Here is a 251,435-nt window from a genome sequence, read left to right on the forward strand (position 1 = left end):
AATTCTGTACGTTAAAAAAAAAAAAAAAAAATCATATTTCATGAATCTTTTTTTATGTCTATTTCAAACATTTTGTTGAAAAACTTCAACCACTAAATTGTCTAATTTGCCCAAGTAAGCGACTTTATAGTGTATATGTGTATACCGTATAATTGTAGTATGCGTGCATGAAGTAAAGCTGTTAATTTCAAATATGGAATTAGAGGCACATTACAGGGTAAAAAAAAAACAATAATGATTATATTTTGTTTCTGACAAGGGTTGCATGAGACTTATTTGTTGTTTTTTACCTGTCACGTAATTATCTTAAAAATGATGACATATTTAATTGCATTTAATTTTCATTCATTTTTAATTAATATTCAGTCCGAATAAGGTAAACAGAGAATCCCTGTGTGCAATGAAACATCTAAGTGGGATTACTGCTATTGTCATTATGTTTCTGATTTTTGTGTTTCGTGGCTCAGATTTTTCTGTCACTATTTTATAAAAATGGTCAACGACAGAAAATATTTGATAATGTGTACAACAGGATCATTTTTCACTGTTATTAAGCACATCTTTTGTCATGCTTGCATCAATAGAGCTTCTTTCTTGTGATGCCAAAACTCTCTTTGCCACCTTTTTCCACACCAGGCTTTATCTTTGGGAGTCTTGCTGAAAGTGTGATGGGGTTGCCATTGCCATATTTGCTTTTGACATTATTGGCAGGTCTGTGCATGTGCCTGCACGTCATGGGTTTAATACCACTCAGCTTTGACAAAGCTTAGTAGTGCAACAATATCTGCCAAAAGACAGTAAATGCAACTCCAGCAACAGCTGAATTACAAGCTAGTTTAGTGCAAGTCGCAAATTAATGATAATTATAAAAAACACTAACGGTATATTGGAGGATCAAGTCTGGCTGTGCAATAGGGACAACATAGTTTGTCCAAAAAGAGACAAATGTATGAAATGAGGTATGGTTTGGTGACACATTCATCCACTTTCAACATGTTGACATTCCACACTCAATCACACCAAGTCCCAACACCAGGAGAAAGCAGCTTTATGAATTCAGTTAGCTGCAGGAAATACAGTATGTTCTTTGTGCTTTCTGTGTGAGCAGCTCTGCTTCATGTCACATGGCCCCCGTTGGATGATTTTCAGAGCAAGGAGAGAAGTTGGTGTCTTGCCTGGTCTTTGGCGCTCAGCAGGGCTTCCAGCTCCTCCACCGATCGACTCAGCTCCTCTTTGCTGTCCTGACCAGCAGCGGGAGGTCCCAGCTGGGCTTCCAGCTCTGCCACCTGAAACACACACAGAAACAAAGGTTCAGCTCAGAATCAGAGCTTTTACAAATCTTAATAAGGTCATATGTTTTTGGAATCAACTTGCTTTAACTTAACTGGTGCTGTGTTTGAAAGGGCATACCCTGTACCATGCACTACAAACTCAATGAGTATATCCTGTCTACTATGTACTATGAATAGGATGATGACCGTTCCCACTGAAGTATACTTCCAACTTTCCCAAGATGCATTTTGAACCTACGACGATGAAATCCTAAAGCACACGGAGGCTAAATATCGCCGTTGATTCGCCACCTTTGAAAGTTCTGAAAACATTTCAAGCGAAAAAGTGACAAAGTAGAATTTCAAAATGTGGTCATGTGATCCATAAAACTAATGGAAATCACATTTTATTCAGACATTTTGGAGACCTGCCATTGTACTACTGACAAAATTTCTGGTTAACTTCAAAACAAGAGCCCTATTTACAAAAGAATAATAAAAAAAAAAAAACAAGAAGTGAAGCTTTTAATTTGAAAAGGGGATGTTTGACTTTTAGCTTGAAGCCAGTCCAAGAATGATTTTACATTCCGCTCGCTATGCATCATGGGGCGGTTGAGTATGAGCAGTGCGCTCACCGTGCATACTTAAAAAATGTCCCGATATAGTATACATCCAGGTATTTCTTGCATACTTAATCTTTCCATACTATCTAATGTGAACACACGACTTACTCATTTTGACATCAGACCTAGTATGAGTGGTACGTTAGTATGCGATCTCAGACACAGCCCGGGTGAAAGACGTTAAAAGGTTCAACATTTTAAGGGTCAAAGGTTATGTGGACCTTGGACAATGAAGTCAAACAAAACTAAATCAGCTGTAGGAGGTGTTCTGTACTTTTCTAATGTGATGGAACACATTAGAAAATGACTCTTCACCTGCATTAAAAATTAGAGGTCTCCCGATCCGATATTGATATCGGTCCGATATCAGCCAGAAAACAAATATCGAATTTTATTGGACTGCTTCTAAAATATCCGATATAAGCGCTCCGATAAGTTTTTGTCTGAAGTTTTAACTGAAGTGAATTTGAATTGTTGACTGTTTTTCTCTGTTTGAATAACATCACTTGATCAAGTCTTTTCTAACATTACACACAACAAAATACTGTAAGTAATAAAAGTATGCATGATTCGTGCCAACATCGTTTCGGATTGATATCGGCCAATATTCAAAACTGCAATATCGGTATCGTATCGGAAGTGAAAAAGTTGTATCGGGACATCCCTATTAAAAATGTTTTAATATGTTTACAAAAGTAATAATGAGGGTAAAAGTAGATTGGTGGTTACAAGTTACGCAAATAAAGAGAGGGTTCACTGCATACAGTATTATCTCTCTGCATTAGATAAATGGATTCATTCCTTAGTTGTGTAATTTACACATAAATCATTTTAAAATCTCTCTTCTTTCCACTTGCATTTAATTTTTTTTCTTTTTAAAAAAAAAGAAAAGAAAAAAAAAAAAGCAATGATGTGATTTTGCTCTGAATGTCAAAATGAATTTCTGTGATTGTAACCATGTCGGAAATGAACTGAATAAATAAATAAAAATAAATGTCTCTCGACTCTTCCAAAAACGCACACGCACACACACTTTAATGCCTCTGTGGAAAAGAAGTGAAATCCATCTTTTCTCATCATTTATTTCTTGATTGGTGAAGAGGCTTGACCTTGAAAAATACCGAGACTAAAAAATAACTCCCACCCACAGCTTCCCTTATGTTTAGCATATTAATGGGAATCTGTCAGTAGCGGTTCTACCAAACGGGGAGAAACCCTACAGCATTGAACTGGGACATGATGGGATTTTTAAATCAGCTGCTCATTCAGCAGCATCGCTGGACTCTGCAGTTCCACATTAACTGAGAAATGTGCCAACAATGACTCTAAATCTAATTGCAGCAGCAACGTTCAGTTTTAATAAAGGCGGGTCAAGCTCAAGACCCACGGGCCAAATCCGGCCCAACAGAGCATCTGAGTCAGTCCAATAGAGGATTTAGGTCAATGCAAACATAACAGAGAAAATTTGTTACATAAATGGTGGCAAGGATAGGAAAGAAGGTCTCTGCAGAGCTCACAGTTAGCACGGGAACCCCCGCAGGGCTGCTGCCTCAGCCCAAAACTCTTCTCAATATACACATAAGACTGTGTCTCCCCACATGACAATAACACCCTCATTATTAAGTATGCAGATGACACAACCCCATCCTTGGCTTCATCAGAAATGGGGATGAGTTTGCATACAGGGACCTGGTCCACGGGACAACTGTTTACGGAGAGGACAATGACCTCGTTCTTAGCGTGGAAAAAACTAAATAACTCATTGTGGAGTACAGGAGGAGAGCTGATTTGTTGTTGTTTGTAATTTTTATTTATTTATTATTGTTTTTTCTGTCAATCTGACTCTGGGACATGCACAAGAATTCTGTTGTACCTGTTCTTTTAAAACATGTACATATGGCAATAAACTTTATTCTATTCTATTCTAAATCACCAGATAATTCCTTTCAAATTCCTCAATATATGAATAGGCTTATACAGTAATTACTCTGTGCTTTTCTTTACATAATTCATAAATGCAAGAACTCCTAATTTTTCCAAAAATTCTGCAAATTCTCGCGTATTATCACTAGGGGTGTCCCGATCCGATATTGGTCCTATATCAGCCTGAAAATGAATATCGGATTCAAATTTCTGATTTATTTTTATATATATAAATATCTTTTTCAATTCATTTTTCATTTATTTTATTCAATTGTAGAATACTATGAATATTATGTTGAAGGTTAAAATTCATGTAACCAATTGGTTAATAATAAATGGGTCAGTTTTTCTCATACCTACTGTTGCTGCTGAGTAACATCACTTGATCAAGCCTTTTCTAACATTACACACTACAAAGTTTTTTTTATTAAAGAAAAAAAAAGTGACAAAATTATGTATGATTCATGCTGATATTGGATCAATATCGGTATCGGCCGATACACAAAGCTGTAATATCGGTATCATATTGGAAATGAAAAAGTTGTATCGGGATATCCCTAATTATCACACAAAAGTCCGCAAATTGCATTGCAATAATTGAGAAAATTAGTCATAAATTAGATTCATGGGCAGTTTGACACAAATAATTCTCCTAAATGAGAACATTTTGAAAGCATATACATATTCAAATTCTGATGTAGCTGGTTATGATTTACAGTCCACATAAACAGGACTGAATCATAACATACCCTAACCACTAGAGCAGACATGGGCTCGTCTGTGAAAGGTCGCGTTTACAGACCTTGGAGTCGCTGTCAGTTTACCAATAAACGGGAAGAGATTCATCACCTTTACAATAAGTATTGACTAGGCCACTGGGAGTGAGGCCCAAGGCTAAGACAGGCTGACTTGATAATAATGTATCATGTTTTTCTGCAGTCAGTGCCTTCTCCTCACCTCTCTGTCTGCTCTGTTTCAGGTGTCGTGAAGCTGATGATGGCAGTTCCTGATCTGTGGTTCATGGCTCAACTAGTCTGGGACACTCTGATGTTCTATCTGTCTCTCCTGTTATGTTGGCCCTTCTATCCACTAACCCCAACCAGTCAAAGCAGATGTCTGCCACCTCTGAACCTGGTTCTAACGGAGATTTCCTCCTGTTAAAAGGGAGTTGTTTCTTCCCACTGTCACTGAATGCTTGTTCATGTGGATCTTGTTGGGTTTTTCTTCCTTATTATGAATTTTATATTTTCATAAGCGCATTGAGATGACTTTGTTGTAAATTGCGCTATACAAATAAAGTTGAATTTAAATGAATTGAATATGATGTGGGGAAAAAAAATGCATGTTTATTAAATACTTGGTTCATGTGCTTGACTAGATACGATGGATCATGTGAGAGTAAAACATGGATGAATGATAAAAGCATTTACATTAGTTTACAATGAGGCAAAACTAATTATTACAAGTATGATCCTGAAGCTGTTATTTTGCCACTTTATTACTTGGTTGTTTTAGTGACCTATACAAATGTTTCATATTAGCTGGTCTTCTATTGGTGATTTTAGTTTAGCTTTTTCAAACTAAACACTGATATGGTGCTGCAACCTTGTGACCTTGAACTCAGCTGATGTTGACCAAGATCAAGAAATAAAATGATAGTCTGTCATTTTCTGTTTAGTATAAATCTTATGGTCTTTTTTTATATTTCCAGTTCATGTTTCAGACTGTAATATGAAGAAGTGAAAATGTGCGTTCAAGGACAGAAAAGGATTTTCTTTTTCCATGACCTGGATTTCTTTTCATCTCACTTTCACAGGTGATTTCAAAGATGCAGTTCACAGATTCCACACCGGACAAAGAAATGTCACACTGCTGCAGGTTGAGGGAAGAAGGGACGGGCTTCAGACACCCCCAGAGGACTCAGACCTTTCCTATTTTTCAGCATGTGCGACAGCAGCCGTCTCCACAGGCTCAGCCTCTATATTGCTTTAAACTTCACCAAAACATGCATGAATAAAAGAAAGCCTGGTGCGATAGGCATCCAAATAAATGCCCCTTGGTCCGTTTCAGTCTCCTTACTCAACGAATTTATACAACAGGAAAAAAAAACAAAGATTATAGTCTATATTTTCTGCCTCTGTTATTCAGGGCTGTGAAGTGACGGAGCCAATCACAGTTGATCTACATAAGCAGGCAGGACAGGTCACCAGTTCAGCTTTTATCACATTTAGGTGACCTTATTAACCTCGCTTCACCGCAGAAGAGGGGATATTTTCACCACTGTTTATTTATTTGTCTGTTAGCAGGATTACGTCAAAAGTACTCAACGGATTTAACTAAATTCAAAACAGAATTTTGCAGGGATTTGAAAACAATATGATATAATAATATCTTGGTTTGTAAATGACTGATCTTTATAAAATTAAATTTGGTTCCTTAGTTACCCCAATGGGTTGCACATTTTATCGCAACTTTAATTTTTTTTTTTCTAACTTAAAAAAAAAACAGGGGTGCCCTACTGCATAATTTTTATTGGTGATAGAAAAACACTTTGGTTGAAGTTTTATACATAAGGCTGACATTACGCTGTCATTATCTGTTGTTCTGGATCTAGTGGTGTTAGGTAGGGTTATGGGTTCTGTGCATTGGTTACTTTTTCTCGCTGAAACCCCCTGAACGGTTCTGGATTGTTCAGTTTGATACGGGGGAGTCAAAGCTAGGGCCTTGTCCATGCAACCTTCCTTCTCAATGCTTAGACATTTCCCCCTAAGAAAAAAAAATAATCTACAAACATTGACAGTTGCAGATATTTCATTTCCGATATGATACCGATATTGCAGCCTTGCATATCGGCCAATACCGATATTGATCCAACATCACCATGAATCATACATGCTTTATTTTTTTTCTTTAATAAAAAATAATAATTACTTACTTTTACCCTCATCTTTACTTTTGTAAACATATAAAAACATTTTTAATAGGGATGTCCCGATACAACTTTTTCACTTACGATACGATACCCATATTGCAGTCTTGATTATTGGCCGATATCGATCCAATACGATATCAGCACGAATCATACATACTTTTATTACTTATTTTGTGGTGTGGAATGTTAGAAAATGCTTGATCAAGTGATGTTACTCAAACAAAGAACAATAGTCAGCACCAGTAAAGATGAGAAAAACTGACCCATTTATTATTTACAGATTGGTTACATATATATTTTAACCTTCAACATAATATCTACAGTATTGTACAATTGAATTGAAAAAAAAAAACTAAAATTGAAAAATGCGGAAATTTGAATCTGATATTCATTTTCAGGGGCTAATATCGGACCGATATCGATATCGGATCGGGACACCACTAGCAGCTGTGTTTTATTCAGTCGTACAGCTCATCTTCGCTAACTTAAAGTGCAAAGGCAGGTCAAACCATGGACAGTTTGCTAGATCCTCACTGGGATAACACAGAGATCAGTGACTACAATGACCTAAATATACATGAGGACTGTGGGAGGAAACTGGATTACCTAAAAGAACACGCACGCGCACACGCATGCACACACACGCACGCACGCACCCTGGGAGAACATGCAAATCCGCTTCAAAATGACTCAAGTGAAATGAAATCCAGATTCATGAGCCCAGAGACTGTTTTTAGCTCCACCTTGTGCCTCAGGAGATTTACTATATTTCCATCCACTGTGTTTAATGAAGCAGAATCCCCTCAACAGTGATACAGATGTTCCCTGTGTTACAAATGAGCTCTTACACTTTATTTAATTTAATAGGTAAACATTATGGAAGAATTTTAGAATTTAATTCAAATTAACTTTTGATTATTTTTCAACGATGGATGAAAACAATCACTGAGATCACAGATGAAATCAAAAAGTGTGAGCCTATCTCCTCCTGCAGTGATTCATCTCCTTCCTCTAACTGGGCCAATGTGGGGTGTCCTGTTCCCCCTCAACCAACCCTGGAGGCCTGCTCCACATACGGCCACCTGGTTGACTTTGCTGCAGCGCGCGTGTCTGTGTGTTATTAGGTAGGTAGGTGTGTGTGTGAGTGTACAGGCTAATCCTTCGCCTGGTTTCACAACATTTAGGTAGAGGCAAACAAATCGAACTATGCAATTTAAGCTGAAAATAAGTTTTCTGCAGACCAGCAGCATTTCATACATTTTGCTAAGCTCAACAGAGGGCAGAAAAATTTCTGAATCTGAATAAATAAGAAAGTTCAACTATCAGGCCGTGTAATTATCTTGGAAGCCTGACAACAGAAATATCCCGAAGAGCGGGAACTGGATGAAAAATGCATCTGCTGTTTGGGGTTTGGTCCGTGGTGGAAATTTAGTGTCACGGTTATTTATGCATGAAAAGAAAAAAAAAAGCCCCACACCAGCACTCACACACTTTGAAAGCTGAAATATACTGAAAATGGCTGAAATGTTTTGATTAAATAGAATAGCATACAGTAGATGTTTATACCAAGGGATCTGATCATTTTTAGTAACAACATTTCTACCAGGCAAGCAAAACCAGTGCCAAGCAATATGGTTGAAAAGCAGAATAATGAAATACAGCTCACCAATTTTGATATTTATGAACTTTCTTGAAATATTTCTTAAATAATTACCTAAAAATATTTTGGCATTAATTCAGAATTGAAATTTATATATTTTTAAAACCTCATGTACCCCTGTAGAATGCTTTCCTGTGTCTCCATGATAGGTTCACATACCCAGACACTGAGACCCATTGCTCTGAAGAACTAGAAAACAAAAATCTTAATTAAAGCCTATATTTTAGTGCAATGCTACTACTTGGTTTGTAATTTTTGTCATCAGGACTGAACACCCAGACTGGCACGCACAGAGCAGATGGCATTGACACTCAAAGAGTGAGATGTAACAATTTGTTTGTAGAGTGACAGAAGGAAAAATTCCTCTCAGAAGCAGCAGAAACTAGAACATCAGAAAAAACAGAGAAAAACACAAAGTGCATTTGGTTTTATGTGGTGACGCAAGTGGCCATATTCTGTACTTTTGTGAAGCTGAGGATAAAACACGACTGTATGTGCTACAATATAAAACAGATTTGATTCATTCACAGGAAACTTAACTTTTGTTATTCTCTATTAAGAATCAAAAGCAAACTATCTTCCAACTGATATCTTTTTAATACTTATTATTTACCTCTTTTATTCTATTTTAGAGCATCCAATTCAGGCAACAGAAGACAGAAAAATTATAAAGAAAACATGAATTATTGTGTATTATTGTGTGTGTATTTCAGGGGCTCTAAGTTTTCCCACACTTAACATTACATGAATGCAGTTATTTTTATCACAAATTATAAAAATAATAATTTTTTTTTTTTTTTAAACCTTGCAAATTCTCACAAATAATTCCACTAAATTACACAAAAATTGGTTATATAATCAATAGTTTTTGATGGGAAGATCCTGCAGGGACTGATATTGAAAGCTCTCTTTTCCACACCAAAAATCTGCGGCCCACATGAAATCAAACCGGTCCTTATTTGGCCCCTGAACAAAAATTGGTTTGACACCCCAGTGATAAACCCTCACCTCAGCTAAAATGTAGTAAATAATGTTTTTTGTGTTTTTAACAATAGGTTGGGAGTGTGTGCCCACCTGGTCTCGGAGGCGATCGGTCTCTTCCTGGTACTCAGCCAGCTGTTTCTTCCACTCCTCCACGCTGCTGTTGGCTTCCTGTAAAGCAGCCACTAGTTTGGCGTTGCTGTCCTGCAGAGTGAAGAGTTCAACCTCCAAATTGATCTCACACATGGACCTGAGGAGAATTCATAAAAAAAACCTACTTCAGGGTACAGATCACAATAGTCCAAAAACAGTTTTGCCTTCGTACTGTGTGAAATAATATTGTTGCAATAAGAGTTAACCATGTAAAACTAATGACTGTACAGTTCAGATGCACAATTATGGGAAAACTTAAGCTCTGCTGGGGAAAACTTAGTCGTAATGTTGTTGCTTTTTTAATTTGACCTTTTGTTTTGTATGTAATTTAAAACCATTAGCCATAAGCAGGGGTACAAATAACTTTTGTGGTCTGGTCCTCAGGGGAGCACCTCGGGTTGTTGCTTGGTGTTTACCTTTTTAAACACATTTTTATTTCTTTTTTTCTTTCTTCAAATATTTTTAAGGGACCATTAATATCAATTAACATAAAGTACATAAATACACGGGATTTAGCATATCAACTATTTTCCATCCGTAGTCCATTTAGAGCACGTGTGTCAAACTCAAGGCCCAGGGGCCAAATCTGGCCCTTTAGACCAGTGTTTCCCAACCTTTTCTGCCTCATGTACCCCGAGGCCTCTCTTCAGATTAGCAGAACCCCTTCGTCACTCCAATTTAGTAACCTTTCTTGTATTATATACATGTTAACATGTTGGCCTCTGAAATCTCCTACAGCTTGAAAATGTCACCCTGTACGTTAAACACATACTAAATATCAATTTTGTGCATTACAAATATTGTATATCAGAGAATATATTTACCTCAATTTTTAGTAATGTGCATAACAACTTAGTAGGATATTAAGGCCACAATATTGTATATTTCATTAATGTAGTTTATTGTCACCGGGTGGAAAAGATGTTGGATGAGCTTGTACAGTGTCTGAAATAGGCTTAAAAATGAATCAGCATGTTGAAAATAGATTAATCAAGGTTTCCAAGTACCCCCTCCAATGTATTCAAGTACCCCTGGTTTGGGAACCACTGCTTTAGACCATCCAATTCAGCCGCAAGGAGAAAGTTAAAAACACAGAAAAATTCAATTCAATTCAACTTTATTTATTTAGCGCTAATAACAACAAAAGTAATCTCAAAGTGCTATCGAAATATGAAATTTGTGATAAGAGGAAAAAACAACAGTGTGGGGAGAAGGCACAGACTGCAGAAAAACATGATACAGTATTAGCATGCCTGCCTGCATGGAAACACCTGGTGCTAAATGATGTGTGAGTGGAATGAGAATAGTATGGGTTGGACATTAGTGTAAATGGTGCGTGAGCAGTGTGATGGGTATACAACGCAGTGCAGAAGATGGGCTCATACAACTGTGTCTTTGTGGACATCGCACATTGCAACCCATTAGAGCTACGTGTAGATGGTGGATTGTGTTTGAATATAATGTTGGTGTTCTACTATATAATCTTCATTTTTAGTTCCTATTTTTAGGTTTAGGGCTTCGTTCCTCGTGGTTAGGTTAACGCCATTATACGGTATACACTTTAGCAATTGAGTATGTTTTGAGTTTCGCGTTAAAGGTGGATAGAGTAGCAGCCTCCCGTACTAAGACTGGGAGCTGGTTCCAAAGGTGAGGAGCCTGGTAGCAGAACGCCATGCGTCCTGTTTTACTTCTAGACACTTTAGGAACTTCCAGTAGACCAGCAAACAGAGTGTGTTCTACCCAGACATTTTCACTCTCTCCAGCGGGCCAAATCAGATGCTCTGAAGGGCTGGATTTGGCCCCCGGGCCTTGAGTTTGACACAGGTGCTATAATTGCACCGCTCCCATGGAATTCAGTGTCAATGAAAGTTTGTTCATCTTTACAATGTTAAAATCTAACAAAGTAGAAACAGTTTTGGGGAACATACTGCAGGTTCAGTGAGGATCCAGTCAGAGCTTTGAGCTGAGGATGAAGATGCACAGCCTTTACCATCACAGCTAAACTGCTCAGCAACTATAAAACTACTCACCATGGCAACCGGAGAGAAAAAGACTGCACAGGCAGTAAACAGCAGTGAAATAAAGATGGTGAAATATGGGACAATAAACGCAGCTTGGGAGAGTTTTCAGCTTACTGGTCTCCTTTTTAAACAGTGTGTGATCAACAATAAGGACGATAATTATGAGCTACTAAACTGTGAGCCAGGCTTTACTGACCATCACAAAAGCCTGCAAGGATGTGTACCTGAGACAAAACAAACTTCTGAATGACTCATCACAGATTGATTGCTTCTAAAACTGAAAAGTGGAGCTTTTTACAAAGGCAGCACCTGGTCTCTGAAATGGAAGAAAAAGGAAAGCTTCAAATTAGAAAAAGTGAGTGTTCTCAAGGTGAAGCCCTTTTTTCGACCACTGCCAGAGCACCTGAGACACCCTCATGATTCGGATTTTCTCCTCATAATTTAGGTTCAAGTGAAAATGGCCATGACACTTAGCAGTGGAGTGTTGAATAGCTTAGCTGTCTCAGAAATTCACACAAAATGCCCTTAGAAATAAAATGACATGAAAAAACCAAAACAATATCGTCACATTCATAACAAAAGTTACTCAGTCAATTTTGGCCATTTTGAGATTTAAAGCCTTACTCGTGTATTTTTATTATTTAAAAATATGTATTAAAAATGTAATAAAAATAGGGAAAATAGAATTGAAAGAATAAAATCAAACAAAATCTTGTAAAAAAAATAAATGAGGTAGGCATAAAAATCTCAAAATGTCAAAAATATATGGGAAGAAGGAAATTGATAAATTCAGATTCAATGAGATGAGATTTAATGACCATTTAAATACTTTAGATGAAGTGTTGAACAGAACAGCTGAGTGCTGCTGGTTCTACATATTTAAAGATCTTATACATGTAATACCAACAAGAGAACCCGTGTTCAGTAAATCTCTGACCGTTTCCAAATGATTTGATACAATGACAAACTGAAGGAATGCCATTACATCACACTTCAAATCAACAAATATAATCAAATTTAGTTGATTTTAAGAGATTTCAAGAACTCTCAGAGAGCGCAAACCTCTGCCAAGAGCCAAAAATCATCTTTGCCAGATATTGGCAGTAGGGCTGGAATAAACTAATATTTTTTAAACAATTAATCAGGACGGACTACTAGGGTATCACAGTGGTATGTAAATGTGTTCTCTCATTGCGTGTGTGCACTTGCGGCTGCTGTCACTACTGCTGCCACTGATGTCACGGCGGGTGTTTCCTCCTTGTCCCGTCAACGTGCTGCCGTCCAGTCACACCAGGGATAAAGGACGAGGGTTACTGGGAACAGATACCTTCGACGAATGAGTGCCTGCCTTCACTGCCTTGCACTTTTGAGACTCAGAGGAGCCACTCGCGTTATTCTGCGGCGCCGCCATCTTTGTTTTGGTCGGACGACGCATCGGCGCACACATTTTGCATCGATGCATTTCTTGTCCCGGCCCGAATTGGCAGTTATCTGGATCAGTGATCCTGATCATGACACCATGTTCATTCACACTTTAAAGGGTAGGAAGAAAATTCTATCTCCATTAATAATGATAAACTGTATGTGCACAACCCTTTTATTTGAAAAATCATGATGAAGTGTGCAATCTGGGTCCGATCTGGATGTAACTCTGTGAGATAATTGAGGAAACAACCTGACATAACTGACTCAAATTTCATAAAGATTGATATTAATATTTGAAGTTCCATTAATGAGATATATGGATTTTTTTCATATTTGAAATTGATTAAAAATAGTATATTGATCGGGATCTCCCCCAAAATGTAATGTACTAGTTTTGATCTAAAAACAAATGAACAAATAAATAAACCCCAGTGAAAATATGACCTCCTTGGCAGAGATAATGAACCAGTGGTGAGAACACTCGGTGAATTAGAGAATGAAATTTTCGTTTGGCTTGAATCTCCAAACACATTAAAAAAGAAAAAAAAACAGGGCAGTAGTTCAAAGTTATTTCACCAGAAAAACAAAGTAAACACGCTGCTTGGCTCAGGGTGCAGCAAACAAACATTGCACTTCTTTGACATCAAAAACTATTTTTCATTTTATCTACAGTTTTGCATTCAGAGTTTCATCCAAATTTTCTCAACAGGAATGGATTTTTTTGTTTGTTTGTTTCATCTGTTCTAAAACATGTTGCTGAATGGTTGCTGCTAATGCAAAAGATCTTATTGATTACCCTTCGGAGAGCATTTTCTTCACCCTTTCCTTCTCCACTGTCAGCTCGACTTCAGCGCTCTTACTGCGAAACAGCTTTTCCTCATTGGGCCCGTTGACTGTCAGCAGTGGTGGAGAATGACGCTCCTCCGACAGCTCCTACACCAAAAAACACAAACAATATGTGATCTCCAATACAGGAAAAGATCAAATCAGTAGCTGCATCAGTCTGGTCCACATGAAGCCAATCACTAAAAAGTAAAAGGCAACACTAGAGCTATGTGAGCTCTTCACAGCTGGCTTGACAACGGACTTGAAGGGGTTGCTATGAGTGCACGAGACTGAATAAATGCTTTTATTCGCATTTTATATAACTGTTCTACTTTACAAAATTATTTAAAAATGAAGACAATTTCCTTAACAAGAGGTTACACATGATTATTTCGGGAATGTGACAAATCAATATACTTTGTACAGGTTGCACTATGACAAAATAAATGTACATTCATTTTTAAAGTGACCCTGTTTGTAATGCTGCATGCAAATCTTGATCAATTTACACCATTCAAAGATCAAAATGTTCTGCTGCAGTGACAATAATATCTAATTTGTAAAATGCTAACACTCTCACTTTTAATGTAATTTAATGTTTTACGCAAATTAGGCTGCTTTTGCAAGCCTTAGAGTGCTTGATTAGGTCTAGAGTGTGACAGACAGTTGTTGCTCATGAACTTTGAGGAAAACTGCTGTTGAAGCTTTAATCCTGCAGCTACAGCCACAATTTGTATCTTAAAATGTTGCTACAATCTTCCTCTTTATTAAAATTACACTTTCAGTGACTTAACGTAGTGCTGTTCTTTCCCTGTGAGTACAGCCTACAAATACTCAAGCCTTTGGTTATATGTACAAACTTGTGTTCATTGACAATAAACACACAGCTGAAGAAGTTGGCAATTACTTTTTGCATTCCCAGCTGCATTGGCGTGGAAATGGACATTTTCTAGTTACAGTTGATTCCTGTGATTCTGACTTCAGGGCTTTGCCAGCTGATGACCATCATTAAAGCTAAACATACGTCAAAAAGACAGGACCAACTGCTTGACATTGCCAATCGTGTTATAAAAATCTCTCCTGTGCAGCTGAATCGATTTCATACCAAATCTGACGCAACTTTGATTCAACAGGACATGATCAAAGCACTGACATTGATCCAATAGTGCATCTGGTGTGTGTGTGCAGTTAAATTATGAACACGCTGCTATGATGATGCAATACACCCATCTGTTACAAATGACGTCTGATGCACATCTGGGTAACGGTTAAGAAAAGCAGGTAGTAGGAAACCTGGAGGAAGACAAAGGTACATTTCAGAATCGGTTTAGTAGCTGATTGTTTGAGTACCGTAAATAATTAACATTTCTACATTCAACTTTAAAACATTTAGTATAACTGAAGTAAAACAAAAACTGCACAGATGGGCGTATTCACACCCAATCATAAGCGATTGAAGCTCACTCAGTTTGAAGGGCTGGACAGATGTTCAAACTCCATTTGAAATGCCTCAAAAACTCACTTATTTATAGAAAATAACTTATTAATGCAGCCATGATTACAGTTGATAAAGAAACACAAAGATTGAAGGAGAGGTTTTAGAAATATAAAGTTGTTTGTTTTAGTAAATCAACAACACTACTTCATACCAAAATAATAATTTGTTTTCCGGGTTTTGGGGAGTTTAGTTTAGTTACTCTTTAAGGTTGCAGATATTTCTTGGTTGAAATACTAAACCAAGTGATCAGTTAATTTTGTTCCATTCAGGAAGTATCAGGAAGTGCCATGTTAGAGCCCGATATGTAACAATGACTGAATTGTTTTGTTTTTTTAATTAATAAAACCCAAAATGCAATAACTGGTCAATAATGTAACAAGATACTGAGTCCAAAATATTTTTCATCTAATAGTGTAATAATTTTACAACCAGAGTGAGTCAATGATTTATGGATTAAAGGGCTTATTGCTTCAATGTAGAGAGTACAAATGCGTATATGTAAATATGCATGTGTGCGTGCATTTATCACAACTTTTTTCTTACCTTTATATACAGTATATTCATATATATAAAAAGGTTACATACATATATATAAAAAAAAAGCAAAACATTTTTAGGTTTTGGGCTCAGCACTTTTGTTACATTATTAACCAGTTATAGCATATTGGGATTTATCAAAAATGTATTTTAGAACAATTCAGGTCTTGTTACATCCCTCATCGGGGGGCATGCAATTATACGTTTAAATTCAATGCTACACATTGCCTGTTACTTTTTCCAGAAGAAAAAAAAATAAAAAAATCATAGATAAACCGAGCATTTTTTTACTTTGTTGAATCAGATGAGATAACTCTTCATGTTCCCCTGTAGCCAATTAAATTAAAGCTTTGTTATTTTCTTTCCAGCCAAATAAAATGTTGCGGCGTCTGTTCTCAGAGCTTTTTCTACCCTTTCCTCATTTTCTAAAGCATATCATGTAATTAGCTCATTCACATCCCTGCACCAGCCTCTCCCTCCTTTCAGCTGCTTCCTTTACACACAAACCTGAACTTGAATGACCGTGTCCCTCACTGAAGCCGTGCAGGGTCTGCACTTACTGTGAAAGGCACTTGTATTATTAATTTGAGCCCGACAGTAAGCTCCTGAAGACAGTAGTTTATCATCTATAGCTTGCCCTCCCCCAAGTCCATTCTTATGACCTGGATGTAATAAAAAAAACACAGCATGGGGGTCAACATTCAGAGGATGGCAACGAAGAGCATGGAAAATCAACGCTGCTCCAACTCTAGTGTATCCTCAAAGTTGTTGATCGGCTGTGCGTATCTTTGAATAATTCATCCAGCATATCATGTTTAAGTCATAAATGGAACTACAAATTTACTCCAGTTTTTCTGCATGCTGTTTCCCTACCAGGCTGAACAGCAATGGAGCCAACACACTCAAGCAAGACCCTGCAATCGACCAATGACTAATTAGCCCAAGATCAAGAAATTTCCCCTTTAAAGGACATACATTGAACAGTATCTGATTACATTCCAATGGGACATGTGCAAAATCAACTAGATACTCCCATGGGATGATCATTTTGGGAAAAAGGTAATGAACTTTGCAATATCGCAATTTTAGAAGAGGTATTCAAATAGCTGGGGTAATACATGTAAAACACATGTAGATCCATTAATCAAATGACAAAAGAGAGAATTAAGAATAATAGATAAAGTGGATTTCCGGGCACCTACTAATGAACTGTTGAAAAAATCTATAACAATAAAACTTATGAACATAGTAAGGTTAAAAGTGTTTTTTATTCCGAGTAAAAAAAATAAAAGCCTTCCTTCGGGTGTTATATCACTTTTTAAACTAAAAGAAGAAAAATACAATTTAAGAGGGGTTTATATTATTGAAAAAAGGGAATTTAGAACAAATGTTAAAAGAAGATATATTTTTGTTTTTATCTAATGCTGTTTGAGGATGGGCTCTGATAAGCAGTTACTGCCTCAGCCCATTCCATTAGTGGTTGTTAAAACAAATGTTTATTCTTTGTATTGTATTGTATAAATTTGAAGACAGCCAAGAACAAATATCCATCTTTCTATCGATCTATATAAATCTCTGTTGTTAATGTTTATTCTGACAAAGCCTTTATTTTCTGCAGCGGATGACGAAGGCCTTCTGAAGCTAAAAACAGTTTGTTCTAAACTATCTTTGATCAGACATGGGTTAAATTATTTAGTGCAACATAAAAACACTTGCAATGGCTTGCTAAAATATTCATACATACTTACAGCGACAAACATAAATGTATTTTATTGGGATTTTATTTTTTATTTTATGATTGACCAAAACGTAATTGTAAAATAGGAGGAAAACAATGCATGGTTTCCTGACTCAACATATTGTGGTGTCTCAAGTGATTTTTTTTTTAGATTGCCCTGTATTTGGCGCCATCCATCTTCCCATCAACTCTGACCAGCCTCCCCTCCCTGTCCCTGATGAAGAAGTCCCACCTGAGCTGTGGATCTCTGCAGCTCCTCCCGCCATGTATTGGTAGGCTTGCAGTAACTTGTCAATGTGCATGCTAACATGTTTAAAGTTTCACTGTTTTTTTTTTTTACATAACCCTGGATTTTGGTCTTCAGGATGCCGTTTGTTGACAAAATGTTCTCTAATGAATGTCTGAGGCCTTTACGGACCAACTGTGTTTAAACTGAGTAGATTGCACTAAAATTTGTTTCCACGCTACATTTTTCAGTTTGTTCTTCTTCATCTTATTATTATTTTTATTATTATTACATTTTACAAAAATGCAGCACTTTGTGTTGGTCCTTCACATATAATCTCAAGAAAATGCATTTACATTTTGGTTGTAATGTTACAAAATGGTAAATGGTCCTGTAAACAGCGCTTTTATTACCACTGAAGTAGCCCCAAGGTGTTTTTTAATAACCGCTCATTTACAGCAGAGGGATAGAGCTGCCATGCAACGCACTATTTGAGCATTAGGAGCTCAGACATAGACAGGTATAGCCCGGGTTCAAAACCCCAACCTCTCAATATGAAGACAACCCTTCTACCTCTACCACAGAGTACTTTCTAAAGCTACTGTATCAGTCTCTAAACGTTACTTTCTGGCTGTTTTCACTCACCTGTGAAAGCTGTGGTAGACGTCGACATCCAACGGTGCATCAGAAAATTGGAAGAGAAATACAGAGAAATTAGATCATCATCAAACATATTACACAGATTTACGGTTTAAAACATTTCTTGTTCACTTCTTTTGATGTGGCTTAAACAGAAACAAAAAATTGAGACGTAGCATTTGTGGTTGTTGTCAAGAGTGAAAAATGATCTTTCAAGGTGACAGACACATTAACGTAAAGCGCCTTACTCTCGTAAAATTCTTCCTCTCGTAAAATTCTTCCTCTCTGTGTTCGACTAGTTTAAAATTTAATGAAAAAACTAAATTTGAATGTCGAGACACTGAAAAGGGAGAACGAATTATGGAGCTGAATTTTTCTATTAAATGAAATACAGTTTCGATTTTTGTGTGATACACATTCAAACCAATAGATTCAGTTTGAAATTAGACCAATTCAGTGTCAGATCTTAAAAGCTACTATTTACAAACCATCAATTCATATTCACTTCCTACTGGCACAAGTTTTATTCCATATTAAACACTAGATCAACATAAGGATCTCTTAACAACGGATATCATCCAACTTATAAGGGCACGAGTAAGATTCTACATTTAGTTTGTAAAGCACTGTAGAGGCCTGATCTCATATATGATGTATGAAGGATCAAACCACAGAGAAACTTGAGTGCGAATGTGTGTGTGTGTGTGTGTGTGTGTGTGTGTGTGTGTGTGTGCGTGTGTGTGATGAAGCCTAGCCTTGATCCAAGGCTTTCAAACATCTTTCAACTTAACTTAAGTAGTAAATATTGGAAAAAAATCAGTTATTCCTCACAGATAACCTAGAGCTTAAAAGGCTTCAACCTGTGTTATTCGCGATGTGATGCTATGACCTATACATCATGCCAATGATGAAAATAAGCACCTTAGAAAACTTGAAAAAATAAAAACCTGAATGAATTTGTAGTTAGTTAGTAATTGGGAGCAGCATTGACGGTATCACCTTGTGTTTCGTGTGTGTGTGTGGATGAGGTGAAAAAGTCCTGGGTGTATGGCTGTAAAAGCACTGGTAGGTACAAAAACTGATTTACTTTGCATTACTATAAAATTCATTTTCTATAAAAGGTCACACAGAAGTCTGAACATAGAACAAAACACAAGTCTGGCACTCCTAAATCCATTTTTCAAACTTTTCCATTAACAAAAACTAATGTGTTTCTGGCCACTGTGATGTAATACAATATACTTGTGCTGTATTTTGACTTGGTGATATGGTTCCAGCTTAGTGTACAAAGAGCTTTGCTTTGTCAATTTGGCTTCATCAAAGTACACCTGGTTCATTAATCCAACACAAAAACCACTTTATTAATCTTAACCTTTACTGATTAGTCCTAGCAGTTTAAGTGGAGGGAAGAAAACCTTTCAATGCCAAACAACACCGCGTGGGCGACTTTGCTCCCTAAACAGATGGGAAAAGAAGGTGAACAGTAGCTTTATAACAGATTTTTGCCTTGTTTTTCTCAACTGGCAGCCAATGTAATGCCTCTGAATTAGTGTGTGAACAGTCCAAACTGCCCAGAAACTGAATTTTGTTGAAAAGCTTAAGTGTTTGCAATCCAAGCCTTGACTGTATAGTTAGAATACATAATAGCCTCTTACCTTTAACTGTAACTGTTCAGCCCTGCTGTTTGTTTTAAGTACATCTACACCGTTTACTTATTTATCTCACATCAGCCTGCCTGCTCTCTGCTTTTCTTTAGCTTTGGTTCCTACAGTGTTCCATTGAGACCAGAAAGACGTTTCATTTATTTATCAGGCAATGCATCTGAGGTAGACGCTCAGGTAACGTCTACACATTCTACATTCACTCCCTTTCAGCCAGTTTTAAAAGCCAGTTTGAATATTGATGTACAGTATTTTTTGTTTAATACCATCGGTGAAAAATCCGAGGAAAAGGACTCCCATCAGCAGGAACTAATACATGACAGCTGTTATGGATTCAGTGTCCTGCTGTTCTTTCATAGCTGTGAAGCACATTTATCAAGCTTTTCTTTGGTATTAAGCAGCTGAGTCACGGCATTTTAAATAAGCTAATCTTTAAGCCAGACTTCAATTGATAAAGAATTCAAAAATAAGAGTGAGATACATTCAAAATGATTTAGAATACTTCGTTATGCACAATTCTGCCATAAAAAACACAACCATTTGCACAAACACATAAAATATCCTTTTATTCATGGGGATCGCCATTTTGGAGATTTCAGCCAATCAGGTGTTTGCATATCATGTTCTCTTCATAAATCTATTCTGCTTAAATAAAACGTATATGGAGAAATTGCGTTCAACATTTTAGAGTTTAGTTATGTGTCATCCAGTAATTTTGACCTTACACTAACCATTAAATCATAAATGGGATTTTGAAAATGGCAAAGGGTGCAGCATTTGGATGAAACGATCAGCCATCTTACTATAGATCCAAACAATGTAAATTATTTATTATTGAATGCTTTATTAGAATAATTCAAATATAGTAAGGATGTGTTGACTTTGACATGATGATAGACGAGTATGGACTTGTTCCTGGGTCAGGAATAGGTTAGCATTTTGTTTCTTTACGTAGCATGTGTATACGGACACATTTATTTATGCAAATATGTGTATGTATATGTATAATAGATATGCATGTATGCATACATTTGTATAGGATATGCATACATATGTGGGTATGTGGAAATGCTCTTTGCTTTGATTGATACAGTAATTAGTGATTTTTTTTCCTTTCCTAGCCATGCTAAGTCTGACGTTAAGGTAAGTACGTAATGTGTTCACATTAGATAGTAGGGAAAGATTGAGTATGCAAGAAATACCCAGATGTATACTATATGCACAAGTATGCACGGTGGGCACACTAGTCATACTCACCCGCCCCATGATGCATTGCGAGCAGAACGTAAAATCATCCTGGGCTTCAAGCTATAAATACCAAAACAAAAGCTTCTCTTCTTGTCTTCCATTAGTTTTTTAACTCTTTTGTAAATAGAGCTCTTGTTTTGAAGTTAACCATAAGTTTTATCGGTAGCACAATGACAAGTCTCTGAAAATCTCCCATATGTCAGCATGAATTGTGGTTCCGCAAGTTTTATGGCTCAAATGACCACATGTTAATATTCTACTTGGTCACTTTCTCGCTTAAAATGTTTTCAGAACTTTCAAAGGTGGCGAATCAACAGAGATATTTAGCCTCAGTGTGCTTCAGGTTTTTGTCATTGTAGGTTCAAAATGCTGCTTAGGAAACTTGGAAGTATACTTCAGTGGGAACAGTCATCATCCTAATACTATATAGTAGACAGTATATACTCATTGAGTGTGTACTGTGTAGTACATTAGCATCTGATTTCGAACACAGCCTAGGAGGGACAAATATTTTTTTTTCATCCATCCATTCATTCCCTGAGTAATCACTACATTACAGTTTGTCAAACCTGACGACCTTCAAAAGCTTGCATTTAAAGTGCTTTTTATTGCATATGCAGATTCTAAATGGCCTCTAAATCCTACTGATACAGTTACATACAATAGTCTTTCAGTTGAGCCCTAGTCTCTGTAATTTAGGTTAAGTATCCATTTAACTTCTCCAGCAATACTCGGCTTCCTTCATTTTATTGCTACTTCATCACATCCTTGAAGCACTTTACTTATGAGAGATGCTCAACCATACAATATCTAATATTGTTTCAGTCCCTATTCTGACCAAGACCCTTTAAATAGATCTTCACAGCTTTTACGCCGTTACATTTGTTTACCCTCTCCTTATTCTGTGTTTTTTGTTTATCATCGCTTCCTCTTATCTCTGACTTCACCATCTTATCTTGGAGCTGTGCAAATAAGGCTATGAGCTGAGGCTTTAGTGCATGCAGATCTCCTGCTGCCATCCACATATCCCAGGCAATGCATGTGCTCTGTGAAGCCTAAGGCTGTACAGATAGAGCTCTGCAGTGCTGAGGACATGCACCGTCCCAGAGTGACGCTGGACAACAGGAGGCAGCCATGTGGAACCCTGCAGCTTCACTTCCAAACAGTTTATATTCATCAACAGGTTTGCCATTGTTTACGGTCTGTCTTCTGTCCATCAATGTGTAACATTTATTTTTCTGTATATTATGGCAGAACTAGTGACAGGGTTGGGGTCAATTATAATTGTGATTGCATAATTGATCATTAATTACAATTATGGCGTAATTATAACTGTAATTTAAAAAAATCTGTTGTTGTCGTAATCGTAATTAAATTGTAATTGAGATTAGATAATAGACTTTGTAATTGCAATTGCCATAAAAGTTCTATAATTTAACGCAAAACTGGGGAACCATGTGACAGTTCTATGTACAGTTCTACACATATGTAGTTAATTATTAAAATATGTTTTCCCACATTTTATCATTTAAAAATAATTGAAATCGAGGGGTATAGTGACATTTTCTTATTGATTAGGAAGCCTAACGAAGTAACCAATAAATAGGGAAGAAATAAGATGATACATATTTGTTTTAGTGTATTTTACAGCTGATTTAGGACACGTTATCATTAGAGATTCTAACACAAGAGGAAGGTTAACTTTTAATAGGTTCAGAACCTGTGATTAATTGTAATTGAAATATATTACTTGAGAACGTAACTGCAATTGTCTTGCAGAAGATAAAAAAAATGATTGTAATTAAATTAGAATTGGAAAAAATGCTGGTCGCTGTAATCGTAATTGAATATGGATAATTAAAAACATAATTGTAACTGAAAAATGTAACTGACCCCAACCCTGACTAGTGATGAAGTACGTATTTACACTTTAAACAACATAGTGATCTGTACACAAGAAGAACAAAGTGTGAGTATAAAAGTAATCATTAGTTTGAGCTTATAACAGCTTAACAGGCTAAACTATGTTGTTAGGTGTCTTTACAGCAGAGCTGGAACACCCATCAATACTGGGCAGTAGCTCCAAGCACCTCGTCCTCATGAGTGAACCCAGTGAAAGAGCTTTTATTTGAACATCATTTCTAATTCAACCCCTGGACGATCAGCAGGGTGCTTTACAAGCGTGAGCCGCCAAATGGAAAAGATGTGATATTAAGCACATCAGCACCTCCTGATTTACAGCCTGGTATGAAATCAATATTTGCTGTTATCAAAACATCAGCACAATTCGCCTGCACACCTGCATCTGACCTTGAAGCTCCAACCCATCAAGGTTACACGCACGCACACACCAGCCTGTGTGTAAAAACTTTTACTTTGCAGTATTGAAAAGAAAACTGTTGCCGTGGTAACAGCGTGCCTGCTCCTAAGGCTTTGGCTGGTCTTCACCGAGGACAACTTTTGACCTGTGTGCAGCGTTGGCCCTGGAGCATAAGATTATAGATAATTTACTGTATATATTGTTTCCTTTCCACAAAGTTCAGGGAAATGAATTTCTCTTTTTCTGACAGCATGTGTAAACAGATCCATATCAGCTTACTTTTTTTTTTTTTTTTTTTTTTTTTTTTTACCTTGTCTGCACATGCTTTCGAAGGTTAACACTACAAGAAGTGCAATCTTTTGACAGCAATGCATATTTTATTATTGCAATTAAATAAATTTATTTATTTCATTGCATAATTGTGACCGTCACCAGCCCTCCCTAGGGAAGGGTAAGAAATACTTTATTAAAGGGAGGATGTAAAAAAGAGAGGGCAGTGTTACACCAAGGTGAGGGGTTGGAGGGGGGTGGGGAAGTTAGCAGGGAAGAGGGATACAAGATAGGATATGGAATGGGTGAGGAATAGTTTTAAGTGATGCGATGTGAAATTGTGGTTGTGTATATTGTGTTTATTGTTGTGTTGTCAAGCCAGTTTGGTGACCAGTGTGTGGTTTAGGAATAATGGTGGTGGCTGTGAACAGAGGAAGAGGTGAGTGGAAATTCCATAAAACAGGTATTTGGGAACAACGTGTCTAAGGTTGAGCCCAGTATGAGTGTTATCCCACAGCCCAAGGCCAGTGCATCCATGACAAATGTATTTCCAAGTACCGCCACTGCAAAAACCCAAGAGCCGCCCCCGGGCCCGAAGAAGCAGTCAGGCCAGCAGCAAGAGCAGGCAGCCTAAGGGCCCCCGGCGACCACCCCACGGCCAAGCAGTCCCCCGAACGCCCCCAAGATCCCAAGCCGAGAGGCAGCCATCGCCCCCCCATACACACCGAGAAAGCCCCAAGGAGCCAAGGACCCAGCGCACCACGCCACCGATCCCACCCCAACCCCCAGACCCCCCACCCCATCGACCCCCCCCACCCCCCCACCCCACCCCCGCGCCTAACCCCCCGAGGGGAGGGCCCAGAGAACTCCCTGCCCGAGGCCCCAGCGGAGGAGCCGAAGCCCACACCCAGCAGACGACCAGAACCGCGCCGAACAGGCAGCCAGTGGGCACCCGCCGGCGAGCCCAGAGCCAGCAGGGGCCCGACCCCAGGCCAGAAGGACCCGGAACGGATGCAGCACCAGGAGCAGCCCGCCCAGGGAGGACGACCACACCCCAAGCCGCATAAGGCACCAGGGGGCCGCTGGGAGTCTCCCCGCCGGCCCCCAGGCACCCCAACCTAGCCCCCCACGGCGCCCCAGATCACCCTTCACTGATGCCGCCCGCGCCACGAGCTTCAGTTCTTTTTTTTTTTTTTAAAGCCAGGGCCCCCTCCAAGGGCCAAGCCAGACCGCCCCGCCGGGATGTGGCCCCCTATTCCGGCCCCCGACACCCTACCTCACGGGGCACTGCCCAAGCAGGGGCCGTACCAGTAGGTACGCAAGGGCGCGGCACGCGCCACCCGCCCCGAAAGACCCCCCCCCGGACCGGCCCGGCCAGCAGGCCCAGCACCCCGGGCCCCAGGAGCACCCCCCGGGACCAGGACCCCCCAAGGGCAAGCCCCCGGGCCAAGCCCCCCGGGACGCATCCCCCACCCCCGCCCGGGACCCGGCCACGGCCCAGCAGGACCGCACAGCCCCGGACAGCCCACGGCCAGCAGCCCAGGGCCCGCCGCCCCCCGGACAGCGCCAGCCACGGAGCAGCGCCCCCCGCCGGCCCGCGAGCAACCGGCGATCCCCACCGCGGGGACGGAGGCACCCCAACGGCACACATCAAGTGCGGGACAGCAGCCCCCAGCCAAAGATGCCCCGGACCCACCCACCAGTCCGCAAACGGCAGGATAGACCCACCAGGCGGCCGACAGCAACCTCCACCACCGGAACAGCTAGCGCCGCCCCCCAGTAAACAGCATCACCCCGAGGCGCCAAGCAACCCCGCCCCAACCCCGGCGAGGACACCAGCACCCCCCCAGCACACCCACCCCCCAAACCGGCGAGGCAGGCCGCCCCGGGCCCGCACACCGCGGGGCCCGCCCCCAAGGCCACCAGGAGACAAAGCAAGCACCAAGCCACACCCAAGGGGGAGAGGCACCCCCGCGCCCCACCCGGCCGACACAGCCCGGAAAGACCCCGCAAGGAGAGACCCCGGCAAAGCCCCCCCGAGACCCACCGCCACGCCCGACCGCCCCATCTTGATGTGCTTTTTGCTCTATGCAGTGGCCCAGCCACCAACAGAGGGGCCAGGCCCCCACCGGAGAGGCCCAAATATGTGTACCAACCCACCACCCTGTTATGGTGCCTCTCCATTCCCCAATGGAGAGGCACTTCCCGATCCCCTGTGTGAATGTGTGTGTTTGGTGAATGTATGGGGTGTAATTAAAAGAAGGGGGATGGAGGGGAGCGGTGCTCCCCCTCCAGCCTCTGTGGATTTATGTGTATGTGGTGTAATAGGCCGGAGGGTGTAAAAGATGATACACCCTCCGGGGGGTGACATGTTGAGATGCGATTAAAATTGGAGGGATTAGTAGGGCAACTAGAGGTGGGAGGGCCGCCCCCACGCCACTACATAGTAACACAGGTGGCGGCCCCCTCCACCCCCAGCCCCACCATCCAGCCCCCCAAGGGTTGGGTATTGGTGTGTGGTGCATTTTGTGAGTGAGCCAGACCAGCCGGGGAGGGGGGTGAAGTGAACATGTAGGAGGCCTGTCCAGTGTGAGCCGGGCCCGTCCGCGTGGCGGGCCACGCGAGAGGGTAGATGGCGCAGACGGGCAAGTGGCACTGCGGGCCCCGGAACAGCACAGCCGGAGACCCCCCCCCACGGCACCCCCCAGACCGCGCCGGCCCTGCGGAGCACGGCGACACCCCCACCCCCGGGCACAGCCAGGCACCAACAACATCCCCCGGCGCCCCAGGGGGCGACCCCCGCCGCCCGCCGGCCCGGAGCAACGCCACCCCGCCACCAAGGGGAGCGGCCGAGCGGGGGGGAGGCCCATGCCCGCACCAGGGCCAGCACAGGCCCACCCGGCGCCACGATACAACACTCTCCACCGGGAGGCGGCCCCGGCCCCCCCGACGAGAGAGGACGCCATCCACCGCCAAGCAGGGCCATCCCGCCAGCCACGGACCGGCAAGCCAGAGTACCGAAGCACCCCCAGCCCGGAACCGCCCCCCCCACACCAACGGCGCCAATAGAGCCCCCCCCCCCCACACGGAGGCAATCCCCGACGACCCACGCACCGGCACGAGACACCCCCCCGACGCCAGCACACCCCAAACAACAGCGGGCCCAAGGCCACCAGCCCCGCCCCGCCCAAGGCTGCGCAGCGCCGCCACGAGCCGCGGCCGGTCCCCGGGCAGATGGCCGGAGAGCACCTCCCCGGACACGTAGCCCAAGGATCCGCCCCCGGGGCACCCCCGCCCCGGAATCGCGCCCACGGCGCCCGGTGCACCCAGCCAGCAGACCAGCCAATCCCAACGCGGATCCACCGGGCCAGGAACCACGCGCCGCGCCCCCGCACCCCCGCCCAATACGCCCCCCGGGGGGCCCCATAGCACCCCTCACCCCACCCCCTAGCCATAACGTCCACACCCCGGCCATTGCGGTCGTACAAAAAGCCCCCGAGGGGGCCCCGCCTAGCTCGTCGCGCAAGCGACATCCCTAGCAAAGGTGCGCCCCAGGGAGCCAAGCCAAGGACCCGCAAGGGCCGACGGAGCAACCCACAGCCACACCCCGCCACCCAGCAACCCAGGAGGCAATCGCCGACCCCGGGCAGCAGCCACCCCCAAAGCTACCCCCACCCCGGATCCCCCCGGACCGGAGCCAAGGACCCCACCACCCCAGGCCCCCAACGAGACCACCCCCCAGCCAACCCACCCGGCACGGCACCGCCCGCCCCCCAGGCGGGAGCCACAGCCCCCCCACCAGCGCCCCAGGCCAACGGGAGCCCCCCAAACCCAACCCCACAGGATGGCGGGCGCAAGAGCAAAGGAGGAGGAGGGGGGGAGGACGAGACAGGGGGACAGGGAGCAAGGGGAAGGAGCGGCAGGGGAGCACGCAGGGCCCCAGCCCCAGAGACCAACCAGATGCGCATGCAAGGGGCAACGGCGCCAAATCAAACAGCCCCGGGACCCCGTGAACATATCAGCTTACTAAATGTTTACTATCAACACAGTGCATTTCTGTGAAAGGATGCAGATTTAACTTAAATACAGTGATGATGACTCACATTTAAGACATTTTGGGTTAGAGCTTAAAAATACCTGCTCCTTCTTTGCAGAGTTTACGCACACATACACACACAAATACAGTGTGTGTGTGTGTATACACATATACAGTATGTGTGTGTACATCACCCCATTCTTTCTACTCTGCACTGGCTTCCAGTCAAGTTTCGAACAGACGATAAAATTTTAGTTCTTACTATCCAAGCGTTACATGGCCAGGGCCCTCAAAATATCTTGGACTTGTTGTGCCCCTACACTTCGGGGCGCAGTCTTTGGTCTTCAGACCAGGGTCTCCTAAAAATCCCAAAAACTAAATTAAAAACCGGGGGAGACCTGGCGTTCCAGTCTGTGGCCTCAGACTCTGGAATAACCTGCACCAGTCTCTCAGGGAGCTCAACTGTGTGGCTACTTTCAAGAAACTGTTTTTTTATTATTTTCATTTATTATCATTTTTATTATGATTTTATGATGCTACTCCCATGATGTATATGCACCCATGTTTCATTATTCCTTTATGATGTTGCACTCGTATTAATTTCTCCACTGCTCTGTAAAGCACTGTGATTTTATCTGCAAAAAACGCTTTATAAATAAATTACTTACTATGTATGTACAGTATATATTACAACTTCAACTACTATATCAGTCCACAGTCTTAAATATTGATATGTAAAAAATAATGTTCCTCCACTGCCTTACTATGTGCAATAGTAGCCATTACTCATTGTAAAACCCCACTTATCGTTTATTTATATATTTTCTGTACCGTTATCTTGGCCAATATCTATTATTTATTTGTTTCCCCATAATTTCCCCGTCTGTATTTGTATTTAGCTTTCTTTCTTGTTTGCTCTTTGTGTCTTTGGCTGCTGGAAAATGTTAATTTCCTCACTGTGGGATAAACTATAGTATAACCTAATCTAACAATAGATGAAATTGAAAATATCCACTTTATTGTCCGTCCTGAAGCAGTGACAAATATGTTTTTTTGACAGCCACAAAAACAATAACAATTGCAACAAAACAAATAGATATTTTAAAAAAATATACTGTACATGCAGTTTGTTGGCTATTTGATTTAGTTTTGTGAAGATTCATTATCTGCAGGGAGAATCTAAGCTAAGAATACTTCACTATTAAATATGCACAACTACATTAGTCAAGTGTTCTGTGCTGGTTTTAGTCATCCTGATGTAAAAAGAGAGACTGTCTACTGTCTCCTTAGGTAAGGACATTTAAATAAAGCAACTTTCATGTTGTAAATCACAAAAACTAGCTTTAAAAAAACAATTTTTAACAATTTCACGAGTAGGCACAGTTTGATGCCAGTGCTGAATGAGCCTGTTACTGATTATAATTGGCTAAGCACCTTTTAGGTGCCTCAGGGAGTGATCCCCAATCTCAGTGCCTTGTTCTTTAAACACAATAACACATCCACACTAATGTGACATGAAGCAGATTATTGATCCTTTTGTTTACAAGGGCCAGATTGCGTAAACAAGGCAGAATTGTGTGTATCTCACAATTTAACACTTTCACAGACCTTTATCTACATCTCTGACTCACTATAGCTGACAAAGAATGCTGGCAGTATGAAAGCATGAAAAAGCCAAACGTCTTTTTTAGCTGCAGCCAGATTTCTATCATTTATAGATGATTCCGCTCCCAGCTCTCCATTATTCTTTTAACTTAACCCTGCCATTACCCATCACCTGTTCTCCCTTCTTTCATTCTAAGCCATCGCTCCCCTTTAAAAACACCTTCATTCCAATTTCTCCTCTCCATATTTCATGCATATAATCTTTTAATGGAGTTAACCAATGGAGAATTACTGTGCAGCCACAAGGGGATTCAACTCATCCATTATAGTTCTGAATTTTATGCTAAAAATAGAGACCAGGGGATCACACATATACATACATATATATATATATATATATACACATATATATATATACTGTATATATATATATAGTTTGCTGATGTCCTGTTCACAAAGTAAAAGCTAATATTAAAAAAACAATTATTTCCTCAACATATAATATCAATTTTACACTTTTTTTTCCTCTTTTTTTACTTTTAATACATAAATTCAACAGCGTGCACAAAATGAATGCATTGCCACATAATTAGGTACACCCGTTCAACTGCTTATTAACACATATCTGCCAATGACACGAATCTTAATGTACTTAATGTTAAAATGCATTTTTCTGTGTGGAGTTTGTATGTTCTCCCTATATTTGGATACGTTTATTGCACATACTGTGTTACAGATACATGCATGTTAGGTTTATTGCAGTGTTTAAGTTGCCTTTAGGAGCGAATAAAAGTGTATCTTAACTTTTTCAAAAATTAGTATTTGATCATGTTTATTAAAGTGTGTTAAAATGCAGAGTCCCCAGGATTACTGAGAAGATGTTTTCATACTGCATTTTATTTTAATTAATTTATATTTGAGGAAGTTTAAGTATAGAGTACAGATGTGCTAATTCATATATATATATATATATATATATATATATATATAATTAAAAAATCTACATGCTACATTTTTTTTTACCAACTCAGACATTTCAGCATTTTAATTCCAGGCAACCCCAAGGTTGAAAAACACTGGTGTAACCCTCCTAATGGCTGATATAAGCTGGGTTAGACACCATGTACGAGATCAAGCAGAGGCAGATGATGAATGGATTCATTAATGTGCTTCACCTGTGGAGCTGCGATGTTAAGTGCAGGGTTAGCCAGCTCAAACCTCTCCTGTGATTTCTCTCTGGCCAGCCGAGCCGCTTCCTTCACCTCTTTGAACTGCTCTGCAAACTGAGGGCGGGGGACCAGAGGAGACACACGTCATCCTGCTGACAGTGACAGCTTCATAAAACAAGACAACAGACTGCACTGCAATGTCTTCCTTTGTTTGTGCTCCAATCAGACACTTAGCTAAAAATGAAGGTTTAGAACAGATTATAGTGAGATGTGAGATGACAAAGCACTTTTTTCCACTGAAAGTCAATTACAATTACATTCTGAATTACTTCAGTTAATTTTTTTGCCGTATAGGGTGATGATTGTATCTGCTTTTTTTTTATGGGTGTCCGATGTCATTTTAGCATCTTTACATTTACATTTTAAAGCATTGATTATAATATCTATGTAAAAGACCAGATAAGGACAAGAGTTGGAATTTAGTAATACATATAAACTAATTCACAGTATTGTTGCTCTGTAAAATTGTATTGTCTCTATTCAAAAAAAAAAAAAAGTAATTCTATTACAGTATATCCTAACTCTAACCCACTAACTCTTACCACCTGTATAGTGAAGATTCACTGACAGGTAGTGGGAAAAGCTGATATGAAACATATTTTAATAAATGTTAACTATGTGTTGTATGTGTAACAGTAAGCCATAGAAGTGGTTTGTGTTTAATTAAATTATAATTGACAATTTTTATAGCATTTCCAATGTAATTACAAATACAAAGTCAATTATCTGAACACAATTACAATTCAATTATGATTACAACAGCAACCGATTTAAAAAATTACAATTAGAACTAGAATATTTGCATTTCCTGAAGAAAATGCAAGTAAGGATGCTGGTGCTGTCCCGCGTCGCACTGCGTTAGCTTAGCATTAGCTCAGCAGTAACCGAACAATACCATTAACCTCGCGTTAGCATTAACATTAGCCAAGCATTAACATTAGCCTAGCATTAACATTAGCCTAGCATTAACATTAGCCTAGCATTAACATTAGCCTAGCATTAACAATAGCCTAGCATTAACAATAGCCTAGCATTAACAATAGCCTAGCGTTAATATTAACCTAACATTAACCAAGCATTAACATTATCCAAGCGTTAACATTAGCCTAGCGTTAGCAATGGCCTACTGGTAGCATTAACATTAGCCTAGCGTTAGCAATGGCCTACTGGTAGCATTAACATTAGCCTAGCGTTAACATTAGCATTAACCCAGTGTTAGCATTAGCAATAATCTAGGAATAGCATTAAACTAGCACTAACACTAACCTAGCATAAACGTCAACCGAGCATTAGCAGAACATTAGCAATAAGGTTGAAAAAGGTTGAAATGGGTTGAAAAAGTAAAAACGTTGAATTGGGTTTAAGGGTCGTAGCTGAACGTGTTAAAGGTTAAATGGTCAAAATCAGTTGAAGACGACTTGAAAGTTGAAAATGCTGAAATTTCCAATAGAAATGAATGGGGAAAAAAATGTAATAAGTCAAAAAGTTTAAAAGTTACAAATTATAAAAGCGATAGCATAAATCTTGGGAACATTCTGAATTTTTCATGGCTTATTTGTCAAAATCAAACAAACAGACGGAAGAAAAAACGGATAACAATAGTGAGGATGCAGGAGGCATGCTCACTTATTATAACTATGTCATAATTGTAATTAATTATCAATTATGCAATTACAATTATAATTGACCCCAACCCTGGTGTCCACGTGTGTGTGTGTGTGTGTTACCTGCTGCAGCTGCTGCTCTGTGGAGAAGCCCAGGCCGTACACGGTGTTGGCGCGGCTGTCCGCCCACTGTCCAAACTTCTGGGAGGTTTTGGTGAAAGTCATGTTTGGGGTAACGGTGCTGTTGATGATGGCCTGACAACCCACAGAGTACCATGAAACGTGAGTACATAATGAAAAAAAAAAGAATTCTGTATTAATTATAATGAGTTATGTAATGTCATGACACCAGTTTAGATTTGACAGCAAATTCTGATTCAGTTTTAGTCTTTTGATTAAAAGGCCACTTAGTTTTAGTCCAAATTCAGTCATCAGGACTATTTCGGTTGTGGTCTAGTTTTAGTCAACTATGACATTTTACGATTTTAGACGACTAAATCTGTTACAGATATAGTCGACTACAACATGAAGCTTTTTTTTTTTTTTAAAGATTTAATGTTTTATCAATCTGATACAGCAGTGGTTCTCAAATGAAACAGTATTTAGTGCCTCATGAATAGATGTATTTCTATACGTTTTATCATTTCCAGTCTTCTTCCGCCTGGTGTGGGACAAAGTCTGACCCTTATACTTTCAGTTGATGTTCTAATTATAAAACCCAATGTTTTCATTTGTTAATTTTCCTCTCTCTCTCTCTCGCCCTCTCACTCAAGTACCCCTGTAGTGTCATCGCGTACCCCTAGGGGTACACATACTCCCATTTGAGAAACACTGTGATAAAGATACTATTAATGTTTGTAAATACACACAGACAGACTTGATGTGATCAAAGCACAACACCACATGATCACGAGTTCTAAAATTACAGTTTAGTTTTCATTAGTTGACAAAGACATGAATGTATTTTCATTTAGTTTCCGTTCACATGTATGTTTTAAAAAAATGTCGTCGACGAAAACTATGACGAAAAGCTTTAGTTAACAGAATTAACACTGACACCAATACTAAAAGCTCCCTAAATAGAGACAATGAAAGCATGTTTTCCCTCATGGTATCTATAGGTGTGAATGAATGATGAACTGCCTTATTTAAAGACCATAATAACATGCAGGGCAACAGCAGAAATGATTCCCAACACAGATGGCATTTAAACAGTCTCGGTCAGATTTTCCACTGTGTGCACTTCAGCTACATATGAGGAATGTTCAAGCACATTTCTTGGCTGGGTGTCAGTGTAACGTTGAGGGTTAGACCAGCCATTGGACCGCTTAGAATGCACAAACTATAGCACGATTTTCTGCTTTTAATCATAAAAAAATACGACCAAAAATCAGAACAACATGAAACCAGAGAGGAAAATATCATCTTGAAGACAGTCACGGATTCATGAAGGAGATGTCAATAAAAACAGGAGTGACACACTACTTGGATAAAACAGTTATATAAATGGGGGACTTCTTGAATTAGACACCTTCCCTTTAATAGACTAAGGACAGAAGACTGAATAATAGGGGTGTCCCGATGCAATATTAATATCCGATATCAGCCAGAAAACAAATATCGGATTTTAGATTTTATATTATATTTATTCAATTGTAGAATACTGTAGATATTATGTTGAAGGTCAGTTTTTCTCATTCCTACTGTTGCTGACTATTATTCTCTGTTTGAGTAACATCACTTGATCAAGCCTTTTCTAACTTTCCACACTACAAAATAAATAATAAAAGTATGTATGACTCATACTGATATTGTATTGGATCGATACCGGTATCGACCAATACCCAAGGCTGTAATATAGGTATCGTATCAGAAGTGGAAAAAAAGTAGTACTGGGACATCCCTACTGAATAATAGCTCTTTTACACATAATCAAAAACAGAAACAGTGCCACGTAGCAGGGCTGCTAATTAATCAAAATTTGATTACGATTTCAATTATTACACCCAACGATGACAAAAATACCATAATCGAGAAACAAACTATTATTAAAAAAATAATAATAATAATTCTTTTTTTTTTGGATATGTTTTATTTGCTAAATAAAACAAACCCACTCTTTCGAACATCTATAAATAATAAAGCTTGGCACACACGTTATTAATACTAACTTTGAGTTGTTTAATCCACGCACATGCAAGCTCCTCCCCATTGCCCCGCCCCTCTCAAAGCCAAAGCTACCCTGCAGGCCAACACGAGGAAGGTTGTTGCTAGAGGTCTTGAAACATGGCAGGAAAAACGCAGCAAAAAACACTTGGTAAACATGTGGCAAGTCAAATTCTTTGGGTTTGATGATGAAGACCTAGAGCAAAAACATCGCGTGCAACAAGTGTTTTGTTTTGTGCACATACTTTATTTTAGTGTTTGAAGGATTTTATTTATGTTTGAAAAATATATTTTAAGTTTTTTTGTACAAAAATGTAAAATTAAAAAAAAACTTTTTGGTTGACAAAAAATAATTTGAATAATCGTGATTTTAATTATGACTAAAATAATCATGATTAATGTTTGAAAATGAAAAAAGCGGGGAAAAGAAAACAATGTAATATTGTAGATATTCAACCAAGTGTGAATTTTTTCTAGTTTTTTTTTTTTTTTTTTTTTTTAAATCGAAAATATGTTGATTTTATTCTTAACAGAGAAAGATCAACTGATCAGCTGCTCATCAAAATAAAAGCTGGGGTTGAATTATTACATTTTTATTCAAGAAACCAATAGCAAATATAAATAATATAACATCTATGTAGCAATCAGCGCTGTATTTTCATCATGTAGGTAGGTAGACGTAGGTTAACTGTTCAACAACATTCATTTAACATTTTCTTCATACATCTTTTTTTATATATATATATATTTGTTTTAATTCATCCATCTATCTAGAATATTACACAAACCACTCACTGGGACTTTGGATCAAGAATATGTTCATTATAATCAGCTTAAACTTTGATAGTTTGACAGGAGCTAAAGAGCAACTCTGGGTTAAATGTGTCACTTCTTTAAAAAGCTGTATTAATATATTAGATATTATATAATAGAAAACATACCACAAACACTAGCACAAAGGAGTGTGAAAACATAAAGACATAATACAGAACAAGATGGTTGGAGACAGACAACTAAGTGAAAAATGATGTTGTGGTTTGTGATGAAACGTTCAGTCCAATTCTCTGGTGAACAACTCAGAAAAAAAAACATTTCTATTAGTTTCCTTTCCAAATGGTTTGAGTCCCAGTGTGGTGAGTTGGCACAACTGGCTGACAACAACAGAGTGAAGCTTTTTCACTTCGTTTTGTTCACTAAAACAAAAAAAACCACCCTGATACTGTCGGGGTTCCCAGGTGCTTTAACGCCTTAGAGCGATGTATGTTGTATGATGTCTGCTGACAGTGACACAGTCAGATTTACTCATTCCCACTCATTACATTGAAAACCAACCTATTTCCATAAAATATCTGAATACTGAAGCAGGACGGGGTAGGAAGTCACAAATCACACTGCTTGTTTTCTCAAATGAGTTTGTGAGGAAAATGTAACCCAAGGTGAGCAAAATAACCTCCGAGCAAAGTGACACAAAGGGAATTCAAGACAGGAAAGGGAAGGAAATACCTACATTAAATAAACAAATTAAAAATCTAAATGTTTTACTTTGAAAATTGGATTTTAAATTTAGATATTTTTTTTTAAAAAGACACTGGATTTAATGATTATTAAGTATTGATTTTTTTTTTTAATTGAAAAAGTGAAAAATATTTTTTGTATTGGGAATAAAGTGCAACTGCAAAGCTTTAACAAACAAAATTATTAAATCCCCCTGTGGGATTGATAAAATATCAACCTGCTCAACCAACCCTCAGAAAAAAAACTCACATTAAAGAACCTCACATAAGTCACATTTAAAAAAGAAAAGATTAATCTTGCAGCCTTAAAACAAATAAACATTTAATTTATATTTTCATTATATTTTGTGATGAGATTAATTATTGTTGTAATTAGCGCAATATAAACAAAGTTGGAGTTAATTTAATTTAGAATGCCTTAAAAAGGTTTAAAGGTCAAAAGGCCAAATATTGTGTGGCCGTGTTTAAGCAGGAACACACACACAAACACGCTAATCTTACATTTCACCACATATCTAAGAGTGAAACGTGTCACTGCCTGTTTATCTTGTGAATAAACACACTGGTCGTGTTCCCACCTTGGTCCCTCCCACGCTGATAATGCGATAGACGCTGCGGCTGGCGTCGTAGAAGAAGGACACGGTGACGGCGTGTTTGCTGGCTGGAAGCCAGTTACGTTTGGTGGACGGGTCGATCTGGAAGACATGAGCTCTGGAGCTGAAGATGGGCTGCTCCCTTTGAGGAAAAAAAAAACACAGAGAGGACAACAGTTATAGTGGTGATCAGAGATCAAACTGTTTATATTTAGAGAGGAGGATTCCCCATTTGCTTTGTTTAAAAGAGAACCACATAGTGACGTTTTCCATTACATCAACAGCCTCTGTCGCCACATCTAAGGAGTAACATCAAAGCTGATGATGTCTTTTTGTACAGCGCGAGGTTTTCATTCATCCATCTGAGCTGCTCTGATATCTTAGTGAACCTTATCCCTAACTCTAATCCTACGCCGAACCCGAATAAATGTATTTTCACATGTTGTGTGTTATGCTCCAAGTTACATCTACAAGCTTAAAACAGCTTTATCAGACAATTTCTCAGGCGTTGTCAGGCAACACACTGCAGAGAGGCGGCCATTTCTAACACCATGCCATTAATAAACAGAGTTCATACAAACATGGTGCAAGCGACCGAGTTCATAAGCAAAACATTAGTTTAAAGTTCCAGTAAAGCGTAAGTTATGCTTTGTCACACCACAGAAACATGCGTCATTGACCACTGAGCCAAATTTGAAAGAAAAAATAAAATGCTCAGTATATAAAATTAGCTCTCAAAATCATGGAAAAACGAGCACTTCTCTCTGCTCTGAGATGCTGGGGGTGTGTCAGTTCGAGGCCCTGGAACCACGCCCACAAGCGGAAAGGGTGCCGCCGCCTCTGTGTATTAACCCTATGGAAGCCTCGGATACAGGCGGCCGAAATGAGTTTCCTTCGCAGGGTGGCTGGGCGCACCCTTCGAGATAGGGTGAGAAGCTGAGTCACCCGGGAGGAGCTCGGAGTAGAGTCGCTGCTCCTTCAGGTCGAAAGGAGCCAGCTGAGGTGGCTCGGGCATCTGTTTCGGATGCCTCCTAGTTGCCTCCCTCGGGAGGTGTTTCAGGCATGTCCTATTGGGAAGAGGCCTCGTGGAAGGCCCAGGACACGCTGGAGGGACTATGTCTCTGAGCTGGCCTGGTGTCGCCTCGGGGTTCCCCCAGAACGGCTGGAGGTGTGCGTGGATCGGGAGGTCTGGGCATCTCTGCTGAGACTACTGCCTCCGCGACCCGGCCCCGGATAAAGCGGAAGAAGATGGATGGATGGATGGATGGATGGATGGATGGATGGATTATGTAGTTATCTGATTTCTTAATCAGAAAATTGAAGCTACTGTGAAGTCGCTGTTGCACTTTTGCTTAAACCTGGGTTAAAGCTTGAAATTGTTGAATGACAGAGCCTCATTTACTTTTTATTTTGGGAGTGTTCTATGCATTTTAACTCCTGAGGTCAATCACAACAATAAAGTTGCACTTTAGACAATATACAGTATCTGATGTCTGCAGTCAATAGTAAGTCCATTGGAAAAAAAAAAAAAAAAATATATATATATATATATATTATACATTCATGGATGGAAGTTGGAATTTGGCCAGAAATTACCAGTACACAATTTCTCGCAGAAATAGTTACAATCGTTTTTGGTATACACGTGTTTATTTCCTTTGTGTGGTTTGAAAAAAGCCGAAAAAACAAAAATCAGAAGAAAGAAAGACAGCCAAAATGTACTTAATTTTACACAAAATTTAAAAAAAATATGGACCGGACAAAACTGTCGGCACCCAGTATGGAGAAGAGAAAACAGATCTGATGACTGTCTGAGGACTTAAGAAGCAAAAATATGGAAACATATGAACAATTTGAAGTCCTCAGACAGTTCTAAGCTCTTCTTTCTTTTTTGCCCATGCTGGGTGTGACCATGTGACACATACAACACAAAAGTTAAGTCAACTTTTATACATTACATTGTAACATATATTGCCAGCACGTGTTACTCGCCATGGGTGAGTTTGTCTGGTCAATTTTTTCATTTTGTGTAAAATTATTGTAAAGTTTGGCTTTTTCTTCTGCTTTTTTGTGTTTTTTTTTCAATGCACATTAAGGAAATAAACGTGTATATCAAAAACATTTGTAATTGCAACAATTTCTGGGAGAAATGTATTTTCTGGAAAAATTCAAGGGGTGCCAATACTTTCGTCCATGACTATATAGAGCATGAGCTGTTTGGTAAAAGGTGTCAAATGAACCTTGGGAAATACAGGATTACATAATAGGTTCAAAAAAAGAACTTAACGACACAAGCCAGATTTCAGCATTAAAGCAGCAGTGCATTGTGTTAGTTTAACCCCAATCAGTCATAATAACAGCTATTAAAAAGACAAGTCAATACTGTCTGAAGGTAACTGCATTCTGAGCTCTTCATTTGTCAATCATCTCTTTCACATATTTTGGGGGTGAGCCTGGGGTCGGAACATAAATCTGTCTGTGAGTGAATCTTCGGGCTGAGCCAGTTTCTCACAGGTGAAAAACTTCAGAAGAGAAACAACGTCAGCCTGTCTTTCAACGTCTAACACAAGCATTCCTTAATTATACAAACACTTTGGAACGACCGTGACAAGCATTTTTCACACTGACGTCCGCGGCCCCCGTGGGGGTGTGCAGCTTATAGATTGGGGGTTCACTAATTAGAGTGATTTAGGTAATGGGTAAGTATTCTCTATAAAGCATAACTAAATAACGACTGAGTCAGTTTGAAAAAGGCAAAAACTCTCATTAAAATATGCTTTTGCCTGAACACTTCAACACTGTAGAAGACTATATAAGGATTATAGTTTGTGCTTACCACTTGTTTCTTCTCGTTTTATTCTTCCTTTGGCTTTGAAATTCAAATGAAGTGCCCACGATCTATAGATGACCTACTGTAGGTTCTGTTTTTGTTTTTTTAATTAGACACAAACAGCATGACACATATGTTTTGTAACAACTGTATCTTCTTGAGTACAGAGATGATTAATAAAGCACCACCACGCTTCATGTTAACTTGCTTTCATGTTATTGTGAAACTGTAATAAGGGCAACTACCACGACACAAATAAAACCCTATAGAAAAATAAAATGGAAAAATAATAATTAGTAAACCAATTAAAGCCAAGGCCTTCCAACATTTTTACACATCATTAACAAAAACTGAATAATTGTGTTTTTTTTTTCTCCACCCTTCAGCTGTGAGTGAGTGAACTACAGACAAATAATGTTAACTTGAGGCTCTATTTCTGGCTTAAAAAAGCACTGATGCAAGAAAGCGGAAGGCATCAGAAACTATTGGTCCCACGAACTCAGGAGACACAACTACAGCCGACCGATGACCGATGATGAAGACCAACACATTACCTAATTCAAGCAATATTACACAGCTAATAGAGCTTTCACAATGGCACTCCAATTGCACATGTATTAAATACAAACACGGGGAGAATGTGTGCAGTGAGGTGGCAATATGCAAAAGAAACATCCGTTTTTATAGGTCAGTGCTCATTATATGAAGAATTGTTTCTTGCAGGATTTGGCTGGAATTACTAAACATTTGCATTAGAACAATGGTTACTATTGTTCTAGCACAGATTCCCAAAGACAATAGACAACAGCAGCAGAGCCAGGAGAGTGTTTTTAATAAATAATAGGAGGAGGATGGCTCAGACTGAGAGCACATGATAGACGCTAACTCATATTCTGCACCTGAATTTAGCGAAATGGTAAATGGTAAATGGACAAATAGAGAGGACTTGTAGGAAGGATAATATATATATATATATATATATATATTAAAGTCTTCTTTTCTATTTTTCATAAAGGTTAATGTAGAAACAATGTGTTATTTTGCTTGCACAAAAGAGGTGGTTCCCTACTGGACTAGAGAGACCAATGGTGGGAATCTTGATTCATATGCAAAGCTGCATTTCCAGTAAAAAGGAAGCTCCTCTAATAGAAATATGTTGACTCTGTGTTTCACAGCTGCTTAGAGCAGGAGAATGTGTTGGGTTTGTTGTTTTATAAAATGTAGGAAAAACTTGCGGCACGCGCCAAATCTCCTCTTTACCAGATATTGGCAGTTATGGTACCATGATCATTCACACTTAGTTTAAAGGCTTGGAAGAAAAGTATGTCCCCATTAATAATGATACAGTAGGTCCAAATGTACGGGCACTCCCATTTTTTGGAAAACTCATGATGAAATGCAGAATCCAGATCTGATCAGCATGAAACTTGGTGGAGTAATTGAAGAACGAACTCGACATAACTGAATCAAATTCAATAATGTTTTGGATATGCATTATTGAAACTTTTAAGTTGAGCGATAGAATCAGTATATTCATCTGATCCCCTACGAATTTAATGGAATCTTCCATAGCGTAAGGTCTATCTTTGGTTAGAATTTTGCCAAAAAACGTTTAATACTTTTAACTGAATGCTGCTAACAGACAAACAAACAAACAAATAAATACTGGTGAAAACAATACCTTCTTGGAATATTATCTAATGAAAAAATGAACATACCTACTAACACACAATATATACAGTACCTACCAAAAAAGTAGGTTAAAAGGAATATAATAAACAAAAAGCCTGTTTAAATTATATTCCACATTAAAGTAAATTATGAAGTGCAACAAAAAGGCCGTTTGTCGTCACTCAAAGCCTTTACTTTACTCTGCATTTTCACAAAACCCACTGAAGCTACACAGTCATACTGTACATGTGCACCATATGTAACTGTAGCTCACTTTAGACAGACCTATGATACATTTCTCGAAAAGCTGTGAAATAACGCCTCTTCCAGCCGCTGTAACTAGGTAAGTGCTTCCTCTTCCACGAAGAGTAGGAGTGTGTATGTGTGTGTGTTAGCCGTGCATATGAAACACCTGTTGTAAGGTTTGCCACATCATTGCAACATACGTAATCAGCTCAGACCTGACCTACTTTTATTAGAATTTTAATCAATCTGTTTTACTGATATCGGGCATTCACGATCGGTTCCAGATTGATCAGAGAATCCCTTTAATAAACCAATGAGCATAAATAAATAGGAAATTAGATCTAGGCAGAGCAGTCCTGTCGGGGTTTTCCTTCCATCATTTGTTAGTCTCAATGAAACATCATTAGTGACTGCCTGTCAGCTGCTTTTAAAGCGGATGGCAAAGAAGTTAATGTCCTGTCACTCATTTGTTCCATCCCCACATTTCCCTCTGTGAAGAGCTGTCCTACCAATCAGCTCAGAAACGCTGCGTCACGTCAGGATTGGATCACAGAAGCAGATGAATAGTATATTTAATTCATGAAGAATAGGAAGAAAACGTGCGGCAGACGTCTCGTTTGATGTAGAACGACACAAAAAAATAGCGTCTGCACTGCCGCTCACTCTACAAACAAACCTCATCTAATTAACATCAGTCTTTGTGTCTTCTAATAAAATCAGCTGCAGTGTGAGGGACATCTTCTAGGAGTAGTTGAAGACAGGTGATTGTATCTGGAGAGCTAACAGGGTTTAGAAAAAGTATGACAATGAGCAAAGAATTCTGCAGAAAAACAATCTCTGACTGGACACAAAACCACATGAACACCCAATGAAGAGCGTGATTTATCAGCCTGGATAAAAAACACTGATTTGACTGTAAGGACAAGATGTTTGGGAATCAAATGACACCTTTTGATTAAAACTGAACAGTTTGGGTTTAGAGCAGTTTGGAGATGCTTGGATTCAGCCGTCAAGTCATTACAGACAATGTCCAACACTGTATACCAACCCATTAAGGAGTTGGTTGGTATTTAAAAAAATGTAAAAAAAAAAAGCATGACAACAATGGAAAGAACTAGAACATAAATCGACCAGCAGCCAGGAGCCTCCATGCATTGCCACAAGTTACACATTGGCCAATATAAGACTACCCTCTAGTGGTGACGGAAAAACAATGAAAATCTCAAAAGTATCTCAAAAATATAGCAAGAGCTACATTGCTTTGCATTAGCCAAACATGCTGGATGCCCTTTGCCGCCGCCACCACATACTTGATCGCTTATTAGGTGCATTGACTCATTGACTCCTAAATACAGAGCCACCAGTACCTGTTTAACTTTACTGTGCCTGTAAAGCTCCGTCCATTTTTCGTGTAGCGCAGCAGTGCTCCGATAATTATCTTCACTTGCTCAGTGTTTGAACTGTTGTGCCCGGCTAACTAAGAAGAACTTAGTCTGTGTTGTCCTTTAGTTCTTTTTGTTCCAGCCTTTTGTCCGTGTCTCGTAGGTACACATTCACAGTGAGCAAGCTACCTCAAGTACAACCGTTTCAGTGGGAACGTCCAGTTTACAAAATAAAAGTCCACTGGAGCAACGTTATTAGAATGTTACATTCAAACAACATCTCATCAGAGCTACAGAAGTTTTATGGGACAAGTTGCTCTGTTGTTGTGGACGAGACCATCGATACCAGGGATTGTAGAGTCTTAAACATCGTAGGTTAGTGAGAACTTCTGATACTGTCAAATATTCTGGCCCCTAGTGGTGAAATAACTGATGCTTCTTTGTGTCCATTTAGTTTTGTGTAATCATTACGGTCTGGAAGATGTCATCAGGATAATTTCAATTAGGTTAAATTAAACTAAGTTGATCAAAACTTAATCAATAAACCTGGGAGGATTGATTCCTGGGAGGAAATTGGGTGACGTCAATGCTGTTCTCATACATTTTTATATGACATATACATAATTAAAAAGGAGTAGTCAGAATAATCCACGTCACTACAACTTATATCTACTTTTTAATTGCATCTGACTTTATTTTTGACATACATTTTTGTTTAATTATTATTATTTTCAAATGTATTAGTATTTATTTTGTTTCCTCACAGGAGTTAGAAAACTAATATTTTCTTTAAAAAAAAAAAAGCTAAATATTTCTAAAAAACAAAACGGAATTTAAAAAATTCAAGTGGAAAACACGGAATTATGGAAAAAATAAAACTGAATTTGGAAAAATATAGAACTGATTTTATAGGACCATACTACAGACCCCCATCTCCTGCTGGGAGGCCTAAATACCACTGAGAGTCATTGATATCAGTGCTTGTTTCTAGCTCATTCATACATGCATACATCCGACCGATGCTCTCCCAAGTCCCAACAACACGCACACATACTGCTGCATGCTACTTATTTACTGTATGCATGAGTGGAATGAGTTCAGTTGTGTTCAGAATGATTACACCTCAGTAATCAAAGAGGTCACATCGAGCGATGAGGGGAACCATAAATTGCATTTTACACACATCACAAGTGACCTATTAAAATAAAAAATATTGGCTGTTTATCCAAAAAATACCACTTCACATCGGCATTGGCAACAGAGTGGAGTAGATTTTGTAATTCTGTGGTTTCAGCAACACAATCAATTCTATCAGAATTGCTATGAAGCATTGCTTTTTTTCAATGCACAGAGTAGACAATTGTATCAGCATTACACTTGTATAGAGTTAATGGTGGCTTGAAATTAAGAATTACTGACATAGATGCACAACCAATAACACAAAAGCTTTTACATTCTGAAATATTTTGTTTCAATATTAACTGTAAGACAGCACAATAATCCATGTACCCTTTGTTCTTTGGTTATTCTGTTTTAAAACCAAATCAAAATAACAAATAAACTGTTTGGTTTTTTTTAGTTTTACTGACTTAAAACCAAAACAGAAATACAGAAATATCAAAAACCAGATAAGCAACGTTTTTCTGTTTAAAAAAAAAAATTCTGTTTGGGAGATATTTGGATATTTACGGGGAAATTAGAGCAAGAATAGAAGTCCGCTGCACTGGTTCTCCACAGGTCCTGGACCAGGTCTCCGCACACAATAGGACTGTTTAGTATTTATTATTTATTTCAGCAGTTTTCTGGCTCTGCTAATGTTTTCATGAAGTCTAAGGATGTTTTAGCTTGTAAAAAGCTGCTCACATTGATGTTTTGTTTTTCGCAGTGTTACGGTCCAAACAGTATCCAAATAAACTGGTGACCGAATATCGACTGTGAGGCTGGTATTTACACAGCTTTTTTGAGGGCAGTAAAAATGTTTATTTTGCACGTTATAATACCGCTAACCACTAAAAGCAGCCATTCACACACGGAAGTTGATCACAAGAAACGAGGAGCACCAGTAGATTAATTACACCAGATCTGGTTCCTTTATTACATAACGTGTGTGCTTTTCTTAATGTCCATTTTTTGTTTTTATTTATTTATGCATTAATAATGTTTCAAACTTCAATTCATCAGTAATATGACCTATGCCCTGCTCTTTTTTTTGTCCGGGGGTAAAAGTCTGCCCCGTCTGTGGGTCTCCTCTGTGTGGAGAGCTTAAAACATGAAGCTCTCATCCATAGTTCCCTTAAATATCCAAATATTGCAAATATAAATAATATATATAAAAAGTTTTTCAAAAATAAATCTGAATAACTCAAATTTGTTAAAGTTTTTACAGTATGTGGCAAATTCCAATGTCTCTTGTGTTACCCTATTGTGAATATTTTGTTTGGTTTTTTTTTGCACTCTTATCTGTGTTTCTTAATTATTCTATTTAAAATTCTTGTTGTTTGCACTGACTGAAGGGCTTTGGCAATTTCACTGTCTTTATTGAAATTACAAATAAAGTTCTATTCTATTCTAAATTCAATTAGAACTAATGAAACTAAATATTTTTTTCTGCGTCAGAGAGCAAAGAGATAGAAAAGCTCAGGTAATCAAAGCCCTGGGAAATACAACAGACAATTCTGTTGCTGGGATCTGAAGCTAAATGAAAAATGAAGCTGATGTCTCATGTGTGGCTTAAAGGGGCAGTATTGTGAAAAAACACATTATAATAGTTTTGCTACCGTGATATACTGTACATCCCTTTAGCCTCATTCAAAGGGACAAAGCTGAAAAAGTTTGGTTTCCTCCCTCCCATGTTATTCCACATTTTCTACATCCCTCTCAAACTACCTCACAGCTAAAACAAACACTGCAATTTAATATAGAATATCTTATACTTTATTGTCATCTATGTAAAGCTACACACACAAAATGTGTTCTCTGCATTTAACCCCTCCCTGAGGAGCAGTGGCCAGCAAAGGTGTAGCACCCGGAGCAGTTCCATTTTTAGTATCTGTTATATCACCTCGTATCTCCTTTGACATGATCTGACGTGTTTGTGACCCAATGTGACGCAGTGGTTGGACAAAACAAATGATTATTAGCTTGAACGCACTATTACTGTAGTTAATAGAAATGAGGAGAAGAAGAAAGTGAGTGTTTGAAACAGCTGACTGATTCCACTGCTGCTGATGTGATAAACACACACCCTGAAGCGGCGCTGAGACGGACTCACAATCACAATAGTCGCCTAAACAGCCATGTGTTTTACTGTAATGTGCAGTTTATTGGCTGAAAACAATAACAACAGTGAGTGGATAGCAAAAGAAAATCACTTTGGTGATCACTGATCACCCTTGCAAGAGCGAGGCACGAAATCTGTGTCTTTAGACACGCCCACTCATGATAATGAATGGGCTCATTTATAGAAGCATCATGAAATTGATTTTTCAGAGGGCTAAAACTCCAGAAAACAGGCAAGTTTGGGAAAATAAACCTCAAATACTAAATTGTTGGGGTTCTTAGAACAAATGGAGATGGGTGAAAAATAGCATAATACTGGACATATACAAAACTCATACCGGTACTCTGTTTCGCACAATCTATTATATTTTTGAAAAACTCTCCAGCCGTGAGTCTGACAAGCTCACCGATTAAAAGAAGAGTTTTATGGAGCCTTGAAATGGCATCTTCGATCAATATATGCTTTGAAAGAAGTGGCTCAATAGATGTTTAATTTACAGGGAAGGGAGAGAAACGCACCCAAGTCTGAGGTTTGAATGCAAAGTGTTCTTTAATGCACAAATTCTGGCCCACATCCCCCCTGTGAAGCAGACTGAGAGCAGAGTAAAAAGCACGCAGGCCTGGGGCCATCAGTGACACTCCACTCTCATGACAAATGGACACGGATCAACACACAACATGGGATCGCGTGAAATTTTGACCCGAGTCCAACAGAAAGCCTCAATGAAAGCCTCAGCTGAGCTATTTAGCTTAAGCTTTACATTAACAGATTAATTCGTTCTTGTTCTGGGAAAACAAAATTATTCAGATTATTTGAACGCTGCCTGAAGCAAAGACTTTTTAAACAGAGAGACTCGTGTGAAAGCTCCATCTGGAAGAGCTGTAAAGCAGACAGTAAATGGGCTGAGACTCCCACTGGGAGTTATCCCAATACAACAAGGTTTCATTGCATTTCCTCTAACCTACGTGGCTGTGTCTGCTCTGCAGGCGCTTCAACTCAGCGACACATTACAGCTCAGACTTCCCGTTTAACGCTTCATTACCTCCACAAAGATTAAAAAAAATCCCATCTGATAGTTGACTACTCATCCTGTGGGAAATAAAACTGCAAGTATGTTCAGGACCAGGCAGCAAACAAATCAATATGAATATAATTTTAACTTTTCCAACATATTACCAATATGTAACACTTATCCATGTATCCATGGAGAAGAACTCATTTATTGAGCTCATCATTGGTTTTACGTCCCATTGCTGCTGGAATTCCAATAACCATTTTGTAAAGAAAGAGAAAAAGCAATCTGACCCGTTTCTATTTTACCTAATGTAGGGACAGTGTATATTAATATACATTTCTGTAAATATGCCAGAATTAGCCTATGGGCTATTTTCATCTGTAGTCCCTGGAGCAGTGTTGGGGTTCGGTGCCTCTCCAGCTACCAGAACAACTTCTGTATTTCAGTCTGCACTGGGACTTGAACCGGCGACTCTCCGGTTCCCAACCCATGTCCTACATGTCTTACATCTAACCTGGTAGGTCGGCTATGATGTGATGCCGACCTACCTGAAATGACCTGATTGTTGTCAGGTCATTTCATTATTTTGGAGTTTCACAATGTCCATTGATCATTTTGAAACAAAAAATATATAATTTCCTCACTTTACTAACTAAATACTTCACTTCTTTTAAAACGTACTTAAGTACAAGTAAAATGACTGATTTAGAAATGTACTCAAAAAAGTACAAGTACCCATAAAAGCAACTCAATTAGAGTAACGTGAGTACTTGTAATCCATTACTTTCACCTCTGGTTAGTATGCCATTTTGAACACAGCCTATGTCTACTAACTAACAGGGTGTTGGTTCATCTGTAAAAGCATTTACACACAAAGAATGTGCAATATTTTAGATTTGTGTGTATACAGTTGTAGGACAGTTTTTAACATATATATATATATATTGCATAAAAGGCAATCATATCTTGTCTGACAATTTGATTTTATTTGATACTGCAAAGCATCCCTAAGCTCTCCTCAGGCACTCTATCCGGTGTGTGTTTTGTCCTTCTGTGTTAAACCAATGGATGGACCATTTCTTTGCACTTGCAGTGAGTTTACCTTAAAATGAACACATTTTAATTTAATGTAGGTTTGCTTCCGGATCCGTAAATGTCAGTTTTACTGTTTTATGAACAATCGTTGAGAAATGAGTTTAGAAATGAGTCCAAGGCTGAGGCGATTTAAAAAGGCTTTTTCTCTGTCATAGTCCATAATCATTTTCCACAGCCCTGTATTTAAAGACCTTAAATTAAATCTAATGTACTTTGAAAGTAACTGTTCATATTGCACAGAAGTGTTCAGGTTTCTACAGGTAATGAGTCGTTGATTGCACATGAGTGAGAAAAAATGAGAGGTGTTCAGACTTAAGTGGCTGTCTCTGAGCAGAATTTAGTCAGGTTATGGGAACCAGAGTATTGGAAACCCATGTACACTAGGAGAACATGCAAAACTCCCAATGGAGACGTTTGCCAGCGCTGATCCTTACATGCTGCAATTAGAACCGAGAGACATATCGAGATTTAAGACACTGTATATAGAGATTTCCTTCTTACACAATATTGTAAAAGACAATGTTGGTTTTAAACATTTAGGTTAATTTTTACAGCTCGTTTTGTGTTAAAGTAATGCTGAGTTTTCACACGTGTTGTCCTTCATGAGAGGAAAAGCCAAAAGTGGTGGAACATGTTGATATTGTGCAGCTAGTGACATTTTGTAACAGTGACTTTGACCCAGAAGGTAAGAGTTTATATTCTATATTATTTATATTCTATTAACAAGAGATGATTTTTGGTTCTTATCGCCAAACCCCCAGCTAAAAACATCGACTGATTTGCAGTTTTTTTTCTTCATCATATAATTTCCACAACACTGACCTTGTTCAGCAGTTTGCAAGAAAAGTCACTTTGTCAACGACAAAGTATGAAGTGAACTAAAGTCTGAGGAAAATAAAGTTCTGTTGGACGGCATTACCACCTGACTTTGAGAAAACTCTGGTAGGTTGTTGTTGTTTTCAGTCGGATGATTCGGATCGTTTTGGATATGGTACAATGAAGAAACATCTAATCTGAGGGTGAGCCTGCCGTCTAACAAAGCCCAAAGGAATTTTACCAAAGCTGTACTATCCGACTTCATGGCGCAATATTATCCATGGATTTATATTGTCTAATAAAATAATACTGTTACTGTAATTTATTACAGATGTCACTGAGAGTCGTTAACCAGCTCTTTCGTCCCTTTCTCAGTCCATCCTTTCCTAATTAGATCTCCTGCTTCTGGCCGGTTAAACAGTGAACTTTCATTTTGAGGTAAAACAAATGTATTTTGAAGAAAATCTGCCATTTTCAGTTAAAAGATTTGACGGCGAGGCCCGAGGGGCCCGTGCAGCTTCTGTTTTCCAGATCATGGCTTCAGTGTGGAGAACGTGTACAGAGGTTAAGAAATGAGAAATGAAGTGAGCAGCGAGAGAGGATTAGACGGCGATGACTCGGGGCAAAGCACGTGCTGCATAACCTCCCAGTGTGTGTGTGTGTGTGTGTGTGTGTGTGTGTGTGTGTGTGTGTGTGTGTGTGTGTGTGTGTGTGCATTGCCAGTCAACAGAGTTTAAATGTAAACACTGAAGTTCACCAAATCTGTTAAGCGCACTTAAATCGGTTTGTACAAATGTTTGCTTTTGTGTGTATTTACCGTCTGAATACAGTATTATGTAAGTGGAAATATTATGTGATTTAATACTTTTAACAGGAACAAGATGCTCAAGCATTCATTGGTTGTGTGGCTAATATTTTGAACTCAACTCATATCAGGTTGTGTTTGGAATCGCATACTAACTCATACTAAGTCTGACGTCAAAATGAGTATGTAGTGCGCTAACATTAGATAGTATGGAAAGATTCAGTACGCAAGAAATACCCGGATGTTTACTATATTGGGACATTTTTGAAGTATGCAAGGTGGGCACACTAGTCATACTCAACCACCCGATTAGGCATTGCGAACGAAACGTAAAATCGTCCTGGGATCGGCCTCAAGTTAAAAGTCAAACATTCCCTTTTCAAAATAAAAGCATCTCTTTTTGTCTTCCATTAGTTTGTTTTAAAGTGGTTTTTTACAGTTGCATCATGGCGAGTCTCCGAAAATCTCTGAAATGTCAGCGTGAAATGACTACGTTGATATTCTACTTGGTCACTTTCTCGCGTAAAATGTTTTCAGAACTTTCAAAGGTGGCGAACCAACAAGTTTTGTCGTAGGTTCGAAAGGCATCTTGGGAAACTTTGATACATATTTCAGTGGGAACATCCTAATACTCCTAAACATACTTATAGCATATAGTAAACAGTATATACTCATTGAGTTTGTAGTGTGTAGTACGGTGTATTCCATTTCAAACACAGGAATACACTCCAAAAACCTTAAACTGACAGCTTTAGTGTTTCAGCCTGTCGACTGTCACTGGTGTCGTCTTTAGTTTTCACTGACCTCATAAAAGACTTACAATGCACATCGAGCCACTCAAATATTTATAAACTGTCCAACTGAGTTACTCGTCTAAAGGATCTAAAGCAGCTGCGCTTAGTTTTGTTCGTTCATTACAATTAGTCTCTGAACAGTTTCGTTTATTTCATGATCAAATGTCAAAATCAATACATTGAGTCTTTGTATATTTGTTTGTTTTGGTCAGGTGAAAAAGTCAAAAGTCAAACTGTTGCCTGGTCCTTGTAAAAGGGAATTTCTAATCTGAATGTGACTTCTTTCTGTAAAATATTAAAAACATCATGACTTTATATGAGATTATTTTGGATTTGGCAGCCATGTGAAGCATTAAAGAGAAATAGATCTACATTAAGCCTAGTCTGCATGTACAGTATCTGGCCATTTTTGACCCACTAATATTATTTTGTAGATAAAGTTATGGAGTTGTGGTGTTCATGGCTGAAGTATTTTGTGTTTCCCCTCTACTCTTGTTTCTCCTTTGTTCCTGAGACAGCACTTCTCCTTTACGGGTCTGCTTCCTCTGACCTCTGGGAGCCTGCAGCCTCGTGTCCACCTTCATAAGTCAGTGAAAGTGTCGTGCACGAGGCGGCGCCTAAAATAGCACAAGAGGCGAGATACCTCCGCATTCAACTGCTTTCGTATTCAAAGCCTGAGCTACAACCTTAAAGTTGGAGAAGTTTTCTTTCCTTCTCCCTTTAGTTTGATCAAAACACGCTCATACCAACTCACTCATTAAGCCGCTCCTGCTTTAGAAAACATTGCACTTGAAGAAACGCGGGCATTGCGAGCTCTGCTTGTGGTAAACAGCAGCGCTTGCATTTATTTATCTGAAGGTCAGCAGGAGAATGACTGATAATAACTCACTGCTGTAAGAAAACTGTGAAGGCGAATCAGACAAAGAGTTTTTCTAAGATTCAGACAAAGGTCAGCAATACAGTCATAACAAGTAGCAGAATCTTTCAAATCACCGTCTCACCAGCACAAATGCACACGTGCATGTCAAAGGTGCGCACATCTACCAGCACTTATTTTTTATTCAAACGTAATGTCTGATTCTTGTCTGGTGCGGATCTTTTCCCCGTGTCTGTGTTGAGCTGTGTATAAAAAATGAGTTTACAACTGAAAACATAGTAAGAATTATAAAACACAGCAAATAATATGTAATAATACAGTATATTTGAAAAGACAAGGGTAATGGTATCGCAATAGCAATGTATAGAAATTTGGTTCCATGTTCAATATAGGTGAAGTCTCCACTTTTACTAATATCATTATTATTGTGTTCAAATATATATAGGTAGCTTCTATTATAATTATAACTTGTATATGCTTAGTATACAGTATAATATGACTATATGTACATTATGTATATTGATTAGGGCTGGGCAATATGAACCAAATCTCAAAATGGTGATATACGATATTAATATCAATAATTTTAATTCAAATTAAGCCTGACTAGAAAGACAAATCTGGGTTAGATTTGCTGTTGTTTAATACCACACACACACATTTACTAACAAACAGCTGCACAATAATGTGCCACTTTTGGCGTTTTCTCCTCTAAGAGACAGCATGTGTGAGTGAGTTCTGCAGTGTTGATGTTTAGAGGAAGGGGGGGGAACAAAATAAGCTATAAAAAAATACATATATGTATATATCGATATTGTAGTTTTCTATATCACCAAAATAGAAATCTCGATATATCTTGAATCTCGATATATCGCCCAGCTCTAATATAGATATATATATATGGCTGCATATACATGTTTGTCTATATAAGTAGCTCACAGATAAGTTGGTTATACTGGTTATAAGAGCAGTAAGATTAAATAAATCAGACTTCTCTCTACTCCTTTTTTGAATGTATAAATGTTTTATTGAAATCTTCTTACTTTGTGTTTATGAGTTGCTTTGGAAATGAATTTGGTTTGTGACATTGTTTTTGTTTTTAGATGTTAAGTAATAACTAAAATAAAATCAAAACAAGCCCACATTACATTTTCCATCTCACACCAGTAAGAATTCAGTGACATTGTTTGGTCAGACTGTGTGTGACATCATCCAGTGTAGTGTAGAAATCTGCATACAGCATGAGCGTGCACCATCTAAAACTACTCTCTCCAATAGCCTAAAATAGTTAAGTGCATCTCGCCATCCATCTCCTGCATCTGCTGAACCAGAAAAACCTAATCCCTCCACTCATCCTCATAGTGAGCAGCTGTGCATGTGTGTTCTGGATCAACTGGTGATCCCATCTAGAGGCGACTGGTTTCAACCCGTGATGCTAATAAAAACAGAAAACTGAAAGGGGGAAATCACTGTGATGCAAGGTTGGGGTCAAATACGTTTTTGAATTACAATTTTTTTTATCCCCTGAAAGTGAATTATGTGCTCAATTACTAAAGTTTAATTACAATTAATCATAAATACTGAGTCCCGTAATAACCCCGTAAAACGTATCCTTCCTCTTGTGTTAACTTTCTGTTAGCATCTCTAATGATAACTGGTTGGTTTTGACTAGGTGTGTGTATTGCCTGGCATCTGGCGATACAATTTGTATTCCGATACATAGGGCGCCATACGATACGATATATTCCGATATTAAAGTTTAAGGCAATTATTGCAATTGTTTTTAAATAAATATACATATATATGACTTAAGAAACAACTAATCTGTAAATGTGTACACCCTCATGAGAACATTATGTATGAAATATATTTTATTGGCATATTTTACACTCAAAACATTGGCTTTAACATGCCATGTGCCAACAACTTAAAATAAAAAAATAACATACAATCTGCCTGTGACTTTTAAACCAACTTTGACTTTAATGCAACTTAACTGAGGTATATGCCTAGAACAACTAATAAATGCAGAAAGTTAGTACTTTCTTTTTAGATTTTATTGAAAAAACACAAGCTGGTCAACATGCCCAGGTTTCAGCGCACTTCTTTCTGCAGTTACAAAGTCTCCTGCAGTGGAAAAGACTTTCCTGGTTAAATAAAGGTTAAAAAAAGAAAGAAAGAAAATAAATATATATATATATATATATACGGATACATTTAGAATCAATCCGAGAATCGTGCGACGTAATATCGCGATATATCGCCGAATCAATTTTTTTCAATACCCCTTGTTTTGACCAATGTCTTAAATCAGCTTTAAAATACACTAAAAACAATTATCTATTATCTTGTTTGTTTTTCATTTAATAATTGTTAGCTAGAACTGTAACATGTTTCCCAATTTTGTATTTAATGAAATTATAATTGACAGTTTTTATAAAACTTTCATGCCAAATACAATTACAAAGTAAATTTTCTGAACTCTATTAATATTACAACAGCAACCATATTTTCAATAACAATTATGCACTAATTGTAATTAATTATTGATTCAATCACGTGATAAAAATTATAATTGACCCCAACCCTGCTGTGATGATGATTAGTGAACTTTGGCCAGACGAGCATTTCAGAGTAATGTGACATGCATGTGATTTGATACCATTACCACCTTTACCTAACTGCACATAACTGAAGATTACAAAATATATATATAAATTACAAAAAGCAGAATAGTGAAAAGCTTATTTTTACAGCAGCATATACTTCTGACGTACTTTGAAACATTTAGGTCTGACATGCAACACACGCAAGCAGCTTGTACAACACGAAGCACTGTCAGTGACAAACACTGGAAACGAAGCACCAGGGCTGCAGGGGGGAGGGGGAGGGGGGGTGCAGAGTTGGATGGGGCGTGCGAGGGAGGCGGTGGGGGGACGAAAGTGACGCCAGCCAGGGGATGACAATGAGAGCGGGATGATGTGTTGATGACAACATCTGCACATCATGACATTTCACAGGCTGCAGCAGCTTGCAGAGACACTTATGGAAGGATTAGCACCGTGCTGGTAAGACGGGGGTAGATTTCTTTTTTTGTTCAAAAGCAGAGAAACCTTTAAAGTCCGTGTAAAGCAAATTAAGCCATTTTCTTCTAAACACATTAAATGGGTCATAAATGTGTTCCTCAAAACATGTACAAAGCCATTCAACCATTTATAATGTAATTGTGGAGCTAGGCTTCACAAACTATGTTTCTTTGTTCAGAATTAAATGGGCGTGTCAGATATCATAACCGCGTTATTTAACAGAGCCCCCATTAGCATAAACCCGACCCTGACGCTGAAGATATGAACATATTCAGACTCAGGGGAATAAAACGCGTTTGCTGGTGCCACGTTTTAAATGAAATGCGCATTTTTTGCACCGCAAATATTTTGCCTCCAGCGGACGCAGTTCTTACTAGAGCTGAACGATTATGGAAAATAATCAAATTGCAATTTTTTTTCCTCAATATTGCGATTTAATATGCGATTATTTTATCAAGGGCCTCTTGTCATGTATTTTCAACGAACACAAGAAAGAAATCAATCTGTTTCATAACAAACTATTTCAGATTTATTTAAACTTTAAATAAATCTAAAATATAAATTTTAAACACTCTCTGAACTTAACTGGACAGCACAAGGACAAGAAAAAAAATTTGAAGATTAGAAAATCGCGTTTCACGATATCGCGATAATATCGCAAATGCAATTTATTGTTCAGCTCTAGTTCTGACTGTACGCGGGAGGAGAAGACCTTTCTGCTGACACCTGATTTTTCCTAAGTTTTTTGGTCTTTCACACTGCTCTCTCCCATAAAGTTGGGGTTAATACACGGAAGCGGCGCCCTTCCCACGCGTGGGTGTGGTACCAGCGTCTCTAACTGACACGCCCCCAGCCTTTAAGAGCAGAGAGAAGTGCTTGTTTTTCCATAATTTTGAGACCTAATTTATTATACTTAGCCATTTTTTTCATCTTTCAAATTTGGCTCAGTGGTAAATGACATGTTTCTGTGGTGTGACAAACTTATTTCTGCTTTACGCAGACTTCAATGAAAAAGGGATTGAACAGATTGACACCATGTGTATAAGCAGCTGGAGTAGTTTTACCAAATATTAAATCAACAATCAATAAACACATAATTGTGTTCATGACACAATATGCCATATTTTATTATCATGTTCATTAAATTAGAATTTATTGACTTTGAATCCTTTGAATATTAACAATGCAATAAATAAGATTTTAATCAAAGTGGTCCGTATTTGGCCATTAAACTAAAATGACTGAGTGACACCCTTGTCTTAGATTAATCTTTATTTTGTACTTGTTATTTTGAGTTTCTGGACAATAATAAATATGGAGTGGTTCCTCCAACATCCCACCAAACTTTCTGAAACTGTGAGCTAGTTTGAAAGGTACTGAAAAAACGTTTTATTGTGCACTTCTGAGTCCGAAATGCTTCAATTTCATGGTTTAACTTTAGTTAGGGGAAAAGATAATGAAGGATGACTAGAATAGAAGTAATTTAAAAACGTAGCCGAAACAACTCCAACGAGATACTAATCTTTAATTATTGCAAGCTTCCCTCCCACCCCATGTCCCAATACATATAGTAATAAATAGTTCATATTTCAATAGTTGCCCTAAACATATCTCCCTGTGCAAAAAATATTTCAATAATTCATGCTTGCTTTGTCTTAAAGCCACATCTATAACTTATATCGTGATTGTCATCATGATGTACAATATGAAATTGTGTAGTAAGGGAAACATTATTTGTGTTTATATTAGCCTGTATAATAATAACTCAATCTCTCAAAGTCGTTTCAGTGTATTCCTTTTTCTAATTACTTTACGTCTTTCTTTAATTCTTAATTGGACGTCGCAGCAGCAGACAAAGGAAGGATTTCATTGTACACAACATGTTTTTTTTCTATTCATGTTAATAAATGTTTGAATTCCTAAACGTTAATATTCATGTGTAAATGATTGTCAAAGCCATGTGATGTCCCCATTTGATCCCCTACATGCAGACCCACAACACAAACCACACACAACACAACAATGGGTTCGTACCTCTCTCGGTGTAGCGGGTACATTTTACAGCTCGCAGAAAACTCCTCTGCAGCATGACGAGATAGAAAGAGGATCAAAGTTACAAAAATGGGACAGTTTTACTCATGGAGCTCCAACAGTTTGGTCCTCCTGATGCACCTTCAATGCAGCATGTGCATATATTTATGGAGAAATGGTAAATGTAATTAAATTGTTAGAAAATACACAACAAAATATTAACTTTTAAAAATCACATTTTTAAAAAAAGTATGAACACATTATTTTCACCTCATTGTTAAAGGGGACACATTATGAAAAATCCACTTTTGCAGTGTTTTTGATCACGCCAGCACAATAAATGTGAAATAAACCCATCCATCCTTTTGTTTGTGGTCTGTGTAAGTCTAACAACACAGAAAAGTGCTCCGTTTCAAATGTTCTCAGTTTGTGATGTCACAAGTTGAATACCCTCCCCTCCACTGGTAACTCCACCCATGGACTCCACCCCTAACCTGATGAAAACTTTTGCGAAAGTCCGCCATTGTTTTTCTCACTGGCGAAGGAGTGGTGTGTGCCACCCCAGCAGAAGAGAGGGGTGGGAAGGAGTGGGAGGTCTTTGCAACTCCAGGGACACACCCCCCAAAATAGAGTGCTTTGAAAGAGCTGGATAATACAGGGTCATAAACCTCCCCTGTTGCTTAATTCATGTTATGTTTTGTCCATACCCCAGCACAGATATGTCATTTAGACCACAGGAAACTGTTTTAAATAGTGAAAAATGTATAATATGTCCCCTTAAGACTTAAACCCAAATTCTGTAGTGTGTCTTATTTACTGTGTTGATTCTCTTTGTATGGTAATGTGGAAACGTGTGCACAATACCCCCACAAAATGTATACTGTACATATTACAGCATATACATGCAGTAAACACTGATATTTAAAATGATGTACAGAAAAAAGAGAGACCCCTTCTCGCTTATAAATACAGTATGTTCATATCAAAAGTGTAATAAGATGTCTGTCATATTTGACACTTTTAGATTAAAGTAAATTGACGTATGACAGATAACTCACGGTCTTTCTTCATTGGCTTAGGGCTGCACGATTATGACCAAAATGATAGTCACGATTATTATTGATTATTATTGTAATCACAAATATTTATCATATTAGGAAAAAATCTGTTTTATTGCACTACTTTTAAACAAACAAATATGTGTACAGTTTATAGTACAAAATTAAGCTATAAATGGAATCATAATAAAAAAAATAATAATTGAAAAAACAATTACCCCAAGAATTTAAAATGTACCAAAGGCTAACTGAATAAATGAATGAGTGCAGAGCCCGTAATTTAAATATTGCAGACGTGATCACGATTAGAATTCGATAAATTGTGCAGCCCTACATTGGCTCTCAGTGGAATAAGTTGTAACCTGCTCACAGTTGCACTTCAGGATCCACTTTAATAAGGCTCATAGTAGTATATATTTTATAGCTTAAGAATCACTAGTTTTTAATAGTTATTCTGATGTAAGTAGGGCTGGACGATATGAACCCTTACTCATATCTCAATATTATATTTTATATTATATTTTTAACCAAATTAAGTTTTACTAGTAGAAAAACAATTCTAGCTTAAATTTGCCGATGAAAAATGCTACACATGTACATTTATTAACAAACGGCTGCACAATATGTGCCACTTTTGCCTTTTTCTCCATTATGAGACAGCATGTGTGAGTGAGTTCTGCAGTGTGGCTTGTTTAGGGTTAGGTCTGGGTTATTAGAATGCACTTATCAATCCATCTAACTGTGCTTTTCATAATGTTGGGAAAAGCAGTGACTCCTAAAATTAGTATTTTAATACAAAATAAGCTGTAAAAGAAAAAAAACATATCAATATGCGTATATATAGGCAATATTTTCATGTTCTTCATCGCCAAAACAGAAATCACGATATATTTTGACTCGATATATTGCCCAGGTCTAGATGTAGGTTTAGGCAACTTTTTGGTTGATCGAGCTTCTCTTCTTCTGTCCCCAGGATTATATTTTTCGCGACCTCCAAATGCCATTGGCTTTGTTTGTCTATATTGTATCACTTATTATCATCACCACTTTTTTTTTTTTTTTTTTTTTTAAATCTGGTTACTGTCAGTTTTTCCAGTCGTGTTTGCCTACAGGCTCTAATTAGCACAAAGGTTCAACTCATATGTATATAATAAATGAATAACGTTTTTTCTCACCGTTATACTTCAAGTGTGTATTTGACAGAGATGGCTGTTATATATTTGTCACAAAATAAAGATTATTCAACGTGAATTGAAAGAAATGACACGCATGTGTTATCTGTGAGCTAGGAGTGTATTTCTCTTCCTCACTGCATTGAGCTGCGTATCTTTCATTCTTCCCCTGCCGTCTCCGGCAAACCTCAAGGTCGACCTCAACAGCTCCTGTATCCAAGGCTTCTTCTGATATATTAAATGTTTTAAAAAAAAAAAAATGAAGAGATACAAGTGTACGAGTGTGTGTGTAAAAGGGAGTCTTCAGTTTTCTGACACGTACACTGACATATAATACATTCTACTTCAATAAAGCAGTCCATTAACATACCACAGTTAGGATCCCTGTTATCACGTCATTTATTTATGTTCTACCTCTGGGATTTGAATGGCTCAGTAAGTATTTAAGGACTGGCTGTATATGCAGCACGAAAACAACATTAACGACACACTTTGTTTATGGACCTAAAGTGGCTCTCCATCAACTTTCCCATACTGTCTGTACAGTGTGTGGAGAACCAGTGAGCAGCTTCTGTTTATCAGCAGCAGTGCAGGTTTGTGTGCGAGTGCGCAGGGACTCAATCCCATAGTTCTGCTTGTGTTTGATTTGGATGAGGTGACCAAACTCTGTTGCCATGATTCCTCCACAGAGAAACAGAGCAACGCTGCTGTCTGCTCTGTCCTCTAACAGATACATCAAACACGAGGCATGTGACCGGATATTTGGATGGTGCTGCCAAGAAAACAAGTGTGTCACTGTGGTGTTGGCCACGAGAAAAAAACTGTATGAGAGGAACTCCACCTTCACTCTTTGGTGTCAATATTGATGCCGACATGATGCCTCGTCTGCTAAAATATTAATGTACAAACAACTTATCCTTGTTTTTTGACATATTTATGTGCAATTCCTCCAAACTGAGTGTAAAAATGTCCATTGTAGGTTATGTATTATGAAGACAAGTAAGATATGCAGAAGCAAGTAACAGTGAATCAATTTCTATGATTGATTTGTTTATGGAGGGTCGTTTTCGGTTACACTAAATCAAGTGTTTGATTGGAAAAGGGTCAAAACAAAAACCAAAGAAGACAATTTCTGCATATTTGCTAGAGGTGTCCCGATCCGATATTGGTATCGGTCCGATATCATCCAGAAAACAAATATCAGATTTTATCGGACTGAATCTAAAATCTCCGATATACATATAGAAATACTGCGATATATCGGCGTATCGAGATATCGTCACAATCCTAATAGTGTGCCATTTTGAACACAGCCAATGACCACTGTGACTGTATTGTCAGAAATGATCAACCCTAAGCTCAAAAGATGTACAGTAAAGTCCTTCATACAATTATTTTTAGATGATATTTTATGGCATGCTTATGATTTTATTCATACCTTTGAAACGTCATGCATCCAATCATATGTAAAAAGCTTCATGTAGTGTGCGTCAGCATCAAAATGGTCAAATTATAGTCATTTAACCGCTTATAGCTGTATCTACTTTCAAAGTAAGGTGCATGAGAAATAAGTGACAAATACAGTCCGACTGTAAACCTTTAAGACAATCCTATTAAACTTTAAAAGGTAAACGCCAGCAGCAGGGGTCTGTTGAGAGCTCTTAGTGAGATGCTCCAAAAACAAAGACCTGAAGCTGTGTTCAAGTGGGATTGTCAGCAAAAACCATTCAACTAGAAAGGGAACATGTGGTGCACTGGTGGCCTATCCAGGAAGTAGAAAGAGAAATGGGCATTGGCTTCATTGGCCACTATGCACGATTGCACTTATTTTCATAAAACATACTGGGCACTTTTATAGATGTATGTGATTACTTTTTTTTTCAGAATCTGTTGTAGAAGCAAAAGTTAAACTTTTTGGAAAAATTTAATTTGACAGTTTGATAAACATACTAGGGATGTCCCGATACAACTTCTTCACTTCCAATGCGATACCGATATTGCAGCCTTGGGTATTGGCCGATACCAATACGATATCAACGCGAATTGTACATACTTTTATTACTTATTTTGTAGTGTGAAATGTTAGAAAATGCTTGATCCAGTGATGTTACTCAAACAGAGAACAATAGTCAGCAACGGCAGGGATAAGAAAAGCTGACCCATTCATATCGGTACAATTAGGAGGAATTTCAGACGTTTTGATATTGAAATGTATCGCAAAAGCGCTATAGAAACACTTTTTCCCCGATCACGTACCTGGTCACATGACCACTTCCCTTTGAGAAAACATGGTGCGGTACGTGTGGACAGAGGAGGATACTGGGACATTTCTTAGCATTATACTTAAAATTTATTACTGCAACATTAGACGTCAAACAATAAAGGAATGCTGAGTGTTATAAGGAGGTTTGGAGCGTCCATCTTCATGCAGCGGATGAGATTTCAAAAACAAACATCAAGGGAAACAAGTTCAAAGCGCAATTACACTTTGTCAAAACTTAAAAGACATCACTTTAATTCTTTGGAAAATCTGTTACGGAAACACAGCTATTGATATCACGATATATCGCAATGTATATTGTAATGTTTAATATTAAAATATATGGTATTGTGACTTCCAAATCTCTCGAAGTTTGTTCCTTGTCATTTCTGTACAATAAAACTATTGATATATCTATTATGCTGTAAATATCAATCATGCTTTTGTCCCTTATTTGTATGACACACTGACAGCAGGTCATTGCACTGACCCAAGTGGCTAATCAATTATTGAATTTTACAGTCACTGATTTTCCTCACATTTTCGGACTGTTTGAAAAAAAGAAAAAATAAAGTAAGCAAAGCAAAGCAAACCCTTCAATGCTTGTGGGAACTGTTTAAAGCTTGGATCCCTCCCAGTTAACCTAGTGGGAAACAACTAGGCTGCATCACACACACACACACACTTCATTGATGAGCATCCCGCTCAGCCTCAGCTTGTGTGTGTGTGTGTGTGTGTGTGTGTGTGTGTGTGTGTGTGTGTGTGTGTGTGTGTGTGTGTGTGTGTGTGTGTGTGTAATCCGGGTATGGATCTCTCACTGTTTGACTTGCTCTGTGCAGTGTCATTAGGGGTCATGAGACTGTAGTAAAATTAGGTCAAGCACATCACACACACACACACACACACACACACACACACACACACAGATATATACGTGTGTGTGCAGTGTCACATGACCCTTGGTCTAATTTTATGTGGCCCCCAAAGTAAATGTACAAAATGACATTAATAAAATACACAAAACAAGACTAATATATATATATATATATATATATATATATATATATATATATATATATATATCATTGCAGGAAAGTACGTTAAAAGACAAGAGAAAAATACAGAAAATACTCCAAAAACACACAAAACTACTACAAAAATAAACAAAAAACAGTAACACACGAAATGACAACAGAAGTACATAAAAAGACAAGAAAAACACAAAAAATGACTCTGCAAACCCACAATACGAACATACAAGCAAAACAACGACGGGAATACACAAAAATTACTCCAAAAAAATGCAAAATGGCAGCACAAATACACAATATCGCTCAAAAAAGCATATATTTGACAAGAAAAATACACAAAAAGACTACAGAATTGCACAAAATGCCTCACAACGAGTGAGACAACAACAAACACACAGAATGACAGAAAAACACACAAAATTCCTATAAAAACTGTGTTCTTTCCTGTATTAATGCTCAGATCATGTGGCCCTGTGATCAAACACGCTGTGTTAAAAGTTGCCTTCCTCTGCTCTATGAGCTGCTTAAGGTTCCATTAAAAGTCCAAATCAATCCAAATGAACGAGAGAAAAACACACACAACAAAGTTCAATTGAAGCCATTTGGTGTCAGCTGAGAGCCCATCACTTTCACAAATCAAAGAGACATTATTCAGAGACACGTCAACTTACCCCATGCTCTGAGGACACGGATGCTGTTTGTGGGAATGAACTCTCTCCGTTCTGCTCCTTCTTTGCCTCCAACGCGGCTTTTCTTCCTAAAATCCTGAATCCTGGCTGCTTACATTTCCCAAACAGAGAGCGATCACTTCCGACTCCAGGTTCCCCGTTTCCCCTCTGCGCCCCAGACACTGGTTGTACTACTCCAGCCTTTTCTTTGTCCACGGGGTTTCCACGGCGATCCACACGGTGAATCTTGCCGTCTCCGTGCGTAATTACGCACCGTAAACGTCTGGCTCGGCTCTGAGTGCAACACAGTCGGAGGAATGTCGATGAAAAGTGAAACAGCAGAGAGCTTTGGACTCATACCTCCTCCAGGACCCGAGTGTGCCGTGTGCTTCCCTCCCGCCCGAGTGCCAGATCACATTGGGATCCCATTCAACTCTCAGTGGGACCACTGGGACTCTTTAGCGCCCCCCCATGGACTCAGTGCGCACTGCAAACCCATCTCCACTGAACCCTTGCCATGCAGAGGTGAAAGTAATGGATTACAAGTACTCACGTTACTCTAATTGAATTGATTTTAAGGCTACTTGAGTACATTTCTAAATCAGTATTTTTACTTGTACTTAAGTACGTTTTATAAGATGTAATTTGTTACATTTCTACACCCAACTGTTGCGGTGTAAATTATTCTTTTTTTGTTTTTAAAAAGATCAACGGACATTGTGAAACTACAAAAAATTAAATTTTAAGACAACAATTGAATGCATCACATCATAGCCGACCAATCAGATTAAACATAATGCACCGCATCAAAACAGCATTGAATGCCAGTTATTTTTATTTATTTTTTTGTTTTAGAGTTCATAAATTTAGTAATACTTTGAGCCTGAGAATTTTTTTTTCTTTAAATTATTATTATTTTGAATTGAATTCATTGGTGTTATTTTTTATTTGTTTTTTTAAAGTTCAATTTGTACATTTTGACAAACCTTTATACAGATGCCTTTGCGTAAAATAAATAAAGTTCCAATTGTGCAAGATTTGGTCTCTTCCTTTTTAAGTTTATACATGAGATGTTTACTGTATGCAAGGGCAAGACTTATGACCATAAATAAATGTGGCGAAAATAACAAGTAACTTTTTTACTTTATTTGAGTAATATTTAATTGAGCGACTTTTTACTTGTACTTCAGCATTTTACGTATGACTGACTTGTACTTTAATCAAATAACAGCTACTTCTACTTGAATAGGATATATTAGTATTCTTTACACCTATGCATATGTCTGACTAAGGAGCGGACCTTCTCATCCAACTGAGCTCATAAAGCTGTGGATGTCTCCATAATAAATCTTTGAGGAGCAGAATCAACGCAATAACATCCATGACAATGTAAATAACTATACTGCTTGTTAATGCTGCCCTAAAAAGTAGCTGCTTCATGTTTTCCATATCTAATGGGACAGGAAAAAGTCACTGAAAATCAAATGATATTTCTTCATCTTTTCTATCAGTTTGACTGTGAAGAATCCTGAAAACCTGCAGAAAACCAAAGATTCACAAAGACTACCACAAACATCAGCCAGAAAGACTGGAAGTCAAACCTGTGACTTCCTGTTAATATTCTCTGACATTGATAAAGGAAAATCCACAACACTATCCCTTGCTACACCATGTCATCCATTCCAATTAATATATGAGATGATGCAGTATGCACTGAGTCCCAATAGGCTATTGTGCATATAATGCTATTCCCTGAGGCATTCAGCATAGTACTGTAATCAAATGATGCTTTTCATTCCTGAAAATAAATTCATTGCAAACAAAGAATAAATCCATCTCATTTTACACAAACTGATCAAATGCTACAAATTTGAATTAGTATCACGCTACCAAAGAACATAGATGCCTCTTTCAAAGCTGCTTTGTTCACTTATTAATTAAAACGTGTTTGTGACTCATCCTTGCTCATAAGTGACAAACATTTTAGAAACAAGTTCCTTTTTTTAAAGACCATACTACCCGGAACCATTGTGAAATAATCAGAAGTGAAAGTACCCTAATGTTTAAATAGAGGGACTTAATATTCCTTTGAAAGTGAGGTTTAACTAAAACTCATTGGATTAAGTCATATCTTCAACATTTTTCCATATAATGGCATAAAGTAAAAAAAAAATGAACAAATGACGAGGACAAATATTCAAAGAATGATGGAAGTGATGTGCTGAGACCTTAAGGTGACTCACTGTTTACATAACAACACATGCACAATGATGTTCTATTTACTTGTTCATTGCCACGTTTGCTTGGAGAAAAGAGTGCTTGGAAAGGGAAAAGCACAAGTTCACTCCGTTCAGCCTGATTCTGGCACACTTTCTTTTGGAGTATCTAACATTTTAAGGTGATTTATTTGCATGAGCCTGGGATGATGAAGTCAAGCAGGAGAAGCCTTAAATGTAGTGGAAGAGTAGTCGAAGCACTAACGGTGGTGCTCAGTGGCCTGTTACAGCTCCTCGTGCAAACAAGCCCACATGTCCATTCAGAGAAGTGCTCCTCTGCCAGTTTGCAGCACAACTGGAGGCCTTCAGCTCACAGGACATGAATCAGCTCAGGCAGGCCAGTGTGTCCACACAGACGCTTCCTTTAAGAACTAACTCACACTCGTTGACAGAAGAACAACTGAAAAGCAAAGAAAATCCCATCATGAAGGTTTAACCGTCTTGTTAGGTTGAATGTTGTCACAACTGTCCTTTGGGGAGAGGAAAAAAGCCTGAACTAGTTTGAACTAGAATATTTGCATTTCCTGAAGAAAATGCAAGTGAGGATGTAGGTGCTGGCTGTCGTCAAACATTGCATTATCTTAGCATTAGCCTAGCACACTCCTGTCAAGTATCCCGTTTTGGCCGGGAAATTCCCGTATTTTACCCCTCTTTCCCGCCATCGTCTCGTATTATTATTTTCCCGTAAATATCGCGTATTTTAATGTAATAATAAATAATAAAAAAATGCCTTACTAAACTGAACGCCGCCACTAGCCTCGCGAGAACTGCCACTCAGGCCATTTCAGAGATTAGTGGCGACAGCGGCAACAAACCCGGAAATAACTCAGAAAAGAGATGATGATTAATGAAGACGTTCTGGCGGGAAAAAAAAACAAAGAACTGGTGTAAATACCTTGTAAAATGTGACAGAGAGTTTATCTTCCTAAAGAGCAGCAGGATGGGACACAGTTACACGTTCTGTTAGATTAATAACTGATATTTTAGCATCTACCACATCGGAAGGAACACGTAAGTCACCATGAAAAATCAGCCAATCACAAGCACCATAAATATACACTGCTTTAAAAAGTGTTAAAGAATGTAAAGTCTGCAACAAATGTGTCTAATAAGTCATTAGTGAATACCAGAGAACCACATGAGTGAGCATGAGAAATTAAAATAATATATAATGAAAATAAAATGTTAATGTCTAACTTAAAGACAAGCAACGTGAAAGTAACAGTAAATATGCAACGTGTTGAGTTGTGTATAAACTGTAAGTGTATTAAATAAACACATGTGCTTCATATACACATTTATGTTTTTATTTAGGCTGTATTATAATGTAGGAATTAGTGCTGGGTGATATATCAAGATTCAAGATGTATTAAGTTTTCTATTTTGGTGACATAGAAAACTAATATTTCATATATATATATATATATATATATATATATATATATATATATATATATATATATATATATATATATATATTATAGCTTATTGTGTATCAAAAAAGTAGTTTTAGGAGTCGCTGCTTTTACTTCTCAGAACAGCATGTACAGCTGGATTAATGAGTGTACATATTGTGCAGCTGTTTGTTAATAAATGAGCCTGTGTAGCATTTTGCATCAGCAAATTTAACCCAGAATTGTCTTTCTGGTCAGACTTTATTTCATAAAATTATCGAGATTTATATCGTATATCATCATTTTGAGAAAATATATTGAGATCCATGTCGCCCAGCCCTAGTCGGAATGTTCACAGCATTTCAATGTTAATAAAGGTCGGCCTACCAGATTCTGATCACCTAATTGTATTTAGTAAGTGGTTGACAAGTGGCTATTTTAGATTTCTTGCACACCTATATTAAAATATAAGGAAAACTGGAGCTTGGTTGGGCGGGTGGGATGGCTCGTAGTGGGCGCCAGAAAATTTTCCTTATTTTCAATTCCAAAACTTGACATGTATGGCCTGGCATTAGCATTGAAAAGGTTTTATATTATTTTTTAAAGATTACCAATAACAATAGCCCGGCAGATATGTTAAAATATATCTGCCGGTGGTTTTTGAATATGATTAATCTATTTTTAACGGGATCCACACATGCCAATGGTTCCCACTCAAAATCAAGAAATTAAGGATGATCGCCATCCGTATTGCCAATTTGGTTATTTTGTCATAAATCTTATGAGATGAGAGCAGGTCGCTGATGAAGAAAAAACAGGTTGTGATCATTGGGAGGGGCCTATAATGTCACCCGAAAATGATTTGCCATGACATTTTAAAAGCTGTATCTTGGCTATTTTTCAATGGATTCGCATCAAATTCACTGAGAGTGATTTTTAACTAGTTTTCCATTTCATACTGGGTTTTTTCGACAGGCGGCATTTTGCACACCATAATAGAAAAACCGCTGTAACTCCCATATACAACGCTCAAACAGTCTCATATTTGATACACATGGGTTACCGACCCCGGCCACTCCATCAGACCCTACGCTGCCGCTCCCGGCTTTAATTTTATTTTGATGTTTTTATTTTATATCCTGACATCACATCTTTCTGACAGTGGAGGGGATCTCAGAGTGGAGGTGGCTGACAGTGGAGGTCTGCAGCTGGACTGTCTTTCTTGACACAAGATCACCTGATACAGGCCTGAGAAACTGATTATCTCTGATTTAGAACATTGTAATGGCAAAAACGAACCACTTGGTGGTAGTAGTAAGACTTACACGGGAAACTGATTATCTGAGGGCCACATTATAAACATTCAGGTCTGCATTTAGAAAAATTACCAATCAATTAAAACAGGACAGGACAAAGGTATTGTGTGCTGACATTTTGTATATTTGTTGTCTGTTCTGAGTAATTTGTGGAATCTATTGTGTGTTAATGTTATTTTTTGTTTGTTGTCGCTTAAGTGTTTTGAGTAATTTTGTGTATTTATGTTGTTGTTTCATCTGCTTTTGTTGTTTTGTATATTTCTCTGATATTAATATTTTAGATGTTTTTTGGAGTCAATTTGTGTACTCTTTCATCGTCTGGGGTTTTGCTTTATAATAAAGACATTCAGATTTTTGTGTTATCAAAAAGATAATACGTCTTTTTCCAGAAGGTTTTCAAAGCTGCTTTCAAAAATGTCCTAGATCTCTTCTAGGTAATTAGTTCATGAACTGTTATTTAGAATAAAAAATGAAATGCTGATTCAAGAAATATCTGTTTTGTGCAATCTGTGAAAAAACAATCAAGTGTAAATTATTTAATAAAGAGCAACCTTTTTTAAGTAACACAGATGAGGTTTTATTATTTAAAGGTAAAACTATATACACACATGTTTACAATTACAGTAATGAATCACGCAAAGAACTGTAAATACAAAATCTTAAACATCTGCCAAAATACATTTTACCTTATTAAAATAATTAACTACACTTCAAACATTAACTATAACTAAACCTATGTTGCTTAAAAACAATAAACAACCACATCACCAAACACATCACATTTGAATGTTTTTTCTTACGTGTGGACTCGGTTTTCCTTCTGTGTGGATTCTCATGTGTCGCCTAAGATTGAACTGAGTGTTGAAATATTTCCCACAAACATCACATTCAAAGGGTTTCTCTCCTGTGTGGATTATCATGTGTTGCTTAAGTTTGGACTCACAGTTAAAATATTTCCTACAAACATCACATTCAAAGGGTTTCTCTCCAGTGTGGATTCTCATGTGTGACCTAAGGTTACCCTGTTGAGAAAAAGATTTCCTACAAACATCACATTCAAAGGGTTTCTCTCCTGTGTGGATTCTCATGTGTGACCTAAGGTTACCCTGTTGAGAAAAAGATTTCCTACAAACATCACATTCAAATTGTTTGTCGCCTGTGTGGATTTTCTTGTGTAACCTAAGGCTACCCTGTTGAGAAAAAGATTTCCTACAAACATCACATTCAAAGGGTTTCTCTCCTGTGTGGATTCTCATGTGTTGCTTAAGTTTGGACTCAAAGTTAAAAGATTTCCTACAAACATCACATTTTAAGGGTTTCTCTCCTGTGTGGATTCTCAGTTTTGAAGCAGCACTGAGTGATGCTTTCTTACCACCCTCACATTCAGATGTCATTTTTACCTGAAACATCTTCTTTGAACAAATCTGTTGAAATGAACTCATCTGTGTTTTGGAAGCTTTACGTCCCATTTTGGGATTTTTACTTGAGTCAGACATCTTTCTCTTTTTCTTGGTAGAGTCAAAGTCAGCTTCAGCTTCAGACTCTGAAAGAGGTTTCTGCCAACAGTCTTCATCATCATCTTTATAATCCTTGCTATCTTCAGTCTGAGATGAGTCCATTTCATCAGGACTTTGTAGAACTAAACTGCTTGTATCTGGGTTCTGAGCTGCTTCTGGTCCTTTGCTGTTAATTCCCACGCTTTGTCTTGTCATTAATTTATTTAAACTGCAGGTTGAAGATTCCTCCTTCATGTTGATTTCTGTTAGTTGTCTCCAGTGTAGCTGGGAGGCCTGAGGCTTCTCCTCTTCATCTTCACATTTAACAGGACAAGTAGCACTGTTTGTCTCTTGCTGCACACAAAGCTGGTTTGTCTCCTGACCGTCACTGAGCATCTCTGGTTCCTGCTTTATGTGGAGACGCTCTAGGAGCAGCTGCTCCACGTTGTTCCTCTCACTGAAAATACGATCAGTGACTGACGGCTGCTGGAGCTGTAATCTGTGCAGTTGAACTTTAGGCATGAAGGCAGCCAGCACAAGTTTTTTAGTTTGATCTGTATTTGTAACAGATTGGGAACCTAATTTTCGACTGGTGTTATGGTGGAGACTCTTGTCAGGAAGAATCATTTTTATTTCAGCATCCAATGGAACTTCTTGCATTCCGTGTTCAGTCTCGAAGGCTTGTAACAGAGTCTTTTCTTCCTCTGTTGCTCTGCATATTTCTATTGCTCTCGATAACGTTAGACATCTTTCCTGTAACAGTCTCTTATTTAGGTGAGAGTCTGTGATGCTTAACACAAGCTTATCTCTGAGCATGTCATCCTCAATTATTCCAAACTCACAGTCTTTGCTTTTCTGTCTCAGCTCGGTTATGAATGTGTTTACTGATGTCCCTGCTGTCATCTGATGGGACCAATATTGAACTCGTTCAAGGACGACATTTTTCTGTGGACTGCAGTGATCTTTAAAGGCTTGAAGAACATCCTCGATTGTTGGCTCTACTCCCTCAGCTCTAACCGTCAGTGTGTTGTACATTTCCAGTGCATCCTCGCCAATGGTGTGGAGTAAAATGTCTATCTTTACTTTTTCATCTTTCTCCCCTGAGGCTGCTATATACCTCCGAAAGCTTTGTTCCCAGCTGTCCCAGTTGTCAGCAGGGTTACTGGTGAGAGACAGTGGTGACGGTGCTATGAACTGATCCATTTATCAATAATATATAAATGATGATGAAGGTTTGAATCTGTGATTATAAAGCAGTACAGAATTCCCCCCAGTGATGTCCCCGTAGACCTAAAAAAAAGAACAAAAAAAGTTTTAGATTTCAAATAATTACAGATTTATTATTAGTGTTAACAACGACAGGCAACAAATGATACAAAGAAACAAGAGAGCATTTTAAATCACTGTTTTTTTTCCACTGTGAAGTTGGATTAGAAAAATCAAAATAAGCATATATTGTTTAACTTCACTTTTGAAAATGAAAAAAAAAAAGTTTTTTTCTTAATTGGTAAAATTTTTAGTATCTGTATATTTTGCACAGTTTCATCATATGCTCTATTGCAAGCTGTAATGTGAACTGCTGCTCAATATCTTTGACACAAACAATATTTGATGACGATGCAAACATACAACTGGGCAAAAATAGGCTTATTATGAAACAAAAAAACAAAAACTTTGGATTAAACCCATCAACTTTTTCTGGTGTATTTACCTTTTTATCCTGTAGCGTCTCGGCTGCGCTAGCTCGGTTAGCACACTGCTAGCTCGGTTAGCATTATGCTAGCTCGGTTAGCATTATGCTAGCTCGGTTAGCACTCTGCTCAAGCCTCTCTGTGCCTCTGAAACTTCGTCTTCTGACACCGTGTTGTACTCTCTCACTTTCCAGTGGAGCTTTGAGGCACTATTATAATTTGGTCTGACTCCGTCTGTAGGCTGGATATTAATAACTTTTGCTATTAAACTCACAGACACGTGTTTTCCCTCACGTTTTCTTCTTCTGCTGCTGACTGGGGTTGTTTTTGTCTCGTGTTCATCACAACACGTGTAGGCTACCGTTAGTGTGAAGTATTCCTATTTATTTTTTTCTTTAAGACATAATCAATATCTTTATATTAAATCTTAGATCGTATTAACTCTTAAATAACTCATATAAAAACGTATTTTCTGGGCCTCATTATGGACATTCAGGTCTGCGTTTAGAATAATGCGTATTTTTTTTTAGTAATTTTTTATAATTTTATGTAATTTTGTATGTTTTGGGTCATTTTGTGTATTTTTGTTGTAATTCTTTGTGTTTTTTGAGTCTATTCAATTGTGTGTTTTTGTTGTTATTTTGTATAATAAATGTCATTTTCTGTGTGTTTGTTGATTCTTAGTGTGTTTTGTTTAATTTTGTGTATTTTTGTTGTCATTCCATGTGCTTTTCTTGTTGTTTAGTATATTTTTGTTGTCTTTTGGGGTTTTTTTAGAGTCAATTTGCTTACTTTTTTCACCATCTGCACTGGGCGTTTGGGGTTTTGATTCATTATTAGCATTCCTATTTATTTTTTCTTTTAAGACAAAATCAATATCATTACATTAAATAACTCAATATATAAAAAGTTATTTTCTGGGCCTCATTATGAACATTCAGAATAATGACCAATCAATGAATACAGGACAGAACAAAGGTTTTGTGTGATGGCGTTTTGTGTATTTTTGGAGTCATTTTATATAAACTGGCTCCTGCTAACAGGGTTTTTTCTTCCCACTGTCGCTAAATGCTTGGTCATGTGGATCTTGTTGGGTTTTTTCTTTCTTACTATGATCCCTTTTTTTTTTTTTTTTTTTGTTAAGCGCTTTGAGATGACTTTGTTGTAATTTGTGCTATATAAATAAAGTTGAATTGAATTAGGAGCCACAAACCCTTTTGACATTTAAAATGAAGATAAAACATGCAAACTTTTGTTTTTTTTTTGTTTCAACTTTATGCTGTATATAAAAAAACTATATTGTGTTGCATTTATAAAAACTGCTACAGAGAAAACGAAAATTTTTTGAACTCTGGATTGAAGGTTATCTTTAAATAAAATGCTGTCAATTTGAGTCCTTCTTGTATTTTAAGAGCAAAAAAACAAACTTCAGTTTTATGGTCACTTAAACATTTGTGGGTTTTAACCCTGCAACGGGACTTTTCTTTAAAATTTTATGACACCTACTCTAGCTTGAGTGTAAAAAAGTAGTTAAAGCTCTTTCATCAGGTATGGCCAGGGACAGGGTAATCCCCAAAAAGTTATTTAGTGAGGTTTAGGTTATATGGACAGTGTTCGAGTCCTACCTGATATATAGATTCCTCTTCATGTTAAAGTCTGATTCCCTCTTGATTCCGCATTTACACATTGATTTATATTTTTTCTGTCATTTTCACTTTATCCTGTGCAAACTTTTGTGAACGACAGCTTAGAGCAGTGGTTCCAAACCTTTTTCTTGTCGTGACCCTATTTTGATATAAATTTCTGGTGAACCTCGGAGACTTTCTTTCTCTAAAATCAGTTTTTTTGATCATGTTTGTTAAACTGTGTTACAAATACAAAGTACTCTTTTTTTATTGGAACTAGATTATATTTGAAAAAGTGAAAGTATAGTATGGTTGTTAGAGAATGTATGCAGCATTTTAATTTGAAAAATAATAAAATTGTCTCTGAGCTTTCATCCTCTTCCTGCAATGTACATATCTAGTTCTGCGATATTGTCACTATTGTTTTGTATATCACTGTGTTATGTTTGTAATATTTTGTATATACATTTTATTTTAATTACTGGTGTTTTTCTGTTTTAATTACTTTTTCTTTTTTTTATTAAACTGCTCTATTTAATCTTTAAGGGTTTAACAAGGAACTTGGGGACGTTATTTCATTATATACATGTTCACGCACAGGAGAAATGAAATTCTTGATTTATTAATTTGTTTTTTACTCTGCAAAATAATCCCTATAAATACAAAAAATCAAAAAAATAATATAACATTTGTATTTTAATTGGTAATTTATTTTGTTATTACAAGACATTTCAGGCAACCCCATTTTATTCCCAGGTGACCCCACATGGGGTCACGTCCTCAGGGTTGAAAAACACTGGCTTAGAGAGTTCAGGGTGAAATCAGACATTGTTCCTCATATGCCACTGAATAATATTTTAAATGATTATTGATTATATTCAATACATTGCTGGGTGTTACATTTACTTTTCATTTATTCATTGATGCAGAAAAAGTGAATGAAACCAGAAGTTTTCCACAAAAAGATGTGAAGAACATTAAGATAAGTATTAAATAGCAGACATTTCAGTTAAGATCAAAACTCAGAGTGCTTCAGCATGGCAGACCTCTCCTCCCTCTTAGGTAAAGGAATATTTCCTGCAATAGAAAGACAGGAATTAATAATGGCGCTTTATCAGCATGTTTTTACTAACAACATTCATATCATTAAAAAAAAAAAAAAAAAAAGTATGTTTTTTCTGTACCTGGTGGAGCCACAAAATATTCTTCCACTGTGTTTTGTGAGAGTTGGAGCAGTTGTTCAGCACAGTTTCCATCCATCACAGTGTCATCCCTCAGGTATAAAGCCCTGGATGTCAGCAGGTCAATAAAAACCCAGTGAATGAACATGTCACATCAATAGAGCAGTGATCAGAGGTGTCCAAACAGCACCTGTCCTCCAGAACACAGTCCATTGGTTCAGTGCCACATGTGTCAACAACATGGAGCTGATCTGCAAACTGGATGGCTTTCTCCAAACAAGCCACTCCTTGTTTGGTACGGAAATCCACCAAGGCCAGCCGCTCCAGTTTGTCCACCAGTTCAGGAGGGATTGACGTACACTGGGAAAATTACAATTACGTTCTCAATTACTAAAGTTCAATTTACAATGAATGCCAATTAGTGGGCCTAAAATAAAAAACCTCAAAACTAATCAGCTGTAAAATACACAAAACCCAAATATATATCATCTAATTTATTTCCTATCGATTGGTTATCCAACAATTTATAGTAAAGACCCTATTGTCGGTTTCTTACATATTTTGTATTTTATGTATACGTAGAAGTGCAAACTAGGGCGCAATAATGTAGAAATGACTTGTTTTATAGCATAGAATCTGTGACCCTCTTGAGATCAAACTGTTCCGCATTTGGCCCATGGACTAAAATGAGTTTGACACCCCTGATATACTGTAGGTGTTGGTCATTGAAGACCTGGGTAATGTGACACCAAAAGTCGTTCATTACCGGGGGAAGTTGATCTTCTGGTACCGGTTCCCACGTTGGCACCTGTGGTACCTGCAGATGAGATGTTGAATCAGACCGACATGATGAACACAGGGGTTGTGTTGCTCAGTAATGGAACCAGGATTGGGATCAATTACATTTTTCAGTTAAAATTGTGTTTTCAATTACAATTACGTTCTCAATTACAATTAATCACAATAACTGAGCCTGAAATAAATAACCCCATAAAGGGTTTTCAACGACGTCACGCTCTGAGCAGTAACCCGGATACGCAGCCATGTTGGAGGCACTCGGAGATAAACACTAAATGTTTGAGGCACTTGAAAGTAAACACTGCAATAGGTAAACCACATAAAAAAGCTCCTCAAAATGCATTATAGATGCAAAGACACACAGGGAAGGACTTGGTCCACAGGAAAGGGAATGATATTTGGAAAAGTTACGCTTTATTGGTGGTGCAGATCCATATGAGTCGGCTCCCTCGTCTTGGATCAATGACGACCCGGAGAGTCTATTATGTGTCCTGATATTGTCAACTACCTGGTTTTCTCACCAAGCCCATACACAGCGGAAGACCTTAAATCTTATAAAAGTTTGGAGGCCTATAACCAGATGTTGTGTGGATGGGTGAGGGAGATGCAGTATCAAGTCATCAATGACAGATGTGTTGTGAAGGCCAAAGTAAATAATGCAATAACAGTTAAAGGTCAGACCTTTTACCTGGAATACAATAAGAAATACAGCACATTTTAGCGCTACATTTTAAAAACTGCGTTGCTACTGTAGTGCGCTGTTAAATGTGATTATATTAAGTCAATAATGCCACATGCAGTAGCTTGATATGAATTATATTCTTAACACATTAGAAACTTAGTTAAGAGCCGCTGCGATCAACAATTCACTTACCTGACAAGAAAAGGACCGAACAAATTTGGATGTTGTCCAGATTTCTGTCTGGTAGATCCTGGTTTAGCTTTGCTAGCCACAAGTGAAACCTTTCCTCTGATAACTTTTGACATTGTTCTCCCTGATTTGTTATAACTTTTGGCAGTCTATAAAACTCCAAATGTTTTTCAGTTTGACCGATTGGTACAACCAAAAACACGACAATAATTCATTATTTCCTCTCAAAATTCAGGATTTGCTTGTGTGTGTGCTTTGTTTACCTGCTGAATATCGCCAATATGGCGACTTCCGGATTGATGATGAGCCGTGAAAACCCTCTATAGAATCTATTCTTACTCTAGTGTTAGCATCTCTTATGATAAAGGGTCCTAAATCAGCTGTAAAATACACTAAAAACAAATATCTATCATCTTATTTCTTTCCTAACTATTGGTTACTTTGTTAGGCTTCTTAATCAATGAAAATATAGGTTTTAATATTTTTGGTGTGGGCATTCGAGCCTTTTTTGTGTCAGTAAACCATTAGATTTCAATCTTTTAAATGGTAAAATGTGGGAAAACTTGATATGAAACATATTTTACCAATTGTTAAGTACATATGTGTAAAACTGTACACGGTTCTACAATTTCACATTAAATTATAACTGACATTTTTTTTTTTTTTTAATTTTCATTGCAACTAAATTTACAGTTACTGAATTGAATTACGACAGCAACAATTTTTTGAAATTACAAATGCATTTGTAATTACAATTATAATTGTCCCCAAACCTGGCTAGAACATTAAATGAGAACTGGAACATTACATGAGTACTGCTGTAGCTCCTTCCATTGAATCTCTCCACATGTCGGATCGACCGTCCGTCGTTTGTTCGCAGTTCTGAAGAAGGTCGAATGAATTTCAGCGACATGCAACATGTGCGTGACGCAGTGCGGCTTAAAGCGGACATATTTCATAAATAAATCCCCATCACGAAGTAAAGTCGTTTAAACAGCTGTAACGACAGATATATTCAGCTCCATGGCTGTAAGAAGTTGAACACAGACTGTCAGTGCCTAATCCTTTCACGAGCCTGATGCTCTGTGTAGTGATTGCGAGTGACGGAAGTGACGTAATCTACGCGCATGCGTTGGAAAAGACCCTCCCACGTTGTTACGTAATCACCGTGCGCCCGTAGACCCGACACGAGGACGAGAAGCTACGCTTTAAACGCAGTGTGCTGACTTTATTGGTCATAAATCGTTTGTTTGTCGCACAGTTTATTGTGTGAGGTGGATATAAGTGAGACATGGCGGACTTTTCGTCTCTGGGTTTGTCGGACTGGCTCATCCAACAATGTAAACAAGTCGGAATCAACAAACCCACAGAAGTGCAGGAGAACTGCGTCCCAGCCATTCTGCAGGGTAGGACTCAAAACAGCCTTTTTTTGTTCAAACAACTGCTGTTTTGTGCTTATAGACTATTACCTTGTACACTGTCATGGTTGTAATGGTTAAATGTAGAAATAATTGGGTTAAAGCCAACTGATGGCAAATTAAAAGCGTTTATTTATTTTTAAACATGTATGTGATTTAGGTGTGAGTTGCCAAAAAAAGTGCAGATTTGCAACCTCTTACAGCTTACATTTTATGAGTTTATAGTTATCATAAATTCTTAAAGATTTGACGGTTCAAACCATTCTGATCTCATTATAGGTTTATATAAACACTGCTTCTAAGAAGTAGACCAACCTCAAATAGATGTTAAAATGCCACATTAAAGTGATTATGGCAAAGACACAAGAAATGATCAAATTGCTGAGGTGTGTTTGTCAGACATCCATCGATATGGATTGATATTAATAATAAATATCAATTGGTTAAGCAAGGATCCAATCAAATCTATGGAAACTCTCAAACCATCAAACAACATCTTGAGTGAATTACAGCACAGGTCGTTTTTTCTTTCTGTTAATTTGAATGATTTAAATAATTTTAGCAATTAAAATTGTCAAAACATCAAGGTGGCTGGATATTTTTTCCATGTTAATGTAAAATGTAACAAATTGTGTTAATGGATATATAATGTCTTAAATTGTCCACAGAATCATTATCATATTATATTGGATCCTCATGAAACTGGTGATTTACTCCCATACTAACGTTGTTTTGTTTTTTTTTAACGTAGGTCGTGACTGTATGGGCTGTGCCAAGACAGGAAGTGGGAAGACTGCTGCGTTTGTGTTACCAGTGCTGCAGAAACTGTCCGAGGACCCGTACGGGATCTTCTGCTTGGTGCTCACCCCGACCCGGTCTGTGTTTCCTTTTAAACAGCGTGGATTTGCATTGATGATGATCAATATTAGTCTTATCTCTAACACTTTTAGAAGGAATAAACAACTTTTAGTGACCCGAATTCCTTAATTTCTAACTGACCATGTCGGACGCTGGGTGCTACACAGGGAGCTTGCCTATCAGATCTCTGAGCAGTTCCGGGTCCTGGGGAAGCCTCTGGGTCTGAGAGAGTGCATCATCGTGGGAGGAATGGGTGAGTGCAGTCACGTGCACATTACTGCAGGCAGTACGGATGCAGTTACTGTAGCTCAAACTCTAAACAACATTTCCCCCCAAAATCTGCATCTTCTTCTCACTTATAGACTTGATTAATGTCAGACCCCATAATTGTTAAACGGTCCCACCAGAGTTTTGCTATTTGTTTTCTGATTATGACTAAATTATAAATAACAATGACAAAATGTATTTGTAATCATGTAGTTTGCAGATTTAATGTGATTAGTTACAGTAAGTTGAAAGTTGTCTTGAATGGTGCTAAAGCTTTCAGGTGGAACCGTGAAGACTTACAATGATGTAATTTGAAGTATAACTCCATAATAATACATTTAATTTGTAATGTACTTTTACTTTGGTAGATCTCAAAGGGCTATCAATCAATCAAGATTCGACAATCCATTCTCAAAAAGCAACACAATCATATACAGTGACATATAGATTTCTAGTGATGTATGATGTATAGATTTGTTTGTCTTGATTATGTGATACTATGAAATTATGCTGAAAATCTTGGATTTACCATGTGTGTTGGTGCAGATCAGTCAGAAGTAGCAAAAAGTGTGTGAATTTTTAGAAATATGAAGCCCCTGCAAATGTTTTAGGTTTTAGAAAAAATGTTGACGTTCTAGTTATTTGACGGTGCTTGTTCTGCTGTTTGTTGTGCACAGACATGGTGGCTCAGGCCCTGGAGCTGTCCAATCAACCGCACGTCGTCGTGGCAACGCCTGGCCGACTGGCCGATCACATCCGCAGCTCCAATACCTTCAGCATGAGAAGGATTCAGTTCCTGGTGAGTTTCAAAGAAGCATCAGAGGAGCAGTCAAGGCCAAGTTCTCATAAACGTTTCCCTTTGTCATCATTTAATTCCATTTCCTGCTCTGCTCTCTTCTATCCTTTGCTGGTGCGTCTGGTTGCCAGATTCTGGACGAGGCTGACCGTCTGCTGGAGCAGGGCTGCACCGACTTCACTAAAGACCTGGAGGTGATCTTAGGCTTCCTGCCGGCCAAACGCCAGACGCTGTTGTTCAGCGCCACACTGACCGACACGCTGCAGGAGCTCAAGACCATCGCCATGAACCAGCCTTTCTTCTGGGAGAGCAAATCTGAGTAAGTGACCTGAATCCCATCCAGCCACAGTGTTGCTTTTTTACTGGTTAACCTTTGCATGCATCATGTTGCCATGGTTCCCTTCGGCAGGACGCGGACTGTGGACGAGCTGGACCAGAGATACATTCTCACAGCAGAGAAGGTCAAGGACGCGTATCTTGTTCATCTAATCCAGAAGTTTACAGACGAGCACGATGACTGGTCCATCATCATCTTCACCAACATGTGCAAGTATGAGAAGACTCCTCCCTGTGCTTGTGTTATAGAGGCTACACCATAGCCACATTAGCAACTCACAACCCGGGGGCCACATGTCTGTCATTAAAATGTAATTTACAATATCACAGTAAAAGAAAGAAGAAACACTCAAAACTACTAAAAAAAAAATGAACAAAACTCAAACGTTTTAAAAAAATTTTTTTAAAAATGACACAAAAAGACAAGTACAACACTTAAAATGACTCCGCCAACCCACATTACTAACTAACAGACAAAATGACAACAGAAATTGACTCCAAAAAAGGAAAATGACAACACAAATACACAATATGACTTCAAAAGACATACATTTACAAGAAAAATACACAAAAGGACAACAGAAATGCACAAAATGATTTATAACAAACAAAACAACAACAAACATACACAGAATGACAGAAAAACACAACGTTATGTTGAATGTGTTCAGAAATGAATGAATCCTGATCTGATGGAAATATCATGGAAAAATAAAAAGTGACGAACCTAGTTCTGTCTCATCTACATTGGTTGTTTTGTAGTTCCATCACACTGAGCGTTCTCATTTTTCAGGACGTGTCAGATTCTCTCCATGATGCTGCGAGAGTTTAATTTTCCGACCATCACTCTGCACTCAATGATGAAACAGGTGAGTCTCAACATTCAGGTATCTCACAGCCATTGTTCCACGGTTTTTAGTATAATCAGTTTGCTGCAGAATAATTAGTATAACTTTAACCTCACCTAATGACTGCTTTCATACTCCGCAGAAACAACGATTTGCAAACCTCGCCAAGTTCAAAGCCGGCGTCTATAAAGTGCTCATTGCGACTGATGTGGCAGCAAGGTAACCATCCATCACTGCTTCATACAATATGCACCTGCTTTTAGACTGAAGGCATTATGCTGACTCAGGGTTTATAAACATTTGCTTGGTTTGATGTTGTTCATGTTTCTTCCTCTCAGAGGTTTAGATATCCCGACTGTGCAGGTCGTCATCAACCACAACACTCCCGGACTTCCCAAGATCTACATCCACAGAGTCGGACGAACAGCGAGAGCAGGTACAGCTCAGTGCTCTCCTCCTCATCCACCACCATGTCCTTATCTTTAACATGCTTGACGTAATCTCGAGGTTCCCAAAGTGGGGTATGCGGAAAAAAACATTAAAACAGCGTGACAACATTGGAAACTAGAATATAAATAGACCAGCAGTCAGAAGCTTCCATACATTACACATTGGCCTCTGTAAGACTGCCCTCTAGTGACAAACATGACAACAAAACACAGAAAAAAAAAGACTGCGTGGAGAATGATTTTAAGACTCAGACTCTCAAATTCATCCATACATTCCAGAGTTCTGTGTATCCTCTCAACCTCACCCGTCTCATTATAGTTGTAGCGAGTCGTATTTCACCGTTTCAGGGTGATGAATATATTGTTCAATCAACAAAATGTTTGGTAGATTTCTTTTTTCAAAATAAGTTTTTTTTCTCATTGAAAATCCCAGTAGGCTAATTCATTATATAAATAAATCAAGTGATAATTCTGCATAAGATGTTTTATTTTGTGCTTATATAAACTAAATATTATTTCTCAACAGGATAGGTAAAATTCAGAGACAAATTTCACTGTAGGGATACATTGTATGACATTACATTATGTTATTTTAAGTTTGCAGATGGCTTCAGGTTAAATGTCTGAAGTGGTACGGGACTGTGAAAAGTTTAAAAAACACTGCCCCTTTCCTTAAAAATACACAGGGTGAAAAGTTTCAGTTGGTGATAGTGAATGTAGTTTAATGTGTAGATACACTGACAGCAGGTTACTGTTACTTTATACACTGCTTTATCTCATGGTTTAGAGTCATCAGACTTTACTTTTGTTTCTCTGCAGGCAGACATGGGGTGTCGATCACTCTGGTAACACAGTATGACATCCACCTGGTTCATTCTATTGAAGAACAGACTCGTAAGTCTAACGACGGGCTGCCTCAACCTAAGGAAGTGAACCTTCAGCTTCACAGTCTCTTTCTCTAACTATGTGATTGTGTTTGTACAGAGATTAAACTAAAGGATTATCCAGTGCAGGAGAAGGAGGTCTTAAAGATCTTGACTCACGTCAACGTGACTCGGCGGCAGTGTGAAATCGTATGAATGTTTTTAATTTATCATGTTAAATGGTAGAAAACGTCCTAACTCTGAATACTGCCCTCTTTGTTTCACTCAGAAAATGTCATTTCTAATTAAGTTCTCCCACTTTGTGTAATGCAGAAACTGGAATCAACAGAATTTGATGAGAAAAAAGAGACAAACAAGCGGAAACAGATGATCCTGGAGGGAAAAGTATGTGCATCCGTTTTGTTTTAAACTACAAATTTCTTTTAGTACATAAGCTGTGTAATTTAAAAAAAATAAACCACATTGTAAATACATAGTGAAATATTTCCTCCCAGTCTCATTCAGTTGCGGAGAGGTAGTGCAATATAAATTTCATTAAAGGTGCAGTTCGCAATTTTCAGATCCCTCCCTCCCCGCTGCTTTCTTGCCCTGCCTCCAAACTTTCCAAAGTCCCACCCTCAGAGGAGCTAACGTTAGCCCGACAGCAACATCACAGTAATATAACAAGCACTGTTAAAAGAATATTACTGCAGCACTTCTCTCTCTCAATGTGCACACACCTATCCATCAGCAGCCCATACGGAGGCTGTTGCACGCACATGAACAACACATGACCCAAAGTTCTAGTGTAACAATTACAAATCAAACAATGTAAATATGTAATGCAAATTAAGCAGCAGTAATTACCTTTCAAGCAGAAAAGTCGCTAATTCCATCTTCTACTCCTCCAGACCATACACTAACAGCTTTATCAAATATGACAAAAAGTTACTTTTGTAAGAGTTGCAGACTGCACCTTTAGTAAATGCTATTAATTTACAAAATTTTCTCAGAGAATCCCAATGAGTAGATGTGTTAATCTTATTCCTTATCAGCTAAATGTGTAGCGTTCTCAGTGCACATGAATTTAATGAATCAAAAACACTAATCTAATAAATGATGTATCATTTAGTTGAGATGTACTGCGTTGTCATTTTTCTTTGAGAGTTGGTGAAATGGGAATATCAAAGGTTTTAGCAAAGCCAGGCATCATCCCGTAATCCTGGTTGTTTTAATTCCACTCTGTACTGTGTGGGGGGGGAATAACTCCACTTTTTTGAATGGCTGCTTTTACAGGATCCAGAGCTCGAGGCCAAGAGGAAAGCCGAGCTGGAGAAAATCAGGAGTCAGAAGAAAAAATTCAAACAGAAGATCCAGGAGAACATTGACAGACAGAGAAAAGGACAGATGAAAAACAAACGGATAAAGACAACTGCAAACTGTGACCAAGAAGCTGTGTAACAACTTCTGACTCTGTAAAGTATTTGTAATATTTCCTATTTCTCAAATAAATATCATATCAAACACTTGAAGTGGACAGCATTTATTGATTCAGTTTAACAAGGAAATAAACAATAATTGATGAGACGTCACTGCAAAAAAAAAAAAAAGACCCAACGCTCTAAATATGTACGTTCGTCACACTCAGATCTTAGTCCACTCGTTTGTTTACCTTCCAACAGAATCCGGGGGTCAATGCAAATGCTTCAACAGCAAAATCAAAAACGGAATCACTTCAACGATCACTGTAGCAGCTGAAAAGATGGAAAAGCAACATGTAGAATAACTGCAGCGGTTGAGTTAAAGCTAGGGGTTTTCAGTGGAACAAGTGATTCACACAATTGAGCTACGGTTTCCCAATCAGTTCGTGACGTCTACTGGCTTTGTGATTGTCACATGTGTACAAATGAGAAGCAGGTGAAAAGGTACAGCAGAGTACTAACATTCTTAGAAAACGACAACACTTAAGTGTAATGGAGAATGGAGTAACCACTCACTTACTTATAGACCGAATTCAAGCAAATTTGAATAGCTGACACAAAAGAACCAAAAATCAGAATCAATTTAAGGTTTTAGGTTTACTGTTCTCTAGGAAGTAGTACTTCTAGCAGGAACTCGACATAGAGCATGCAAAACAGCTTTGTTTAAAAAAAAAAAAAAAAAAAAGGGATCAAAACAAAAATCCACAAATTAAAAACTACCAGCGCAACTTTACTTCAGAGAGAGAAGAAAACCTCGGTCAATGTGACAAACACCGGATTTTAGCTGAAGTCTGTTCTGTGGGTTACCTGGAGGCTGTTTAGATGCTGGTAGTCTGACTTTGAACTACATTCATGCTTGTGCTGCAGCAGTTTATCTGAAGGTGAGTGGATTTATAGGCACTAAATTTGGTTTCATTCACTTTTCCTAACTGAGGACGATTCGGCTTTGGCGGGATTTCATGTTCGTTCTGCAGGTTAACATAAAAGGAAAAAAAATAGGGTAATTTGCTTGACGATTTTTTGGGTTATGCAAGGCTAATATGCAAGTTTTCACACATTCTGAAGGTTCAAATCTCAGGTTTAAACCAAAGCCCCAAAGGCAGTTTTCCCCATGTTTTATTTGACCCAAGGAACAAACTAAATACTCTTAAGCCATAGGTTTGGTTGATTGCCACGGCCGCCTTTAGGTCTTCAACGTCCTCCTTACCCTTGCTAAGCTCAGTCACCTCAAGCAGACTTTTGAGGAACTAATACACAATTCCTTTGTGGAATCACTCAGTTGAAAGCATTTGCTGATCTACACGTTTAAATGGAAAAAAAAAAATAGTTTTGAAGCATCGCAGGAACAGAGCTCTGCTTTATTAAAATAAGGAAATTGTTGAAAAATCAAACACATTGACATATTCAACGCTGGTCATGTTTGATAGTCTTCACGACTTTTTTGCAATTTTGTGCTCTGTGATAAGAAAGGTACTTCAGAGAAGAAAACTTGTCCCGTGATGAATAAAACATCGGGGAGATTTGCACCTCATACCTTGGGAAAAAAAATAGACAGTCTGAAATCCCTGCTCCACCACTGCTGCACGGCTAAAACCACCCCCTCAAAGACCTGGTGCGATGAGCCAATGGTTCAAGGCAGATCAACTGTGTTTCGACAAAGCTTAGAAACCAGTGTGTCCCTCTGCTTTGCTACTTCCCTGCTCACAGGCTGCTGACGTGTTCGGGCTCAGGGGAGAGAATTCCTTCCAAAAGTGGGGTTCAAATTGTTCAGGACCCAAGCAGACACCCATACCACCAAGTATTGGTGTATCCTATGGCTTGTTTGGATGCCTTTGGAAATTGTGTTCCTCCAGGTTTGGAGGCTCATTTCTTCAAACTCTTCTTCAGATGTCGTGTGAGGACATCGTCTGAGAGGTCAAAGGGTGCTGGGTGGGTAATTTTGTAGTGAGCAGAGCCTCATTTGAATCTCCTTCAGCTGAGAACTCGCCTTGGTTTCTCTCAACAGCCCGACCACAGGACTCCATCCTCTCGGCTTTGGCTCCTGCATCATCTCCCCTTTCCACGTGGCCTCTGCTGCCACCTCTCGGCCTATCGGTTCGAACCCTCTTCTTCCTTAATTTCTCTTGCTGGTCATAGGATTGGTTTCGCTAACCCGTCGCTTTCACTTGGTGGTGCTTCGGTTGTAGCAGAGGAAAACAGGTATCCATTTTGTGTTTTATTTATTTCCCAGATTAAAAAGCTGGCGAACCAGGCTTAGCTCGAGCCTAGCTCTGTTCTTTAGAACACCTGTTAAAAAAAACAAGTGTTAGCCATTAGTATAATAACATTTGGGACTAGGGGTGTGCATCTGACCATACGATATATCCTGGGCCGATACTAAACAACATAGTATCAATAATTACAAATTTAACCTTTACAAGTTCAAAATGGTATGAAATACAATTTATTTCTTTTAAACTTGCGAGAACAAGTAAATGGAAACTAACTGTAATTTAAGTATTAATATAAAAAACAAGTGGTATGTTTATCAAACAATTTCATTTTTCAAAAAAGTTTAACTTTTGCTTCAACAACAAATTCTGACGCTGTTAAGTTCTTAAAAAACATCTATAAAAGTAGGGATGCACTGAAATAAAAATTTGAGGCCAAAGCCGAATAAATATAAACGTGGTTGTTTTTCACAATTTTTTAAAATAGTGCATAAATAGCCAAGAATACATTTTTAGACATGTTTTTTTTTTAAAGAAAGTGAATGTTTATTGAATATTATGACATTTTTAAAATATTCCAGTAGCCTTTGATTTTCAAAAAAAGCACAACAAAGTTTTTCATTTATATTAGTCCTTCAAATAAAACAAAACATGCATTCCAAAAAGTGCATTGAAGGGGAGGTATGATGAAAAAAAAAAAAATCACTGTATAATGGTTTTGATACAGTGATACACATCCCTTTAACCTCATTCAGAGGGCCAAAGTTGAAAAAATGTTTCCTCCCTTTGTTATTCCACATTTTGTATAAAGTCAGCTTTAAACGGGCGAGTTGGATTTTGCCCACGTTGGCAGGTGACGTCAACTACCACGCCTCCTAGAATGCTCCTCCCTCTCCGACAGCTAAAACAACACTGTTTTATTATAGAATATATATTATATTTTATTGCCATAAATGTAAATGCAAACTGCACTACTGGACGCCCAAACTGCACTACTTTTTCTGCTGCCGATCGTGTAGGGAGTCACTGCTTGGAGCCACAAACCCATTGTTTACACACATCAGCTGTTAGCACCCTGTGCTAATGCTACACCAACTTATGCAGCAAGACCCGGTGAAGTGTAAGGAGGAAACGAAGGGGATGTTTACGCATTCGTGGCTCACAGCACTAACAACGAACTCGACTGTGGAATTGGACGGTTTCCAACTTTTACACTGTGAAGGAGAGCTGTAAGGACAAAGTCTGGCTGTGTTTGTGGGTGGAAAGGATAAGCTGCTGCTGCTGGTTCTGCAGCAACGTGCACACACTTTTCTGATTCTAAATCACTGATCATTGCATCATACGCTACTATTCGGCCTTGCTTTTCACTCACCAAATCACAGGCCAATTATTGCTTTTTTTTGCAATATTTGGCCGAATATATCCGGTGGCACCCGGATGCATCCCGCTGCATGTAAAAAAATTGATTTGGACATTTTTTTAAATCGATACGAAAATTAAGCTGTGACATATTGTGAAATATTGCTGAATCGAGTTTTTCTTACACACTTATTTAGGACATTATTCTTAAGTGATAATTGGTTTTCCAAATAATTGGAGGTTAGATATCAATATTTTATAATTTTTTTTACAGCTACATTGAACTTCTTTAACTCTCTTCCCCTCGTCCTTTGGGGATGCAAAATAGAATGTTATTCTCTCAATCTAATACAATGTGAGCGTGGACACACTTACTTTAGTACTGTGACAGCCCAGTCACCCCACCATGCTGGTATGCACGTTCCCCCTGGTATGTGGAGTCCTGAGACAGAGCCACATCAATCTGGGACTTGAACTCATCACCCAGGTAACTGTCCTGGAGAACAATAGATCAGATAGTGTTAGAATGTTCCACAAACCAATGCTATACAGTCAGAAGAACCTGAACATTTAACTTAATTCACATAGTTACTGACCGACAATTTGTAACTGCAATATATTTATCTTCGTTGTTCTCGCTGATTATTTGTTTATTTATCGTCTTAGTGGCTCCTCTTGTAAATACACTTATATATCTTTCTTTTGATTTTCTCTGTATCTTGCACCACAAGAGTTCTCTTAATTTAGCTGTACCTTGTGTAAAAGGACAATGACGGAAGCATTCTATTCTATTCACAAACAAGACATTTGCGAAGTCTGAGCACAAAAAGGAGGGGCATACCTTCCACACAGACTCAATCAAAACATGTTATTTTACAGTGTTTAATTTATGATAATATCACAACAATAAAAGCCTGTGTTTACCTGGGACAGCTCCGGCTGGGACAGGCCCGGTTGGCTCATCTGAGAGGGCTGGCTCATGGAAATATAGCCCTGAGTGAGCGGCCCCTGTGAGAAGGGCTGGGACGCTCCTTCCTGACTGGCCTGGCTGTGCGGTCCCATGCCCTGTGTGCCGCCCGGCCCAGCTGATCCCCGGACCCTCATTCGCCCACCACGGCTGGGCTTACTCTTCATGGCTCCACGGCCTTTATGTAGAAAAGGAAAAGAAATACCAAGTTAGATCAGACCCCTGAAACTATGGTGACAGAACATTTACAGAAGATACTATGTGTGCTTTGGGCAATGAAAGACTGTCCAATTTCAACTGGTCTTTTCCCAGTTGGTAATTCACCTGCAGCTGGCCCGTTGGCCTGACCTAGATAGCTGGGTGGAGGCATCGGCGGCATCACCAGATTGAAGGGTATAGGGATATTCATGGCTGCCATGTGACTAGGGCCTGCCCCAATCATTCCAATCTGATCATGAGTTTGGAAATACATGTTGGATGGACGGCCAGCTGAAAGACAGACAGACACACACATACTTTTTATAACCACCATCAGGTAAATAAATACCAAAACCTTATTTAAACAAGGTTTTGCTCATTCAAAAGAATTTTTTTTTCAAAATAAATTTTTAAGAACGTTGGATTTGTCGGATAGATTGCCTTCATATGGTCCTCTGTTTAGAAAATACTCAATTTTGTCCATTTTCAATGTGAACATTTACAGAAATTGTTGTGTATAGGTATGTCTACTTGCCCAATGAGTTACCAAATGTATTCTGCCATTTCTTTAAATATTCTTCCGATCGATTTTCACAATTATTCAACAAGGCATTGCAGGGATTTTCATGTTCTGTATCGCAGAACTTTAATTAACTGAAGGACTTTGACATATAGAGACCCATCACTTTGGAACGATTTACCTCAGACTCTGAAATCTATATTCACTTTAAACTCTTAAAGAAAATTGGCAGATGTTAATATTCAGATTTTTTTGTAATCATCTGTTGCTTTGTATATGCAAATTGCTTACTTGCAGTTGGAATTGGTGAGGTGGCTTTATAAGACCCTGTGGTCTTAACCTCTACCAGCACAGTTATGTTATTAATGTTCGATTGATTTTGCAACATTTTTGTATGCGCAAATAAATAGATAAAAACTTTTACCAGCATTGCTGCGGTCGTATGCAGACCCGGGGATGAGAGCTTCACGAGCATCATACATTGCAGTGCTCATAAAACGTCCTCCCTGCAAAGCACAAGTGATACATACACAATATATACATCAAAAATATGTTTTGTAAAACTGAGAAAACAGCGCACAGAGCTGTTCAATATAAGGTTATTATTCCAAAGCTATGAAATTTCAGAAATACATGAGAGAGAAAAGCATCTGAAATGAATGATTAAAGGAGTGTCTTGATGTTCATGCTTCGTGAGAATGAGTTGCTGGTCTGATACTCACAGGGTTGATGGTGTTGACCAGTTTGCGAGGCTTGCTGAACTGCATGAGGCTTTCTCTCAGGTTGTTCAGAGGTCCCTCCACCAGCACCTTCTGCTCCTTGTAATTATTCAGCAGGTTGTTCCACAGCGGCTGCTTGGACAGAGCTTTGGGATTCCCCACGATGATCACACCATACCTACAAACATGTTGGTGTTCCTTTATTTCTGAATGGCTCACCATTCAAACTAAAACTCCACTTGGCTCTGGTGTCTCTTACTTGGCTCTGGTAAGCGCCACGTTGAGACGCCTTGGGTCGTTCAGGAAGCCGATACCCTGGTGCTCATTAGCACGAACACATGACAGAATAATAAAGTCCTTCTCTCGGCCCTGGAAGGCATCCACGCTGGCGATTTCCACTTGCTGGGATGTAAGCAAAGACGAAACCGAATAAGAACAGAAATGCATTTTGAAATCCTAAAATTCAAGCTGTTGAATTTCTATTTGACCATATTACACAAGGATAAAACCACCTTGGCATCATAGCTGTAACCTTACACACTCTACAAAAATGTGTTTTCCTGGGACACTTGTTACAAATTTAACCAGAGCCAGGAGTTTGTGAACTACCTGATAGAGCTTGGTGTGCAGGGAGCCACTGAATTGCATGTACTGGACCAGATAGGACCGCTGGCCCTCATACGGCGTGATGATTCCAATCTGGTCGGGTTTTGCTCCTGCCTTGAGCAAGCGGGTGGTGATCTTCTCCACATTGGCAGCTTCAGTCCTTAAAATATCAAAGGAAAATATTTCCTAACTAAAAACATCAGATCAGGTGTGTGTAACCTTTTTGATGTTATTTGTACCCTTTAGTTCTTTTTAAAACATGCTTTGATAACAGTCTGAAGGATCCCTCAAACACTGTCCATAGCCTAGTGTTGTGTTCAAGACCACACTATTCGAGACCAAGACTTGCCCGAGACCAGAATGCACCGAGACCAAGACAAGACCAAGACTTTCGGAAGCCGAGACCAAGTCGACCAAGACCATAAACATTTTTTTTTTCAATTTATAAAAATATATAAATAAATAAAATTATGATAAGGTTCAACAGTTAAATAACATTCTCTCTTTAATTTTTCTTTATTTTAAATACATTTGACACACAAAAAACAAAAATATTAAGACTACTATTGCTCCTGATAAATTCACAATTATTCTACATATTTGAAAATAAGATTTTTGTGTCAGCTGAATGTACAGCAAGTGTTTAAAAGCATTTCTGCCAAGAAATAATGATTCTTGATTCTGATTCTTTGAGTTGTGCAGGTCAACAGGTCACAGATTTCACAAGATAATTTTTTAGTTTAAAAAAGCCTTTACACAGGCCATTTTTATTAATTCACTTAGTTGATATAGTTTAATTTGGTTGCTGTAATGTAATTAGGATAATCATTTAACAAAGGTTTCCAGCTGTAACTGTAAAAATTAAACTTTCTGAAATAAAACTACAAACAAGTTGTCAGCAGTCGAAAAAACAGAGCTACAGGTAGATGTGAAACTAAAACAAACTCAAACCCTGGAACAGTCATGTAAAAAATCAGTCAATAGTTCTTGTTGAGAATTAGTATTATTATTCTGGATACAGTAGAAACAGAAACTATAAAAAATAATTATATTGTGAACCTGTTTATATTGGGGGGAAGATATTAATTACATAAATGTAATTGGAGTCTAAAGCCACAAAAAAACACCACTTTAAAAAGATAATAGACTAATATAAGACCTCTTTACAGTTATTTGACTCATTCTGCACATGTGCAACTTGTGGTGATGACGCGCTGGTGACAACATAAACCAAGATGGCGGTGGCCCGGCCGACAGCCGATACTATGTAATAAAAGCCTTAAAAGACATGGATATTATAAAAAAGAGTGGATGAACAGAGGCATAAACATGCGGACTTTCACACGGACACACACAGACTTATTAAACACACACGGACTTAAACACACACACAGAACCAGAGTAAGTGCGTCCCCCGTATTGCATTCACAGGCTGTAATATCACCAGTTTATCATTTTACCTGTTATTAGAGCTACTGTCTTTACCAGGGAGATAATATTTATTCATGGTGATTGTTTTCTGGAGTTTTACTGGGATTTTTACCGGTGATTAGTTCATGTCTCCCTTGCGCTCCGTGATCCAAACTGACACCATAGCCAGACACACAGACACACAAAGGAAGGTTGTTGTCATTATACGGGGTGGATTAAATAATGAATAAAGGATTGTTTTATCCCGTTCTTCTCCGTGTTATTATCACATTATAAAAAAGGTTAAAAATAGCAGGAATTAGTGCTGGTCTCGAACGGTCTTGAGAGAAAATCCCGAGTCCGAGACAAGACAGAGTCAAAATGCTTCAGAGTCCGAGACCGAGACCTTTAAAATTTGGTCTCGAGAACAAGACCGGTCTCGACTACCACAACACTACCATAGCCTGCAAAAATGTTTACTGGGTGTTTGGATATTTTGGCTTTATCTTTTCATCATTTGTGCCAGTTTATCGTTGACCAGTTTGGAATAATTGCATGTAGTACACACACCATTTTTCATAAAGGTTAAATGACTAAGAAAATAATCTGCATATAAAATTCTGAATGATTCGATTTATCAATAGTGGTATCATGCATGTACACCTTGGGTGAGAAATTGCTGTTAGTGAATTGATCCAGTTACTGGCTTTTCTACCTCTCAGCCTGGATTCCATGCTCCCTTTTTAAGATAAACAACAAAGTGGAAATACTGCTTGGGGAGGGTGAAGAAGAAGTCTAAATATATATATATATATATTTCTAATTAACATCAATTTGAATAAAACTATGTTTTATATATATATATATGAGGGTTAAATGACAGTATACAGCAGGGATGGGAAACTATCACAGCGGGGGCTACAAAAATGTGATTGTATTTAATCCGAGAGCCACATTAACAACATTCATGTCAGCATTTAGAAAAATTACTAATTAGAGCATTAACATGGGGGTGTACAGTAGGTATGAGCTTAGACAATCATCAATGAAAGAAAATCATTTCTATGTAAAAGCCCAAGAACAGATAAAAATGTTACCTGTTAAGGTACGATGTTCCAGAGCTGGCAATTTCTTCCTGACCCTGAGTCACATAGAAGAACATGGGCTTATCTGGCTGCGGCCACTGGAAATCAAAGCCTTTCTTGATGCGTTCAGCTGAAGATAAGAGAGAATACAGTCATTTCTTTTACCCTCAAACAGTTCCAAGTTTTTAAATGTGCCAATTCTGAGCAAATAATATCACTCTCAAACCGGAAAACGAACACAAGACCTAACCAACCTGCAGTGACACCGTTCTGCAGGGAGCCCTCATAGAAGATGTTGGAGGGGAAGGCACTGAGAGCCGGGTGCATGCGGTACTGGACCTGCAGGCGGATCGGCCGGATCCCCAGAACCACCAAGCGTTCAAACAGCGACTGGGACAGACCTGCCTTTGCAGCCTTCTTACACATCACCACAGGACCAAGCTGGCAGTGGTCACCCACCAGAATGAGCTGGGAGGTGCACAGTTACAACATGCACATTATAATACTGAGAGTTTAGAGGAATATCACTAACATTGTGTCCCAATTATAGTGTTCCAATATCTCAATGATTAATGTTCAGTTATCCACTACATCCAACCAGCAAAATAAAACAAATAAGTGCAAAGATGTACTGAAGTTGACTTTGCGTTGTTCATTAATAGATTTTAGCATGATTCATGAGGTGGAGTTTAGTTTCTTACCTGTTTGGCTCCCAAAACCACAGGCACCATACACTCCGGCTCAGTAGCCTGAGTGCTCTCATCAATCAGGATGGAGCGGAACTGCATTTTGGCTAAACGAGGATCTCCAGCTCCGACACAGGTGCAGCAGATTACATCTGCATTCTGTACAAGTAAAAGCAAAAATCCATCATTAAAAATACTATTGTAGTTACTGGCCATCAATCTGTGCATTAATCTTAAACATATTGCAATGTGCTTCTCTTCTTAATGAAATAATGCAACATTAACAACTACATTTGTTGCTAATGAGGTGGCCCCTGTGCAGTAAAATGTCAAATTAAATCTACCTTAATCAAACCAAGAACTCTGGTTCTTTTAGTCAACAAAATTAACACTGCTTTGCACTTGTTTACAGAAGAACGACAGATAAGAGAGCTAAGAAGTCAACTTATCTTAACACATTCAGCTAAAACTACATCCTCGAGGCTACAATTGCAGTAACTTTGAGGTCATGGTGAGCAAAAATCATCCTCACCATCAGCAGCTCCCTCTCTGCAGCGCGCTTCAAAGCTCTGTAGCGTTTCTCATCAGCGGAGGACAGCTCACCAGTTTCATCCTTTAGCTGCTGCAGTTTCTGCAGCTCTGGCATACTACACACACACCACACACACACATAATTATAACAAAGATATGTTACAACATCACACATTACATTTAGCGACAAGTTATAAACGACACGCACTAGTATGAAAATATCTGTTTAAAATTCTTAAAATACAATCATTTTAATACGGCAATTAGATTTTAGTAATTCAGAACGCTTTCTGTAATTTACAATCATGTCAGTAAGAACTGATGGAAATCTAGTAAGGATATGAAGTGTGTCACAATACAAATTGTGTAATCTAAGATATAAAACAATTCATATCAGAATTTTTTTTGTTCACACACTACAGACCTGTCCATGTTGCTGATCTGGTTGTGCAGAGCCAGGAAAGACACGGGTGACTCGATGGCTTCCCTGCTCTTGGCACACAGACGAACGACCTTCAAGCCGGTCTTGTCGATCTTTTCAGTTAACTGGTCCACAGCAATATTACTGGGGGCACAAACTAGGACTGGTCTACAGGACACACAGAGAAAATTAATTGAAGAAAGAGTTAAAGAGCTAGAAAAACCTTTTTTTCTATTTGTAGTGTCAGAAATAGGGGAAAATAGAAGTTTGTTAATATTGTCATCTTACCCATTGCCTTGACGAGAAAGGTGGTAGACAATGGTGGCAGAGGTGACAGTTTTCCCTGTGCCAGGAGGACCCTGGATCAGACTGAGAGGCCTTTGTAAAACAGTCTTCACCGCATAGACCTGAACAACAAAATGAAAAGTAAAGTTATTTATATGGGTATTATTATTTACAAATGTTACTTCACCAAAAAAACAAAAAACAAATATTAGCTTAAATATACAATTAATATGATGTAGTACAGTTTTGTCTGCTGACGAAACCAAAAAATAAAAATGAGTGAAATCTGTGTATCATTCGTTCATTCGTTTTTCATTATGTAAAAAAAAACATAAACGAAAAAAACAGATTATTAAAATAAAAAAACGAAAAACGCCTTGTTTTTCAAATTCAAGCTCTTTTGCTTCAGTACAGAAAACAAAAAAAGAACAACTTTATCTGTTTTTTTTTCATTTTAGTTTTGGAAACATATCAAATAATAAGTGTTTTTTTCACGTTTTTGTTACATAATGAAAAACAAATGAACAAATGATACATGGATTGAGTGACACTAAACGATGTGTGCTCCGAGTGTGTAACAAAGGAATAGTTCACCTGTGAATGATTAAGGTCAGGCAGGCCCTGGGCAGTGAAGCGTTTTGGCAGCTGGCACTTGATGGTGACATCCTCCACCTCGTGACCCAGCAGTTTGTGATAAATGTAACCAGACACAGAAGTTTCATCCACAGCAAACGTCTTCAAGGCACTCTGCATTCTGCAGTAAGACAAGCATCACACAGAAGTTATCTTAATATATAAATAAAGGTGAAATTTGTATTCACTGAGAGCAAAACTCGTATATTTTATAGAGGACACAGAAAAAGTCCAAGAGAAAACTTGAGTCTTTTTACACCTCTAAGGACCTATGTATGCGCACCTGTCAAAGGAAGTGGATTTCCACACAAAGTCCACCTGGTAGTTGTGGGGAATTTCTACCGGTGCTCCCACACTGCCCCGCAACTCGATGGCGATTTCATCTCCATAATCTTTAAACCCAAAGTTAAGGAAATCCTACAGGTATGTGGTTAACTATCTTTGCAAGCATAATTTAGTCATTTCAAAACTAGTTGGCGGCAGGAATTAACATAAAAACAATTAAGAGAGCATCCAACAAAGCAAGAGTCATTCGAACCTGAACATATGCTGTTATAAACCCCCATTAAAACAATGTAATGCAAACCATGACACCGGTGCAGCTGAAAAGGATACTGTCTGGGACTTTGATGACGTGGCCAATGCCCTTCCATAGCTGGGCCAAGTCTCCTTTGTACCGTAGGGAGATCTCATCGCCTTGCATCAGCCGCATATCTGAGGTCAAATTAAACATACTAGTTAGAAACTTGCAGGCTGTCAATGTGAAAATGAATGAATTGAGTTTATGAAAACCAATCATACAATACCGTTGATCCACAAAAATAATTACAAAAACACAAATTAGAACAAAATAGCACGCATGCTGCTAAATGATGCGGGAATGGGAGGGCAGGGGGGATTGGGTCTGCGTGCACTCGGTAATGGTAAGCATCTATGTCTGCACCATGGAAACACTGGGAGGAAGTAAAGCTGAGAAAATTACCACCTGAATCCGTCTTGGGCAGTGTGAAATAAGCAATCCGCTTTTTGTTTAGTCCCAAGTCCCATCGGACTGTTATATTATCTTGAGTCTGTAAAAAACAAAAAAGCATTTCAAAACAGCTACATTAAGTACTAAAGCCAATTTATAATGCTTTAGTCGTGCTTAGGTACCTGTGACTCTTTCAATTTCTTGTCATAGTCGGCTTCCAGTTTGACCAGAGGGCCAAAAATGTTTTGATACTGATAAGCATCCTCATAACGCAGCAGTACGTGTTGGGGCTCCTCGTCCACGCCGGGTTTCTCCAGGTCTTCCAGGGTGGCTCCAGGGTTGTCCTGTGAAGGCCAACATCATTTATTAATGGTGTGATGTCATCGTTCAATCAATATCACACACTATTTAAGAGAGCTGCTTTGATGATGACTTTAAATGTTGCAACGACAGCCCTCATCTTTTAACAACAGCACAACACTTACAATACTAATTTCTCAAAGAGTTCCATGAAGACAAGTCATTGAGAATACCTTCCAGAGTTCCTCCAGTTTGTTGATCTGTTGGGCTGTGATTTGGCGAGCTCGGAGCTGCTCCTGCTCTGAGGGAATCTTCACCAGCCAGGAGAGGAAACAGCGGTCCTGGATTAGGGGCTGCCACTGCGAGCTGTCCCAGTTGATGTCCTTCAGGCTACTCTGGCTGGCACATGGCTGCCTGCAAGAACAATGAAAGGCAGCAATCCTTTATCTGTAGAACCCAAAGGTGCATAAACAATTCAGACCACCATAGTTGAGGGATGTGAAATCCCCTTATTCGGCTAAAAGTCTAAGTGGAGGTTAATTTTTTCAGCAATAGTCTGTCATCTCCATATCAACAAGTATAGCTTCTGGCAACGTAATAATTTGGAACAACAGAGCCTTTTGTTCCTACTTTTAGGGTAACAAGAAAGAAAGAAAGAAAAAAACCTTCAGGTACTAAAACAGCGGTGTCAAACTCATTTTAGTTCATGGGCCAAATACAAAGTAGTTTAATCTTAAGCGGGTCGCAGCTTTTAGGTGGGAAAACAAGTAATTTTAACATTAATGTCCCCAAGTTTGCACTATGATGTATAAATTACAAAGTACAGTATGTACGGCTCCGACAATATCCAAAAAAAACTTCACATATTATTCTCTGCGGGATTTCCTCTTTTATTAATTTTGTAACTAAATTTAATTTGGAGGTAATTATGGGAAATAATTTATGGAAAATTGAGTTCTTTGAACAATTTGAGATTGAAAATGACTGCAGTCGTGATAAAATCATGTGAAAATTGCAATTCTCCAAATATTGCGGAGTTTTGTTTATTTTCTGTATTTAGAAGGGCTGAGATATCTACAACTGAATTATTTGGTAATTTAATATCCATTAATTTTTTGCTTTCTCCTGCAGGCCAAAGTGATTGGTCTAAAGGGTTGGATTTGACTTGTTTGACACATGTACAAAAAAGAGTGAAAGCCCACTGCAAACATATCACGAGCACATACAGAGAACTGTAGGATAGAGATTTGCTTTGCGTCGTTCCTGGAAGGTTTTGTCGGTCTACTTCCCACCTGTCTAGGCTCTTACCTGCACAGCAGCACCACCACAGAGTCTGCTTTAGCTGGGATGAAACCCAGCAGGAACACATTGCGGCAGCCACAGTTGTAACACTCCAGCACTGTTTCACCCAGCGGCCCATCCTTGTGCAGCGTCACCTCTTTGCACTTTGCCCTCACCAAGTGGTTCACAATATGGCTGAAAAAAAAAGTTCAAACGATGTTCAGACAACCAACAGAGAGGTTTAAATATATAGGTAAAGGGTAAAGCATGACACGAATAGCAAGTTAAGTTAAAATCCACTGGAACAAAAACCATTCATAACTCAAGACTTTTTCTTAAATAGAACTCTATGATGCAACTGGATTGTGAAACTTGGTCAAATTTTAAATTATTTTCTATATTTTAAGTAACGAAATAATTAGTTTTATGAAGAAGTAATTCAGTTACTAACTAACTGGGAAAATAGATAGTAATTATAACAAATTTCATTTTTAAAGTAATTGACCCAACATTGTTGATTACATTGTTGCACAGTGAAAAAACTACAATGTGTTACTGCCACAGTTTTTGTTGCCCAGGTGTGTCCACACAAAGGTTTAACGCTCAGTTTCAGTTTTGTTTGTTAACACTTAGTATAAGTAAAAGAAAGAGAAAGCTGTCCATTAGAAACTAAAAAACAATTGTAAAGCTGGGAAAAGAAAGAAAACCAACTGTGACGGGCCATGAGAAAACAGGGAACATGTCAGCCAGAGTTATGAGTTATTTAAAGATTCTGAGTGTGTGGATTCCATGCTTGTTTCTAATGGTGTGACACACATAGAAATCAAATCATATTTGAAGAAGTTATGGCCATTTGTATGTTGTCACTCTCTAAAGTACACTAGTACACATTTGCATTACTTTGCATTAACCCTATCCCCAGCAGCGGTTATGAATAGGCTTTACACGATCAGGATTTTTGTGCCGATCACCGATCAGTGAGTTTAAAAAAAAAAAAAAAAAAAAAAAAAAAAAAAGAGATCACGAATCAGAGCACATGAATTCAGGTAGTTTTTTTAGATACCGACCAAATTCCTTCAGTACTGCCTGATACAGATACAGACAGGTACAGCCACATACACCTGAAAGTGTGTGTGGGTGCATGGCCCTTTAACAGCGAATGAATGTGCAGGTTGCTCGAGTAGATCGACTATAAGCTGTATGTCATTGGCAAAATAAACGGTGCCGCTGTTTAAATAAACCGGAGTCCCATGTCATACTCAATGACTGCTGTGAAGCAAGGGAGTTAACCCTGAAACTGAGGATAGCTTCAACTACAGAGAGTTGGAGATGAAGCTGTGGAGGCAGACGACACTGGAACTACATTAGCAATACAGGTGCTGGTCATATAATTACAATATCATGAAAAAGTTGATTTATTTCAGTAATTCCATTCAAAAAGTATAATGTATACATTCATTTCACACAGACTGACATATTTCAATTGCTGATTTTTTTTTAATGTTGATGATTATAACTGACAACTAATGAAAACCCCAAATTGAGCATCTCAGAAAATTTGAATATTGTGGAAAGGTTCAATATTGAAGACACCTGGTGCCCCACTCAGAACTCACACCTGCAAAAGCCTTTAAATGGTTTCTCAGTCTAGTTCTGTAGGCTACACAATCATGGGGAAGACCTCTGACCTGACAGTTGTCCAAAAGACAACCATTGACATCTTGCACAACCATTGACATCTTGCACAAAAGGTCATCGCTAAAGAGGCTGGCTGTTCACAGAGCTCTGTGTCCAAGCACATTAATAGAGAGGTGAAGGGAAGTAAAAGATGTGGTAGAAAGAAGTGTACAAGCAATAGGGATAACCGCACCCTGGAGATGATTGTGAAACAAAACCCATTAAAAAATGTGGGGGAGATTCACAAAGAGTGGACTGCAGCTGGAGTCAGTGCTTTTTTCATTAGTTATAATTAGGGATGTAACGATTCACTCATCTCCCGATACAATTCACGATACTGGGTTTACGATACTATTCTCTCACGATTTAGTTCACAAAATGGGACTGTATATAAATGACTGAAAAATATTCCTTTATTTTTTTTGGGAAAATACTATACTATTTTTCATTGTCAAAATAATCCCTTGATAAACTATTCAAAACAATGCAATTTAACTAAAAATAAATCTTGAATGAAATACATAAAGGAATAATACATATGAAAAAGAAGCTTATCATTTAAATTCTGGTTCTATAGTAAACAATACAAAACTGCATAATAGTTCTTTTTAAAAGTGCAACTGAAAATCTATTTTGCGCCTTAACAATAGGACTTTAAAAAAAAAAAAAAAAAAACAGTAATTTTACTGTATTTACATCAGATAATTGTTTGGACCAGCAGTGGGCGCTGGTAACCCAGTGGTCGGTTGGCATGCAGATATCTTGCAGTGAAGAAGAGACGCTATGCTAGCAGGCAGAGCTAATAGAAAAACGTGACTTTTACAGATATTCACGTAATATTACAGATATTCTTTTGGTGCTAAAGGGGTAAGAAATCATTTATGAATATGTTTAAGAGTAGAAGGCGGCCAGAAAGAAAGTATTAGCAGATTTCGCTCGCCGCCAACACTTCTGGATAGGTTAAAAAAAGTACTGCGATTCAATTTTCACAGCATCGATGTGAACCTTGATACCGATGAATCGATTTTTAACTGCCTTACGATTAATCATTACATCCCTAGTTATAATCATCAAAATTAAAATAAATAAACATTTAAAATATATCGGTCTGTGTGTAATGAATGATTATAATATACAAGTTTCACTTTTTGAATGGAGATACTGAAATAAATCAACTTTTTCATGAAATTCTAATTATATGACCAGCTCCTATAGAAGCAAAGACATATTTACTGATTTACTGGCATCGCAAAACCTGCTGCTGCTTTCACAGGAGCACAGCGGAGGTGGGGCACGCACACACACACATACACAAACACTTTCAGAGCTAGTAGACTGGGGAAGAAGTCTGGTGCTCAGCCGCTTCGCTCCAACCGATTGACATTTTTGCCTTTCACTCATAGGTTTTCACCTTTGCGCACAAATGCGAGTGAAATAAAGCCGTGTCACGTAAAGCAAACAACGTTTCGGTGTAATCGAGACAGATAAAACAATGCAATGGGAGCATCTACAAAAAGTATGGTAATCAGCTGTTGGAATTCCACACCCCCAAGCACAGATGCTGCTCTTCTTTCAAACACAAAGTTTACAATTTTAAAACCTTTGATAACATTATTTGAAGAGGTGCTTTCTTTATAACTTCAACTAGCATATTTTGCAAAAAACTACAAAAAAAAAAAAAAAAAACACTAAAATCTATATTTTCTCAGTAAATTAATCCAGAGGGCAGGAGTCTTTTGGAATAAAAGCACAGAAACTTCACCATAAAATGTAAAACCAACATTAGTAAAAGCACAAGGAATGACAAACAGGAATTTGCTAAAAGGTATAGAGACATGGTTTAAATTCTACATTGATACAATTTAGAACATTTTTGAATAAAAAGCCGAGGCTTCAAGAAAGGAAAGAAACACAGTGAGGGTATCATCATGGGTTCACTTTCCTAGGTTGTTCTGGGACATGCTCATCGAAAGTTTTTGATAATTTAACACGTTTACAGTAACAAGCTGAACTCTGTAGTTAACAGAAAAACAGTAGCTAATTTAAGAATAACAGAAAAAAGCAAGATAAAGACCCATCAAGTTAAAGAATTGTGATTTAGGCCAGAAAACCTAACCCCTATTAAGCAGACATCCCATCTGCTAGAACGCATACTAAAGGAATAAACACGTGGAAACACACAACAATTAAAAGAAGCTGCCATCAATGCTCTGAACAGCATCGTAAATGAAAAATTATGATGGTGATTTGTCACAGATTTTGGAAGGTGAATGATGCAAGATCAGGGAATGTGTGGGGAAAACTGAACTGGTATTTTTGGTGCTGTATTTTTAATTTATTTTATCTAAATACATTTAATAACCTCTAAAGCACTTTGGTCAATGTCTGTTGTTTTGAAATGTGTGCTCTATAATCCAAAGAGCTTTGTCCCAACAGAGGCGGAAGGAAACAAGAAAAAGCTCTTGCACTTAAATTGAACAAAACCCTGTGGGGTTTTTTTCACAGCTTTTAAAACTTTTTCTCTTCAAAAAAAATGGGTCTTGAGATACGGGAGGGAAGTTGGGCCCTGTATTTAAAACCGTCTTATATTTAGGTCCATGCGTTATGTTTCACATACAGGCATCAGTTGGAGGACTAGTCAGCTGTTTACCTGCCAGATGTATTTCCACGTCCATTACAAAACCACTTCTTGCTGGTGTTGCAGTACACCACACATGCTGGATCATGAATGCCACAGTAGCTGTGAAAAACAAATTAAATGGGATTACATCCTGATTGTTCCTCCAGCTGCACTTTAATAGCACAAGAGTTTTCTTTAAAGACTATAATTGTAACAGTGCAAATCTGCAATGTAAACGCAATCTCAGAGATTGAGGTGAAGTTATGACAAATGAAAGGTAGATATGAAAGAATAATACATGTAAAATGTACATTAGGAGAACAGCTAAGGAGGAGCTTTAGGCGTTCTGATTGGATATTGACATTAGATATAGCAACAACAACAGAAAAAAGTGTTGGATCATATGAGCTTGCATCTAAAACTCCATTATAAGCACTCAGATACAGACTCCAGCACTTCTAATAAATGGATACCTATTCTTGCTGACTTTTGTTTTCCGTTTGAAGTAGTATCACTTAATCAAGAAGAACTTGATTCAAAAGTTGCTTTGGGGAAACCCCTAGTCGATATGTTTGACTAAGATGTTGCAGATAAGCCGCAAATAAGACGAAGTCCACACAGAGGTTTCTATATTCCAGTTAAGTTGGGTTAAATAATTGCATTTTCCTTAAGGCTTAACGATTAATTGCATTTGCGATATTATCGCGATATCATAAAACTAATCACAAGGGCTGCAATGTTTATTTTTTCTGTCTGCACATGCTGTCAAAGGTTGTTGGGAGTTTCATTTCCCTAAAAAAACGTTCAATTGGGTAAAGCAGATATTAGTTCTCCTTACTTTTTCTGCACTTTAGTAAGTGTGATGTTACTGACTGGATATTGGTAAGCTTTATTTAATTTTTAAATCTGTTTATTTTATTTATTTATAGACTACCCTGTTAAGTTCAGAGTTATTAGTATTTTGTTTTCTCACAGGAGTTTAAAAACTAATATTTTCTGAAAAAATGTATTCATATTTCTAAAAAACCAGAATGTGAAAAATCAAATGTAATTTGATTTTATAAATGTATAAAATATTCTTAAAAATCGTAGATCGATATCGCAATATCTGTCAGAAAAATCACAAGGTGTTTTGTCAAAATTGTGCAGCCCTAAGTATTCTCTTAAAACATTCAGACACCAGAGGTGAAAGTAAAGGAAGTACTTGTGGCAGTTTGTTTTATTTAGCAATTAAATCATATGTATATATTTTCTTTAAATAATATTTTTTTCTCGATTAGGTTATCTTTGTAATCGTTGAGTGTAATATTCAAAATCATAATACAATTTTGAATAATTGCACAACCTTACTTTGCATACTATTTAATTAAGGTTACTTTTTACTTGTACTTGAATATTTTATGTATGATTTACTTGTACTTAGGGGTGTCCCGATCCGATATCAGCCTGAAAACGAATATTGGATGCAAATTTCCTTTTTTTTTTTTGCAATTCACTTTTTATTTATTTTACTCAACTAGTACAGTGCTCGTCGAAGTCTGAATTCATATAGTGGGAGGAGCTTAAGTAGAGTTGTCAATGATGGCAAATGAGTATGTGTTTGAAGGTTGGCTGTACAAAGAGGTGTACATACGTACCATTTCCCTGGTTTAATTCTATGGGACTATGATAAATGTGTTTCTTTTTTTAACTAATTTTTATATTTTTTTTTTCATTTGGTCGATTTTTCTGTAATGTATGTTTTTTGGAGTCATTATGTGTATTTTTTTATCTTTCTGTTGTCTTTTTGTGCATTTTTTGTATAATTATTGTTTTTTATTACCAATGTAGTGTGATTCTGGAGTCATTTTGTGTATTTGAATCTTTTTGGTGTAGTTTTGTAAATTTCTGTTGTCATTTTGTGTATTCTTTGTATAAATATTTAGTTTTGTGTATTTTTTAGTCATTTTCATATTTCTGTTGTCATTTGGCGTATTCTTCTATAATATATGTTTTTGGAGTCATTTTGTGTGTTTTTGGAGCCTTTTGTATATTTTTGTGCATTTCTGTTGTGGTTTTGTGTACTGTCTGTATAAACATTGTTTAGTTTTTTGTTTTATTTTACTCATTTAGTATATTTATATTATAAATACCATATGTGTCGTGAGGGCGCTGTTTCGAGATGTGTGTGACTGTCTACCTAGTTACCGTGTTGGACTCTCTTATCTCCTCTGTGGGTTCTCTCTCACACACGCACGCGCATCAGCTGCGCACATGCGCATACTCCGTCACAGGTTGTTGAAATGCGTGTGTATATAGGGAAAAAAAAAAAAACGGACCTGCAGAAACTATTTTAAACTTACTCTTCCATTGTCACAACTCTCTCTGTAAACAGCTGTGTGCGCGTTCAGCATGTACAGCCAAGGTGCACATTTAGTTATATAGCATGTAGTGAAAATATCAGCGTTTATAATGTTGTATCCGCGTTGTTTGCTTTCAACACAGCAGCGGCCATTGCCCGCCAATAACTTCCGGGTCCCGTTTGTCCTGTCTAAACAGCGAACGGTCAAACAAACATGAAAATAAACACTTTGAAATGACCAAATTAATGGATGCACAAACTCGGGGTATTTGGAAGCCGTTGATCAAGTCGAACAGATACCACGTTGGGGAGAAATTCCGCACACATACATACTTGCTTCATAGATATATTGTAGAACACTGTAGATATTATGTTGAAAGTTAATTAAATGGGTTAGTTTTTCCTCATACCTACTGTATTTGACTATTGTTCTCTGTTTGAGTAACATCACTTGATCAAGACTTTTCTAACATTCCACACTACAAAATAAGTAATTATTATTATTTAATTTATTTAAAAAATTAAAAAAGTAATAAAAGTATGTATGATTCATGCTGATATCGTATCGGAACAATATTGGTGTCGGATGACACGCAAGGCTGCAATATCGGTATCATCGGAAATTAAAAAGTTGTATCGGGATCTATCAATTAACAGTACTTCTACTTGAGTAAGATATGTCAGTACTGTTTACACTTCTGTCAGAAACTAACATTACGGACCAATAGTAAAATTAAAAGCACTTCCTCTGTGATGCACACGCAAGCCAAAAAATCTGCTACGTTTCCTGCTAGTTGTGCACCTGCATGCGTGAACAGGAAGGTCTTTAGTGTAGTACGTGTCCTCCTCGTCCTCTTCAAAGTTGAGCTCAGCCAGCAGTTGAGTGGCTTTGGCCACAGAGTCATTCAAACCGTTGTGCAGCCCCTCATCAGGACCGTTTAGCTGAAAAACAACACAACATGCTTCACTACACACACACTCAATGCTAAAGATTAGCAGCTGCTAACTGTTGTGCGGAAGAGACTATTTATATTCCGCCAACAGCCATGGAGCACATGTTTTTAAAGTGTAATAAAAGCCATGAGAATGTTTGGTTTCACGGTGTCCACCAGAAATGACACGGCTATAGTTTTATGTTTGCTAGTTAAGCTAGCTGAGCTAACATGAGGCTAACTGAAGCTACGTTTCAGCCGGCGGTAGATGGATGGGCTAGCCCGCACAACTCCGCACCTGTCCGTCCAGCTGGCTCTGGGTCTGGCCCTGGGTCTGCGTCTGGCTGGGAAGCGTGAAGTCGGTGAAGTCGTACTCGGAGCCCTGCGTGTCCGCTCCAAGCAGCTCCGCTTCCTCGGTGTCCAGGAAGGTAAGGGTCTGGGAGCTCGGCCCGTAAGCCTCCACACTCATGGTTACTCTTAGCGTTATGCTTCGCTCGGCAGCTTCCAGTTATAGCGGTAAAACTGAGAAAACGTCTAAAAAAAATCGAATGGTGTTGGCAAGTTTTTCGATAGTTACGCGGGTAAACGGCGACAGTACGTTTTAAAGCCAAACAAAAATGGTACCGAGCAGAAGCGCCGCGTAGCATGTGACGTCACTCCGTTGATCCCAACTGACAGGAGATCCCACTCTGACATATTTTCAGCGGACTGAATCTAGGAAAACGACTACGAAAAAGACAGGGAGAGCGATGTACATGGAAGTAGATTTGCGTCTTTATTATTCATCAAAAAATAGAAATAAATCAAAAGAAAAATCACTCCAATCAAAAAGACCTTTCAAATGCAAGTATTTGGGTCAAAAATATTTTTTCTTCCTTGATTGAAAATATTTATTTTTGATTGAAAAGGTTTTTTTTGTTTGTTTTTTTTTTTGTTTTTTAGATTGAAGTGATTTTTCTTTTGTCAAATATATTTTGGGCTCTATATTGCACGAACAATATTGTTCGTATAAGATTGTTTGCACAATGATTATCTTGTTTTTACAATACATATATTTTCGTAATATGTATATACATATATATTGTTCACACGACACAATTTATTATCACGTTTGTACAATAGAGGGATCACAAATTAAATGTTCCCCTGTGGCAGCTTTACGCTTCCATAGGTTCCAGCATCATTCCCATTTCTACCAAATTCTTTCGATCCCACTTGGTGATGTTAAACTAAACTTCTGTTCAGCATCACTGCCACAGTAGAAACAATGATGGTGACTGTTCCATAACTCCCTTTAGAGCCACACAAAGTTCAGAGTTCTGGAGTTATTGATTTGGTATTTTATCACACCGAACACACATATTTTAAACATTTGTGTAAAATATTTTGGGTTAACAGGCTTATTTGTAGTTATTTTTTGTTAATGAATAAGCACCGTACCTAATAAATAAAATTAATTCATGGAGGGTGGTTAGTTTCTTTGTATCACTATAGTGTAGCTAGTTTGTCAGACAACTGTGCTGTCAGAATGATTAGATAAAGGAAACATTTTAGACCAGGGGTTCTCACCTGGTCTCACCCTGGGACCCACATTTTGCCACAGTCATTAAATCGCGATCCACTTGGTTTTTTTTTTTTTTTAGAATTCTACCAACCAAATTTAGTTTTTGAAAAATTGCTGTTGAAAACAAACATAAATAACATTTTTTTGAAAACATAAATGTATATATTTTCCACATGCGTTTCACAACATGCCTGTTAAATTTTAAAAAAATTTCAAAAAAAAAGACAAGTCCAACATGAAAGACATTAAGTATTTATTTATATTTGATCAGCTGTCCGTGACCCACCCAGCACAGGTTTGCAACCCACTTTTGGGTCCCAACCCACCAGTTGAGAAACGTTGTTTTAGACTAACTAAAAAAGTGCCAATGCAAATATTAAGTGTTTTCTATATTCTTTTTTTTTTTAATACTTGAAATATATTCGTTTTTTTCCATAAGAACAAAGCAACATAAAAACATTTCAGCAACAAACAGTAAACAGTGTCAGTGCATCTACGTTGACAATCATTAGTTTCTATTACATTTCTAGGCCATTGACATTCTTACAGTGTTTGGTAAAAGAGGGTTTTGCACAGAATTTTGAGTGTTTTATTACAGTGCACGGGTAGTGTGCAGGGGATCTTATATCTGAAAGTATAACGTTAGTTTTGTCTAATTTGCAGTGTACGACTCCTTTTGTAGGCGTAGTAAGGTCAATCTTTCCATCTCATGAATCTCCCTGATAACTTCAACCCAGTTATCTACCGTAGGTGTATCCTTCTGTAACCATTTATGAGTTATTGCTTTCTTTGCTGAAGCAATCAATATTTTCAGCAGGTATCTATCATGTCCTGTCATTCCTTTAGGTAAATCACCCAGATAAAGTGTTGTGCATCATAATGGCATATTCTGCTCAAAAATGTGTTGTAGGACTTCCCAAATATTTTCCCAGAATATTTGAATTTTTGGGCAATTCCAAAAAATGTGGTGGTGGTCCGCTCGTGTTTTCTATATTCAAATATTTTTTTCATGCATCATCTCCATTAGATGTCCAATCTGAAAAACAGAATTCTAACCAATACCGTCAGGCATTTAAAAAAATTGTATTTCATGCGACACATTTTTTGTTTCACACGAGTTGCAACATTTGATTATTCTTGTTGCATCTATTAAATGGTGCTTCTTTAATTCTTACCTCCAATTGTCCTCCATATAACTACAGTACATCTTGTTTAGTAAGTGAGTTTGATGCCAAATCAGTAGCCAACAGTCAAAATCATTGTTTGGGATGTGAAAGGGAGGGGATACACAACATATGTGAACAAAGACATACAAGCACATCTTTGAATTATTTTTATTTCAAAGCCATTTTTTTTTAGAAAGCTGAGAACAGGGCTGATGCTTTCTCAATCAAGCAGGAGACGAGACCTTTAAGAGGAAACTCTCTCAACACAAGAACCCACAATAAATCACAGAGCTGCTTTTTTTTTAAGTGTACAACAGGACACACACTGCGATTTAAAAAATAAAGAAAAAGCTTTTTGAGGTAGCCACAGATCTGACCAAACAGCATCAATTATACACCTTTGAACTGACACACTGAGAATAGTAGTAAGGCCTTTTTTTTGTAACAAACAAACAACAGCAAGGCACAGGAGAGAGTCGGGGTCAGAGGTCGCCTCTTATGTAAACTTGAGGCTTTCACCTATTTTTGAGCAGATGTTCTGCAGGCAGCTGCTGCCCGGCTCTCCCTCATCTCAGCACTCACAAAGCCACACGGTAAAAAATTCCAACCTCTATAAATCCGAATTGATATTAAAAATACTCCCTCTTTGATCTCGCAATAATGTTGCTGAGAAAATTCATGATAAAATGCAAATCTGACAATGAGATCGAGGTCTGTCCAAGATCTTTACAGAAGACATTGTAACATAAAAATCAAAGAAATTTACCAGTAGATACAAAAGAGAACAGTTTCATTAAACTTGATGGAATGAACTTTGAGCAACAGTTTAAAATGTGTCTTGTTTTTCCAGTTGAAAGAGTGTATGTCCAGTATTTCCAAGAACACCCATAAGCTAACGCTGGGCTCAGTGGCACAAGCTGTTCTTTCTTCTCAACTCTGTAGGACAGATGTTGGTCTGCATGGTTTAAAAAAAAAAAAAAAAAAAAAGCCATAAAACAGGACATAAACATCAGGAAGAGTTACCATCACAAAATACAGCAAAGTAATTTGCTGCTTTTTTGCTAAGCATATTAGAAAAAGAAAGAAAGAAAGAAATTCACAAAGAAATAGTAGTACATATTACCCATACAGTACATGAGGACAATCATTAGGGAAGGTGGCGTACAATGAGTTTGTTTCTGTGGAAAGCTACATTTTTAACCTTAAAGTGACTGAAAACAAAAAGTCAACACAAGCATTCATACAGCTTGAGGGATGTTATCCAAAATATGGATTAACAAAGAAAGAAAAAATATTTAAAAAAGTGCTACAGAAAGAAAATTCAAGGCCCAATTACAACCGAGCTCGGAGTCCAATTTAATCAAACCAAGGTTGAAAAATAAAAAGCTTTTATTCCACGTATGGGTGCACAACTGTTCAAACTACTTATTCATTGAAAAAAAATAAGCATGTTTAAAAATGTCTGAGAACACTCAGTCAGGATATTATTTGATTACTAACTGAATACTAGATAACTGTTTTCTGTTTGTAAAGTAATGAGTCATTTCTCATTATTGCTAAAAACTCAGGTTGACGATTTATTTCTGAAAAGCTAAACCTACTAGTCGACTAACCTTAAAACATGATTATTAGTGTCAAAATTCTTGTTTTTTGACATTATAGATTAAATAGTTTAATGCTATTAAATCAAATGGTCTTTTTTGAGTTAAAGAAGGAACAGAGGAGAAGATACAGGTATATTCTCCACTGCTATCAGTCCATACATCGAACAGTTGTGTAACCATCATTTTTCATCACATCATCAATTTCCTCTTGAGATCTGTTAATAATATCATTGCACATTTGGGGCCAGATCTTAAGGAGGTGAATTTATGTGTTTGCATTGTTATTTTTCCTTTAATTTGTCTGAATTGACTCGAGAAGAACTGGGGACATATGAGCTGGAACCAACCCGTTCCCTGATTTTAAATAACCTTTGTAAAAGAAGGCAAAACTTACAACTTCTTATGAAGAAAAAAAGGACTTGAGAAATAATCCAACAATAAATGTGAAAAGAGCGGAAAACAATTGAAGAGAACAAATGCATCTAACTCATGTTACTGCTCAACATTTGTCTTGAATCATAATGAAATATGTACATTAACCATTCATATTAGCACCTGTTGACGAAAATGTACAGTGACTGAAAACCATTCAAGAGTGGATTTTTTTGTTTTTATTACTGTTGCCTCAACCCCAATTGTGGCACCCATTAAAAATATAATAAACCTAGCCCTATAAGGTGCCTTAATTCATGTCACATTTGAGGTTTTTGTTAAATCTTCCACATTTAAGACCTTCTTCTGTATCTCCGCTCCCAACTGTATCAGAGAACATACAGAGTCTTTAAGGGAAGCCATTTTTAAATATGTCTAAATCCATGGCAAGTTAAATTATTCTTGAAGGGCCAAAATAAGTAATGAGAAGAATTACTGGTTTATGTTTTGCCATTACTAAGAGGCAAAAAAGAGAGAAAAGAATTCTACATATTTGGGTCAAATCAACAAATAGAAACATCAGAAAGACAACAAGGAACTATCCTCTACTCTGAAATTGCAATGTATAAGGTAAAGTTGTTTTTCTTTAGGAAAGAAAGAGTTTGGCTACTTTGTGTTGGAGTGCAAATCTCTCATGTGGTGAGGGCTGCAGAGGCTGCTTTGTGTCTGGAGGTCACTTAGTGGAAATGCTGCTGCTGGCAGTGAATCTTTTCCTCGGCCTGGTCCAGGAGCTCCAGCATCTCCTGGATGATGGCCTGCAGTGCACGGCCCAGATCTTCACCGCTGTAAGGCTTTCCCAGAGGAGGCACGTGGACAAAGGCAGAGCGACCGTGGCTCAGGTACAGAGACGTGTAGTAGGTGAAATCACACAGATACCTGATGGGGAACAGAGGAATAACCACTGTATGAAAAACAGAGCAACTTCAGACAACATAATAATAGCTAAACCTTAGGCATAATGTTATAATATTTATTTTTAGTTAAAAATGATAATCACATTGAATATTACCAGCAACTCACAAAACTACAACAAAAAACACACAAAATAAGAAAAATATATACTGAATAATAAAAAGAATTGACAAACAACAACAAAATACACAAAATGACACACACTAAGAGAAAAAAATACTTACTATTACCGGCAACACACAAAACGACAACAAAGACACACTAAAGAAGAGAAAAATACACAAGATCACTACAAAATCACTACAAAAATAAGAGAAACACACAAAACAACATAAAAAAACAACCAAAAAACACACAGACTGAGATAGTATAATTCAAATAATACCAACAACACACAAAAACAACACAAATCAAGATCAAGAGAAAAACATATTGAATAATAAAAAAAAACAACAACAAACTATAGAAATAAATCTATTTAGGAGTCAGTAAATACTGTTTAATTCCACTTATTTACAAAATGAGATACTTTAACATGTGTGTTATCATCCATCATTATGTCCTAGTTGTTTTTAATCTGAGAATTATAAAATTATGAGCAAAATGTTGAGGGGAGATTGAGAATCACTGCTTTAGGGCATCTAATTCGGCCCACAGGAATAAGTAAAAATGACAGAAAACATTTATCATTGTGTAAATTACCAAACAATTCATCTGTCGGTCTCACAGTTTTACCATACGTATATCACATGAATTTCCTCACAAACAATCCCAAAAACTTCCCCTAAAGATCACACAAAAGATGTTCACAATTACGCAATATTAAGAAAATGCATTATTTTACTTTTTTGCAAGCGTAAACCATGCATTGCTGTCAAAAAAAAAGATTGCACTACATGCAGCGTTAACTTTTGATGACATATGCAGACATGGCAAGATTACTGGATAAATACATACATTTAAAAAGTTACACAAAAATTTTGTCTAAAAATCAAGGAATTTAGAAGTGAAGATACTGCAGGGACTTAAATCTGTCATTTATTGATTGGATGGAAAAATACTTTACAAAAGCAAACAAGAGAACAAAAATGTGGAAATCGTTTTTTTCCCCACGTCGCCTAAAATCTGCAGCCCACTAGACATCAAGCTACTCTGTATTTGGCCCCTGAGTAAAGATTAGTTTAACACCACTGGTTTAGAGCATCTGTGGTCCAACATGTAAGGCAAACAAAGAAAAAAGTGACTTATAACATCTTTTAAATGGTATCTGTCCAAATATGGATGATTGCATATGAGAAAAAGTGGATTTAACAACATCAAAGCTTCACATTGTGGAGGTTTTTTGTTGTCCTGGTCCTGTGTGTAAGAATCAGTTTGACTAAACATGTGTTTGTGCTTACTGTATCTGTGCGTAAGGGAGTCTTTCCTCCTGGGTAAACTAAAAAAAACTGCATGACAGGGAGGGTGTAGTTCATTTACGTTTTTGTGTCTGTGTGAGTGGGGCATCACTTAAGAATTTCATAATAACTTAAAACATGTTAAAATTCAAAGGAAAATGATTGATTGTTTGGTTAAATAAAAAGTAGACAATACAAAATACAGAAAATATAAACCTTTAAGAAGCAAAACACAAACAAGGTACACAATCACTCTATTACAAAAACAACGTACAACAATAACATAATAAGAAATGTTATATTTTCAAAGATTGGGTAGCGTAGCAGTATTAGCAACAAAGACAAAGACACCCTCCCTGATATTGTGGAAACTCATCTAAGAGCTAAATTTTAGGTGATAAACCTCAATGATGACTGGTCTGTGTCACCCTTTTGTACAGGATCAGGCATGCCACGTAACAAAGTAGCACATATGTAGGTAATAGATGATCATAAAAAGGTAGAAATGAAAATTATTTGGTTAAAAGAAAGCTTTTTCCACTAATTCAGCTTTACATTCTATGCAACAGTCCAGCACAGTTCTGGAGCCACTTGTCTTAACTTGCTGCAAATATTAGAAACCCTCCTCCCTCACGTGTGAGCAAGACCCCTAGACATACTTCAAACTTCACCTGGAATGTTCCGGGTTCAAATCCATGTATCGAGGGCAACATATACAATTTCATCCTTTTTTTTCCAGAGTTAAAACAATAAATAAATATTTACCTCCCGGCATCTTTGGAGACAGACACAGTGACTCCCAGCCCTGACGCGGTCACTCTCTTACAGACAGACTCCATATCAACGACTGAGTTGATACAGTCTGGGCCACCCACAATGCAACACTGCGAGTCAGGACAGAAGCTGCTGTTGTCGAGGCCTTTATATCCATGATTTCGGCCACACTTCTCCAGTGTGACGGTGGTGGCCATGCCCGAAACCCCCACGTGAACGACCAGCTAAAATAAAAAATGAAAAAAAGAACATGAACAAAAATTTTTTTTTCATCTACATTTTTTTTAATATTGGACCAAAAATCAAACCCACTATCGTTTTGTTCCTGAACTGGCACCAACGCAACACACCACGTCTCATCAGATGCTAAATTGATTAGAAAACTTCACCAACTAAATGTAAAACCTAAACAATTAAATAAATACCAGTAATTTAAAAGTAAAAATAAACACGTAATTTTCTTATTGCAGTGCAATAGAGCCACAGAACAAAAAGACTTCACCAACTTAATGTTTTTATTTATTAACTGAGGTTTTTAAAATATATTGTTATTGTCAGAATGAGGGATTTCAATTAATCGAAATTATCTTTGGGAAACTTAAATCCTGACATTTTTAATAACTTGAGCTCCTCCTTTGAATAAATATTAATAAAAAAGACAGGAACGTTACCTCACCCCATTCACACTAATCAGCGTCACAAGATGTAGGCACGCCTGTTAAACCATCATACGTGTGATCGACTGTGGTAGAAAACCAGTGTATCCATAGAAAACTGCCACAAAACCCCCATTAGTCTGTTTATATCTACAGCTTATGCTCTGTACTGTATTAATAAATCATGGTAGTCTGTATTTGCATGTATGGTAATTTCCTTTATAGCAAAACTCTTTTTCACATGAAACATTCATTTTCAAGGCCTTTTCATTTATTTCATTTACCTTGAACAGATCATCAACTTTAACATCAAAGGGGATTGATGATCAAGGGACAAAGTACTTTTGTAATGTCATCGTAACATGAAGAAAAAGAAGATTAATGTTGTTCATATTACCAGTGGATGATACTGCTTCCATAATGAGGGAACTAAACTCTGGACTTTTTGGTATTCGACAGGAACCTCGTATACATGTAAGTCCACTCCACCTCCCAGGCCAAGCTTCTTCAATTCCTAAAAGATTTAACAAATAAACAGAAATATTAAGGAAAGAAAAAAAGCATACAGTATTTGGTAACCAACGAGGCGTAAAAAGCTACACAATGCAGTGTTATTTTGGGATATAAACATTGCCCACAAAGTTAACATATATGTCTAATAGATTTATACATCGTTTTTTATGCAGGTTATTGGAGAAATGATGTATATTAGTTTGTTACAGTTTTAAATTAAACTCACATAAACCTTGACAGACAAATTCCCAAAAGTGTTGGATCTTTTGTGAAATCAAACGTCATGAAAAATGTGTCATCAATAGTATAAGCAAGAAAAAATGGTTGTTAGACTTGCAGCCAGCCAGCTGACACCTCCCCCAATTTGCCCTGCAGGACAAACAGCCCTGGACACTGACCCCCACTCATATTGGGGAAAAAGGGGCTTGTTTGACCATGTCTGCGACCCCGCCACAATGTGGCCTTTTGTCGGCCTTTTAATATCATTATCACGTCTGTCTAGACACCCTGACAACCGCAATCAGTACCCCCACATGAAGCCCTCAACTGCTGGAAAGCCTTGGGCTGCATTGTCATTGCAATAAATGTGCTGAACACACAAATGCATGATCATTATAGAATTATAAATATGACAATACGGAGAAATAATAAATGTTTGTATCTGCCTGCATGATGAAAATGTATTACTTGTCCAATTCACAACAAAATGTAATAAAATAATAAAAAGTTGTATAACGTGTTTAACAGATTAACTCGGAACAGTTTTTAGAGTGCAAACAATGAAAGCGTATGTGATAAAATGCTTTTTTTTTTTTTAAAGAAATACCTGTACTGCTACCCAGCTGGCATTCACGGTGTGCTCTCCAAATGGCTCAAAACCTGAAAAATACAGCATTCGTTTAGGCCAAAAAACAATCTGTGTGACAGGGGATCTAATTCACAAAAACGAATAACAGCAAAGACAATTATATAATGCCAAATTTCCTTAACCGTGAAATATTTGAATAATAAAGTTTGTACGAAATGCTTTCTATGTAAAATTTTAAGTAACATTATTAGCCTCTTTCCTGGCTGTGGTAGGAATAAAGTCTCCCAGTTATTAATGCTCTAGGAAAGGGGAGTGGGTTCAAAACTAATTGAGGTATTATACGGTAATACAAGCTATTTGAGTTCAAGCCAAACGTCCACGTTACAATCTACAGAAAATATCAGTTTAGCCCTTGGCTATTTACTCAGGACTGTTTATACAGAGATCTATAACTCAGGCCCCCTCCACCACCACCACCACCACCCGTCCTGGGGTCAGCCGGTCCCTGGGGGCTGGGTGGAAAGTGGATGAGTCTGCCTGACAGGTTGCTGAAAAGAAGCAGAGTGAGGGGCCGGCAGCTGCCAGCCGGCCCGCTATTGTGAGGTTGCTGTTCCCAGGCAATCTACACATCTCTTATCAGCTGGGGCCGAGGGTCCCTGCACCTCTTTGTGTCTGAAAACACCAAATCACAGCCTTCGTTAGCTCTGATTGGCTAAAATGGCCCAGACGACATAATTGCAACCAAGTAGAACTAAAAGTAAACGGATTGCAGTCAGCTGGGGGGAGAAAAATAATTGCAACAATATTTGTTTCCTGTTTTACAGTTCAGTTTCACAGAAAATGCTACTTCAGCTTATTATTACTATGTCATTCAAAAATGATGGACACAATGTTCTCACAAATAAACCCAGAGAGCCTGGACAGATAAAGTCAAGATTATTAGTTTACAAAAGGGCAGAAAGCTCAAATCATTGGTATTGCTTTGGACCAGACTACCCGAAGGAATATGTGGCTACAGACATAGCTTATCGCCATCAGTACGACTGTGCCGGTAAAGAATCATGTTTTATTTTCTAGGTTTGATAAATAATACAATCTAAAAGGTGACATATAAAGCCAAAAAGATAGATTAATACATGTTTAATCAGTTAAAATAGGTTAATAAAGAAGGCAGGTAGCTAAAAAACTGATAAATCAATACAGCATCAGTCATAATAAATGTGTAATGTGACATAATTGGTGTATTAATAATATATTCTTCACCAAAAGTGATTCAATTACTCATAACTTCAATACAGCTATATATGATGATTACATTGTATGAGGAAATAATACATATGCATAAACAATTGTCAAACGTGTTGTTGACCAAACAAACACAATAATAATGCTGAACGTGCATTTTGTTTACGCCGTTTTAGCCTTTAAACAAAAGGCAAAAACAAAACAAAAAAAACAGACAGTTCGCTTCTACGACAGTATTTAGATAGTGTTGTGTTGCTGTTGTTGTAAGTATGAAGCAAACGTGTGTTTGTGTTGGAGCTGAGGCACCAACAGCCGGACGCCATTAACGCCGCAGCAGCAGCAGCTGTCATCCCCCAACTTTTTCCTCCAACAATTCCTTCATAAACCCACAAACACAGCCGATAAACGGAGACACACCTGTGACGACCACCGTTCGTTTATTATTATCCATTTCCCGTCCTGTCACCGGGGAATCGTCGGTCTTTAGGGGGGATTGACACCTAAAAGAGGGCCGTGAGAAGAGTGGTCCGCCGCCCCTCAGTTACTGCCGAGCAGAGCTTCTTCTATGCTGATACCGGCCAGACCGGCGACTCGGAGAGGCTCCTTCAGGACGCAGACTGCGTACGATGTGACGTCATGGCGTTACTGTGACGCTGTGACGAAAGGTTTTTATATATATATATATATATATATACCCCTTTGGAATAAATCAATTACAACTCTGTAATTATGTCATTTTACATCTAGTCAAGTTATTTATAAAATTAAATTGTTCAAAATTATAAAACATATCATAAAATAAAACAAAAAAATAAAATAAAAATGTTTTCTCAACTGGCCTCACCTCGAAATACTAATTATTAGTTGTCGTAGTAGTAAATTTGTATTTTGTGGCGACAAATATTTTATTTTATTAGCATGTCATGTCTGGGGCTTGGTACAATTTCACAGCATGCCTGTCAAAAGAAAAGTTTCTTTCAAAATAAAAGACAAGTTCAACATGAGAGACATTAACTATTTATTTATTTTTGACCAGCTATCCGTGACCCACCCAGTACAGGTCCACGACCCACTTTTGTGTCCCGACCCCACCAGTTGAAAATCGCTGTTTTAAATTTTGATATCAAAAAAGAGAATGCATTTCTCAACTTTCATTTGAAGTAACTAAATCCAAAGTTAATTTAAAGAACTGTAAACAAATTCACCAGTTGTTATTTACCTTTTTTTGTCATTAATAAAACACATCATTTAAAGATAAAAAGGACCCAGTTTCCTCCCACGATGCTAAAGATATTTAAAACCTTTGCTCTAATTATGGTTTAGTTCTGCAATCATACTTTAAAGCTTTCTCTCCAAATTGTTATAGTTTTTATTTTTATATTTTCTGTTCAGTTCTTGGTTTTCAGTTTCACTTATGTATATATCTATGTATCGTTTTTTTCTTAAAGCTTTACATTATTATTGTCATTAATATTTATTTATTTATATTCATTATTATTAGTTGTGTTTATAATTATCTGCTGTGTTCTTGTTTCAGTATGGTCGCTGAACTACAGGTGGCAGTATAATAAAATGCAGTTATTCAGATTGCAGCACTTCCGGATGCTGCACACAGTAAAGAAGAAGAAGAAGAAGAAGAAACCCGAGAGTCGCGCGTGCAGCTCTTTCTGAGAAAAACACGGCTCAGAAATCACACACTGAACTACATATAGTGTCAATATGGTGAGTGTTTATTCAACACATCTTTGTTTACAGGAATCGTCCTGGGTTAATACGGTTTACAAGATCTGTAGCTGAATAATTCAACAGCTAACTGATGTTAGCTATGCGTGAGGATAAACGATTTACGTTTTTATTGCGAAAAAGCAGCTTACTAAAAATTTCATTCACCCTCCTGCTTTTAAAAACATTGAATAATATATATTTATTGTATGTTTGTATTAACACGGTCGTTTGATGTACCGGAGGATTAGCATCATTTGTTAAATCATCCAATTACACAACACATCATGGACAGCAGTATAAATACTGGTATTATTTTTTGTTTGTTCTTCTTCTTCTTCTTCTTCTTCTTTTTTTACAGGTTACATACTTTCAAAAAATTAAATAAATAATATATATATATATATATATATATATATATATATATATATATATATATATATATATATTTTCTCTAATTAAAATGCTTATTTTAATTTATTTTCCCAAGTTACATGTGGAAGCAGTGACACAAAATGTGAACCTTTGTTTAGAATGAGCGTACGTTCCTATTTAGTAGGTCAATATTTATTGTTTCTGAAATCTCAATTTTACTTTTTCTTCACCTTTTGCCTATTTCTCTTAGGCTGCTTTTGTTGTCATAATGGATTTGTTTTAGTTTCAGTTTTATTTTTGCTGTGGAGTATAGCAGTCATCACACAATTTGAACAATAAAGAACATATTATTGATCTCCTGCTAAATGTTTAAGTGCTGCTATACATTTACAGCTGTTACATCTAACGATTTAATGACCAGATAACAATAAATAACAATTGTGGGCCCTTGTGTATAATTTTCTGTTCCTTTTTACAGCTGCCCTTGTCACTTCTGAAGACTGCCCAAAACCATCCCATGGTGAGGACACACACTGGCACCTTCACATTTACATTGTATTTGTAAATCAGCTAATGAAGTTTAGTCTCAAGTGAAAAATATCCAACAATGGTAGAAACGTTTGTTGTTGAAACTGTTTTTAATTATCTAGTCTTTATTGTCATTACATACATAATATTATATAGTATATTTATAAAGAGGTATTCACGCACAGCGCAACAAGAACACTTTGAAAACACATCAGAACTCAATGAGAACCTTAACTGTTGATGTATGGGTAACGAGTTAGGAACAAAATAACATCACTAGATCATCATTTGATGGAAAAACCTACAAAGGACGGAATTCAAAGACAATCTAAAAAATCAACGTGGAAAAAAAAATATATATATATATACATACAATGTGTATATATATATGTGGCAGGCTAGACTAGTTTTCTCAAACTAGTTAAAAATGCATCAGAAAAGAGAACTGGAGGAATGTTCCTGGCCTCTACCTGTTAGCAACCTTCCTGCCCCATAGTTTACAAGATTAATTTTGTGAGCACTTCATTTTTCATTCATTCTATTTATCTTTGGGCTAAATTAACCCTACTGGATTAAATGTTTTCTTTAGTTTCATTACTGTCTTAGTTGTATAATCAGAAGCCTTGTACAATTTAATAACCTGAATCCTCCTTTTTTCAGCTGGTGGAGCTGAAGAATGGAGAGACGTACAACGGGCATCTTGTCAGCTGTGACAACTGGATGAACATCAATCTAAGAGAAGTCATCTGCACCTCCAGGGTAAAGCTGTGATCAGTTTTCAGATCAAATGAACAAAAAACAAGTCTGTAAAGAGAATATCAGACCAGTGGGTGGCAGTAAAACACTGGAATGATATAGGCTGTAGAATATTGATCTGAAGGATGTTTTTTTTACAAGTGTAGGAACTACTCAACTGTAGCTTTGCACTCAGACTGAGACCAACTATTATTACTATATATCTTGACGCTGACTTGTCCTTCAACAGGATGGAGATAAGTTCTGGAGAATGCCAGAGTGCTACATCCGAGGAAGCACCATCAAGTACCTGCGAATCCCAGATGAGATCATTGACATGGTGAAGGAGGAGGTGATGTCGAAGGGACGCGGTCGTGGAGGAGCCCAGCAGAACAAACAGCAAGGCAAAGGAAGGGGAGGAGCCGGCCGAGGTGAGGGGATGCATCGCACATTGGCTGTGTTCAAAATCAGCATACTAACATACTACTCATACTAAGTATGACGTCAAAATGAATATGTAGTGCGTTCACATCAGATAGGATGGAAAGATTGAGTACGCGAGAAATACCCGGATGTATATTTTATCGGGACATTTTTGAAGTATGCACGGTGGGCACACTAAACTGCCCCATGATGCATTGCGAGCGGAAAATGAAAATGTCCTGGGACTGGCTTCAAGCTAAAAATCAAACATTCCCTTTTCATAACAAAAGCACCTCTTCCTGTCGTTCATTAATTTTTAACGCTTTTGTAAATAGGGCTCTTGTTTTGAAGTTAACCAGAAGTTTTGTCAAATGATTTAACCGCAACAGCCCTTACATTACTATATTATATGCAAACACCAATAAGGTGGGCGATATATTGATTACTTTGTATCAAAATTCTTGTTTTCGGAGTCGCTGTTTTCACTACCTCTCAGTACAGCATTAAAAGCACAGTTGGATGGATTTCTGAGTGAGCTCTAACCCACATCTTCCCCTCAACAAGCCACACTACAGAACTCACTCACACATGCTGTCCCTTAGAGGAGAAAATGCCAAAAGTGGCACATATTTGTTAATAAATGTGCCTGTGTGGCATTTTGCATTAGCAAATTTAATCCAGAATCGTCTTTCTGGTAAGACTTTATTTATATTGTATATCTCCATTTTTAGAAAAAATATAGAGATGTGAGTTTCGGTCCATATCGCTTAACCCTAGTGTATAGTACATTAGTATGCAATTTCCAACACAGCCACAGGCTAATGATATGGTTTCATTATACTAACATTAACATTATTATTTTGTCTTTTCTCTAAATGAAAAAATGTCATAAATGTGAAACTCTGAGTGGGTGAGAGGCTCAGTAATGCACACTATGGACAACAGCTTCTCCATATGTTGGACAAAGTATCTCTTAATGACTTGGTGGCATTTACTATCACACACCTTCAAACATTATGTTATAAAGAGTTGAGGTTGTTTTTGAAGGAAAAAGTGAAATCAGGACCAAGTAGATTTATAGGAAACAAAAAATGCCATGAGGAGTAATGAATTAAATTGACCACTTTCAAGATAATACTATTGATTTTATTATATTTATTAACCCCAGTTTACTCTGCAAACACCAAGATTTGATTTCCCTCACTTATGCTAACGATCTGTTTGACTTTGTTTTGGTGCGTGATGGCGTTTCTTTCCCTGTTGTAGGTTTGTTTGGTGGTCGTGGCAGAGGAATGTCCGGCCCTGGTCGGGGTCACCAGCAGCAGCCTGAAAAGAAACCAGGCAAACCCCCAGGCATGAAGAACCAGCACTGATACCCACCTGAGTGACGTCCAATCCACCACCACAACGTCCAATCAACTCTGGATGTTTGTTTCTGCCGTGGAGCAAACACCCAGAGAGAAGCTGTGCTTTAGCGCTGAATTTTGTTTTCTTTTTAGCTTCCATCATTTGGTATTAACATTTTTTAGATTTACTCCATTGGAGCTTAGTGGTTGAGCTTCAGTGTCACTTTTTATGTTATGACAATAACATTTGGGATTGTACACTAGACTTGGAAGTTATTACTTGGCTGAGTTTTCATAGTGTATGTTCAGTCAACCTGTTTCTGTTAACCTTTTAAAAATAACACCGTCATCTCTTGTTTGGCTTTGTTTTGACAGGTTTTGTTTAAGACGAGAGCTCTTTGAAAATGAAGACTTGTGTTGAAGTATTTGTCAAATGTCATTTAATATTAGGCAAAAATAATTAGGCTATCCAAAGTACAAAAAAAAAAAAAATTGGCAGAAAATTAAAGCATTTCTTTTGTTTATTTTATTTTTGTAACGGACGATTATGTAAATTATTGACCAAGAACTTAAAATAAACATCTTTTGTTACACCGGTTGACATTTTAAATGTGGTTATCTCTAAAGAATTTACCGTAAACTACTAGAGTTCTGTGACAATATAATTAACAAAAAATGTAAAGTTTTTTTTAACCCCACAGCAGGGTTCCTACAGCTTTAGTCAAATTACATTCAAGACTTTTAAACAACTTTTATTGTCATTTGAAATTAAACTTAAGACCAACTTCACAGTCAACATAATTGGGGAAGTAAAAACACCATCAATTACATAGGGTTAGGGTCATTTTTGTTCTAGTGCAGACGTGCAACTGGTGGCCCCTAAAGTAAACTCTCAAAAATACATTAAAAAATAATCAAAATCACAAAACTAGCCAGAAATCTATAAAACAAAAAATATAAACCATTAAGAAATAATTTTGGAACAGGCAATTTTCGTGAACTCATTCACTGCCATTGATGTAAATACACATAATTTCAAATCTAAACGCTCGCGGCCAATGATATACATGTACGTCAATTGTGTTTTTCAACGGGGGTTGCTAGGAGACTGTGACGTAGCTCTCACATAAATATCAGCCTTATACTATGATGTAGTGACCAACTGGTGCCGTGTGGGTGGCAGCAGCTCACCTTTGGATGAGAGATCAGCCATGATGATCAGAGGAAGAGGAAAGGAGCTTACGAGACAGAAAATGTTGCTTGTGTGGAGATAGAAAAATAATAATCTTGCCATCAAAAGCCCGGTCTCAGTGTTTTATAGGAAACCAATGTTGAGGTGCCCCTAAAGCAAAAAAATAAAAATGCAAAAACCTTTTTCTCAGCTTTTTGCTCAGAAACTGGCATTATGTGTTAAACTACCTATATTTAACTGCTGATTAAGGAAGAACAAAACAAGCTAGAGACATTTTTTTCCAATGAATGTAGAGAGTCTATTCTTTCAGAATATGATTTTAGATTGTCGTAGTACAAAATATTCTGTAGGTCTTTAAAAATCAGTCAAAATGCTCAATGATGGTGAGTAGCTGCTCTGAACATGGCTGGCAGTGAATTTACATTTTGGCCTGTTTATACATTTTTTTAAAAAAAAACCTAATGTTACCATCTGTTTTGATCTGTGAGACTAATTACAATCACAAAATCACACGTGTTCAAATTTGAGACTTGAAACATTGATTTAAGACATTTTAATGACAATTAAAGCCTGATTTTTAGATTCATGAATTTAATGCCTTTTAAGGATCCGTGGGAACCCTGCACAGGCATTTAGAGTATATAACGCTGAACATTTCCTAATCAGTATGGAGAGAGAAAGGTGTCACCTCCAGTTGCATCATGTGCTCCCACTGTTTTTTTGTTATTGGTAATAAACAAAGTCATAGTTTATATAGTTAGGATTTAGGTCCTAACCAAGCCAAAGATCCATGGGTGACTTTAATGTTAGCACATTCTAAAAATGCATCAACCATTCCTCAAGTTTTCTATAGGTAAATTCCACCATTACCACAAATCACTTATTGATTCCATAACACATCTACAGTATATGTCATTAAACTATCAGCATTTGAAATTCAACATTCCAAACTGATAGTTGCTATTCCACCTCATCAACCACTAGAGGGCAAACATGTACAGCCATTGGTCCAGGACCACACTGAGGTGAGGTAGAGCAGATGAAGATAAAACCAGGTGTAATGTTTTAATATTGTCATATGCTCTGCTTAGTTTGATAAGACACTGTGCTCTGGAACCTTAAGTGTTTACAGATGAAGCTCAGACAATACCAAAACAAATTTATTGGCTTTATTCCAAAATAACATTTGATTTCTTGTAAAACAACTCTTTTTAAAAGATAGAAAACCGATTGCCAAAAGTACCTTATTAATCCTGTTTACTCATTGAAGTTCCTCTTTTTTTCAGATAAACTATTACAGGACATCTACTGGAACTGCTCCATCATTCAGCATAAACTCAAACATTCATGTTCATGGTTCTCTGAGTAAGCTTGTACCTGAGGTACTTGATTGGGTGATAATTACTTTGATTTAATCCCCACCATAATCATAAAAATTAGTTAAAAACGTGTAAAATCAGCCCTTTTTTTCCGTGTTATAACATAGTTACAATTTACAAGCTGAAGCTTTAAAAGTCTTGATATTTCCGTTCTTGCTTCAAGACGACAAACTGCTTTATTCCCTTGACCTGAATTCCTTTCATGACTTCATCTGTTCATCATTATTTCTTGTTGGGCTATGACAGAATATTTCCACGTGTCAACAACATGTGACAGGAGCAGATTCTCTGGGAAGTTTTCTTCTATGTAGGAAGGCACCTCCACGTCTTTACGATCCATGTAGCCAATCACTGCCTCCTTCACACTAAGAAGAGACAAAAGCATGAAATCTCAGGCTGTTTCTACACATATGCACTTATAAACAATAAAAATCTGTGAAATGTATATAAAAAATATATCATTTTTAATTTTGTGTCATCAATGTGAAGATTTTATTTGTAATCCTTTAATTGCTTCGATGATGAGTAGATATAGAAATTCTCATTTGTACAGTATATGTGTTTGTTTTACATTTCATGTGCTTTGACCTTTGTTGTTTTTCTTTTTATTTAACAGTTTACATATTTTTAATTAGTCTGAAAAGTAGTTTAATGGCTGCTGTTCTTTAATTTTATCCTATGGTTTTTAGGTCGTAGGATGCTGTTAAAAGAAGAGGTCTGTGAAGAATTAAAAATATAACTATTTTTTTCGCTAAACTCAAGCTAACTGGAGTTCACTGTCTCCATCAAAAACTGAATAATGAAAACTATTTTTATTTGTCGTCCAGTTTTACCTCCACCGTGGAGGATATTCTTCAGTAGCACGTTGGCGGCCCAGACAAAGCAAGAGGAACTCGTGCATCTCCAGCAGCCACTGGTCCACGTTTCCTCTGCTTAAGAAGCGTTTCAGCTCTGTCTTGTCCTCTTCTGTCAGAGGTTCCTGGTAATCAGCTGGATACTCCAAAAAAGGCTCCTTTTCACATAGAGCGAGGTATTTAATTAGCCAGGTATGAAAGGAAAAGGAAAATACATACAATATCAAGTAAAATAAGTAATTTACTATTCATACTTAATTTTTAATCCACCAGCTGAATATCAGTGAGAATGTGTAGTTGAACAGGAAACACTCACCATCTTCAGCAGCAGCATTTTTTTAGACTTGAGGGCAGAAATGAGCTGCCACAGTGAAACACAGTGTGTGAGGGAACATTTACCCAGAGCCTGAAACAAAAACACGTTTGTTAGACTCAAAAAGCGTAATGCAAATTACAACAACGAAAAATAAACACATTAACAGCAACAGGCATTGTTTCATTTATGAAAAGCTCAATGTATTTTTCTAATTACATGTTTTCTTTTGTTTTAATAAATGGCTTAATAGCCACTTAGTAAGATTATTATTACGTTATGTAATTATGATTTAGACATGTTCCTCTATGTTTAGATGGTTATTTCTGTATCAGATTCATTTGAACAAACCAACCTATTAACCATGCACATGCACTGACCTGCAGTATATGATGATCAATACTCTGGGCCATCTTCAGTTTGTCACAGAGGTAGCTGACCAGTGGAAGAGTGGGATCTCCTCCTGTTACTGATAGGAAACCAAGAAGCAGCTCCACGATCCTCAACGCCTCACACACGTCGCTGAAAGAGTCCAACTCTCCAGACACAGCGCTCCGGGTGTGAGGGGACATATGATGCTGAGAAAGGGATAGATTTTGAGACATCGGGAACATCTTTGTATTGATCAGTGTAATGTGTTATGAAGGTAAAGACTAGTGTTCATTTAGACATTCAATTCAAGCAAACCCCTGAATATATATTTATATATATATATATACACACAGTATAATGGAGCCTACCCTAGATTACAGAACCTACACGGTTTGGTACATTCATTCTTCTTTTTTTTTTGTAACTAATGTCGATTTAAAAGTAATTAACTGTGGGTTGTGAAACTTTACCTGAGGGACGTTTCCTGCTAAAGTCTTGAAAAGGGTTTCATACTCTCTCTCCTGAGTGTTTATCAGTGTGGGAATTCCCTTAAACAAAGCAAGATCAGTTCAGTGAAGTTAGAGCAGCACATTCACAAAGTAAACATTTCTATAAAGAAACATCAGTTTTTTTTTTGTGTTTAATAAAACAATTGTAGATAACATTTGGTCAATACTTTGAACGTTTAAGATGTTGTACCATTAGTTCTACACATTTCTAACTAAATTTGATGCATCTGTGCAGACTCACTGTGCGGGTGATGAGTGGTTTTCCCTGCAGGAAGCGGGTGATGATCTGCTGCTGGATACGTGGCAGGTCGTACTGTGATATCACCTCATGGCCACGTTCCAGGCTGTACTGGCAGTTGGACAACACCAGAGGAAGGAGGTCTTTGTCAATCTCGAAGGAGATCACATGCTGCTCCATCAGCTCACCCATTGTCACCCTGTAGTGGCTGCACACATTACAGAACTTTAATGGGCAGAACTTTCTAAATTAATCTGTAAAAAGTTGCTTTAATTTTGGTGGATGTTTAATGTAACACATCTGAATTTTTCATTGATTCACAACTTGGAACATTTTGAATGTTGAACTTTAAATAAACAATCATAATACGAGAAAGGAAACTGCCACTCATGTTTCAGATTTTTATAAAGGGACATTTCCTTTTTATATGTACGGCATGACTGAATGTATGATTTTTCTTACCTGCTATCCTCTCCAGTATGCGTGTCCACAGCTCCCACTAGCTCATTGTGCAGAGTCACAAGGTAATTGACCAGAGCTGTAGCGCAGAGCCCTGGGCCCTGTCGCCGAGGCAGGATGTACTGCAGAGGGCTGTTCATGTTTAAATCCTCACTGCAAAATTCCTCTGGGATTTTCATCTCAGCTGGAATTTAAAAAAGGCCATATAGAGCAATTCATTTTGATTTTGCTTTGATCATATTTTTTCAGTTATAATGAAAAACCACCTTCAAGTAGGGGGATAAAAACAAATACTAGCCCAAGAAAATCTGTCATCACAGTTATGATTAAGCAATGATGGGTGGGTCACATGTTCAATAAACAATAATGCAAACAGTAAACAATAATAGGAAGAAAATGTTTGTCTGTGAAGAAACATCATGTCCTGCCACCCAGAGGAAGAGGTTAGATTCAGAGTCTTTTCCCTAGTTTACAGCTACACTTGTGCTACAATTTATAATTCAAACATTATTCAAGTAAGATTTTCTTTCCAGGCAAGCAACACCCCACCAATTAAAAGAGTAACCAATAAAAATCTAAAAATAATTGGCAGATCACTTGGCCATTAAAACTCATATTAAACTAACTCGTAGACATCTGGGGCCTGTACTACGAAGCTGGATAAGTATATTCAGGAATTCTCTCAATTAGCTGGCTTCACCAAACATTATTCGGCAGAGAGCAGCTGTACTAAGAAGCAGGTGATTTCAGCCAGGCTATGTACGTGCGCACTCCCATCAAAGGGGCGGAGACTGCAAAGTCCATCCACAAACACGGAGAAACTGTATAGAGCAACTTACGTCACAATTGAGGAATAATTCTTTAAAAATACAAAAAAGTCAAATCCATAATTCAGACCAAAGACGACACTGTTGCTGCAGCAAAAGCAGAAAGGAAAGATTGGAGGCAGGAAGCTGATAAACGGACAGCGCTCTGATCAGTCTCACTTTATTACAACACAGATGTGTTTCTATTCTAGTAGCCCTCCTCAAATTATCACACACACTGGGATGAAAACGCATTGTTTCATTCTGACAACTTTAAAAAGGGACAAACTGCAATTAGTTCATACTGTTCAGTTGCTTTTATCCATAAATGATCTTTCTTTTCTAAGCACAGATCTGGTCACCAACCAGGATCTTCTATGAATGGGCAGGTTATTTTCCAAGAGAACTGATTGGTCAGGAGGCGGGACTTTTGTACCCGCTCATATCTTATCCACATCTTAACCCAGCACCAACCAGGTGAGCCGTTCAGCCTGTTGCCATGGTGAATTTACTACGGTAAGAAGATAACCAGTGTTGTAGTACAGCAAACTTGATAAATCCCAGAAGGTAGTGTGATAAGAGGAAATCCGGCTTCGTAGTACAGGCCCTTGAGCTATACTTACTGCTGGTTACAGACGCTCGGAGCAGGTTCCAAGTTTCCAGGAAAATTTTGATGTGCTTCTCATACCATGCTCTCCTTTCTAAAACAAGACAATTATATTTACTGTGACAGCTGACAGATGTTAAGAGTAGGGTTTTGGCTCTGTTGGGTACAACAAATGGTGGCGATAAAGCATAGGTGAAGTCATTGGTTGGGTCTTTTAATTAAACAATTTTACCCCTTTGTTTCTCAATGAATTCTCTGATGGAGCCCGTTATCTGTTCAGGTACATTCTGGTATTTCTTCACCAAATGTTTCTGCAGGATCAGAATTTCTGGAAGGAGTTTAATCCGACAAAATTCTCTCTCCTGATGAAAAAACAAATCAAAACAATCACATGCTTTAGAAAGTCTAACGGTTCAAAGCCATTCAAATATATTATCTTTAGTTAAGTACAGTAATCATACCTTCTGCAGGAATCTCCACAACACTGGCAGGTCTTTCTTTTGATCATTGTGCTCAATAATGTGCATAAGACCAAGTGTTGAGAACCTCTCTCTGCAGCTCCACACAGCTGAGCTGTGGACCTTAGAAACCTGGTTCAGTGACTCGAGGAAGCTACAGTCATCACCAAAGGTAGCTCTCATAATAAAGTTAGAAGAAACTCGGGAGTCATCTCTGATGAAACTTTTCGCTTCTTGTAAAAGTCGTTCAAGATCCTGGACACAGTATGGGTAACATAGGTCACTTTAGCAATACAAACCTTTTCAAAGCAATCAAACCACTAAAAAGTATTCACATTTTGACAGATAATAACATACAGTGTCTTTGTATACAACAAGGGTTTAAAACATTGAGCACTGAAATAATTAACCTTTAACACAGGCGTCATGACATCTGTTGCCATGGAGACCTCCCAACGATTCCTGGACTCTTTAGTTTCAAGGTTGGGGTCGATGTTAGCTGGATAAAATACAAATACAATATTAGTATTATCATTATATTCATTATCATCATCCGTAACTGCACTGACCTCCTGTCTTTCAAATCACTTCTCAAAACACACCTGTTTCACTCTGCTTTTAACGTATAACCATCCAATCATTCAAGTCTGTTTCTTGCCTTTTTTACTGATGTTTTTTTCTTTTTTCTGATCTATATTTCGGTTTTCATCACTGTATTGCTGCTGGTATTTTAACCTACGTAAAGTGTCTTTGAGTGTCTGGAAAAGTGCTTTAAAATAAAATGTATTATTATTATTATTACGGTATTATAAATAGCACCAGAGGAAAAGTCTTCTTAAGAGAGCCAGGCCTACGGTTTTATCCTGGTTTACTGTCCGTGACCATGCTGGTTTTTCCCATTTCATCAAACTCTTCTCAGCTTGAAGCTCCCCAGCTGAGCCAAGCCAACTGACAGTGACAGCTTAAGTGTAAGACCTACAAGATCGATCACAGATTTAATGATCAGAGACGTGAGGGTGCATGCGCTGCAGCTTTTACTCTGACTAAACAGCCAATAAAAACCAATGCTGGGACCAAAAGGATGTGACATCATCTGTTACTGAGCAGAGGACAGACACGTTTAAGAAGTTTCTGTGGTTTGAACATTTTAAAAGTAGTAAAGGGTTAAAGCTGGTGTTTGGTGAGTTTGATTAGTTTTTTCTAACACCTGTCAAAAAAAAAAACCCATTCAGTAACTCACAATTAAATTATGTGTAATTTTTGAGACTTGTGAGTGTTTGATGAATAGTTTCCCAACCTGCTTGCTCTTTTTCAATGTCTGCTGGTGCCTGTCTGTTTCTAACTATTAGTGTTTAAACTCAGTTGTGACTGATGAGCTTCTTACTGTGACTCCCCAGCTGGAGCTCTTGCAGGGTTTTCAGTACCAAATGGACAAAAGTCACTGTGTCGTCTGTTCCTTTCCCAAGTGCCTTTGAGAGCTGATCCAAATCCTTTGTTATATGTTGGCCTAGGAACAAATTAATATTTTCCACTGGTGGATGGACGATTTGCTCGACATCCTGATAAAAGGAGTGAAAGTAATAACAATTAAGTAACAAATAAACCAAGTTTTAAAAAAAATCTGAAAATGTTTAATTCAAGCCTTCTTGAAATAAAGTAAATCAATTAGGCTACTGTGAAACAGTCTGATAGAAAAATTTTGTCTTGACAATAATAAATAATGCATGCCATGTTCTTGCACAATGTAAAAACCAGGAGGTGAAATGTCTTCAAACCTTGTGTTGATTGATTTTTGTCCATATATCTCCATCTTACACTCCAGTATAAATTAGCTTGATGCACTAAATAAATCCCTTTGTTGCAAACAAACTTAATGAAGTACTTCTTTACTCTGAATGACTGTGTGTGTCCTTCATTTCTAGGTGACAGACCCACATAGAACATGCTTACCTGAGGGTTTGTTGAGGCTCCAAGCAGCATGGCCAAATGTGTAAGCAAGCGGACTAGAGTGAATGGAGTCAGCGACATAGTTTTAGTGTCTGGGGTAGCTGGGTTGTCTCTCTGCTCTGGGTTTCCCAGGATGTGGCCGCGCCTTGTACTATCCCTGAAACAAATCATACAGTTATGATATAATATCACGAATTAATAATATTCTTCTAAAAATGATAAAAATTAAAACATTTTGATACAATTTATCATGCACAACGGTTATTAATGTTAATCACTAATCTAACAGCTAAGTAAAATAATCTGATCTCAATTAACCCCATTTTAAAATATACTTAAACATAATTATGCAATAAAAAAATACATACTGTATATATATACATAACTGAATATAATTTGGCTTACTGTAATAGCACTCTCAATTAACAAACATTTAATAAAAACAAACAAAATAAATGTAAAAATTGTAAATTATTAACCATACTAAATTCAGCTACACCAAAAGATTAATTGAAATAATTTATAACAGGCAGTACAAACACAATCAATAAATAAAAATTTTATTAAAAAAAAAAAAAAATGGGGACATTTAAGGAGGTACAGTGTTGGAAAAAGCGCTTTAGACAACTCGTTTTCTCTAATGTTTATATAAAAAACATTTTGAGTGAGATGTGTTTTTGCTGAGCAGAGATCATTAGTTCAAAATATATGTAAATTCAGTAATTAACCTATAATGTATTTATATGGATTCAATCTGGTTTCAAAACTGCTTTTTAGGATTTCATGACTGTAAAAAAAAAAAAAAAAGAAATGGCCATCCTATTAAAAATATATTGGATGTTCAACACTTGTGCATCATTGTAACTTTACAATGTTTATTACATTGATTATGGGGTAGGCGTATATATAAGCTCTCTAGCTTCAGCCTACTCCTTTTTTTGAGCTTATATAACTGATTAATGTGAATGTTGTAAATCTGCTCAAACGGCTAAACCCCCCCCCCCCAAAAAAACAAAACTAAAACTAAACTAAACAATTATGTGCACTCACTGTTGTCGGTTAACTGATTTGGAACCAGATACGGGTATATGTCTTTCCCCTCCGATCTCCACACCACACTCCAGACATCGGCCTTTCACCCAGGGCCGGCCGCACTGAACAGAATAACATAAATTCCAATTACAGACACTAAGTATACATAATGTATGTGTAAATATTAATAAGTTTCTAACCCAGGGGTGTCTAACTCACTTGCCATTGAAAGCTTATACGACGTGCCTTAATGGGACACTATTGTTTGCATGATATCACCCCATCTTGCAGAATGTATTAAGTCTTTTCTGTTTAGCTGGTGCTTCCTTTATTATTGCTTATTTCTGTTTTAATCCCTGTGATTGTCATAGGTCATGTTCATACTTAGCAGCAGGCTATCAGCAGTGGAAGAGATGTGCATCACAAACTACAATCCTATTGGAAAAAACTACACTGAATATTGAAAAATCTGTGACTTTTAATAGAGAGGACTAAACAGTAGAACTACAAAGAATATTTTGCTTCAATAATTTGCTTTTAAAAATTAAATTCTCAGTCAGTGCAACCAACAAAGGAGTAAGTAAACAGCATGTGGCTCATAAGCAGTGACGTGTCGTCAGGGTAGGCAAGGTAGGCAGTGCCTACCCAAGGGTGAATTGATATTTTGATTATTAATTTTTCCATTTCCAATAGCCTACAGTACCTATAAGTTTGAAAGTGTCTGCATCTTGTGCGTTTCATAGCCCAAATTACTAAACAGCGCTATTTCCTGGAACAGCTGCACAGTCTTTTTTTTTTTTTTTTTCACTCCGCTAAAAGGCAGAGGGAGGCCACGCCCCCTCCCAAATGCACGTCGCTCTTCTGCCTCTTCTGCCCCTTTGTTTTGAGGAAAAACAACAGCTTTTAAAAGATAGAGACCAACAACTGAGTTACCAGAGCTTCAGCAAAGGTAAGGTCAGAACATGTTTCATACTTTTCACAGTGAATGGAACAAAAGGAAGAGTTGACTTTGTGGATGCTCCTCACTGAGGATGTTCGAAGTTGTTGAATGTGCTGTCGTGTCATGAGATATATCTTGTTGGAGAGTATGGAGGCTATAATAAATATTTGTTTATGTTTCTTTAATGGTGTTTATGATGTTTATTTTTCTTAGATGGCTAAACACTTGTTCATGTGGATCTTATTGGGTTTTTTCTTTCTTATTATGAATTTTATATTTTGATAAGCGCATTGAGATAACTTTGTTGGAAATTGCTTTATACAAATAAAATTGATTTGAATTGAATTTGTTTGAAACTTGACAGCAGAAACATATGAAATTGTCATTGGTGGTCTCGATTTGTAACGTGCCTACTCAGCCCTAGTGGTCACGGCACGTCACTGCTCATACGTCATGGGTTTACCAACCTCTAACCAATGTAAAAACCTTGTTGTGGAAATGAATGAAAATAGCTTACCTCACCAATAGCGTATGGATGATTATTTGAACAAACTGAAAAAAAAACCAATAGATTTTTTTCAAAGAAACACTTTTAAATTACTGAGACAGTTAACTCATTCAGTGCCATTGACATAATAACACATCATTTCAAATCCAAACGCTCAGTGCCATTGACATAATATTACGTCAATTACGTTGTATCACAGAGATTACTAAAAGACACCCTGGCGGAGGTCCCTCATCAATATCTAAGCTATAATGTGATGTAGTGACCAACTGTGCCCTGAAGATGGCAGCAGCGCACCTTTGGACGATAGATTAGCCACTGTTGCTACCATTAGATAAGGAAGGAGAAGCAAGGAGAGTGAGATTATGGCGCTATGAAGTGATATTGTGAAGTATCCAGCAGCTAACAGCTCCACATACTGACACAGAACATGTGTGGACCTGAGTGAATTATTGATAATGTTTCAATCGTGAGATAAAACCATCAACTAACCGGGCCAAACGGGTCATCTCTGCATGTTGGAAGGAAGAGGAAGTGATGTCTATGTGATTGACGGAGGGAGGGGATACAAAATACAGTAAGCAAAACATTCAACTGTAAGTCAGCTAGCAAAATAATAATAATTTTGGCCTCAAAAGCCTTGTCTCAGTGTTGTCGTTTTTCTTTTTAGAATAAAACCAATGTTCAGATGTTATAGTTTTAAATAAAGCAAAAAAAAGAAGATTGCTTCAAAGTCACTGACAGATTTTTTTTTTTTTTAGAAAAAGCCTGTTTTTTCAGCTTTTTGCTCTGAAACTGGTGATTTGTGTAAAACTTGCTCAATTCAACTGCTGATTATGAAAGAACAAAACAAGCTATAAACATAAGAAGAAAAAAAAAATGAAAGTAGATCCTGATCTTTCAGAATCTGGTGTCAGATTTCAGATAGTTATAGTATATAACTATCTGAAATATTCTGTGGGTCTTCAAAAATCAGTCAAAATGCTCTAAAATGGCTGGCACTGGGCAGGGTAGAAATTCTAAAAATGACTCACACTGAATGAGTTTTAAAAAGAGAACTACAGAAAAAGTGGTTTTGTAAATATTAATCTGATACACATATCTACTGCCTACAAAAATACTAACAAATAACAGACTGAGCTAAATAAGTTTAAAAAACATGATGATAACCCAAAATCATATAATTAGAGTCAATAGTAGAGTACACATTACTTACCATACCAAGTGAGAAATCCATCATCTTGTTTAATGGCAGCCTGAGCTACAGCCAACATATCATCGGGCATTGTTGGGATAAAAGCTGTCTGTTTTGTAAAATCAAAGAACAAACACACTGACTTATTTGACAAGAGCTCAGATCAAAAGACTAAACACTTCATAAAGATTCACATGTCGCACCTTCATTTTTTCAGGAAACAGACCAAGCTGCCTGAGCGGAACAAGGAGTGGGTGAGTATCTGTGAGAAGCACAGCTTTCAGATGAATGACGAGCTCAATGATGGTGCTTTCTGGAACAGTGGCCAGTGGTCCCAAATTGTTATGAACCAATGCTGTAGCACAGTTTTTTACTTGGTGCAGAATTTTTGAGCTTTGGATGAGATCTTCCAACGCTTGACATAGCTAAAGTGAAGACAGAGGAGGAAATATGACAAACATTTGGTATTTATATTCTTTTATATAGCTTGTATATATATATATATATATATATATATATATATATATATATATATATATATATATATTTACTTTATATAGCGGGTCACATTCACATTTCAACACACACACACACACACACACACACACACACACACACACACACACACACACACACACACACACACACACACACACACACACACACACACACACACACACACACACACACACACACACACCCCAATATCACCATAGCTGCCTTAAGTCAATTAAGACTTTGCCTTTCAAATGAAAGAGGTTTAGTCATAATGATTGTTTTACCTCTGTTGTTGGATGAAGACCCTTGTTTGGAGATCTGTACAGGCTTGTGACCTCTCTGAAAAGAGCCAGAAGAAGGAAAACTGTCTGCTTCCTTGGTGAACCCATGTTTTCTCTCTGAATCAGTCAGAACAAGAACAATTCATCAACTCTAAATAATATCAAGGCAAACCAATAATAATAATAATCTAATAAACAAAATAATAAAACTACTGTCATCCAGATAGCAGCATACATCCATTGATGTAATGATCCATTATTTTGTCTGCACACATTTCAGGCTCAAGATGACTTTAGAATATTACAAAACTGATACCTTGCAGATTTCCTCTATCTGCTCAACACTTCCATTCACTAAAGCTTTGGCAACTGCATCCCTCACTGCCTTGTAGCTCTCTCCAAAAACAAGATACTGATCCATCTGTCCACAGTCTTTGCTCTGCAAGACAAGAATAAGAGAGCAAAATGTCTGTTTTCTGTAGTTATACTGGTTTTAAAAATGCAACAAAAATGTGACTGTGGTCTAGGAATGGTCTTCTAAGACTATTGGTTAGTGCAATTAAATAAAGAAAAGCTGCACACAATAATAAAAGAACAGTGCTGGATGCATCACATTCACTGAACTAAAAAAAAATTGGTACCTGCTGAAGGATCCCATCTGGAAAAATCCAACTTAACTCTGAATGTTTCAGTAACACCTGAACCTGCTCAACGCCACGAAGTTCGCTTAATTTGCGGATCAGGTAAATGCGGTACCAGTCATTCCCACTGTCCTGGCATAGCTTCATCACCATTTTTAGAAAATCTGTAGCTTCATCCCTTTCATTGCCTGCAAGACATATTAGAGAATGATACATTATTGTAATACCAAGGGGAAATGCCTTCATTCTAACTGCAGAAAGATTAGGAGCTCAGAAATTATTAAATGTACCACTTTTATTTTTTTCTGAGACAGAAAAACAGAGAAAATAATGAAAAATATGTTGAAGTAAAAGTAAAATAAAAGACAACAAAAATACCTTCCAAAAAGATTAACGCAAGTCTGTTATACCATTGAAGAGGGAAACAATTCCCAGCTAGAATTGTTTTGAAAGATAAAGTTTTGTCCTACCAGACAACCTATCACTAATGAGCAGAGCAGCCTTGGTGAGTGTCAGACGAAGCCTTGCAATGTGCTGCAGATGTTGAATTGACACTGTTGCAGGAACTGCTGTGAGGTTATCGAGGCAGAAGCTCAGAAACTGTTTTCCATCACTGAAAAACTTCAATTCTTTTGCCCTATTGCCCTCCTGTGGCATTTTCTCCCACAATGAGTCCTGCAAAACAAAACAATTTCAGGTCTTTTAAATGACTTCATTATAGGAGAAGCAGTGGTGGTCTAATGGTTAAGAAAGCTGGCTTGTCATCGGACGGACCGATTTTATTATTATTGCACCGTAGTAATAGAATACCTACCCTTTTTACTAATTCTACATGGTTGTTTATTCACTCCTGCTCCGTACCAGGTCTAATATACAGAGTTGCAGGTGGTGCTGTTGTTTATTCTTGCTGACTGATGCTGCTCCCAGGCATCTCGGAACTTGGGTTTTATCTTACTTGAAAATGTAGTACTTGATTCCTCTGAAAAAATCTTTGTGCTGTTAATTTTTCACTATCTGAAATTCAAAAATCTGCTCTGTTTTTATTCCTTCTTTTCTTTTCTTTTTTAATTGAAAAAAACAAACATCTTTATTCTTCTTGTGCTTTATCCATCCATTTTCTGACCCGCTTGCTCCTTTATTCAGGGTTGCGGGGGTGCCTATCTATATCCAGATCTTATTGGCCATTACTAAGCAGGGGTACACCCAAGACAGGGTGAAAAAAAACAGATATACTGGTGTATTATTACCTCTAAACAGTTGATGTATAAAGCATACAGTTCTGCTTTGTTTCCATCCAAAAATTGGCTGTCTTCGACTGTTTTCAGGTGCTGCTGCAAAAACTTCTGGACTTCATCAAAGCTGAAGCACATTTAGATTATTAATGAAGTTTATAAATCTGTGCAATACAAATCATTAAAGTTACAGAGTTTTTATTTAACAAACCTGAATTTCAGAAGTAATTTTAGGACCACAGATCTCACAACTGGGTTTTTATCTGGCAACTCATCAAAGGGTGATAGATCTTTGGTAAAGACTTTGTCTCCTGTTTCAACCAACAAAAAAGCAAAAATTCTAAACAACAAAATGAAACTAAAACAAAACAATTAAAAAAACTAAATTATTAAAGGAAACATGGTTTTGCATTACACAACCTAAATTGCTTGGAAATTGAGTGTGTTAGTACTTTTTCAAAAGGTAAACATGAAAAATAATAAAATATTAGTCAACAATAAAGCTAATCAAAAAGTTTGGGTCAGAAAAGTTACTACTGTCACATGAGAGTTTTCAAAAATTACTAAAAACAAATTAGATTAAATTAAATTCACCAGCAATGTACCTGTATCAATCATCAGGAATGACAAGAGGTGGGAGATAACACCATCAGTCGGCGGTGCGTTGTCTTTGAAGCAAACACTAGACAACAGATCAATGAAAAATCCAATGCAACGTCGCTTGATATTCACATTTTTATCACAGGAAGCTCTGTAGGAAAAAAAAGAAAGAAAAATGCACAACATTATAACACTTATTTTGTTAACTTTCATAGTGACAATCTATTCCACAATGAAACTGACTGAATGAACAAGAAACCACAGGTGTAATCTAATGTACTCAAGGGCCAAATTTTGGCAAAGACATTACATATAACACCCTTAAAATAGGATGAATGTAGTCAACATTCTTTGATGGTAAACTTTAGCTGCAAGGGAAAATATAGTGAACGCACATTGTAAAAGTTTGGAATTTTTAGCCCAGTGGAAAAAAAGTCAGGCATTATCTAGCACTTGTGTATCCACAACACAACACAACACAACACAACACAACACAACACAACACAACACAACACAACACAATACAATACAACAAAACACAACATCTTACTTCATCGTTTTGGAGACACATGGCTGAAAATTATCTGGTAACAGCTGTTTGCACTTGGGACATAATTTTTGCCCGTAATGGAGGTGGTTCTTTATGCATGTTAAGCAGTAGATGTGATCGCACGGCAGTGCTACAGGTTCCTGGGATTCTCCCATGCACACCCCACACTCAAGTCCAAACCTTCACAAATATGCAAACGTGGTTGATTACATGAAGTTAAGTGCAGGCCAACAACAAATGCTTTTTAATTTTTTTTATTGTTAATAATTATAACAAAATAAGCAAATAGCTATTAAATTAAACTGCAATTACCTGAAAATTTGACAAACAGTTTCTTGCTTACAGGTCTTCAGGAGTTCAGTGACAGCTTTAAAAGCACCAGGAGATTTTACATCCGAGTTCTTTTCCAGAAGCTTTAATTGAAAATCACAATTGACAACAATTTACCACATCTTAAATTTTTTTCATAATACAACATGTTTCCAATTAATCATGGCCCATAAGTAAAACAATTAAGTTAATTTTTTAAGGCCTATAGCAATGTAGAAAAGAGTGTTAAAATTAAACTTAAGGTTATTTACTATAAGAGAAAATGAGCCCACCACCTTTGGCACAAAGGCCGGGGTGAATGCCTTCACTCCTATAGAACTCTATGGACTGAAGGGGCGATTCGTGTCATCAATGACATAATTTCAACATGGCAGCGCACAGACTCGAAAGTGGTAAAGTAGTCCCATTTTAAAAAGTTAATGAAACAAGTATGGTACAAAAATAATGCATTTTGTTAGGCATAGATATTCTAATAAAAAGTGGAGGATGCCTTTAAGGTATGTTAAAGTTTAACATGCACTGCTGTGTTCCAATAAAGGTGTTGTGTGATTGCTTTAAAAGGTAAACTGCTGAGTGCTGAGAACTTGGAGGTGTAAAAACTTCAATTAAACAATGAAAAAATAGAGGTGTTTTATTTTGGTAATAGGAAAAAGAGGACTGCTGTCAGCGAGTACCTTGAGTCTCGATCTCCAAAAGCTAAAGACCAATTCCGAAACCTTGATGTTCTAATTGACGCAGATCTGACATCCAGCAGTGAAAATAAATTACAAAAACAACATTTTACCACCAAAGAACATCTCCAGAAAGGTTTCATGACCCTTAAAGACCAGGAGACGCTGGTCCATGCTTTTATCTCCAGCAGACTGGACTATTGTAATGATCTTCTGACATGAATACCCCTAAAGAGCATCAAACAGCTACAGCTGGTTCAGAACGCTGCAGTTTAGGTCTTAACCAGAACAAAGAGCTCAGAACTTATTACTCCAGTTTTAAAGTCTTTACACTGACTCCCAGTCAGCCTCAGAATAGACTTTAAAGTTCTGCTGCTGGTGTTTAAATCTGTGAATGGGTTTGGTCCAGAATACATCAGTGAGATGTTAGTCAGATATGAACCCAGCAGGTCTATCAAATCCATGGACATAGGTCAGATAGTGGAGCCCAGAGCTCACAGTAAACATGGTGACGCTGCTTTTAGTTGTTATGCTGCAAAGAAGTGGAACAAACTGCCAGCAGAGTTGAAGTCAGCATCCAATGTGAACATTTTTAAATCTAATTTACAAGCTCTACTTTTTTCTACTACCTATTACTTTTATTAGATTTATTAATCATGTTATTGTTACTTTCAAACTTTAATTACCTCCACCAAGGAGGTAATGTTTTCAACGGCGTCCATCTGTCAGTCTGTTAATGTTGATTTTGGTAAAAGAATATCTTAAGAAGTTCGTATTAAAATTTGGTGAGCTGATAGACAATGTCAAAAGGAAGAATGAGTTTATTTTTGGACTGGCAGGTACTATGTATATAGAATCCAGAACAAGTTTTGGAGCATAATGTGGATGTTTGGCTTGTTCTACAGCACCACCTGTTGGTATTTAGTTTTTATTGTTGAGGTTTTTTTAAATGTTGCACCCTTAATGTAAAGCACATAGAATGTGTATGAAATGCGCTATAAAAATAAATTCACTTTCAATTACTGTCTAAAAACAAAAAGACATGAGTAAGCATTTACTTACACTGCTTAAAGTTTTGGTACAGTTCAGCACTACTGCCCTCAGCTGAATGTCATCTTGTTGGAAACCCAGCAGCATGCGTTCCACATACAAGGAGAGGATGTAGATTCGATTCCAGTCATTTCTAGAATTGAAACATTGCAAGAAAATTATAGACTGTAATCAGTTTGTTGTACCTATTATATAGAGGATTGTGTCTTTACAGAATGCAACACACAACAAACATACCAATTGGTCATTGGTGCTTTAAAAATATTTAAATTAATATAGGTCATAGTCTCTAAAACAGAGATGTTCGAATGCTTGATGTACAGGGTTGCTGTACTGTTGGATCCTATTAGATTAGATGTTACCCTAAACCAGCACTACTTGATGCTATCAGGTTTACTGTGAGGCTAATTAGCACTTTTGTAGATTCAGCTGATACGGCTACTGTACCTAAAACATTACAACTACCTTTTAACACCCCTACTCTGAGAGACACACACCACCTTGTGACCCTTACCTAACATCAGAGAGTCTTTCTCTGCAACGCTCTCCATAAAATTCGCTGTTTTGTTGAGAGCAAATCAACTCCAAGGAGGCTTGCAGCTTCTTAACCTGATTCAGCCAGTCCAGGCAGAGTGCATCAGTCTCCAAGTCAGGATGATCGAGGCATTCAACACATGCCTTGGCTGCATGAACATCCAAAACCTAAAGGAAAACATACATTTTTGAGTAAGTTTGTACTTTTAGGGCAAATAGGAGCTTCATTGGCATTTAAAAAGACTGCTGATTCTAAAGGTCTACACAACACAATGGCTATTATAAAAAAAACAGCTCTTATATAAATTGCCACCACTGAAATGACAGCTCATGAATACACAACATTTGTTAGGGAACACCAACTTTGATTTTTGTTTCAAGTAAGCCAATATCATAATGAACTTTGGGGAAACATGATTAGGGATGTTTAAGGTCAATAAAGTCTTACACAACCAGACTCAGCAACAGCATCTTCCAACCAGACATACACACATTAAGCAACCACCATTTTCTCAGCATGTAACTCTGTAATTCTTCCAATGGTGTCAGGAAGTGCATTTCTCCCCAACATTCTTTCTACCCTGCATTTTTGTGTCGATGGAGCAACTGGAATATTGTTGTCCAACTACACAGCTGACCCTGTGAACTTTACCAGGATAAGCAGCAAACAAGTGCAGAGCGGTAAGGTTTGGATGACATTTTCAGGAAAATTGATACATTTTGGTGATATTCTGGCTATCAAAGAAAAAATAAATAAAAATAAATAAATATATATTTGTATATATCCCATTAATTTTCCCATCCACACTATAAAACATCTTGTTGATGATGTCATAGGTTCTCTCAGAACACAAGTGGCCCTCACAAAGCATGATTTGTAACAAGGTTGCAATATTTTAATAACTATTTGACAATTAATAATATAATTGTATTCCAAATGCTAAAGGTATGTTTTGATTATAAATTAATCTAATCGTGTATGTAAAATCAATGTAGGACTACAACATAGGGTGGAAATCACAATATGGGTGGAAATGATCTCCTTGGTGCAGGTCTGTGCTTTCTGAGTGCTTTTCTAGTTATTATTGTAATTCATTTTTAGAAAATGATTTTTCATAATTTAGTTAAAAAAAATACTGAACATTTCTAAACACAGTTATCTGCTTATGCAAAAATAACTCTTCTTTGTTAGCTTAACTTGTTAACAGCATTGCAAATAGTAAACTCAATGTCCTTTCCAACAATCAAACAATCTTTCCAAAAAAACAGTAGAAAAATATCAATGAACTACTGCTATATTATACATATACACACACACACACACATATATACAGTAAATAAATATATATATATATACAGTATATATATATCCTTCACAATTCTATATTTGGCAGGTACATTAAAATGTTTTTAGACTTAAGAAATGTCTTTACCATCTCAGAACACTGTCGGACGTGCTGGTTGTCTAGCAAAGGAGCAACAACTTTGGGCTGAAGAGCAATCATTCGTGACAGGTTTTGAAGCCGGCCTTGGAAATTACGATGGGCAACGTGGATGTGCAACAGGCAAACGTAATCATCATTTTGTTGTTTTGCTACTTCATCAACACAGCTGGTCAAGGCTTGACACAGGATCTAAAAATAAAATGCACACAATTAGCACAAAACCCAATCTAAAAGAATGTGTTTGAATGTGTGTATGATATCCATTTCTTGTTTTACTGTCCAGTTTATGATGATTTATGAGATTTGCGTTCTCTGAAAATGTCCTTGACTAAGGCTGACTTTCTCTGGATTGATGATTATAAAAAACCTTTGCTATAGCAGATTTTACCTGCAAAGCTTGGGAGAAAAGACAGAGTGTACTGCTGTGAATAGATCATTCAACTTTGTTTCTGTTATGATTTGGCTTTGTCTTTTATCTGGGGAACACTGACATTGTATCTCTGGTGTCTTCTAAAACCCAAAAAGTTAGACACTTATTGTGCATGATATGTAAATAAAAAAATCTATCTATCTATCTTATCTATCCATCTACTCTATGTACCGTATTTTCCGCTGCGTAGTGGCTGCTTTCCCAAAAATTAACAATACTCCTAGGATGACTATTGGCTACACCAAGACATAGGCCGCACTATATTGGCTGATGAAGGTGACCTTCAAGCGACTCAGCTAATCAGAACGTGCAGGTAATCTGGCTGCTAATCCAATTTGGATTATCAGAGATTCATGTGTTTTCTGAATACACAAGATGGCGCCGCGGATGGCTGCTGTGGTGTGTTGGTGCGCACTTTTTTGTCTTGTTTTTGTTGTAAAATCCGCAACTGGCTTCTCTTATTCAAGAGAAGAGCTCTTGAATGTCAGGGCAACAACCCCGAGAGATTTATTCCCCACTTTCATCGCTTCCTCTGTGGATTTACTGGACATTTTACTCAAAGGTGCGCTCACCTTTGCTCACGCAGTGAAGCGCCGGAGGAGAGGAAAAAGAGCCGGTGCGCTTGTGCGCCTCCGCCAGCGCGGCCGACGCACACCGTTACCGGGGATATTCCTCTCTAACGTGCGCTCACTGTGTAACAAAGTGGACGAACTCCAGCTGCTGTTGGGTAGAAACAGAGACTTCTCCTCATCTTCTGTTCTGTGCTTCACGGAAACGTGGCTGTGTGGAGCGGTACCGGACTCTGCGCTGCAGCTGGCCGGCTTCCAACTTCACAGAGCGGACCGAGACGCGGAGCTCACCGGGAAGAAGAAAGGTGGAGGAATCTGCTTTTATGTGAACAGTAACTGGTGTAACGACGTGACAGTGATCCTCCAGCACTGCTCTCCTCACCTGGAATCCTTTATTATCAACAGCAAACCCTTCTATTCTCCCCGTGAGTTCGCTTCATTCATCCTGGTTGGCGTGTACATCCCACCGTCAGCTGATGTGCGCGAGGCACAGCGCACACTCGCCGACCAGATCCTGTGCATGGAGCGGACCTACCCGGACTCTTTTATCATTGTGCTTGGTGACTTTAATAAAGGGGACCTCTCACACCAGCTCCCCAAATATAGACAATTAATTAAATGTCCGACCAGAGAGGAGAAGACACTGGATCACTGTTACACCACACTAAGCAGTGCTTATCACGCCGTTTCCCGTGCTGCACTGGGCCAATCGGACCATTTGATGGTCCATCTGATTCCTTCATACAGACAGAGGCTGAAGCTCTGTAAACCTGTGGTGAAGGAATCTAAACAATGGACCAGTGAAGCAGTGGAGAAACTCCAGGAGTGTTTGGACTGGACTGACTGGGATGTTTTCAGGTCTGCGAACAGTTCTCTGGATGAGTTTACAGACGCTGTGACGTCCTACATCAGCTTCTGTGAGGACAGCTGTATTCCATCAAAGACCAGGGTGAGTTATAACAATGACAAACCCTGGTTCACAGCTAAGCTCAGAGGGCTGAGGACAGACAAAGAGGTCGCTTTCAGGAGTGGAGACAGAGCCAGGTACAGAGAGTCGAAGTACACGTTTGAAAAGGAGGTGAGAAAAGCCAAACGTTTGTACTCAGAGAAGCTACAATATCAGTTCTCTGCAAATGACTCGGCTTCTGTCTGGAGAGGGCTCAGGCAAATTACAAACTACAAGCCCAGAGCCCCTGCTGCTGCTAACGACCTCTGCCTGGCCAACAGTCTGAATGAGTTCTATTGTAGATTTGACAGACAATGGGACAGACCTGACTCCAACCCCCCTCACACCTCTGACCAGCCTCACTCCAACACCTTCACCCCCCACATCAAAGCTACAGTTTCACCCCAGCTGCCTACAGAGGCTCTCTCCCCTATCTTCCCCCCCTCCTCCCCCCCTCCTACAGAGACACCTTTCTCCATCAAAGAGAGAGATGTGAATAGACTTTTCAGGAGACAAAACCCCCGTAAGGCTTGTGGACCGGACTCTGTCTCTCCCTCTACCTTGAAGCACTGTGCTGATCAGCTGTCTCCAGTGTTCACAGACATTTTTAACACCTCACTGGAGACATGCACCGTACCAGCCTGTTTTAAGGCCTCCACCATCGTTCCTGTCCCTAAAAAGCTGAGGATCACAGGACTTAATGACTACAGACCCATCGCTCTGACATCTGTGGTCATGAAGTCCTTTGAACGCCTCATGCTCTCCCACATCAAGGACATCACCGACCCCCACCTGGACCCCCTGCAGTTTGCCTATAGATCCAACAGGTCAGTAGACGATGCTGTAAACCTGGCTCTCCACTTCATCCTCCAGCACCTGGACTCCCCAGGCTCCTACGCCAGGATCCTGTTTTGTGGACTTCAGCTCTGCTTTTAATACAATAATCCCAGCTCTCCTTCAGGACAAGCTTTCCCAGCTGAACGTGCCAGACTCCACCTGCAGGTGGATCACAGACTTCCTGTCTGACAGGAAGCAGCACGTGAAGCTGGGAAAAACCATCTCTGCTCCCCGGACCATCAGCACTGGATCTCCTCAGGGCTGTGTTCTTTCTCCTCTGCTCTTCTCCCTGTACACCAACAGCTGCACCTCCTCTCACCAGTCGGTCAAACTCCTGAAGTTTGCAGACGACACGACCATCATCGGTCTCATCGCTGATGGAGACGAGTCCGACTACAGGTGGGAGACAGACCGGCTGGTGTCCTGGTGCAGCCAGAACAACCTGGAGCTCAATGCTTTAAAGACAGTGGAGATGATAGCAGACTTCAGGAAGAACCCAGCCCCCCTCACCCCCCTCACCCTGGGAGACTCTACAGTGAGCTCTGTAGAGTACTTCTGCTTCCTGGGGACCATCATCACTCAGGACCTCAAGTGGGAGCTGAACATCAGCTCCCTTATCAAAAAAGCTCAGCAGAGGATGTACTTTTTGCGGCAGCTGAAGAAGTTCAGTCTGCCAACAAAGATGATGGTGAACTTCTACAGCTCCATCATCCAGTCCATCCTCTGCTCCTCCATCACCATCTGGTACGCTGCAGCTACGGCCAAGGACAAGGCCAGACTGCAGCGTATCATCCACTCTGCAGAGAAGGTCATCGGCTGCAATCTGCCCTCCCTCCAGGACCTGTACGCCTCCAGGATTTTGAGGCGTGCAGGAAAGATTGTGGCCGACCCCTCCCACCCCGGTCATAAACTGTTTCAATCTCTCCCTTCTGGTAGGAGGTTTCGGTCCATCAGGACCAGAACCTCCAGACACAAAAACAGCTTCTTTCCCTCTGCCACCATCCACATGAACACACCCCAAGTCACCCACTGAACCCCACCCGATCACCACCTCCACCAGCTTGATACCTGCTGCACTGTATATATATATATTTATATTTATATTTATCCTATTTATCCTTTATTCTCTATCTATCCTTTATTTATCCCTCATCCTTTATATTTATCATTATTATTATTATTATTGTTGCTGGGTTGTGCTTTGTTGTTCTGTTTTTATTTCTTTTATTTCTTTTTGTTGCTTGTTTTGTGCACCAACCACCAAGTCAAATTCCTTGTACTGTCCTCAAAACTGTACATGGCAAATAAAACATTTCTGATTCTGATTCTGATTCTGATTCTGATGACTTTAAGATGATGAGTTTTGCATCTACACATGAAGTCACTTCTTCATTGCACCACATCTGGAGATCAGTCTATTTACAGCTTTTTATTGTTGGTTTTTACTGTAAAAGCTAATACTCCACTCCATCCGTCAGTTCTTCTTTGCCTCAAAGCCTGGTCGTGATCGCTCCTGAACAAACCTAATGTGGTGATTTAATCTTGTACAATATTTTAAATCTTTTGTATTGTTCATTTACCTTCATCCTGCTGTAAATGCACACAAACCTGCACTGCACCTCAGTCCAAAAACTTTTTTAAACAATTTATTACTGATAATTGCTTTCCATTTCAGCATACACCTCATTTTAAGAATATAGAATGAAAACAAATAGATAACAGATGTATTACTTTTGCAGTCAATCCCAATTTCTCTCCACTTGGACACCATCCTGCATGAAGAGCTCATCTCATCTGTCCTGTGTTATTAAAGCAGTGCATGCTTTCACTTTCCCTACAAGTTCTGAAGCTTGTTATTGAACCTATTTCATTCATAGTTCACTGCGATGTATAGTGGTTGTGCCAGTACAGTCATCTCACTGCAGGGATGATGGTCAGTAAGCAGTTCTGCTTCCGACAGCGGTTTTACTAGACATGTGTGCCAAGTCTGACTGGCTAATAAATCCACACATAGAGTACACTGCACTATTTTTTGAATATGAAATACTTTATTAATTCCTGAAGGGAAATTTGGGTTTTTACACTCTGTAATTTTAGGGACATGCTTCTCACACACATATGCCCGAATCACACACATGCACAAACAGGACCTGTGGACATGCATTAATGGAGAGATGTCAGAGGGGGCTGCATTTTACTATGAAGGGAGCGCACCAGAGCCTTGTTCAAGGACACCTCGGCATTGCTTGAGAAGTGCCTTGGCACCTCTCCAGCTAACAGAACAACTTCCACTTTTTGGTCCACACTGGGAATTGAACCAAACCATGTCTCGACGGACTGAGCTTCTGCCATAAATTTGCTGTATCCTCAACTTTGAATAAAAAAAAAAATAGCATCCTAGACAACGGAAAATACGGTATCTGTCCAAGTATTAGTATCATTTCCAATATTGAACATTATGATTTCATTCAAAGCCACTCTGTATTTCATCCTCACCAGTCGTTCTTCATCTGTTGTCACATTCATGGTCATGGAAACAAAATCCTGCAGGTATCGTTCAAAAAACTCTGTCTTCATCTTTTTACTCTCAGTTTTAGCCAGGTAACTGCCAAGAGGTGTGTTGACAAATAGTTCCTTGAAATGACTTGCTAAATGAAGTTTGAATGAAAGTAACAGTAAATTTGTGTCCTTGTCAGTGAAACAAAATTCAGCAACAAAAATTATATGGAACATTTACAAACAGAATTTGCAAAATACATTTACCTTTATGTCTCGATGTTTGAACCAAGAGTTCATCCAGGAAGTCTTTTATCCACCAGCTGAATGGCATGACACAACGCATTGTGGAACCCTTTGTGATGTGGTTTTGTACCATTAATACCCTAAAAGAGTTGAATTATTAATCCTGTTTGGAATATTTTTTTTCCTTTTTTTTGTCATGGCTGTCATATGTAAATAAAACACATTTCCGTTTGGTTGAAAAAGTGACTTACTTGTTTTCCATCTGCACATAGGGCACATCAAGCATACCCATGTTCCTAAATATCTCAAGCCATAGGTTTCTGATGCCTTCCCCACCGTCCAAAAGAAGGTCCAAATTGCTGTCTCGGTCGATGACTGAGATTAGATTGGCAAAAAGTGGAGTGACAACTGCCTGGATTTTCCTCCAAAGTGTGTGCCTATAAAATGATCATATATAACAAATCCTTTTTGCAACAGAAGGGATTTTCTGTTAAAAAAACATCTTTAGTAATGGCGGCGGAGGAGTAAGACGTGTCTGATCAGGGCTCCCGAGAAGCTTGCCTATTTGAGCATTTTCTTGAGTTATTCAGTCGGTTTCATTTTGGATACTGGTGATTTTGACATCTTAAAAACATTGAAATGGCTTCAAACCTCCGAAAATATAAATACACTGGACCAGCCGGAGGTAGGCCCAATGCAGCCTCGGACCAGAGTTCACCCAAGACCACGGGTGAAGTAGCCCCTCCCTTGACCAACAAAGCCGATACGATGGCGGACCTGAAGGCACAAGTTCTTCTCGACCTTAAAGCTGATATTTCGGCCGTGATAAAGAAAGAGATGAAAGAGGCCGTTGCGGAGGATTTCAAAACTCTTAAGGTTGAAATACAGTCAGTGAAGACGGCATTAATTAACAACACTGCTGCGCTTCGTTCAGACATGGACCAAGTAAAAGTGAAAGTTAATGACATTCTAAGACTGTAACCCTGCTGTCCACGGTCTTCTCAGGTTGTATAATGACCCACTAGTTTCACTTTGAAGTGTGTTTACTTTTTGTTTGCATACAATCGACATTTCCAGTGTTTTATTTTTTTATTTTGCTCTACTATGCATTCCCGTCAGGTGTTAATTACAGAGCAGCGTTCCTAATTTTGTGGGGGTCTTTCTTTTTTTTTTTTTTTGGCTGAGTTGAGTGGGCTGTGTAACTTTATTATGCTCATATGAATCATTATTATTATTATTATATCAATTTCAGCTTGAGGCAGCTCGGGAGCCCAAGTGGTTAAAGTACTACTCAGTACAAGCACAGTAATGTGTGGATTTTTGTTTTGCTTAGAATTGTGGTTGTTGTTGGGGTTTTTTGTTTTGTCTCCTGATTTAAACAGGAGAGGGGGTTGCTATACCAGATCTTTGCTATTGGATTATCTTAATTTTGTTTGCCTGCATGTGTGCAATGAATATGGTTTGTGTACAGGTAACACCTAAGGTACTTGTGAAATGACTAGCACGACAGTAATCAGGAATCCCCTTGGTTGTCCAGTCAATTGTGTAAATTGGAATGTGAAAACTCTGAATCATGCCTTAAAATATAGGAAAATACTATCACATCTAAAACATCTTAACACAGACATTGCCTTTCTGCAGGAGACACACGTGTGTTCTGCGGATAGTGAGAGTCTGAGAAAAAAGTGGTTTGGTCAGGTTTTCCAATCGAATTTCCAAACAAGATCAGGAGGGGTAGCCATTATGATTGGTAGACATGTGCAGTTTACTGCATCAGAGGTGCGTGCAGATTCCGCAGGGCGCTTTGTAATGGCGGTGGGGAAACTATTCACACTCCCTGTCATTTTAGCCTCGGTCTACGCACCAAACTGGGATGATTGTGACTTTTTAAATAATTTTTTCTCAATTATTCCAAATATCTCAACGCACAGTATTATAATTGGAGGAGATGTCAACTGTGTGCTTTCATCTTTGGACCGAAGTGCATCTGGCAGAGTGTCCCTCACTAAGTCTGCCCAATCAATAAAATCATTTCTGGGGACGTACGGGGTAGCAGACGTGTGGCGCTGTCGTAACCCTGCTGCAAGAGCATATTCGTTTTATTCCTCCGTTCAAATTCCCGAATTGATTATTTTTTCATGGACAATAGAATCTTGCATCTTGTAGAGGACTGCGACTATAGAGCCATTGTTATTTCAGATCATGCTCCTTTATGCATGAAATTATTAATCCCTGATACACAATCGGTATTTCACCCTTGGCGACTTAACACATTGCTCCTTTTTAAGAGGAGAATTTTGTTAAATTTATCAATACAGAAATTACATTTTTTCTTGAGACTAACCAAACCCCAGGTATGTCATCTTGTACTATCTGGGAATCTCTAAAAGCATACCTAAGGGGCCAAATAATTTCTTACTGTGCTCATCAAAAGAAAAAAAACTTTGAACAATTACAAAAGCTGAATGAAGCAATTTTATCACTCGATAGGGAATTTTGTCATACCACGTTGCCAGAATTAGCTAAGAAACGCGTTTCATTGCAAACTGAATATAATATTATATATACTCAACAAGCTGATTTTTTAATTTCCAAGTCAAAATGTGGGTACTATGAACATGGGGAAAAGGCGGGGCGTCTGCTTGCACACCAGCTGTGTCAGAGATCTGCTTTTCAAACCATTCCAGCGATTAATAATGACCAAGGCCCTAAATATTCAGATAATGGAGAAATTAATACATGTTTTAGTACGTTTTACCAGTCACTGTATTCCTCTGATTCTGCGGCAATGGATTCAGATTTTGAAAACTTTTCCAAAGATCTTAATCTCCCTGTAGTAAACGCTAATCTGGTCACTGACTTGGAGAGGGACATTTCGGTAGCTGAGATAGGCTTGGCAATAAGTGACCTGCAAAGTGGCAAGTCTTCGGGGCCTGATGGCTTTCCGACTGATTTTTTAAAGAAATTTTCTGATTTCTCCAATATTGCTGTCAGTCTTCACGGAATCTTTGAATATGTCACTACTTCCATTGTCTATGCGTCAGGCTGTTATTACTCTGCTACTTAAAAAGGATAAAGATCCCCTAAATTGCAGCTCTTACCGACCAGTGTAACTGTTAAACACAGATGCTAAAGTGTTAGCAAAGGTACTGGCAAAGCGCCTTGAGAGGGTGATTCCCACTATTGTTTCACCTGACCAGACAGGGTTTGTGAAAAATCGACAATCCTTTTTTAACATAAGGCGACTGTTGAATATTTTGTATTCTCCCACTCCACCTGGTCATAAAGATAAAGAGGTGATAATTTCCCTAGATGCCGAAATAGCTTTTGACCGGATGGAGTGGGACTACCTTTTCAAAACCTTGGAAAGGTTTAAATTTGGTTCTAAATTTCTATCATGGATGAGGCTGCTTTATGCATCTCCATTGGCGGCTATCCGTACCAACAACAATATATCATCCTATTTTCAGTTACAACGAGGCACAAGACAGGGGTGTCCACTCTCACCACTTCTATTTGTGATTGTGATTGAACCATTGGCTATAGCCATAAGGCAAAGTTTAGACATTAAAGGAATAATACGTATGGGTTCAGAGCATAAAGTTTCGCTTTATGCTGATGATACTCTTTTGTTTATTTCCAATCCCTTGTCTAGCATCCCTGCTTTCCTAGATTTGCTTAGTAAATTCCGGAAAATATCTGGCTATAAAGTCAATCTCCAGAAAAGTGAAATGATGCCCATAAGATTACTGGAAGGAAATGTTTCGGAAACAGTCCCCTTTAAAAGCAACTCTAAAAGACTTAAATACCTTGGTATCTGGATGACAAGGAATTATAAAGATTTATATAAGGCTAATTATCCACCGCTGTTATCAAATATTAAACAGGACATAGCACGTTGGGATTTGATGCCTCTCTCCATGGCGGAAGAATTAATTCGGTTAAAATGAATATTTTGCCTAAATTCCTTTACTTGTTTCAAAGTTTACCCATTTTTCTTTCAAAATCGTTTTTTTATAACCTAAATGGACAGATTTCTTCTTTTATATGGAATAAAAAGCATCCAAGAATGGGCCAGGAAATACTACAGCTACCTCGCATTTTGGGTGGTACGTCACTCCCTAATTTTATGTACTATTACTGGGCAGCTAACATTGGAGCGGTGTTGCACTGGTTACGAAGCGATGTGGCAGTACCTAGCTGGGTAATTTTATAGAGAAGCTTGATCATATCTGGCTCTTCTGCCTCGCTGCTTTTTTCTGAATTACCTTTCAAACTGTCCATGTCATCATATTCTTCCAATCCAGTTGTAGTTCACACAGTTAAAATTTGGAATCAGTGTAGGCGGTCTTTGAAGTCGACCAAGTTATTGTTCACAGCACCCATTTCAAAGAACCATATATTTACTCCGTCAGTGACTGATGAGGCCTTTAACATCTGGGATGGGAACGGAATACACGCTTTGTACAATTTATATATAGACAGTACTTTCAGTTCCTTTGAACAGTTGGTGGAAAAATTCAATATTCCTAAGTCACATTTTTTTTTTTAGATATTTACAACTGAGAAACTTTGTTAGGTCTAACTCTGAGTGTTTCCCTGTATGTCCGTCTCGGTCACTGGTGGATGAAATCCCGGCCTGTCGGTCGAACACTACAAAGGTTTTAAGTAGGATTTATTCTCTGCTCACTTCATACCATGAGACCAGCCTGGATGTACTCAAGCAGAAATGGGAAACCGACCTGAATGAAACTATAACGGACTCAGTTTGGCAAAAGGTCATACAGAACATTCATTCCTCTTCGATCTCACTTAGACATGCTGTGGTTCAGTTTAAAGTGGTACACCGTCTGCACTGGTCCAAGGACAAGCTGTCTAAGTTCAAGCTGGACCTGGATCCTTCATGTGACCGCTGCAAACAAATTCCTGCTACGCTTCAGCACACATTTTGGACCTGTCCGAAACTTTCTGGATATTGGCAATCTATCTTTGAGGCTTTTTCCAGCATCTGTGGGAAAGCGGTACATCCCTGTCCTTTGACTGCTTTATTCGGGGTGATTCCTGTTGATGCTCCTTTAAGTAGGAATCAAATCAGTATGATTACTTTTTGCTCATTGTTGGCTCGAAGGCTAATATTGTATAAATGGAAAGATCCACGTCCTCCAACATATGGTCATTGGGTGAAAGAAGCTATGGGCCATGTGCATTTGGAAAAAATCAGATATACACTGAAAGGATCTATTACTCCATTTTATGACCAGTGGCTGCCATTTTTGTTTTATTTTGAAAATGTGCCTGCTGATAAACTTTCTTAATTCACATAATTAATTCACATTGTACTTTGGATACAATCAGTGCAACAAAGATATGTAACTTCATTTTCCGATCCAGTATAGCAGGGGTTGGGTGGAGGAGGGGTCTTTGTTTTGTTTTGTTTGTGTTTTTCTTGTTTAACATTGTGAAAAATAAAAAAAGACTTTGATCAAAAAAAAAAAAAAACATTTTTTCCTTCCCTTTACATTTACATCTTTTTTAGATTTTTGTTTAACTTTAATTTGTCTGCAAAAAGCAGCAAATAATGTATGAATAAGGACTTACATGAATGTCCCCCCTTCTTGAAGACCAGAGACATTGAATGCCTCCCGGAAAACCCAGCTTTCTGGCCTTTGGATGTTCGACTCGTGGTCTTCTAACAGCATATGAAGACGCTTCCTTACAACTTTTACAAATTCACCTTAAAAACAAAAGCATTTTACTCTGCAGAATTTCATCCATTTTAAATACTGAGTTCATATTAAGAAGGATTTTCTGACCTTGAGGTTCACCTTCATTCAGAAGTGTTAGTACATTTTGAACTCTTCTTGTGGTGAGCTCTCCATTGTCACCTTCATCTCTGAGCATGTTCACTGCACTTTGCACACAACTACTCAAAAAATCTGTAGTGTTGAACACATCTTCATAACCCTTGAAAACAATAAAATTAGGAACAATATTTGGTAAAGCCATGTGTATCTGTACAAGGTCAGGGCATTATAACTACATTATGGATCTGCCAGTGCTTATCTACTCAAGTCCTAAAATGACAAAAGATAAACTTTTAATTAACTTCCTTTTTTTATATCCTAAACCAGTGGTTCCTCGAGCCGTAGCTTGGGGGTTCGTGAAATAGTAGAACAAATTTACAACAACTATTATTCTTGTTGTATCATTATAAAAAGATCATAAAATATTGTTCTAATCAATGTGAACTTGCATGATTATATAAGACACAGAATATAATTCTAATAACAGGTGTATAACCATATTAACTATGGGAACCAATTAAGGTTGCATGATTAATCAATATAAAATCGAAATTGGATCATATATTGAGGGGGATTTTTAAAAAGTCAAATCGTTTTTCCTGTGCAGGGAAATGACACATGGTGTTGCTTATGGAAAACCGGAGCGATGAAGGATTACAGTTGTGGCGCTATGGATGTGGTCCCTTTAAAAAATGTTGAAAAACAAGTTTCACACCCGCTACAACCTCTTCTTTTTTAAATGTGAATTTTATGTGACTTTTTTTTCTAATGCAAGGTGTTTTTTTTTTGATTGGGCAGATTGTTATTTTATCAATGCCACAGGGAATTTAACATTCTTTGTTAAAGCTTTGCAGTTGGACTTTTTTCTCAATTCAGAAATTTGTTATCACTCTTTCAATTAAAAAAAAAAATCATATTCAGAATGGAAAATTTTGTATTGTGCAAAAATCGTGCAGCCGTAAGACTAATGCACCGATAAAACAAACACTTTAAATGTACAGTATATGATACTCGACACATAATAAAACGTCTGGTTTATTTTCAAAATGAAATACTTTTTGTTCAAGGCGAATCGTAATTCCATCTATTTACCGACCCACTTGCTCTTGGGTGCCTATATCCAGCTTTCTTCGAACGCTAGGCGGGATTAGATTGTATTTCACATATAAATATAAATGGTTGAATCACAATAATCTCCACAAAAGCAGAAGATGTACAGAGCAGAACCAAGTTGATTTATTTTTGCTCCTCTCGAAGGACTCAATGAACTTCTTTGGCTTTGCAGTTCTCTTTGTATTGACGATAACTCACTATGAACATGCTTCACTTTCAGCTCCATTCATATTCCCACTGCACAATACACTTTATATCTACTTAACTTTTGTCCCTTGCACTCAAGTACAGTTACTGTATGTACATACTATATATATTTTAATTATTTTTTGTAATTATTATTATTATCATTATTATACTTTTCTTTGTTTTTAATCTTCGTGGTATCAAGTGTGGATAGCAAAGTAAGAATTTCATTATACAGGGACACATGTTTCCATGTGCACATGATAATAAACACTTTGAATCTTTGACATCACAGCATAGGGGGATCAAAATTACAGGATGGGGGCCCTTACGCTCAACTACACTGGTGAGGACCCTGTAATGCATTGAATTTTATATAGCGCCTTTCATAAATCATTACATTGCAATATTAATTCACTCCACACACATTGTGGTAAGGGATTATTATAGCTGTGTGACTGACAGAAGCGAGGCTGCCATACTCAGACCACCACCAATACTCGCACACTACATTCATAGTAGGCAATGTTGGTGAAGTGTCTTGCCTAAGGACACAAAGACAAACACCGCCTCACTGTGGCACCTGTTATTCTCAGTGGTCACCCATCCAAGTACAGACCAGGCCCCGCCTAGCTTAGCTGTCGAGAACTGATCAGATTGGGCAATGACAGGCAGATATGGCCACAATATCTGCCTGTTATTGGTGTCGTTTATGTAAGTAAATCATTTTCTAGTACTCCCAGATATTTTAGTGGTGAGAATACTTACAGCAAAGTAATCAGTTGGTACTGCACCAGTGAGATTTTCTGTCTCCATCGCTTAAAACAAGTGAAAAAAAAGTATTACGATTAGATGTTCAATTAATACAGAAACTAAAGAAAACAGTGCTTGACAACATACCCTCTGGTGGATCTCGAAAAAGGTCGCTCATGGGCATATTTTTCAAAGAATGAATTCCAATCACAAGCTCTTTAGATCTTCTGAGATCATCAAGGTGAACAGACCTCCAAAGCCCTATACAAGTAAAAAGATGGCAAACGAAAAACAAACATTTCAAAAACTATTGTTAAAATCATTGTCAAAGACAATATATGATTGTTAGGTAAAGTCGTTGTTGCCATGTTTGGTTTTTCCTATGTTTTTAGAGCACAAAACTAGGGATGTCCCATCACAACCGATATTTCAGCCTTGAATATTGGCTGATACCGATATCGATCCAATACGATATCAGCACGAATCCCACATTTTTTATTACTTATTTTGTAGTGTGGAATGTTATAAAAGGCTTGATCAAGTGATGTTACTCAAACGGAGAACAATAGTCAACAATTAAAGTTCATTTCAGTTATTTTTACTGTCAGTATATTGTGGGAACAACTGAGGGTGGGGACAAAAACAACAAAAACTTTTCGGAGCACTTATATCGGAGATTTTAGATGCAGTCCGATAAAATCCGATATTCTGGTCGATATTGGACCGATATCCAAAATCAATATCGGGACACCCCTACACAAAACTATTGGGTGTTTAAAAAGTGGACTTACCCCCTTGAAAGCCATTGTAGGAAGTCCCACCCTCTATTCGAGAAAGCTTTGTGAGAAAATATACAAAGGTTCTTGTGTTGTTTAAGTTTCCACATTGGGTTATTTCATTGACGCAGCAGTACCTTAAAAACATGAAAATAACATGAGGCTTTTGCAAGAAAGATATGGTATGTTAACATTTTTATGTTAAATTATACAACAATTAGTTCTGGCCAAATGATTTTATTGGATGACAGACATTTCAAGAGTGCTGATATAGAGCACCAGCAGCACGAGATCATATCACTCCACTGTACAGCTAATCTAAATACAGTTAAATACCGTTACATCTTGGGCTACACATCGCAGTACACTGTCACTACGTTCACACTGCAGGTTATAATTCACAATTCACATTTTTTCAAAAACTCCATTTGTTTGTATGTGTGTGGTTGTTCATATTACATGTAAAAGGAGAAGTTGGAAAAAGTGACTTTTTGTCATATTTGCTAAAACTGTCACTATGTAAAGACAGCATTACATGAAACGAGTAATCTGTAAAAAAAAAAAAAAACAGGCTCATTAAGTCCCGCCTACTGCTCCTACTGCAAATTGCGAGAGTCAAAGCAAAAAGAACCAATCGGAGCCAGGATTGTGTTTGATAGACTGTCTGACGGCTGTCGATCAGAGCCCCCACCCCCTACCACTCGGACAAGCTCACATCTCTGAGAGGCCATACCTCTCTGTTACGGCCTGGGCTTGTTTCAGCAGCAAACAAATAAGAAAAGGGGACACCAGGTGATAGGAAGTGTGTGTGATTGCAGTAGCGTGACCTGATGTGGCCAAGCCACAGCATTGCTCAGAGGTAGTGTGCGTATGGAGCTCAGTCTGGAGGAGTAGATGAAGGAAGGTGGAAGAGCAAAGGCATCAAATGCAAATAAAGCAGCAGAAAATATCTTTATGAAGTGACCGGACAGTCTTATTGGTTTTGTTGTGTGGTTTACACGCCAGCCTCCTCTGGGGGAGGGACTTTGGAGGCAGGGCAGGAGAGCAGCGGAGAGGGAGGGGGAGGGATCTGAATGTTGTACTTATTCAAATTTGATGCTAAATCCTCTCTCTCCTCCAAGTTATTGACTGCACCTTCAAATGCATCTTCAATCAGTTTGAAGTATGAACGGAATGCGACCCTGATGCGCAGAAGAGGTCCTAAGGTGAACTCTTGCTCCGCAGGCGCGTACAGTGTTTACAAAAGTAAATATGGAGATGTCCAGTGTAGGACTGTGTCACGCTGATCATTTTTCTTTCCAACAGAAGTCAGCACTTCATAACATTAAGGAGAGTGAAAAAGAAGGGAGCTAACCATTGGCTGTGATGGCAGCTACATCTTTACAGTGGACTGTTTGGATGCGGAGTCGGAGTCAACAGTGGTGGGATAGGGATGTCAGCGACTTCAATGACGCAGAGTTAATTAAAATCAGAACTGTGTTGTTCAGACTGTCTTTAACAGATCGGATACAGGTCGCATATGGGCAAAAAGATCGGATTTGGGTCGCATTTGCCTGCAGTGTAAACCTAGCCTGTGTGCTCTCTACTTGTGGAACTATTTTTGTTGGCCAAGCCAATCACACCAGTTTTTTTTTATCTGACTCACTTGGCTGAAGAAAGTGTTTTTCCATTTAGCTCATCATGTTCCGTTTGAATGATCAGTGCTTTATCACCAGTTGTTGAGCTAAGAAATTCCCTAAAATGGAAAAAAAAGTGTAATATTAGCATGGTTGTCATTTTACAGAATTTTAATTCATGTCTCCACAGTACACAGTAATATACTAACACAAAACTTAAAACTTCATAAAGAATGTGATAATTGATATGCAGTGATGCTTTGCAATGCTTAATGTTAAACAATACCTAATTTTTTTAAGGAAGGAATGTTGTGTATCAAACTGATGCAGTGACAGCAGCTTGATTACTTCAAGTTTTGTTACATCCTGCAGTAGCTGAGTGTCTGCAGCTGTGAGTAGTCTGGAAAAAGTTGTAACCTAGAAAATAAAACAGATAAAAACTATCATTGTATTACAAATGAATAACAAAGAAAAATACATATATGTATAATGTATTCATCTATATTTGAAAATTATTTTACTACTCAAATTATTCCCGAAAATAACACATTAAAGTATTCATAAAGCAACAGTAAAGTCCTAAAAAATTGTGTGACAATTTTACGGAAGAAATCTACTAATTATGCAAGAAGAGTAGTGAATACTTGGATATTCAGAACAATAAAATTGTGTAAAGGAGACTTTTCCTGAAGTGATTTATATACTATAATTAAGATAAAAAACTTTACCTCGGTGAATAAGAACGATTGCTCCAGCTGCTCCATGTCACAGATCATGTAATCTCCCAATGAACTATGCAAGTCACTTGTAACATACTCATTCATTAAATGGTCTCTCTCTTCATCAAGGAGTCGGGATTTGTCCAAACGAACAACTGACTCAGGAGTAGCACATTTAAGCAGGACAGATTTCGCTTTGTTCAGTGTTTTCTGAAAATCCGTTTTGCCCTCCTGACTCTCAGTGACTTGCAGGACCACAGAGGAGCATGTGTCTGAGTGGCAACCAATGAAAACATCTTTTGGATTGTATTTCTTTGTTGTGAAGTCCTGGTCATTTGTGGATACAAAGTCACCAACCCATTCTTGTAGCTGTCCGACAAGGTCCCTCTGCTCAGGTTTGAGGACTGTGTTGATATCAAGGTAGTGTTTTTCCAATCTGTTTATGAGTGGCAGTGGAAATTGCTCATAGACCACTTCTTTTTCCTCAATGACAATGAGCCTGAAAACCTTATTCACTCTGCATTTCACTCGGTGTGTTCCTAGTCCAAGATCCACATAGTTTTGGTCCCCGAGTGTCACGTAGTATTGGTTGAGAGCATCATACAGACTTTCATACAAATTCTGAAGGTTCAGAAGCACAACTGTTTGTCCTGTCTCCATGCAAACTTTTATACGGTTAATGTTTCTGCAAATCTGTGTGTACTGCTGATCCTTTGGGAAACCAGATCCAAAGATGATCTCTGGGTGTATTTGTTGAGATGAAAATATTTGTTGGAGAATCTGAAGACCAGCATAGTTTTTGGTGAGTATCAACAGATATCGACTATCCTCCATTTGGGAAACTGGACAAATGCTTTGCTTGACCATGTCGATGGTGGTGATGGTGGCATTGGCAAAGTAATCCGTGAGTTCTTTGCTGAATATGTCAATCACGTCCATGTCATCTTTCCCACTGAAATTTCTTAGCACTGCTCCAGTGATCTGTTCTGCAGTGGGATGCTCTTTGGAATATTTGGTAATTGCAAATATCATTTTTACCAGACTGTAGAAATCCCGCAGCCCAAAGAAACCTTTGGCCTCCTTGCATACTGTGATGTATGCTCTTGCTAAAGGTTCAAAAAGATGTTTGATTTTTTGAAAAACTATTTCTTCAGATGAGCAGATTCCCTCTGCACTTTTAATCAGCTCTTTTTCATCGAGGTCACCACGGGAAACAAATATTCCACGATTCATCTTGGCCGGGTCCAGTGCCCAGTTTGAAATTCCAATGAACCCAACTCTTTCATGATTCTTTGGTTCATCTTCAACACTGCCCTCTTCCAACAGTGGGTGCAGTGCTTTCAGTGGCATTTTTGGTGAATCTTCAGCCAATCCAATCTCATCAAGAACAACCACTGAGATATATTCATCAAGGTTTTTGTTTTCCTGAAAGCGGGCACATTGCCTGAAAGTGTTGATGATTCCTTCGGGTGTTGAATGAGGGCTGCACTGAAAAGACACAAGATGTATTTGCTTCAGCCTTTTAAAAAGTTCACTGTGGGATGTTGGACCCTGCATTGCCTCTGACACTAGAATTTTGGACAGTGACTTGGAGCTTCCTGGTTTACCAACAATGAACAAAGGAATTCTTAGCTCAATGCAGATCACCATCATGAAAAAGTTCTCCTTCAAGGCCTCGTTTCGGGCAATTGTTTTTCCCAAAGGTAAACCTTTCAGAAGAAGTTCCTCCATGAGTTGTAATTCCTGCTGCATTTTTTCAGGAGTGTAGTCACAAGGGAGTACCTTGCTGATGGTTTCCTGATACTGCTTTTTGCTCTCCAGACAGGCTTGGTAGCAAACACTTGTGGCCATAATGAGGGACCAGATAACTCTTTCCTGAGATGCAAGATGTGATTGTAGTTCTTTTGCAAAAATGTGGTGATTTTTGTGGAACCACACAAATGCTTGCATGCAACGTTCAACATCTCTCAAACTGACAAAGCTGCATTCATCTTTTCTCTGCCTCATGAACTTTTGTGAAGATGATAATACTTGGGTAATAGTGGGTGTATAATGGTTTTCAATTGAGTTTGCCTCTATTTTTTTCCGTACAATTTGCGTAATATACATTTGCTCCGTTGAGTCATTGAGTTGCCCAAAATCCCAAACTAGTGGCATCATGCTGGGTGGTAACTTGTGAACACGGTACACAAGCTGGCGTAGTGGGATGGTACCTATTCGATCTTCAGTTTGCTGAGCCTGTATGAGATAGCCCAGTCCTGATTCCTCCAGTCTCCCAATAATCTCGGCTGTATGTTTCCTGTAAGGGTTGCATGCAGCAATGATCTGTAGCCTTGTTTGAGGATTAAGCTGCTGTCCTTGCACAGAGTTGTCACAGATGATTTCCTTAATACTGCTAATGGCTTCTGTAGTGTTTGCTTCATCAAAGAAAATAACTGTGTCTAAGCCATGTTTTTCTGTGTTGGTCTTTGCAAGAGTTTCTGTTTCCCTCACTTTCTGATATATCATTTCTGATGTAGTTCCTCCATGAACTTTGACAAGTTTCATATTTTTTGTTGGTACTCCACTCTTTTTCAGTTCACACATGAACTTTATGAGCCTGGTCTTTCCGCATCCGGTTTCTCCCATTATAATTACAGGGATGCCACACCTGAATCTCATATGAATTGCAAGCATTTTGAGGATGCTGTCAGTGGTCAGCTCAAATGTATTATCCGGGTCTGATGGCCCCGTAAGGCCAAGCACATTACAGAGTTGCTCAAACTTGACAGCTCGAGGAAGTTGATCAAAGTTAACATTAAAAGGGACCTTGTAAGACACTAAGCCATTGTACAGTTCTTTAGTCATGATGTTGCTCTCGATCACTTCTCCTGTTAAGGAATTTATCAAGTCAATTTCCTTAACACCATTGGGTTTTTTAGTTTGCTTCACATGAAATCCAATGAATGTCATTGAGTGATGATCCTGATTAAAGAAGATATAAGGATGTGGTTTACTTTCCCATCTTTTTCTGATCAGGAATGGGGCCAAGTCTTTTTCATTAAGTTTATCAAGGTCCATTTGCTGCTCTCCGTTGCTCTGGTCACTGATACAAAGGGAAGAAGTTGCAAAGTCTTTGGACATTAAGATCATGAACTTAATCACAAAATGTTTGAATCCAGGAAGAGTTTCTTCAACAAATTCTTTTTTGACGAAGACTGAATTCTCACAGTCTTTCAACTGAACGTTAAGAAAACATACAAAGTTGTGCAGCTCCGCCCAAGATGGATCCAATACGCCACAGTATATTAGAAGCATCTGAAGGCACTCATCATGGGTCCCTTCAACACCGTTATAAGTGAAGTTGTCAAGATTTACATTGTTGTGAAAACGTAAAAGATATTGGTATGATCTCTGATATGCTTCACTCCTGAAACAATCATCATCCATGAGGGGATCATCTTTTTCCATTCGTTGAATGCTCATAACTTCTTTTGGTGGACGACAAATCACCTTGGGGAAAATATCTGGCAAAGCAAAGTTGTCCATTCCTCCCTAAAATGAGTAGAGATTCAAATTTTAAATCTAATCTGGTAGTCTGGTGTTCATATCAGAACCATAGCAAGTAATCAAACAATTGGAAAGTATCTTAATGCTCCATATTTGTCTTGTATTTCAGAAATTTAAAGATTTTCTTTGAAGACCAGATGCTATATTTACAAACAATACATAAAACAAGAACAAAAATAAATAGATAAATAAATAACAAAACCTTTTTCTGGGTAGTTTTAATTTTACTACAGTCCTTTTCCAGCTAGGCAGCTTTGCTTTTTCGAAAGTACAACATATTTCCTGTACTTAAGGAAAAAAAAACTGCACATGACCTCAAGTGTTTTACAATATGATGAAGAACAGAGCGGTGCATGCCATCGTGTTGGATAAAACAACATAAATTTATGTTATCATAGACCTACAGCCGAGCGTGCATCAAAACAATGAACATGGAAATAGTCCATGTCTATGCAGTATTTTTGCTTGAAAAAACTGAAAATATAATGGCGATGGGGACTTAGTTGAAAAAAAAAAAAACTGTGTATATTGCTTTGCAGGACTGTCAAACTGCTGGAAACTCTTTTCACTATGTGACTTTACAAGATGACCAGATGACTTGTGTTTTCTTGCTCCTTTTAATTATTTTCCCATAACAAAATACCAGTTTTGAAATAATAAAACAATTATCCTACTTACTGATCTTAATGCATTCCCGGTCTGATTATTTGTGCTTTCCAGTAACTCAATGATGTAAAAGTGTTTGTGGCTACAATGCCACGTCTGTCCATCTGAATCCATCAGATACCGCAAAAACAAAAGTTTGTAGAGGAATTCATTCAGACCTTTTTGTACCTAAGACATGAAAAGATTTTAATGACAATTCAGCAGAGAATATTCAGACAAATCATTCACTGAAGAAAATACAATGGGGCTAACTATTAATTTTTTATTTAAAAGAAACTGCATACCGAGGAAGTGACATCAAAGTGAAACACCATCAGATCTTTTTCAGTGGGAGTGTCATACAAACACTGGAGAACCTTATGGTCATCAATGTCTTTCTCAGTGAGTCGGATGCATTTCTTAAATGCAGTTCCTTGTTTACCAGTTTTCTCCAATTTGTCGTACAGCCTCTGGACATACAATGATTTGCCTAAACAAAGAAATATTGTTTTACTCAGACTATTCTAACACCACAAATGGTCTTAAGAATAAACTTTGTTTTCGCAAATTGACAAACCAACATGTCTTCTTTTTTTTTTAGGTTTTTTTTCTGTTGTTTTTTCAATCACTTTAGAAAAAAAAATATAGGCAAAATTTCCATTTGATCAAAAAATGCCAAATATTATTCGACTAAATAATTTAATTGGGATAACATATAAAAAAGATTTAATGTAAAATTTTCATAATTGCTAAAAGTGTTTGGTGTTTATGTTTGTAGTAACCTTTCAAATCTTAATATAAACATGCTTAAGTATAATACATAGAAAAATCTACTCACCATCTCCAGCACGATGTGAAGCAACAATTCCAACAGTATGTTCACCCTTGAACCCAGTGTTCATGTGATCTGGTGTGACAGTGTAATGTCTTGACAAGTATTTCTGTATCCTTTGCAAAGTTTCTTGTGGCACACTGTTTCGTTTGAATTGACTGAATGCTGTAGGAATGTAAGTATGCTCTTTCTCTGAGCTGCAGAAGATTACTAGCCTGTATTCCTTGTTAAATTGCGTGTGCAGTTTCTGGAAAGATCGCTCCATTGCACAGCAAACATCATAGGGAAGTTTGTCTGCCCACAGCAATGTGTAAATCTTTTGGCCAATGCCACCTGGTGTGAAACATCGCCTCAGGAGAAGGTCCACTTGCTCGAAGGATGTTGACGGTGTACAGAGGAGAACTTCATCATAACTTGGTAGTGGTTTGTCTTCATCGTTCATGTACAAGCAGATACTTGAAGTCAAAACTTGGTCATGTGGACATATGATGAGGTTAGGTTGATTTAAGGAAAAATCTTTTGGGAGACTTCTTCTGAGTGAATTCTCCTTTGTCTCCAAGAGTTCAGGGGCTTCCGTTTCTTTTTCATCAGGGCTTTTTGAAACAGATACAATTTGTAAGAGACTACCTAAACTTTGAATGTCCAAGATGTCATTGAAAAGTCGTTCTTCATTTCCCATGTAGCCATTCCACAACTCATCCAGTTCTTTGAAATGATCATCCTTATCTGGCTCTTTTGTTGTTTCACTGTGAGGAAAGCGACTACTTGTAACCAAAGAGGAATCACTGTCTTCACTTCCCATATTGACAAGCTTTTTTCTCAACACTCCCCATGCATTGGAGACATCTGAAGCAGTACAGTTTGGTTTGAGGAAAGACAGCAATGTCAAAACTTTGGCCTCTATTTCTTCATTCACATTTGTTGGAGTCAATTTACTGCACAAATAATATAATTGCTCTGCTGTGAAGTAATTCAAATGGTATTGTTCTGATCTCTGATTATGCATAAAGGTTTGCCACTGACTGAGAAACAACTCAATCTTTTTGGACAGTGATGTGAGTTGTTCAATGAGACTTCCATTACAGTGAATGCAATGTTGGATCTTTCCAAGAGAAACTGTCATTGTGATACAAGGGTTACTCTGAGTTTTGCAATAGATTTTAGCTTCCCAACAGCGAAAAAGTGGGTTTCCTGCAGTGTGAAGGTCCACAAATGCTTTGGCAAGTCTCTGGACACATTCAAACACCTACAAATAGCAAATTAATTACAAAAACTGTAAAAACAAAATAAATAAATTTATAAAATGTATTAAGCACATATAATTGGTCATTTGTTAGCATTTTATCAATATACAGTACCTCAGTAAAACTCTCCACTTCAGTCTGAATTTGTTGCTTATTTCCAGACATTAGCATAAGCTTATTTTGTAGCTCTTTCAAGTCTTCATAGGTAAATACATTTCTTTCACTTTCACATTCCTTCTGCGTTTGAAGGGTTAGAGAAGTTTCCACATCGGCCTAGGATAAAAATGTCAAATAAACCCAAATTTAGTGAAATAAAATAACGTATAAAAAACATACTAGGTTAAATCAATAGATACAATTATACAGTACAATTAGTAATTTTTCATCCAAGAAGTTTATATTTAAAAAATAAAAAAAATAAAATAAGAAAAGCAAAATTTTACACATCACTGTCATGCTGAAATATCAAGACATAACTGTAGGCAATATTTTTAATTCTTTGCTTGTACCCTTTTATTGTTGGAAGCCCTAATGATATACACTCCTCCCTCATTGATGGATGTTGCCAGGGATATAGATGATAGTTCAACAGAGCCATGGTTTGTCTTGATGGTGTTAAACCAATCCAGAAGACGTGCTGTGTCTCTCTGTAATGACAAATGATATAAAAAGAATGTACATATAATGTGGGTCATGACAGATTTTCAAACATTCTCTTGAACCCCAAAAATGGTTTGTGCCTCTGTGCTGTGTAGCATGTTGCAAGTTACATTAGGCTAACTGTTATTTACTGCAATGTATATTATCATCATGTTTTTTGGAAAATAAATTTCTTCCTTTTGTATGGAGTTTTATTACAATCATGTTTTTTCCAACATGTGCTTTGTATTTATCCAAAAAGAATACAAGTAATAATGAAAAAATTGCATTGAATAAATAATAAAACTAATTTTTTTTTAATACAAACTCAATACATGTAATAATAAAAAACTGCATAGAATACATTATAAAACATATTTCTCCTGCCTTGTAAATTTAATTTAAATTTCAAAAAGTGTTTTTAGTAAAAGTGTGTTATGAAGGATGATTTCTCACCAATTTAGTGGATATCTTTTCATCGTTTTTAAGTGCTTCCCATAACTTTGACAACATTTTTTTGAACTTCTCAAAATCAGAGTCTTCCTGCAGCTCATACAGCATAGATGAGTAACCCATGACAGCGTCATGAAAGTAAGTCACCCGATCCTGATTCAGTTTGTTTTCTCCAGCTGAGATGGTTGCAAGGTCGACAAAAACCTTCATCTCAGTCATATCTGTAGAAAAAACATCAATAAGCTTTTTGGGCTCAAATGAAGCTCTAATATGTTGTGCTTAAAATGTTATAATCTAGGAGATAGGTTTTGTACTTTTTAGTTCTTTTTTAACCCAATGGACAAACTTTTCATTCTCATGGAGGGCCAGGAGACATTTTTTATGATCTTCTGTAACGTCGTCCAAAAATTGTTTTGCATCTATGAAAGCATCATCAATTAAGTTCAGGCATCTTTTCTTGAGGACAGCTTTGTTCTAAAGAAACAAACATGTACAGAAAAAAATCAATAAACATTCACTGGCAATTTATTCCTTACTAAAGAAATGATTTAATTTTTTCTCTTTTAAATCATCCCTCTATACATTATGAAAAATTAATTCGGCCATTAAACACCCAGAGCTTATGCTCCACATCTTTTAAAGAATAATCAAAAGTAATGTAAATTACTCCAAATGGAAACTTACCATTTGAAGAATGTTTTTCAGAACTGTAAAGTCTCCTTTTGGACACAAGATGTTCTTAATACCCTCAATGATTTTTGATGAATCCAATGCCAGGTGGATCTCCCAATACTGCTTGATCTGATTAATCCTTTGGCTGATCCATCTTGTGTCATCATTTGGGTTAATTCTGCACATGACCTTTATTTCTTTCTGCAATTCATGATATTCTCCTTTGTAGACCATGAACGTGCTGTCTACTTCCTCCAGCACAATCTCTCCACTCTTCAGACCTTCATATAGTGTTTGGTATTGAGTGTAACAGCTTCTAAATATCTTGCAGCAAACCCAGTCTAGAGTGTAGACTTTTTCATTCCCATCACTGTTCTCAAGGTCAGCTTCACCAGGTTGGTCTTTTGACAAATCTTCTATTTGTCTCTTCAAGCACTTTTGAAAGATGAAGCTATCTTTAATAGGGAGCAGTTCTTTGGATGTTTGACGGGTTGTGTCACTTAAGTTGAAGTAAGATATTTCCACAGGTGTGAAAGTGCTCAGTGAATCGAGGTTATGAACATTAATACATTCATTGAGATTCATTTCCTCAAAGTTCTGTTGAAGTTTTTTATCCAATCCCTGAAAATCAACTGTGAATTTAACAATTTTAGAGGTTTACTAGTATGTGAAACAACATTGTGACAACAATACTACCAGATACATAAAACAGACTATCAATTACCAAGCAGCTACCTCAAAATGAAATCTCATTGCACAAATAATAGATTTATTTAATTATAGATTAAAATAGAGATAATGTAGTTCAAAGCTCCCCCTTTATCGGTTCCAGTAATGTTTACCTTTGACAGGAAGCGTCTTGCAAATCCGCAAAACACTCTTCACCAGCTCCTTCTCTTCATTGAGTGCCTCTATTTCCCTTTTTCTAACGTCCAATAAGTGTCTTATGTCTCTGCATCGATCATCATCACAAAGGTCATCTATATATAGCCATAAAAATATAAAGCCATTAACATTAACAACACTAGCAGATGATACTGTTTTTTTAGACATACATTTTTTAGGGATTCTAGTCTTTTTGCTTAAAAAATATTGTAAAATGTAAATGTAAACCAATGACATCTGGGCACCTAAAATGGAGGAATAAAAACAGGTAGAAAACTCTCCATCAACAATATGATGCACTGGACATTTTCCATTCAATAAGCTATAACTACAAGGCTTTTTTTTTTTACAATCGAGAAGTATTTATCACAGCTTAAAACTGGTTTTGATGTAAGATACTTCTGGTTATTGTAGTTTCTTCAGAAACTTCTCATAATGTCCTTGTCAATTTTACCAGCAATTTTCAAACCTCGAAAATTAAGATGCTTCACTGATATTCTTTGCTGTCGTCTTAGGTCACTCAACCATTACATCAATAATAACTGAACAAACAGAGATAAAATACAATATTTACTGACTAATTTAAGAATGTCTTTAAAATTGACATTTGTCTGAATCATTTTTTTGAATATTTTTTGATGAAAGTACAGCTTTACTCAAACAATTGATAACATACATAGCAAAAAAACCACAACAAAAAACTGCGAAAAAGTAAAGTCAAACGTTTATTTACCGATTTTGAGAAAATCCATGAATTCTTGTTTTCTCTGGAAGATCTGTTTTAATGTTTTGAGTTGGATGCTTCCATCAAAGAACTTTCTTGACACTGCTTTCAAGGTTGAGAATGCCAATGTCATTATGTTCTGCGCTTCGTCTGATAAATTGCTTGTCAGTCCATGTTTTGCACCTTAAAATTGTAAATGAAAATGTTAAGCATGCAATATTCTCTTTACCTAAATAACAATCATAATTATTCCTTTTTTTTGGCAGTGGGGTATTATAGACTCTAAGAAGAGATGTGTAGTACTTCTGAACAAAGCAGAACGGCCCTGGGTTAAACTCTTGAGCTGCAGACCTTTGCCTGAGTTTGCCTGTCCTCTACGCTCCTGGTACTCTAACTTCCTCACCAAGTCCAGATACATGTATGTTAAGTTAATTGAGCCCTCTAAATTGCCTTTATGACTGAACAAGTATGTGATTATGACATCCGTTTTTATAACTTCTGTCAAGGTTGTATCCTCCCCTGTATTTGATAGACTTGATTGTCCCTGAACATGATGAATCCTGTATAAAAGTACAATTATTTAATGAAAATACTTATTTTATTACATTTACATGTAATCATAAGAAGATGAATATGTGGAATTGGATCATTTTGTAATTTTTTCTGTTAAGATGCTGGGGATTTCAATACTGCAATAAAAGTGTGAGGTTAGTTGCTTACGTAGGAGTCTTGGTTCATTTTCACAAAAGCAGAATGACATTGTCATGAACAAGGTGTTATGGAGATGTGCAATTTTTGGGCCATCCCTCCCAAAAAAACCCTGAGTCTGCCTGTCTAAAATATGTATAATTCTCAAACAATTACCTGCCATTTGGAGGACAGTTGTGGCCTTAGGCAAGTTTAAAAGGAACTGAAAAATCAAGTCTTCACTGTCAGTGTAAGAACCCTTTGCATTTGTTGGCCATAACTTCAACACGACAACAGACGTTAGGTTGCCAAACTTTGTGATATCATGCTTCTGGAGTAAAGCTGAAAGAGCTTGACCAGATTTATCCTAAACAGAAATAAGAAAAAAATTATTACAGCATTACAGCATTGACTCGTAAATGCACTTTATTCTTTAAAGTTAAAAGTACTGAGAATTAGGAAATATCAAAAAGATTCCTCCTCCTTTTCCTGTTTCAGCCTAATCTGGGGCAATAATTTTTTCACCCCAGGAAAAATGAATGCAGGTTTTAAACTGTGAGCAGATAGAGGGGTAAAACAAATAAAGGACATCTATGGTATTAACGGGTATATTTTAACATTCGAAGAGCTGATAAGAAAATACAATATCCCTCGTAAACATTTTTTTAAATATCTCCAGCTAAGGAATTTTGTGAGAGCAAATCAAAAACAATACATGTCTTGCCCGCCCCTGACACTACTGGAGAAAACTCTTATTAAAAATCCTTTTGGCAAGGGCATCATCTCAGAATTTTATTGAAAGCCTCCTCCACTGAGTCTTCTGACTCTAAGTTTAATGCCTGGAAATCTGATTTACAGGAGGATCTAACACTGGAATAGTGGCACAGAGCATGTAAGGCAGCCCAAACAGGGACGAGTAATACTCGCTTAAAACTCCTACAATGCAACTGGCTGAGGAGGGTGTATATCACTCCAGAAAAATTGAATACATTTAATATCCCAGACACTTGCACGAGGTGTGGTGCAGATAGGGGCACTATCCTTCACTGCCTATGGCAGTGCCCTGGAGTGAGGGAGTTTTGGGAAGAGGTTAGATTAAATGTGCATGTAATGCAATGTAATATAAAATGTCATGAAATAATTTTTTAAAACATGTTTTTTACAAGCTAAGAGGACAATAGCTCTAACATGGAAAAGTACGAGAAGGCCAGGTATTGCATTGAGGCTTAAGGAATTATCTTCCTGTTTGCCTTTGGAAAAAAATTCTTACATTCCTAAGAACAAACAGGAGACATTTCAAAAAGTGTGGGGTCGATTCATCCATTAGATTAAAACAAAGACTTAGCTCATCTGTTGAACGAACATGGAGTAAAATAAGAGCACCCTCTGCTATACTCTTCCCCCATTCTTGGGTCACTGGATGTTACTGCAAAGAAACTTGTATGGACTTATGATCTAATCTTTACAGAAGCAGTCTGTTAACCACCATATTCTGTTTGTTTGTTCTTGTTTTTCTTTTTCTCTATTTTTTTTTTGTCCCATTTTGTCTACACAGTACCACCATATTTGTGTAAAGGGGAAAAACCTAATGTAGGGTTTTAATATTTTTGTTTCATTGAAGTCCCCGTCCTACAAGGTCCTGTGTGTTAACACATTGTCTTACTTGAATCTCTTTGTTGGAATGTGTTTTGTTTTCTATGCTTGAAAAATTCAATAAAGATATTGTTAAAAAAAAAAAAGTACTGAGAAAGAACATGGGCATTGAAAATGTGCAGTAAGCATTTAGTTGTGAAAGTTTTATTTGCCAAGACAATTTTTTAGGCTGAAATGCCCTGTTTCTTTGTTTTTTGTCAATTTTTCAAATATGTAAACAACTTTAAGTTTTGAATGAATTGCACCAAATTTAGTTGTACCTGACTATATATTTACCTCCAGTGCAATAAAAGCTGTGTACCCAAATAGAAAGATTTTCCTTTGTATTTAACTCTGAAGTTGGTACAATTTAGGTAATGTATGTGAACTCAACATTAATGAAAAAGCATACCTGGCAAATCTGTTCCACAGCTTCCAAGGCACATTTTTCCATTGCACTACATAACTTTGGACTTTTCATTTGCATGTCTTCCATTTTTTTGCAGTATATTCCAATTTGCTTCACTGGTTGTTCCTATTACAAAAGCAAAACATCCTGAAGTTTGTTTCTCAGGAAACTTTTTAAATTAACAGAAATATATTCCAGTATTACCTTTTTAAGTTTTCCTTCAAAATCTTTAATGAAAGTGGACTGCCAGCGTGATGTGTGATCGTCACTAATAAATGACATTGAGAGTATTTTGGTCCAAACCTATATATGCAGAAAGATACATAATTAATTGAGTGTCATGAGCATATCCTTAAGGAACTCTAATACCTACTACAAATAAAAAAGTAACAGTTCTAATGTTTAATCACACAAAAAAATTCTAATTGGCACCCATTTTTCCTTACCTCAATTTCCTTCAGTGATGCAAACTCTGCAGTATCCCATTCCGTCAACAGTTTGGATTTTAAGGTCTTCCTTCTCCATTCTTGCATTTTTTCTAATATCTCCGAAAATGCCTCCTCTTGGATCCTCTCTCTTTTCTGTAATCATTATGTTAAACTTTAAGCAATAGGTTTTATTTTAGCACTGTCAACTGTTGCCTTTATTGTCTGGTTGTTTTTTTGTCTCTGTCATTTGATGCTGTTGCTGCTTTGAACTGAAAGGTACTGTCTAAGCAGTAGGGATTTTTTGTAAGTGTGTAGTGATCATATTGCCACTCACTTCAATAACAAGTGATTAGTGTAAGGGTGGGAAAATCTACTCCTTGAGGGCCACAATCCTGCATACATTTGATCTTACTGCTTTGATGAGCTCTCTACAATGATTGAGCCATGCAGCTTAGTAGAAATACAGAAGTTGCAGGATAATTAGTTCTACTGGAGCAGAAACACGAGGAAGCATTTTTTTTCACTGCTGTTGTAAAACCATATTGAATCCAGAAGCATTCAGCAAGCAAAAACCTCCCTCTTCCCTATTCACCCTTTGATTGTTATCTTCAATTATTTTTTAATTCTACATGACTGTGGTAAAATGATTGTTCAAGAAATGAATGTCACCCTTGGTGTCACATTGGTTTGTGAAGCCAGGAGGATTGCTGTGTCTCTGCGCAGTGGAAAAAGTGCATATTAGCATCCAGAGGGACCATAAAAAGACAACAACCCATAAGTTGGACAGCTGTCAGCTCATTTGCATCTCGAATGTCTCGTCCCAAAAGCGATATACAGTAAAAAACAGATATTTACATACACTATGTAAAAAGTTTTAGGTCAAGCGGGATTTAGAATATATATAAGAATATTGAGAGATGAATTTTGTTTTGCGTAAACAATTCCCCCTCGTTATTCTGTAATTTAGCGAATAGAAATAATTACAAAAATCCAAATTGACCTAAAACAGGAAATGTTTATTTTCTATTTCATGTCACACAGTGAGAAAAAACCCCTGAATATTTCTTTTTACATAGCGTATGTAAATATCTGATTTACACTGCAGCTCTTTGCAAGAAAAAAAAGACAAATTTTAGGGTGCAGACTTACAAACATGGATGGAAATTAGTGCAGCAAACCTAAATGTGGAAAGGTTCATCTTACCTCAGAATTAGTTTGGTGAAATGACTTTTCAATCAGACAAGTCAGTTCAAGGAGGATCAGAGGTACATCAACGCGGTCTTGATCGTTTATGTTTTGGCAGACAGAACCCAGCAACTTTACTGCAGTTCTAAAACAAAACTCTCCCTTCTCTTCTTCAAAGCTGTAGAAAGTTAATATAGATTAACTATTACCATTTTCTATCCATAATGTTAAAAAGAAAACAACATTTTTAGTTACCATGTACGATGTTGTTTCTCACGTCTGAGGAGCTCAGATGTCAAATCTTTTAAAGACTGCTGTTTTGAGAATAAGCAATTCGAGTAGTTTATCAGTGGTTTTAAAAAAGCAATCAATTATAAAGGTGAGAAGATAATTGTCATTGTGAACGCAAGAAAATTAATTTAAAATGTTTGATAAATGTTTCAGGTGCAGCTAAAAACTAGCACAAAAAAAGGGAATAAAAATACTGAGCTGAATTACGCAACAAAATCATCAGAAGAAATTAATAATGCAGTTCTTGCATGTTTAAAACACTAATCTCCAGCAACAAGAATATTCCTGTAGTTATAAAGAGAAGGCTTACATCATACTTGGAGTGATCAGTCACAGATTTAATGCTGAACTGCAATTTCTGTAGAATGTCAGGGAGCTCCACTGACACACTGTCTATGAAGCTCAAAAGATCATCCACATCCAGCAGAGACATCCACGAGCGCACAAGAAGACGGTCAATATTTGCCAGGTATGCATGTTCTTTCATGATTTTCAGCAGACTCCTAAGGTAGGATTAGTGTAGATATTGATATCCAGTTGTTGTAATGTTATGGCAACAGGAAAGCACACATACCTTGTGTCACGGTAATGGAAATGTGTTGTTTTGCTTCTCAAAGCTGTCCAGATGTGATAACTTGGATTCAAAACCAGTGAAAGTGGCTCATCTAACTTGCTGTCCCCTCTCAGCAGGTGAACAAGAGGGATGACCAAAATCCACGTCGGAATTTTGTTTCGGCAGGCTTCGTGATGGAGCATCTCAACATCCTGTGCAATCCTGTATTTGTAAAGTCATCAGTTGAAGCCATTTTAGAAATCACTGGAACTAACTTTAGTTTCTCTTAGTATTACAGTAACACTAAGTAATTATTAAGCAGGGGGGAAATATATTCTAATACACACCAAACTCAACCAAAATCATTTCATGTTGTCAACATCAGTATTATCACAGTCTAATACGTTTTGAAATTCTTGACCTAATGCTCTGCATCTATATTAAAACAGTAAAAGCCTTTTTATTAGTTTTGTCTCACAGGATCTGGATTTATACAGTTGTTGTTATAATAATAAATATAACAATATATTGGCCATCTGAAGCTTTCAATGCACTATTATTTTCTTTTGAATATTTATTAACAATGGGTATAATCATAAAGGAAATAGTTACTTTGTAAAAGACTCAACATGAGTTATTGGTTACCCATATTTGTCGTGTAAAGGACTTGCAAAGTTTTTCCAGAAATCAGTGAAATGGTGTCGTGGCTTGTTAGGCAGGCAAAGAAGATGGCACAGAGTAGAAAGTTGATGTTTTGGGATGTCGTTCAGATACTTCTTGTAGATGAGAAGAATAATAAGTCCACGATGCAGACATTCATGAACAACTCTGCTCCCTTCAGGTTTGATGATCTCATTGAGAAAATGTTTGAGCAGGTCTTTTACCTGAAGAGTTTAAGTGACAAAGTTATTTACAATGCTTAAAAAAGATTTGTGGTATAAATAAGATCTGATATAGTATAGAACTCTTAATGCACCTCTTTTTCTCCATAAGGTAATCCCCATGATCTTGATTTGCCATCATGAAGCCAGGGACTGCAATATGTATTATAAAATTGCTGGACTTGGATGAAGAAGTTTGCGACATTTTGCTCATTCCAGATTGTAAGCAGATCAAATATTGTCTCCAGCATTACATGACCAGCTTGATCCCGTCCTTTTAAAACTTTGTTTTTAGCAGAATTCCAAAACCGATTCTGAAGTTGAGGATGGATCATGTCATCGTATTGGTGCCAGGCTCCTAAAAGTATTAGATGTAGTATACAAAAGGTAATATTTATTTATTTATTGCTTTGTTCATTGCCTATGGGATGTGTGAAAGTAAAAATGTATCTCGTATTTCAACTTCTAAAAATATTCTACAAAATTCAGAAATGCAATGTGGCTTTATCATTTCGGTATTGATTGATTGATTAAATGGGTGGACAATTGGTGTATCATACAATATTTTAAAAGGCTAAAGTTAAGGCTCTAGGTACAGTATATAACCTACACCAATCTTTCTCAAATGGGGGTATGTGTACCCCTAGGGGTACGCAATGGCAGTACATAGGGTAGAGTGTGGAAAATGAACAAATAAAATCATAAAAAATATGGGGATTTTAAAATGTGTATTTTTTGCTTTAAAATGATAATCACAATAATGATGATCAAAATTACCTTGATTAGAACATGAACTGAAAATACAAAGGTGGTCACACACCAGACTAGAGCTGACAGGAAATTATAAAAATCTATTCATGAGGCACTAAAAACTGTTTCTTTACACTTATTTCCACTTAGATTCTTTAAAATGTGTTAACCCTCATACTTTCAATAATTGTGCTCTATAATTGTTATTTTTGTAGTATTCTGAGCAAAATGTTGCAGTCGTACAAATTTAAGGGGGTACTTAGATTCATAAATAATAGAAAGGGGTATTTGAGCCAAATAAGTTTGAGAACCACTGACCTACACCAACAATCTGGGTTTGTACTTGTCTATTTATAAAGCCTGTGCTTTTTCCATAACTTGTACAATAATTCCTTTAACATTAATAAATCCTCATGTAAAGGTTGCAGTGAGCAACTGTTGCATATAGTAGCTCTAAACAAACCTTCATTTGTGAGAAGCTGCTTGTTAACTCTCAGAGATCTGTTGATGTATGGGTCCTTCTTTTCCTGGTAGATGGTCTCAAAGATAATCTCGTAGTATTTCTCCTTACGCTTTAAAACTGCATACTTATAGGGTAAGTCTTCACTCATTTTGTTCTGGTGAATCGTGATTCGTGTTTCAAGAAGGTATGCTTTGTCTCCCAACGGTCTGTGAAACACAAATATGTAAAATTAGATAAGTAACCAATGTCATATTGAATAATGTTTATTTTATACATTATAATGTTGTACATACGTGGGGACCATTTTGTGATTAGTTCCCCAGTCTCCAAATATTGCCTCTGACTTCAGAACAACAATGTCAACATCTGGATTCAATTTGAAATCTTTGGAAATCACAGCATGGAAGTATACTGGCAGATAATTCTCATCTGTCCAACTAAAAAACACACAAATATTTCACAATAATAGTTTATGGACAATAATCTACCAGTGTCATGCTTCATCACATCTCCTGTCTTACTTTTGTGGTGTCTGTGCTTCAAAAGAATTTGCAAGAACTTGATCCTTGCTTTCCAAATCACTCTGACTTGGAAGGTGGGCCTGTGATTGAGGACTCGGGACAATGATGTCTGTCTTTTCATCCATACTCTTCAAAAATGAAAAAAAGTAAAGGTCATCGACCGCAAACTTAATGTGCTAACCTAATGATACTGTATATCTTATTTAGTTGCGCCCTATAGGATACCCAAGGTCACCGTACAAGCTATGGCACTAAAATGCGTGCAATGCACTATAGCACTTTAAATAAATAAACAAATATGAGACAAAGCACATTAGGGCTGTGTGCAATGCACTACAGCACTTTAAATATATATATATATTTGTATTATTGTAACTATTTATTTTTTAATTTCTTTTATTAAAAGGCAATTCAGGGCTCTTTAAATAAATTATTATGATAATGTAAATTTATTGTTGCACTCCTGTGACTGACCAACCCTGACTATGTGGAAGTGAACTGCTTTTCTTTCCCCTGTACATTTCTTGGCCCCACAGCATCCTGTCTTTTCTCTTGTGTGTAGTTGTTCTGGTCCCAGTGTTCCATTTACATGAAATGTTACTGTATTCTATGATCCCTATGTTTTTTGTTTTTTTTTTGTGTCCTGTATGTAATCTTTTTATATATTGTTTTGTGTCTTGCCATGTCTTATTGTTAAGTGTAACATTTTATTACATCAGCCTGTCTAGGGACAGCAGATGGAAATTAGCCGTTGGCTACAATCTGGCATATTTACATTTTTTTGAATGTTCATTAATATGTATTGTCCCTACTTAAATAAAGAAATTAAAATTAAAAAAAATATATATATATAAATAAATATATGTATTAAACATACACTAAATTCTAACACTTAAATTACACGGATGGTTGACAAAAAAAAAGCCTAACATTTAGCAATGCTGAGAAGAAGTAATTGTAGATATTATATGTCAGACTCATACCTACAAAATCTGAGCTTAGCACATCATTAAACAGTTACTACATTCCATATTTTTTTTCTAATCGTTTTTAAATCATTCAGTGCCATTACTTTGGATTGCTCCTCATCTGTGGACTTTATCAGTTGCTCTTTCACAGTGTCTGAGGAAGGTCCAGAACAAGTTGGTTTTGACATAACAGAATTTTCCGACTGGGGATTCTGCTCAGTTTTTCTGTCTGGAGCTGTGCCAGGTGGTTTCTCTTCCTCCTTATGGATGCCTGTGACTTGTGGATTAGTTAGTAATGTGCAATGTGACGAGGCCTGGTGAGGAATAGAGATGTGGTTATTAAAACAAGTTATAAAATAGCAATTTTGAACTCATAAAAGCTATTGTAAATAATAAAATACAGGAATAAAAATGCCTCCATGGTGCTTTATTACTACCTGGTTGTTTTTTGTTGATTCCTCCATTGTCAGATCTTGATTGGCAGAAATTTCAGTGTCATTATCTGAATTATGGTTTTCACCCTCACTTTGTTTACTGATGTTGTGCAGCTTATATTTGGTGTAATTTTCATGGTCATCTACCGTCTTAGAACGATTCGTCTTAGCATCACCTTGTTTTGTTGCCATGTGTTCTTGTTTTGTTGGTTCAGATGAAGAGTTAGCCATTGAACTGGAAACAATGCTACTTGACTTGTCTGCTAGTGCTGGCACTACATCGGAGCCATTATCGGAGCAAAGATCTGATGGTCCTCTGCTCTGTGTTCCCAGATCTGATTTGGGGGTCACCTCACACCCTGGTTTATTTCCTCCTGATGCATCATCTGGAGTAAAGTCATCAGGAGGTGTAGGCCTATAACTCTGGAAGAAACATAATTTTAAACCAATTTACACAACTTTTTTTTTTATATATTCATGGATTATAATGGAATTACAAGGCTGTACACAATCTTTTAGTCAGCCATAACAGCAGAGGTTTTACAGTTTTACATACTAAAAGTCACCCTGCAGGTTCAACTTGTTTGGTTAGCTGAAAAGTTATTCTGTTTTTTTCATAATTAGTATTAGTATAATCCCTGCATGTACTGTATATATATATACATACACATACTCTCTATATACATACACGTACTCTATATACACATACATATATTATTATTATTTCTCTTTTTTGAACCTTTTTTTGTTCATCCTGATCTTCCTTGACTGATGGCCGTCCATCTGTGTGAAAAAACATTTTCAGATTTTAGTCGGTTTTCAAACCACAATATAAAATACCTGAACAGAGAATCAAAGCTTTTCAAATAAAAGTAGGCTGGCAGATACCATGTACAGTAGCTCTCCATTAAAATCTCTGTACTCACAGTTAAAACAAATGATTAACTATGCTCTCATTTAGTCATACGGGTTGGTGGTGTGATAGTTACCTGGATATCTGTCTCGAGTCAAAGTGGATAAGTCAAAACCACAGCCTGGACAGTAGTTATATGAATGCTTAACTGGGAACCTACATTTGGGGCACAACATTGTGTCCCTGGTGAGAAAAAAAAGAACAACTGTTAGCATTTAAATGTTCTACATTATATAAGTGCTATGCAGCCTATCAAATGAATGCCCTTAAGGTTGAAAGCTGAATAAAAAAGTTTTTTTTACAATTTTATTAAGAATCGGCTCAGGAATTATTGATCTATACTTTCATTTCCGTTTGACCAAAAATGAAATGTTTTATGAAAAACTATTTTAAATTAAAAATAAAATAGCAATAAACCATTACAGTTTGGTAAGTAAAATCAAAACAAATGCACTGACTTAGTGACATAAACAGAGGCCGCATACCTAAATTGTTCACTCTTCCTTCCATGGTTAACATTGAAAAACATTCTGCGTGCGATAAGGCCAACACCACTTGTCTTTGCTTTTATTTTTTATTTATTGTAAAAGGTGTGGATCCCTGAGCTTTTCTTGTAAAAAGCACCAGTAACAAAAACTGGGAATTTTTTTGTACTATTTTGTGAAAATAAAAAATAAATAATAACAACATACATATGTTGCTTAACTTAGTCAGTTTAAAATTAAGGCTTTGCTTTTCATTTAATTTTTGTTCTTGGTTTAACTAAAAGTTCAACCTGGTATGATAATGCTTTTAAGATAACACACCCATGTATGCTGACCCAAATAGAGAGCTGAAATACCATTACTGCATTAATGATCTGACTATAATATCAAAACAATTTGCAACCCATCAAATTAATTCTCTTTAGAATGAATGCAGCTTCAGACCTAGATGGTAGTCTAAAGCTGAATGATAAAAATTTGTTACCAATGTCTTTCAGAAATGTCTTTGAAAACTAAAAGTTGGTATAAATGACAACAAACACATTAATATATAGGCATAATCATTTTAGAGATTTCAGCCAATCAGCATTTGTACAGTATATCATTGCTATGTGTAGTTAGTCACTGGTAAAATCACAGCTGAAGTGGAGCAGTTCTCGTGGGGGTTATGTGCACTCTCTAGTATGTGTCTTACCACTGATCCATACCTTCTAGATTAACAAGGAAGACACATTCAAACGGGTAACTCTTGGCTACGTTCAGAACAATCGAAATACATCAAATGGAAAAAATTACTTACAAATGGACAAATTTACAAAGATGTGGACGAAATGGGTCTCCTTTAGGGATGAGATGACAAATACTGAGAATAGGACTGACAGACAAAAAACATAGGTTGTCCCCGTCACTGGGATAGGAAACAGTGAGCCTGCCTGTAGCATCTGAAGGGCAACACCTTAAAAGTATCAGAATGTTTCAATAGAAAGGTGTAGAACTTTGTATATTTTAATTCTAATTTTGTTGCTACTATAGTTTTTTAAATTTTTTTACTTGTTTTGGTTTTATAAATCCCTGTTTTGGAAAAAAAAAAAACCAATTACAGATCAGGTACACAAATCCATTGACTTAATAAACATAGAGAACATACCTTGTTCATTCCTCTTTCTCTCATGGTTAACAATGATAAACTGGTTCATAAACTCATGCTATATGAACTTCAAAACTCATACTTTTGCTTTCGTTTTTCATTGATGGTAAAAGGGGCGGCACCCTGGGATTTTTCCAGGTTAAGCAATAACAAAGAGGGAGAATTATTCGTTCTATTTTGCTTAACTTGGTCATTTTAAAACACAAGTTTTGTTTTTTGGGGTTTTTACGCACTGATGTGTATAGTGTAGCAAATAGAGAGCTGAAAACTACAGCAGAATTAAAACAAAATGATCTGCATCACTATTATTTCACATAAACAATTACCACACTGGTAAAATACTTTCAACACTAGGTGGTGTTATGGCAATTATTATATTAATCATCATATCATCAAATGTGTGTTCATGTGTACAATTTGTCATGCATTATATCGAACTTTTGAACAGAGACTTTGCTCCTTTGCTGAGTCATGTTAGATTAGATTACCTGCATTACAAACAGATTGTGCTGTATTCACAGTGCCAGCAAAAAACTGTCTCCGCTCAAGGTCTCATACCAAAGCTCTGATAAACAGAGCTCTGTAACAGTGATTTTCCATCTAACTCCTTCCTCCCTTCACCCCCTCTCTCTCCTTCCTCTTCATCAGCTATAACATATATTGCTTATATATTGCTTTACTCTTTCAGGGTCAGCTTGCCTGACATTCTTCATGCGCAGAAAGGAATCCCTTTTTGTACCCCCTTCATTGATTTTCAAATACGTCTTTTTTTTTTTATAAAATCATCATGCTTTGTCTGGACCACATCATTCAACCAGAGCGCAAATCATGTTTCCAAACGAGGACAATAACAGATTTGCTGTGACAGTGGCAATATTGAACAATCTATAAAGAGAGGCTTTAAAAACCCAAACCTCCTCCTCAGACATTTCCGCAGACTGCAGGATAACCAGCTATTCGTCAGGGAAACAACAAAAACATCCAGGACCACTGTCCTCAAGGATTAGTTATGCATTGTTAAATGAATGTAAATCCTTCCCAAATAATTTTTATTAATGATTTTTTAGCCTAAATGCAGATCAAAATCTTAAAAAAGCAACAGTGGAAACAATCCAATTATACTACTCTGATTGTATTTAGTTAGATTGTAAATAGACTTGATTTTTAAAAATGCTTTTATTCCTAAATAGTCCTGAAATGCTTTACATAACTAGGATCATTAATAAAATTAAAATTTTACACTCCCATTCATACACTAATGTGACACTTGATACCTTTGATAGACTGTAACCACGTATGGCATAACCTGGTACAGGAGATGAGACATGACCAATTTTTCTGGTTCTTCTGATTCTGATTGTTTTTTATTTGTTTGTTTTTTAATCCTAATTTGAAGACGACAACTGTAGACATCACTTGCCTCGTCATTATTTCCCAATAAATTCCTTTGCATAGGTTGATCAAAAAAATTATATTTAGCAATAAAAAAAAATTAAAATGCAGCAACAGTTAAATAAAAAATTGCTTCAAAGACAGCAACAGCAGGATGGAAAGTAAATTGCAAAATGTACTAAGTTCAGCACCAGGGCTTTGCTAAAGGTGCTCTTAACACTGAAAAACATTCTCAGTGCAATAAGGCCGACACAGCTTATCTTTGCTTTCTTTTTCATTTATTGTAAAAGACGTCTTTCTTGTAAGATGCAGAAGCAACAAAAACAGGGATTTTTTCCCTATTTTGTAAAAAATAAACAACAACAACAAAGCTAGTCACATATTTAGTGTAACTCATACGTTCTGTTTTTCATTTAGTTTTTTCTTGGTTTAACTAAAAGTTAAACCTGGTATGATAATGCTTTTAAGATAACACACCTATGTATGCTGACCCAAGTAGAGAGCTAAAAATGACAGAAAAAATAATACCAAATATTTCTACCATTACTGCATTTTAATGATCTGAATATATCATCAAAGCAATACGCAACTCGTCAAATGAATGCACTTTAGAATGAATGCAGCTTTAGACCTAGATGGTAGGTCTAAAGACACACTCTCCAGTATGTGTCTTACTACAGATCAAAACCTTCCAGTTTAACAAGGAGGACACATTCAAACAAGTAACTCTTGGCTATGATCAGAACAATTGAAACCTGTAAACTAATAAAAACCAGTTTGCATTTGTATGCAATAGTATTTCCTACTTTTGTTTTGCAAACATATAACAAGTTAAAATGAATTTGTAACATACAATTACAGTTCAGGTACACAAAATCAACACAAATCCATTGACTTATTGAACATAGAGAGCATACCTTGTTCATTCTTCTTTCTCTCATAGTTAACAATGAAAAACTAGTTCATACACTCCTGCTATATGAACTTCAAACTCATATCATCGCTTTTGCTTTTTATTGATGGTAAAAGGTGTGGCTCCCTCGGGTTTTTCCAGGTTAATCAATAACAAAAAGGGGGAATTATTTGTTCCATTTTGTAAAAGAAAGAAAGAAAAAAAAACAACTAGTCATACATTTTGCTTAATATGATCAATTTAAATGATATAATTTGTTTTACCAGATCAGTAAAATAATTTCAACACTAGGTGGCAATATTCAACAATCTATAAAGAGATGCTTTAAAACACTCAACCCTCTTCAGACATTTCCACAGACTGTCTGATAATCAGGTACTTGTCAGGGAAACAACTAAAACATCCAGGACCACAGTCTTCAAGGATTAGTTATGCATAGTTAAATAAAAATAAATCCTTGCCAAACAATTTTTATCAATGGCTTTTGAGCCTAAACACAGCTCAAAATCTAAACAGTAAAAATAATCAAATTATACTACGCTGATAAATAATGAAATTAGATACTTTTTTTTAATAAAATGCTTTATCACTACCTAAATAGTCCTGAAATGCTTTACAAAACCAGGATCATGAATAAATTGAAATTTTACACTCACATTCATACACTAATGTAACACTTGATACCTTTGCTAAACAGATACAGGAGATGCGACATGACCATTTGTTTTGGTTCTTCTGATTCTGATTGTTTTTTTGTTTGTTTTTCAATCCTAATTTGAGGACAACTGTAAACATCACTGGCCCCATCATTATTTCTCAACATGTTCCTTTGCATATGTTGATCAAAAAATAATAATAAATAATAATGCTTCTAAGACAGCAACAACAGAAAGAAAAGTAAAATATACTAAGTTCAGCACCACACCTTTGCTAAAGGTGCTCTAAATATAAATAAACTGAACTTAGTGCTAGTGAAGGAATGTTAGTGATTTTGTTTTCTTCTACATGCATTTATCAAAAACAAACGTTTTATAAAAAAATATTTTAAACTCAAAATAAAATTGCAATAAATAATTAATTAAAATCAAAACAAATGCATTGACTTAGTGATTGCAGCACCTTGTTCACTCCTCTTCCTTACAGGGTTAACACTGAAAAACATTCTCAGTGCGGTAAGGCCGACACAGCTATCTTTGCTTTCTTTTTCATTTACTGTAAAAGGCGCGGCTCCCTGGTTCTTTCTTGTAAGGTGCAGCAGCAACAAAAACAGGGATTTTTTTTCCTATCTTGTAAAAAAAAAAAAAAAACTAAACTAGTCACATATTTAGCGTAACTTATATGTTGTGTTTTTCATTAAAAAGAATTCTTGAAGCTAAGATTTTGCCTTAATGGCTCACTAAAGTCTTGGACCTCCTAAATCATATTGACGCTTTTATTTTTTTATTTTTGTAAGTTTATTATATTTTATTTTTTAATTTAATTGAATTGTATTCCATAATTTCATGTATTGTTTAAATGTACTTTGTATTATTGAAATGTCCTTGACTGTTACGCACTGATAACTGCTCTCCTAGGGGTGTTAAGGGAGTGGGGGAGGGAGGAATGGAGGGAAGAAGAGATTTGGGGGGGAACAAAAGGAAGTTCTCTTTTTTCTCACTCTTTTCTTCTACATTGCACAGTGTTGTCTAATTACCTGTGAAACTGCTTCCAATAAAAAGAGTTATTAAAAAAAAAAAAAAAATATTGGTTTAACTGAAAGCTCAACCTGGTATGATAATGCTTTTAAGATAACACACCTATATATGCTGATCCAAATAGAGAGCTAAAAATGACAGAAAAGTTAAATAATCAGATCAATATGTTGATCAGAATGCATATGTTGATCCAGCAACAGTTAAAAAAATGCTTTAAAGACAGCAACAGCAGGAAGAAATGTAAAATGTACAAATTAATTAAGGACATTATCGACTCAACTGCATGTGAAGTCTGTGCTTGAAAGGAGTGATAAATCATATGATCTGGTGTGATTGGTCAACGGTGGTAACAGGTGTTGACTCTGAGCTTCTTTGTGTATCTGTACGTGTGTGTGGAGGAAAGGCCAATCACTGAATCCTCTTCCACTCCTCCTTTGCTACCCACGCATCCCACATCCACATAAACCTCTGCAGAAGCCAGCCAATCACCACTTCTCTCCCTTTATATTGCTCTTACCTACGTCACTGTGCATGTGTTGCCATGGTTATCACTGATGCCCCCCCCTCCTCACTCCATACTCTGAGTATCTGCTCCTCTGCTATGAGGATATGACTTGGTGTGGGTGATGCAGACAGGCTGTCGACGTCATCACTTCTCTTGGGAAGATGGACTATTTTTACTACAAAGTATATAACAAGCGGCCTGCCGTATTTATGGCAGCATATCTTATCCCAGCCTTCCAGTAAGCAACTCCCCTTCTTTGAATTATTTATTAGAACTGAGTAAAATATTTTCCAAAACGTCTTTTTTTTTTTTTTACTAAAGCAAGAGTGCATTTAGTACAAATACGGCAGATGCAGATTAAGCTCTGCTGGGTAAGCATCCCTAATTTAAGTCAAAAGTTTGGAACCAACTTATTATTAGCCAAGCAAAATTTAAATTAATCAATACTGAATTGAAATCGAATCGTGATTAATTGATTCAAAACCATATCAATCGGAATTGAATAGATTCAGGAAATTGGCCATGTTACCCCAGGGTTCTTTTAACTCTATTTTTAATCTGCATAACCGAGAAAAACATACATCAGCCGCACCTTCTATTTAATACAGGCGATTTGCTTGGATGCTTCCGTCTTCACCTGAGGATCCCGAGGACCCCTGCAGCTACATAGCTGCCCCCGATGTTGCCTGTGTGCATCTTATGCTTTGTAACTCATAATTACCGTCCAATATAAACAGTGTGCTTCAACCGCCCTATGTTTGTAGCTCGCAACAGAACATTCTACGTGTGCGTGCATGGATGTGAATACTGTCGGGTCGGAAGAGTTCGGACCGTATATTGCCTGGCTTTTTTTGGCCCGATTAAAGCTCTACTGTGTGCATCTTCCGCTTTGTAACCCATAATCACCATCCAATATAAACAGTGTCTAAACAAAATAATCTAAACAAAAACAATCAACTAAATAAAACAATAAAAAAATATAAAATTAATGATGGGGGAGGGGGGCATGTCCATAACAGTCCCAAATAAGGCTGCATTGATTAGTCAACATAATCAATAATGTCGACTGCAAAAATTTGTTGATGCGGATTTCATAGCTTCGACGCATTGTTTAATCTAGTAAATTAATGATAATTACCGTATTCTCCGGGGTATAGAACGTTATTTTTGTCCTTTAAAGTTGAGGGTGCGGCCAATGTGACGGTGCGCTCTGTGTGAAATTTTCCATCAGTCGCACACATGTCCAGTGAAAGCTGTTGTCAGGTGGGAGAATAGAGGGTTTTCATGGCGCTTCATCAACCGCGTCATCAACCCGGAAGTCGCAATGAGCAGCAAGTAAACAAACCGCACTCACACAAGCAAATCCCGAATTTCGAGAAGAAATGGTGAATTATTGCCTTGTTTTTGGGTGTACCAATCGGTCAGACCGTGAAAAAACATTAGGAGTTTTATAGGCTTCCAAAATGTATAACTAATCAGGGAGAACAATGCCAAACATTATCAGGGGAAAGGAGGCGCTTATGGCTATCGAAGATAAATCAGCACCTACAAGGCAAAAATCTGAAAAACATCTGAATTTGTTTGGTCCATTTCTTGTCAGGTAAGTGAATTTAAAGGTCCCATATCATGCTATTTTTCACCCATTTCCATTTGTTTTAAGAACCCCAAAAACATAGCGTAGAGAGCTGCCTTTGGACGTAACCGCTCTATGCTAAATGCTATACGTAAGTTCACAGTGCATGAGTGAACTGATTCCATGTGACCGCTGCTGCTACGTTCTCTAGCTAGTGGGCGGGATAACACTGCAGTCAGGATGACAGCGCTAGAGACGATAAAGAAACTTTCTTTTGAGGAATAATGGCAGCTTTTGAAAGATGGGAGACCAACACCTGAGTTACCAGACCTTCAGCAAAGGTAAGGTCAGAAAATGTTTCATACTTTTCACAGTGAATGGTACAAAAGGAAGGATTGGCTTTGTGGATGCTCCTCACTGAGGCTGTTACGAGTTGTTGTTGTTGTCTTTTTCTCCATGTTTTTGTGTTTTTCCAACACAAACAACAAATGCGCTGCAGTGTCATGAGATATATCTTGTTAGGAGAGTATGGAGGCTAGATTGAATAATTGTTTATGTTTCTTTTATGGTGTTTTACGATGTTGATTTTGTTAGATGGCTAAATGCTTGTTCATGTGGATCTTGTTGGGTTTTTTCTAATTGCTTCAAAACAGAAAAATAATCGTGACAAGTCGACTAATCAAAAAAATAATGGATAGAATAATCTATTATTGATTCATAAAATCCTGATATCGATCATTTAATACAACTTTTATACCATGTGTAAAGCATATCAAAAGTACAATAAGATTTCAAATGTAAGACATCTCAGCCAGTTTTTAATAGTAGAAATTATTAAATGGCATAAAGTTGTCAAACCACTGTGTTAGGTTTATCAGGAGCGATAGCACACAGGACAGAGGCTGACAGCTGATGTAAATGTCAGTGCTGAAACACTCCGGATGAAGTAAAAATCTGCCGGTTTATGATAGAAAGAAACAATAAACAGCATAAAGTTGCCAAATGACCACGTTGAGTTTGTTCAGAAGCAATCGTGGCCGTATTCTGACTCAGAGTCCGGACTGAACGTGATCGCTACTGAGGCGATGGTGCACGGGAGCGGATGGAGCGGTATATGAGTCTGGTTCCAGACCAGACTCATATACCGTAAAAAGCTGTAAATAGACTGATATGCAGACGCGGTGCAGTTAAGAGGAGACGTCACGTGGAGATCGAAACTCATCGATTAAAACTGATCACAATACACGGAAATACACGGAAACCTCCATTAACAGGAATACAGCAGCTCGCCTACCTGCCCGTTCTGATTGACCGAGTCGTTTGAAGGACGCCCTCGTTAGCCAATAGGGTGCGGCCTATGTCACGGAGTGGCCATACGTGAATTTTTCTTGGAAAATTGCTTAATTGTTGGAATGCGGCCAATACAGTACACACAGGGACACCTTCACAGGTGGAAGGATTTAAGCAGGTATACTAAAAAAGCAGTCCAAAATAATTGCTTCAAAACAGAAAATAATCGTGACTAGTCGACTCATCAAAAAAAATAATGGATAGATTAATCTATTATTGATTCATAAAATGCTGATATCGATCATTTAATACAACTTTTATACCATGTGTAAAGAAGTGCTGTGGGCTCAGTTATCAACGTAAACATGAATATTTTTAATCCTGCACCAAGTTACAGCTACTTTCTACTATTTCCAACATTGAATCTCTGAGAAACGCTTCCATAATCAAGTAAAATTGGTACTGTGACTGAAATATCCTTATCCAAATCCAATTGAATCGCAATTCAAATTGGGCCCTTGTGAATCAAATCAAATCAATTTGGGAAATCTGTAACTATACCCACCTCTAGTAACTGTCATTTTAAAGTCAGGAAATATTATGAAAAGGGAATTTTTTCAGCCACAATAAACCACACATCTTTAAAACCATGAGCATAGTAAAAACAGTACCACAAAAACAGCAACATAGCATACTTTAAATATATATATTTATATATATCATGAAATAAAATAAAATTGATAACTACGTTTTGTGCACATTAGATGGGTTTTAATTCGAAACAGTGTGTGCGTGTGTGGCTAACGGTTGCTAGCTCGTTGCATTTAGGTGACAAAGCTAACAGGCTAATGGTTGATTAGCAAAAGTAATCAACAGAAAAACGGATCATCTCCTAAATATTTTCGGTAAGTATGATCTACATATATGATGTATGAGTCACATACCTTTCATTTTGAAGAAAATACAACCGCTTATTGCCTCCAGGAACTGTATGTTTGTGGTAAATCTCAATCTTAGTTAAGCTACGTCCATCCACAGTTTGGCTCAATGCATACCGAGTTTGTCAGTGTTTTTGTTTAAATTACTGCTAAATAATATAAAACGCAAATTACTTAACCCCAACAGCCCTTACATTACTTTATACAAACACCAATAAGGTATCATTTATGATCACTGGCAGGTGAAGTAAATAACACTCATTAGGTAATTTCATCATTTTAATGGAACCAACCACCTGAGTTACTAATGTTCATCTAAACCATTGCTGGCTCTAGGTTTTATTTTATGTATTATTATTTCTTTATTTTATTTCAACATTTTTTTTCTTTCTTTTTTTTTTTTTTTTTAATTTCCAATATTATTAATTTTTTTTTTTTTTAAAGAAAAGGAAAAAATATCCACCAGAACTGATTCAAACATTAGAAAGGCTAAACAAAAAAAAAAAAGATCATTGAAATTAATGAGAGGAAAAAAGATCGGAAAAAAAAAATAAAAAAATACTACTTCCAACTGGCCACCAAGTTTGAAAGAAACCCTATTGGGACCTACTATTGTTCAGGCCATTCTTTCTTGATAGCTCATCACTCCCTGCCTGAACTTGCCTGTGAGTAATGGATCCGGTTGGTGAAAGCCCCTGTTTATTTCACAACCTGATTGTGACTCAGGTTGGTATAAGTGCTTAGTGCACTTACAGTCACGGGACTTGCTATGATAAATGTTCTTTTAGTTTTAATGGTTTACACCAGGGATGCTCTACTGGTGGGTCGTGACCCAAAAGTGGGTCACAGACCTGTATTGGGTGGGTCGTGGACAGTTGGTCAAAAATTAACAAATACTTAATGTCTCTCATGTTGGACTTGTCTTTTATTTTTAATGAACCTTTTCTTTTGACAAGCATGCCGTAAAATGCATGTTGCAAGGAAAAATATATGGATTTATCTTTTTAAAAATATTATATATGTGTGTATGTTTTCAACAGCTGTTTTTGAAAAACTAAACTTAATTGGTTGAATTCTAAAAAAAAAAAAAAAATGGGTCGTGATATAATGACCGTGGTAAAATGTGGGTCCCAGGGTGAGACCAGATGAGAACCCCTGGTTTACACTATGCACAGTACCTCACATTTCGTCTAAAAATGACTTCCAGTGCCTTGAATGTGCTGCCTCCTTGTGATCTATCCTCATGGTGTATCTCACAATATAAAGGCCCACCATCAGTCTCTAATAATAGGATGTACCCCCACGGGTACATAAATTGCATAGGAGGTACGTGCATTAAAAACGGTAGATTTTTCGGGTCATGGTTTTAATTTATCATCTCTCAGTAAACAAAAGAGGTTTACATCTAATTTTTTTAAGTTTTACTGATTTTTAGAGCAACCCAAAGCAGCACAAGTTGTCATTTTTGACTGAAAAAGCTGCTAATTGATCCTAAATGCTTCACCTCCTATAGAACTCAATGGACTAAAAGGGGCTAAACACGTCACCAATGACGTCATTTCAACATGGCGGCGCACAGGTTAAAGTAGTCTCAGTTTTAAAAGTTAATAAAACAAATATTGTGCAAAATAATGTGTTTTGTTAGGCATAGATCTTCTAATAAAGACATTTCAAAGGTTTTAGGCCACATTTGTAAAAACAGTGGAGGATCCTTTTGCTCTCAAATTCAGCCAAACATTGCAGAGTTATGTGTGTCCTCTCAACCACACCCTTCTCATTAAAGTTGTAGCTAGTTGTATTTTAGTTTCAGGGTGATGAATATATTGATGTAATAAGTATTACTGGTTTATGTTCAATCAACAAATGTTAGGTCGATTTCTTTTTCCAAAATAAAAGAGACTTTTTAATAATAATAATAATGCATTAGATTTTATATAGCACTTTTTCATAGACACTCAAAGTGCTTTATATTGATGTGCCTTATTCTTTCACTCCACACATGATGGTGGTAAGCTACTATTGTAGCCACAGCTGCCCTGGGGCAGACCGACAGAAGCGAGGCTGCCATAGTGTGCCATCGACCCCTCCGACCACCATCAAACACAAAATTCATACGAGGCATGTGGGTAAAGTGCCTTGCCCAAGGACATAACGTAGGCTACTTAATTAAATAAATCAAGTGATAATTCTGAATAAGATGTTTTCATGCGTCCTTACATGTTAATATATATTTTTAAATATATATTATTCCTCAACAGGATAAATGATCAGAGACAAATCTCCCTGTAGGGATACAATGTATATGACATTACATTGTTATGTTTTTTTAAGTCTGCAGGAGTAGGGGGTACGTGACTTCAGGTTAAATGTCTGAAGGGGTACGGGACTGTGGATAGTTTGGGAACCACTTGTCTAGCCAGAAGCATTTATAAATCCCTCTTTGATGTGTTTGCTCTTCGTTAGCGGTGAACTTGAGGGTCTTATTGTCTTAACTGTTCCTGTTATGGGATGTGACCTGTGCTCTGTTTACTATTGGTATTGTGGTCTTTACTCGTCACATCTTTCCAACTTTTCCTTAAACAACATACACTACTCCAATGCATTTAACTCAACCTTTTCATTATTCTACTGTTCACCATTTTGGTTTGTGGAAAAACCCAATTAAACTGTGTGGGTAGACAGTAGCAAATATTATTTTTAAATTGCTGCCTTTAGAATCCTCGCTCTATGGCTTTAAGACAAAGATATCTCCTCTCTGCTGTTAACTCGCCTTCCTCTCCCTCTCATCCCCACCTCCACTTCCGCCACAGCGTTAAGTGCTGTGACATCACAGGGCTGTCATGTGATCCACCCGCACAGAAGTTTTCAATGATGGATGAGGCCTACCTGTGATGCACATGCCTCCTCTTTTTTAACGCTTTGCATACCAACCAGCTAATAATAGAAAAGGAAAAGGCTGCGACTAAATGAGTTTGTCCTCCAGATGTTTGCAGGCTGATTAAAAAAGAATGGATTGGGTGTTCTTTGTTTTGAGGGAAACCAAATCACATTAAAGCAGGAAGGGCAAGGAATTATTATGATTTTTTTTATTATTATTCTTTAAGATTCTCTGAACTGCCTGCAAAGAATATGAGAATGTGAAATGTGTATGCATTAGCTGCCTCTGTGTATTAGCTATTGATAGACAAGTGATTTGTCCCAATAAAATCCTGCAGTACATTCTGAGCTAAGGTCCTTTTGTCCTGTCAGAATAGAACAGGTATGATGGAGAATGTATGGGTTAATTATCCATTCAAGATCTTACAAACAACATCTTTATTAAATGTAAAAATATTGACTATTATTGCAGTCAACAGGAAACATGGGATGATTAAAAAAGTACCAAATTAGGTACAAGGTGAAAACTATGTGAAAAATCAAGAACCAAACACTAAATAAACAATCTACATCTGATATAGTTTCATAGAGGTTAGTTAAAAAAATGTTTAAATAGCTTAAAGAGGCAGTTAGTTTAAAAAACAAAATAGAATAAAATAAAATAAAATAAAACAATGTATTAGCACATGTCTAATAAACTGATTAGAACTTTCACTCTAGAGGATTTTTTTTAATCCCTACAGTCAAACCTGAGACACAGTTTGCTTTCAAAACCTTAAAATAAATCTTTATAGGTTTAACTTTTCTAAATATCTCATTAGCAAATACCCAGAAAGTGTTTTTGTTAAAATTGTGAAAGTGTGTCTTTATGAGAAACATGTGCTTTAACCACGTACAGCTAGTGTATTGCACACGATCCACTGCCGGATGTGATATGATGATGAAATCACTGAGGCATATTCATTAAATACTTAATCCAAATCGCTCAAGCTTTTTCTTTAATTTGTGGAAATCAGTAAAAAAAAAATGGTGCATGTCTGCTATTACGTCAAACCTAAATGCACCATCCTACTGTTTGCAGTTTATTCCATGGCAACAGAGCTACCACCAAAGATCCTATATTGTCAATCTGAGTAACTCCTCAACAGAAGCTTGTTCTTGACCTTGAAAACAGCATCATTTTTTTATTAAAGATATTGGAGACTAGACTGTGGGCACAAATGTAAACGCTGAGGAAATGGGCTGATTATTCAAGCGGCAGACATAGCCATCATGTTAGGGAAACCTGCTTATTTGTGCCCAATGCTGTTCAAATTTGGACACCAAAGGGCCTGATTGGATTTTCCAATTAATTTTAATGTGTGTTTCTATTTACATGTCATTGATCAAATGTTCATGAAGGAAATTACGCAATGAAAAATAGTGATTTTAATTGGCTTCAAATTATTTGAGTTATGGAGCAGGTCAGGAAACCCAGGCTATAAAAACGATTAGTGATTCCCAGTCTTTTTTGTCTGGTATACAAATATTAGCCCATTAGTTATGTCACATGTAGCCTCTCATCATATATATATATATATATATATATATATATATATATATATATATATAAATATAAAGCAACACGGTTCAAGCCTCACCTGGGCCATCACTGTGGGATGTTGAGCAAGTCCCCTAACCCCGAACTGCTCCCCAGGCGCCGCAAAAATGGCTGCCCACTGCTCCTCAGGGATGGGTTAAATGCAGAGGACAAATTCCATGTATGTAATAACATTACATGGCCAATTAAAGGCGAAAGCCCTGATTTCATCTTTTTAATCTTTAATTTAAGTCATGTCACTAATGTTATTTAGCTTTGTTATAACTCATGTGTCACTAGTCAGAACATGATTTTTGTGAATGAAAAATTCTGTAATTTTATTTAAAAAGGGCTTTTTGTTGATTTTTTTTTACAACCTTTTTTATTGATTGATTGTTTTACTTTGTTTCATGTCAGTGTCACAAACCTTACCTTAGTGTGCATCACTGATAAGTATTGTACCTTACAGCAGTGATTCCCAACCAGGGGTACACGTACCTATAGGGGTACAGGAGCACATTGCATGGGGTACTCGGAAGCATTTATCAATCAAATTCAAATTTAATTGGAAAACGTACGTTTCTAGCCTAGACTGATTTCTTTTTGATAAATTTAGCACAAACTGACAATAATCTGCTCAATAAAATACTGTCCTTTTCTTGTTTTTTTATTGAATCAAAGATAATTTATGCTGTAGAGGTCATCAGACCTCTGGCTTTAGGAGACAATGATGGGATTTTATTGGATTGAATTAATCAAATGAAAGTTGCATTGATACTTGTTTTTCTTCTTTTTTTCATGGTATTTTGAAGTTTGTGGATTAGGTTCAAAAACATGTAGGCTAGGTTAAATGAGTCTTAATTGCTAGTAAGAGTGAATAGGTGCCTGTGTAATTTGTTTAACCTGGTGTCCAGTCCACACATCCTCCTTGTGTCCGATACATGCAGGTTATCGTGCTGGCCCTCTTTGACACCCTAGGTGTGATTTTCTTTTGGTGCCCCCTTATATGGTGTTTTTTTTCTATACTACATTATTGTTTTAATATTATTTAATAGTTTACAACACTTGCATAGTTGGCTTTACCCACAAAGATGCTTTACATTAGGAGAAAACATGAGCAAAATAACTTTTTTTGACATTTTTTTTTAACGTTTTGATAAAAGGGTTTTACATACACATACAAGTTAATAAAAGAAAATTTAAATATATATCTTAGCAACAGATTCAAAATACAAATGATTAATATTACAAGACAACAAGATACATATAAAACCAGACAATAATTTAACTTAAATAGCTGCAGCTTAAATATATAAGACCTGTATTCTCAAGGCATATACGTATTAGGCAATTTGACAAAATTGGCAAATAGAATTGTTCATGTGAAAGACATGTTATTATGTGTAAATTGTTGTTGAGTGGTGAACCTTTTTGTCGTTCTTTTTACTAATTATATTGAAAGTAATAATGCAGGAAAAATAGAAGCCTGACCTTGACCTTAAATATGACCTTGAGAAAAGGTCAAGGTCACACTGAAAGGAAAAAGGATTTTTTTTTTTTTTTCTGACGTCATGAACTTTGGCCCCTACTGATCTTTTTATTGGTGGGTCGTACAGCTTCGGTCCAGTTAAATAAAATACGAGATGAGCTTTACATGAATGTAAGCATTGAGCTTATAAATATTTGTAGAGATGTGGAAAATTTTGGTTTTTGACACTTGACGTGACCGTGACCTTGACATTTTGGTTCCAAAAAGGTCGACTGTACATCCTTGACATTGCCTATATGAGATGACATAGGTGTCATTAGTGCTGCATTAATAGCAGCTTTAATGGAGGAGCTCCAACGAGAACAATGTCCAAATACAATAATGTTTGGAGCTGTTTTTGAGACAGAAGAATCAAAGTAGAGTGAATGCTCTTAACTTTTTTTTCGTCTCCCCTAAAAAACCAATAGCGTCACAGGAACCCAGTGCGCGTGCTCTGTTGTGACATAACGGAACGAGCCAGAACTGAAAAGCTCGAGGCACCGCGCGCGGCTGTTCAGAGAGCCGCAGTTACTGAACACACACACACAGATACACACACACACACACACAGTCTTCAGGCTTGGTTTTCTTCCAGGGCCGCTGTGCCCACGGTGTGTGACGCTATGGACGGGTCTGCACTCTGAGCTTTTACCGCATCATGATGAAGAAGGACGTGAACCTGAGTCTGGCGGACGATGCGGACCTTAAACCGCATCTGCGCGACGCCGAGAGCATCCTGAGCTCCACGGACCTGGGGCTCCTGAAGCTGGCCTCCCCGGAGCTGGAGAGGCTCATCATTCAGTCCAACGGGATGGTCACCACCACGCCGACCAGCTCTCAGTTTCTCTACCCGAAGACCACGGACGAGCATGAGTTCGCGGAAGGCTTCGTCAAGGCTCTGGAGGACCTCCACAAGCAGAACCAGCTGAACGGAGCCAACATCTCCCCGGTCACCCTGCAGCCCTACCTCCCGGTGTACACTAACCTGAACAGTTACGGTATTGGACCCCAGGGAACCACTGTCAACTACTCCACGGACACGGTCCCCTTCCCTCCCCCTCCTCCTCCGACCCATCATGTGGACACAGCCCCGCCGCAGCAGCCGGAGCTCTCCCCGGTCCAGCCGCCCAAAGAGGAGCCTCAGACGGTACCGGACGTGCAGAGCTTCGGGGAGAGCCCCCCTCTGTCCCCCATGGACATGGACTCACAGGAGCGCATCAAGGCCGAGAGGAAGAGGCTCAGGAACCGCATCGCCGCCTCTAAATGTCGGATGCGTAAATTGGAGCGTATCTCCAGGCTGGAGGACAAGGTCAAGACGCTGAAGAGCCAGAACACGGACTTGGCCTCCACAGCCAGCCTGCTGAGGGAGCAGGTGGCTCAGCTGAAGCAGAAGGTCGTCACCCACGTCAGTAGCGGCTGTCAGCTGCTGCCACACGAAGTCCAAGTGCACTAGACCTGCTTCAGCACCAGCATGTGGACTCCATGGACTGTCAGTGATGGATTTAACCATCACGTATACCTGAAGACATGTAGGACACTAATGGGCAACACTATATCAGCTTCATCCAAAACATCTATGAGCATGTGAGCTAAAATGATATAAAGACTTGTGAAAATATTGTGTTTCTGCCAACAGGTTGATTGGATAGAATTGTCCTTACCTCAGAAAAGGTGGCATAATCAGCTACAGACAACTTTTTTTTTTTTAGACAGAAATTTAATGTTAAGTTCTGTTTGTATATGTTAGTGATTAACAGCTTGTACTTGTATTATGCTTTGTGTGGCCAATTGGCTTTTTGCACAAAGATTTGCAGCATTGGCAGCTTGGCTCCGACCTGGACCAAAACCGACTGATTATTTATACAGTGATACAGACATTGATGGCACAGATATTGTTATGAATATTTAAAAATGGCTACTATAGGTGCACATACAGTATATACAATCCAATGCCATTATTGAGTGTATTGGGAGTGTATTTCAGGCTGCATGCTGACAAACTCGAATGTTTCTCACAACAGGGTGCCACAGGTCACATTTTCTAAGTGTATTTACATGTGATTCTTGTCGTTTTACTTGTGCCCTTTTTTGTGCTCTTGTTTTGAATATGACCTTTATGTTGCACTGGCTGTTGCTATCAGCTCTGCAGATATCTGGCCTCATACTGTTGTGTTCTGAATTAAAAATGCTGCTGTGCAATAAAACCTTGTCTCTCCACATTTTATCTTGCACATTTACACACACACACACACACACACACACACACACACACACAGAGAGAGAGAGATGATATTCTAACAGTGGTTCTCAACCTTTTCAGCCCGTGACAGAGGTGCCAGAGACCCAGGACCCCCACTGTTCCTGAAGGTGGTTAATAGGGCCATCTATAAAGGGGAGAGCTTTTGGGGGCCTATCCATAAAGTCAGCAAAATGATGGTCCATTGTTCTATAAATCTGTGATAACCACATATATTTAATTATCTGTTATCCAGGAAGTTTATTATTTGCTCCATAGTATATTGTCATCTTAAAGATGTAAATCCTGGTTTTAATTGGAAATAAGATGGGTTTAAAGTGAGCAAAAAAAAAAAAAAAATAATGTTGTGAAAAGGGATTTTAAAAACCACAGAAATTGGTTAAAAGTTGCAAATTAGAGTGGCCAAAAACGGACAGAAAAAGTGGTAAGAAGGGTTCAAAGTGTCAATATTGGCTTAAAAGTGGCAGAAATGGAGGGAGGGGGTTTGGGTAATGTAATTTAAAAAGTAGGAATAATTAGTTTAAACTGGTAATAATGATCATGACAAATTGTGAATGTGGTTAAATTGGCAAAAAATAATGAAATACGGTGAAAAGGGTTTATAAGTGCCAAAAATGTCTTGAAAGTCAAAAAAATGTTTAGAAAAGGCATGGGAGTTTGGGAATAAAGTAGCAAAAATGCATTAAAAGGAGCAAAAAATATGGCAAGAAAAAGTAATGAAAATAGGTTAAAATATGGCAAGTTTGGTTTAGTTGCAGAAAAAGGGTAAAAATAATCAAAAATGGGCTCAAATTGGTAAAAGAAAAAAAATCTTAGTTTGTTGAAGGCATCTGGCGACCCCCTCCCAGTGTCTGACCACAAGGTTGAGAACCTCTGTTCTAACAGAAGTCATGGATGTTTAGTTATATTTCAAAAGCACTTATTGGTGAACTGTTTACTTGGAGGTTAATACTTGAATTAGGGCCAATAGTATATGTACCAGTTGTGGTTTGAGGTCCGATAAATAATACATTAAATAAAGTACCTATCTATGCTGTTATACTCTATGATGCAACTGGCTCATGAAACCCCCCAAAATTTGAATTATTTTCTATATTTGAAGGTTTTTCCAAAAAAGGAATAATTACTTTTAGTAATTCAGTTACTAACTCTATTTTATGGGGAAAATTCTAATATAACAAATTTAAAAAATAAATAGTAATTGGCCGAACATTGTTGACTACATTGTTTCACAGTGGAAAAGCTGGAATGTGCTACTGCAGTGTGTTTGCTGCCAAGGTGTGTCCACATAAAGCTCAATTTCAGTTTTGTTTGCACTGCAGTTCAAATAAGTGAAGGAAAAAGAGTAAACTGTCCATTAAAAAAAGAAAGAAAAAAAAAAAAACAGTTGTAAAGCTCAGAAAAGAAAGAAAACCAATTGTGACTGGCCATTAGAAAACCAGGGACATGTCAGCTAGGAGGCGTTTTGAGATGTTTAAAGTCAAATTTGAGTAAAATCAATTGAATTCTGTTCTGTAAACTGCAGCCTGGTGTCTTTCTCCCTCTGCTGGTCATTGAAAAATAATGCACATGCTTGTGATGGAAGATTAACACAATCTAATCACGCATCAGCAGCATGTCTACACAATTGCCATGTTTGGATTTTGTACTCTCAGCAGGTTTAAGAAACCTATTTTCTTTTCATGGTATATAAGTTAAGTTTTTAATGGAATAAAGTCTCTGTCCAATAACTGCAAATCACCATAAATGCCACAAATGAACCTTGACAGATTAAGATTAGGATTTCTACATCAACAGGTTTAAATCTATCACAGGGTCACATTTAAAGAGTACAATCTGATCAGTGCAGTTTGATAGTTGAGGAAGATAACACAGCATGCCATCCACCATCACAAAAACAAAGAAGGCCTTAAGGATAGTCACTGTGAGATGGAAAGATCTTAAGGTTTGACAATACAGTATATTATTACCAGTGTACACTCACTTTTAACATTTTAACCTGAAAAGGAGCAAGCAAGTCAGAAAATGGATGGATGGAGTCGTTGTGTTTCCGTACATGTTGCTACATCAGACATGAACAAATAAATAATTAATTTGTGAATATTGAAAGCAAGAAAAATGCATTATGTGAAGCTGATTTTCAGATATTCTCTTTTCCTCCTTTCTATCAGATACAGATGTTGCAGATAATAAGCCTAAATAAACCTTCATGAAATGAGCGTCTAAACCAAGCACTTACTTTGTTAAATAGACAACAACATATCATTGCCCTTGCCTTGTGCATTAACTGTTTTTTGCTTGTTTGTTTTGGGGTCTTACTCCTGCTGCTGCAGCAATAGTAATGTAATGTTTATTGTATTTATTTTGTATTATCTGGCCAAGGACTACAGATGAAAACTAGCCTTTTGGCTAACTCTGGCATATTCTACAGTTGAGCTGTTATGTTAATATGCACTGTCCTTGTAAATAAATACATTTAAAATTTAACCAAGGTGATCTGCATGGGTGTGGACAGTGACAGCCTTCCTCCTTTGATTTCTAGTATACTTGCCCCCACATTCACAAACCCACATCTCTAACAAGGTGGGTTAAGAAACCTCCCCTAACCTAGGGTTAATTGTCACAATTTGGGATCTCTGGACTAAAAACAACTATGATTTAAAACTAAGTCAAGACATTGCCCCTTTTTATTTAATAAAAAAAGAAAAAAAGTCAAACAAGAACAAATACACATTTCTGTTGGTTATTGGATCTGACCCGTGAACCCCAACTATCAATATTAATTGTTATCGGCCAAGAAAAATAGTTTAAAGCACAGAACTGGTTGTTCATATAGTTTTTATTGTATTACCACAAAGTACAGAAAAAAAAACATCCACAGCGTATTCTCTCACTTAATGGCCCAATCTGAGAAGGATCTGAAAAGGCAGTGATACGAGACCAAAAAGAAGTACATGTCTGCGTGCTAGTAGAAGATTTACGGTCTACCAAGCATGATGGCATTTGTTTTTGTGTTGCTACTGTTGTGTCGTGTGTATTGCTCTGTAACTGGGTGGAAACATTCATTTACAAGCAGGACTAGAAATGAATGCAGTCACAGTACCACAGGGATCTTTTAACAGGGTGTCAGTTTTCTATTGTCATCTTTTGAAAGTTTGTTTTTACATATGCAAGCCTGAGTCGGTACAACACAATCCACACATATGACTTCAAGATACAGTATTTACAGGTCTGGTTTACAGGGAAAGGAAGACGCATTATAAAGGACAACAGTTTCAAAGTTTGGATTGTACTTGAAAAGGAACAGTCACAACCAGAAATAATTAAATATATATAGGATCAAAATCCCATTCAAGGTTTGTCCTGTTGATTTCTAACAAGTTTACTTTTTCTTTTCATAACATCAGTACTCTGACGGGACACCTACACTCAAAGCACTGCTCTTATCTTTTATTTATTTGACAGCTGCTCTTGAAATAAACTTGTTTTTTTTAAATTAAGACTAACTGTCATAGAAATTCTTCATCTTTAACTCCATGTTGATTTGTGTTTTTCCCCTCTTGGCCCATCAGTGTCATCTATGTTTCTTCTGCTACCACTAAGCCCAGCACAACAATGAGTGTTGTTCAGAGTTGCATTTAGTGGAGCATTTTTAAATCACACTTTCATGGTGACCAAGCTTCCCATTCTGGTATCCCACATCAGAAACGGTAAACTGCAACTTATGCTATCTTTGGTGAATTCAAACGATTAAATACACATCAAAACCCTTTTCAAATGTTGGAAAAACAAGCGGGACAACAATTTGTGATATTCTAAAGCACATGTCAAACTCAAGGCCCGGGGGCCAAATCCGGCCCCTTAGAGCATCCAATCTGGCCTGCAGGAGAAAGTACAAATTATTGTGTAAATTAACAAATGATCCAGTTGTCGATATCTCAATTTAACTCAATTTATTAAAATTTCACTATATTTTTAAATGCTTGCATTTTTCCTTTTTTTATATGACATGAATGCAGTCATTGCAATTTGTTGAAAGAACGCCCAATATTTCCACAAATCAAATTTCTCGCAAACAATTCTACAAAAGTCCTCCAAATTACCCAAAAATTGGTATCAAATTCAATACTTTTTGAATGTAAATAGTAAATGTAAATAGGGCACAATGATGTTAAAATTGTTTTGTAGTTTTTTCCCCCGTCTAAAATATCGAGATGAAACTGGTCCATATTTGGCCCCTGAAGTAAAATGAGTTTGACATCCCAGTATCTACAGGATGGGGGGGGGATTGCATGTTCCAAGTGATGCTGACAGCTGAAAACATCACAACCAGAGATTGAACTACTGCATTAAGATCACAGAAGCCTCCTACTGCTGTCCATAATTCACCTGAAGACTGAAAAATGTTCCCACGCCTACACAGACGGACAAAGAAAACACGACAGGCCACCAGAGTCAAACAAAGCTGCTCACTAACAATGTGCCTTCAGATGTCTTTAAGGTAGGAAGGAACATACTTTTCCCCTTATGTTCAAAATGTATTAGATGCTTATTATAGGGTCTAATAATAATGTGATTGATCTTGTGTGTTGCTGTGCACTTGAGCTGCAACACTGAGCCATTCAGTGCAAACCAGATATAAAATGAACAGATGTGAGTGGTATTTGAAGCCTAAACCTTGTTGAAATTAGATTTTTGTATCTACTACAGACTAGTGTATCTTACTCTGATCAGTGGTCAGATTTGGTTATATTCATTTAATAATAATAAAAAAAAAAAAAAAGTGCCCATACTCAGTCACCACTTTGTAGACACAATTCTGGAACAGGAAGTGTGTGATAAATCCACTTACTGATGAGAAAATGCCTTATCTACTTAGCTAGATTAACACACTGGTTTTTGACATTGATACAGTGCTACTGTTACTACACTGTTGCATAAAAAAACTCAGCCTGGTACAGCCTGGTCGTTGTGATCTAAAGATCTCTTCAAGTTTCCACGAAACAAACGAAACAACCCTTAAATGGCTTTGACTTTCTGTGTGATTTAGCCTTGGCAGTGAGGTTGGAACTACATTTGCAACCCAGCGAAATATGTCTATGCTACCCCTTTGTCAGTCCTTACAACTAGTCATGAATTATGATTTCTTAAACTGGATTTAGGCAAAATATTACATAAAAGGTGTCACAAAGCATCATTGTTTGCACCCTAAGATCTGAGTTATTGTGCCGTGCAGAAGTGTTCAGGTTTTAGAGCAATCCCAGATGAAGCCAGATGTTTTAAAATGTCAACAGAAACAAAACACTATTTTCTCAAGCTGTTGTAGAAGACTGAAGTGTTGGTCTGTTAAGTTTCAGCTAATATACGGTAACCAGGATGCAAATATTACCTCTCAGCTCTTCAGATTTTTTAGTTCATGGGCCAAAAGCATTAAAATCCTCATGTAATATTATTAAAAGATCACATGCACAAGACTCAATCTGCCTGGTTTGCTAAATAAAAAACTGAAACAAAAAAAAAAAAAACCAACAACAACCTTCATCTGACTTTAAACAATCCCTGAAGTCATTTGGAATGCTATACTGAGTCCAGACGCTACACTGTTGTGTGCTGCAGAGGAAACCTGCTGGATTTAGTGTCATTTGATCATGATCACGTTAACAGTTTTCTTTTCTGAGGTTTGTATCTTTCTTTGTTTCTTTTAAAACAAAACCAACAGGGAAAATCTAAAGACTCACAAAAGGAGAGGCTTCCACACATCACCCAAACAAACCACACAACAAAGACCTTTTTATATCGGATGTGATCCTTATAGAACTTCCTACCGTCTTTAATATATTTCAATTATGCATACCTGTAGAGATTCTTTTTAATATATATTTATATATTGTCGCACAGTATATATAAACAATAATTATATGTACATTTAACATAAATAGAATTAAATAAAAATGTGTCTCCTTATTTTTTTGTTGTTGCTATCTTTCCCTCATCAATAGTTTGTTCATAGTTTCCCCCACCTTGCGATTGTAAATGTATGGGGAAAAAAAAGAAAAACAACACAATCAAAATATAAAATAAACATTTGTTGAGGAAAAAATTAAAAAGCCACATAAAATACGTACAAAAATAACCGATAACTAAGTCTCGGAGCTAAGATAGCAAACTCTCCCTGTGTTAAAACTCTGCATGTCTTCAGAATCAGATGCATTCTTTATCACTCTGGTTGTGAGTAGATATTAGATGGATCATCACAATTCCCATCTGTCTCTGAAGAGGACTTCCTGGTTACAAAATGAAAGGCTGGTAACCTATTCAACACATCTAAACGACATGAGACTGAGTGTTAACACCAGAGAAGGATTTAAATGGCACTCTATGGAGGTACACCGTTAAATCCTTCCTGTAAAATAAAACGAAAAGGCAGGAAAACAAAGTGGGTATAGTCTGAGGAACTGCTGAGAAGCTTTAGAGGGTTGAAAAGAGGCAGAAATGCTGAGCTTTGATTAGCGTTACAACACCCTTACGCTTCCCAGAAGAACAAACACACCTAATCACATATCAATATTCCACAAGGATCTCAGAGCATTTCTGACACTTTACAACCTGGTCAAATTTTGACCATCAGCCACTGATCCAAAAAGAAGAAGAAGAAACAAAAAGCAAGAATGGAAAGTGAAATATGGTCAATGTAAGACAGAGGGAACCAGCTTTAACATGCACAGTCCTGGCGAGGAGGGGTCGTCTGCTCTGTCAGCTGTGGCCCCTGCTTGGCCCCTGTGACGGCAGGATCCCCAGCATCCAGACTCTCTGACATCTTTTCACAGATGATATCCACCAAACGCTCAAAGGTCTGCTTCACGTTGATGTTGTCTTTGGCGCTGGCTTCGAAGAACTCAAAACCTGGAGAAATGACGAAAGCCAGTCAGATTTTCGGTAAAGAAAAGAGGAAATATTGGATGAAAATGGAAACTTTTATCTATATTTGCTAATAAAGCACAGATATCAGAGGTATATTATTTAGCTTTGGACAATCACCTCCTTTTTAACATCTCAAATTTGATTCATTCTGCGATTTTATTTCTGTTTTAAGTCAAATACTAAATGTACATGTGTTAATAACATCTTGTTCGGTGATTTGCATGTGATCTTTACCTTTTTAATCATAAATACCTTATATTTCTGGACATTTACAAACAGCAGAGGTGAAAGTAATTGATTACAAGTGCTCACATTACTGTAATTGAGTTGCTTTTATGGGTACCTATACTTTTCTGAGTATATTTCTAAATCAGCAATTTTACATTTCTACACCCAACTGTTAGCTAGTAAATTATCATTTTTTGTGAATATATTTTTATTTCTATTTCATGGTCACATTGAACATTTATTGGTGTTATTTTATTTAACAAAGAATTGTACATTTTGAGAAATGTTTTATTTTATACAGATGCCTTTGTGGAAAATAAATTAATATTTCATCTCTTGCTTTTTAAGTTTTTACATGGGTAAACAGTAACATTTATAAAGCCACATTTTGATTTAACAGTGATAAAATGCTGTTTCTAATTATATTAAAGCCATTATCTCAAAGCCTAATGCCCCAATAAAGTCTAAGTTCAGTGAAAAATTGCTGTAAAAACTGGGTCTCGTACATAAAGTGTGTGACCAGTGTCTGAGAGCGTGCGTGCGTGTGTGTGCCACATAAAACTCACCGAGGTGTTCAGACAGCTGCCGGCCCCTCTCTCCGCTCACCACTCGTTCGTCTTCCATGTCACACTTGTTTCCCACCAGCAGCACCTGGGCATTGTCCCACGAGTACGTCTTAATCTGGGTCGACCTGCAAAAACCAAGTCAGGAGCACTGAAATTATTCCTCTCACAATGAACAAAGTCCATCACTCAGTCTTTATCACCACAATGTTTGAGCATGCCACATTAAGTTCCTATTGTCTTTCACAATAGGCCAGTGGTTGCTAACCATTTTTGGATCGTGACCCCATTTCGATATCACAATTTTCTGACGACCCTAAAGAGATATTTTTCCTTCTAGAATTTGTTTTTGATCATGTTTTTTACAGCGTTACAAATACAGAATTAGTCACAAACTGCACCATCTCAGATATTTTTTATGCTACATTTTATTTGAACGAGATCAGGGGTGACAAACACATTTGAATTCAGGGGCCAAATACAGACCAGTTTAATCTCAAGTAGGCCACAGATTATAGGCAACAATAAGCAAATTTAGAATTCATGTGCCCCAGTTTGCATTTCCACGTATAATAGTATTTAACGTACTGTATGTAAGGCACCGACAATAACCAAGCAATAAGTGACAGATACCAATCCCAGTAGGACCTTCACTTAAATTTCCTTGATGTTGTGACCAATTTTTATTTAATTCTAGGGAAACATATTGAGGAAAATGTTAGGGTTTTGGAAAAATTGAGAGTATACTTGCTACAATTTGAGATTAAACATGACTGCCATCATGTGATATAGGCATTGGAAAACTGTGAGCTCTGGTAAAAAAAAACAATGTCCAGTTTGATTGAATTGTATTGAAAGGAACTGAGATATCTTTAACTGAATTTTTTGGTGATTTACACAATAAGTCCTGTTTTCGCAATAATTTTTACTTCCTCCAGTGGGCCAAATGTGAAGCTTCAAAGGGCCGGATTTGGCCCCCGGGCCTTGAGTTTGACATGTGAACTAGATTTATATTTGAGAAAGTGAAAGTATAAAATACAGTTGTTTAAGATTGTGTTGTGTTTTAATTTGAAAAATAATCATAATGTTTTTAATTAGTAATATTTCCTTTTGATCAATTACTAGACATTTCAGGGTGACCCCTTTTAAATTCCAGGCGACCCCAAATGGGGTCACAACCCCAAGGTTGAAAGACACTGCAATAGATACTGAAATTTTGTCCTTTTTTTTGGCTGTAAATATACTCCAAATGAAAAAAAATGCATGTGACAAAGTAGACTGAAAATTAAAACCTGATAATACAGATTTATGTTTGATGGGATTTATTGTGATTTACTATGTCCTCTCTGCTTGCTGATTCATATTTGTTATATATATATATGTTAAATATATATATATATATATATATATATGTTAAATATATATATATATATATATATATATATATGTTCTGGCTCCTTATGAGCCATCCAGAGTTTATTTTATGCTGTGAATGTATTTATAGGGCTTCCTACATTATTTTTAAGAGTTTGTTTACACTTACGTTTTATTTGGTAAAACCGGAAGTGGCGGCTATACTACTTCCGGTTTGCCGAAAAGTCCGGAGAAATATTGTTCAGACTGCTGCACTGTGTCCTAAGTCATCACAGCCTTTTTACCACTCACACACACATGAGTCATGCTGCTCTTCTGATGAATAAAATGCATCAAAGAAACAGCCAGCGTGGTCATTACACTGGTTAACTGCCTGCCTAGGAACACACGGGGAAGCTCCGAGGGCAGAACAGTAAAAAGGCTGTGAAAACGACTTCAGCAGGAGGATCAGTGCACAGTCTATCAGACTTCAGAGACAGATCCAGCCATGCAGCCATCTGAGGATGAGAACTTTGAGGTACGGTCTACCTGCTCATCTAGATCTAGCTCTAGATCCTACAACTCACTCACTAAAGCAGCAGTGGAAGCACGTGCTAAAGCTGAAGCTGCTCGCGCCAGAGCAGAGTTTGCACGTAAAGAAATTGAAATTAAAATGAAACAAGCAGAGTTAAGTGCCACATTAGATGCCCTTAAAGAAGAAAAGGAAGCAGAGGCTGCACTCGCTGAAGCCAGTGTGTTTGAAGCAGCTGTGGCTGAAGAAGCCATGAATCTTGAAACGCAGTCAGCACATTCATCAGGAAAACAAGATGAGGACTCAAAATTAACTCAAGTCTACACTCAAGCTAAATTGACCCCTCAAATGCTTAACCAACTTCCAACCACAATACATTCAGACAGCTATAAGCTACAAACCGTCTTCAAATACTCATCAGATCATCGTCGTGAAGATGTACCAGACACTAAAAGTTTTACACCAGTTCAGAGATGCATCTTAAGCCCAGTCCCAGATCTAGCTGCCTCATTTGAATATGGCCCCAAAACAAATAAACAGGACATTAAAAATGAGTTTGATAATCTTCTGCCACCAGAATCCCCTCTCGCACAGTACAGGCATCCGAGTATCACACCTCAACCTATGTACTCCTTTTCCCCTAACAGTTCGTCTTTCCAGCCAAATCATCAAAACACTGGGGACTATGACTCTATTAATCTTGCTAAATTTCTTGCTAAGAGAGGTTTAGTCACAGATGGTCTAACAAAGTTCACAGACAGGGCTGAAGACTACTGGGCATGGAGGGCTTCCTTTTATAACACTATAGAGGGGCTAAGCTTAAAGCCTAGTGAAGAGTTAGATTTACTCTCCCGGTGGCTCGGAGAGGAGTCTTCCAAGCATGCCAAACGCATACGTTCTGTCCATCTCAATAATCCAGCAGAGGGCCTTCGCCAAGTCTGGTTACGACTACAAGACTGTTATGGGACACCAGAGGCAATAGAAAAGTCTCTCTTAGACCGATTGGAGAATTTTCCCAGAGTCAATAATAAAGACCCACAAAAACTCAGAGAACTTGGGGACCTACTATCTGAGGTAGACGCAGCAAAATCTGATGGCTCTTTACCTGGCTTAGTCTATTTAGACACCTCACGCGGCATCGCTCCAGTTGTTGAAAAGTTACCACACAATCTCCAAGACAAGTGGATGTCAGAAGGGACAAGATACAAGCAAAAATACAACGTAAGCTTCCCTCCTTTTTCATTCTTCTGTCGTTTCTTACAAGGTGAAGCAAGAATGAGAAACGACCCAAGTTTTAAGTCAGCCACACCAGCTTCCACTTCAGCGACACACGACAACCACTACGCAAGAGCTGTTAAGTTCAGAGCTCCTGTCACGGTTCACAAAACAGAGGTAAATAAATCCAACAAAACAAGCTTAGTCCGAGAACTCACCACAAAACAGTGTCCCATCCATCAGAAACCACACTCACTCAAGAAGTGTAGGGGCTTTAGAGAAAAGACACTAGACGAGCGCAAGGCATATCTCCGGGAACACAATATTTGCTTTCGCTGCTGTGACTCCTCTACTCACCAAGCTAAAGACTGTAAAGTTGAAATCACATGCTCTGAGTGTAACAGCAACAAACACCTTTCTGCACTGCATGCAGGTCCAGCACCGTGGATTGCACCACACAGCCAAACTCAAAATGCCACTCCAGACCACGGCGGGGAGCAAAGGGAGGAACATGGTGTGAGGAGTAATTCAGGCAGTTTAGAAACTACCTCAACATGCACTCGAATATGTGGGAACTTAAGTGGGGGCCGCTCCTGCTCAAAAATATGTCAGGTGTATGTCTACCCAGAGAGGCATTCAGAAAAGAAAGTCAAGGTTTACGCAATCATAGATGACCAGAGCAATAGGTCATTAGCCAAATCAGCACTTTTTGACACCTTTGGCATTTCTATGGGCAACATAGCACCATATACACTTAAGACATGTACTGGGGTTTCCATGACAAATGGCCGCATAGCCGAAAACCTCATCATTCAGTCTGTCGATGGTCAGTTCTCCACTCCTCTGCCTTCCCTGCTTGAGTGCGACTTTCTACCAGATAACAAGTCAGAAATCCCAACACCAGAGGTTGTGATGGCTCATCCTCACCTCAAACACCTGGCAAGTAAAATCCAACCCCTTGACCACGAAGCCCAAATAATGCTGCTGTTAGGCCGAGATGTTATACAAGTACACAAAGTGTATGAACGTGTTAATGGCCCAATCAACGCTCCATTTGCCCAGAGGCTTGCTCTTGGGTGGGTTATTGTGGGGGATGTATGTTTGGGGGGAGCTCATAAGCCAACTGTTGTGGGCTCATTCAAAACTAGCGTCCTTGAAAACGGGCGTCCAAGTTTCATGCCACCCTGCCAGAACATGTTTCACGTTAAAGAGCAACTTCATTCACTCACTGAGCCCTGGGACTCTCGAAGCTCATGCCAAATAGGGGATCAAATATTTCAACAAAGTGAGAAAGATGAAAAGCTAGCACCTTCTCTTGAGGACCGAGCCTTTCTCCAGATTATGGAAAAAGACTTCTATCAAGACAACACAAACAGCTGGGTGGCACCATTGCCTTTTCGCACACCGAGGCCCTACCTCCCGAACAACAGAACTCTAGCTCTCAGCCGCTTCGAGTCACTTTGCCGCACATTAAAGAAGCGTCCTGAAATGCAGAAACACTTCATGGACTTCATGCAGGGGTTGTTCGACAAAGATCATGCCGAACCAGCTCCAGCTCTTGGGGAAGAAGAAGAATGCTGGTATCTGCCTTTCTTTGGTGTCTATCACCCACAAAAACCTGGCAATATCAGGGTCGTGTTTGACTCCAGTGCTAAATTTCATGGGGTCTCTTTAAATGATGTGCTGCTTACGGGGCCGAACATGAATAACAGCCTTGTCGGGGTGCTTGTCCGCTTCAGAGAAGAAGCAGTAGCGGTGACTGCGGACATACAACAAATGTTTCACTGTTTTTACGTGCGAGAAGACCACAGAAACTTCCTCCGGTTCCTCTGGTATCGCAACAACAATCCAACCGAGCCCATCGTTGAGTACAGGATGAAGGTGCACGTGTTCGGCAATAGCCCATCCCCAGCAGTGGCAATATTCGGTCTGAGAAATGCAGCACAACAGCCAGACACAGAGTACCCCCCAGAGGCCAGAGAGTTTGTTCAAAGACATTTCTACGTTGATGATGGATTAAAATCTCTTCCCACTGAGTCTGAAGCAGTCAAGCTTCTCAAAGACACTCAGGGACTGCTTGCTGCTTCCAACTTAAGGCTCCACAAAATAGCCTCGAACAGTCCAAATGTCATGAAAGCATTTCCCAGTGAAGATTTAGCAAGCGGGCTCAAAGACATAGACTTCAATACAGAGTTTCTGCCAATGCAGAGAAGTTTAGGAGTATCTTGGGACATTGACAAAGATACTTTCACATTTAAGGTATCTCAAGTTGAAAAGCCCTACACAAAAAGAGGGGTTCTGTCCACAATCAACAGTCTCTTTGACCCACTGGGTTTTGCAGTGCCAGTGAGCATCCAGGGGAGGGCACTGTTACGGGAACTGACCAAAAAGACTTCTGGGTGGGACGAGACTCTTCCAGAGGCCATGTTCAAAGAGTGGCTAGAGTGGAAAAATGCCCTCAATCAGCTTGAGAAAACTCACATCACAAGACCTTACTGCTCCTTTTCTTTTGCGAATACAGAATGCAAGGAAGTCTGCATCTTCTGTGACGCATCAACCAAGGCAATCGCAGCAGTGGCTTACTTGAGGGCGACTAACAAAGATGGTAAAACAGAGCTCGCATTTGTATTCGGAAAAGCCAAACTTGCTCCCAAACCTGAACTTACCATCCCCAGACTTGAGTTATGTGCCGCAGTGTTGGCAGTAGAAGTGGCTGAGCTAATCAGAGATGAAATGGACATTCGGGTTGCCGCAATGCGTTTCTTCTCAGACAGCAGAGTTGTTCTTGGCTATATTTACAATGAGTCAAGGAGATTTCATGTCTTTGTAAACAATCGTGTGCAACTCATCCGACGAGTGACAAGTCCGTTTCAGTGGAGCTACGTCCCATCGGAGCACAATCCGGCTGACCACGGGTCCAGATCTCTATCAGCTGAAAAACTGCCATCCAGCACATGGTTGACAGGACCAGACTTCCTCTTAAAGCCCATTGAATGCAGCCAACATGATTCGTTTCAGTTGCAACATCCTGACACAGACATTGAGGTCCGTCCCTTGCTCACCAACACCTCGCAAATTCCACAATCTTCTTTAAAGACTACAAGTTTACAGTCCTTCTCCAGCTGGCATTCACTTAACAAAGCCTTTGCCCGGTTGGTCCATATTGCCTGCATGTTCAAAGAAAGGAATCCAGATGGACAGTGTAAAGGGTGGCACATGTGTCATGAGCTCACTACCTCAGACTTTGAAAAAGCAAAACAGGTGCTCATTAAAGCAGTCCAACAAGAAAGCTTCTCAGAGGAGGTCAAACTCATAAAGACAGGCAAAACCATTCCAAAAACAAGCCCTCTCTTAAAGCTTGCTCCCTACCTTGACGAGGTAGGCCTCCTTAGGGTTGGCGGACGCCTTCTTCATTCTGACCTCGAAAATGCAGAGAAACGTCCCATGATCATGCCACGCAAACACCATGCGACCAGTCTGTTAATTCGCCACTACCACGAAAAGACCAGACACCAGGGGCGACACCTTACGGAAGGTGCGTTGAGGTCTGGAGGTTACTGGGTGCTAGGAGGTAAACGCCAGGTCAGCAGTCTCGTTTACTCATGCGTAGTTTGTCGAAAGTTAAGGGGAGTGACACAGTCTCAGAAAATGGCAGAATTGCCAACGGAGCGTCTAAGTACTGATCCCCCATTCTCCTATGTAGGCATGGATGTGTTTGGGCCATGGTCAGTTACCTCTCGACGTACCCGGGGTGGGCTTGCAACTAGCAAACGTTGGGCGGTGATGTTCACCTGTATGAGCACTAGAGCAGTTCATTTAGAGGTCATAGAGGGATTGGACACTTCCAGCTTCATCAATGCCCTTCGCAGGTTCATTTCGATTAGGGGCCCAGCAAAACAGTTAAGATCAGATTGTGGGACTAATTTCATAGGGGCTCGTAGAGAGCTGAGCTTTGATGACAAGATTCCCGCTGACTCCAAAATCAAGTCTTTCCTTAATGACAGTGGTTGCACTTGGGTTTTTAATCCCCCACACTCCTCACACATGGGGGGTAGTTGGGAGAGGATGATAGGGGTAGCTCGCAAGATCTTAGATTCTCAGTTTTCCCAGCTTGGTTCTCAGCACCTCACCCACGACGTGCTGACCACCTTCATGGCAGAAGTGGCTGCCATCATTAACGCAAGGCCACTTGTTCCGGTGTCAAGCGATCCAGAGTCACCATTCATCCTCACCCCAGCTACACTCTTAACTCAGAAGGTCGGAGTATCCCCAGCACCTCAAGGCAACTTTAATGAGAAGGATCTCCTCAGGCTGCAGTGGCGAAGAGTCCAGAGCCTCGCCAACTCCTTCTGGGATCGCTGGAGGAAGGAATACCTGTCGACACTGCAGTACCGCCACAAGTGGCATACCACAAGACCGAACCTACAGCAGGGGGATGTGGTTGTCCTGAAGGATCCCTTTGCAAAGCGAAATCAATGGCCGATGGGAGTGATAATGAAGGTTCATCCCAGCAATGATGGACTTGTTAGAAAGGTGGAAGTTAAGGTGGTCAAAGACGGTACTAGTAGGGTTTACCTGAGACCAGTCACAGATGTTGTTGTTCTTTTATCAGATGCTATCTAAAAGATTTCGTTCAAGGGTTTAAGGTGTGACATCTTACTGATGTCAGGCGGGGAGTGTTCTGGCTCCTTATGAGCCATCCAGAGTTTATTTTATGCTGTGAATGTATTTATAGGGCTTCCTACATTATTTTTAAGAGTTTGTTTACACTTACGTTTTATTTGGTAAAACCGGAAGTGGCGGCTATACTACTTCCGGTTTGCCGAAAAGTCCGGAGAAATATTGTTCAGACTGCTGCACTGTGTCCTAAGTCATCACAGCCTTTTTACCACTCACACACACATGAGTCATGCTGCTCTTCTGATGAATAAAATGCATCAAAGAAACAGCCAGCGTGGTCATTACACTGGTTAACTGCCTGCCTAGGAACACACGGGGAAGCTCCGAGGGCAGAACAATATATATATATATATATATATATATACGTTGTTGAACGAGCCTTAGTGCCAGCAGGAGACACAAAGAAATGTCTACAAACATTGTTCTATCCAGACCAAAAAGCAAATATTGCAGAAAACACAAACCCAATCAGCTACTTGCTTCTTCAGTCAGCTCTATCTGTGAATCTATTTCTAGAAAGGTGCTGACTGTGCGATCACGTGGAATCAATCGCTACAACAGCAGCTAAATCACAGCAGCGCTTCTCGTCAACACAATGGCACCACAGCTTTCTCTCTCTCTCTCTCTCGTCCATCATGCTAACCTAAGGGATGGTGCATTGTTCAGCTCTGCAGAGTGTGGAAAACCACTTTGCAGACCTGGAAGGTTGTGAGGCCTCTACAGGAAGAGAACATGAGAGCGGTGGACGTACCAGTCCTGGACGGCATTGAACGAGTCCTCATTAGTGATGTCGTACATGAGGATAAAGCCCATGGCTCCTCTGTAGTAAGCCGTAGTAATGGTGCGGTAACGTTCCTGACCAGCCGTGTCCTGAAAAAAAGTGAAATGAGATTTTCTGAAGCTTTTCAAAAACTTGGGTTAGTGAATACAGATTATCAGCCCATCCATCGTTTATACCAGAGGTGGACAACTGTTTTCACAGTAGGGCCAGAAAGATGTGATTGTATCAGATCCAGTTTGACCATTAATACAGTAAGGAACAAAGGCTTTTATGTGTTTCATGTGTTTTTGTTGTTTTGTGTATTTCTATTGTTATTTTGTGTGTTTTTCCGTCATTTTTTGTATATTTTTGTTGTCATTTTGTGGTTGCTTTATGTGTTTTCAATGTTTTTTGTAATGTTTTTTCAGGGCACTTTAGGTTTTTTTGTTGTCATTCTGTCTATTATTGTTGTTTTGGGGGTCATTTAGTGTATTATTCTAAAATTGTGTAATTGTTTTGGGTTTTTATTATTATTGTGTTGTTGTTTTTTGGTGTGTGTGTAATTTTCATTTTTTGTGTTTTAGGAGTCATTTTATGCATTTATTTTTTTGGGGGGGGTGCTGCACAAAATTAGACTTAGCGCCGCATGTGGCCTCCGGGCCGCCAATTGCCCATGTGTGGTTTATGCCATCTTATTCTCTATAGGGGTGCAGGATGCTGGACTGTTGCAGCCTACTGAGGAGAGTACTAGGCAAGGAAAACCAGGCCAATAAAAAACAATCAGCGGCTCATTACTGTAAGTAGTAGTTGTAGTGTATTGTCACTTTATCATTTCTTTGGCAGACCTTACAATTAGATTTTGTTGGTTGTATAAAGTACATGAAATCATGATATAAAACACAAACTGAACACATGCACATGCAGTTTCCCCATGTGAGATCAAATGTACAATATTGCAGACGTGCAACTAGAGCATTACAGGATGCACATTGTGCACTGAGTCGTATGTTGACTTTTCAGCTTGTGACTCAAACCATTTTCATTTTTACTCCACGTGCTGAGAGAAATGCAGAGAGGTGGGGGAAGGGGTGCGTATGTGCACACGTCTGTGTGTGTGTGTGATGTGTGGCGTGCGTGTGTGTGCGTGTGTGTGAGAGAAAGCCAGATCTGTTGTAAGAGGGAGGAGGGGAGAGCAGTACAGAGTCATAGCCTTCTTGCAATCCAATTGGCCAATTGTGGCTTTCTTACTAAAGGCAAGACTTGGCAAGGCTGACAACAGAGGCAGACACACACACATGCACGCTTGCACTGCACATCCACGCACACACACACGCACAGAGGTGTATGTGATGTAATGATCTCCAACAACGTGATGCTGAAACACCAGTTTTCCGCAGCTTAGCACTCAGGCTGTTTTCCTAGCATGTTTGCTTTACTCTTTTGTTTACTCTGATTATTGTGGTATTCTCAGTATCCGGCGCTTGTCGAACGCAATAAAACCTCACAAGAAGCCAAAGCCCATTTGTTCCTGAGGGCGTATCATTGAAACTATGTTTAATTTGGTCTCTTCAGCCCATTAGATTATCCAGCAGCTACAGAGGGTGCTGAGGCTCCAAAGCTTTACACAAAATAACAGAAACTTAACCTCAATCAGACAATTAAAAAAAAAAAAAAAAAACACACACACACATACCAGTAACACTAATTTGCTAATGCTTTGAAATATGTCATGCAAGTTTATTATTCATCTAATAAAATATAAAGAAGTTGATGTTTCAATTTAACATTTTTTGTTTTGTAAATTGTATGTGTACAACATCCTACTTGCAAGAGATAACATCATGTTTCTGCTGTTTTCTGTAGACATTTAAAGATGTAGAAACAAAGAAGTTGAAAACCAAAAACAGAAGTCTTTAGGGCGTTTACGAAATGCTTGGTAAAAACCTGCGGTCACAGATAAAGACAGCAATTATTTGTAGAAATTATTAATCAAGGGGACACATGTTTCTTCTTAGATATCTGTGTGCTCTTAATAGGTTTAAAACGTGTTTAAAAAAATAAAAATAAAATAAATGATACGTATTATAAATATAGATAACAGCAAATAAAATGAAAAAAGATGCAAACTCGATCTGAAAAGCCAACAATATAGATTTAAATCTCATTAAACTATGTATAAGCAAACAAACTTATATACAGAACTATAAACTTACAATAGATTACAGTAATATACTCTTTAAATTAGAGCTAACTGACCCCCAGGGGAACCTGTGCCGGGCTATGGGACTGTTATTGTCGGGTCTCCATTACATTTTAGCTTCAAACCTTTCTCTTTATTTTATTTTGTGTGTGCATGTCAAGACTGTTGCAGTTTCTCAAAAATCTGCTAACTGTGCAGTCTGAACATGTCCAATCTGAGCTCTTACCAAATATTCCATTATGCTGTATATGCAACATTATCTATGTGTGCACTCACAACCTGCCCCCTGCCAGATACCAGGCTGCAGGTGATTTTACAACTTCAAATTGATCTATGGTGATCAAAATGTTGGAAACAACTACTTTTAATGCACTGCGTGTTTAATTCCAGAGCAGTTAAAAACAGAACCCAGTGATCGTCTTTGTTGTCTTACCCAGATCTGGAGTTTGATCCTCTTGTCATTTCTGTAGATGGTTTTCACCTTGAAGTCGATGCCCACAGTGCTGACGAAGGCCGGGGTGAAGGAGTCGTCGGCATAGCGGAACAAGAAGGACGTTTTGCCCACACTGCTGTTGCCGATGATGAGGATCTTGAACATATAGTCAAAGTTCTGGTCTGAGGACTCCTTCTGCCCATAGGTTGCATTTGCGGATGCCATCTGATGACAAGAGGGAAATAAATGTAATTGAGACATTCCTATCAATCAAATCTAGTTTTGTCCAATCAGTTGTAAGTTGTTGACACCAAAGGGTAAATGACCTGAACCAGAGTTAGATCTGGGTCTTTGTGGAGCTCCCTTGGACAACATCATAACATCATAATAGCGTTTATAATAGATGTAAATATAAAGTAATTTTTGTTTTCTCTCCAGATTTAGCTCAATAGAACTAGACTAAGCAAAAACACATGACATATTCCTCAGACAATTATAATGAAGTCTAAATCAAATTCTTATGTCAAAATGTACATTATAGCTGTGGTACTACATAAGCAGAACAGTGTGACTGTGTTTGAAATCGCATACTAACGTACTACTTAAGCCTGATGTCAAAATGAGTATGTAGTGTGTTCCAATTACCGGTAGATTGTATGGAAAGATTGAGTACGTGAGAATTACCCAGATGTATACTATATCGGGACATTTTTTAAGAATAGACAGTGGGCATACTAGTCATACTCAACCGCCCCATTTGAATTGCGAACGGAACATAATATTCGTCCTGGGACCGGCTTCAAGCTAAAAATCAAACGTCCCCTTTTCAAAACAAAAGCATGTCTTCTTGTCCTCCATTAGGTTTGTAAATAGGGCTTTTGTTTTGAAGTTAACCAGAAATTGAGTCATTAGCACAATGGTGGGTCTCTGAAAATCTCTGAAATGTCGGCATGAAATGTGTTTCCGCAAGTTTTATGGAACAAATGACCACGTGTTGATATTCTACTTGGTCACTTTCTCGTTTAAAATGCTTTTAGAACTTTAAAAGGTGACAAATTACCAGAAATATTTAGCCTCGTGTGCTTCAGGTTTTTTTCGTAGGACGTTTGAAATATATCTTGGGAAACTTGGAAGTATACTTCAGTGGGAACGGTCACATCGTAATCATACTAATAGTATATGATAGACAGAATATACTCATTGAGTGTGTAGTTCGTATGCCATTTCAAACACAGCCTATATGTACGTGTGTTTCCTGGCAGCACATTGGTATAGGACAAAGTGTTAGCATTATTGCAGAATGTTCTAGGGTTTCTTCATAAATGTTGCATCTTGGGTGCTGGATTTGAGTCCAAGGGGGGAAGTTTGCATTGCATTTACTTCTAGCTGCTTTCCTCAGTCCAAAAAGCAAAAGTTTTTTTTACGTTGATTGTGTAAGGTTTTTTCTATAAATTCTTACCCGTTCTTAACAGCTTGAGGACAGATGACAAGAGTAATTCTTTTTCAGTGTGGTTTATTCTAGTTATAGTCACAAGTAAAGTCTTTAGCAAACTAAGCAGACACACAGGTGGCCAGAAGAGGAAGTGTCTGTGTCTGTTAAAAAGTAGCATGGGAGACTGATCTCTAGAGGCTGGTACAAACGTGTTTTAGCCATACTAGTACAATGCCCATCTGAAGTATGTATTCATGTGGGAGCTTAAGTAGAGCCAAATGATTGTGTGTTTGAAGGTTGGATGTACAAAGAGGTGTACATACTCTGTACTCTGTAGTGTTATAAAGGGGTATATTTGTGGGTGCAAAGTAAAAGAGCGTGTGCGATTTCCCTGGTTTAATTCTATGGGACATGCGCATGATAAATTGATAAAAAAAAAAGTTTGCATCAATGCAGCGGTTAAGGTAGAATCTGATAAAAGACACATGAATTTGTACAAATAAAACTATTTATTTAGCATTTCATATTTCTTAGTGCAGGGGTGCTTATTATCCAATGTTAGTAATTGATATAAAAACAGATGTAACTTAGCGAGCAGACTGAGAATAACTTCATCTATAAGTGTGTGTGTGTGGGTGCGTGCGTGCATGTGTGTGTGATATTACGGTTAGTGCTGTTTATTGTAGGTGTTAAGGTGCTGTTAAAACCTTTCCTCTTTGTGGTTGTTGTACCGCACTCACACACACGCCTGTGCATCAGCCGTGGGAATAAGTCACACGCATGCACCCGTGTGTGTGTGTGCAAACTTTTTAAAAAGTTTCAGGTCGAACAGACACTGCATCAGGGAGATATGCGCTCCACAGACAGACAGACAGACAGTCCTTGCTTTAATAGATAGATGTAACACAGCAGTCTAGCTCTGCTTGGTGACCTTGAGGTTATGTGAAAAACCAAAGTAACAGAGTATCAGGGCCAACAAAAGACAGACATAAAAAAATACAGAAATTAAAAAAATAACTTCCAATTGGAATGTCTCTAAATTGCATGTAAGAGTGAACAAGTGTGTGAATGTGTTTGTCTCTTTGTGTTAAATCTCCTACAGACTAGCATCAGGTCTCATTCACATTTTGACTTACAACTTAAAAAACCATGCAATGAACACCAGCAATGAGACTCCTGAGTAGTAAATATGTGTCAGTAGTATGCAAATGAACTTAAAGTACTTATGTACACTTTGAGAAGCTGCATCTGCTGCACATCTATGATATATTTCAGAACAAAAGAGTCACCAGTAAACTAGTTTGACCTACAAAAGCCATCAATAAAAAATAAAAATGATTTGTCTTGTCACACTGCACCATTGAGTCCTCATTTTTTGGGAGCAAAACTCCTGAAAAGATATTGGGTGCAGCAGAGAACAAAGATGCTTATCTTGATTTAAAAACATGATCAGGTACTGGAGGTTATGTTAACTTAGGTGTCGTGGCAAGCTACAACCTGTGTAGGTTAGCAGGCTATAAAATTACTCACTTCCATTCTGACATATGAAATCACATTTACAACTTGACAAAGAACAGTGGGCCAGACCCAATTTTCAGTGAGTTATTGTGAGCCTATAAGGAGCCTATAACCTGGGTTGTATAACTTGAAACTACTTTTGCTAAAATAATTTTTTGTCACTTGTTATGGAGGAAAAACAATATATTCAAACATTTTAATCGATATATCACTCAATAAATTGTAAAAAACAAAATCGACTTTCTCTAAATGTGATTTATTTCTAACAGTACAAACTGAATGTTATGTTGAGTCTAAATAACATAATTCTTTAAACCACATTTAACTCAGAGGCTCTAACGATGGGCATCAGGGCTACAGGTAGAGGTTGACTGATATGGGATTTTCAAAGGTCGATGCTGATACCAATTTTTTTTTTAAAGAATTTCAGCCAATGGCCGATATCTAAAGTCAATTTTGGAAGCCGATATTTGACGCCGATATACTTTTTTTTAAATGCACATTGATTATGAAAGACAATTGAAAAACTCATATGATGTAAATGTATATATTGTAAATTAAATGAAATACACCAATAGAACTCTTAACATTTACTGAACTTTAAATATACCCGTACACAACCAAGTAAAACAAGTACAGGACGGGTGAGTAGCAGTAAAGCACAACAACAATATACAATGTGTAAGTAGTCAGTTTAAACTAAATGCCTGTTTTAAGTATAACTACTCACTCCTTCCCTCTGTTCACAGCCACCACCACCATTATACCTAAGCTCACCATATGCACAACTTCAACATCACATCTCACTCTCACTTTAAAATAATCAACTCTTCCCCACCCTTTCCATTTCCTACCTTGAGTCTCTCCTCCCTGTTCCCTTCCCCCTCACTTAGGTGTAACACTGCCCTCTCTTTTTATGTCCTCCCTATAATAAAGCGTTTATTACAATTCTTTAGGGAGGGCTGGTTATGGTAAAAAAAAATGGCCAATCTTGAAAAAAGTCCATATATTGGCCTGATATATCGATATATCGGTCAACCTCTAGCTACAGGGTCTGAAAGGTCTCAGGAGTTCTTCTTTTCCCCCCACTAAAAGCACAATGATTCAGTCCCTTCAGCCCACTCTATATTTAGACCTTTATCTGGGCTCGGCCTGCAGTGCAACACTCGAGCTATCTGGGAAAGAAGAAGCACAAACAAACTGCACCCTCTGCACAGCTTCAGCCAAATTTACTGTACATGCAGGAACAAATCGATTCACGTTGAATGATGACGGTGCCAAACAAACAGGGTTTAATCTGACAGCAAACATTGGTTTAGTCTTCTCATTCAACATAATGTCCCAACATCCCAACAATCAGTAGGAATCACAAATTAAGTGTTGGGACACTATCAGCAAAAAAGCAAATATCAGACATTTCTGAAAAATAAGTTAACAACCCAAGGTTTGTTGAACTTGAGTCTCAGTCACTACCTCAATACAAATCTAGCTTTCAGGAACAAAACAACAAGGGCCACTGGTGTCACACAAGTGTACGGGTGGCAAACTCATTTTAGTTCAGGGGCCTTTGACCTCAAGTGGGCCACAGATTTTAATGCAGGAAAATAAATCATTTCATCATTATTCTGCCCTAGTTTGCACTTATACGTAGACATAAAATACAAAAATATGTAAGAAACCTACAATATTCAAGCAATAAGTGATGACAGGGTATTCACTTCTATTTAATTCATATTATGTCTTAATTTGAGGAAAATTTAAAGATTTTATAAGAGTTTTTTCGACAGTTTAACATTAAATATGACTGCAAAAATGCGATATAAGCACCAGGAGTTTCATTTACACTATGATTCATGTTTTCTCGGTCATTTTTATTTTTCTCCTGCGGGCCGAAGAGCATGCTCCAAAGGGCCGGATTGGGCCCCCGGGCCATGACTGAGACACTTGTGCTCTAATAATTTGTTGTTACATTTACAACAAATTTGAATCTTCTATTGGAACTTAGGAAGGCCTTCAATAATGGAAACTGGTCGTCAAATAAAGAAGAGAACTGCAGTGTGACTCACTGCATCGGAGAGAATAATCTACACAAATGAAAGGAAAGGAGAACAAATGCAAGTGCTGAATCGACTGATCCGCTGCTGCTGTTGGCAACTGTTCTTAATGAAAATGAGCTTGATCTCGTACAAAAAAGGTGATGAATGGGTGAAACTGGATGATGCCATGTGTTAATCAGCACGTGTGACATATGTGAATATAGCAGTAGGTATGTTAATAGGGGTGGGAATTTTAAGGCACCTCACCATTCGATTATGAATCGATGCATCCTGAAGCATATTTTTTAATGCACTTCTTTGTTTCGTACAGTGACCACCGATGAATTAATGTTTTAAAAAAACATAGCATTTGCATTCAGACGCTGGACAAGATGACCTCTTTTACCTTTCAATAAAGCAGCAGAGGACATCTGTTCTGTTAGAAACAAACAAAAAGGGCTGTTCTAAATTTTAGATTACATACAGTTTATTACTGGGGTCACTAAAGATGGAAATTAGCCGTTGGCTATAATCTTGCATATTTACATGTACATGTTCATTAATATGTATTGTCCCGGTTTTAAATAAATAAACTCAAACTAACCTTTTTAAAACTGTGTGAGGGCTACCAGTTTGATATACACTTCTTAAACACAAAATGTTCACATTTTCACTTTATTTAAAGGGTAAGATAATAAGGAAAACTAGCAATAAGTTAAAAAGATAAGAAATGTATCAACATGCAACAGTTTTTTTTTTTACTTAATTCCTGCAATTATTTCATTTTCATTACATTTCAAAGGAAATCTTTATGTTCCTATTTTACGAGACACTAACTAACAACTTTTTAAACTAATCATGAAACATGTAGTATTTGTACAATTTAACAATTTTGTAATATTTTACAAAAATCCACAAATTATCACAATCTGTAGCTTCTTCAAAGGTCCCATGTTACGCTAAATCAACTTTTCTGTGCTTTAAACATCATAAAGTGCTATTTGGGCTTCATACACATGCCCAAAGTGTTTTTAATTGATTCCCTCAATCGTTAGTTAGAGGGTGATTTGCTCCTTTCTTACTGCAGGGTGAGCCCAAACGCCTCGCTCCAACTTGATGACACGTTCCCACTTTGATGACGAATTTGACGCGGCACTGAGCTGGAGAAGCCACGCCTCCAGGAAGCTCTCTGCCGTGATTGACATGTAAACAGACACGTCCATGAAGGTGCGCATTTCAGCATCCTTCGTGCAGTGCTATGTATGTATTCTCTACAGTCTATGTATGTACCGGGGAACGCCCCGCCCCCACGCTCTGTCTCGTGTTTATAAAGCAGCATGAGCTCTGCTATGGAGTGGGTGGGAGGAGGGCGGGCTGTCCTCTGGCACTACGTCACTATGCAGGGAGTAGGAAGTCAGTGTCCCGTCTATAGACACGCCCACTCATGAATATGCATAACTAGGCCGCAAATCAGCCTGTTTGTGTAGAGTTGCTCAGAAAGTGACTTTTCAGAGGCGAAAACTCTGGAAAACAGGCGAGTTTGGGAAAATAAACCTCAAATATTACGTTTTTGGGGTTCTTAGAACAAATGGAGATGGGTGAAAAATAGCATGATATGGGACCTTTAACAAAATCCCATCTGCAACACGTAAACAAATTTCTACCAATGTGAAAATAAACATTTAATACAAAAACGTATCAAGTGCAGTGTGTACTCTATTCTGTCTCCTGTATTTATCTTAGTGAGTTTGAAGCCAGGCAAGGAACTCAGATTTTAGACAAAGCTCATGGGTTACTACCAGTGCTCCTGTTAGAAGAGGCCTGAGGACACCTCTTATGGTCCATACGGGCTACCGGGTGTGATGTGATTGAAGGTCATTATAATAAAGGGGAAAAGGGCAAACTAATGACTGTTAAAACTGAAAAACTGAAATAAATGTTGTTGAAAACAGTAAAAATTAAACTGAGTTTAACAACACCAAACCATAAGAACCCTGACCCACCAACATCAACGAAGACCGGGAATGAAATGATTAAACTGAAACTGCGCGGTACGAGCAAAAACCAAGCTAAAAACCCACGATCTATCTAAAATCAACCAATTGAACTCAGATCAGGAAAAATTCCCAGACTGGACTCAATGGTCCAACATTTAGATATTACCGGTAAGTCATTGATGCTACCTTTACAATGAGAAAACAAAGAACAATCTACATCTCAAATGAGGCCCACTAAGAAACCAGAAACAGTAATCCAACTCCAAATAAAGCTGACAAACCCCACAGACCCACAGGCTGTGACTGTGCTACTTAATAATATAAGCCATGTTTGTAAAAATGCTGACTCATTCAGAATGGGGCACGTCTTTTGACACCAGATTAACTCCTGGAAGTGAGACACTTCTTGATTACCGTCAGTTGGGTGTTCAATTTCCTCTGTGGCCTTTCTAATTAAAAATTAATCTGTTCATGTTACAGTTACTTCAAAACCTCTACTGAGACCGGCCTGTGTGCTCTCAATGTGCAACTTTATCTGAATTGAGTCAACATGGAGATATTACTACATTTTGTGTGTAAGTGTTGTACTTTGTACATTGGTTGTTGTTGATGTTCTTATGGTGACTACTGATCATTCCTTCCACATTAACAAACACACAAAAGGTTTCCTGTTAGCCTATTTAAAGAAACAGACAACGTATGAAGGTTCATTTGGTGCATCAAACGAGGGGAACATCTAGCTTGTTGTCTACAGTAGAATCCAAGACTCCCAATTAGTACGTTTCACAGCTGAATAAGCCCTTTTTCAATGGAGGTGGAACTTCAAGTCTATTTGCCTCAACTAAGATACTATAATCAACATGATCCTGATGACTGAGAGCTTTCATGGAAACCTTCACAAACCAATTTTTCTCTTCCACTATTGTTGTAACCAATGAGCAGACAACTTCAAGAGTTGATAGCAGTTCACTATCAATCCAAATAATGCCAAAAATCTGGACTTTGTTTCTTATTTTGGGAACTCAGTTCATAATCTGATTTTTTTCCCCTGACCTCTCCTTATATTGTTTTCCCATTTTTCATCTAAATACGGGGCGCCTCCTATGCCCTTGGTGACCCACGGTTCTCCCGTTCTTGTCTCCCATGTTACTTGTTGCTGTTCTTCCATGTTCTCTTTAGACGGGACGATACTGAAATGTGTGTAAAGCACTTTGTGGTTTTTTTTACCTGTGAAAAGCGCTCTATAAATAAAGATTACTTACTTACTACAAATATTATGGACAAAAATACAGTCAACCTCATCTAATTTATTCTCATTCAAACAAAACTGATCTATGCACCAAGCAAAATAAAATACTCAATACTCAAAACTGGGTAACACCTTACTTGAACTTGTATACATAAGGCTGACGTTACGCTGTCATTAGCATGAATAAGGTGTGATGAAGGCTGTCATTAAGTGTAGTTCACTAAATTAAAACAACTTTGGAGCTATGTTGGCATTTTTGGGGCTAGGTGGAGGGATCTAGTGGGGTTAGTTTGGGTTTGGGTAATGAACGCCACCTTATTCATGCTAATAATGACAGGTGTCAGTCATGTGATAATAATGACAGCATAATGTCAGCCTTTATGTATAAAAATTTGAGTAAAGTGCTACCCAAAACCAAACAAGCTTATGTTCATATAAAGTCTCTTTCTTAGTCCATGAAACCAAAAAAAGAAATATTGTATTCGCAAAAATGTAGTCCCTTCAATAAATATATAAACAGACATACTTTGATTGTTTTTTAGAAAAAGAAAAGAAAAGTGCTGTCCAGCAAAACTAAATCTATAGAGCTCTTTTTGTGTAAAATGTGAAAAAGGAAGATATCGCTGGTGATACTCAGGTTCCAGGAGATGGCGTTTCTACCACAGCTAGAATCATCTGAGCCGACAAATCTCACTTTTCACTAAATTCTACACTTAAAGCAGACCTTCGTGAAGCTACTTAGCACAGCAGCTAATGGCTAGAAACATCCGTTGCCTACATTTTGTCAAAGCTTGTTCGGTTATAGAAGAAACTCAGAACTTTCTCCACTGCCCTCAATGTGCAAAACTATTATGAGCCTTTACTTTGTATCTTAAAGATTAGCAGGTGAGATGAGAGGCTACAGTTAAAACACAAAGGTTTACAGTCTAAGGTAGGTCTCTAAAAGTAATAACACATCAAATCTTAGAGACTGTATTCATTTAACCTTTTAAATTCTATTATGTTCCACACTGTGAGAGCCACATTTGCATAAGGTTAACACAATTTATATATTAATTTTAGTTTTTTGTTTTTTGCATTGGTGCGATGAATTTCTGTGTAAACAGATAACTGCACACTGCTATGGGGCGCCGACTGTAAAGTTGCATATGTTAAAATAAACAGCAACTTTTTGCAACATTTACAACAAACCAAGTTAAAAAAAAACTTATGTGACCACATTTACAGCAATTGTAAAATGTACTTTTCTCAAAAAAATGTATTGTCAATGTTAAACGTTAAATGTTAAACGTTAAATGTTAAATGTTAAATGTTAAATATTAAATGTTAAATGTTAAATGTTAAATATTAAAAATTAAATCTAAATCTAAATGTTAAATCTAAATGCTAAATTTTAAATGTAAATGTTGAATCTAAATCCTATGATACATCTAAATGTTAAATGTTAAATCTAAATCTAAATGTTAAGACTAAATGTTAAATCTAAATGTAAACGACACATCTAAATGTTAAATCTAAATCTTAACATAAAATTGAAATGTTACGGGAAATGTTAAATCTAAATGTTAAATCTAAATTAAAATGTTAAATCTTACTTAAAATGTTAAATCTAAATGTTAAATGTAAATGTTGAATCTAAATCCTAATGATGCATCTAAATGTTAAATGTTAAATCTAAATCTAAATGTTAAGGCTAAATGTTAAATCTAAATGCAAATGACACATCTAAATGTTAAATCTAAATGTTACGGGAAATGTTAAATCTAAATGTTAAATCTAAATGTTACGGGAAATGTTAAATCTAAATGTTAAATGTTAAATCTAAATGTTAAATCTAAATGTTAAATGTTAAATCTAAATGTTAAATGTTAAATCTAAATGTTAAATGTTAAATCTAAATGTTAAATGTTAAATCTAAATGCTATGGGAAATGTTAAATCTAAATGTTAAATGTTAAATCTAAATGTTATGGTGAATGTTAAATCTATATGTAATATGTTAAATCTAAATATTAAATGTAAATGTTGAATTTAAATCTAAATGTTAAATGTTGCTGTTTATTTTAGCATGCACAACTTTACAATCGGTGCCCCATACACTGCAACAGGTTTTATAAAATAAAAAGAAACTCTGAATTGTACCTTCAAACTTTTTTACTTAACAGTCGTGGTCATGTGTTATGTATTATGATATATTTGTCTTTGCTTTGCTTAAAATCATTTAGTCACTGGCAACAGGCGATGCATTTTCAGCAAAAAGGTTTTTCCACATCTTGTATCTCACTACAATTAGGAGTTGTGGGTTTTAATGGTGGACATTGACATCTCTGAGCTCACCTATAAACCTGTCACCCTAAGGAGATTGACGTCCTATACAAACTGGATTGATAAAAAGCTATAAGAGCTCCTGTGAACAGCAAGTCAGACTTATTTAATCAGCATTGGTAGGCTTCATGCAGACTAACAGTTAATCCACGGCTGATCCCCAACATCCCAACACCTCCCTGTTACTAAATCCTTACTGGGAGTGTCCTTCATCACCTGAACACAAGCAGAAAAGAGCAAATAATATCTACAAATGGCATTAAAACACAGACTGTGGGTTTAAAGGTGGAATATCTCTAGCTGTGTAACAAATTAATTCAACACAGACTCAATTTCAGGTTTTTCTCGTGTTCTTTTATCATGACTGTCCTATTGTGGCATTATTATCAATCAAACTGTCTTTTCTTGTAAATGATTCCTCTACGTTTAAGTTAAAACTGATGCTGGATACAGATAGACATTGATCTAATATCCCCCCCCCAAAAAAAAAACTATTCTGACTAAACTATTTTACATGAACTTTGGAATAGACATTAATTAAATAAAGGCAACATCGCGTTAATAAACACAAACACATTGTTTCATTAAAGTGTACATGTAGATTCAAATGGAAATAAAACATTTTTTCCCCTCCAAAGTTAAACAATAAACAATTCCTGTACCTATGTTTTAATGCCAACATCTTCCTTTAAACATTAAACACAATACCATTTTTGTTTCTAAGTGGTTATTCATATTTATTCAAATAAGTTTCTGTTTCATTGTTTGCATTTTAATTATCATTCTTAAATCAACATATAACACAGAGGTCACATGTGATTTTCTGCCTCGAGGCATCCAATTACAGGTCGCTTTATTTTTTTATTAAATAAACAATTAAATTGACAAACTTGAGGCTTTCGACCCATATTTACAGGTATATATTTGCATTCATTTAGAATAAAAGTGTTTGGTAAAGAAAAATGACAAACCTGTCATTACGCTTTTCATAAATCAGCTGCTTTACACAGATTTGCAACCTTTACTCTCAAACGAGCAATTTTGCCTCATCTCACCTGGAATAAAGTCCTCACGGAGCCAAAAAAGACCTTCTCAAAGACGACACTATAGTGTATAACATTCTATACAGTTAAAATGATATCGAATAATGTTATATAAAGAGTATTTTTGAGTTAATGTATTTAAAGCTGTTGTATTATGATTTTATTTGGTGTCAATGTCATTATTACCCTCTGTAAGAAAATAATTCTCTATTTCAATATTATATTTTCAAAAGCTATAGGGAGCCATTGCAAAAGAGTCAAAGAGTCACGTGAGGCTCCAGAGCCGCAGGTTGCAGACCCCTGCCTTAGACCTTCTTATGAAATGCTAAAACTGTATTATAATTTACGATAATATTTTCCGTATTTACCTTTATTGTTGTTAGATTCCTTTTTAAACTTGTATTTGTATTAAAAACTGTAAAGTGTCCTTGAGTTTCTGAAAAGCGCTTAAAAATATTTTGTATTATTATTATTACAATCTTTTTGTAATGATCACACACTTTCAGTCGCTGTGTTTGCTTCAGCTATGCTTGTATGTTTTTTTTTTTTTTAACCTATTATTCATTTAATGAAGTAGTGAGCGATACAAACGACTATTATTTTAGTGACACAGTATTCATATCAACCAGACAGGAAGTGGAAATAAATCATGTCAAATACTAGAGATGTCCCTCCCGATACAACTTATTCACTTCCGATATTGCAGCCTGAAGTATTTGCCAATATCGCGATCGATACGATACGATATCAGCACCAATCATACATACTTTTATTACTTATTTTGTGATGGGGAATGACAGAAAAGGCTTGATCAAGTGATGTTACTCAAACAGAGAACAATAGTCAACAACAGTAGGAATGAGAAAAACTGATCCATTTACTATTAATCAATTGGTTACATACATTTTAACCATCAACATAATATCTACAGTATTCTACAATTGAATAAATATAATATAATATATATCGGAGATTTTAGATGCCGTCCGACAAAATCCGATATTTGTTTTCTGGCTGATATCGGACCGATATTTGATATCAATATCGGTTCACTTTACTTCCATCTAATATGCAATTAGTGTCTTGCCATTTTTTTTAATCAAACAGCAGGAGTTTGCATTTTTTCTCGCTTTTAATTGTGCCTGAGCAGCTTTAAAGAAGGTTATAAAAGACAAGCCGTAAAATTCATTCAATGTCTGATATTCACCAAGGATTAGCTTTACATTTATTAGGATGCTACTAACCACTCTCTGTGCATTAAACATTTATCCAAATGTTACGTTACTCAGCTGCTTGCTGTCATCCTCCCAGGTTGCTCCCCCCCCTCCCCTCATTATTCATCCAATCACGTGCACCCTTTCTCTAGGAAGCATGTGGATGCAGACGAGAGGAGGGGGAGCTAAAAATAGCGTCTCCTCTTGTATTTCCAACAGGAATAAGAAGCAGCGAGGAGTGCAGACTGAACGTGGGAGAGATGCTGCTTGATGTGACAGACTCCAGGTGAACCTAGGCCAGTGTTAATGCACTCTTACAACTCATACTATGACTACTGCTGCATTTCTAAAAACTCATTTCTTGCTATTTTTTCTGAAAATGGTGATATACGACATAAATCTTACCAGTCTTACCAGAAAGACAATTAAATTTGCTGATGAAAAATGCCACACAGGCACATTCATCATTTTTTCATACATTTATATACAGCTATGCAATATGTGCATCTTTTAGCTTTTTCTCCTATAAGGGACAGCATGTGTGAGTGAGTTCTGTAGTGTGGCTAGTTTAGGGTTAGGTCTCAGCAATCCATCTGTGCTTTTAATGCTGTACTGAGAAGTAGCGAAAGCAGCGAGTCCTAAAATTTTTATTTTAATACAAAATAAGCAATAAAACAAAAATATATTGTTATTGGCAATATTGTAATTTTCTGTATCTCCAAAATAAAAATATCAATATATCTTGAATCTCGATGAATTGCCCAGGCCTACATGTATATCACTTTAAGCATCTGTTCACAAAAACTAAGGTTTCAAAGTTTTTTAATTACCGTAGTATTTACCCCTTTTTTTTTTTTAAGCTTTCCTAGTAAGTAATTTATTTATAAAGTGCTTTTTGCAGATAAACTCACAAAGTGCTGTACAGAGCAGTGGAGAGATTAATACAACAGGTGCAACATCATAAAAAAGTTCAATGCAGAGAACACGTTTTGTGTATGTAGCTCTTCATATATGACAATAAAACATAAAGTATATTCTTATTTAAACTAGTTTAATTTCCCAATTCATATTCAAGATAAGTTTTGCCAAAGCCAGGATGAACTCAGGTTAACAATGAATCCTCTCATGTTCAAATGTTCATATTTTATTTGTGTTTCTTCTTATTTGATGCACCACTCTGTACATATTTTCTGTTCCTTGTATGTATTCATCATTTGTATAATTGTTCTCTATTAAAGATTGCAACATTCATATTACGCTCACTCTGTCACTCCTACTGCAAATTACAAATGTAGTCACGAAGCCTCTCCTTGATTCTATACCAGCATCAACTCTTCAGTGATAGCTTTATCTCATTGTTTAAGACAAGATATTAAATACTAGTGCACATATGTATATGGTGGGGGTCACCAAACTTGCCATATTTTTGCTCCTTTTAATGCATTTTTGCAACATTACTCCCATTTGTGCCACTTCACTAACTTATTCCAATGCCTTTTCTGCACATTTTTGGCACTTATAAACCCTTTCCACTACTTTTACCACCTAATGTTGCATATGTTGACTTATTGTTGTCACTTTTAACCTCTTTTCAGCATATTTCATACCTATATTTGCCAATTTAACCACATTCACGATTTGTCATGCCCTTTATTTGCCAATTTAAACTAATTGTTCCTACTTTTTAAATTACAACCCTAACCCCTGAAAACAAGTATTTTAATAAAAAATACGCTATAAAGAAAATGTATATATTGATATAGGCAATATTTTACTTTTCTATAGAAAAGTCGATATTTATCTTGAATCTCGCTATATTGCCCAGCTCTAATGCACACATTGCATGTTTCTAAATGAGGTTACATCTAACTACACAATAAGTGCAGCAGCAGATTGATGTTGAGGATGAATAGACTGTATTTGGTTTGAATATGAATGAATGAATGAATGAATGAATGAATGTGCAGCACACATGAAGGCTCAGCCTGAATATTGAACCTGACAGCATGCACACAGCACTCCTTTAGAGGGAAAAGTGCAGAAACCTAAAACCATATATACATGGGGGAAAAAAGCCTATGATCATTTACATCCACCCAGTATTTTAAGCACGGGTATGTCATCATGCCACATTTAGTAAAACAATGAGTCGGTATCTATTGTAATCTATGTTATTCTCGTTAGGGAAAAATACACCACATTTCAACAATGATGCATTCCTATTATTTTTCTTGCTTCTAACCATCCGACGATGTAAAACGCCTTTTTTCTTCTGCAGGACAGACCGTGAGTCAGAGCAGATCTGCAGCAGAACAGCTCCTCCATCACACACACACACACACACACGCACACACACACACCTTCTTCTTTTTTTTTTTTTTTTTTTTTTTTTTTACATGGAGGCTCTTTCACGGTGGAAACAGCTGTTAGTGCAGCATCAGCTCCGTGTCTCCTGCTCACATCTAAAATCTAAAATCATTCCTTCTGATATAATAAAACACACAGCAGCTCATCATAAACACACATTAAGCATGGTGTTAAATATAAGGGCAGGGCATGTATTAGATTATTAGAGGAAGAAAACGCACCTTTACAGCTCTCTATCCGGCAGCTTTCCACCGCGTCCAGCCCCGCAGAAACACAGTCAAGCCACAAACACTGAGACACGCAAACGCCACACACAGGCTACAAAATAAAAGCACACTTCATCCGGTTATTTTCCAAGCAGTTCATTGTACTTTATTAGATTAACTTAAAAAAAAAAAAAAAAAAAAGACGTTCTTAAATAACTAGCACTATTTTACTCAAACAATTTAGAACCTCTTAAACCAGTGCTTCCCCCCCTCTTTTAGATCGTGACCCCATTTTGATATCAAGAATTTCTTTCAACCCCAAAGACATATTTTTCTAGGATTAGTGACATGTTTTTCCAGATATTTTATTTATTTATTCATTTTTTTATTGCATTTTATTTGAACTAGATTTATTTTTGGTAAAGTGAAAATATAGAATACAGTTGTTTAAGATTGTGTGTTTTAATTTGGGGAAAAATCTGTAATTACTTACATATTTTTATGAATTACTATACATTTCAGGGGACCCCAATTAAACTCCAAGCCAACCCCACTTGGGGTCCCGACCCAAAGGTTGAAAAACATTGTCTTAAAGGATTATGTTTATCATTCATTCATTCATTCATTCAAGCAAGTTCATTTTGTCTTCTTTTTTTAAATAGTATGTTAAGGTTTCATTTATTCAGACAAAAAAAAATTTGAATAACTGAAACCTTAACATATTATTCATTCATTCATTCATTCATCAATTAATTAATTAATTAATTATTTAATTAATTAATTAATTCATTCATTCATTCATTCATTCATTCATGACAGCCTATTACAAGTCTACAACACACAAAAAACCATCACAGTCACCTGTATTCACCCCGAACACAATTTTGAGAAATTATGCTTAATATAAGAAATAAAATAAAATAAAAAAGGAGCCTTAGTCAACCCATAGTGGCTCCCATTTATAATAAACACCAAGATTTAGACACTGTGATTAATGTACTATATTAACATACTGCATTAATGACCTTGGGAAAGAAATCCTAAACAGTATAAATGGGAAACACAACAATTATAAAGACTGGAATCTATCATTCTGTGTGTAATGAAGAAGAAGAAGAAGAAGAAGAAGAAGAAGAAGAAGAAGAAGAAGAAGAAGAAGAAGAAGAAGAAGAAGAAGAAGAAGAAGAAGAAGAAGAAGAAGAAGATTAAACATAAACAACTTGGTTGAGTCTAAAATATAGCAAATAATAGAAAATGGTATTTGTGTGGGCAATTAAGCTGTTACATTGTTATCATATCATAAACAGTTAAGTAGTTCTGTAGGTAAAATAAAATAGTATAGTTGTAGCTTTAACTTGACAGAAAAACCTATTTCCGGTCTGTCTTTAATTTGGACACTTTTATGCAGGCCGCAGCAAGTGAATGGCATGTGGGCGGGACTTTAGAGTCCGTAGTATATGATTGACAGATATTCTGGCCAATCCAGAGCCGTGTATTTACCCAGCGTCCTCAGACGTCCCTCCTAAAGCACTGAACCGGATCTTTCATATTAATGAGACCTGCTGAAAAGACTAAATTATTGATCATGAGGTCATCAGTAACCACTGCTGTCAATGTCACCTAATGACTACAGCTCCCATGGGCATATATATATATATACACACACACACACATATATATATATACATTTTTTTTTTTTTTTTTGGTTTTTACTGCATTTAAGGCTGATGCTTGACAGTCATCCAGTATTTGTTTCGTTGTCAAATCAATTTAAAAATGAAATGTCATTGAAATAGCAAATATAAAATTAACAATATTACAATATAATCAAGTCTTCACTGTAGAATTGTTTCGTTTGGGTTGCATTGCAGTCGTGGAGACCTTTGAGCGTCACGTAAATGAACATGTATATAAGATATATGATATGATATAACGCCATTTTTCCAAAAAAGTGCCACAAATTTGTGCGAAATCCCATTCAGTGCAATTAAAAACTATAGAAATAAACTAACAAACAGTGCAATAATAATTAAAAAAAAGTAGGATGGATGGATGGATGGATGGATGGATGGATATGGTGGTGGTAAATTTGTGTGTTTATTATTCAATATAGAAAAACTTTTTCAGTCAAAGAAAAAAGTGTTCAAATGCAATTATTTAATTTATTTTTTTAATTTTTTGGTGCATTTTTTGCTAATTTTTTTGATTGAAAATATTTATTTTTGATTGAAGTAAACTTTTTTTTATGCTTTTTTGATTGAAGTGATTCTTATTTATTTATTGAAAAAAAAAATCATTTTTTAAATTGAATAATAAAGACAAATCTTCCTACACAGATGGATGGATTCATAGCTCCTCAGCCTGATTGAAGTAACGCAGCCAAACCGAGAGAGGGCGCTCAATCGTGCTTCCCTCCACATCATTGGATGTTTTACTACTTCCGGTTCTCTTCCTTGCGGTGTTTACTTCCGGTAACACGACATTTACCGACATCTACATGCGTTTCACGTTTTTGTAAAGTGTGTCACAGTTTTGGAGCCACTTTAATTTATTTTACTCTACCTAAAATCAATTTAAAGGCGAATCGCGAATTTCCCGGGCGACAATTTTATTCATTCCACCAGGTCAGGTTCGCTTTCACTGGGATTTTCTCGTGGCATGGACAGAATAATATGAGCTTAGTCATTTTCTACGTAGAGGTCAAAGTTAATTCAGGGAGACAGTTTGACAAAAAGAAAGGAAGATAGATTTTTTTTTAAAAAAAATCTTTTTAACCGTGGTGTCAATGCAACTGTTTTATATTTAAAAAGGGAAAAATTATCCCGTTTTTAATTTTTTTTTTACATTATTTTTATTATTATTTTTACTATTATTATTATTATTATTATTATTATTAATAGCCAATGATGGGTTGGTGAATCTACTGTAGTGTTACTATGGCATTTTGACTATATACGTGACTCATTATTTATGTTTTGAAAGTAAAAAGAACTAAAAAATATTGTTAGAAATATGGAATAAGTTCACCTTCGTTCGTTCTCTTCATTGTAAATACTGAACTAGAATGAACTCAAATTCATCATCCCTTTTGCACTACTCGTCACTGCACTACTGCACTGTAATCCTAATGTTATTATCTTGTTGTATTATCCTATTTAGTATTGCACATATTCGTCTTTACTGTTTATGTTTTCTAGTTAATTGTTATTATTTAATGTTTACATTGTTAGAGAGACAGTTGACCAAGTCAAAGTCCTCGTGTGTATAACATACATGGCCATTAAAGTTCTTTCTGATTCTGAAAAATAGCCTGTTTTACATCAGTAAGTGTTAATCTGTATCATATTTAAATCAGTAATAATGGAAATTTGTTGTTTTTTGTTTTTCATGGTTCTCTTTATGTGAAGATCCTTATATATATATATATATATATGGTTTCATAGGTTTGTTTATTTACATTTTTTGTTCCACTCACTCACACTCTCTTGTGTTTTTGTTCCTCTCTCCTGTTTACAGATGAAAGCTCTCCCTGCAGTCACAGCGTCATGCTTCCCCGGGCGGGTAAAGAATTTCTGGTTCGAATTCGGTTCTCGTGGCGGCCCTTATTTCAGGGCCGGTACTTACTGGTTACCAACATTCTGAGTGGGGGCATCATGCTGTCACTGGGAGATATCTTGCAGCAGAGCTATGAGAATCGTAAGGACCCAGCACGAGTCCGGGACTGGAGGAGGACTGGTGAGGAAAAAAAAAAAAACAGACAAAACCAGCAGCAGAGACTTGTATATGTTTGGATTAGGTATCTGCTCTTGGGTTTTTTCTCACATACGATTATGTCAACATTTAGTGGTTCAGAATTTCTCATGTACTTAAACGTTGACATCCATCTAAAATGCAGTAAAGATGGAAACAAAGGTAAAAACCTGTGCTTTAGACTCTCCAACTTGACCAGTTAATAAACACTTACCAACATGACTGCATGATATAGCTTAAGCATGTTTGTTGTGATGAAAGATTTAATTTAATTACTGGTCATTCTATGTCATTTTAACACATTTTTCCACTCACTCCGGTCTCAAAAAATCCAGAAATGTTTTACCAATTGTTCCGTAACACGTCAATAGGTACATTATACATTTTTTAGTTTGATCAGATGAAAACTTTTTGAGATATGGATAATTCAGTGAGTTAGATACGTGTCAATTTTCCTGTGTCCCTTTTTTCCTTCCGTTTTCAGCTTCTAATACCTCAAAAACTACACCACAGGAAGCAGAAATTTAGTATAGTAATTAGGGATGTCCCGATACAAAAAAATTTCACTTCCGATACGATATCGATATTGCAGCTTTGCTTATAGGCCGATACTGATATTGATCCGATACAATATCAGCACATAATTTTATTACTTATTATGTAGTGTGGAATATGTGATATTACTCAAACAGAGAACAATAGTCAGCAACAGTAGGTATGAGAAAAACTGACCCATTTTTATTAACCAGTTGGTTACATACATTTTAACCTTCAACATAATATCTACAGTATTCTACAATTGAATAAATATAGTATATATTGGCGATTTTAGATGCAGTCCGATAAAATCCGATATTCGTTTTATGGCTGATATCGGATCAGGACACCCCTAATAGTAATACAGCTCCACCTACCTATCTGATGGACATGCCAGTCCCTCAAAATTGGAAAAAGGTTTCTCTGGGTGTGGGGCTCAAAAATAGTTTTGGCCTTCAGTAAACAACTTAACATGTGCCTCAGCTCCCTGTAATTTGATCAGCTTTGAGCTATGAACATAGACTGTTCACATCAATAATGATTAGTCAGATATTTGCATTGGTTCTTGATTGACAGTCATTTGAAATTCTAAAAAATACCTTTTTTTTTTTTTTTTTTTTTTTACTATTTTCATTGGCCCATAACGGCATGTGGGAGTGTAAGAAAAAAAAAGATCTCTGTTTTATTTATTATAGTATAGAGATGACTCTTTCCTGGGATAAAAATCATTTTTTTAATATGCGATGACTTCATTTTTATTTTAAAACTCACCTTTGTGTTATTTCACCACATCTGATATTAACAATCCTTTACATGAGGTCATTGTAGCTTCTCTCTGTGTCTTATAATCATTTATTATTTATTAGTTTTTGAGGGACTGACATGTCCACCAGATAGGATGTATCGCAGATATTTTTGTATATTTTGAGAGAGTAGGTGAAGCTGTATTACTATACCAAATTTCAGTTTCCTATGTGATGTTGTTCCTGAGATATTGGAAGCTGAAAATGGAAGAAAAATAAGGACGGTAATAGTCACAGAACAATTTTGAAACCGAAGTGTGTGGCCGTTGGTCATTTGTGAAATGACATAGAATCACCCTCACACAATGATACTAAAACTTATTGAAAAATGATAATATTAGTCTGTGTGGCTATGTCTTTGTTTCACTCCCAGACCACATTGAGTGATAGCTTTAAGCTGTGTTTTTGTCATTCTTTCCCCCACAGGTCGGATGTTTGCTGTGGGTTGTTCCATGGGTCCGGTGCTGCACTACTGGTACATGTGGCTGGACAGAGTCTACGTGGGAAAAGCTATGAACACTTTGACCAAGAAGGTTCTGGTGGACCAGGTGGTGGCCTCGCCCACGTTAGGGTTGTGGTATTTTATAGGTAAAAGAGAGTTTTTTTCAGCAGCTCGACATGCATACAGCAGAGTTGGGCTCAATTATATTTTCTAATTAGAATTACTTCTTGAATTATTCATGTTCAGTCACAACTCCATTATGATTACGGTGACGGGCATTTTTTCCAATTACAGCTATTATTTGTCCCCTCAAAGTCAATTACAATTACATTCTCAATTACTAAAGTTCAAGTACAATTAACTACAATTACTGTGAGCCTAATATAAATAAGCTCATAAAATGTAACCTTCTTGTGTTAGCTTTCTGTTAGCATCTATTATCTTAAATGCCTTAAATCAGCTGTAAAATACACTAAAAAATATTATCTATCATCTAGTTTGTTTTTCATCTCTTGGTCGCCTTGTTAGGCTTCCTAATCAATGAAAATATTGGTATTCATATTTTTTGCCGTGGGTGTCTGAGCCTTTTTTCTGTCAGTATAAAACCTCGATTTACATTTTTTTTAATGGTAAAATCCTCAAGAGAAGTGACAGGTAGACTTGATATGAAACACATTTTAATAATTGTTAACTACATACGTTCCACAGGTTTGCATTTAATTAAATTGTAAATGAAATGTTTTTTAATAGAATTTCCATGATAATTACAATTGCAAAGTAAATGATCTGAATTCAATTACAATTCAATTAAAAATTACAACAGCAACAGTTTTTTCCAATTCCAAATGTAATAATAATTGTAATTAATTATAAATTACACGATTACAAGTATAATTGACCCCAACCCTGACATACAGTACATGCTGCTGTTTCAGTGGGTGTGGTCACATGAGTGGTTTCTGATTACGCACAGGTACAGTAAGTACGGTAAGTTCATACAGAATCAAAGGTCGCTCAAAGAGACGTGGGAGGGTTAGACTAACACAGTGTGGGTATTTATTACAGCATGGTTGGCGTTCAAGGGTCAAATTGGGATTAGTCTTGGTTTTGACTGAACGTCATCCGTGTTTTATTAGATATCTAAACTGCTTTCGTTGTTTTCATCTTATCTGATACTTTGTTTTAATGAAGAGCCGCTTTGACGCACATCCGACATCATCATCATGTGACGGCATTATGTGATCCCTGTTTATTGCAGGTATGGGCCTCATGGAGGGACGCACGTTGTCCCAAGGTTGGGCCGAGTTCAGAGAGAAGTTCTGGGAATTTATCAAGGCAAGTCTCAATTCTGTGACTTCTGTCATTTTCTGCATTGACAAGAACACGTCATATTCAGTCATTTCAAAAGCTGCAGTGTTTTCACTTGCAAGTAATACCGGCTAAACTATTTCTAATTTGACACCGTTTTTTAGGGCTTTGCATTGCCATGAATCTGATGATATGAAACGATTCACGATTCCCACGTCATGATACAATACATCCCAAATACATAACAAAACAATAAACCTTACATAGCGATATATCGCTACATCATTGATTACAAATTTCACCTTTACAAGTACAAAATGGTGTAAAATACAATTTATTTAATCTTTTTTAAACTTGTGAGAACAAGTAAATGGTAACTAACTGTAATTCAACTACCAATATCAAGAACAAGTGGTATTTTTATATCAAATTATGTGAAATTATTCAAAAAAGTTTAACTTTTGCTTCAACAACAGATTCTGATTCTGTTAAGTTCTTAAATTCTTGAGAAAAAAAGTAACCACATACATCTATAAAAGTGCCCAGTGTGTTTTAAAATAAATAAAGTGCATTCAACTTCCAAACTAAAATGCATTGAGGAATGAAGTAGTTTAATGAGTTCTGATGTGGTTCACTGACACCTAGTGATCAGCGATCGCGCAGTGAAATATTGTGATACATTGCAGATTTACATTTTTTCTCACTCTCTTACCAGTTTTAGAAAACTGGGTCCTTCACAACTCACTCATTAATCCATCAATCATGAAAAGCCATGACTGTTAATTAAGAAGCTTTTATCATCCTCTCTGTAATTTCATTCACGTATGCTGTTCCTTTAACAGGCAGACTGGTGTGTTTGGCCTCCTGCTCAAATGATCAACTTTTACTTTCTCTCACCAAAATTTCGAGTGGTCTACATCAACGTTATCACCTTAGGGTGGGACACCTACCTCTCCTACCTTAAACACAGAGTAAGTAAAGCCACACTCATAATCAAAGGAACAAATCTGGCCGTTTAATGTCTGTAGATCAGTGATGTCACACTCAGGTCAGATCATATCTTATCGGAGACATTGGCCTTTCGTGGCTGAACTGTGTGCTGGATGGGTGTAAAAAAGTGCACCTAAAATGAATAAATGAATGACAAATATATGAATAAAAGCCACATGTAGAAAAACAAAGGTTGGCTTACAGTGCACAATAAAAACAGGTTAGGAAAAGAACATACCATTTATAGGATATATCACATGGTGTAATCACTTGTTCAAGCCTTTTCTTCATTTTTTTTTTGCGTTCAGTGTAAATAGGATTAAAATTTTAAAAACAAGATTTTGAGTTGCCTAGTAAAGGATTTACAGGCTTAAACTGGCTATAGAGAGGATAAGCGCTGCTCTCTGCCATGCTACTGGCTTTCTGAGCTTTCCTTTCTGTCAAAAGTCTATTAATCTAGACTTACTAAATCTTGTAGGGTAATAATGTGTAAACTATGATGCTGGATTTGTCTCTGACCTTGAGTTTTACTGATTTATCTTAATTGATGAAATCGGTGGTAAAGTCGGTTCAGCACTAATTCAGAGATGTAGAAATGAGTAAAACTGTGATGGAAGGAGAGGACGAATCTGTGAGAATTCTACTTACAGTATGTTTTTGTAGAGAAATGTGTTTGAATTCTTGTGTTATAGTTTGCCTTTCCCCCCATCCTCCCCAGTGTGGTCACTGGTCTCTAGCTTTTATTGATTAGGCTCCTATTAGCTTTATTTACTTTAAATTCAGTATAGGGCTGTGTGATATATCGATATTCAAGATATATCGAGTTTTCTATTTTGGCGATACAGAAAATTACATTATCGGCTATATTGACATTTTTTTAATATCTTATTTTGTATCAAAATACTTGTTTTAGGAGTTGCTGCTTTCAGTACCTCTCAGAACAGCATGAAAAAGCACAGTTAGATGGATTTCTGAGTGTGTACTAACCCAGATCTACCATTAAACAGGTCACACTACAGAACTCACTCTCACGTGCTGTCCTTTAGAGGAGAACAAGCCAAAAGTGGCACATACTGTGCAGCTGTTTGTTAATAAATGTGCCTTTGTTGCATTTTGCATCAGCAAATTTAACCCTGAATTGTCTTTCTGGTCAGACTTCATTTGATTGAGATTTATATCGTATATCGCCATTTTGAGAAAAAATATTGAGATATGACTTTTGGTCCATATCTTCCAGTCTTAATTCTGTATTAGTGATTAAGCTGAGTGTGTTCATCATGTCTTTGTGTTATTACCTGATTGTACTTCAGATGCCACAGGCCTTGGTTTTTCCTTTTTAAATAAATGTTTTCTTTTAGTTTCTTTCTCCTTCATTATCCCTACTGCTTATTAACAATGTCCTGCTGATAAATGATCTCCCTGATGCCATTATTACTTCTTTTTGTTGTGTGTTTTCTTGCAGGAGGACGGCGTGCACGCTAACGTTCCGTCCGACATCAGTGTTCAGGGCGCACCACTCGAGGCCAAAGAGAAGAACTGAAGCTGGTGAAGATTGTGTCATAGAGTTTGTGCTTATGTTTTTTTCCTCAGAGAAACTCTGCCTGCCCATGTGTTTGCGTGTTTTTGTCTCATGTTTCAATGTCCTCAACGACTTTTGTTCAGGGATGAAAAGCTGCTTCACTGCCCTCAGCTTTAGCTCCGTACAAACATCTATGGACTTTTAAATTCACTGATATCTGTGAATTGTTTTAGTTTTTTTGTTTTTTTGAAAGGTGGGTGCCTGCATAAATTTTGCCTTAACGTGTTGTTAAAAATAATATTAGTTTTTAATGCCTACCAATCATTACCTATCAATGCAAGCCTACGTTTGACCTGTGCAAAGACCAATGCATGAAAACATGATTCCATGCATAAAAGTTTCTGTATTTTCTTTATTGAACACAAAAGCAGTGATTGCTTGGTAATAAAGTTGTGAAGTGTACGGTATTTATTTTTTTATATAATCTGTATTTCAATAACAGTAATTGATTATAATGGACTTAATGCACTTTGTGTTCCACCAGCTGATTCAATGATTTGGCAGCTGCTAAAAGTCATCAGGTTGTGTGATGATAGACTGTAAAGTACATACGCGTTGCATTATGTATTTATTATGCTTATAAAAATTAAAAACGGATTATCTAACCAATATTTTGAGCGCTTGTTTGTTCATACAGTAATTTTTCTCAGGTTGAATGACACAAAGGTCTTTAAAGATGTCTGTTTTTTTGTTTAAATAAAGTTATCAGTGTATAAAAATAGTGTGTTTGATGTTGTACACGTGCAGACATTGGGTTTACTGATTAATTTTTTTAAGAAACACTGCATGAACAAGAGCAGGTTTTACTGTAAAAAGTTTCATATTTATGCTGCCAACAACACAATGAAGAGGAAACGGGTTGAGTGAGGGAAGCCATTGAGAGATTTTCTGCTCACAGATGCTGAAAGAGTCATTGCTGCTGCTGTGAAACTACAGCCTGCAGCTGTCAGTGGGAGGGATGGAGCTGTAGGTAAATATACACACAACCCTGATTAAATATTGACTGACTTTTGATATGAAGCACTCCATTTTTAGAGCACTCCTCCTCAGGCATTCCACATCACATCCTGCTTTCAAGGATGTCGTGCGTGCGTATGACCATTGCTGCTGATATGTCATATTGTCTGTTTCCTCTCTCAGCATGTATGCAGTGATGCCCCTCACGGTCCTGGTCGTCCTGTTGGTGGTGGTGACCTGTGGGGGTGAGTTCATATTTCAGGATTTCTTCTGAACATGTGGTGAAGTGTGTTTGAGTTGTCAGTGTTGTTAGGTAAGTTTCAGAAGATGCAGATTTTCTCACAAAGAAAACATCCATTTGTGAATCGCAGGTTGAAAAACCTAGCTTTAACTGCAGATGACTGAGGAACATATATTAGGAACCATTACCAGAGCTACATTGACTCATTTTACCAAATAAATCACATTAATGCTAGATATCAAGTACATTAATGGGTTCTTTTTCTTCCTGTTTCTATTGTCTAAGACTGACATGAATGGCTGTGAATATGTATTCAGTAGAAAGACTTTCCAGGTTAAACCCTGCATGGCATCTAATGCTTCTGCAAACACACAGAAAGACACACTGGATACATACAGTAAATTAAAGCCTGCAGACTGACAACTATGGGTCTGAATTAAGTGAAAAAAAAATGTTTCCATTGACAGGAAAAAATGTACAGTAGGGGTATAAAAGTCATTTTAATTCAGGGGCCAAATATTGACTAGTTTGATCTCAAATGGGCTGCAGATTGTAGGTAGGGGGTGGGGGGGAACAACAATTTTAATATAATTGTGCCCTAGTTTTCAAAAATCAATTAAATTTACTTAAAACATCCTGGATTTAGTTACCAATTTTTGTCACTAATTTAGAGCATTTTTGTGCCATTGTTTGTGAGAAATTGCAAGATTTTCTGGAAAAAGTTCTTTGCACAATTTGAAAAATTATAGATGACTACATTCATGTGGCGTAAACAAAGAAAACATGCAAGCGCCTAGAAATATAGTGGAGTTTCATTAAATGAATTGCTGAATTTGTCCATCTACAACTGGATTATTTGGTATAAATTTACACAATAATTCATGTTTTTCTGTTATTTTTACTTTCTCCTGTGGGCCGAATTGCATGCTTTACTTTGGCCCCTGGGCCTTGATCTTTGATACGTGATCTACAGTCTGTGTTTTACTATTCTTAGGCAAAACTTGATTAATTTACTGTGTTTGGTTTGTCATAGGATCTGATAGTCAATCAATCATTATTTGACTTGTATTTTTTATGATCTGACCAATGTTAAATAATAAATAACTATCATTATTAATATATTTACCATTGAACACAAGCAATACAACTAATACACTAATACAACTAAGTTTTACACTCTGTTCACACTGAGCTGAGTCTGTTGCTATCAGAGCGATAATTTAAAGTCAAGCAGTGGAAACTGAATGGGTTTTGGTTTTAAACATTATCTCCTTAACCTACTAAGATACAAACCTAAGAAAGAGACATTAAAATTGTGGTTTTATTATTTTATTTTACATTTTATATCGACACAAGTCTGATAAGTGAGCCACGAAGAGCTTTGCTGCTTCATTTGAGGCCTAGTTTGGAAAAGTAGAGCTTCATCTTCATCATGATTTCAATAACCAATGGCTATCACGATGAACTCATCTCCAACTTAATAACATTAGCTTTATTCATTACAATCCATAGGTTTTTTTTTAGTTTTTTCATGGACAAATATGACACATTTGCATCCTTGTGGTTTCTAATGCAGGTGAAACAAATCAAGCTACAGGCACAGGGACCAGCACCGCTCCCCTGCCCCCCACCACAGTCCTTCCACAGATGGTGGACACCAGCACCACACCAATGCCTCAGACAAAGACCACTGTCAGTCCAGCTTCACCTTCGCTACAAGTCACCAACAGCCCAGAGGAAAGTACTAGAAGCACTTCACTTTTGACCACAAACAATCAGCCTTCAGAGGATGAGACCAACTCTGAAAAAACTACACTTCCAGCAGCAGGATCACCATCAACATCAGCATCTTCATCAACATCAGCATCAGCAACAGCATCTTCATCAGCATCAGCATCAACATCAACATCAACATCAACATCAACATCAACATCAACATCAACATCAACATCAACATCAGCATCTCCATCAACATCAGCATCAACATCAGCATCAACATCTCCATCAGCATCTCCATCAGCATCTCCATCAGCATCTCCATCAGCATCATCTAATGACACGATTTCATCAAATCCAGGAGCCTCAGGTGAGACTCCTTGTTTTTTTCCAGCATAAATATCAAATATGAACCTCTACCTCTAGAAAAGTGACAAGCTTTAGTTCAGGACACTGTAGACCAGGTTTGGGGTCAATTACAATTGTAATTGTGTAATTGATAATAACTACAATGATGACATAATCGTCATTGTAGTTGAAATAATTTGTTGCTCTTTTAATTGTAATTGAGTTCAGATAATTGACTTTGTATTTGTAATTGGAAATGAAAATTCTATGAAACTGTCAATTACAAATTAATTAAACACAAAACTGGGGAACCATATTACAGTTCTATGGCTTACATATAAGTTGATAACATTCAATGAAATATGTTTCATATCAAGTTTATCTGTCAGTTCTCTTGAAGATCATTTTATCAATTAAAAAAATAAATAAAAAATGAAATCAAGGAGTATATTGACACAAAAAAGGTTCAGACACCCACACCAAAAACAATAATACCAATATTTTCATGGAAATTGAAGCCTAACAAAGTAATCAAGAGATGAAAAACAAATTGCATGATTTTTTTTTTATTATTGTATTTTACAGATGATTTAAGTCATGGGTCAAAACTGACCCGTTATGATAAGAGATGCTAACAGGAAGCTAACACAAGAGGAGGGTTAAGTTTATTAAGTTATTTATTAAAGGCTCAGTATTTGTGATTAATTGTAATTTAACTTTAGTAATTGTGAACGTTATTGTAATTGAGTTTCAGAGGGAAAATAATAATAAAGATTGAGTTGTAGTTGGGAAAGATTCTGGTCACCGTAATCATAATTGAGTTGTAATTGAACATGAATAATTGAAGACGGAATTGTAATTGAAAAATGTAACTGACCCCAACCCTGCTATAGACCCAATAACAGTAATTACAGTTAGGATGTAGATCACAGAGGAAAAGACAAACAGTTGTCATGAATCGTCCCACACATTCCAAAACACAATTATTTTTGTAGATAAAAAAAAAACAAGCTACATTTTGTATGATTTCTACTGATTGCTTTTCTTTTTTACTCCCAGTCGTATCCCCTGAAATGGGTAAAGGGGACTTGGCAGCCAGTCCTGGTCTGGTGGCTGTTATTTGCATCTTCTGTATCATCCTGGTTCTCACGCTGGTGGTTACAATTATTAAATGTGTCTATTTGCCCCCACCTAACTTTGAGAGGCTCGAAGATGTGCAGCTGGTAAGTTGATTATTTCATAACTAGATGTTAACCATGGCAGCAGCTGTGTGGTGGTAGCTTAAACAGTGTAGACAATGATGAGCTGCAGATGGTACTGTCGATTAAGGGTGTAAGAAGACATTGATTTGGTGATATATCGCGATATTTCACTGCAAGATTATCCTATCGATCCAGAAAAATGTCCAAATCTATTTTTTTTAATGAAAAAAATATTTAATTTCACTAAAATATGCAAGACCTTGTTAAACTACCTCACTACTAAATGCATTTTGGCTTGGAAGTTGATTGCACTTTATTTCCACAAAACATACTGGGCTTTTTAATAGATGTATGTGTTTTTTTTAAATAAAGAATTTAAGAACTTAACAGAATCAGCAACTGTTGTAGAAGAAAAAGTTAAACTTTTTTGTAAAATATTATACAATCCTTTGATAGACATACTACTTATTTTTGAACTGTGTACTTGAAATACACTTTACCATTTACAAGTTTAATAAAGAAAAAAATGAAATCAATTGTATTTCAGACCATTTTGTACTTGGAAAGATGAAATTTGTAATCATTGATATCGCGATGTACTGTATATCGTATTGTTTAGTATCGGAATATATCGTATCGTGACATGTAAATTGTGAATCATGACGATACACACCCCTAATGTCCATGCAAAGAGGCTTGTTTTGCTGATGTAATGTTTAGCAACCTACATAACATTTACTGTAAAGTCACATCAACACAGTGGAAGATGTAAACTATTGTAGAATAATCCTATTCAACAATTAGCCATGCCCAAGATCGAGTCAACGACTATAAAACGTCATCCATAAGAGTAAAGAAACTAAGGGTTGTGATGTAGAAGTATAGATCTGGGTTGACCTGCTCAACCTGCCGCCCTGTAACCTGACCCTGGAGAAGTAGACATGATGATGGATGGTCAGGGAAGCAACACTGTCACTCTGCTAATGGTAAACCTTCTGTTATCTACAAAAAGAGGCCCAGCGAGCTGACAAAGTGTGGAAGCCATTAGTCCTTACTTCTTAGGGTTATTTGGGGACGTGAAGTCATGTCATTACCATGAGATAAAGGATAAAGGTGGGATCACAAGTAAAGTCTATTTAATAAAGTCCAAAAAGGAAGGACTCAGTTTAACTCACTCCTCTCATTTATCAGACAGGAAGGCAGTAAAACAGACACAAAGGAGCCCAGAACCACAATGACAGGAAATAAACTAGGTTAATCTAGATCAGTGAAACCACATCCCATCAGTACTAGAATGATATAACAAGCTGACTCATTTAAAACCTCACACTAACTCTATTTTTTCAGTGAGACGTTGGTGGTAGACTAGTCTCCACTAGCAGGGGGCGACATATTCAGGTTATGAGACCCAAGCACTAATGCAGTGGTTCCCAACCTTTTTTGGATCGTGACCCCATTCTGATGAAGAATTTCCGGTGACTCTAAAGACCCTAAATTGTATTACAAATATAGAGTAGCCAGGATTAGTGACAAGTTGTGCCAGCTCAGATATTTTTTTTCTGCATTTTATTTGAACTAGATTTATATTTGACAAAGTGAACGTGTAGAAGACAGTTGCGTATGATTGTGTGTTGTTTTTAAATAATGATAATTAAAAATATAGCCACAAGCGGTGATAAACGACCCTCGCCTTCACCACGCCACCTCTGTTGCGCCGCCCTCGCTGCGCGCGCGATAGAATTTTGTTTGAATTTTTGAGACTCTACATAATGGTTCAGTGGGTGAAAAGTAGGTGAGTTACTGTAGTTTCGATACCGGGAAACAAAGAAGAAAGAAAGAATAATAAAAAAATAAAAATAAAAAATAGAATTAAATACATAGACCGTCTCGAGAATCGCACCAACCACAATGTGTGTAACATATACAATAATGCAAAAATTATTAGTAACATAATTGATAATGTTGACTCCAAAAATTTGCATCTACATGTCGTTTAATGTTGTAATTTCCTGATAAAATCAGGCCAGCGGCTGTTTTTTGCTTCATTTTTGCTGCAGTACCATACATGAACTACTGGGTGCAGCGTCGCTTCACCATTTACATTGTGAGGAAGAATTGCGCAACAGAAGAAGAACCAACCTAAAGTCTCAAAGATTTGGGACCGTTTCACTGAAAACTTATACTAAACACCTGAGGTGGAACTAACATCTGTAACAGTAACATGTTCGAATCAAAGCAGCAGAAAACTATTTTATAAAAAAGACAAAAAAGAAGTATGGATTTTTCAGTCATTTCTGGTGACCCCATTTAAACTCCAGGTTACCCCACATTGAGCCCCGACCCCATGGTTGAAAAACACTGCACGAATGAATATCACTTTCCCCAAAAACACCCCCCTCATCTCCTTACACTATAAACATTCTCAGATGTCACACATCTGTCCATGATGGACACAAACTTAGACAGAAATGACTCCACACAACTCCAAACTGCACCTGCAGTTAATTGTTTTCTGTCACTTTACACCACACAATACTTCTATAAATAGTTCGACTTTACTGCACTAGAGATACCTTGTGTGATATTACTGGACGTAGCAATGCTTCAGAATCAATAGATTACTATAAATAACAAAAATAAATGAATAATAATAATCATAACTTACTTTAATACTCTAATGGTATTCTGATGTATGCGACAAATCACTCTCCCTGCTGCACTCATTTAGGACAATAGTCGAATAACCTCTTTTGCTGCATGGAGTTTGTACAATGTCAGGAACCATGTGTTACATTCTTCTTCTTCTTCTTCTCCTGATATCATCTGAGTGGCTTGCTGCTCTCATTATCTCTCACAAACAGGAAGTCTGAGAGAAAAAGGCTCTCTGTGGGGTGAGGTAGACGCGTCCCCATCTTTGAAAATATAAACGTTTATCAATGACACCTCATCAGTATGTCAGCAAGAACACTTCATCCTGTCGTCTTCAGATATCACTCCCGGTGGACGTGCAGGGATAGGAGACACAGTTAAAGCCCTTTTGCATGAAACTAAAGTACGCATGAAAATACATCAGCATAAACATAGCAGATTTTTTTTTATTATTATCAGATTATAATTGCAAGATTAGATTTCTTTAGTGGTTTTCTATAACCAGTGCCGAAACGTTTACAAAATTGCAATTAACTCCAAACAGTTTGGTTAATTTTTATAACTTCAGTACATTGATCTGTGGACAAAGTTTACGCTACATGACTGTCAGAAGAGTAAAACACAGCCGTATAAACTGAAAGCAGCAGATTTAGGTACTATGATCAAATAATGATTAATATGTAACTCACTGAGTGAATGAATAAACAAACATTTATTTTTTTTTAGCAGAAACTGTTAAACTTTAGAACAAGGGAATATTTATAGTTTTCCGAGAAGTTGTTTCACTCCTTATTAGGGTGTGAAAAAGAAACCGATTTTTTACGATACATCGTGATTTTTTTTTTTGCACTTTTTTTTTTATTTTCCTCATACTTTTCAGGTCACTGTGTTCAGTGACATAGAGCACATATGTAATATGTATGTACAGGCATTTTACTTTCATATGATCTGTTCATATCAGTGTTCAAACTGACACAATAGGATACATTTTTACTCATTTTTGTGCATTGTCAGTAACTCAGGGTACTTTATCGTTTATGTTCTCACTTACAGTGATTACAATGCTTTCAGTGTGTTGCAATGGTTTCTTCTTGCACTTTATTTTATGAGGGCAGTGTGTAACACTGCATTTTCTTTTTTTCAGTGAAAATGTGCAAAAACACTAATAATAAATAATAAATAGGATGTTTTGAAGCAAATCGTTTTGACTGAATTTGTCCTCTGAATGATCAATATCTTCTGATGAACATATACAGCAACTTGATTTTTAATCTCTATATTTCATTCTGATATTAACTGGGTAGAATATCGCGATATATTGTGATAATGTGATAATATTGAATCGTGATACGTATCGTATTGCAACATCCTTGCCAATACTCACCTCTCTTATCGACGAGGTTCCTTCACCTACAAACAAAGCCGTCTGAGTCTTACACCGGAGATGTTGATGAACATCGATTAGCTATGCTGATGTGTAAAGTCTGTTAAAAACCTCTTGTTTTCACTTTTTGGAGAGCTGATGGTATTATTTTCAGGAGAACAAACAAAGAACCGACTCTTAATTCATGACAAATTGTGTCTGATTCTATTTGCTTAAAGAGAGTTGTTGTTTCTGTGTGTTTGTTAAACCTTTTCCCACCATTAGGGTGTGGACATTCCTGTCCTCAAAAGAGTTCATTGTTTCCTTGACCTGAGGAGCCTGCCATATGTGTCACTATTAGGCAACACACAGCGTAAACCATGACTTAACAGCTCCATTTTTCCTATTCAACAAGACTACAGTAGTTGGAGTAAAAAACTGGGGTAAAAAAATGTTTGGAGCAATCCCGCTACAGTATGTCTCGCTTTTTGCCTCTCCTCTCTCACTGAGCCGCAGTCGGTGGTGTGGGCGGGGCCTCGTGATTGACAGGCCCTGACCTGCCCACTTTGAATAATTTCTAAACATTTAGCTTTACACTGCCACCAATTTAACATTTAGATTTACAATTAACATTTAGATTTAGATTTAACATTTAGATTTACATTTGCCATTTAGATATACATTTAACATTTACATTTTGATTTAACATATATTTTTATTTTTCATGTTTACACTTTTTTAGCAACGATATTAAACATGCTGTTTTACATAGATTTCAGTCACAAATGAAAGAAAAATAAGTTAAATGTGAGGAAAATGAACTAAATTTTCAAAATATTTCAGCTATGACAAAGTGACTGAGTTTTTACATTCAGCACACCATAAAGATGTCTTTCCAAAACCTTAAAGAGATGGTGTTATATAGATGTTTAATGCAAAATAGATGTAGCTTTCAGTCACAAGGAGAGCAGATGATCTTCACAAAGATCTACTGACATTGTAATTACTGTTAGCATTAGTCATTTATTTTTTTTTTTATTGTGTGTGCAAACATTCATCGACAAATATATGACTCCCCACATAATTTATTTAAGTCTTTAACTTTGTTTTCCATGATATTTTCAGGGCAACGTGAACGAGCAGTCTCCATTTGCTCATTACTCAAAATGAAACACCAACACCACAGGTCTGCAGACGTCTCCTCGAGGGAAACAAAACTGCTGATGTGTACCTCTCACTGTTTTATGCTGCACTTTATTTACTGCGGATTATTTTGTGTTTTGTGCTGCTTTTAATGAACCTTGAAATTCTGTTCATATTATTGATTAATAAAATAAACAAACTTTTGCTCCAAATTCTTACTTAAAACCAGTGAAAGTAAAGACGTGTCGATCTGATGGTTGTTCAAAGTGAAAATCTTGCACTTCATGTTGTCATCCACATGTTGCACAGAGGAAGTTGTAAAGTGTTCAGAAATAGTTGGTATTGCAAAGATTACTTTGTACATTCAAATTTGTATATAGAAATCTGTCTAATTTCAGACATATTTGTATAATTTATATATGTTTAAGGATGGTGTGTTGTGTTAAGTTTACACTTGTATAGAGTTGTCTTTGGGTTTAGCATATAATCAGGACAAGATCACTCAACTTGTTGAATAAATGCAATTTACTAAATATTTCAGAATATTTTGGTCAATAAACAATGAATAAAGGGCTTTTTCTTTGTAAATACCGATTGTTTCTACTCCTTTATAAAGGTAAAGCTAAAAGATAAATATTTACTGTATACCTACTCACTGATGGATGACAAGATCCACAGTCCACACCTATGCACATGTCTTATTAAATGTTTATGTAAAGCTGAATTCAGACTCAAGTGGCATTTTGGAATAGCTTTGTTTTTACAGCCACAACTAAATAAATATTTAAATAGATAAAGGTTTTCATTTGAAATGAAACCACCATGCAAAAACCACCTGAGGAATAATCTGTATTACAATTATAGACAGATTTATTGTTAGTAACTAGAATTTTATGGCTTTATCTAAAAACTTACACAAAAATGTGATATAACCTAATGTTTAAGTTTATAGTGAGAAGATTTTCTGTACCATAGAAGTCATTGCATATCTTGGTAGTAAATTATGCTTCCTTGTATTGATGAATCCTCTAAAAACTCTTTTTAACTTTTCCAAATTTACCAGATATGATTTCAAACATTTTGAGAAAACAATGGACGTCGCTACCAGTGAGTTGTCAAATGCTGAGATTCAATTTTATTACTCATAAAATTTAATACTCATTGAAAGGTGAAAACAGAGATTGGATCATTTATGTCAGAGGACTGGCATCATCATCATAATTTATTTATTTATTTATTTATTTTACATCTCACCCCTTTAACATAAACAACTTCCTGTTCACTTTTTGTTCCCATCATATTGGTTTTTTTGTTCCAAATAAATAAAAAAGTCACCCTTGAAACAATGTTTTATGTGTCCTGTTATTCATTTTCACAACACTGGCTTCTTTATATCACCTCCCTGAGTTTTTTTTTTATATTTTTTTTCCAACACACATTTATTTTTTATTTGGCCAGTTATAGATTACTATGTAATAATTGTAATAATTCATTAATTTGGGAAACACCTTGAAAACCTTGCAGCCTGATGACTCCACTTACACTTTAACTTGTCACGCTTCTTAAGATAGATAAAAAATGAAATTAAAAACAACACATGCAACATATTGGCAGGGGATGCAAAACAGGTGATACATTAATTTCATCAATAACAAAATGTCTGTGGTTAAAACAGTCAGTTTGAATCATACATTAATGTAATCAATATTAGTGGATTTAAAGAGCTAGACTTTCTAATTTGCAGGATTATATTTGTCTATCTGCTAATGAAGCTTTTGAAATAAGTGTTGTTGAAAATAAAATAGTTTATAGGTCAATTTATACATTTTTGATATTGAGTGTATCTTGAAAAATAATGATATTCTATTTTTTTTTTCTTTTTTCAATTTAACAACTGTAAAGGTCTAAAGTAATAAAGAGATTACCATTATGTTATATCTCTGGTATCCCTTTTTTGTGTTTTATTTACATGTTCTCTCATCTACAGCTTGAACAACAGCAGCTTCTTCATGTCAACCTGTATGTCTGACACTAATTATCTTTAGGGATGCAGTTATTAAAAACTAAGAAATTGATTATTATTATTATTCATAAATACTGTATATCAGAGAATATATTTGCTTAAATTTTTGTATAAGTTTGATCATCTTGAACTTGTTCCTAAAAGAAGAAAACAAGGCCACATTATTGTTAATTGTTGTATGGATTCTGTTTATTGTCAACAGGTGGAGAAACTGTCTGCTGAGCATATAAAGTGTGAAATAGGCTTGTAAAATTATTCATTATGTTGGAAATAAATAAATGAATGTTTCCAAGTACCAATCAGGGTACACATACC

The 251,435-nt window shown here is 37.4% G+C and overlaps 11 protein-coding genes across 15 annotated transcripts; 4 read left to right on the forward strand and 7 right to left on the reverse strand.

The window, feature by feature from the left end:
* Window positions 1–977: 977 nt before the first annotated feature.
* On the reverse strand, window positions 978–63,238 carry LOC114462419 (homer protein homolog 3-like). 3 transcript variants are annotated; one of them, XM_028445230.1, is made up of 9 exons: window positions 62,819–62,912; window positions 56,630–56,675; window positions 36,684–36,840; window positions 32,549–32,680; window positions 30,768–30,875; window positions 18,459–18,467; window positions 13,786–13,922; window positions 9,484–9,640; window positions 978–1,286 (listed from the first exon to the last, which is right to left on the reverse strand). In XM_028445230.1, the coding sequence occupies exons 2-9, from the start codon at window positions 56,650–56,652 to the stop codon at window positions 1,146–1,148; spliced, it is 864 nt and encodes a 287-aa protein (XP_028301031.1). In that variant the 5' UTR covers window positions 56,653–56,675; window positions 62,819–62,912; the 3' UTR covers window positions 978–1,145. The 3 variants fall into 3 exon arrangements, with proteins under 3 accessions (XP_028301031.1, XP_028301030.1, XP_028301029.1); XM_028445229.1 differs by lacking the exon at window positions 30,768–30,875 and having other exon boundaries at window positions 62,819–63,238; XM_028445228.1 differs by lacking the exon at window positions 56,630–56,675 and having other exon boundaries at window positions 983–1,286; window positions 62,819–63,238.
* A 5,237-nt stretch (window positions 63,239–68,475) lies between these two features.
* Window positions 68,476–71,362, reverse strand: LOC114462304 (zinc finger protein 184-like). The gene is made up of 2 exons (XM_028445036.1): window positions 71,009–71,362; window positions 68,476–70,587 (listed from the first exon to the last, which is right to left on the reverse strand). Exon 2 carries the CDS (start codon window positions 70,498–70,500, stop codon window positions 68,578–68,580), a length of 1,923 nt encoding a protein of 640 aa, XP_028300837.1. The 5' UTR covers window positions 70,501–70,587; window positions 71,009–71,362; the 3' UTR covers window positions 68,476–68,577.
* Window positions 71,363–73,301: 1,939 nt separating this feature from the next.
* Window positions 73,302–76,593, reverse strand: gatc (glutamyl-tRNA amidotransferase subunit C). The gene is made up of 5 exons (XM_028443770.1): window positions 76,272–76,593; window positions 74,561–74,611; window positions 73,985–74,154; window positions 73,798–73,901; window positions 73,302–73,690 (listed from the first exon to the last, which is right to left on the reverse strand). The coding sequence occupies exons 1-5, from the start codon at window positions 76,413–76,415 to the stop codon at window positions 73,629–73,631; spliced, it is 531 nt and encodes a 176-aa protein (XP_028299571.1). The 5' UTR covers window positions 76,416–76,593; the 3' UTR covers window positions 73,302–73,628.
* Window positions 76,594–76,603: 10 nt separating this feature from the next.
* ddx49 (DEAD (Asp-Glu-Ala-Asp) box polypeptide 49) lies at window positions 76,604–82,826 on the forward strand. The gene is made up of 13 exons (XM_028443769.1): window positions 76,604–76,869; window positions 77,633–77,756; window positions 77,907–77,992; window positions 78,684–78,805; window positions 78,934–79,121; window positions 79,212–79,352; window positions 79,932–80,007; window positions 80,129–80,205; window positions 80,325–80,422; window positions 81,255–81,329; window positions 81,420–81,508; window positions 81,632–81,703; window positions 82,595–82,826. The coding sequence occupies exons 1-13, from the start codon at window positions 76,755–76,757 to the stop codon at window positions 82,757–82,759; spliced, it is 1,428 nt and encodes a 475-aa protein (XP_028299570.1). The 5' UTR covers window positions 76,604–76,754; the 3' UTR covers window positions 82,760–82,826.
* Window positions 82,827–84,119: 1,293 nt separating this feature from the next.
* LOC114461574 (regulator of nonsense transcripts 1) lies at window positions 84,120–104,999 on the reverse strand. Its single transcript, XM_028443768.1, has 24 exons — window positions 104,829–104,999; window positions 104,401–104,540; window positions 101,288–101,377; window positions 96,988–97,155; window positions 95,913–96,093; window positions 95,562–95,723; window positions 95,392–95,479; window positions 95,025–95,123; window positions 94,693–94,801; window positions 94,371–94,530; window positions 93,780–93,898; window positions 93,495–93,659; window positions 93,072–93,186; window positions 92,555–92,698; window positions 92,108–92,321; window positions 91,866–91,983; window positions 89,362–89,518; window positions 89,012–89,154; window positions 88,756–88,930; window positions 88,458–88,539; window positions 87,640–87,804; window positions 87,273–87,493; window positions 86,724–86,844; window positions 84,120–85,065 (listed from the first exon to the last, which is right to left on the reverse strand). Exons 1-23 carry the CDS (start codon window positions 104,997–104,999, stop codon window positions 86,725–86,727), a joined length of 3,306 nt encoding a protein of 1,101 aa, XP_028299569.1. The 3' UTR covers window positions 84,120–85,065; window position 86,724.
* A 1,894-nt stretch (window positions 105,000–106,893) lies between these two features.
* On the reverse strand, window positions 106,894–116,225 carry LOC114461841 (pyroglutamyl-peptidase 1-like). Of its 2 annotated transcripts, XM_028444281.1 has the most exons (5): window positions 116,019–116,225; window positions 114,375–114,427; window positions 113,433–113,549; window positions 112,371–112,603; window positions 106,896–110,172 (listed from the first exon to the last, which is right to left on the reverse strand). In XM_028444281.1, exons 1-5 carry the CDS (start codon window positions 116,050–116,052, stop codon window positions 109,974–109,976), a joined length of 636 nt encoding a protein of 211 aa, XP_028300082.1. In that variant the 5' UTR covers window positions 116,053–116,225; the 3' UTR covers window positions 106,896–109,973. The 2 variants fall into 2 exon arrangements, with proteins under 2 accessions (XP_028300083.1, XP_028300082.1); XM_028444282.1 differs by lacking the exon at window positions 114,375–114,427 and having other exon boundaries at window positions 106,894–110,172; window positions 116,019–116,215.
* A 954-nt stretch (window positions 116,226–117,179) lies between these two features.
* Window positions 117,180–121,328, forward strand: lsm4 (LSM4 homolog, U6 small nuclear RNA and mRNA degradation associated). The gene is made up of 5 exons (XM_028444283.1): window positions 117,180–117,323; window positions 118,177–118,218; window positions 118,887–118,985; window positions 119,212–119,392; window positions 120,651–121,328. The coding sequence occupies exons 1-5, from the start codon at window positions 117,321–117,323 to the stop codon at window positions 120,755–120,757; spliced, it is 432 nt and encodes a 143-aa protein (XP_028300084.1). The 5' UTR covers window positions 117,180–117,320; the 3' UTR covers window positions 120,758–121,328.
* A 1,749-nt stretch (window positions 121,329–123,077) lies between these two features.
* Window positions 123,078–187,672, reverse strand: LOC114461838 (E3 ubiquitin-protein ligase rnf213-alpha-like). The gene is made up of 68 exons (XM_028444277.1): window positions 187,564–187,672; window positions 177,697–177,803; window positions 177,447–177,490; window positions 176,711–177,130; window positions 176,378–176,587; window positions 175,306–175,433; window positions 175,078–175,221; window positions 174,785–174,990; window positions 173,667–173,929; window positions 173,336–173,574; window positions 172,712–172,912; window positions 172,448–172,640; window positions 172,102–172,160; window positions 171,865–172,024; window positions 170,680–170,814; window positions 170,438–170,536; window positions 170,237–170,359; window positions 168,370–168,559; window positions 167,515–167,688; window positions 166,739–166,876; window positions 165,909–166,528; window positions 165,539–165,698; window positions 165,228–165,445; window positions 164,642–164,779; window positions 164,247–164,405; window positions 162,895–164,134; window positions 162,362–162,546; window positions 162,090–162,245; window positions 157,872–161,396; window positions 157,430–157,560; window positions 157,173–157,262; window positions 155,543–155,664; window positions 154,899–155,012; window positions 154,767–154,816; window positions 152,709–152,859; window positions 152,494–152,629; window positions 147,147–147,332; window positions 146,917–147,035; window positions 146,650–146,801; window positions 141,360–141,560; window positions 139,907–140,094; window positions 139,405–139,525; window positions 137,654–137,754; window positions 137,342–137,521; window positions 136,797–136,942; window positions 136,403–136,502; window positions 136,207–136,318; window positions 135,430–135,634; window positions 134,960–135,147; window positions 134,635–134,757; window positions 134,322–134,435; window positions 133,743–133,964; window positions 133,561–133,648; window positions 132,354–132,388; window positions 130,915–131,018; window positions 129,868–130,021; window positions 129,302–129,476; window positions 128,328–128,416; window positions 127,921–128,172; window positions 127,692–127,821; window positions 127,476–127,553; window positions 126,050–126,230; window positions 125,591–125,795; window positions 125,311–125,388; window positions 124,849–125,046; window positions 124,472–124,561; window positions 124,135–124,313; window positions 123,078–123,666 (listed from the first exon to the last, which is right to left on the reverse strand). The coding sequence occupies exons 2-68, from the start codon at window positions 177,794–177,796 to the stop codon at window positions 123,510–123,512; spliced, it is 15,072 nt and encodes a 5,023-aa protein (XP_028300078.1). The 5' UTR covers window positions 177,797–177,803; window positions 187,564–187,672; the 3' UTR covers window positions 123,078–123,509.
* A 6,329-nt stretch (window positions 187,673–194,001) lies between these two features.
* On the forward strand, window positions 194,002–195,643 carry LOC114461839 (transcription factor jun-D-like). Its single transcript, XM_028444278.1, has one exon. It carries the CDS (start codon window positions 194,200–194,202, stop codon window positions 194,992–194,994), a length of 795 nt encoding a protein of 264 aa, XP_028300079.1. The 5' UTR covers window positions 194,002–194,199; the 3' UTR covers window positions 194,995–195,643.
* A 2,976-nt stretch (window positions 195,644–198,619) lies between these two features.
* rab3ab (RAB3A, member RAS oncogene family, b) lies at window positions 198,620–230,156 on the reverse strand. The gene is made up of 5 exons (XM_028444280.1): window positions 230,085–230,156; window positions 214,684–214,908; window positions 212,042–212,160; window positions 203,514–203,638; window positions 198,620–202,701 (listed from the first exon to the last, which is right to left on the reverse strand). The coding sequence occupies exons 2-5, from the start codon at window positions 214,906–214,908 to the stop codon at window positions 202,511–202,513; spliced, it is 660 nt and encodes a 219-aa protein (XP_028300081.1). The 5' UTR covers window positions 230,085–230,156; the 3' UTR covers window positions 198,620–202,510.
* A 2,340-nt stretch (window positions 230,157–232,496) lies between these two features.
* On the forward strand, window positions 232,497–240,186 carry mpv17l2 (MPV17 mitochondrial inner membrane protein like 2). Of its 2 annotated transcripts, none has more exons than XM_028444675.1 (6): window positions 232,497–232,540; window positions 233,586–233,804; window positions 235,586–235,747; window positions 236,860–236,936; window positions 237,752–237,880; window positions 239,362–240,186. In XM_028444675.1, exons 2-6 carry the CDS (start codon window positions 233,615–233,617, stop codon window positions 239,437–239,439), a joined length of 636 nt encoding a protein of 211 aa, XP_028300476.1. In that variant the 5' UTR covers window positions 232,497–232,540; window positions 233,586–233,614; the 3' UTR covers window positions 239,440–240,186. The 2 variants fall into 2 exon arrangements, with proteins under 2 accessions (XP_028300476.1, XP_028300475.1); XM_028444674.1 differs by lacking the exon at window positions 232,497–232,540 and adding an exon at window positions 232,547–232,693 and having other exon boundaries at window positions 239,362–240,183.
* Window positions 240,187–251,435: the final 11,249 nt, after the last annotated feature.

The sequence above is a fragment of the Gouania willdenowi genome, chromosome 4, assembly GCF_900634775.1.
Source record: "Gouania willdenowi chromosome 4, fGouWil2.1, whole genome shotgun sequence".
NCBI lineage: Eukaryota > Metazoa > Chordata > Actinopteri > Blenniiformes > Gobiesocidae > Gouania > Gouania willdenowi.

What these genes read in the sequence shown, in the direction of transcription:
- LOC114462419 (XM_028445230.1), bottom strand. Translation starts at nt 56,652, where the DNA reads ATGTACCCGCTACACCGAGAGAG. An exon ending in TACCCGCTACACCGAGAGAG is followed by an intron (nt 36,841 to 56,629) that starts GTACGAACCCAT and finishes TTTTCCTCAAAG; the next exon opens with GGAGCAGCCCATCTTCAGCT. An exon ending in AAGAAAATGCTCTCCGAAGG is followed by an intron (nt 9,641 to 13,785) that starts GTAATCAATAAG and finishes AATTCTCCTCAG; the next exon opens with GTCCATGTGTGAGATCAATT.
- LOC114462304 (XM_028445036.1), bottom strand. Translation starts at nt 70,500, where the DNA reads ATGGATCAGTTCATAGCACCGTCACCACTGTCTCTCACCAGTAACCCT.
- gatc (XM_028443770.1), bottom strand. Translation starts at nt 76,415, where the DNA reads ATGTCCGCTTTAAGCCGCACTGCGTCACGCACATGTTGCATGTCGCTG. An exon ending in CAGAAGATCAACTTCCCCCG is followed by an intron (nt 74,155 to 74,560) that starts GTAATGAACGAC and finishes TAATTTTCCCAG; the next exon opens with TGTACGTCAATCCCTCCTGA. An exon ending in GACTGTGTTCTGGAGGACAG is followed by an intron (nt 73,902 to 73,984) that starts GTGCTGTTTGGA and finishes GCTGACATCCAG; the next exon opens with GGCTTTATACCTGAGGGATG.
- ddx49 (XM_028443769.1), top strand. Translation starts at nt 76,755, where the DNA reads ATGGCGGACTTTTCGTCTCTGGGTTTGTCGGACTGGCTCATCCAACAA. An exon ending in GCGACTGATGTGGCAGCAAG is followed by an intron (nt 80,206 to 80,324) that starts GTAACCATCCAT and finishes TCTTCCTCTCAG; the next exon opens with AGGTTTAGATATCCCGACTG. An exon ending in CTCGGCGGCAGTGTGAAATC is followed by an intron (nt 81,509 to 81,631) that starts GTATGAATGTTT and finishes TGTGTAATGCAG; the next exon opens with AAACTGGAATCAACAGAATT.
- LOC114461574 (XM_028443768.1), bottom strand. Translation starts at nt 104,999, where the DNA reads ATGAGTGTGGAGGCTTACGGGCCGAGCTCCCAGACCCTTACCTTCCTG. An exon ending in CAGAGAGGGAGCTGCTGATG is followed by an intron (nt 92,699 to 93,071) that starts GTGAGGATGATT and finishes TTACTTGTACAG; the next exon opens with AATGCAGATGTAATCTGCTG. An exon ending in GGAACATCGTACCTTAACAG is followed by an intron (nt 89,519 to 91,865) that starts GTAACATTTTTA and finishes TGATATTTTAAG; the next exon opens with GACTGAAGCTGCCAATGTGG.
- LOC114461841 (XM_028444281.1), bottom strand. Translation starts at nt 116,052, where the DNA reads ATGGATAATAATAAACGAACGGTGGTCGTCACAG. An exon ending in CCAGCTGGGTAGCAGTACAG is followed by an intron (nt 113,550 to 114,374) that starts GTATTTCTTTAA and finishes TAAATCTTTTAG; the next exon opens with GAATTGAAGAAGCTTGGCCT. An exon ending in GGAAGCAGTATCATCCACTG is followed by an intron (nt 112,604 to 113,432) that starts GTAATATGAACA and finishes TTTTTATTTTAG; the next exon opens with CTGGTCGTTCACGTGGGGGT.
- lsm4 (XM_028444283.1), top strand. An exon ending in AAGTCATCTGCACCTCCAGG is followed by an intron (nt 118,986 to 119,211) that starts GTAAAGCTGTGA and finishes GTCCTTCAACAG; the next exon opens with GATGGAGATAAGTTCTGGAG. An exon ending in AAGGGGAGGAGCCGGCCGAG is followed by an intron (nt 119,393 to 120,650) that starts GTGAGGGGATGC and finishes TCCCTGTTGTAG; the next exon opens with GTTTGTTTGGTGGTCGTGGC.
- LOC114461838 (XM_028444277.1), bottom strand. Translation starts at nt 177,796, where the DNA reads ATGTTGTGCCCCAAATGTAGGTTCCCAGTTAAGCATTCATATAACTAC. An exon ending in CATGGATTTTCTCAAAATCG is followed by an intron (nt 166,877 to 167,514) that starts GTAAATAAACGT and finishes GGCTATATATAG; the next exon opens with ATGACCTTTGTGATGATGAT. An exon ending in GGTTAAAAAAGAACTAAAAA is followed by an intron (nt 165,446 to 165,538) that starts GTACAAAACCTA and finishes TTTTTTCTACAG; the next exon opens with ATATGACTGAGATGAAGGTT.
- LOC114461839 (XM_028444278.1), top strand. Translation starts at nt 194,200, where the DNA reads ATGATGAAGAAGGACGTGAACCTGAGTCTGGCGGACGATGCGGACCTT.
- rab3ab (XM_028444280.1), bottom strand. Translation starts at nt 214,908, where the DNA reads ATGGCATCCGCAAATGCAACCTATGGGCAGAAGGAGTCCTCAGACCAG. An exon ending in TTCAATGCCGTCCAGGACTG is followed by an intron (nt 203,639 to 212,041) that starts GTACGTCCACCG and finishes TGGTTTTTGCAG; the next exon opens with GTCGACCCAGATTAAGACGT. An exon ending in GCAGCTGTCTGAACACCTCG is followed by an intron (nt 202,702 to 203,513) that starts GTGAGTTTTATG and finishes TCATTTCTCCAG; the next exon opens with GTTTTGAGTTCTTCGAAGCC.
- mpv17l2 (XM_028444675.1), top strand. Translation starts at nt 233,615, where the DNA reads ATGCTTCCCCGGGCGGGTAAAGAATTTCTGGTTCGAATTCGGTTCTCG. An exon ending in CCGGGACTGGAGGAGGACTG is followed by an intron (nt 233,805 to 235,585) that starts GTGAGGAAAAAA and finishes TTTCCCCCACAG; the next exon opens with GTCGGATGTTTGCTGTGGGT. An exon ending in AGGGTTGTGGTATTTTATAG is followed by an intron (nt 235,748 to 236,859) that starts GTAAAAGAGAGT and finishes TGTTTATTGCAG; the next exon opens with GTATGGGCCTCATGGAGGGA.